Source organism: Panthera onca, chromosome A3, assembly GCF_046562875.1.
Source record: "Panthera onca isolate mPanOnc1 chromosome A3, mPanOnc1 haplotype 2, whole genome shotgun sequence".
NCBI classification, from domain to species: domain Eukaryota; kingdom Metazoa; phylum Chordata; class Mammalia; order Carnivora; family Felidae; genus Panthera; species Panthera onca.
Window position 1 is genome coordinate 8,687,954 of NC_138341.1, and position 284,465 is coordinate 8,972,418.

Below are 284,465 nucleotides of genomic sequence, written 5' to 3' on the forward strand. Positions count from 1 at the left end.
GATTTCTGTTGTTTTAAGCCACACACTTTGTGGTGCTTTGTTACGGCAGTCCCAGGAAACTCGTACAGGTGGGCAATGTGTACGTCATCTTTCAGGATTTGGTGGAAGCTTCCTAAAATTCTGGCCCTGATGGAGTCATGGCCGCAGGACTAAGGCTGATGAACCACTTTTGGGGTCTCCGATGTTAGGCAAGCCAACAGTGCAGCCAACTACACAAATAGAGCTTAAGTTGTTCAAATACAGAATTAGAAAGGTAATTTGCATTTGGGAACCAAAAGCTTCCTTCCTGTCGATGACAGCCACTACCAACTGAGACTCTTGGGTGGGAGATACTATGCTTTCAAACTTTTTTCCCCCCCTATTTTCGATGCCATTTAATTCTTAAAACCCAGGGGAGAGTTGTTACGATGTCTATTTCACAGATGTGACGTGCGGCCTGAGCAGGTGAAGGAACTTGCTTGAGTCCCACAGCTAATAAGTGACGGAAGTAGGCTCCACCCCCATCCTCCAGGCCCTGCAGCCAACGCCAGTGCCGCCCAGGGGACGACACTAGGGGACCTTAACTTCTATTTGAAATTTATTATTTAGATATCATGCAAACGATACGATGCCACCAAATGAGAAAACAACAAACCAGTTTCACCATCCTTTTTGCCGAACGTGTGTCTACTGCACGCCAGGCATCTTTATGCTCAGACGCTGGCGTGAAGGTAACAGAAACCGCCCCCGGGCTTGGGTCACGCGTGCCTCCTTGGCCAACCCGCCGTTTTCACGAAGTGCTTCATTCTAGACCCTTTCTATGCACCCGAGTGATTTCTACATAGCATCAGAGTGCAATTTTGCATTGCGTTCTCTCTTGAATAGTGTAACCACGGTATGTTTATGCTGCTAAATAAGATTTATACTTCCTGTTCAAGGGTGGCCTGACAAATAGGATTTGGGTGGACTGAGTGGATGATCACGATTCACTCAGTTCTTTAATGTTGAGCCTTTAGTTTCTTTCTGTTCCTCTTTGGCCATCAGACTTCTCCGGAAGCAGCATGGGACTCTGATGAGCGTCGGCTGCCCGGTCCCAAGCCTGGGGTTCCGTTCCCGGTTACCAGGTAGTGGCCGCGGTACCTTTCTTCTCTCTGTTTCTGTTTCCCCGTGTGTCGGATGACAGTGGGAATGAGAGTATTTCCAGTATTCCGGAAATTGCATTTCGTTTTTTGGGGTTTTTTTTTTTTTTAACTTCGTTTTTGAGAGAGAGTGTGTGTGCGTGCTAGCAGGGGAGGGGCAGAGAGGGGGAGGGAGAGGAAGACACGGGGTCGGAAGCAGGCTCCAGGCTTCGAGCTGTCAGCGCAGAGCCAGACGCGGGGCTCGGACTCATGAGCCGTGAGATCGTGACCTGAGCCGAAGTCGGACGCTTAGCCGACGGGGCCACCAGGATGCCCCCAGAAACGGCACTTCAGGACCCTGCCGCTTCCAGGCCGGTCGCACATCTGTCCTCCCACGGGCCGCCTGGAGGCAGCCACACAGGCCAGAGGCCAGGAGAGGGGAGCTGGTGCCCCCCTGCCTCCCGCAGCTCCCGGAGCCCTACTCCTGGTGCAAACAGCTGCTCCCTTGCCGGGCAAGACTGGACAGTGCGACTGCAGTCTCGTGACAGCGCAGTAACTCCCGGAGCACTGTCATTTGTGGAAATTCTTGGGGCAGCTGAGCCCACGGCCGAAGAGCGTAAGCCACAGGAGAGAGAGAAACAGCAATGGTAACGGCAACAACAACGATGCCAGCGAAAATTGGTTTTTCGCCACGCGGTAGGCACCGTGCTGAACGCTTCGGTCTCCGAACGCCTCCAAGAGCTGGGTCCTGTTCATCTCCATCGCGCATAGGGGAAGACCGAGGCTCAGGGCGTGAGCAACTCGCCCGCGGTTGCACAGCTGGGAAGTGGGGGGGTGGGGGCTGGGGGTCCAGGTGAGTCTGCACCTGACGGCAGAGCTTGAACTATCTGTGAGCGAATTGCTTGTCTGAGTGCCAGGCGACTGCGCAGTCAGTCACGGTCCGCTTTGCTCATTCTTCTCTTGCATCCAGCGCGGGGCGTCTGAGGGATCCCTAGAACCTGCAGCCGTGGGGCTCCGGGCTCCCTCGGGGGGCAGGGTTCCACGGGGGTGGCCTTCTCGACACAGGGAGCCCAGGGCTTCCAGGAAGAGTTTTCTGAAGGAGGACGACACAGCGTTGTTCAGGACAGGGGTCACCGCTGAACTGACGTAGAAGAGGGTGTCTGTCACCAGGTAGGCATAGAGTGTGCTGGCAGAGAACCCCAGAAGGTGTGTCAGAAGGCCTGCGCCTCCTCACGGCCTCTACCCCTTTCTCCTGGAGACCGCGCCTCTCCTCCAAAGGGCCAGGTGAGGAGGGCCCGGTTTCTGCTCTTGGGAAGCCCCGTGTGACCTCAGCAACTGTCCCATCCACGCCAGCTGCCCCTGGCGGATGCGCTCCACCCAGCCTCTGAGTCCCTGCTCCCCGTGCGCTGTTCCCAGGCCCCTGCTGGCGGACGGGGACCACTGTCTTGCCCACTGAGACACCGGGAGCCTCACGAAGCTGGGTGTGGTCCACGAGACGTGGCTTCACTGAGCAGTGAAGCCATGCACCTTGTCACGGAGAGTCTCTGAAGCGGGAAGGGCTTTGCACGTGCGTGTGTGTGAGAGGGGCGCAAGGAGATCTCGAGAAGAGGCACCTGTCGACACAGCTGTTTCCTTGGAGGCTGCACGGGCCTCTCTTCTCTTGGATGTTTGCCTTCCTCTTGCGATCAGGCACACGGTGGATTCGCCAAGGAAGACAGTGGGTTCTCTCCTCTTTTCCAGTTGTGTCACAAAGGGCGTACGTGGTCTGGTCTCTGTCCAGGGGGCCCTTGTTAGCGCCTCGACTCACGGCTCTGAGGCTTCTGCCCTTCTCCTTGCCATAGCACAGCCGTCCCCCTGCCCCAGCCTGTGGGCGGCTCTATCCTGTGGTCAGGATGCCCGTAGCCCTGATCACCACTAAGATCTCTCACTCGCGTGGCCTTGAAATTGGTAGATAACGCCTTGTTCCCTACCCCCAGCTCAGAGAATTTGAGGGCACAGACTAGACAGGACCAGCTTGAATGGAGGCCAGAGTTCCAGAGGGCCCAGCGACTGGGAATCCCTGCAGAGAGCATAGAAAGTCCCAGGTGCAGCCCAGTGGCCCCTTCCCTACGTGCTGGGGCCCCTCCGCTGCACCAACCCAGTCCACCCATCGTTGGAGACGTAGGGGTACATGAGCCTGCGGGTGTGGGACGGCATCCAGCAGGTGATATACACGGCCACAATGGCTCCTGCACAACAGCGGGGAGGGACAGAGCGACAGAGCAAACGTACTCAGTTCTGCCGTCTCTAGGGAGGAGGACGCCAAGCTTACAAGAGCATTTCCCTAGAACTCGTTCCTGGAGTCCAAGGGTCGGAAGGGAGCTGTGAGGCTATCTGACACCCTCCTCTCTCGATCTGTAGCCAAATCTGAGGTTACCCCGATGTCTGGGTGAATATCCACTTTAACTCCCACCTGCACACTGACAAGCTTCTAGAAACTTCTACAACCTCTATAACCCCCTCCTGGCCACTGGAATATGCTTTTAACTCTGGGATAGCTATTCCCACCTGATCGTCTAACTGCATAGATAACTCTGCCTCATCAAGCCTCTTCTGTTCCTTTTTCTGATTGACTGATGGCCCCACCAGCCATCTAGCACTCAAGCCGTAAGCCAGAGAGTCTGTTCATTTTTCCATTACCCCCTAGGGCCAATCTATTAAAAAGCTCTTCTTTAGGATGTCTTGATTCCTCTGTTCTCACCTCTACTACCCCACTCCAGGGGCTCCTAGCTCCCCTCCCCCGGACTATGATGGCAGTCTCCCACTTGGTCCCTCTGTCGCTAACCGTCTACCCCTTCCCTCCCCTCCTCCACACCTGCCGTGACTGGCAAATCCATTCTGTTGTCCGGTGTGGCCTCTGGACCAGGATAGCGACGTCAACCGGGAGCCTGGTAGAAATACAGAGTCTCGGGCCTACCCCGAGCAACCGAATCAGAATCTCCGGGTTGGGTCTGAGCAGCCTGTGTTTTATAGCTCCCCATACTGTTTTTTTTTGTTTGTTTGGTTTTGGTTTTTTTGCTCACTTTTAAAAACAACTTAAATCCAAGTTAACATCCAGTGTAATAAGGGTTTCAGTAGAATTTAGTGATTCGTGACTTAGACATAACACCCAGCGCTCATCCCAACAAGTGCCCTCCTTAATGCCCATCACTCACTTAGCCCATCCCCCACCCACCTCCCCTCGGGCTGGAGAGAGAGGTGGTAACTTGCTCAAGGTCACTTGGCCAGGGATCAGCGGAGGCAGCCTGGAGCCCCATCCCTTCCTCTCGTAGCAGTGTCACCAAGTACTTAACTGAGACCCTGGACGCTATGCTAGAGGCCGCTGAGCCGGCTGGAGTCCTTGTGTCTCACCAGGCTGGTGTGGCCCTCCAGGGGGAGCTTCCTCCTCTCCTTGCTCATTAGCTCCACGTGGTTGGGGATGGGGCTGCCGGGGGCAGAAAGGGACGGCACCTGGGAGCTGAGGGCCACCAAGTGGCTCACAGTGATCCCGATCAGGAAGGCAGTTAACGCCAAGGGGAGCACGAAAGACACCAGCACGTTCACCTGCAAAGGTAATTCCAAGGCTTATGACGGCCCCAAGGCTCTGTGATGCTGTGGTCCTCAGGCTGTGCCCAAGGCCCAGGAATCTGCAGCAGCAGGAGGGGGCGGGGGGGTGACAGCAGGGTTATAAAGTGAAGTTGAGAAAATTCTCAGAAAGATGAGACAGCAATAAAGGGAGAGACAACATTTGGGATTAGCTTAGGACACTTATCTAAGTAATGGTGGTGCTAGAAAGAAAACAGAAGGGAGGAAATCATTTTTTAAAATAAGCCACTTTGGGGGCGCCTGGGTGGCTCAGTCGGTTAAGCGGCCGACTTCGGCTCAGGTCATGATCTCACGGTCCGTGGGTTTGAGCCCCGCATCGCGCTCTGTGCTGACAGCTCAGAGCCTGGAGCCTGTTTCAGATTCTGTGTCTCCCTTTCTCTGACCCTCCCCTGTTCATGCTCTGTCTCTCTCTGTCTCAAAAATAAATAAATGTTAAAAAAAAATTTAAAAAAAATTAAAAAAAATAATAAAATAAGCCACTTTGAAGAAAGTTTTTTCCAAAAGTGAGGTATAGAAGCTTCCAGACTGAAAGGCTGCCTGGGGGCCCGGAAAAAATGGATAAAAATAAGCCCCCATCAAGGCACGTTCTTAGGACTTCTAACACTCTGTGGATAAAGACCTTGAAAGCCACCAAAGGGATAAAACAGGGCACATGAAAAGGATGGGCACCAGAATGGCATTAGATTTCTTTAAGGCAACAGTGGGAGCTAGAATATAGAGGAGCGATTCTTTACAATTGGAGAGGAAAAGCGGCTTCTGTCTAGAATTCCGTGCCCGGCCATCTTACGGCAAATGTGAGGATAATCCAGAACGTTTCCAGACGTGGAAATTCTCAATTTTTCACCTTCTTCTGTGGGCCTTCTCTCAGGTGACAGGAGGTTACGAGAGCGTATGTTCCGCCAAAATAAGGTTGTACGCCAATAAAGGGGGAGACCCGGGTCCAGAAAGAGGGTGTCTGCTGGGAGAGCAGAGTGACGTAAGATGTTGGCTGTGCATCCGGTGACGCTGGGGTGGAAGGGGGGGCGACTGAAAGATGAACTCGTGGTTGACTGGATGGCTCTGAATACACTGAAATAGTATTTATACTTCTGGTAGAGACGTTAAAAATGCATGAGAGACAGATGCACAGGAACCAAGCAAATTAAAAAACATTATTAAATGCTATTTAATTAATTAATTAATTAATTTATTTAGGAGAGAGAGAGAGAGAGTGAGCAGGGGAGGGGCAGAGGGAGAAGGAGAGGGAATTCCAAGCAGGCTCTACACTCAGCACAGGGCCCGATGCAGCCCTCGATCTCACAACCCCGCGACCGTACCCTGAGCCGGAATTGTGTCGGTTGCTCAACCGACCGAGTCACCCAGGCACCCCTGAAAACAGACCATTATTAACAGCAAGGGAGCAGAGGTAATATTGGAAAGGCAACGCAATACAAATGTGCGACATGGTTCATCTGTGAAGAATGTTTTAACATAGTCACAGGGTGTAAGTGCAGAGCACAAGACTGACTTTATACCCTGACGGAATTAACACCGGAGGAGGGGTAGGGGGTGCGTGCGGGTGCACGGCGTGGAGAGTAGGGATGGGAAAGTCAGAGGGTGGGACGCTCTCTTTCTCCCGCTAGAAGACACTGGATAAAATGTGCAAACTGTGAAATCAAGCAGGTGCGTTCTTTAGAAATGTGTAGGAAGGGGCAGCAAGAGGTGAGGGTGCCCGGCAGCTGCCCCTCGACAAAAGAATATAGACCGAAGTGTGCAGGGGTGGTAAGGGGACAGCTGTTTTACGCAACAAGCCTTGTTTTTTTATTTGGTAATTTTTGATTTATGAACAAGTTTATTGTATGATACCCTGCTTTTTAAATGTTTTAATGTTTTAAAGTCCAAAATATTTGTATTATAGCGCGCCTGGGTGGCTCAGTCGGTTACGCGTCCGACTTTGGCTCAGGTCATGATCTCACGGTTTGTTGAGTTGGAGCCCCACATCGCAGTCTGTGCTGTCAGCACAGAGCCTGATTCAGGTCCTCTGTCCCCCCCTCTCTCTGTCCCTTCCTTGATGGTTCTCTCTCTCTCTCAAAATAAACTTAAAAAAAAAATCTACAAAGTACATGTATTATAGAGTTTTTCCTCATTGGTTCTGTGTCAGCATTTTTAAAAACCTGAGCATTTTAATAGCGCTTTAAAATCAGTACAAAATATCTGGGTTGGGTGCTGTACCCCTTTGAGGAGTCCATCATTCATGCTTTTTTCTTGATGGATGCTCACAAATCAGCACCAAGAGGAAAATAAAACACTACGTGGGACATAGTTTTGAGTTTGTTGTAGAACCAAGCAGCATTTTATCAACAGCATCATACTTACTATCAAATTGTCACTTTAATCCTAGACAAGGCAGAAGTGGAAGGTAAAAATATATTCATGCATTAGTTATTAATCTTGGGGAGTTTTGAAATATTTGTGGAAAAACTGTACAGTTTTTTGTACTTTCAATAACGATGAGACATTTTCTTCGTCAAAAACAAAACAAAACAGAAAAACAACCCGCTCGCTGATGAACATGGACGATGAATGACAAGACACTAAAAAGGAAGGTGGACCAAAAAAATCCTAATTTGAGCTCGGTTATTTTGTTGTGTTAACATAGACTGTGTGTCTCAAGTTAAACATTTTTTAAATATACCATTTGTTGAATAATGCTGTTAGGCTGAAGGAATTCACCAGTAGAACGTCAAAAGCTTGCCTCTGGCGGATTTCAGTTTCTACTGCCTTGGTCGGTCTGCAGCACATAAAGTAAGCTATGCAAGCGACATATTCACAACACAGACCATGCTTGGCGCTTCCCCCTCCCCAAGCCCAGTTCCAAGATAGGTACAGCCTGGAAGCTACTGCCTTAGTCTGTGAAAACTGGCGGAACTTGGCTACCAGGCCTTTTGAGCATGTAGTTGCTTGTTCATTGCCACGGCCACAACAGGGTGCAGCAGGGAGCTAGAGAGTCAGGTCTAAGGGAGGGGCTGCAGTGCTCTGACTATTCAGCCAGATCATTCCGCTGGAGCTCAGAGCCTGTGTGGAGGTTGCTGAGAGGTAGACGGGTGCCCTACACATGCTGCTCCGTGGCTGTGATGTGCTTGCGCCAGCATGGCGGCAGGCGGTGTGTGGGCTGGACTGATGCGGTCTCGGGTCACCAGTGGCCCACCTGATGTGGCAGAAGGAGCAGCTCCCACTGTTGTCAGTGGGGTCCCTCCTCCTGACTGCTGTCTGGAGCCCCTGCGTGATCACTCCCATTAGTATCATTCCCGTTCTGCTTGCCGGTGTGTTTTTGGTTTTGTCTCCTTTAGCATCAGGTCCAGATTGGAAAGCCTGCAGAAATGTCTGATATAGAAAGCGGATTTTTAAAAACGAGGGATCCTACCCTGTCAGCTCTGAGTAATTCTCCGTGGTGACCACAGTAAGCGTCTTCTGAAGCGAGCGGAATGTTTTCTAATCAGGTTTAACTTTATATTTTTCCAAATTCTTGGTAAGGCTGCAAGTAATCTATGTATTTCTTCTGAAATCCTTCATTAATATTGAATATTCAGGCCTCTCTTTTATATCTCCACAAAATCCCATTAAGTTGGATATTCTGTAATGGGACTGAAAATGGCTAGTTTTGATGATAAAAAAAAAAGGCTGGGTTATGAAATCTATATTTTGAGACTCCTCCCCCTCCCTACCCTGTAATTCTCGTACCCGGTAATGCTTGGTCCCCACTTTTGTAACACTGGGAAGAGTGTAGACTTTCAGAATTAAGTTTTGAATTCTAATCTGGGCTTCTCTTAATGCTTCGTCTCTGCCAAGCCTCTCCCCAAGTCCTCTGTAAAATGGGAAATGCGACCCAAATTTCTGCGGAGATCGCGAGTATCAGAAGTGAAAACACAGGCCCCCGAGCCTGCCTCCCCCTTACCTGAATGCAGACCTGGAGCGTGGCGCGGCTCACCAGCACCGTGCACACGCGCGAAGCGGGCTCCGGCTCCCCGCCAGCCTTCTCCAGCTCGTGCTTCTGCCCCGTGATGACTGCCATGGGCAGGGCGAGGCGGCCCAGAGGAGCGACAGCAGGCGGCGGGTGCGGCGCGGCGACAGCAGCCGGCGGGCGCGCGGGGGCTGGCGCACGGCCAGGCAGCGCTCGGCGCTCGGGCCACCTACGCTGGGCACCGTGGCGTAGGCGCACGGCTCGCGCACGAAGTAGTAAGCGCGGCAGCCCGGGTCGCCGAACACCCAGGGGTAGTGGAACCACACGAAGTTGAAGAGCTCCGCGGGCACACCGACCGGCCACAGCGGCAGCGCCGAGAGCGCCAGGCTGAATACGTGGTAGCGCAGGCGCCCCGGGGGCCCGGGGCGCCCCTTCAGCACCACGCGCACGGACAGCGCACTGCCCGCCAGCGCCCAGCGCCAAGATGAGCGAGCAGAGAGCGGCGAACAGCACCTTGGCCCAGAGGCGCGTGTCCACACCCAGCCGGGCGTCCAGGCCCAGCGCAGGGCCAGGGCTGGGACTCGGGCTGCTGCTCTCCATTCCTCCCCCGTGGCCAGCGCTCCCTCCCTATCCCTGCGCCGAGATCCGGCCAGCTGCCCAGGGAGGAGAGCGAACGCCTCCTGTTCTCCCTGAACCTCCGGAATGGGAGGACCCGCCCCCGCCAAGGGCGTCCCTGGGCCAACACCGGACCGGACCGGACCGGACTGGACAGCGAGCGTGAGCCCGTTCGGTGCGTTTACATTTCTCCGCTCAGTTCAACCCAGGGAGCACTGTGCTGGGTGGAAGGTGATACGGAGGGGTTGGGCCCCACTTACCGGATGGGTGACTTGGGGCACTTTTTTTTTTTTTTTTTTAAACCCTTCTCAACCCATTTCTGCATTTAAAATATATTATCTACATTGCAGAATCTCTGTGAGGATTAGACGAGCCGGTCTGTGCGAGGGCTCCGAACCCATAGCAGTAAATAGGCATCCTGCGATACCATGCACCTAGGCCCGCTTGCTGTGCTGCTGTGTGTGCGGCTCGGGAGACGGCTGGCCAAGGACTTGCCAGAACTTTTACAGCTGTTACTCTTTTGGCTAAAGGGCCGTCTGAACGGCGCACTAATATCCTCCAGCAATCCCTTTGTCACTGTTAGATGCGTCCTTGGGGTATCAGGCTTTCCCAGCCCTTTAGGATGTCATTCCCGTAGAGTGGGGAGGAAGTGAAAAGAAGTGTGTTGCCGTGTTTGCAAACCTTTCATGAGTCTCTCTCCTTAACCCTTGTAAGTGCCAGAACTTGAAAAGGCCCTTACTTAGCTCGCACTTAGAACCCCTGATGCTTGCTGGAGCCAAACGCAGGTCTCCTGATGTTTCTGTCTTTGCTAAAATTGTTATGGCTCAGTGACAGTTTTATCTTTCCAGTTACATAATCATGTGGTCACATTGTGGGCTAAAGCTTCAACAAATGGATTGGGGGGGGGGGGATGCAATTCAGTCTACAGCAAGGATTCCATACATACGAGTTTTAGACAGCTTTTCTTTGAGCAAAAAATCTGTATTAATTTTTAATTCTTTCCTGGGTTTTGTGTAGTTCAATAAGGCCCATAGGATCTGGAAAAGGCCAGTTCCTGCTCCCCTTTGGAGGAATTCTCCCAAGTACTCAGGCTCCCAAGGTCTGGGCTGGAATAGTGGAGAGGACAAGGCGTTTGGGATCAGGAGTCATTGATACGAGTCTCAGCTCTGCCATTCACTAGCTGTATGTCTCAGGCAAGCCATCAGTCTCGTGCTCCTTTGTGTGAGAGCACCGAGCAGCTAGGAGTCTTCAGGACTGGAGTCCGCACGCTTTCACTTGTGAGCGTTAAACCTTTAACTCTTACGTGGTAGGAAAGCTCAAAGACAAAAGAGGCAGCTTCTGGTTTTTCGCTTGCGCGCTGGTGGGAGTGAGTCCGTTTCCCAGGAAGCGGTGTCAAAGATGTGAAGGAGGTATTGTTGCCTTTGTAGGACAGTCCTAGGTAAGCATCCTCTGTCATGTAGAAACAGGAGACTTCCCTCGGTGTCTTCTAGGGATGAGACTCTCCCGCCAGGTCAGAGGTGGACTGCAAAATGCATTTAATGTGGAAGTGAGGAAGAATCAGCCCCGGTGATCCACCCCGTGGGTTCCCCCTGTGGCCAGTACAGAGGGCTCACAATTTCTGTCTTCACTGGGGTCTCTGCTTGTAAATCTCATTCGTTGATTCCCCTAACCTGAAACTCTTTTCAGAGAGTATATCTATGTATGGATGCTCTGGGCCTAGAACTTGCTTCCTCCATACCCACATGATCCTGATTTTTGCCTCTGAATAAAAACAAAACGCCCCTTGCGTTAGGACTGGTTTCAGTCTGTTGGAAGACTGATCCCTGATTCGCTCCACCGTCTACGTTGGAATCAAAATCTTGGCTCTCGTGTTTAACCACAGACCAGGCTCAATCACTCCACCACGAATCATGCAGCAAATAACTCAGAACCACTCAGTGTTAGAGGGTGCCGCCAGGCGTGTGGAATGGAAGTTGTGGACGTTGCGGAAAAGCAGCAGTTCTGAGCCCAGGATGCCGAGATGGAGAGATACGGTTTGGGGCCGTCTGTTCAATCATGTAAAGTAGTAACAAGGCTTCCTGGCCCTTTGCTTGCTTTGGGCGCCCAGGTTCCTGAACTTCTTGCCTGTTACATACAAGACACCCTCAAAAGGGCTTCTGCTATGGACTGCTTTGTGCACGGCCCCCTTCGGCCAATTCATATGCTGCAGCCCTAAGCCCTCATGCGGCTATATTAGGAGTAAGGAAGTAATTAGGGTTGAATGAGGTCAGAAGGGTGGAGCCCTGATCCCACGGGACTAGCGTCCTTCTACGGGGAGGGACCAGAGAGCTCCTCTCTCTGCCATCTGAGGACATGGTGAGAAGGAAACTGTCTGCCAGCCAGGAAGAGAGTTCGCAGCAGGGGCGAGACCGGCTGGCACCTTGATCTTGGACTTCCAGCCTCCAGAACTGTGAGACACTGAATTTCTATTGCTTAAGCCCCGCCCCCCCCCCCCCCCCCCCGTTTTTGGTACTTTGTTGTGCTAACACAGCTTCCAATCTTTATGCAGCTTTTGATCCCAACGCCAACCAGTGACCTGGAGAGATGATTGGCTACTCGAACCTTGAAAAAAAAGAGTTAATGCCTTTGAGTCAGGATTGAGTCATGGTAGGATGTGTGTGTGTGTGACAGAGAGAGACAGGGACAGAGGGACAGGTAGGCAGGTGTGTGTGCACGCACGTATATGCACACACACACACACACCCCAGATCTTCCTCTCAGATCCGCCTTTCTATATCTGTTATTCATTATTCTCTGCTCTGAGCTCTCCAGCCTCCACTTGGGTCCAGCCAGTGGTGGACAATGAGAAAGTGGGAGGAGAGAGTTGAAGGTATTTGTTCCTCTCCCTTCCTCCCTGCTGGATTGCCACGCACTGGCTGACACCCTTGGCACCCTCAACCAAAGGTCCTGAAGGGGGACCTCTTCCAGCTACCTAGTGCACTCGTCTTCCACGTCTGTTGTAACAAATGGCAGGCAACGTAGCGGCTTCAGGCGATGCGGATTCATTACCTTCCGCTGCACGAGAGCCGAAGTCCGGTACAGGTGTGGCGGGGCTAACATCAAGGTGCTGGCAGGGTACGTGCCTTCTGGAAGCCCTAGTGGGGACCCCGTGTCCTTGCCTTCCAGGTTCTGCAGGCTGTCAGCGTCATTCAGTTGTGGTCTCCTTTTCAAAGTCAGCAAAGTCGTGCCACCTCTCTCCCATGTTGTCCTTTCTGCCTATCTTCTGCCCCCGCTGCTTCTTTTAAAGACCCTGTGATTATATCGGGCCCACCTGGATGCACACAGCAAGGACAGAGACTGCGGGGACAGGCAGGGGCGTCAGGCATGCTCCAAGCTCCGCAGTGGCAAAGCAGGACAAGAGGGGCCTGAGACAACTATTCAGGTGTTTGTTTGGAGATAATCCGGAACAGCCTCCCCATTTTAAGCCCAGCCAACCAGCAACCCTGACTCCACCGCAGCCCTCATTTCCCCTTGGCGTGTGATGTGGCAGAAGGTGTAATGTGACCTCCAGGATGTAATATAGTTACAAGTTCCGGGGATTAGGATGTGGACACCTGTGGGGGCTGATGCCCTGCCTCCTACAGCTGGGTTCAGGCCACTGTCCCCTCTCCTTTCCCCCAGCCCAGGCTGGCCTTGGCCCTCCTCTGGCTGGTGCTGGTCTCGTCACCACCCCCTGTGGGTCTTCTGCAACTCTGCCCGTATCCTGTTCACAGTCTCTTTAATAGGCCTCTTTAAGGTCCCAGCTCGAGTGTCCAGTCTGTTTTCTACTGGGACCTTGATGGATCTAGTGTATGTACGTGATAAAGGGCTGTTACCCAAAATACACAGAGAACTCTTTAAACTCAACTATAACAAAAGCGACAACTTGATTAAAAAATGGGCCGGCTGGGGCGCCTAGGTGGCTCAGTCGGTTAAGCGTCTGAGTGTGGCTCAGGTCATGATCTTGAGGTCCATGAGTTCGAGCCCCTTGTTGGGCTCTATGCTGACAGCTCAGGGCCTGGAGCCTGCTTCAGAATCTGTGTCTCCCTCTCTCTCTGCCCCACCCCTGCTGCACTCTGTGTGTGTGTGTGTGTGTGTGTGTGTGTGTGTGTGTGTGTGTCTCAAAACTAAATAAATATTAAAAAAAAGGGGGGGGGGCAGGGTGCCTGGGTGGCTCAGTCGGTTGAGCCTCAGACTCTCGGTTTCGTCTCAGGTCATGATCTCACCATTTGTGGGATTGAGCCCCGCGCCCGGCTCTGCGCTGCCTGCTTGAGGTTCTCTGTCTCCCTCTCTCTCTGCTCCTCCCCTACTCGCACACGCTGTTTCCCTCTGTCTCTCAAAAGAAATAGACATTAAAAAAAATGGGCCAACGACCTTCGCAGACGTGACAGATAAGCACATGGAAAGATGCTCCACGTCGTACGTCACCGGGGAGATGCCAATGGAAATAACCACGAGGGATCGCTCCACACCTATCGGAAGGACGCAAATCCAGAGCGCCGACAAGGCCCGACGCTGGCGGGGACACGGAGTAGCAGGAGCTCTGGCTCACGGCCGGTGGGCGTGCGGAATGCTGCCGCCACTTTGGAAGACAGTTCGGCGGATCCTTGCGAAACTGACCATACCCTTCCCGTGCCATCCAGAAATCGTGCTCCCTGGTCTTCCCCCAGAGGAGTTGGAAGCTTAGGCCCGCGCAGAAACCTTGTGTGCGTACAGACACAGCTTGTAGCGGCTTTGTTCACAATTGCCAAAACCCAGAAGCGCCGCGGATCTTCTTCGCCCAGTAGGTGAATGGATGAACCCGTGGCCCAGCCAGACTGTGGACGGTCAGCCAGCACTGAAAGGAAAGGAGCTATGGGGCCAGGAGGAGACAGGGAGGGCAGGAGGGATGAATCGGTGGGGCACAGAGGATTTTTAGGGCAGTGACACGCTCCGAGGGATGCCGAAAAGGTAGATCCAGAGCCGTCTCCATTTGTCGAAACCGTAGACCGCACCACACCGTAGGGCGCCTTGATGGAAAGCGCGGGCTCTGGGGGATAATGATGGGTCGGCGTGGGCTCATCCGTTGTCACAAATGCACTAATATGGTGCCAGGGCGACGGCAGTGGGGAAGGTGTGCCTGTGTGGGAACAGAGTATTTGAGAACGCTCCGTACTTTCAGATCAGTTTTGCAGGTGAACCCAAACCGCTCTAGAGAAAGTAAGTTTCTTAATGAAACACGCCCCCCCCCCCCCCACCGCCATGTGACTTTTTTTCCCCGTGCTGTGCCCTTCCCACTGGGTGAAGTACTTTTGGAGCTACAGGTGAGTCAGGCCTGTCCAGAGGGGTCCCCGCAGTCGTTGGGGTGATGGGACGGACTCACAGGTGAGGCACCTCGCTGGCACCCTCTACGTGTTGGATCAGGAGGACTCTCCCCACGTCTTCCTGGCCACGTGAGCCTCTCCGAGCCTGTTTCCTCTTCTGGGAAAAAGCAAACCTTGATCATGAGGGATGGTATGTGTAAGGAGACAGTAGGCACACGGAAGGGGCTCACAAATGTCCGTTTCAACCTCCTCCTTCCCCCCAAAGGCCAAAGGATGGGAGAATCATTATGGGGTGGACAGGTCAGGGAAGGTTCCATGGAGGAAGGAGGTCTGGGGTGGGCCTGGAAAGGGGGCACATTTGAAAAGGAACAGAGGAGAGGAAAGGCATTCCGGGAAGAGGTGACAGCATGAGCTAAGGGAAAATGGGAATGGGAGAATCCACGGTGTTCTTGGGGGGTTAACAGGTGCCTGGCAGCCTGGGGGAAAGGGGACAGCCTGTGGATTCTTCACAGCTGGGGAAATTCAGCTTGGTCCTGGCCACGGCCCCTGAGGGGGCCCTGATGGGGTCTCAGGAGCTGTAGAGTAGGAAATGTTGGACAGTCTGCAGCTGACAGAAGCCCCAAATAGGCACAGGCTCAGTTTCTCCATCTGTCAAATGGGCCTATTAATGCTGACCTCAAAGTTACTGTAAGGAGTAATTATTGCTACTTCTGTTTGAGAGTCTAACACACGCCAGGCCTTGTGTGGAGCCGCGCAAGGTCCCGGGTGTCCCCACAACAGCCCCATGAGGGAGAAACTCTGTTTGCATCCCTGTGTTTCCCAGATAAGGAAACAAAGTCTCCGAGTCTGAATCGCCTTGAGGCAGAAACGCTTCTAAGGGGAGGGTCAGACCCAGAGCCCAGGTGGGTGTGACTGGGGGGGGGGGGGGAGGTGTAAGCATCACGCCGGGCTTCCGCTTCCGCTTCCGGGAGCTCTGTCGGCGCTCACTTCGGCGCTTCTAGAACTACCCGCCAAACTGGTGCTGGCCCTCGGTGGGGAGACACGTGTCAGCCGGACCCCCCGCCGCCAACACGGGGCACTGCCCGCGGGGGCGTGAAATGGCCCCGGGCTCGGAGCTCCGAGGACCCCGGCCTGGCTCCTTCCTCCCGGAGGGTCCCCAGGGCTGCGCCCTCCCAATCGATGCAGCGACAGCGGTCTGCCGTGTTCACGGCACCTTCTGCCTGTGCCGTCCTGGACCTCTATCAGATTTCCGGCTAAGTGCTAAACACGACCAGGTATAATTACTCACAATCTTATCACTCGTTGGTCATGAGGTTCTTAAAATATCTTGACAGGATGAATTAAAAATAGTAAGAGTGGTGGTGACCCAGCTCATGGAAGTGTCTTAATGCGTTATTCCCCCCCCGCCCCCTTATAGTTAGTGGCATTCAGGGCATTCAGACGGCGGGAGGTGGGGGGTGGCACTAGGCTCTGGGGCTGCGCAGTGGTCCCTCCCTGGCCCTCTCCACGCCTCTCCAGGGCGAGCAGGGCCAGGGGCACGTGTGTGGCCAGAATGGTGGTGATCTGGACGCAGGGGAGGGCCCCGAGTCCCTCCCTGCCCCTCCCCAGGGGAAGCCACTGCCCCCGGAGCCCGTAAACAGAGGCGCAGTGATGCCCCTTGAGTTAGCTAGGACACACCTGTCCTGTGTTCTAAACCGGGCCACTCGCCACCTACCAGCCCAGGTGGGCTCTAGGTCGGGGTCCTGTCTGGAGGGAAGGAGAAGGCTGCGAAGGGCGAAACCAGAGAAGCCTTGGCCGGGGAGGAGTTGCAGAAATGGAGCTGAAAAAGGTCAGGGGGTGGTTGGCCTTAGCGTCACGGTCACCGGTCACCCGTTGCGGGGACACGAGGAGGACCAGGGCATGGAGGGCGGGGGGGAGTCCTCCGTGGTAAGAGTTGAGTTGGGGATCCTGACTTGTGGCTCTTCTAAAGCCCTTCCTTGGCCCTGCTGCGCCCCCAGGGGGCCACCCCTTCTCTCTAGGTGGGATCTCGAGGTCCCTGTCAGACCAGGTCAGAGCCCCCGCACCTGCTCCTGCAGGGCACGCCCTCTGCCCCCAGCCCTGCCCTCCCTCCCTCCCTGCTGCAGTTTCCTCTAAACCCGGGGCTCATGTGAGCCCAGCCCATGGCCAGGGACCCAGGGCTCCTGGTGGGATCAGAACTACAGTTCCAGCACCGGATTTGCAGTCAGCCTGGCCCTGCTTTTTGCCACTTCCTGCTTTGTGACCCAAGGTCGTTCCTGAAGCTCCTGTCTTGTGTCCGTGACCCTATAGGGTGGCTGTGCACAACGTACATCAGAGTGCGGCCGGAGTGCTTAGCTTCCTGGTGCGGGGGGAGTGTTCGAAACCAGCCAGCTGTCGTGATGCCTGCTGCTACTGCGCGTGATAGAGGGGACAGTGGTGGCCTCTGGGGGAGGGGCCCCGGAACCCAGCCTTCCCGACTCCCCCAAGTGTGCTGAGGCCTGGAGGAATAGGGAGAAAGATCCCTCCCCCCTCCCCCGCCGCGCCCTGCACGCTGGTTGTGAGGTGGTCTCTCCAACACCTGCTGGGGAACGGATACAGCGTGGCCGGCGGCCGCCAGCCGGGGTCATGGGTCCCACCAGGCTATTCCCCCGGAGCTCACACAAACTGGCGAGCCCTGGGACTCTGCATCCTTCAGGGAACAGGCCACATCTCCTCCAGCTGTTTGTTAGCCAGGCCCCAGGTGGGAGAGGGTTTGCAATTCAACACCCTGCTCTTTTCCTGAGCCTTGTGACTTGGCCGGGCTCCTGGCTGTAAAGGGAAGCCGCCTGCTCTGGGCTACATGTCCCCACCCCCCACTGCCTCCCAGCTCCCGAGAGGGTGAAATCAGCCGCGTTGGGACACTGCTCTCCGGTGCTGGGCGAGGAGGTGGCCGGCATCCCGCGGGCTGGGCCATGGAGGAGCAGGACCGTGGTGGGTCCACCTGGGGGCCCCCACAGGACAAGAGCCCCCCGGATTCGCCTTGGTCATGGGTAAGGGTACGGGCCAGGGCACGGCCATTTGTGCACCGTGCCCCCGACTGGGAGTGCTGGCGGGGCCGCGGGATGGTCTGTGCCCCGAGGGGCTCACTTAGGTTGAGGACACTTCTCCAAGTGAGTGATGGGGCCAGCTGCTCCCCAGGGGCTCCCGCAACACGGAGACTGAGTTTACAGAAGAGTTTTTAGAACTTGCCCAAGAATTAAAAGCTTTTTTCTTTGCCGTGGGTGGAAAATGAGCAGCGATTGCTGTGATCCTGGAGACACGGACGCAGGGCGTTTTGAGGGCTTCCTGCTCGCCGGGCAGGGTTGCTGGGAACTCGTGTTGTCTTTCAGGTTTGTGTGCGGGCGGCTGTTGACGTGGCCGGCCCAGTGCAGTCATTGAACCGCCGTGTCCCCGGGGCTGTGATGGATGTGCTGTGGGCCTCCACTGGCCTCCAAAGCCAGGGGCGGTACCTTCCTGCCCTTTTGGGGCTCCACCTAGATGCTAGGGCTTTGGTTCAAAGTAGTTATTTTCCGTGAAAGCCGCAAAGCCGGAGAAGAGGGGTCTCAGATAACCCCAAGTAGAAGTGGGCATTGAGCGTGTGGCCTGGGTTAGAATTCATGATTTGCTGTCTCTTCCGGAGGCCGGGGGTTTGGCTGCAGGGAGGGTAATGCGTTAACCAGCCTCCCCGAATGGCATCTGGGACACCCGGGACGCTCTGCTTCTTGTCCTCAGCTGCAGAAGGCTGGGGCTGGTCTGGAAGTTTCTGTAGGCCTTGGAAGCAGAGAGAGCCCGGGGCTGTCCGCTTCCTAGGAAATAGAGCGAGAGGTGTGGCACGCACGAGGCTGCTGGCTCCCCGAAGCACCTGTCACCTGTCACTCCAGTCACCTGCATCCTCAAGCCGTCCCCTTCCCTTCCGGGGCAGCAGGCCCTGCTGGGAGCTCAGGCTGGAACGCGGTGGGGGCGCTGGACCAAGAAAGGGGGCCTGGGTTCTGCCCCCACCCCTGGCCCCTTTTGTGGCTGCCCCCCCTGGGCGGACATTTTCCATCCAACCGTGGACAGGTGCTTGCGGAGGAGTTACCCGAGGCTGCCCCGTGACCCTCTCTCAACAGGCAGGCTGGGGACAGGAATGGGGCCTCCCCCAAGGAGTGTCGTGTAGGCCTCAGGCACCCACAGTCGGATGGAGTAGACTGGTTTTGTGGGTGGTTGGGGATTCCGATGGCTGCGTCTTGTTTCCGTTCCTGGACTGTCTCTCTCGCACAGAGCAGCCCTGTTCTGACTGAGACGTGCACCTCCCTCTTCTGTGCTTCCCATGATGCTCTCCCATATCCACTCTAGGGACCCACAGGCTCTACCACCCTGGGTCGCAGGTCTTTTTTTTTTTTTTTCTTATTTTTTTTAACGTTTATTTATTTTTGAGAGAGAGACAGAGCATGAGCAGGGGAGGGGCAGAGAGAGAGGGAGACCCAGAATCCGAAGCAGGCTCCAGACTCTGAGCCGTCAGCCCAGAGCCCGACGCGGGGCTCGAACCCACGAACCGTGAGATCATGACCTGAGCTGACGTCGGACGCTCAACCGACTGAGCCACCCAGGCGCCCCAGGTCATGGGACTTATAATTGTGGGCGTCTCTTTTGTACAGCCCGTGCGCACACTGTTATTTCCATTTGACAGTCAAGGAAACTGAGGCCGTGAAGTTGGGACCTGTCCACAGTAGCTCAGGGGCTGGCGGGAGGAGGGGACAGGAAGCTGGTGTCCTGGGGCCAGCACAGCCCCTGTTCTCGTATCCTGGGCACCCTGTAGACACTGTGATCTGAGGATGCTCTGACAATATCCGTTCTCTGCTTATATGTTTTGGTTGTTAGTTATTTTTCCTTTTTTATTTTGAGAGAGAAGGAGAGAGGGGGGGGGAGGGGCAGAGAGAGAAGGAGAGAGAGAACAATAGGTGGACGCTCAACCACCTGAGCCACAAAGGTGCCCCTAGTTATGTTCTCCTGATTACAAAAGCACGTTCATGATAGAAGATCCAGAATATACAGTGGGGCGTATATAAGATCGCGAGATGCTGGTCAGCCACCGCTCAAGGAGCCTGGGAACCTTGTAAACAGAGGTCACGCTACATTTTGCTGAAGGCTCATTCTTTTTTTTTTTTTAATTTTTTTTTTAGCGTTTATTTATTTTTGAGACAGAGACAGAGCATGAACAGGGGAGGGTCAGAGAGAGAGGGAGACACAGAATCCGAAACAGGCTCCAGGCTCTGAGCTGTCAGCACAGAGCCCCACGCGGGGCTCAAACTCACGGACTGTGAGATCGTGACCTGAGCTGAAGTCAGACGCTTAGCTGACTAAGCCACCCAGGCGCCCCCGCTGAAGGCTCATTCTAATTAAGTCACCGAAAGGATTCCGAAGCCACCTCTTGTCCCCTTTCATTCCATAACTTTCAGAGCCCCCTCCCTGCCCTGAGTGCTCCATTCCAAAGGCCGAAGCAGTGTGGCACCTGCTGTGCGACTTTCTGCCCTGGGGGGCGGGGGGGCAGGGAGGGAGGAGGTGGGGAGGCCTCCCCGCAAGAGAGTGAAAGGCCGGTGGGGGGTGGGGCATGTGGTGGACCCTGGAGCCTCTGCCCTGCCTCCGGCAGGGCGTCCCCCTCCCCAGGTCTCAAGGGGCCCAGACGTTTGGGCTTGGTGCAGGTTTGTGCCCGCGTCTGGAGGAACCTGACCTGTTGGGCTGAGGGTGGTTGTAGCAAGGGGATACCGGGATCCTGGCCGGCTCCAGTGGGAAGGCTGGCCTCCTGCTGCTGCTGGCGAGGCTGAGGCCCGGACCAGTCCACGAGGGCAGAGGAAGGCCAGGTCCAGAGTCAGGCTTCAGCAAAGCAGGGCTGGAGCACAAAGCAGGGAATTGAGGCAGACACTCAGGTGGACCGACTGCACGCAGGAAGGGGTGAGCAGGAGGCCGTAAGACGGGCCAGGCCAGAGCTGCTGCTGGAGTCCGGGCCAGGCTGGCGGCTTCTGGAAGGGTGCAAGCAGCTCAGCCACTGTGGGGCGCTTTCATTCCTGGGGCTGGGAGAGGGCAGCTGGCAGCGCTGTGAGCCCTTGGAGGCACCTGTTAACTTGGCCCCATCCACCTGTGGCATTGGCCGTCAGCATTGCCACAGATCATGGACTCGACCTCCAGGCCCTGAGTCTATGCAGAGCCCTGCGGGGCGCCGAGGGAAGGGTGAGACCTGGTCCCTGCCCACAGGAGGTCAAGGCAGAATGTGAGCCGGTGGGCCTGCTCCCTGCCAGCCGCCAGGTTCACGGGAGCACAGAGCAGGAGGAATTCGGGCCGGCAGGGCCAGGGAAGGCGTCTCAGAAGCTGGCACCCGAGCCAAGCCTGGGAGGAGGGTAGGATTTCAATAAACACTCAGCGGGGCGGAGCCTTCTAGACTGAGGGTTCAGCGTGAAAGCAGGCTGGGTTTTGACAGGACGGGGCGTTCTCCTCAAGCTAAGTCTGCAGAGTTTGTTCCTCCGGCCATCTGGGACTTGATTACTCCTTAGCGGGCCGTTCATGGCGCTTGCTGTTGACATTGGTCGGGCGCCCAGCCTGTGAAACGAAGCAAGCCGTGGCCAAATATGTGGGACCCAGCGTGAAACCAGCATAGGGGGCGTGTGCGGGAGCCACAGGGCCAGGGCTCAAGCCCCAGTTTTGCCACTTACCAGTTCTGATTTCCTGGAGCCTTCGTTTTCTCATCTGTATAATGGGGCCTATGATACCTAACAACATAATACGGGTTTTTGGTGAATGGAGCTGTTATGCGTAATGACACTAAACCTGAAGACAAGAGAGCCTGTAGTTACAGCTTGGGCCGCAGACATCACGGTGAAGGCACATCGCATCATCTGGACTTGGCTCATTGGTCTTAGTAAGCAATGTGAGGAGGAGACTCACAAATCCGGACCCTTGTGTCTCCTAATGTGGAGGAGAATTCGGAGTGTGGTCTCCATCCGGGTGTTTTAGCTTGGTATTCAAGGCTTCTCCAGAGCTGGCCCGCTGCTCCTGTGGGGGTCCTGGACCCGCCCCATCCCTCCCTCAGGTGGAGGGTAGGGGAGTTCGGAGTGCCCCCTGGAGGCGGTACTCTGCCATTACAAGCAGCAAAACCACCCACCTGCCCGTAAGACGACCACAGCCCCGGTGACTTTCACTAGTGACAAGAACGTGGTAACTCAGTGGGGCGCCAACAAAGTCAGCAATCCCTGGGCCCGATCTGGATTCATCACCGTCGCCTTTTCTTGTGATTTCACCCCTTGCAGCACCCTGCTGTCAGAAGACACTCTGCGTCTTGCAGAGGCAGGCGCGGTCCCCTCTAATAGTGATCACCTTACCCAGCACATACCAGTAAGGCCGCGCCTGTGCCTGGCTTCGGAGCCGTCTCCTAACCCACAGCTTGCTCCCAAAGGTTTTTTCTCACTGTCCCTTAGGGGTCTCGGTCGCCTGCACCACCCCTCTGGTCAGGGCTGGAGCTGGGTGGGGGCTCCGTGAGGTGGCGATGTGTTTCGTGCAGAGATTAGGATCTTGACCGCACGTTAGCGTTTACGGTTAAGGGAGCAGATGATTCGGACTCCCTCTTAGGGTTCAAAGCCTAACTCTCGAGCTTGCTGGCTGGCGATCGACCTTTCTTAGCCTCGTTTCTCATCCTCAAAATGGCTTTTGGGAGACCAAGTGGGTTAAAAGCCGTGAAGCGCTTGGTATGCATGTAATCGGTGTCAGTGCTTACCAAATCCAACACGGGCCTGTCTTCTGGAGCCTTGGAGCAGATTTCCGTTTCTTCTGTTAAGCCTTGCAGTGGGGCTTTGGCACAGCGTGATCTCTCTCCCTGAGCGTTGTGCTCACATCAGGAGAGCGAGATGTTTACTCCCGGACACCCACCCGGGAAGCGACACAGTCGGGGAAACAGCAGCTCTGGGCTTTCTAGTTGAGACCTTTCTGGGAATTACCCTCTGGAGTGAAAAAAGCAAGAACAATCGTCATGCACGCTTGAAATTATTATTATTTTTCTTGTTTCCCTCTTTTATTTTGCCAACAGTATATGTAACTAAATACACTTAAATTAAGAGTATGTATATTATGAGGACCTCACTCTACCAGCAAGAGCTGTGTTTTTGTTTCTTTGTTTGTTTGGTTCCTCCCCCCCCCGCCCCCCCCCCCCCCCCCGTAGATGCACTTTTGAGAAGCAATATACTGAGGTGCCCAAGAGCCATAGTCTCAGAGTTTAGAAACCCGGGGACGCAGACCTAGCATTCCAAATGACTAGGTGCGTGACCTTGGGCAAGGTCACTTTGCTGAGAGACTCAGTTTCCCTGCCTGGTTCCGTGAGGCTCAAATGAGTTATGTGAGTCGCAGCACTTTGCAAACGGGGGCGCTCCTACTAACGAAGCTTATGCCTCAGGGGTTTGCCGTGCACGCTCTGGGCCCCGTGGGGGCCAGACAGTCTCAAATGTAAAGGACAGGCAGGCAGCTGAGAACCACGCGATATAATGTACGTTGTGTAATGGGAATCAGGTCTAATTTTGTGTTCTGATATATTTTTTTAAATGTTTATTTATTTTGAGAGAGAGAGAGAGACAGAGACAGAGAGCGCAAGTGGGGGAGGGGCAGAGAGAGAAAGTCCCAAGCAGGCTCTGCGCTGTCAGCACAGAGCCTGACGCGGGGCTCGAACTCAGGAACCACGAGATCATGATCTGAGCCGAAATCAAGTGTTTGGACGCTTGACTGAGCCACTTAGGCACCCCTGTGTTCCGATGTTTTTAAACGTGAAATGATGGGACAGAAGGGGCCGGATACGCACGCTTCAAACAGGGAGGCCGGGACACAGAGGACTCGACTTGTCACCTCCAGTGCCGGGAGCCAGGAGCCACAACAACCTTGTGGTTGTGGCAGGTGGGCCCGGAGCTGAGCCTGGGTGTGTGTGTGTGGGGGGGGTGGGATTGGCGGCCGGGAAGACAGAAGGAGGGAAAACGAGGTCTGGGCTGGTTTCGATTTGGAGAACCACAGGTGCACCTGTCCGGCTCTGCAGGGGAAGGAAGACGGGCAGGGCCGCCCTCCAGGTGTGCCCACGGCCTGCCCCCGTCCCCCACCGCCCTTTCCACCTGACGGGGCTGCCCTCAGCCTCCTTGCTCAGCCCTGAGCCCCCACCCAGCGGGGAAGTGGGGTGAGGTTTGCACCGTCTCCGGATTTTGCACTCGGTGGCCGCGTGGAGGAGGTATGCACGCGCCGACAAGCTCGGTGGGGACTGTACAGTTTGCGAGCCACAGGCAGGTGTCACGCTGGCTCTCGCTGACCTGAGCGGTGGCCCTGGATCCCAGCCGGCTTCTTGAGCTGGAACACCCCCCCCCCCCCTCTTTCTCGGGAGCCAAGAATGCTTGTGACGTGAGCAGGCACGTCTGCTGGAGCAAGGGCCAGTCGGGGCACGGGCCATCTTGTCTTTTTGTTCGATAAGAGCCCCTGGGACGCAGAGCCGGGAGGCTGGGGAGATGCACGGGGAGAAAAGGGAGCGGGACAGTGTTGCGCCGTTGTGACTGTTTTCTGGGAACGATTATTATTTACCGTGAGAGAACGCAGCTCCCATCTTGGGGACGTTAAAGTATCTTTCCTTTATGAAACGATTATAATAGCAGAGGCCCTTTCCTTCCTTCTGAAGCTAAGAAGTTGGCGGCTCCTTCGTCAGTTACCCCCATGCTCCCCCCCCCCCCAACAAAAGTAGTAAGAGATGATTGTGTTTTTATTCCTTTGTGCATTCTGGTAACAAATACTCCTTAGGTTTCTGCTATGTGGCCGGTGGCCTTCTAGGTGCTGGTCATGGAGCAGTGAGTGAACCCCCAAACATCCCTACCCCCCTGGAGCTTACACTCCAGGTGGAGGAGAAAGGAATGAGCGAATGAAAAGGTAAAACCTATGCCAGATGGAGAGGGGGTTACGGGGAGGGGGGATACAAGCAGGGGGAGGGTGACGAGATGGGAGAACGATGTGGCTTTCGTGGGGAGGGCAGGGCGGGGCTCCCAGAGAAGGTGACATTTGAGCAAAGCCTGGAGGCCGGTGAGGAAGTGAGGGGGCGCGCAGTAGGTGTCCAGGCCCTGGCTGAAGCTTCTAGGCTGGTTTAAGCAACTGCGAGGAGGCCGGAGTGAGAGAACAGGAGGGGAGGGGGGGCTGATGTCGGAGGGCAAGGCGGGGGTGGGGGTGCTGAGCATCGTAAGGGCCAGCGACGGAAGTCGTGGGGGACTTGGGGTGTGCACTGCCCTGCACTGTGCCGACTGTGGGGACGAGTCTCCGGGCCCTCGGCTGACGGGACGGGAGCAGTGGGACCAGGGCAGAGGCTGTTGCCATGATCCCAGTGGGTTCAGGGGAGGGTGAGAGGCATGTGGAGTGGAAGCCGGGAGGGTCCAGGCTAGAAATGTAACCTTGGTCTCTGAAATACAGAGTGTAGGAACCCCAGACCTGCTGCAGCCCCTTGGTTTGCAGATGGGGAGACTGAGTCCCGCAGAGGGCCGTTGGCCTGTTTTCTGAGACTAAAATCCCAGTGTCCTGGCCTTCCCATGCGGGAAACGTACCGACGTTCAGATACCACTTTGAACTTTGCTTTGCCCTTGTATTCGGAAGACACTTGGCTTTCTCTTTCTAGAAGTTTCCCTCTGTTTCCTTCTCTTTCATCCCCACAGGGCGTTCTCCCTGTGCCTCTGCTTAGACAACCCCGTTTCTTCTTGCACCGTTTACACTCAGCTAATAGAGAACCTGGCGGGGGTGGGGGGACGTCACCACCGCCAGTGGCCTCCTGACCCTTCAAGGCCTTGTCCTCGTGCCGTTGTGCCTTGAAACCGCGGCTGAGAGTGACGCCTCCAGTCTCAACCATCGCCCCCCATTCGGAGCGTGGCACCCGCCAGCTGTCGCTGTAGTTATTCCAAGACTGGTCCCGGGCCCACGGCAAGTGCTTGGGGTTTGTCGAGGGAAGGCGAATGGACGGCCTGACAAGGTGAGACCCAAGTCCTTATCCTTCGGCGTTGAGCTTTGGCCTGGTCTGGGCTTCACTTCCGTGCGGAGACCCCCCCTCCTTATCCCGTTTTAGCACTCACCCTGTGATCGTCCGCAGCCACCGGGCTGCCCTCTGGGGACACGCTGCGCACTGCAGGTGGGGTGCACTTGGAGAGAGAGGAAGCAGAGCTCAGGAGCATTCTAGAGACGGCTCTGCAGTTGGGTCCGTGGGCGGGATGGGAGACAAAGACCAGAACGTTAGGACAGATGGACCCTGGGATAGGGGAAGGCTGGTATGAAAGGTTGGTGCCAGAGCGTCTGGCCCGGTTGAGTTAGTCCCGGATGCCCGAGGCTGGTGGATACTGGCCGCTGGACAGGGGTGATGTGGTGTGTTTTGTGGGTGAGCTGGTCTCCCTTAAAGGCACAGGACTGGCGTGGGTGGTTAGGGCCCAGGCGCCGGGAGCAGAGCATATGCCCCCCCCCCCCCCGAAAGATCAGACCATCCCGTTCAGGTGACCTGGAAGATGCCTGTGGCCGAGGCCCCACTGGGGTCAGATGCTGTCCTTCTGTTGCCGTCTGTTCTGTCCGAGGCCCCATAAACACGTTCCACGCAGGGTGTGTGGCTGGAAGGTGTATCTATGGGGCCGAACCGATAAGGGTCCTGTTCCAGAAGGCCCCGTTACGTGCCTTTCCCCTCTCGCCCTGGCGGCCAGGGGGGCCGAGTTTTGTTGGGTGCCCAACCACAGGATTGCCCCCAGTCTAGATTTCAGGAAGAATTCTCTCCGCTCTCTCCAGTCATTCTAAATCCTGCTCCGCCTCACCGCTTTTGATCTGGTTTTAAACAGTACTGCCATTTGATTTCTTTTCTTTCTAAGCTGCTTGGGATCCTTTTTGGGTTTGATAAAGAAGAAGAACAGACGAGCAGTCAGTAACCAAAAGTTCAGAATAAAAATGACCTAATGTCTTTTTTATTCAGGCAGGATTGACAAGAAGGCAGCGTGTTACTGCGCGTTTGTGGGACGTGGCTGCTGATGCTCCCGGTCGGGGGCTGTGGCCAGGGCCCAGGAGGGGCAGGGGGATGTGACGTCTCCTACAGCAGGGCCAGCAGGGTGGGAGAGGAAGGGCTTTCCCGTGAACCTCTGAAGAGTTTATTGTTACTAGGAAGGAGACAGAGGAGAATCGCGTTGAGTAGGAGGGGAACACGGAGAACTTGAACGTGAACGGTCCGGAGGTCTGGCTTCTGGGCTCACGGTGTGGCTCGGGGCAGACCTGCCATGACTTTGGAGCAATGACACTTTGCCCACCTCCCCCTCCCCCTCCCCCACGGGGCTGTCTGCAGATTACACGAGACTCTGGGTGTGCAACCCCAAGCGTGGGGCGCCCACCCTCAGGTCACCTAGCTGACGGTCACTCATGGGGGAGGTTGCATTTATCAGGTACTTTCGGGAATCGAGGGTGCCACGGGGTGGGGGGGGCTGCATAGAATTCTTCAGCCTGGGGTCTGTACGGAGCCCCAGCTGAGGGGCAGGTGGAGGCTGAAATCCAGTCTACACTCTGCTTAGCAAACCTGCTGGGCTGGGGACTGAGGCCAGGCCGGGGCCGTCGAGAGGAAGGGCACCTTCGTGACATCTGTTCATCCAGAGGGGGTCCCCCCGTGTGAGGCTGCAAAGATGTCGAGCTTAGGGCCCTCCCATCCCAAGGCCCCTGTCCTTCCCCCACACCAGCCGCCTCCCGCTCAGCCCCACCCTCTCTCTCCCTCCTCGGCCACACTGGCCACACCGGGGCTTTGTGCCTCGAGAGGGGCACAGTTCGAATACCCTTGGGGGGGGGGCAGCTTCCCGTCAGCTGGCTCACTTGACCACTCTGGGATCACAGGTCACAATTCTTTTTATTGGTTTTAATTTTTTTTTAGCGTTTCATTTATTTTTGAGAGAGTGCAAGCAGGGGAAGGGCAGAGAGAGGGGGTCAGAGGATCTGAAGCAGGCTCTGAGCTGACAGCACAGAGCCTGATGCGAGGCTCGAGCTCACGAACCGTGAGATCACGACCTGAGCTCAAGTTAGATGCTTAATGGACTGAACCTCCCAGGCGCCCCGGCCGGAATTCTTTTCTGGAGCAACACGGAGTAACGGTGTCCAGGCTTCAGAGTGGTGGACCGAGTCTTGCTGTATGGCCGTGGCTGAGAGGGACCCTGTTTCCTTCCAACCCTGCTGCTTCCCCGTTTATCCCGTAAACGTGCAGCCCTTTGTAAAGAGCATTGAATGGCTGTCATTTGGTGGCCCAGAAAGACCCCCTAGAGGGCGCTGCCACATCGGGGACGGGGGACAGGGCACTCTGGCAAGGATCATGTCCCCTCTGCCTCATGCGGGTGGGGGGGAGGGTGGCAAATGAAAAATGGGTTCATACATAAAACATTTTCTACCAACAGTATGAGAGTTCTGTTGACATACTTGAGTGAATTCTCTTTAAGGACAAGGCGATTTGAACTTCAGTCATTCAGAGTAAAGGCAAAGGGGCCTTGGCTAGTTGGTGTCTTCCCCTGATTTGACCTAAGCAGAAATTGAGTTTATTAATAGCCGTTTGATAGACACCTCACAATTAATGGTGAAACAAGATGGGATCAGGTTTCTGATTTTTCTCCAATTGGAAATGCCCAATGGGTGAGAGGTCACCAGATGGAAAGAGAAGGAACAGTGAGTCTTACATGCTGAACACAAGCAGCTGCCTGATATAATAGCATTTTGCAAGCATATGAGTTTATCTCAGTTTATGGATAATTTATTTATTTTTAAAGAACTACTGTTTCTTTTAAAAAATTTTTTATTTCTTTTTGAGAGAGAGAAAGAGAGTGCGAGCAGGAGAGGAACAGAGAGAGGGAGACACAGAATCCGAAGCAGGCTCCAGGCTCTGAGCTGTCCGCACAGAGCCCGACGCGGGGCTCGAACTCACGGACTGTGAGATCATGACCTGAGACAAAGTCAGACCCTTAAGCGACTGAGCCACTCAGGTGTCCCAGTTTATGGATAAATTGAGTGCTTTCACAGTGATAAGTGTCTAGGTGTATTATTATTGTTTCCTGAGTGCTTTTTATATGGGAGCCTGGGAGATGTTTTCCCTTTTGTCTTATCAGTCCTTATAACAACCATGTCAGCGGATTATTAGCCTCAGGTTACACACAGAGGAGCTTAGAGAGGTTATACCCAGCAGAGCAACGGAAATTCCAGCGCGGGCCTCCTGCTGAAAAGACCCTGCTCTCTCCACTGGAAAGCCCGCCTTCCTGGTTTTCTCAGGACAGCTTTCATAGGAGTGGACGCCGAGTGTCACAGGAACCAGTTCTCCCAGCCTGCATGCCTCAGCTTAGCCCTGATGCTGGGCTGGAGATTGGTTCTCCAGCAGGGACCATCTCATTGGAAGGCTGGTCATTTTCCAATGAACCCTAGCGCTCGACGCCTCTTAGGCGTGACAGTAGGTGGGGTAGGGAGCAGGCTGGAGAGACACTGTTCTCCGTGGGTCCCGCCCTTGGACCCTTTCTGGTGAAGGAAGGGCCTTGAATGTTGGACCGGAAGAGGCCTTGCTGGCTGGTCACCTGATCTAACCTCACCCGCAAAGCTGGCCTCACGGGGGTCTTGAAGTTGCTCTCGGTCCTAGACCTCAGAATCATAGAGTTTCCAAATAGTCAGAATCAGAAATCAGAACCCAGGGGTTGGGCCCGGGCATCTCTGTTTTTCTTAGAGGCTCTGTTGGTGATCGCGCTGAGGGCTGAGGCACAATTATTTTATCTTTTATTTTTTGGCTGAGGCACGGTTCTCATCACACCGGGCTTGCAAGGGTTCACCAAATGGCCCCATCACCCCTTTGCCCTTATTCGTGATTTCACGACGCTCCCTCCCCAGCTCTTTGTCCAGAGAGCGCCTACTTTTCTTTCAAGGCCCGATGCCCTCTTCTGCCCTTGGAGGCCAAGTGAATTCCACCCGCATCTGGTGCCCGTCGTGACTTGTGTGTATGAGTCTAGGTGCTCGCTTGGACTTTATTGATCGGTTCCGCAGCGTTTCTTTTTCCCTACTGGAGGACGAACTTCTTAAGAACAGAAAGCGGGCCACACAGATCTCTGGTTTCCTAGCCCCTAATGGGGTCTGGGTTCGAGAAGAGGCTCAGTAAAGGGAAGTGAGAGGTTGATCACTGTCAGCCCGTGATCCTAGCTGGATCCTCTGATACCTTCATTTTAATCTCAATGGCTGTACTTTTCATATCCAAGACTTCGAACTGGTCCTAGCTACTGACTTTTGTGTCATTTTCATATCCACCTGTTTCATAATTCCTCTTTTTAATGCAAGTTATTCCTCAATCTGTATCTTTAAGCCTCTTATTTATTTTTTTTTAATGTCTATTCATTTTTGAGAGAGAGAAAGAGTGTGAGTGGGGAAGGGGCAGAGAGAGAGGGAGACACACAATCCGAAGCAGGCTCCAGGCTCTGAGCTGTCAGCACAGGGCCTGACGTGTGGCTTGAACCCATGAACCTCGAGATTCTTATCTGAGCCGAAGTCGGACGCTTAACCGGCTGAGCCACCCAGACACCCCAAGCCTCTTACTTATTTAAGGTCATTGTCAGGCTGTTCAGTGAAATGACTTTGGTGTCAATCCATATTCCTAATGGTTTTTGGTTTGTTTTTGTATTTTTGGCTGTCTTTCCTAGCCTTGTATTTCTTCCTAAGTGTAAGAAGTTTTGCCTTCAGGCTCATTTTGAATGACTACGTTTTCACATTTGCTGTTGTTTTTTCCCCTCAAACCTGCCTGCCTCCCCAGTTTGTTCTCCAGCATCAGGGCTGGGTGGTTTGAGAGACACATCCTCAGTCTGGCACCCTGAACTCACCCTCGACTAGCTTTCTCCCGGGCCCCGGTGGCACAATCCAGAGCCAGGCCTCATCAGAGCCCCTTAGAGCTCCCTTCTTGTGGTGACACAGGGGAAATTTTACACAGATGCTGAGCCAGACAGCCTCTCGGTTAGGTCCTGTTTGACAAGTTGGGCATCACCCTCCCCCTGTCCTCTACAGCCCTGGCCCTAAGCAGTAGGGCTGCAGAAATTGTCAAGTCTCTTTTGCCAACAGTGGGAACCCCTTCCCGGGACAGGCCTCAGCGTGGAGCCTGGCTCCTGTGCCCCATCTCACGTGACCCTTTGCAGGTCCTGGCCACACCCTCTGCTTCAGGACCAGAGTCTTGTACACCTGCTTTACATTCGTAATCCGTCTGTGACTCATCAAACCCCTTTTTTGAGACTCTCTATGTCATTTTGCTTTTATTCTTTTATATACTTGGCTTTGGATCAGAGGGGGTCATCCAGGGCACAAATTCACTGCACTGTCTTTGACTGTAAGTCACAGACATGCTTTCTGACTGTTGTCAACCCAACACTGATAAAATGCTTAAGAAGGAAAGAGGAAGAATAGAGCCAGTGGCCTGCCATTCGAGGCCTCCATCCAAGCAGATTTTCACATTCCTTAGGAATGTTAGTGTTAGTAACTGTTCTCATTATAATATTACCAAGATATCCAACCTATTCCTTTAGAACGTCATGAAAGATTTTAACAAGTCCCTTGTTGAAACCTTTACATGTCCTTGTGTGTGTGTGTGTGTGTGTGTGGTCGGGGTGGGGGGGGGGGATGGCCTCATCTGTGAAATGGGCTGCTGGGAGGGCAATGCAGCACTTCCCAAATTTCCTACTCCCTGGGAGCTTTGAAGCCTTCCTGAGTTCTGCCTCTCGAGATTCTGACTCATCAACGTCCGGTGGGGCGTGGGAGCAAGCAGTGTTAATGAGCTCCCCAGTGGATTCTGAGCAGCAAGCAGGCTTAGATCCTGGGTCCTAATGTTTGTAAAGTGCTCAGCGGAGAGTGCTTGGAGCACAGCAGATGCTTCCCTCCTCCCACATTCCCACCTCTCCTTCCTCGGAGGCGCACGGCGTTCAGGTGTGGCCCACTTTGTGTCCCGGAGGAAAACCACAGGACAGCCATTTAAACTGCCCTCCTCCAGGGCTGCCTGGGTGGCTCCCTTGGTTAGGCACCCGACTCTCAATTTCAGCTCAGGTCTCGATCAAGTCCTGTGTCGAGCTCTGCACTGACGATGCAGAGCCTGCTTGGGATTCTTTCTCTCTCTGCCCTTCCCCCCGCCCCCCCCCCACCCCCCCGAACATGCTCTTTCTCTCTCAAAAATAAACTTTAAATTGCCCTCTCCTCCAGATATCTTCCTTTGATAAAAAGAGGGGAAAGGGCAATGCTTAACTCAAAGTCTCTGTTTCAATTCCACTGCCTCTGGTTTGGTCTATACTCTGTACCCTTTGTTAAGCCCCATGATACATAGATAAATAGGGTTCTGGCTCCGCTCTTGAGATCTTGGGATTATATTGCAGCCTGCGAAATTTAAGGCACTGGGTCTGCCTAAGGTGGGCGAGAAGTCTTATCTTGGGTCGGGGGCCAGTCTTCGTTAATACACTTCAGATCAACCCCCAGAGGCTTTCTCAGGACTTGTGTTCCGTTGGATAAAGGAGACGTTCAGGTGGTTGTGACAGTCCAGACGGACACAGTAGGTGGAGCTAGAGAGCCAGAGAAACAGAGAATGCAGAGAGCCTGTCCGGGGGTCTCAGGAAGATCAGGCGGGGGCAGTCATCTTCTAGAAGGGCTGTGCGCCAGAATCCCTGAGCAGTTTTGTTTGTTTTTAAGACTATAAAATTCCATATCCCGTCCCTATGGAGTGAAGTTGCTGGCATTGAACTTTGGGCGTGTTTGACGCATTGCCCATCTGACTCTGATGTGTATTCAGGTTTGGGAGGCACTGATCTAGAGATTCTAGAGTAATCTAAATGTGATCCAGGCTCTCTGCTGAATGATCTGGTCAGCAGGCTGGGCTGGTTTGAATCTACAGCCCCGTGCTTTTCAAAGTGTGATCTTCAGACCAGCATCCGCATCAGCATCACCGGGGAGCTGATCAGAAACTCAAATTTCCAGACCCACCCAAGACTATCAAATCAGCATCTGCAAATTCTGCACTGTTTTCTTTTTTAAGTTTATTTATTTGGGGAGCACGCACACAAGCAGGGGAGGGGCAGACGGGGAGAGAGAGACTCAAGCAGGCTCTGCCCCGTGAGTGCCGAGCCCGAAGCGGGGCTCGATCTCCCGAACCGTGAAATCGTGACGTGAGCCAAGGTCAAGAGTTGGACTGAGCCACCCAGGTGCCCATGGCTCTGCATTCTTAACAAGGAGCCCCCAGCTGACTCAGAGGCAATTCAGAGTGTGAGAGATTGTGAGAACAGTGCTTGTTGTTCGCACCGGCTCCAACCCTGGAATGGGAGCTCGCCGAGGCAGGGGTTGTGTTGGATCTTTGGCACTTCTCTGAGCCTCAGTCTCCTCATCTTTTCTGTGTCTGCTTCTCAAGGTTGTTGGAGGAACTCGTGCCCGACTCCCGTATTAGATTGTGAATTCTTTGGGGCAAGGGCCATGCATTTTTAAAATTTCTGCATGCCCGATGCCTAGCATTGAACGAATTTGCCATTTTGGCACCGAGGGTTATAGAATCCTTGAAACAGAAAAGACTTTGCAGGTTGTCTAGGACAAGCTACTCGGTGAGTGGGTGAAGAAATTAGGGTTAAGTGCCATGTCAAAGTCAGATGCTCTGTTATCCTCGCATGAGCCTGCATGTGATTCAGAGAGGGCACCCGCGACGGCTCCCACCATCCGCGAAGTCATTGTCCCCTCGGCTCTGCCGAGCTCAGCTCAGCTCCCTGTCTTGGCGAAGGTCCTCTCATTCCTCTGACCGCAACCCTCTCTGTGCCTCTGAACTTCTGTACTACTGGGCGTCTGTATCACTCGTCCGCCATGAATCCTGGACTGGCTTCCACGCAGGCGCCATCGTTGGTGCGCCTTGTCCCGGAGGTTACGGTGTTCTCGTGCTGTACGCATCAGGACGGAGCCCTGGCTCTTCGTTTTCTCCATTAGTTTCCCAGCCCAAGACCTAACAGGATGAGCACATAATGGGAATGGCTAACTTTTGGAAAATGCAATTTTTTTCAAATACAAAATCTTTTATGTAAACAAAAGTTATGGAGATTAGTATGATGAAGGCCCACATCCCTACTATTTCCTTAACCAATAAAAAAAAAGATTATTATCATTGTAATGTTCTGTGTACCGCTCTCCAGTCATTTCCTCAGCATCTGCGAATTTCCATGACAGCTCGTCATCTGTGACACCATGTGGTTTTAGGGTTTCGTGTTCCTGCCCATAAAATAAGGATCTTAAAACCAAGGTGCAAGGCAGCCGTGAGGCCACAATTCATTCAACTCAGTCACTCAATATTTACTGAGAGTCTATTACATGGCAACCACCGGCCAGAAACTTGGGACGCATCAGTGGACACGTCTGACCAAGACAAACATAAAAAATAAAGTGGTGTTCTCGTGGAGTTCACCTTCTGGACCGTCCATAAGCAGTAAGCATCATATATATACACAAGTGACATAATGTGTTAGAGGTTAAAAGTGCGATGGCAAAACATGGGACCAGGTACAAAGGCTCTGGGATTCTGAAGTGTGAGGGCTGACTGTGGTCGGGAATGGTCTTGTTAAGAAGGTAATATACGGGCAAAGATTTAAAGGGGTCGAGGAGCTGGTCATTTGGTTTTAAAGGACAGATGGGGCTTCACAGGCCATTGTGACGACCTGGGCTCATCCGTCGAGCCCTTGCAGCATTTGGGCCACGCAGTGATGTTTTCTGACCTCTTTGGCTGCAGTGTGGGGCGTAGTTTATAAGACGAGAAGCAGGAAGTCCAGGGGGGAGGCCATTGCAGTAAAACCAGAAGAGAGGGAAGAGGGTCAGACTTCGGTGAGGGCCGGGAGGTGGTGGTAAGTGCCCAGGTTTCGGACATGCCTTAGAGACAGAGCCATCAGAATTTCCTGAGGAATTAGGTGTCGGTGTGAGAGGAGGAGAAAGGTCGCTCCAAGGGTTTCAGCCCGAGCGCCTGGAAGGATGTAGTTACCATCAGCCAAGGTCAGGGAAGGCTGCAGGTAAAACAGCCTGGGGGTCAGCTGAGGTTCGGACTTACTAAGTTTGAGGCGTCTGCCAGAGGTCATAAATGGAGATGCCAGGGGCGCCTGGGTGGCTCAGTCGGTTGAGCGTCCGACTTCGGCTCAGGCCATGATCTCGCGGTCTGCGGGTTCGAGCCCCGCGTCGGGCTCTGTGCTGACCGCTCGGAGCCTGGAGCCTGTTTCGGATTCTGTGTCTCCCTCTTTCTCTGACCCTCCCCTGTTCATGCTCTCTCTCTCTCTGTCTCAAAAATAAATAAAATGTTAAAAAGATAAAAAAAAAATAAAATAAATGGAGATGCCAAGTAGGGTGTGGGGTATATGAGTCTGGAGAGAAATCATACACACAAGAATATACGTTTGGGAGTCATGATCCTGTGGGGGGTATTTAAAGCCATGAGGTTGGCTAGATCACCAAGGACTCACTGTAGGTCAAGAGGAACAGAAACCAGGAGAGTCTGGTGTCCTGGAGGCCACCAGGGGATGGCCAGGGGGATCAGATCACAGGGAGGTCTTGGAAATGCCACAAACAAACAAAACGAAGCAAGAGCCTTTTGTTGTTGATTGGATTGACCCAATAGAGATGGGAAAATCGGTGATGTATTGAGAGGCCAGCTGAACACAGCAAACAGAATGCTTTGCTCTGTGCCTTGTACTGGGAAGGCAGGCTGAATCCCTAAGTCATGGTACAACGACTTCAGGAAAGCCAGAAGCCCGGGGCACCTCGGTGGCTTGGTTGGTTGAGCGGCCGACTTTGTCTCAGGTCATGATCTCACGGTTTGTGAGTTCGAGCCCCGTGTCGGGCTCTGTGCTGACAGCTCAGAGCCTGGAGCCTCCTTCGGATTCTGTTGTCTCCTTGTGTCTCTGCCCCTCCCCTGCTTGTGCTCTGTCTCTCTCTCTCTCAAAAACAAGTAAACATTAAAAATTTTAAAAATAAGTACATAAATAAAAACAAAATAGAAATATATATCCTAAAAAAAAAAAAAAAAAAAAGGAAAGCCAGAGGCTTTCAGGTCAAAGGAGGGAGAAAGAGGACCGAAGCCTGACTTCTGGCTCTATGCACAGCACCGTTAGCCCAGAGCGGCCCCCAGGGGGCTGCTTCTTGGCCCCACGGCAGGTCACAGGCCTGTTGGAGCTGCTGCCCTGAGCTTTGACACCCTGGTGCCCGTCTCCCTGTGCCGTTCCCTGTTCCCTGATTGGCCTCCAGAATCCCGATTCACCTTCACAGCTGAGCTCAGCTGTGCTCCCGTGTGCCACCCTCCCTGTGCTCCCACCACGCTGTCCTCCCTCCCCCACCAGTTCCCCAGGTCAGCATCTCTAGCCTCTGGCCCGGAGAAGGCATTCGCCCCCCACCCCCCGAGAATGGAGCTGTGACTCATGGGAACGGCTGCAGAGGCTGAGTCCCCGGAAGGATGATGCCTGTCTCTGTGGAGCCCCCGGCTGGTCCCTCTTGATAAGCAGAGCTGTCATTCAGAGGGGCAGCCCTGAGACCAGAGGCCAGCCTCCTGCGTCTTCCAGAAGGCTCGCCCTGCTCTTGTGTTTGTGGCAGTCCTGAGCTCTGTCTGGCCGCCAGGCCGGAGCGACGGCAGCTCCTGGAGGCCTGTGGCTGATGACGGGGACAGGAAGCAACACCCCCTGACCCCTCCGGGCTAGTTCAGGCTTCGGCTCCCGCTTCTCCCAGCCTTGGCCGGCAAGCCCACCGCCTGCCTGCGTCTGTGTGTCACCAGTTAGGAATTCTCTCTGCCCTCCCGGTACTGGGAGGCTGTGTTTGCTGAGCCGTGGCGACCTGCGGTTTCCTTCCTGGCCTGCTGGGGGCTGGCCTGGGCAAAGGGAAAGGCCACTGTTCAGGGGTGGGGTGAGGAGGGAAGGGTTTGCTGGGCTGTCTTGGCTGAAAACCTGACTCACACCTAATTAGGTCGGCCTGGCTGGCTGTGGGCACCGGCAAAGCTGGGTACCAAGCCTCTTGGGTGACCGTCCTGTCACCAGGCCAGGAGCAAGCCCCACTTCGGGTCCGGAGGCAGCCCTCAGTGGAGGGAGAGGGCAGGCCCAGCTTCCCTGCTTCCCTAGCCTGGAAGCTCCTGGCTCTGCTCTGTCCCGGCCGGCCGAAGGCAGGCCAGTGGTGGCCAGGGGGTGGCGCCTGTGTTCGTCACTGACCACAGCGTCCTCTCCTTCCAAGCAACAGGCAACCTGTCCCTCTCGTGCCCCTCCCTGTGGCCCTGACTCTCTAGGGGTGTGGCTGGCTGTGTCCCGGTCAGCTCAGCTCTGGCGTGTCGGGGACGTGCTGTGTCCCGCCTTATCCTGATTCCCCTGATGTCAAGGCCTCTTGTTTGCTGCCTGCTTTCCAACATGTCTCAGGAGACCGGATGCTTTCTTGGAAGGGACTGGATGTACTCAAGGTCAGGGGCTTCCTCTGAGTTCTTTATTGAAAAGTCCCTCCCAGAATCCGGGCCACGGTGACAGGCTCCCAGATCACCCTCCTCTTCCGAGAAATCCAAGAACACGTGGGTGGGGTATCTCCAGAGGCAGCAGCTTCCTCGTGCTCTTGGTCGTTGTTTCTGCAGAGAAACCCACCCGCTTTGGGGCTGAGATTCGTTTTCAAAAGGCGACTCTGAACGTGCCCGATGCCCCGCATCCACACTTGGAAACACGGGCAGAATTCCTTTCTCCTGTGGTTCTGAAATTCTCGGTGCTCTTCGGGGGGTGGCCACTGGCTCTTTTGAAATGCAGTGAACTTTGTTTATTAGGCTCCTTCTCACCGGAAACCTGTGTGGTTCTGGATACGGTCAAGGCTTTGCACATCTCGTGAACAGAGTTTTGTCACGGAACTTAAAAGAGTGTAAATGCTGTGTATGAGCTGCCTTTGGCGCAGCAGCTACGTGCCTGAGGCCATTTCTCGGGCCCACAGCCCAGGACCATACTCTCCCCTGCACTTTGAGCCTCCTTTAAATCCCTCTCGTGAACAGGTGGCCTTCTAGCACTTTGGAACCATGATTCATCTGCGGCATATGGTGTGGTCCGTATTTCTTCTTATTTCTTTTTTTTTCATTATTATTTTTGTTTAACGTTTCTTTATTTTTGAGACAGAGAGAGACAGAGCATGAACAGGGGAGGGTCAGAGAGAGTGGGAGACACAGAATCCGAAGCAGGCTCCAGGCTCTGAGCCGTCAGCCCAGAGCCCGACGCTGGGCTCGAACCCACGGACCGCGAGATCGTGACCTGAGCCGAAGTCAGACGCTTAGCCGACTGAGCCACCCAGGCGCCCCTGTATCTCTTTAAAAATGCATCCATGGGGGCGCCTGGGTGGCTCAGTCAGTTGACTTCGGCTCAGTTCATGATCTCACAGCTCGTGGGTTTGAGCCCCATGTGGGGCTCTGTGCTGACAGCTCAGAGCCTGGAGCCCGCTTCGGATTGTGGGTCTCCTTCTCTCTGTGCCTTCCCCACTCGCACTCTGTCTCTTTCTCTCAAAAATAAACATTAAAAATACATAATAAAAAAAAATAAAAATGCATCCATAATTTGAGAAACTTAACAGAAGGCCATGGGGGAAGAAGGGAAGGGGAAAAATAGTTTCAGAGAAGGAGGCAAACCATACCAGACTCTTGAATACAGAGAACAAAGTGAGGGTGGATGGGGGGAGGGGAAAATGGGTGATGGGCATTGAGGAGGGCACTTGGGATGGGCACTGGGTGTTGTATGTAAGTGATGAATCATGGGAATCTACTCCCAAAGCCAAGAGCATACTATATACACTGTATGTTAGCTAACTTGCCAATAAATTATATTTTTAAAAAAATGCATCCAAATAGGGGCGCCTGGGTGGCTCAATCGGTTAAGCATCCGACTGTTGGTTTCGGCTCAGGTCATGATCTCACGGTTGGTGAGTTCCAGCCCCACGTCGGCTCTGCGCTGCCTGCTTGAGATCCTCTCTCCTCTCCCTCCCCTGCTCGTGCTCTCTCTCTCTTTCAAAATAAATAAGTAAACTTAAAAAAAAAATACATCCAGGGGCGCCTAGGTGGCTCAGTCGGTTGAGCATCCGACTTCAGCCCAGGTCATGATCTCACAGTCTGTGAGTTCGAGCCCCGCATCAGGCTCTGTGCTGACGGGCTCAGAGCCTGGAGCCTGCTGCAGATTCTGTGCCTCCCTCTCTCTCTGCCCCTCCCCTGCTCATGCTCTGTCTCTTTCTGTCTCAAAAATAAAAATAAAAACGTTAAAAAAATTTATTAAACAAAAGGCATCCGTATAAAGACCTTTTTAGGGAGTACTTTCTTGCTGAGATGGTCATTACATATCAATGAAAAGAATAGAATATGTTATATGCTCCCAAGCTCTGCTTGGTGTGAATTCATGAGATTTGACTTAGTGGCCAACATGGCTTCCAAGCCTTGGAGGATGTCTGTTTGGGTTGGACCACACCACAGGCCCAAGCACCTTCATAGACGCAAGGGGGTCAGGAGTCCCTGGAGGGTGTTCGAAAGAGAGACCACAGAACAGGGAGGAGATGGAAGCCCAACCTTCACACCCTGTCCTGAGGCTACCTCTTACCTTCTCCTCAAACTCTGTCCCCCGTAAAATGCCGCGTCCACAGGTAGTCCCTCAGATACACTGAGAAATTGTCAGTTTACAGTCTGTGAGCTATAAATACAGCCTGTCTGCTGGCTGACCACACCTGCGGTCGCGATGCTCATCCGTTCCGTCAATGGTCACCGAGAGGCCACGGTGTGCCAGGCTCTGAGGAACAGGAAGAGTAAAACCGGCTGGTCTGGTGGGGGACAGACCGGTCAGGCAGTGCGACAAGTGCGAGCACTGAGGTGTGAGCAAGGTGATGAGGACGTGATAGGTTGCAGGAGGTGGCTGGGCGTGACAAAGGAGCCGCAGGGTGAGTAGGAGCTGTCCAGCTGAGTGAAGGTTTAAGGGGGGAAAGAGCGTGTCAGCTGTGCGGCCTTGGGAAAGACGACTCAACCTTTCTGAAACTCGGCTTCTCCAGTAAAACCCAGGCCGGACGGGGAGCCTGGCTGGCTCAGTCGGTGAAGTGTCCTAGTCTTGATTTCTGGCTCGGGTCACGATCTCGCGGTTTGTGAGTTTGAGCCCCGCGTCGGGCGCTGTGCCGACAGAGCGGGGCCTGCTTGGGATTCTCTCTCTCCGTCTCTCAAATAAATAAATAAACATTAAAAAGAACCCAGGACGGTAATGCCCATAGAGACACACGTGTACGTGCCCCGTAGGCGCCCAGTGCATCTCTCAGCACGAGGTCGCCACTCCCTCGGTGGCGGCTGTCATCGGCGGCTGCCTGCCCGCTCCCAGAGCCACTGAGCACCCCTGGGCCCCCAGGCTGATCCCCTGTAGCTCGGCTGGTATCCCACTGTCACTTCTGGGACAAAACACCTCCACGACACCCCAGTTCTGTCCGTCTCAGTCCTCAGGTCCTCCTCCCGAATGGCAGAGTCCTTGCTCTTCCTCAGCTCTGCTCTCTGCGCTCTCTGTTTGTCTCCTCGCTGGCTGACGATGCTGTTATTTGTGTCTCGTTGTGCACATGCCTTTACTTCTGCTTGCCACACCCTTCCTTGTCGGCCTGGTGAACTCCTGCTCGATCGTCAGCACCCAGCTCTTCTGCGATGACGTTCCTGAGCCTCCCTCATCTCTCTCTAGGAGATCGTCGTCCCTCGGAACTACCCCAGCACTTGGCTCATGCTTCCACGATAGCATTCGCTAGGTAGGGTATTCAGATTCATTTCTGCACCGTTTTTCCTGCTAGACTATGAATGACTTGGGTGATCATGTCTTAGTCATTTTGGTGATTGCCCCAGTGATGAGCTAGATACTTAGCACAGGGCGTGGAATGCAGCAAATGCTTGATCGATGTATGATCGGACTTGACTAATCTAGTCCTCGCTGGTTTCTCGACGTTCAAGTGTGTCCACAACCCCTGGCCCAGGTGGCCCACACGATGGATTGTCAATAAGAATGAGTAACTACTGGGAATGCAAGCTGGGGCAGCCACTCTGGAAGACAGTTTGGAGGTTCCTCGAAAAACTAAAAATAGAACCGCCCTACGACCCAGCAATCGCACTACTGGGCGTTTATCCACGGGATACAGGTGTGCTGTTTCGAAGGGACACATGCACCCCCGTGTTTATAGCAGGACGATCAACAATAGCCAAAGGATGGAAAGAGCCCAAATGTCCATCGATGGATGAATGGATCAAGAAGGTGTGGTCTGTATATACAATGGAGTATGACTCGGCAATCAAGAAGAATGAAATCTTGCCATTTGTAACTACGTGGATGGACCTGGAGGGTATTATGCTAAGTGAAATTAGTCAGAGAAAGACAAAAATCAGATGACTTCACTCGTATGAGGACTTTAAGAGACAAAACAGAGGAACATAAGGGAAGGGAAACAAAAAGAATATAAAAACAGGGAGGGGGGCAAAATAGAAGAGACTCCTAAATATGGAGAACAGACAGAGGGTTACTGGAGGGGTTATGGAGGGGGGATGGGCTAAATGGGTCAGGGGCACTAAGGAATCTACTCCTGAAATCATTGTTGCACTAGATGCTAACTAATTTGGATGTAAATTCAAAAAAATAAAATTAAAAAAAAAACAAAAAAAAGAATGAGTAACTGCGCCAGATCTGCAGTAATGCCATTTATAAATATGGTAATAATAATAATAATAATATACAGCATTTATTTTTTATTTAAAAAGTTTTTAATGTTTATTTTTGAGAAAGAGAGAGAGACAGAGTGCGAGTCGGGGAGGGGTGCAGAGAGAGGGAGACAAAGGATCCGAAGCAGGCTCTGAGCTGTCAGCCCAGAGCCCAACACGGGGCTCAAATCTAGGAGCCACGAGATCATGACCTGAGCCGAAGTCAGATGCTTAACAGACTGAGCCACCCAGGCGCCCCTATATGACGTTTACTGAATGCATAATGTATAATGGTGTCTGTGCCAAGTGCTTTAACTTCATCCATATTTAGTTCTTCATATAATTACAGTATATTCTTATCCCCATTTTAGGGGTTGAAAAATCTGGAGCACAAGAAAAGTTACATGACCAGGTCAAGGCCACACATTGAGTTTGTGATGGGTCTAGGATTTGAGGTCAAGCCTGTCAGATTCTAGAGTCTCTGTTGTAGTTACCCCATAAAAATCTACTTGTATCACCCATTGGTGTATCCAGGGCTGATGTGTCCTTTCTGGTCGGTTGCGTATCTGTTTGGTTTCATCAGTGGCAGTGCTGAAGCTGTTCCTTGACTACTTTGTGTAATCCCCCCTGGGCATTCAATGCCCCGGTGTTACCAGGGCTGTTTCTGCGGAGTTTCACCTTCCGGTCTTGCAGCACTAGGAAGACAGATGTTCTGAGGCCACCTAAGAGTTGTTTTCCTCAGGTGTGGTAAGACACACAGACATGGAAATGACTGTCACGAAGGAAGAATTTTGTAATACTCACAGATCCCTAGAAACGGGAGGCATGACACCCCACATGGGGCCACAGGTAGAAGCAGAGGGAGCAAGGAGAGAAACGTGGGCAGGAGCCTTTACTGTGGTTTCCACGGGGAAGGAATGGCAGGTAGGGTACGTGGGCATTGGATTGGCTGGTGTGAATGATTCCGGCAGGTTCTGGGGCTTAGGGCTGTTCCTCGTGGTCTGGTACCTGGCCCCCGTGGTACCAGATGGACGGCAGGTGGATGGTTGCCAAGTGTGAGTGCCTTGTCAAGGAGGTGGTTGAATTATGAGCTCTGGATTTGTTGGTTGGTTTGCATAGGAAAGAAATTCTCACTTCTCATAAATGTCACTGAGCTCTGGGATCCAAAAAAGCCAATTGTGGAAAGCTGGATTTCAACTGGGTCACTAGTAAGAGTTTTTTATTCTTTTTTTGTTTTTAAGTTGATTTATTTTGAGAGAGACAGTGAGTGAGCATGAGTGGTGAGGGAGAGAGAGAGAGAGAGAGAGAGAGAGAGAGAGAGAGGATCCCAAGAAGGCTCTGTGCTGTCAGCGTAGAGCCTGACCTGGGGCTCAAACTCACGAACTGTGAGATCATGACCTGAGCCGAAATCGAGACTAGGACGCTTAGCCGACTGAGTCACCCAGGTGCCCTGAGTTTTTTATTCTTTTTTTTTTATTCTTTTTTTTTTTTTTTTTTTAAATGTTTACTTGTTTTTGAGAAAGAGAGAGAGCATGAACAGGGGAGGGGCAGAGAGAGAGGGAGACACAGAATCTGAAGCAGGCTCCAGGCTCTGAGCCATTAGCACAGAGCCCGATGCAGAGCTCGAACCCACAAACCACGAGATCATGACCTGAACCGAAGTTGGATGCTTTACCGACTGAGCCACTCAGGCGCCCCCCCCCACCCCCGAGTTTTTTATTCTTAAGGAAATAAACAAATATTGCTGATATTCCTTTTTAGTCACAAGAGTAAGTGCTCTGTGGTGTGGAGATGGTACTGGTTTCTCTCCTTGGCAGGTCTGGGGGAGGGGGCAGTCTCTTCATGGTCAGCAAGGTCCTAAATGTTAGAGCATCAAAATGCAGAAGATAAAACACGTGGTTAATACAGCACGTAAAGGGGTTGCTTGAGAAAGACAGACCTTGGCTTGCTTGGCCTGGCCTGGTGAAGAAGGGATTCCTGGTGCGTGCCCAGGGGTCTCTGCAGCAAGGACAGTGTGAGGAACAAGCTGGGCGGGCTGGGTCACCGTCCCTCACTCTGGCCTCAGTGCAGAAACATCTACTCCTGTTTCACTGTTTATTTTCCCTCCTCTCGCTCCTTCCATGAGTCTCCCCATTCAGACTTGCGTTCTTTTTTTAAAAGTATCTATCTATCTATCTATCTATCTATCATCTATCATATAGTTATCTATCTATTTATAGTGTGTGAACAGGGGAGGGGCAGAGAGAGAGGGAGAGAGAGAATCCCAAGCAGGCTCCGTGCTGTCAGTGAGGAGCTGGACGTGGGGCTTGAACCCACAAACCGTAAGATCATGACCTGAGCCGAGATCGAGAGTCAGATGCTCAACCGACTGGGCCACCCAGGCACCCCCAGACATGGTTTTCTTGAAGCTGCTACCTTATCCTCCACTGGGGGTGGGGGGGTTGGAGGAGGTGGGAAGGCTGCGTGAATGGCCCCCAGCGTTGGACACAGCTCCTGTTACCTCTGCGGCACAATTTCTCCAAACTAAGTTCCCTGACTTACAACCCCCACCATTTATTCAGTGAAAAGGGGGTTTCAAGATTACGCAGTTTGGGGAAATGCCACTTTCTATGTTTCCTCTTGGAGGCTGGTGATGTCCAGTGACGTACGGGCACCGAGAAGCTATGAAGGAAAAGAATCTTTATCTCTGTTTCCTCTAATGTTTCCAAATCTGTCTCTCCGCCACGGAGCTGGTGTTGTGCAACCTGCACCCCCGTCCCCGGAGAGGCCTTGGGACCCACTGCGCTGCTTGGGGGATGGCGTGGCTCCGGGCTGCCCACTGGTAGACTCGGAACAACCAGTCTTCCAGGCTTGGAGGCCAGGGTTTCGAGCGCCCAAGCAGCCTGAAGTCATTGCCCTGAGAACCCTGGGGTCTAACCCTCACCCTCCCTGGGGTCTTCCCCGGGCTCCTGGCCCTTCCCAGAGCACCGGACCAACTCTTCCGTTTTTCTGGATTCCTAACTCCTGGCATGGTGCCTGGCAAACACTGGGTGCTCAATGATTGCCTGTAGTAAGTTAATTTCAATTAAATTAAACCAAATTTCCCCATTAGAACCCTCTGATTAGAGGCCGTGTTCTTGTTTTCCAGCCTATTCTATCCTTGTATCGACACATGCACGCATGTGCATACGTTTACGGGCTGTGCGGCTTCTTTTCATAAATAGGCGCATTGTAGGGCAGGGCTGTTGGACTCGGCCTGTCGCTGGGAGCCACAGCAAAGAACCCGAGGCCATCTAATGCACACGAGTGTGCATGCACACCGCCTACACGCCCCACGTGAGGCTCGAGCTTCCTTTGCTGAGCACAGTCCTGGGGTCACGTCTGGGCCTGAAGCAGTGGCAGTGGTGAGGGCCGTGTGTCCTGGGCAGAGCCGGGCAGGGTGCTGACCCCCTCGTCCGTCTGTCCAGTGGCTGCAGTGGAAGACGGGGCTTAGGGAGGAGCCTGTGCCGGGCTCACTTCTCTGTGGGGAGGGGTTTCTATCCGGGAAGTGAAGTCCCTTCCCCAGGACACCGTGCAGGGCGGGCTCAGTGTGGACTCACCGAGCATACCACGGATACCCAGGAGAACACAGACTGCCTGAGCAGGAAGGGGACATATTCTGTCCACTCCAGCCCCCTCATGGTACACACGGGGATACTGAGGCCAGTGGAAGGGAGCAAACGCTCACGGTCACAAGCTGGGATCCCATAGCCCTGGGTCATCCGACACCCCGACTCCCATTGCGGGCCTGTATCCCATGCGGTTCCCACTGCCTGGAACCCCATGCGCTGAGCACCCCTCCAGGACAGGTGCACTTATGTGACAAATGGCTGGGTGACCGCAGGGCGCGGGGGCAGGGCGGTCACCGCCGGTCAATGGTGAGGCCTGGGCGAGCTCAGCTCTCACACACGTGACCAGGAGGACGTGCCAGGGCCAGGCGAAAACTTCCCCTTAGTGGTTACAGGCCACAGCATTGGTCGGACAAAGGCCTAAGACATGAAGCCACCAGAGAGCCACGGGGACCAACATCACCTTCCTCTTTCCCTTAGGAAAAGTGCACACAAATCAGGGCACGCATAGCCCCCTTCCACCCCAACAGGCTGAAATGCAGACGGAGTGATGCCATGACTTTGAAGTCAGTCAAACCTGGGTCACATCCCAGCTCACACCTCCCCCCCCCCACAACCGCTAGCTCTGTGACCTCGTCTAAGTCCCTCGACCTTCTGAGCTCCAGGGTCCTCATCTGTATATTGAAAAAATCATGCCTTTATTCTTCCATTCAGTACGTATTTATTGAATATCTACTATGTGCCAGGCACTGCTGGGGATACAACGATAAGAACCATAGGTCCTGTCCCTTATGGAGGAAACTGTCATTAGCTGAACAATTCGGCAAACAAACGTAGCCTTGCAAGCTGTGTTATGTGCTATTAAGGAGCGATAAGGGTATTGTGGGGGGGGTGCAGTTATGATGTGATCCAGTTGAGGAGGCCAGAGGCAGCCTCTCTGAGGAGGTGACGCTTGGCGGTGGTCTGGTCTGGCAATGAGTAGTAGCTAATCAGCCGACATGTGTCTCAGGCAGAGGAAACGGCACGTGCAAAGGCCCTGTGGCTGGAGGAAGTAGGTTGAATAGGAACGGTTAAAAGGCCAGGGTGACTGAGTCAGAGAGATCACAAGGAGCAAGAAGAGGGAGAGGAGACTGGACAGGTGGGTGGGAACTTTGTTCACCAAGTTAAGGAAGAGGTTAAAACATTGTAAACATTGCATATATTTCCTTGAATGATTTTCAAGTGACGTGACCAGCCTGTCAACAAAGATGACCACGGCTGCAGCACGGGGACTGAACGGCAGGATGGCACGTGGGGATGTGGGCGATCCCATCAGGAGGCTGTGCCAGGCACAACAGTGGTCCCTCAAAGGTATCCTAATCCTTGGAACTTGTGGGTATTATTAATTACACGGAGAAAAAGAAGTGAGGTTGCATATGGAATTTAGGTTACTCATCACGGACCTTAAAATAGGGAGATCAGCCTGGATTATCCAAGTGGGCCCAATGTAATCCCATGAGCTCAGACAGTGGGTCAGAGAGCTGGGACTTTGGAAGCGCTCGCTCATTTTGCCCTTGCGGGCTTCGAAGGCGGAAGAAGGATTATTTACCTCATTTCGTAATTGAAGGAAAGGAATTTCTCAGACGTGAAGTGATCTACTCAACACCGAGCATTATTAAATATTATAGCCAGGGCTTACATCTAATTCCCTGGACTACGGATGCTCTCTCCATTTCTGGGGGGGTCTGGGGAACTCTCAGGGGGGCCCAGGTTAGGGCCTGACTTTGACTGATTTCAGCCTCGTCCGCTTCACCCCGCTTGCCCCCCAGCCAGAACAAACTGTCCCTTACCCTCTTCCTTTACTTCAAGTCATAGCGACAGAAAAGAAAGGGGGTTTTGTCATTGGGCTCATGGTGTCGGAGGGCGTGGACATTTAGACTTGCCGAATGTTGGAGATAAAAAGTGCCGAGGAGTCACCCAAAAGACGCAACTCCCATCTCTTGGCTGATGGAAAAATTGAGACCCAAGGAAGGGAAGTATTTTGCCCAAGCCTCCTCCATTTCCCCCTGCACGTGAGAAACGGAGCTAGAGCCTGAATTGCTAGATCCCCAGAGCAACGGCCCTTCCATCGTGTCCTGCACCGTTCCTGCGTCTTCCGGGAAACTTCGGTTGGAGTTGGAATGAATTTTCCCCCAAAAGGAGGCTTTATAAATGGAACTCCGTGCTCTTACGACTCCAGCCGGAAGGACTGCTGTTTGTTCAGCTCTGATGTGGATTCCTCTGCCCTCCCCTTCCCCAGAGAAGTGAACTCATTGGGCTAGAACTGTTTCTGTGTGAAAATGTTACTCTCTGCTGAGAGGTAAGTTCACAAATGAACTTTAGGGGACCCCTTTTGTAAACGGGCACCGCCTGGACTATTGCTGTGGCCTCTCCGCCTGGCAGTCTGGAAGAGTTTCTGCCTGGAGATCCCGCCTTCCCCCTTCTGTGCTGGTGGGAACCTGCTGTCCAAATGTTTGTCCATCCACGAAACTGAGGCAAGACCTTTGGAGCCACACAGGACTGAATTTGAATTTGGACCCAGGGCTCATACATGTAAACTCAAGCAAATGGTGGGGAAGGGGTGTAACAGAGCCTGAACCCATGAGGAACCTAAGGGACTGTGGCCTGGAACTTGATCTTCATCAATATGCAACTGAGATTCAAATTCAACGTCCCCAAGTACACGGTACGTGCTGGTCACCTGCAAGTACGCCTCTCGCTTGACTCTCATAGCATGATTTTTTAATGTTTATTTATTTTTGGGGGGAGGTGAGGGGCAGAGAGAGAGAAGGAGACACAGAATGGGAGGCAGGCTCCAGGCTCCGAGCTGTCAGCACAGAGCCCGATGCGGGTCTCGAACCCACAAACCGTGAGATTGCGACCCGAGCCGAAGTCGGACGCTTCACCGACTGAGCCACCCAGGCGCCCCCCATATGACTCCACTTCTAACTGGCGGAGGCCCTGGCCAGGCTAGGACCAGTCTTTGTGGTTCTGTTTCAACCTGCACCAGTCCTTAGCCTGTACCGATCAGTGTGGTCAGGTGAGCAGGCAAAACACAGCAGAAAATGAAAAGACAGAAGGGAAGGGTCTGGCTATCTTCTGTCTGTTCATCTGTGCACATTGACTGGGTTTGTTCCCCAAGCATGTCTCCCATTTTTCTGTATCCATTGGCCTACCCATTTATCTGTCCATCACCTCTGTATCCTTCACTGTGTATGACCATGGACAGAAGATGGTTGGAAACATAACAGGATCTCTGTCAGCCAGCTCAAGCTGCTCTAACAAAAACACCATAGACTGGGGAGCTTAAACGACACACATTTCTCATAGCTCTGGAGGCTGGATGTCCGAGATCTGGGTGCCATCATGGTGGGGTTTTGTTGGGAGGCCCCTTCTTGGCTTGTAGAAAACCACCCTCCTGATGTGTCCTCGCACGGCAGGGAGACATCTCTCTCCTGTCTCTCCTTACAAGGCACTTACCCCCTTCGTGAGGTCTCTACCCTAATGACCTTAACAGCCCCCAATGGCCCCACCCCCAATACCATAGAACGGGGGATTAGGGCATCAACATCTGAGTTTGGCGTGGACACACCCATTCGGTCCATGGCAGTTGCCTACATATAAATTAAATGAGGACTGAAAGGACAAAAAAAAGATGTAGAGATGGAAAACAGAGCCACGAATGAGGCGAGTGCCACCGTGCATTTCACGGGGTCCTACTCAGCAGGGGTGGAACAGAAACGTGAATCTGCAACTCCTACCTACAGAAGGACCCGAGCAGTTATACGGCTCAGAGTATAAATAAGGGAAGAACAACCCAGCTGTTGGGAAGACGCTCATCTATTCCTGGCAATGAGTCTGAACTGTAGGGTCATCACCCATGAGCAGCAGCGGATACGCGTGTGGTGCGTTCTTGTTTTACACGGCATATTATCTCGCCATTCTTACGTCGCCTCTGAGGAAACCATTGCAGCGTTTCCCTCTCTTCACAGATGGGAATACTGAGGCTGGAATTCTGCGTTGAAGGCCACACAGCTCTAGTGGGACGGAGGTTCAAACCCAAGTTCGTGTCTGGGGTCCACCGTGACTGTTCCCCGTGTGGCGCACAGGCTCCGAAGGCTGGACTTCCAATTCTGCGTTAGAATTTTGGAAAGCAGCAGACAAACAGTTGGGGGGGGGGGGGGAGGAGATTATTCATTTTCTTCTTAATTTTGAGAGGAATTACTGGTTGAAAGACACGAGTTCGCCATTGTTTGTTCTTGTGCTTACGTTTAATCTCTGAAATCAAACCAGATGCGTGGAAGGTTCAGAGTTCCCCTGGCAGTAGAACGTATTTGGTATTCGATGTGAAACGTGGTCTTTAATCGGGATCAAATGCAAGCATTGTGGATTTAAACTGCTCTTGGCCTTCCAGGCCGGCCTCGTGAATCTGAAGTGAGTGGAGCCATTGTGCCCAGCGCGTGCTCGTGCTCCAGGAGGAATTTGAGTTGGATGGTCCAGAACTTCTGTATCCAAATTGCAGGATTCTTTAGAGGCATGCTGTGATATTCCACGGGAGCTGAGATGGGACCAGTAGCTGGATTCCCAGAAGTGATTCTGTTGAAATCGGGACTGACGGGGCGCCCGGGTGGCTCAGTCGGTGAAGCGTCCGACTTCGGCTCAGGCCACGATCTCGCGGTATGTGAGTTCGAGCCCCGCGTCGGGCTCTGTGCTGACAGCTCAGAGCCTGGAGCCTGTTTCAGATTCTGTGTGATTCTGTGAGAGATTCTCTCTCTCTGACCCTCCCCCATTCATGCTCTGTCTCTCTCTGTCTCAAAAATAAATAAACGTTAAAAAAAAAAAATTAAAAAAAAAAAAAAGAAATCGGGACTGAACTAAGGACCACATTAAGCAGTGTATAGATGAAGAACCCCATCTTCGTGCCCCACTTTCCCAACAAAGATCCAGACTTGGCGGGGGTGGGAAGAGGGGAGGGGGAATCCCTTAACCCGCGTCTGCCGCCTTTCCCAGGGCTTGTCATAGGAAACTCTATCCCTCTTACTCCAGATGTGGTTCCAGGATACTAGAAAAGTCCTCCCCAAATGTATCCTTCCGATTTTTCTCATTTAGTTATTAATGATACCATCATCTACCTAGGCACCCAGGCCAGGGACTTCAGTCGCCCTCGAAATCTCCCTCTTCGCCCACCCAGCCAATCCAAATCACTCACCACTCCCACCGCGAGGAGGGGCTCTCAGCCACCCCTCCCTCTTCAGCACCCCCCTGCCCTCTCCTTGGCTCACCTCCTGACCATCCTTTGCTGGAAGAGCCTTTACATTTTTTTTAAGTTTATTTATTTTGAGAGAGACAGAGACAGCACAAACCGGGGAGGTACAGAGAGAGAGAGAGAGAGAAGGGGAGAGAGAATCCCAAGCAGGCTCCACCCTGTCAGTGCAGAGCCCGACACAGAGCTCGAACCCACAAACCGTGAGATCATGACCTGACCCGAAACCAAGAGTTGGACGCTTGACCGACTGAGCCACCCAGGCACCCCTGGAATAGCCTTTAAATTCACTCCTCTGCCTCCGATATCAGACGTCAGAATGATCCTGTAAGACACAGGTCTGCTCCTCCCACTCCCTGGGGCTCCCACTGTGCCCACCGACTGTTCTCAGACTGTGTTCTCTGGAACCTCAGGGTTCTGCAGCCAAGACAAGGACTCTGGGCCCCTTCCCTGATACGACTGAAACAGTTCCCGTTCTGTCTGGTTACGTAAAGCCTCCCAAAGGATTTTGTTCGAGGAGGGCTTTTCTCTAAAGGAGAAAATGGCCCCACGGTCCCCACGTCTCCTGACCGTGGACCTATCGAGGGCCCCTCGTGTCTCCTTGCAGTGACTGTTCTCCCGTCACGGGGGCCTCCCCCAACTAAACATACGATGCCTTTGTTTCTTTGAACTTGCTCTCTTCCCTGCTTGGGAAGGCCTTTCTCCCTCCTCTCTTCTCCAAGAGCCCCCTTATCCTTCAGAAGCAGCTCAGACCTTCTGTGGATGGCACGGGATTCTTCGCATTCCCTGCAGGAAAGCTGTTGGCTCCCTCCTGTGCTCCCACGGGACCCTGGGCCTGTTCTGGTGGCCTCAGCCATGACAAATTTTCTACCTGTCTTCCGGGCCACCCCCTGCTAGATTACGAGTGACTCAAGGGCAAGGTTTGCATTTTTATTCACCTCTGCATTCCCACTGCCTCCCTCAGTACATGACCCCCCGAGAGAAACCCGATAAACAGTGATATCAAGTAACAAACACCACGAACTATCAGCCGATCAGCAACATGGACTGGAAAAGCTAAATGCGTCCAGTGGGTCGCAGGTAGGGTGACAGGGTGAGAGGGTGACAGGACAAGGGAAACAGGCCAAAGGGGCTTCAAAGGCTGTTGACTCCGGGCTGCCGTAGTTGAACTTGGAACGTGTATGTTTTTGAGTATCACTTGAGTGTGATTTGAGGCCTACGTAAACGTGACACGTCCCTTAGTGTGGGGGCCGGACCTCGGGGCTCCCTCTGGGGCTCCTGTAGGAAAAGGAGACAGGGCAGGCCCTGCTTCCTTAGGTGGGGGCCACACCGGCAGTCTCCCCAGCTCGTTCGTGTCCCCTTCCACCCGAATGAATGCACTCTGTTAATGCTTACAACACACCCGTTGGGTCTGGGGTTACTGTTACGCCCATTTTACAGATAGGAAAACAAACCTTGGGGCGCCTGGGGGGCTCCGTCGGTTAAGCGTCCGACTTCCGCCCAGGTCACGATCTCACAGTTCGTGAGTTCGAGCCCCGCGTCGGGCCCTGTGCTGACAGCTCGGAGCCCGGAGCCTGCTTCGGATTCCGTGTCTCCCTCTCTCTCTGCCCCTCCCCCTGCTCTCTCTTTCTCAAAAATAAATAAGCATTTAAAAAAAAGAAAAGAGGAAACAAGCCTTGTGCAGCGACAGCTAAGGAAGTGTGCAGGCAGCCCTTGATGGCGTGCCTTCTGACCCCGACTGCCATCATTTCTCCACATGGCCCCACGTGTGCTTGGGGAAGGGGGAGAGGTGAACACAGAGAGAGGGAGGAGCGAGACTTACGACCTCGTCATGCGCCCTAGGTAACCCAGACCTCACAGTCTCCGCAAACACGCTCAGAGAGAACTCAACACGTCCTCACCGCCGCTGTTTTCTCTCGAGATAGAAATACATACCGTAAAATTCGCCCCGTTGAAGCGTATGGGCCAGTGGGTTTTCGTGCATTCACGAGGCTGTGCCATTGGTCGCAGTGTCCCTTTCCAGGACGTTTCCAGTGATTGATCTCTCACGTGTTTCTTTTTCAGATTCCAATGATGAAAGACCCTGGATGGATCAGAAACGTGTGGTCTTCGAACATTAATGTGAGTGAAGTTGCTGTGAATGGACTAGTTTGCTTTTGCGTTTCAAAGATGAGAGAAGGTACTCTGACACACGGTGGCGCAGCGCACGGATGCGTGCCTCGTGACCAGCACTCCGCCCCTCCCCCGTGCTTGCTCTGCTGGCCCGCAGCTCCTTGGGAGCGACTGAGATGTCCGGGACAGAGCTAACAGCATTTTGGGTGGTTTCTAACTTCTTCTCCCTGAATCCCTCCTCCCTCAGGCACGGAAATGGTTTTGTCACCTCTGTGATTAAAAAGCATTCCACGGCTCCCTAGTGCCAATAGAAAAGGTCATATTGGTGCCCATGGCCGCCGGTTGGACGGTCCTCGTGGTGGGTGTGGTCACGTGTATCTAATAAAAGCCCTTGCAGCTGTCCCCAAGCCCCTTAAGCCCCTTCTGCAGATTCCGAATCTTCCTCCTGCATCCTCTGACTCCTCTGTCGTCCTGCCTCGGTCCCACGGCCCTGTGCCTGGTCCCCAGGCCTTAGGCCGGGCCCTTTGGATTGTCCCTGTGACTGTATTTAGTGTTTTTCTTCCCACTCTGTCCACGGATGCTTCCTTGTGGATCTCCCGAGGCTGCAGGCTCAGCTGACCGAAGGCCCAGCTTCTCGACTCCTCATGGGTCTGGCTCGCCGAGCCTTTGCTGCTGGGGAGGGAAATCTCGTGGTCCCCTCCGACGCCTCCCGTTCCTTCCTCATCGTGCCCTTGCCGTGCCCTGGAACTATATACCTTAAGCTGCAGCAACAGCGTACGACCTGCTTATATACCCCAGAGATCTTTTCCTGTGGAGGATAGACTCGAGGGGCTAAGTTTGGGGGTAGTCAGGCTCAAGAAAAGGCTGTTGGAATGATCCGGGGAAGAAGTGGTAAGGCCTGAACACGGCTTTGGCCCTCTGTGGGCTGTCCTAAGCCTTGACCATACAAAACAAGAACAACCAGTCTGGAGAGGGACTCGGGAACAGAATGTGGACCGGAAGGATTTGCAAGGGGGCTCAGGAGGCCGGATGCGGTGTTGGCCAGAGTGAGAGATTCTCCCGGGGGGTGAACCCGCAGGCCTCAGTTAAATGAATGAAGAAGGCCTTGCCGCACAGGCTCTGTGAGGAGCGGTTCTGTTTCCGAAGGGACTGGCAGGGGACGGGGCCCAATCAGAGGCCAGGAATCCTGGCCAGTGGGCAGTTACTGGCAGTTGAGCCCGCAGTGAGGGGAGCCATCCTCCATGGTGGAGAGAAGAGGCAGGAAGTCCTGGTAAGTGAGCCTCTCCTCCTGGCAGGCTGGCAGTCGTGAGGCAGTCCGAGGCCGCCTCCCAGGGCCGAGTCCCCATTCCAACAAGATAGGAGACAAGGGAGAGCAGATGAGAAGGAGGAAGTTTCTGTCTCGGGGGAGAAGTGACAGAGTCTTGACCATCTAAGGCAGGGGAGCTGGATTAGGAGTTCAAGTCCTGGCCTCGGACCTGAGGCTCGGCCACAGGGTCCGGGCGTCATCGGGCACGTTCGCTTCCTACTCCGAGCTCCGGCACCTAAGGTGCACACGGGGGCTTCGTTCGGTCACGGACACGACGTGCTTGCTGTTGCCCGCAAGGCGTCGTGCGGAAGAGAAGAGGGGTTTGTGACTCAGCGCGGGCGGGCGGAGAGCTTAGACGCGATTCAGAAATATGCTTCCGAGGCAAAGTGAGTCTTCTGCAGCGTCTTGAAGGAGCCATCGGTTAGCCAGGCGTGGAGGGAGGCGGCAGCATGGTGAGCCTGGGGACCCCGGAGCATGTGGTAGGACCAGGGGAGCGGTGGCAGATGAAAATGGAGGAGAGGAGGAAGCAGGGGTGCCAGTGGCGGGGGGCCGCGTCTGCTTTCCCGAGGACCGTGAACGTTACCCCCCAGGTAATGATAATGGGGGCGGGGGGCATGGAAGGTCCTTAAGCAGGTGATGCCCCGTCAGATCTGCAGCCCCTTTAGAGGCTAGTCATGGGGTGGGCTTGGAAGCAGTGGGGGCCCGTGAGGAGTTCATTATTGGCCTGCGGACCGTCTGAATGGAGGTGTCTAGAAGGTAGAAGTCTGGTCTGGAGCCGGGGGCAAGGTGTGGACTGGAGATACGGCACTCTGTGCGGCTGGCGCCTCCAAGGGAGGGCTCTGTGTGCCCGTCCTGTCCCTCTGGCTCTCTCTGTGCAAATGTGCTAGGTGCCAGGGATTCAGTGATGAATGTGTCATGATCAGTCTTTTTTGGTTCGAGGGCTCACCAACCAGTAGAAGAGGCAGCAGAATACGGAATGACACAGGGACAGCACCTGGTGACACGGGCCATAACGGAGTCACGCGTGGCTCATTAGGGCAGAGAAGCCTCTGCCTGCTTCTTCGTGGATCTGAGGGACGTCTGCGGGAAAGCTTCCCCACGAAGTCTAGTTCTCAGTTTGAATACCGTAGCTCTGGGCAACAGAAGCCCAAAGAAATACACCCTCACCAACGCACCTGCCGCCTCCACCGGCCCCCCTCCCCCCACCTTCCCGACAGAGGTTCATTCAAGACAAAAGGCCTTGAATTCTGGAGGGACCGTTGAGCAATGAAATGTTCACCCAAGCTGCTAAACCCATCTTGCTCCGGGAGGGGAGGGAATGTGGTGGAACAGTGTGTTACGTGAAGCCTGGCTCATCTTCCCTGTTGTGCTCACGACCAGCAGCATGTACTTGAAAATACCTCCCCCTTGGCCATCCTGTGCTTTGATTGCAACAGTTCTTAGAAGAGCAGCAATTCTCAGAAACCTGGGTTACCCTGGCCCAGTTACTTGAGACTTGCTGCTTTGGGTTTGAAAAGTTGTCTTTAAGTTGTCAAAGGACTGGATTTAAAATGCAGTCGTTTTGGAGGGAGCATATTTGGGGGGGGGGGGGGGGGCGGGGCGGGAAGTGATTCTGTCCAGATTTAAATTTAGTTTTGAAAACTTGTATCAAAGCACTGCAGGTACCCAGTTTCTAGAAAATCAACTAGCAAATACCAGCCACGGTAGAGGGTCACGGTCTCCTGGTCCTACCTCTGGTCTGTTTACCTGTCTCCACGTTATCCTGAGGCTTCTGCTCTGATGGAGGAGAATCTAGCTGATTCTCATGAGCAGGCGCAAAGGCATTCTTGTTTCTTACGCTCTGCCGCTTATGTGTAGTCTCATCCTGGTTTAGTTGGTTCTGTGCTCAGACTCTGCCTTTCTCATATATGGGGTTCTTTTCCCCGATGTGTTCTTCCTGGGGGAGGTGTGTTTTCCCTGGATGCTTTTGCCTCATTAGGAGGAGAAATGTGTACTTCCCACTCTCTGCTCCCCCCCTCCCCGTCCCCCGCCCCGACACACTGTCCTTAAGCTTTTACTTGATTCTATCACTTGGAAACCATCACTTTCATGATTTTTAAGCCCATACTTACTTAACAATATCTTTGATGTGCCCTTTAAAAGGTGCGTTTAATATGTACTTAAATATTACTCAGCCATCGAAAGGAATGAAATCTTGCCATTTGCAACGGCGGGGAGCTCGAATGTATTATGCTAAGCGACATAAGTCAATCAGAGAAAGACAAAAACAAGATTTCACTCATATGTGGAATTTAAGAAACAAAACAGATGAACATATGGCGGGGGGGGGGGGAAGAGAAGAGAGGGAAACAAACCGCAAGAGACTGTTAACGATAGACAATGAACTGAGGGGTGCTGGAGGGAGGTGGGTGGGGGAGGGTCTACATGGGTGATGGGCATTTAAGGAGGGCACTTGCTGGGATGAGCACTGGGTATTGCAGGCAAGTGATGAATCACTGAATTCTACTCCTGAAACCAGCATTGCACTGTCTGTTAACTAAAATTTAAGAATTAATGCATATTTAAATTTTACATTTATATAAATACACATACAAATAAATGTATTAAAAAAAAATTTTTTTTTTAACATTTATTTATTTTTGAGACAGAGAGAGACAGAGCATGAACAGGGGAGGGGCAGAGAGAGAGGGAGACACAGAATCGGAAACAGGCTCCAGGCTCTGAGCTGTCAGCACAGAGCCCGACGCGGGGCTCGAACTCACGGACCGTGAGATCATGACCTGAGCCGAAGTCGGACGCTTAACCGACCAAGCCACCCAGGCGCCCCAAATACACGTATTTTAAACATTTTAACACATTTCCAACATCTTAAGCTGTTTTCAACAGCCTTTAAAATATTAACTTGCTGTCATTGGGATCTGTTTTTTTCTATTTGGATGACCACGATTTTCATGTAGTTCGTTGGTTTTCTTCTTTATTTAACAGACCTTTATATGGTACTTTATGTGACGGGTTCTTTCCTAAAAGCATTTCCCACACTGACTCGTTTAGCTTCTCACAGCAGCTCCGTGAGCTGGTCCTGTTATCGTCTCTGTGTGAGAGATGTTGAGCCACTGGCCCAAGGTCACACAGCTAGTAAGTGGCGGGGTTAGGATCTGAAGCCACGCCTTCGGCTGCAGAGACTTGGTTCCTAAGCACTATCACCGCTGCGTCCGAAAGAAGTTTCTCTTGTTGAGCCGTTTCTAATTCTCGTCGTTTACTCCCTGCACTGAGTCCCCTTAGCATGGCCTCTGCCTTCCCAGACTCGCTCTCTGTGCAGGTGCCCTTTTCCCTAGAATCTCTTGCCTGGAGACAGCCCTTCTCCCGCTCGCTCTTAAATCCTGCATCAGAGCTGTTATGTTCGGAGGCCCTCACGAGGTCCGCTGTCACCCAGGTTCTTGTTTTCTTCTTTCTTAATTTATTCTTTGCAAATAACCAAAAGCTGGAGGTCGTTTTTTATGCGGCCTCCCAGAAAAGGGACACAGAAGACAAGTCTTCGAATCCTTGCATGTCTTGAACTCTTTTTAAATGTGGTTTCCCGGGTGCCTGGGTGGCTCTGTCGGTTGACTTGTCCTGACTCTTGATTTTGGCTTGGCTCGTGATCTCACGGTTTCTGAGTTCGAGCACCGCATCCGGCTCTGTGCTGGCAGGGTGGGGCCTGCTCAGGATTCTTTCTCTCCCTCGCGTTCTCTCTCTGCCCCTCTCCTCCTTGTGCGCGCTCTTTCTCTCTCTCAAAAATAAAAAAATAAACATTTTTAAAAATAACAAAAAAATAAATTCAGCTTCCCATTTGATGGTTTGGTGGGAATTAGAATTTGAGGCTGATAATAATGTTTCACAGAATGGTGAATGCATCGTTTCACTGACTTCCTTTTTTCTTTTTTAATTTTTAAAAAATATTCATTTATTTTTGAGAGAGAGAGAGACAGAAACAGAGCATGAGCGGGGCAGAGAGAGGGAGACACAGAATCCAAAGCAGGCTCTAGGCTCCGAGCTGTCAGCACAGAGCCCGACGTGGGGCTGGAACCCACGAACCGTGAGATCATGACCTGAGCCACAGTCAGATGCTTAACTCAGCCACTGTGGTGCCCTGACCCTCCATCATCTTTAAATTTCTTCAGGGGTGGAGTTCCCCCCTCCTGTTTACCATTTCATGTTGCTGCTTTTCCTCAAATGCCTGGTGATTTGTGGTTGTCTGTTTTTAGTTAGCATGGATGGAACAGGAAAGTTGCCTGGGAGCACCGATGGCTGGAGTTCCTTTGGAATAAAGAGCCAGGGAGCTGGCTGTGTCCCCGGGGGCCACGTGGCTCTGGCTCGGGCACCTGTTTGAGGTTCTCCTGGGCTGGTGGCCCCTTTTCTTCCTTGTCCAGCAGGTGCCCCATGACAGTCACTGCGTTCCCATCTAGAAATGCGCTCTGGTGTCTCTTGCAGCCAATTGGTTGTTTGTTTTTGTTTTTTAGCAAGAACCATTACAACCCCACTCTGCAATATTTGTCCCGCATGGATTAGTGACAGCTACTAGCACAACCAGATGAAGCGATAGTGCAATTAATTAGAAACTTCTAGAGAATGGTCATTTTCTGTTCGGTGAATTCTTCGATTGTATAGAGATATCCCAAGAACCCCTTTTTCATTTGCGAGTTGAAACCTCGTACGAATGTCTCATTTTAGCGTGTATTCACAATCCTCCCTTTTACCAATCCCTTTCCCCTCCCCAGTGGGCAACTTGTTCTGAATTTTGTGTACTTGTTTTCCCTTGCTGGAGACGCTATCTGTCTTCTGGATCTTGGTCTCTTTGAGAACAGAGGCATCTCTTCATGGTTTATCCCCACAGTGTATCACATGCTAAGCACTCAGAAATGGCTTGTTGCATAAATGAGTGCATTCTTGGGGACTCCCCTCCTGCTTCGTTCTTGATAAGGGTGTTGGCATTAACACTAATACACGCTTCATTTCTTTTTGTTAGGATGATTATATTTTTATTATAGCTGGGTTCTTATCCTTCTTACTATGATGAATATGTGTTTGCAACCAGGCATTATGACCCATGAAATGACATTTAAACATTTCTTTAAAAATACTACTGAAGAATCACTATATTGTACGCCTGAAACGAATATTATGTTGTATGTTAAGTAACTGGCATTTAAATAAAAAACTTAAAAAAATATTTATGGAGCGGATATTGTGTGCCAGGCACTGTGCTAGATACTTACACAGAAATGGTCTTTTCCTTCCTACAGAGTCTATCTGCTGAAGAGGGATTTTACAGTAATCGTACACACAAATGGAACATTCTAACTCTGATAAATCCTTCAAATAAAAGACTTAGAGAACAGTAAGAGTGTCTAGCAGGGGGAACTGATATAGTCAGGGAGGTTAGTGATGGTTGAATTAGGTTAAAGAATAAGTGCGTAACCAGGTGAAGAGGTGAGAAGATTCCATGTAGAGGGAAGAGCATGTCCAAAGGTCCTGCGGTAGAAGGGAACAGGGCAAGCATAAAGGAATGGAAATGATCCGGTGTGGCTTGAGCTTGGCCTGCACGTAGAAAAGGGGAGCCAGGGCAGCAGTGACACTTGACGTGCGGTCAGATGTGTGATGCTGGCTCTGGAGGAGTGTGTGTGCGCACTCACGTGTGTGTGTGTGTGTGTGTGTGTGTGTGTGTGTGTGTGTACGTGTGTGTGAGGGTGATGCGCCCTCATTCTGATGCTCTCTAGCTGATCCATCTGTCTCTGGGTCTCCCGAGGACCCTGTGGCCCAGCAGAGCATTGGCTGAGCAATACCACGCTTGTGTGGATTCAACGTGAACAGAGCAGGACGTGATAGAACTAAACAGCACTGGCACAGGGATACATCCTTGCCTGCCCACCCTCGCTCCTGGCCTCCATCCATCCCTCCCATTTGAAATTCAAAAAGCTCCCAATGGATTTTTTGGTCTTACGGGGCTTAGAACGTCCTCTAATTAGGTTCGTGACGCCCAGATCTTCACTTACGCATTCCCAGGCGAGGTGGGGGCGGGGGGAGAGGAGAAAGTATCTGGTAATGTGTCACCTATTTTTCAAACAATTACAAAATTTTTTTTTTACATTTATTTATTTTTGAGAGACAGAGTGAGGCCGAGCGTGAGCGGGGGAGGGGCAGAGAGAGAGGGAGACACAGAATCCGAAGCGGGCTCCAGGCTCCGAGCTGTCGGCCCAGAGCCTGACGTGGGGCTCGAACTCGTGAGGCAGAGATCATGACCCGAGCCAAAGTCGGACGCTTAACCTACTGAGCCACCCAGGCGCCCCAGTATGTTATCTGTTTTAAAATTAAAGTGAATTCACATGAGTTTCTTCTTTTGAAACTATCTCAGCATCCTTTGAAATAATTAGAGATGCCCAGGGGTGCCACGGACACCGGATTCACGCTTACGCCTGTGTGTTTGGGGGGATGGGCGGGCAGTGATGATGATGCACATCTGGGCCCACGGAGTCACCCCGCAGACGGGTCAGAGCTCACGATCCTTTATGCCCATTTCCTCGCTTTCCAATATGGAGGCCGAGGTCTTGAGGTGACACGTGCAGGGTCTCGTAAGTGACAGAGCACAGACTGGAATCCAGGTTCCCCAGAGCCACACCCTACCTAGGATACCCTAGATTCCTGAAAAACCTGTGGGATTCTTTTTTTTTTTTTAAACATCCTCACTGGGGCGCCTGGGCGGCTCAGTCGGTTGAGCGTCCGACTTCGGCTCAGGTCATGATCTCGCGGTCTGTGGGTTCGAGCCCCGCGTCGGGCTCTGGGCCGACGGCTCGGAGCCTGGAGCCCGTTTCGGATTCTGTGTCTCCCTCTCTCTCTGACCCTCCCCCGTTCATGCTCTGTCTCTTTCTCTCTCAAGAAAATAAATAAACATTAAAAAATTAAAAAAAGAAACACAAAAAACATGCTCACTGTTCTGGGAGGGAAATACAGCATTTGGTTGAGGCGCGGGTCAAATCCAGCGTGAAGAGTGGGGGTTAGCCACTTTCCCTGTAGGGACTTGGATTACCTTACAGATAGAACCTGGGTTCCGGATTCTACAGGTAGAATCTGGCTCAGGGACAGATCTGAAACTGTCTTTTGAAATCAGCTTATTCTTGGGATCAGTGTGTGTGTGTGTGTGTGTGTGTGTGTGTGTGTGTATTTAAAGTTTTTGTTTAAATTCTAGTTAGTTAACATACAGTGCAGTATTGGTTCCAGGAGTAGAATTTAGTGATTCATCACTTACATACGACACCCAGCGTTCATCACAAGTGCTTTCCTTAGTGCCCGTCAGTCATTTATGTAGCCCATTCCCCAACCCCCGCTCCCTCCAGCAACCCTCAGTTTGTTCTCTATCATTAAGAGTCTCTTATGGTTTGTTTCCCTCTCTTTTTTCCCCCCTTCCCATATGTTCATCTGTTTTGTGTTTTAAATTCCACATATGAATGAAATAATCTGATATTTGTCTTCCTCTGATTGACCTAGTTCACTTAGCATTCTACTTTCTGGCTCATTGCAAACAGCAAGATTTTTTTTTTTTTAATGGCTGAGTAATATTCCATTGTGTATATCGCTTGGGCTGCTTCTTTAATTTGACTTTTGTAGCTAATGCTGCAGTACACAGAGGGGAACACGTTTCCCTTTGAATCAGTGTTTCTGTGTCTTTTGCTGACCTAGAATTCTCACACTGCTTCTGCAGAAGACAGAGCAGTTCCGTCTGGAAGACAGGAAGAAGGAGAGAGCTAATTCATTGAGTCAGGGCTGGGAGTAGCAGTCGGGATTCCAGTTCAATTTGCTGCCTCATGTTTGGAAAACCTTCCATAAGCCCTTTCCGATCAGGGGTCCGGCTGGGAACCCCTGGGCTGCAGGCCCAGTACAGATTGCCCGGGTCTGAGCTCTCTCGCTAGGTCCTTATTGCCGCCATCACACATTGGAATCTACAGACAAACATAAGCTTGTTCTTGCCTATCAGCCCTTGGTACTAGACTTCCATTGCTCTGTGTCCTCACACAGGGCTTCCCGCAGGTTCCTCAGCTTCGGTTATTACACTCGGAGAGGGGTCCAGCCCTCCCTTTCACACTGGATCGTTCTCTCCCAACCAGGCAATGCTGCCATCCCTACGGTTCTCAGGTCTGATGACCAGCCCTGGATGTGGCTTTGCGGGTGCGGTCTGACCTGCAGAGAAGACTAGAAAAAAGGATTTCCTTTGTTTCAGGCCAACAGATGTATCTGTGCAGCCCAATGTCACGGGGTTGGGAAAACGCAGAGCTACGTGATCTTATTCTCCTGAGGCTGGCAGGTCGTTACGTGAGCTGGAATCGCATGGCCCGTTGAACATGCTGGCTTTGGTAACACCCCTTCCGGTCTCAGAAGAGTACTGCACCCTGGAGTACACTTTGGAAGATGAGAATCACAACTCAAGGAGCAAGTGAATATTTTTTAGCCCCCAAATTTTCATTAAGGAAGAGTTGACAAGATCTGGAGAAACTATAGAAAAGGTTAGTAAAATAAAATATAATGATTAAAAAAAAGAAAAACTAGTATTTAGTTGAAAGGATTTGTAAATATTTTATGTACCACTGCTTTCCACTGCTTTCTCTTACCCAGGACAGCTGAACTTGCCACGTTTGCGCAATTCACTAAAAGGTGCTGCATGGCATAAGGACAAGTCAGTAAAAGCGATGTGCAAATCCCAGGTGGTTACCAGAACCTACCACCCTTTTGACATTAGAACATTCTTTTTAGGACTCTGCGGTAACCACAAAGCTATCCAAGGCACCAAGAGCTGGAGACGGAAGAAAAAAATTCTCTTCCTTGTAAGAGCTCATCCTTCAAATGTGCCTTTTCCATTAAGATTCAAAAGCACCATCCAAAGAAGACGTGGGCAGGGAGAGGCAGGTTTCAGAGGCAGACGTCTGGGAGACTGAGAGGGCTGGCTCCCACTCTGGATTTTCCTGAAGAATGAGGTGGCCAGTGGTCCATGAATGGGTATTTTCAAATTTCACCTTCTACACTGATGTGTAACATTTGGTAGTAAGAACAGAGAACCCCACTTCTTTTTTTAAAAATTTTTAAAATTATGTTTATTTATTTTGAGAGACAGAGAGACAGAGTGCGAGTGGGGGAGGGCAGAATCCGAAGCGGGCTCCAGGCTCCGAGCTGTCAGCCCAGAGCCTGACGCGGGGCTCGAACCCACTGACCTCGAGATCATGACCAGAGCCGAGGCTGGACACTCAACCGACTGAGCCACCCAGGCGCCCAGAGAACCCCACTTCTAATCTTAAAACTTTGGGCTCTCAGGGCCCCATCTGAGCAAAGACTTTTGATGCTTGCGTGGAAGTCATGTCTTAATTTCGAAGGATTCCATTCTGACTGTGGAATAACCTTACATTTACCATCAGTTTAAAACTACCTTTAGTTGATTAGACAATAATTCAACACTTGTATCTTGCCACCATTCATAATTCCCCCCCATGAGTTAGGCTTCATATGACTTAAGAGTTCTTACATAGCCTTAAATTTCTTGGGAATTGATTTTTTCCCCCTGCAACAGTATCTAATACAAAAATCTCTTTTCATAGATGTACTAGATAACTCCAAATTTTTCCACGCTTGGTAAAAAAGGGGTGAGTTATTTTCCTCCTTCAGAATATCCTCAGTTTGTTGGAGGACTGCTTTTTTGCAAGTCCCCTCCCGTTAGCCCGTTGTGAACTCAGAAATCGGCAAGGCAAAATCCGATTCCGTGAAAAAAATTGGGTGATGCTATGCTCCCAGCTTCCTATCCGCCCCAGTGTGGACCAGGCTCTGCTCTGAATCCAGGGCTGGGCTCAAACCTGCCCCATGGAGCAGCCGTACTTCGTCCTCTTTCATCTCTCTTATCTCTCTCCTCATCTGGGCACCCCCAAGTACTGACATCATAGCCCCAGCGGTGTCATCATAGTGGGCCACCTAACAATGAGCTTTTCCTGGAGCCCTTACAAAGGAAAGGATGATGAAGAAGAAGAGAAAATAGGAGGGAGGAGGGCTTCGGGGCAAGATGAGGAGGAAGGAGAGAGAAGGGCAAGACCAGGGAGGAGCCAGCCATGCCTATTCTAACGAAGGCCAGTAAGGGGCAGCCATGCCAGCTGAGAACTAGACAACAAGGAGAATGAGGAAGGTTGACCAGCAGGCCAAAGCTCCCATGAGCAGGGACCTCCGTGCGAAGTTAACGAAGTTGAATGATGTCCTGCCAATATGTCCTTCAACTTGGAGAGAGAAGGCTTTTTTCTAGCAGCTAAGGTAAATGTCAGGGAGGGAGGGTGGAGCACAATGAGGTTTTAACGGTTTGCCTATATTATATGTCAAAATCTACCCCATGCTGGCTTCTCGGGCCCAGAGCTCACCGGAGGATGGAATCAGTTGACTGACATTCAGGGACCCTAAAGCCTATACCAAGGCTCTTGGCATTTCAACTCTACCTTCCGTTAGTTGGTTTGCTCCGGGGTTTTATACAAATCCCATCATGTATTAAGTGTAAATGCCTTCTCATGGAGTCCTTTTTTCTAAAAAACATTTTTTTTAAATGTTTATTTATCTTTGAGAGAGAGAGAGACAGAGTGCGAGCGGGGGAGGGCAGAGAGAGAGGGAGACACAGAATCCGAAGCAGGCTGAAGTCACATTCTACATGTTCTTGAACTCTGGCCCAGTTTATTATGGGGTAAGCCCAGTCATTTAAAATCAGAATGGAATTTGTAAAAAAATTCGGGCAAAGCCTAACTTAATTCTTTTTTTTAATGTTTATTTATTTTTCAGAGAGAGAGTCAGAGAGAGGGGGAGCGAGACAGAGCACAAGTGAGGGAGGGGTTGAAAGAGAGGGAGGCACAGAATCCAAAGTAGGCTCCAGGCTCTGAGCTGTCAGCACAGAGCCCAACATGGGGCTGGAACTCAGGGACTGCGAGATCATGACCTGAGCCGAAGTCGGACCCTTAACCGACTAAGCCACCCAAGCGCCCTCTCATGGAGTCCTAAGAAGGATAAACCATGGCCATATTATAAAATTCTAATTTATAAAAATGATCTTTCCAATATTTTATCTTATTAACATGGGAAATGCAAAGGAAATGCCATTTAGATCTATGTAGTGGCATCTGACATGGAGTGTATTTTCAGGAAGTTCTCCATGTCGGTGCCCAGCTCTTTCTCCCGGACTCCTTGGGGCTTTGGGTCTTTACTAACCATTTTATATTAAAAACGTGGCAATGTCGGACGAGCGATCCATTTTTTAAAAACAAAGCTGCAGAATGTATTCAGATTTCACCAGTTTTTCTACCAGCTGCTTTTCCTGTTCCAGGATTGAACCCCAGATCCTCAATGGCACTGAGTCGTCCCGTCCCCTTGGTCCCCCTCAAGTCTGTGACAAATCCTCAATCCCCGTTCTTTCCTGAGCTCGACTCTTTTGAAGAGTTGCCTCAGTTGCTTTGTTAGAAGGTCCCTCAATTTGGGCTTGTCTAATGTTTTTCCATGATCGTGTTGAAGTTGTCGTGTTATTGGGAAAAAGGTAACAGAGATTACGTACCACCCCAGTGCATCCTACTGGGGGACACGTGGCGTCACTGCTCATTGCCAAGATGTTAGCCTCAATAGCCTGGTCGACGCGGTGTAGGCCAGGACTTTGCACGCCGAGTTCCCTTTGTAATTACTAAGTATTCTGAAACCTTGTAAATATTCTCTTCCTGCTTTTACCTTTGCGCACTAGCTTTAGCTTCCATTGGTGGGTCCTGCCCATGGCAGTCATTACTGGGGTTTTATAATGGTGGTTTTCCTACTTCCCCCATTTTTCTAAACTTATTAATTGGAATTCTTCTTTAAGGAAGAGTTACATCATCATCATTCACCTTTTTATTCAGTTATTACTTATATCCGTATGGATTCGTAAACTTTTTCGAGTTATTTGGGTTGTAATCTAATAGTGTTATCTTGTTGAACAAGGTCCAGCTTTGGCCATCGGGAGGTCTTCTGGGTCGGTTCCTGTACTCTTCCGACATGCTTGCCCATCTTCTTTCTTTTTCTTTCTTTTTCTTTTTCTTTTTCGTTTTCTTTTTCGTTTTCGTTTTCCTTTTCCTTTTCCTTTTCCTTTTCCTTTTCCTTTTCCTTTTCCTTTTCCTTTTCCTTTTCCTTTTCCTTTTCCTTCCTTCCTTCCTTCCTTCCTTCCTTCCTTCCTTCCTTCTTTCTTTCTTGGCACTTCCTTACTTTGTGGTCTCACAAGACTCTCTAGGAGCTTTTGCTATTTCCCCTGCTTAGGCCCTGGAATCAGTTCTCCAACAAACCCTAGTTTCTTTGATTGGAAATGGTATTTACTTATTTTTTTAACTTTTTTTAGTGTTTATTTTTTGAGAGAGAGAGTGAGAGACAGAGTGAGAGCACGGGGAGGGGCAGAAAGAGAGAGAGAGGGAGACACAGAATCCGAAGCAGGTTCCAGGCTCCGAGCTGTCAGCAGAGAGCCCAACATGGGGCTCAAACTCACAAACCTTGAGGTCATGACCTGACCCGAAGTCGGACGCTTAACTGACTGAGCCACCCGGGCGCCCCTGGAAAATGGTATTGAAAAACCAAGACCTGGGGGTGTGTGTGTGTGTGTGTGTGTGTGTGTGTGTGTGTGTTCATTGCTACTGGAGGGTCACTGCTTCTAGTCCCTCTCAGTGGAAAGAGATAAAAATATTTGCATGTATAGTAACCCATGCTTAGACCACATGCACATTGATCGATTAGTCGATCGGTCATCTATCCATCCATCTATCCATGCATACATCCATACATCAAATAAACGAGTTCAGATCTGTAACTCTTACCTTGTTTCTCTGTGTAATTTGTCTTTTCTCTGGCTGTCTTTGCGATTTTCTCTTTGCTTTTATTTTCACGAGTTCAAGTACAGCATGCCTGTGTGCACATGTGTGTGATATTTATCTTGCTGGCTTGCTTGGTGTTCTTTGAGGATCTTGGATCTGTGGTTTGCCGCCTGTCACTAATCTGGAAAATCCTAGGTCATTATATCCTTACATATTTCTTCTGCCCTGCTCTCTCCCTGTCTTCTCCTGCGATTCCATTAGATGAAGGTTAGACCGTTTGATATTGACTCAAGCTCTCAGATGCCCTGTTCTCCATTTTTATTACGGTATGTTTTCATTTCTAGCATTTCCATTGGATTCCCACAGTTTCCATCTCTCCAATGAAATCACTCATCTGACCTTGCGTAACGTTTACCTTACACATTACAGACTTTCACCTGTTTGTTCGTTTTAGAAAAAAAAATCCACATCAGATAGTTCGAACATCTATGTCATACCTGAGTCTGGCTCTTACTATCGCTGTCTCTTGGGAGCGTATTGTTGTTGTCGTTGTTTTCCTTACCTTTTCATTTGCTTCATGATTTTGTCCTTGGAAGCTGGACATCTTGGTAGAACCGTAGAGACTTAGACGAGTTTTGTTTTTATCTCCAGAGAGGGACCTGCTCTCCCTCCTGGTGGGCCTTTGGTGTGGAGGCATGAGCTACTGTGGTGGTCACCCTCAGTTCCCCACCTGTCTGGTTCCTTTTGGCACACTTTGTGTTGCAGGCTAGGGGTGGGTTTATCGGAGATATATGCTTTAGACCTTCCCTTTGCGCTGAACTTCAGAGAGGGTTCCTTGGCATGTTATTTTTTTCTCTCCTTGGCTCTTCTCGTTGCCCTGCGGTTCCCGTTGGCCTGACGGTGTCAGGTGGTGGGGGTAGAGGGTCTCTGTTGTTTTGACTAAACCTCTGTGGAGGCCGGCCGCCTGTCTCCGGGTCTTGGACACCTGACTTCCTCGTGTCTCCTGTCCCCGAGCAGCAGATCCAATAGCAACCGTAATCTTCGAGTAGTAAGGAGCGTCCACAATATTTTGCGGTGTCTGCCCCCACTCTGATGTGGCACGAAGATGTCCGCGAGGTTTTTTTGCGGGTGTGGGTGTTGGTCACAGGCACGGTTAATACGACCGCGTTTGTTACAGACCCTCACAATGCAAGGAGATGCGAGTAAATTTGAGTTAGAAGTCAGTGAGACGAAGACTGAATTTGTTGCCACGATAAGTTCATGGCTTTGTGCTTTCTATCCGTGGACGCTTTGGACTCCTACCTAGTACCCTTTGAGGGAGAATTCACGGGATGAGGCATGGAAGACAGTAATCACAACTCGACCTTGACCTGTGACCACAATCAGGTGGGCACCTCATCTCTCTTGAATTAACATTAGCTACCCTGTACTGTCAGCCTCGACCAAAATCTCCCTCTCCCCCAGAAAACCTCTGCACGAAGCGAGAGAGAGAGAAAAAAAAAGAAGTGTGCTGAATAAGCATCAAACCGGAACAGGATGCGCATCACAGGCAACCGGCTGAGAGATTACGGTGACGGGAAGAAGTCTCATCCCTCTGTCTAGTCAGGCTGATACAACGCGCTGCACAGTGTTGTCACGTGAAATGACAACTGGTTGTCAAGCAGGAGCATTGACAGCACCGTTTGTCACCCGCACCTGGTCCCAGCTTACCTGGTAATGGGGCGGCCATCTTGTCGGCTCATGGCCTCTACCCAAAGGCAGAAGGAAACTTCTGGTATCCTGTGCGACAGGGGCTAGTTCTGCACCCCAGAGCGAGGCATGGCCAAAGTCAGGTGCTCACCCTCTTTTGAGCCCTGGGAGAGACCCAACGCGCTTCTGAGTTGCACAGGTGCTCAGAGGTTTATCTCCCTTTTAAGGAGATTTACTCACGTCCCAAAGGGGCAGAGAAGGAATTTATAATAAGTGTTGTATAGTTAGGGCTCTAAGGAAAGGGGGGAAAGGAAATGTTTCTTTCTCTCTGAGCGCACCAGGGAGGACTGCATTTTTTTTCTTGATTCGTATTGACCCTTATGCCGTTGGAGCTGCGATTGGACAGTGCCCTTCACCAGACTTGGGAGGGATGACGGCTGGAGAGAGAGGCTGGAAGGATACTGAGGAAGTGTTCCCCTGGATGCTGAGGCAAGGGAATAGTGCTCTGTCATCTTTGATATCCCTTATAGGGGCCTGCCGTCTTACTTCTGTGCGATATGAGTGCTCTGCCTTGGGTGAAAGGAAAATTTAGCTCGGCTCTCCTGAGTCCAAGGAACCTGTGCGTCAATCCAGGAAATCGACTTTCACTTTCTTGAGGGATTCCTTCCTGGGCTAACTGAACCCAGCCCATCATTTCGGCGTTTACTCAGCATGTCTTCTGAGGCCTCCCTCTGGGCCCAGCACTCACTGGACACTGGGGGAAAAGAGGAGAAGAATATGAGTGTCTTCTCACACTCAAACTGAGGAGGCGACCCCACATTTGCAGCACAGGACGTTCAGAGCTCCCATCCCCCCCACGCCTTTATTGTGCCTTCCCGCGGGACCCGTCGTCTGCCAAAAGTCTTCCCCATCCTGAGGCCCCAAACCTGATACTGTGTTTGTCAGCAGGCTCCTGAGGGTTCATCGCAAATAAATATAATAGTGATTATCATCGTTATTACCGCAAAGCTCACAGAGTGGACCATGTAGGGTGAATCAGACATCACACTAAGTGCTCTAGATCATTTATTCCTCCAAACAGCCCCGAGAAACAGGTGTTTTGAGCCCAGTTTAGTAGAAAAGGAGACTGAGGGTCAGAGAGGGCAAATGTGCCTTCCCTGAGATCAAATACCTAGCAAGAGGTGAAGCAGTCCCGGCTCAGCTTGGAACCACGCCCAGGGCGCCTCCTATCGGCCTCCTGGTGGACCCTGCCTTCTCTGCTTTTCGCTAGCACCTCTCTGTGGCTCCTTTGAACATGTCTTGCTGCACACACACACACACACACACACACACTCATGCATACATGTGCGCGCGTACACACACACACACACACACACACACACACACACTCACTCACTTTGCTTGAGCTGGCTTGTATGGGTTTCACTGTATGGACAATTGGAAGAAATGTACGTTATACGGTGGCCCTCGGCATGGGGGGCTGGGAGAGGGGAGGATGGGCTTTGCTAGAGACTGGCCGTGGCCAGGATACGGGATGAAGGGAAGTAGATTCTTAGAGCACGAGTTCTTAGAAGTGATTGGACCGGAGAATCTCATGGGGGAGTTTTGCAACATAACCGATGCTGGGTTCTACCCTCAGAAACTGTGGTTAATGCATGTGGACTGTAGTCTGGGCATTCAGAGAGTTTTTAAAAAAATTTTTTTTAGGTTTATTTATTTATTTTGAGAGAGAGAGAGAATGAGAGAGAGCGTGGCAAGAGAGAGGGAAAGAGAATCCCAAGCCCGATGTGGGGCTCAATCCCATGACCCGGGGAATCATGACCTGAGTTGAAATCAAGAGTGGGACACTTAACTGACAGAGCCACCCAGGCACCCCCCGCCGGGGGGCCCCGAGAATTTTAATAGTTTCCCGGGTGATGCCAATATGTGGCGAGTTTTGGTGGGAAACATTGCTTCAGCATATTAGGTGCGGGTTAGAATATGCAATTCTAGCAGGACGTTGTTTATTCTATGAACAAGAGACGAGATGAATGGCTTTTCAGGACTTGAAATCCTCAGAGTGTAGAGCTACTTTCCTCAAACAACCCCAGGTTCTAGGTCAACAATTAAAGAGGTTGTATTTAGGCTCGAGGCAACAAGCAGGTGCCAGTGTGGGTGACTGTAGGCCGAGCAGAGCAGCGTTTGAATTCTGTGTGTTGCCAGATGTTATCAATTATTGGCAAATCCAGTCAGTCCTGGTCTGCTTTCCTAACTGTTTGTTTAGAGCTGACAAAGGATTGTATTCACTTAGCATCACAGATTTTATCTTAACTGGTAGCAAAGTCCCATGCACGGAAAAGCCCAGTAGGCGAGCAATTAACCCTGAGGTTGGCCCTGACCTCACCCCACTGTAACTAATTGGCTTGCACAGTGTCTTCTTGGAGGGAACCTGATTTCTTCTGGAGCCATCTGAGGTCAGAGGCTGAATGGCTGTGCTTAGCTGTGTGGTCTGGGTTCCTGGAGGGGATCTACCTTCACCACTTCTCCTGAGCCTAACTACACCACCCGCCCCCCCCCCCCCCCCCCATCTCCAAATGCCATCCCGCTGGGAATTAGGGCTTCAACATAGAAATTTGTGGGAAGGGGAGGTGAACATTCAGTCCACAGCAAATGCATCTCTCAGTGGAACTCCAAATACGTTTCCTTCTTGGGTAGATGCACCTCGGACACACTCATATGGCCTTGCCAGTGGTTAAAATGTTGGAAGTTCCGAAACACTGATTATTGGTCATTGTCCCCAGTTCCCTAAGTGACCTTGTTTTATTCCTGCCACCTCAACTGCCCGCTCCCTTCCCCTCCTCACCTCCCTAATCCAGCTGGACTCTGCTCTGCCGCGCCTGGTGTCCATTGTGATTGGCACATGTTCAGGCCATTCCAAATAGTGTGACGATCATTCCCGGGGACTGGCAGAGACTGTTCACTGCAAGGCTGGAGAAGAGCCGGGAAGGGTGAAGTCCGTAAAAGTCCGCTCAGACATACTCACCTGGAGTTTCCGTCGCAGGCCACGACTTCCAAGGTGTGTGGGCTACTTTGTAGAGGTCAAAAAACCAAAATTCAACGGAGTACATTGGAAGATCTAATTGGCCTTATGAAGCCATTCCCGTCTAGCAGGTAGAGAGGGGCCACACAAAATACTGTGGTTTTAACGGGGAGGAGGGTTGGGGCAAGAAATTAGCAAAAGAAAAGAAAGGATCGGTTCAGGCTAGGCCACCTTCCCTTGGGGGAGGGACGGGAAGCTTTTAGTAGGTGGCTGATCTCCTCTTCCCTTAGGGGGTGGAGAGGGTCTGTCTGTCTGACAGATCACCTCTTTGGTGCTGACCAGAAAATTCCAAATTTATTGGCTTCAAATTTCCACTCCTGGAGAGGTTGAAAGTGCAGTTTCCTTTTGCTCTGCTGTTCTGGGGGCAAGGGATTCCATCTTGGTCTGGTGGCTTTCTTTTTAGCAATAGAGACCTGGGTCCTGGGTCCTGCAGGCCTCGAGGGGACCGGGAAGAGGGAAGAACAAGGTACTAGTCCCGGCAAAAGTATCTTTCTGGCCCTAGCCTGGCTCATTAGGAATCATCCCCATTTGGCTAGAGGAGAAAGGATGTCCCAGCCCCTGTTGATTGCAGGGGACACAGGCCAGGAGCTCTGCCAGGCCAGTCATGGGACTTGCTGTGGCCCCCCTCACCCAAGGGAGGCCAGTCAGGAACTTCCTTCACCCCTGCACACACCAGCCTGTCCTGCACACGCGGTTCCCACGCCCACAGTTCTGTGCCTCCACACCTGGCCTAGATTAGCCCACGCGAGCGCCTGCTCAGGTCACCAAGGTCAGTTGAACCCTCTTCCTCCGCGTTCGAGCAGGTCAAATCCCGTGGCAATGTACCACCCTTCAGTTCCTGGCAGCCCTGAACCCGGCGACAGTGTTTCATGGGTTTTTGTGCCATTGGCCGTGATCACTACCCCAGACCGTGCGCGCACCGGGGACGGCGGCTCCGTCTGGCCTTGCGCCCCCGTGGAAGCCCCAGCACTCCACACAGGGCCTGGCGCAGGGTGGACGCTCAAGAAATGAGCGTGCGTGTGCGTGGGTGGTGGCTGCTGTAGAGGGAGTGGGTGCGGGCCCCGCGGGCGGGCGGGCGCATCTCCCTCTGCCCCAAGCCCTGGGTTTTCCTTGCCTTGCTCTGTGTGCCTGGGTCCTGCGACCCCTTCAACCGCTGAGCGCCTGCCTGCCAGCCCAGGGCCGGTACTGGATGCTGCCCAATTCCTGTATCTGTTAGGGTGAACTGGGGGGCGTGGCCTCCAACGTCCAGGCGTGGCCAGCTGTCAGCCTCTCCCCTTTCTCTCCCTGAGACTTCTTTTGCTCTCTTGGGTGCCTCAGCCCTAATCTGTGACCCTCACTCCAGTTTGGGGGGGGGGTGGGCCTTTGTGATTTGGTTGTAGACATTTGCTCCCCTGGTTCACCATCCCCCTCCTCCTCCTCCTCCTCCTCCTTGTGGGACCCGGGGCCTCTCCCGCCTGCTTCTTCCCCCATGAAACTTGCTGTGGTCGGTCTGCCTACCTACACCCAGGGGACCCACTCGGTCTCCGGTGGATTTCCAGGCTTCTCAGTCTCCCGCCCTTCGAGGGGGTGATGTGCCACTGGGTGGTTCATGATTCCCTCCTGATTCTTGAGGCCCCCACAAGGGAAAGTCCATGAAGCCCCCTACCTCATCAGGGCCCCCCCAGCCAAGGACTGCCCTTGGATCCCGAGGGGGTCCCCTCCCTTCCTGAGAGCCCAAGTCGGCTCTCTGGGGGGAAAATGCATTGTTCTCTCTTTAGTATCCCTTTTGCCCTGGGCACTTACTGAGCTAACTGACCCATGCTATTCTCAGTGCTGTCAGGAGACCAGTCATCTGTATACCTACTGACACTGTTTCCTGGGGTCCCGTGAAGAGGGGCATTCACCCCTCCTGCCCCCCCCCCCCCCATCCCCTGTGCGGAGCCCTTTCCGTTGTGTGGGTAACAAATCTGGAAAAGTTCAGAATAATTCCCAGGATAATACGGTTATTATCACTGGCTAAACGCTGGGAGGTTTCCAGCTAGAACAGGGCCGATTTGATCCCTCTCCTCGCAGACTGCACAGCGAAACTGCACCATTTGAGGAACTGTCCTTCTTTGGTGCTCTCTGCCTGTCCCTTCTAGGAGGGAGCCCAGCAGCCTGCTGAGTCCTGGAGCTGAGTGAGCTGGGCATTTTCTCTGGATCACAGAGGGGCCGAGCGAACACATCCTTCGGGGCGTCGCCACTCCCTAATGTATGGGGTCTTCAGAATTTAAGAATCTTTCGGGTCAGCAACTGCCCTCTGAATTTTACACGATGGACTTTGCCATCCTCAAAGTGGATCTGCTTCCCATTTTCCAGATTTTGAAACTGAGTCTTTAGAATCAAGGATGTGTGTGTGTGTGTGTGTGTGTGTGTGTGTGTGCGCTGTTTGCCCTGGCTTCACTCAGCCCTTCCTTCTTCTTCCTCATCCCTGTGGTTCCTTCTTATCTTCCGAGTTGGGCTGAAGGCGGTAGGTGCTGGGATTGGCCAGGGGGATCACCTCAGCTCTCCTGGCTGAGTCACAGCTGGGTCACCAGCCCCAGGAGCTGACAACACAGCAAGGGCCCTCCCAGGGGGACTCCAGACAGGGCACGATTGCAAAGTGAACCGTGAAATGGGATCCAGTGCGTAATCCTCTCTTCTGGAGGGCTTGTCTGAGAAGACTCCCCCCTTAGGCATTTGGCTGTTTAGATGTTGTGGCAGTAATGGGAATAGCAGGGGAAGTTCCAGGGCTCACTTGGGGTGACTTGGGGTGAACCCCAACCCCACTCTGCCTCCAAGTCCCTCATTTGCAAAATGAGTGCTTTGGACTCGATTTTGTTAGGCTTTCAGACCTCTAAGCCTCTAAATTTTAATAATTCAAGATTTATTTTAAGCAAGCTCTTCACTGAAGTGGCTTGGAGTTGGACCTTCCTTCCAGAAAGCCTTTCCAAGTAGCCTTGCTTCTTGACCCCAAGGCCAGAAGTTCTGGGAGGGTGGGGAGTATACGAATGCTTCCTCCTGGGGGTCTGCCTGCCGCGGTGTGCATTCCTAACCGCCGTCTCCGAGACACATCCCTGTGGAGGAATCTCATCTGTAATCGATGATCCCCTTCGTAGCCCCCTCCTCCCAAATGCCCCTGGCAAGGGGTCACCTGCTTTCCTGGGGACAGGCTGCCTAGATGGGAGTCCCCCCGAAGGCCAGCAAGAATGTATCCACAGGTGGCCAGCTGGAAGAAGACACGTCACCTGGGCAAAGCTTCCAGGGCAGAGGACCCCATCTTCCATCTAGAGCCAGCCTGACTTCTGCAGTGATGCCTTCCCGACATCTCCCCTGGGATGGCTGAAAAGCGTCTCAAGCTTCTAGTGGCCAAAAGCACAGCCCTGAATTTCCTCCCAAGGCTGCTGCTGCTTCTTCCTTCTGCACCTCAGTAAAAAGCAGCATCATCCCATATCCTATAATTCACAGGTTTAAAGCCCTTCTTGGACTACCTAAACTTCTTGGTTGGGCAACAAAATCCTAAATGTTTGGTCTCTGCTATCCCTCCAGCCTCTCACAGAGGGCTGCCTCAGGACCTTTGCACTTGCTGCTTCTGATCTCTAGAAAGCTCTGCCTCCACATCTTTGTAGGACACCGGTGTTTCTTGTCGTTTACGATTTCTGTTTAAGTGAGCCAGCCTGTGATCATCTGATCTACCTCTTTTTGCCACCCGATTATTTATTTATTTTTTTCATTATTTGTTCCTTGCTTTGTCTCCTTGTTGGAGAATGGAAGTTCCAAAGGGGCAGCGTCCTGTCTCTTGTTCTGAGCAACATTTCACGGTGTTTGGAACAGAGCTTGACAAGTATGCTTAGTGAATGGACGCAGCAGGGGTGCTTGTTCATTGGGAGAAAGGATGAAGGTGAACTTAGGTTGAAGAGCTAAGTATAAATTGCAGTATGGTCAGTAAGGCTGACTGCCGCGATATGGTTGTAGAAACTAAGGATCTGGGTCAGAACAGTTAAGGGACTTGCTTAAAGAGTAGGTCCGAGATGGCAGCCGCCAGGCCCTGGAGGTTTTTGGAACGCTTTACCTGGCTACCGCGACAGCTGATGCACGCCCCCTGAATTCCGAGGCTTCGGGAACAGGTCAGTCTAGCCCGGTGAATTAAAATATGGGACTGTGGCTTTGGGGAGGATCATCAGAAACGTGGCCTAAAGTGCCGTGCCCACAGGAAAGCTAAGGTGGGCGGCGCAGGAGGGGCTGGCGGGTGCCAGCCTTCTTCCGAGGGAGGAGGCTCGGATCCCCGAGGCCAGAGGGGCCCTGAAAGCAGCAGAGCCGCTCGCGCGTCACGAGGGCCCTCGCGCGGCCCCGTTCGCCCCGCCCCGTCCCTCGCTCCGCCCCTCGTCCCGCCCCCGCCGCCGCGGGCAGTCCTCGGTGACAGCGAGCGCGCGGCGGACAGAGAGTGTTTGCATACAAAGAAGGCCACGCGCGCGGCGCCGCAAGGTGAGTAGACGCCTCCGCGCCGCCCGCCGCTCGCCCAGCCCCAGGCCGAGCCTCGGAGGAGCTCGGGCCGCTACCGGGAGGGGCCGCAGCCTCGGCCGGCCGGGCCGGGCGGGGCGGAGCCCGGCGGAGAGTGGGCGCGCGCGGCGACGCCGGAGCCGGCCGGGGGAAGGTGGTGGCCGGGGGAAGGTGGTGACCCGATGCCGGAGGACCGTGCTCGGTCCCCGCGGCCCTTTCTGGGGGACGTGGTTCGGGGCGAGAGGCGGAGAAACAGGCCCGGGGCCCGGCGGCCTCGCGAGCATCCCTCGGGCCTTCCCTTTGGGTCGCCCGCAGGGCTGACCTTGACCCGCCTGGCGGACCCCAGGGGCGGCCGGACCTCGCTCTGTCCAGCGACGACGGGTGGGTTCCATCCGTGTAGTGGGCAGCCCTGCCGTGCGCCCGGAACTTTTACGAAAATGTCCCCTGGGGCTTCGGATTCTTGCTCTGCAGTTGAGGAAACTGAGGCTCAGGGAAGTTGACCTACGTGCCCAAGGTCACACAGCTGCTAGGTGGCAGGTTGAACGGGGCTGGAATCTGGTTCTCAGATTACAGTTTGGTTCCTCCTCTGCCCGGCCTCTGTGCATCTTTCCTGCAGCCTATGGGTGCTAGGCCCAGTCGGCTCTATCACATGCCCCTGCGAATAATTTTATTTTGGGGAAGGCCAGGAACATGTAGGATGCAAAGTAGTGGCTTAGACATAACTCTAAGTGCCATAGGCTAGAGTGTAGACAGCTGGCACGTAATTTATGTGCAGAGTAGTCGCTGAAGAAACCAGATGTCAGCTCAGTGTTTGACCACCAAACAGGAAACTTGAATTAAAAACAACGGATTAAGTCGGACAGTTTTTAGAACCTAATAGTTTCCCCAGGATAGTAGGAAGTATCTTGGAAAAGATGAGCTTGTAAAAGTTTTTTTTTTTTTTTTTTTTTTTAAATCAGAGAAATGGCATGATGCATGCGAAATTTACAGTTTATCTTTTGTTCTATAATTTGGGTCTTAGGAATAAAAGTAAGTGAGGAATGGATAGTAATTGAGAAATTAAACACACAGTTTTTTTTTTTTTCTTTTTTACCCCACGTTGGAAGATCTGTTTGTTTTACAGTTCTGTATTTTGATAATTCTTCATATTTGTCAACATTTGTATCCTTATCAAGCATATTTGCTTATGGATGTGTGTTTTGGAGCTTTTATTCCTGTTTGGATGTAGGGCTGTGTGGTGTTGGGGAGGCGAGCCAGGCCCCTGGCAGAACTTTGTGGATCTGGAGGCACAGGGTGCCCGTGAGGAGGGCTGTTTGTAGGGTTGAGACACTTGTGCCCGATGCTGGCCTCTGGGCTGCAAATCATCACTCTGGGCCCCCCCCCCCCCCCTCGGCCACCCCTCTCCTATTGTGAGTTGGCATCTCCTGGCTTCTCCGTCTTCTGGGTTCAAGGTCGCAAAGGAACCCACAGGGGACAGACTGATTTGGGCCAGCATTCAGATGGGGGGACAGGGGAGGGTTGTAGGGAGCTTTTTCCGGGGGAGACCTGGTGGGGCGGGCGGGGGTTGCATCATTTGGGGCCACTTTTGGAACACTTTCGAGAAACACCGAGAAGGCCGCAATCCAACTGGGACACTGGGGCTAGTGCCTTGACCTGTTTGCACCTCTGCATGACCAGGGCAGAAGAGTTTGGAGCTGTTGAGGTACTGATGAGGAACACACGAGGTCCAGGTGGATCCGTGGTGCACTGTCAGCACTGGGGCGAGCCCCCTGGGAAGGGTGAAGTCCCACTCTACATGTTCTTGAACTCTGACCTGGTTTATTATGGCGTAAGCCCACTCACCTAAAATCAGAATGGAATTTGTGAAACAATTCGGGCAAAGCCTAACTTAATTCTTTTTATTTTTTAAAGGTTTATTTATTTATTTTTTAAAATTTTCTTTTTTAAGTTTATTTTTGAGACAGAGAGAGACAGAGCATGAACGGGGGAGGGGCAGAGAGAGAGGGAGACACAGAATTGGAAGCAGGCTCTAGGCTCTGAGCCATCAGCCCAGAGCCCGACGTGGGGCTCGAACTCACGAACCCCAACCGCGAGATCATGACTTGAGCTGAAGTTGGATGCTTAAGCGACTGAGCCACCCAGCCGCCCCAACCTAACTTAATTCTTAATTTATGGAAGCCTCCAAGGGCCCATTTGCTGGCCATTTCTGAAATGGGAGCTTTCTAAGCTGTGAGTGGAAGGTCTGGTGAGTGAGGGGCCCAGCGTCTACTTTTGCACCTGGCAGCGGGTCCACGGTCCAGTTCCCGGGACACCAGGGCCCAGGCCCCTTGACGAGGGGGGCACCAGGGCCCTGAAGGCAGCCCCAGCCTCCTGATGTGCCCTTGGCCGGGCCCCTCCTTCCTGCGTCCCCTACATTTCCCTGGGTGCCTCTTCCTCTTCCCTCCCCTCTCCCCCTCCCCACCTTTTATTCAGCAAATGAGAAGTGAGCCTGGGCTGGGGCTGGGCTGTGTGCAGCTGGGGTGTTGTGAAGAAGAGCTTCTGCCTCCCCAGAGCTCTGGGTCTGGGCATAGGCCAGTATTTGTCACAGCACCGTTGGTGACCCACTGGTCCTAAAAATCAGTTTCGGTGGCCCACAGACATTGAAAAAAAGTGAAGTAGGACAGAAAAGAAGATATATACTGTTTTGTGGAACTTGTTTTGGCTGTGGGGTGTGTGTGTGTGTGTGTGTGTGTGTGTGTGTGTGTGTGTGTGTTTGCGGTCCAGTGGAGAGAGGGAAGATGGGGGTGTGGGTGTGGTTGTGTGTGGCGGGGGGAGGGACCGCACCACCCAGCACTGGCTTCCTCCTGGCCCACAGAAGTCCCTGCTTGGGGGGCGGGGAGGATGTGCCCAGGGTGGCCGTGCTTGTGCACTGCCCCCGCTGAGACGTGGGGAGGAAGGAAGGGAGCAGGCCGGCCCAATCTGGAGAGGAGCAGGGAGCTTTTCATGCCGGTGATCATGGCCACATCTCTCAACCCACCGACCAAGTTTTGTGATTCTTCCGAGAACTTAGAACTTCTTGCTGGTACTGAATGCTGGGGTTTCCAGAGCAAAGCAACAGGCGGTTAGAACGGTCGTGGCTCTGTGTCAACTGCTCCCCGAGTGTGAGGTACTCTGCATTGCTCACAAAGCCGACCACAGACCCTATGATCGAGACACGCCTGTTTGCTGGCTGCTTCTGGGACACCGTGAGCGCATTTACACTGCGCGCCTTGTTCCCGCAGGTCCTGCCCTCTCCTTGGATACGTGTACTTTCTCTTTTTTGGTGAAATCTTTGTCCGCATTCCTGGGTCTCCCTAGGCATACCCTTTGGTTTACAAACGACAGGATACAGTCAGTCAAGATCATGGGATAACAGGGCACAACCACCCAACGAGACGTTCTCCTTGGCCACTGCTCTTGCCAAGGATTCTTGCCAGTGAATTCTACCTAATCACAGAACGCTGCTGCCCATCCCTGGGGTTGCCTTTGTGCTCAGAGTTGTGGACAGACAGAAATGTACTACCACCCTAGAGTAATACCCTTCTAATAGATCTGTGTGGATCTTAATCTACCACATTCTTTGGCCCAGTCTTTTTTGGGAAGGTGCGATGTAAATCGTTAAGGCATGAGCCTTAATTCAGAGTCGAGGAATCCTTTGTGGCTACAGGATTAGCGCCTGGCTTTCATTTGGTGTATGCGCTTTGCAGAGTACTTTAACGTGTACCGAGGACGACTAATCCCGTGAGGCAGACGACGTCAGTCCCTTTTTACAGATACGAAACTGAGGCTGGCAGAGAGGTTAGTAATTGGCCCGTGGGCACAGGTTCGTAGGACCCGGGATCTAACTGACACCAAGCACCTGCCTCCAGGACGCCTGCATTCTTATCCCCTGAGCTGTCGACGGCACATTTGAACGTCAGGTGATACTTAGCCCTTCCCGAACTGCTGGGGTGGAGTGGGTGGGTGTCCTACAGGGATAGAAGTCGCAAAGGCAGGACGTCCTTTTTGACCAACACACAGATGTAGACGGAGAGCATTTGGAGGTGCGTCAGGAGAGGAGGCGAGCCCCGTGCTTGGTCAGTGAGTCGAATGGTTAAGAGCCAGAGAGGATCAGGGTCTACGCCTGGAGCTGTCTTGCCCGGCACATGGGCCGCCCTGTAGTTTAGATGTCCCCGTCCCCTACTGTCTGGGCCTTTTGTGCTCCTTGGCAAGGACCTGCACGAACACTCATCACATGGGATTATAAGATCCGGGTGTTGCAAAATCCCAGCTGGGGAGGAGGAGCTGAGTGGTCGCCCTGTGACCTTTCTGACCAAAGCAGCTCCCCCCCCCCCCCCCCCCCCCCCCCGCCACTGTGCCCTCATGTCTCAGCAGGTTCACTGACTGGGAGACCCTGACATTGAGTGGGCCAGGCTTTTCCATCCCTCACCCAGTTCTCTGACGTCATTAAGAATTAACGTCAAAGTAATACCTATGCGTTTAAAGAACACCCCCCAGAGGTGAGCCTGTGAACCTTATTTGGTGTGTAAATCCATCCAGAGTTTCTTTGGTTGTGTGCATCTCAGAATATGTAGGAATGTAATTCTTAAAAAAGCGGATTCATGTTATAAATGTTTTTGTCCTCTTTCACTCAGTTTATACCTTTTCATGTTAGTATTTGGGGAACTGCTCCCTTTGTGTGTGCATGTGTGTGGTTTTTGTTTGTTTGTTTTTTTTTAAGCAGTCGTAATGATCTTCTGATACATGGTTTATTTAACCAGAGTCCTAGAGATATTTAAGTGGTTTCTGATTTTCTAGATTACAGTCAACACTGCCATGACCGTTTGGTACATGGACCTTACAGAAGTAGGGTTGCTGGGGAAGTATGTGCATAAAATGGCAGATGGGGCCCCAATGTTCACCCCGCTTATTACCCACCAGCAGTCGGTGATCACTTGGTTTCCCCTGCTCTCACCAACCCTGGGGTTTTTACGAAATGCTCCAATTTTGTACCATCTGAAAGACCTCCTTTGCATATCTTAAATTATGAATGGGGTTGAGGATCTTCTCATGTGTCATTGACCAGACGGATCTCTTTCTCTGTGAACCCTCTCTGTATTTTGTCCATTTGTTTTTCCATACAGTTAGCGTGAGGCCACCTTCAACGGACATTAAGATTCTAGAGATGGGTGGTTATGAACGGGTGTGGCCAGGGGTTTTGCATTTTGGCAGACGTTCCAAGAAAGCAGAGTGTCTTGGCAAAGTTGTGCGGTCTGGAGAAAGATTCTGTCGATTGTGGGTGAAACGTTGATTTTCCTGATGTAATAACTAGGCAAGAAGTTCCGAGACCTCCCTCCTGCTGACCACGCGTTAGCCAACGGCTGCTTTTCTGGAACCATGTGAGACGGGCTGACTGATGCTTATGGGCATCTGTTGCGTGCCAGGAATTGTACAGAGTAGCTCCAGTGGGGGGCGCACCTGCCCGTGGTGGGGGGCATCGGAGGAGGAGAAAACTTCCTGGGCCTTTGCTCTATTTCCTGCAGGGTATTAGCACCCTCAATCCAGACACGCTCCGCACACGCGCCCTCCTTCCCGCGGGATCGCCTGGGAGCCGGCTCTCCGCTCCCTCTGGTCCTGCAGCTGAGCTGTGATGATCGCGGGCTCCGTGTGATCTGCCTTAATTCAGAAAGGGTCCTGGTGGGGGGACGCTCGGGCCAGCTGGCTTTTCCGCCTCATCACTTTTGTCAGCAGGTACTCGTGGTCCGACCTGCAAGCTTTTTAGAAGCATCTCCAGCTTTTCTGGCGAGTTTTCTTTCTGTGGTGGGGAGTGTTTCCTGATGGATGCTGGCATGCCAGTAAAGGCCCCGATTCGCCTTTCATCGGTATGGACACACACAGGACTTGACGCTTGTTCAAGAAGCTTCTCGCAGTGCCATGCTCAGTCCAGAACTGGCAAGGGGGGAAGAGGTTGGCCGTGGAGAGTGCTGCCAGAGTGGTGGGGCAGGGGTGAAACATACGGGTCTCGACCTTGGGGCTGGTATTCTTTTCTCTGCCTTTTTTTTTTTTTTAAATTTTTTAAAATATTTATTTATTTTTGAGACAGAGAGACAGAGCATGAACGGGGGAGGGTCAGAGAGAGGGAGACACAGAATCCGAAGCAGGCTCCAGGCTCTGAGCCATTAGCACAGAGCCCGATGCAGGGCTCGAACCCAGGGACCGGACCGCGAGATCATGACCTGAGCCGAAGTCGGACGCTCAACCGACTGAGCCACCCAGGCGCCCCCTTTTTCTCTGCCTCTTGACCTTGGGGCTGGTATTCTTTTCTCTGCCTTTTTTTTTTTTTTAAATTTTTTAAAATATTTATTTATTTTTGAGACAGAGAGACAGAGCATGAACGGGGGAGGGTCAGAGAGAGGGAGACACAGAATCCGAAGCAGGCTCCAGGCTCTGAGCCATTAGCACAGAGCCCGATGCAGGGCTCGAACCCAGGGACCGGACCGCGAGATCATGACCTGAGCCGAAGTCGGACGCTCAACCGACTGAGCCACCCAGGCGCCCCCTTTTTCTCTGCCTCTTGACCTTGGGGCTGGTATTCTTTTCTCTGCGTCACACTACCACCCAGTCACCCCTTCCTTTTTGTCGTTTATGTGTAACTTATCACTCCTGCTGATTGATAAATATCAATTCACCAGGCTCTGAAAAAAGACTTCTGTGTGGTTAATATAAATCACAAGAGGCAGACACGCTATTTATAAGCCAGTGTCATTTTCTTGCAAGCCTTATTAGTCATGAGACCGTTTTTAGGATTTCTTAGAAATTGTCTTTTTTTTTTTCCCCCTTTTTTTAATGCTTTGGGTGAAAATGCACCCTCAGCTCCTAACCTCCCAGGTGAATGTGATATTGGGCAGCCCCAGCTGCAGCACAATGTTTGTGTTTTCACAACGAGCTGGTCAGGTTTGGATCCTGGACACGGAGACAGAATGTGCTCAGAGTACAGCCCGGGTGGTGAATGGAGGCCCCCCCCCGACTCCTCTGAGACCCGGCTGGGGTGCTGACAGCACCTTCCTCGCCTGTCAGGTGCAGGGGGCGCAGGGGGGTAGTCACGTAGCTGTCCTCACATGGCCTCAGGACAATGAAGAATGAGACATCCCCAGGCTTCAAGGACCTGTGGGGGAGAGAGCCCCAGGGAAGCACATTTGACTGTATCTTTGAGGAACCGCAGTCCTAACTAAAAGCCACATGACTTAAATACTACACAAGGGTGCTCACTCTCCAAGGCAAATTCTGCAGTTTTCAGAAAAGTCCTAAATGGGCATCCATATTCAGTTGTTAATTACTGAGCCAATTAAGATCTAAGACTTCCAGCTTTTCAGGGTTCCCCGGGTGGCTCAGTCGGTTAAGCGTCCGACTCTTGGTTTCGGCTCAGGTCATGATCTCGCGGTTTGTGGGTTCGAGCCCCGTGGTGCTGACAGTGTGGAGCCTGCTTGGGATTCTCTCTCTCTCTGCCCCTTTCCTGCTCACACACATGCTCACATGCAAATAAACTTCAAAAAAAAAAAAAAAAAGAAGAAGGACTTCCAGCTTCTCAAGGACAGGGCTTAATCTTACCTGGTGTCAAACCCAGAGCCAGGTACACGGCGAGCATCTGTGTCCTCTCTGCCTCGTGACAGGAGGAATGATCCGTGTGTGTGTGTGGGGGGGGGCGGTATTGGTTGGTCACTCACCTGTCCTCAGAGACACCTTTCTGACATTTAAGGTGGATCAGGATAAAAGGAGGAGGGGGCGATTTTATCCGTGAGTATTAAGACTTGACCAGTAAAATCTTGCCCCTTTTCTCCTTGAACTCAAACGGAAGGAACCCCTTTCTGGGCTCCCGCTTCACCTGTGTGCCCCCCACCCCCGCCACTGCCCCGGGACATGGCAGAGGGTGAGGCTGGCCTGCTGCTCCTGGACCGACTGGGAAGCACAGGTGTATCTGTGGAGCAAGCGGACCAGTCTCCCAACCGGGCACCAGCTTAGGAGAAGGCAGTGACCTACTAGGACGGACCGCCGTGGGGAGCTCTGGCCTCACCATTGGAGAAGCGGACATATTTGCATCTACTGCGCCTTATAGTTTCCTGCATATGTCCCTTGAAGTCTGCGTGTGCGTCTCTGTACAGAGATACGACTGTCCAGTGTTTTGGGAGGTTTGTAGGGTGGTCCCAAAGTCGGATACAGACTTCTCCTGGATTCGAATGCTCCTTCCGCCCCTTACCTGCATCGGGACCCAGAGCAACTTACATACATAAACTCCACAGTTCAGTTTCCTTCTCTGCAAGATGGGAAAACTCTTGTTTCGCACCATTGTGAGGAAGGGATACATAGTTTAAACTCTGTTATTATCGCCGTCTGGACAGCGTACCAGCCTTCATGGTAGGTGACAATGGACTGTGGTTTGTGCCACGGCGGTTCACTGCTGTACTGTCTTTGCCTGGTGTCGCCAGTACATTCTGGGTATTTAGGAGCCTCTCAGGTGGTTCTCCTTTGGCCAAAGTAGCTGGCAGGCTGGGGGCTGATTAAATTGTCAGTGTCCGTTGGCCCTTGAGAGCAGCAGTTCTGTGTCCGGGTAGAACCTGCTGCTGCTCAGAGGAACAGGAGCCCGAGGCTTCACCCCAGGCTGATGCTGGGTCGGTTCCCAGTCACGAAGCTCCCGGATGTACCGTGAAGCCAGATTCCACAGGTGTTCCTTGGGCACCTGCCACGACGATGCGTGTTTGCCCTGTGTGCGCGGGCAGTGGGTCAGGGGCAGGCTGGTGCCAGGAAATGATGAATCATTCTGTGGGGGAAAATGCTAGAGAAGTCTTCCGACAGAAAGAAAGGTGTTTTGACCTTCTAGTCCTTGAGGGCCGTGGGGGAAGGCTTAGAATTTACCTCCCAGGAGACCCTGAGATGAGGTAGCTGAAGAGGGTGTGAATGGCGAAAATACCCCATTGAGAGCCAACCGCAGAGTCCGACTGGTCTAGTGACTTGCTCAGGGAGGTAGTGACAATGAGTCACGTTTGCCACCTGTCCTCTAATGGCAGAGGGTTTTCCTAAGTTATCTTGTTTCACGCTCATGATGGTGAGGTTCCATCAGAGATGTGGTGTTAATACCTTACTCCCAAGCACAGAGCTCACAAATTTTGCAGGGGGACAATCAAGTCCGACCATCTGACCCTATATTTTGTGCAGTTCCTATTTCTCAGACTTTGTCCTTTTTTTTTTGATTTGAGAGAGAGAGAGAGAGAGACAGAGAGAGAGAGAGAGAGAGAATGTGAGCAAGACAGGGGCAGCGGGGGAGAGAGAGAATCCCAAGCAGGCCCCATGCTCCACGTGGAGCCCTACACGGGGCTCGACCCCAGGAACCGTGAGATCCTGACCTGAGCCGAAATCAGGAGTCGAACGCTCAACTGATTGAGCCACCCAAGTGCCCTTGTTTTTCAGACTCTTCTCCTTCCTGTGTCATGGCCTGTTTGTGGACAAGAAATGTCTTAAGAGCCTGTTATTTGAATGCATTTGCAGTGAATTTTGTTTGCAGCATTGTCTTCATGAACTTTATGTACCTGGGAGCCCACAATTCTCATTCTTTATTTCTTCTTGTTTGTAAATTTTAGCACTTTCCCCCTCATTCCCAGGGTTGTCAGGCTGCTGCAGAGGCGATCTGCCCGGGTGGAATATTTTTGTGATGGGACAAAACAAACAAACAAAAACAACCCAAACCCCTACCCCCCCCCACCCTTGGTTTCTTGCTTGGAGTGAAGACTTGATTTCATGGTGTTGCCGCGAGCAGGTCACAGAATCATCAGGTTAGAGCCCCATCAAATTCTTGAATTGTCTCCACAACGTTTTTGCCACCTGGTGGTTTAGACTCTTTGGTGAGACCACCACTGATGGTGAGCTCAGTCCCTCTAATGAGCCAGTTTCCTTAGAAGCCTGGTCTCACAGACTGTGCCCCCCGGCTCTGGAAAGTCCTGTCCGTAATTCTGACTTTAATTGCAATCTATGGTCGTCTATACAGCACTGGGTACCCTGTCCACCGGGGCTGAATATTACGTGACATTTAGATCTGTTTTTCTAAAGCCACGTGGCCGATTTTCTTTAACTGGGCCTCACCCATTTATACCGGTTTCATGCACCGAGATTGGGAAGCAGCACTACGTGGAGGAGAGCAGGGGAGTCTCGGGGTTCAGCTTGGGCTCCCGCCCTCACTCTGCTGCTGGCCGCGCTACTCTGAGCGTCTCACCCACCTGGTGCCCTGGGTTCTGCATTAGAAACGGGGTAACTGGTGCTACCCATTGTTGTTGTTGTTTTTTTTTTTTTGTCTTTTCGCTTTAATTTTTTTTAATGTTTATTTATTTTTGAGACAGAGACCCCAAATGTGAGCGGGGGAGGGGCAGAGAGAGATGGAGACACAGAATCCGAAGCAGGCTCCAGGCTCCAGGCTCCGAGCTGTCAGCACAGAGCCCGACCCATGAGCCGTGAGATATGACCTGAGCGGAAGTCGGACGCTCAACCGACTGAGCCACCCAGGCGCCCCTATGCTTTTGGATTTTGTGTTTTATCTGTTTGGCTCTAATATAAGTACCACAGTAGTTTCTAATTTAGGGAAAACTGTCTAGAAAGACGTTATTCCCATAAGATGTCATAGCCTCAGAATATCTTCTGGAAAGCTAGAAGATGCCCTGTTTAAAAAACAAACAAACAAACAAACAAAAAATATATATATATATACACACACACACATATATATATATACACACACACATATATATAAAATATATATAAAATATATATAAATATAAAATATACAAATAACATTTAATATGTATTTATCTGTATTTATACATTTATGTGTATGACATCTTATATGTTTCTTAACCTCCGAAAACCCACAGTAGAGTCTGGAGAACCCTCGTTTGGCCAGACGATGTTTATGTGGGGTTTGGCTTACGTCTCCTCAAAATACCACTGAAATAGGCTGTGGGATCGTATTTCACGTGATACACGAAGCCCTGTCGGGTGAAGCAGCCATTTGCCGAGTTTTGAGATGAAAACCACTAGACTTCACAGGGATTCGGTCTGGGGTGAGTAAGGAGCAGGTGTCTCCAGCGTGCCCCTCTGTCCCACTGGATGCGTAAGCATTTTGTTTTGTGTTTTTACAGGTGGTACTTGGGTTATGCTTGAGGTAGTTAAGATGCTTTGTTCTTCAAGACGTTCCCCTCGCTGCCCGACCCGGAGTGGTAGTGACCGTGGGGAAGGAGGACGGTAATGAGATTGACGAGCCGGTGAAGGGACGGAGTCCATCTCAGGCTGGCTGGTCTGGCTTCCTATCTTGAGGGAAATCAATTTACCTTCTTCCTTGAGCCCTTTCACTTTGAACAGATCCGAGGAAGTGAGATTGGCGTCCAGCTCGTCTGTTCTTGGGTTCGCCCAGTATTTGCCCAGCGCTTATTTAGAGGAAATCCTGGAAGAGGAGAGATAAAGAGCCATGGACCCCCCCCCCCCCGCCCCCCGACTTGCCTGCACCCCTCACTCAGCCAAGCAGAAGCTGGGGGTGAACCGGGCGCCCCCCTCCTCCCCTGAAAGGCTGTCCCGTGCCTCCTGGGTCCAGGCAAACATTATTCATCTTCCTGAAATGACTTCTGGTTGGTACAGTGTTCTCGCTCACCCCCTTTTAAAATTGTGGTGACGTACACGTCACAGAAAACGGGACTGTCTCAGCCATTTGCAGGTGTGCAGTTCAGAACCTTCGTATGAGGACTTTCACCCCGTTGGCGCGTCCATCCCTCCCTCCAGCTCCAGCTTTTGTTTCTTACTGACTCCCCTTCCCTCCTCCCTGAAGCCGAGGGTAATAATCACTCTTCTACTTCCTGTTTCTAGGGATTTCCGTGCTCTAGGGACTTTATGTGGGCGGAATCGTACATAAGGCATTTGACCTTATGTGATTGGCTTATTTCACTTAGCGTGACGTCCTCAAGGTGTATCCACGTTGTAGCGAATATCAGAATTGCCTTCCTTTCTAAGGCTAATACCCCATTGGGTGTATACACCACATCTTGTTTATCTGTTCATCATCCATCAAGGGACACTTGGGTGGTTTCCACCTCGTGGAACCATTGAGATAACGCGTCTGGGAACGTGGGCGTGCAAGAATCTCTCTGAGACCCTGCTTTTGGTTTTTGGGGATCTGTACGTAGAAGTGGAATGGCGGGGTCATACGGTAATTCTGTTTTTAATGTTCTGAGGAACTGTGTTCTGTACTGTTTCATACACCGCGCCGCACCGTTTCGCATTCTGACCAACAACACACATAGATTCCAGTTTCTTCCCAGCCTTGCCAACCCGTGTTTTTCCCGTGTTTCAGATAGTATTCGTCCAAGCAGTCCCCTTCCTAAAAGATTCTCCGTGGTTGGTTAACACAGTCCCTGTAGACACTGAGGAGCATATTGCCAGGTGGGGCCACGAACCTGTCATTTGGAACAGGCTCCCTGCTTCCAAATGGAGATATTTTCCGATCGGCAAATACGTTATTCAATAGAAGGGGCAGCTGAAGATAGCAAAGTAACTTCCAGTTGTTTGTGGTGGGAAAATTACACCACGCACGAAGGGAAGATCGCAGGACCAGGAATCAGGCTCTCGGGGTCCCGCTCCGTCTCTTGGAGACGGGGAGCGCTGCCTGTCACCTTCCGTGTCTGGGCTTCTTTCTGTCAAACGAGGTGTCAGAATAACAACCCAGGGTCCTGCCACCTTCGAAATCTTCAGATTCTGCACAACAGCCTTGAGTTTGCTCGCTGACACGGGGGAGGGAAGCTTTGTTCTTGAGGTCGGGAGAGCAGAGCACCATTTAGTCTGAATTATTGAAGATGCCCTTTCAGGCTTTATTTTCAGGCCATCGGACCTCGCAGGTCACCCAGGCAGATGTCCTCGTCTCACAGATGAGGAGCTGGGATGCCGACATGTGGGAGTACCATCCAGTTACGAGCATTCTCTTTGTTGGGAATACGGCATGCTGGCCGGTGGGTCCCCGGCCGCGTGAGCAGGGGCAGGGGCTGGGGCGCGGGTTGGGGGCCTCGATGCAGGGAGGCGGTGACCTGTCCCTCAGGGACCAGCAGGGCCCACGGCTGAGGGTGATGAAGCCGGAAGGGGCCAGGAAGAAGGGAGGGGGACTGACAGAACCAAATCAGAGGTCGCCTCCGAACCCAGGCCTGTGACCTTGGGCGTTTGCCTTGTTGCACCTTTGCTTGTCCTTAAGTTTCCTTGTCTGAAAGGCCTCGTGTCTACGGCGCTGTTGTGAGAATCACTCGAGCACCTGGTCATGTGAGAGAAATCGTACAAAAATGTTCATGCTGCTTACACTTGGCTATAGAGTTAGAGGTTTACCCCTCTCGGTGAGTCCTGTATATTAAAATCTACGTTGAACATCGAGGTGGTGCGTTGTTTTTTTTTTGTTTTGTTTTGTTTTGGTAAAATGATTCCCTAGAAGAAATATCAGGGTTCTTGGCCCTGGCTGGCTCCTGCGACTCTTGATCTCGGAGTCATGAGTTCGAGCCCCACCTTGGGCATAAGGCTTCCTTAAAAAAAACCCTTTAAGAGAACAAAACAGATGAACCTAAGGGAAGGGAAACAAAAATAATATAAAAACAGGGAGGGGGGCAAAACAGAAGAGACTCTTAAATATGGAGGACAAACTGAGGGTTGCTGGAGGGGTTGTGGGAGGGGGGATGGGCTAAATGGGTCAGGGGCACTAAGGAATCCACTCCTGCAATCATTGTTGTACTATGTGCTAACTAATTTGGATGTAAATTATAAAAAAAAAAATTTTTTTTTAAAAAGTGAAAAAAAATAAAAATAAATAAAATCTTTAAAAAACAAACAAAAAAACCCTAAAACAAAACCAAGATGTATCAAGGTTCCAAGGAATCCTTTTTTTCCGCATTGTTCATCTCCAGGAACGGTCCCCTCTCCCCTGTTACACGAAGTCAGTTAGCTTTCACGGCTACACAGATTTAGAAATCATGCCGTTTTCTATTTTCGCGTCCACGTGACTTGCGTTAGCCGTGGGTGCCGGGCCGCGTCACGCAGACCCCGTCTAAGGGAGGCTGGCCCGAGCGCGTCTCCGCATGTGTGCACGGAAGGGTCTGCTCGTCTCTTTCTGGGGGAGACGGGTGGTGGCCATCCAGAGGGTACCACTTAAAATTGTACAGTGAGCCAGTCGGGGCTTTCTTGCGCTCTTTTCTCTGGAGGTTTTGTTCATTGCTGTTGGGGTTCTGGCCTGTTCTAAGTTGGCCCTAAATCAACAGTTCGTGTTTGCCCCCTGCCTGCAGGGCGTTTGGCCAGCCAGCATTGAGCCTCGGTTTCCTCATTTGTAAAGCGGGGGGTTGGGGTGCTGCTCTCACTTCCACACGTCACAGGAGTTGAGGTGAGGCTTATGAAAGGTAGTTTTTGGTTTTTTCACTTGAAAAGAGAAGGCTTGGTCCTTAGCCTCCGGGACAATCTGGCTTTGCCAAGTGACAGGAAAACCACAGGGCTAAGTCAGGGACACATCAGGGCGAGAAAGTTCATAGAACCGAACTGCGCAAACAGGTCACGGACAGGCGTGCGTACTCAAGGTCGTGGTCGCCGGGATCATTGTCAGGGACCCGAAGATGGGTGGGCTCAGCGTGGTCCCTCACACCCCCATGGAGGGCGGGTGGTCACCTTGACGAATCGGGGCGTGATGGGTGGGAGGGAGGGTGAGGTCTTGGGGTCCAGCGATTGGAAGTCAGAACGTGCAAACCCTCCATGCTCAGGTGGTGAAGCCACGTGGCCTCAGGAGGCCCGGTCAAGTGCACAGAGAGGAGAGGGGAGCGCAGGTTTGACCGGGCCTTCGCTTGAGGTCAGCAAAGCCGGGGAAGAAGGGACCCGCAGGCTGGCAAGAAGGGAGCCCCAAGGGAGCTGCATCCTGAGGACAGGTACCCCGGGGGGGGGGGGGGCGCAGTCACCTCTGAGAGCACGAGGCCCGGGGAGGCAGAGCCAGGAGGAGTGGATGGCAGACGATGGCTGCAGGGTTGGCTCCCGAGGGCTGTGGGCCAGTCTGTGAGTCACATCGGGGCACGCGACGGGGCCAGACCGTGGAACCGGAGGGTGGGCTTTGCCGAGGTGGGCAGGTGGGCCGCTGAGGACCAGCACTGAGGCGGCCGTGGAGCCCGAATATGGCACCAGCTCACGGCCGGGCCCCTGGACCCGAGCACGTCCGGCTGCCTCTTCGTGGCCTCCTTTCGGGCCGGAGTCTTGTCTGCACCATCAGCAGCAGCCGCCACTTAGTCTTCCAGCCTCTGGCTTTTTCTGGCCAGTCTGCACGTCATTATCATGACACTCACTTGAAATCATGGATCGAATCATCGTTTTGTCGTTCCCAAATCTGCGGTGGCTTTGCGTTGCCACCTAGAAACGTCCGGACCTCCCAGCGGGGCTCAAACGCTCCATCTTTTCCCTGCATGTCCTCTGTCACGGGCACAGCACCCCCTGCAGGGCTCTGGTCCACCTTTTCCCACCTCCCTGCCCTGGCGTGGCCCCTCCGCCTCCCTGGGTCATGGCCCTTAGCGTCTGCCTAGAACAGACATAGCAGTGACATATTCTAGTTCCTTGTGTTTTACTTCTGTCGCCCTCATGAGCCTGTGGGTCCCTTCAGGGGACAGGGACTTGGTCTTTTTTATCTCTGTGTCCCCGCCACCAGGCCCCTTGTAGAGGAGACGCCCGGGTGTTTGCTGACCGGACTTCAGTTGATTAGCTGGGCAGACAAACCAAAGTGGTTCGGATGAATGTCTCCTGGAGTCATGGGCCAGAGTCAGATAGGCAGGCCAAGACCGGGATGGAGGTTGTTCTAAATAAAAGTCATTGTTTTTCCTTCTCAAGTGAAAACAGCCACTTTTTTCAACTCATATTATTGAATATCTGTTCTCTTTGGCATGGGGGGGGGGATAGATACGAAGAGGTAGCAAATACAGTCTCTTCTCGAGAGTCTTAAGATTTCGTGTGTAAAACCTACGTGTGACGACAGAGTGAGGCTGGCAGGGGCCGTAAGGGTGCCGTAAGCAAGAACCGTAGGCCCAGAGGGGAAGAGCCCAGTGCTACCAGTTGGGGTTCCTGGGGCCGCTGCCATGGAGGTTTGTGGGCTTGCTGACCGGGTCGGGGGTAGATGGATAGCGGGCTCATTCCGGTGGACCAAGATGATGTGAACAAGCTGTGAAAGTCACACGTGTAAACACATGTGTTTGACGTGACCATGAGCCCGTTTGGACTGACTCTAGAGAGATGGCCTTCTCTGAATTAATTGTTTATGCGTCTGTGTGTGTGTTTGTGTGTCTGTTTTCCAGACTCAAACCATGAATTACGTTGGGCAGTTGGCGGGCCAGGTGTTCGTCACCGTGAAGGAACTCTACAAGGGCTTGAATCCTGCCACCCTGTCTGGATGTATTGATATCATCGTCGTCCGCCAACCCAACGGGAGCCTTCAGTGTTCCCCTTTCCACGTGCGCTTTGGGAAGATGGGGGTCCTGCGCTCCCGAGAGAAAGTGGTAAGAGCGTAGGACCCGGTGACCTGGGGTACAGTTTCTTTCTTCAGAGAAAAATCATCGTATTTCTGTCTGTACACAGAGCTTTGGACCTCTGGGATCGTGGCTTCACACTGGAAGGGGCTGGTCACTGAATTGACAAGTATATTATCTCCAACTGTGGTGTTAAATTGCTCCAAAACGTAGTGGCAAAAACCAGCTACTTATTAAGCTCGTGGGTTCTGTGAGTCAGGAATTCAGACCGAGCGTGGCCAGGCTGGGGTTTCTCTGCCCTCTGCCATCTGGAGCCTCAGTTGGAGGACCCGCTCCAAAGATGCGGTCACTCACATGGCTGGTGGCCCCTCGGCTGGGCTCTCAGCTGAGAGCGTTGGCCAGAATGCCCACATGTGGCCTCTCCATGTGGCCTGGGTGGCCGCACGACACGGCGGCTGGATATAGGGCGAGCATCTCCAGAGGAAAGGAGCCAGGTGGACCCTGCCTTCTTCTGATCCGGCCTCGGGAGTTTCACAGAGCCACTTCTGTTGTGCTCTGCTTGCTGTGCACAATCGCAAGCCTTCCCGGGCTCAGGGTGGGGGGTGGGGGGCAAATAGACTCCACTTCCGATGGCGGAGAGCACGTCTGGATGGATTGATTGAGGTTTGGAATTGTGAGATCCTTCGGGGATGTATGTGATTCAAATATGTGTATGTAGGACACGGCATCCCCCATGAGGTTTCCTGTGGCGGTGGGGTGTGTTTTTTCCTTCAGGTTGACATAGAAATCAACGGGGAATCCGTGGATTTGCACATGAAGTTGGGAGACAATGGAGAAGCGTTTTTTGTTCAAGAGACTGAGAGTGATCAGGTAAGGAAGGCTGGGCGGTCAGCGTTACTTCTTAGTTTTGAATTTCGAGCAGTGCTTATCTAGAGGACGCAGCGGAAGTTTGTGTGGCGAAGTAATGCTCGTGCTGGGCGGTGTAGACCATCACGGCAGAGAAGGGCGGCTGTTTCCCTGTACCAGGGGTTTTTGCGCCAGACGGGTGGGTGTGTGCTATGTCCACACAAGGCTCACCGGTCCTGCTTCCGCGTGCCCACCGTGTCCAAGGAGATGGGAACCAAAGCACATCCAAGCTGTTGTCCAAAGCATACAGCTTTGACACTGGTGTGTCAAATCCCAGAGGGCTGACTGTTCTAATTTGTTTAGCGAGTGACCAAATCCCTTGCATTTTTTTTTTTTAATTTTTTTTTTAACGTTTATTTATTTTTGAGACAGAGAGAGACAGAGCATGAATGGGGGAGGGTCAGAGAGAGAGAGGGAGACACAGAATCTGAAACAGGCTCCAGGCTCTGAGCTGTCAGCACAGAGCCCGACGCGGGGCTTGAACTCACGAACCGCGAGATCGTGACCTGAGCCGAAGCTGGACGCTTAACCGACTGAGCCACCCAGGCGCCCCTCCCTTGCATTTTTTATTAAAGACTTTAACAGCTCTGTTAAGATACAGTTTGGGTACCAGATGATCTATCCATTTCTAGGATACGAGTCCGTGGCTTTTCAGTATTGTCTCTTGTAAGGTACGTGCAACTGTCACCAGTCAATTTCAGGACATTTTCATCACCCCACAAAGAAACCCTGTACCCGTTAGCCGTTACCTGCCTATTCTCAAGCCCCCATTCCTGCCTGAGCTCTAAGCAACCACCCTGCCTTCTGCTGGTATAGGTTTTCCTCTTCTGGACTTCACACGAATTCAGTCTTACAACATGTTGTCTTTTGTGCCTGTCTTCGTCCACTTGGCATGTGTTCCGAGTTCATCCATTCTGTAGCCCGTATTGGCAAGATAACAGCCCGTTGTATCCATGTCCCCCATTTTGTGTATCCCTTCGTGCGCTCAGGGACACGTGGGATGTTTCTACCTTTTGGCTGTGATGAGTAATGTTGCACCTTCGTGTGGACATACGTTATCATTTCTCTCGGGTGTGTACCCAGGAGTAAAATTGCTGCGTCACGTAGCAACTCCGTGGTTAGTGTTTGAGGAACTCCCAGACCGTTGTCCAAAGCTCTGCGCCGTTTTACATTCCCACCAGAAGTGCAGGAGAGTCTTGATTTGTCCACATCCTCAGCAACACTTGCCGGCTGACCGATTCCAGCCGCCCTGGGGGGTGTGGAGGGGTGCCTCGATGTGGTTTGCATCTCCCTGATGACTAATGATGTTGAGCATCTTTTCACATGCTTATTGGCCGTCTGTATATTTCCTTTAATGTCGATTTTCTAAGTTTATTTATTTATTTGGAGAGAGACGGAGACAGCGCAAGTCGGGGAGGGGCAGAGAGAGAGGAAGAGAGAGAATCTCAAGCAGGCTCCGCACTGTCCACGCAGAGCCCGATGCAGGGCTCGTACCCACAGACCGTGAGATCATGACCTGAGCCGAAATCAAGAGTCGGACGCTTAACCGACCGAGCCACCCAGGTGCCCCTGTATATCTTCTTTAGAGAAATGTCTACTCAGATCTTTCTTAAATTGGGTTTTGGTCTTTTTATTATTGAGTTGTTGAGAGTTCCTTATATGTGCCTATTCGCTTCCTTGATGGTGTCCTTTGGAGCACAAAACTGAAATGTTGATGACATCCAGTTTATCTCTTTCCGTTTCCTTTTGTTACTCCTGCTTTCGGCGTCCTAGCTAAGCATCCTTTGCCAAGTCCAAGGTCGTGACGATTTACCGCTACGTTTTCTTCTAAGACAGACCACTTTTCAATGCTTTCCTTCATCGAGAAAGCCACCTTGAGGGATCCTGTCGTGATTCCTCAGTGCAATGCACCTAGACGAGTTCCTTTACAGGGAGATAGCCGCTTTATGGGAAACGAGCAGATCTCGACAGCTCCAGGCTTTAACGCGAATGCCCGTAATTTCAGTTTCAGAGGAAAACCGTCCCAGGCTCTGTCCCCACCCAAAGGTGTGACATGAAAGGAGGACCGGCGTCCTCATCCCATACCCTTCATCCCTCAATAACCCCAGGCGGCGGGGGAGGGGGGGGGTTGGGAGGAGGGGCAGGAGGGGGGAGTCCCTGCCAATCTTTACCTTCTTATTCAAAGGGAAGGCTCTGAGAAGCATTAATTCGGAATTACCGATTCTTTCCATCTCAGATGGATACTTGCATTTTACATTTCTGTTGTCCCTTAGCTCTGGACAGATTTTACACTGTGAGAGTTGAAGACGCGTTTGGGGCGAGGCTGTCATGGAAGGTGCAGACCCGGGGGCCTGCTGTGCTGGCCTTGAGGGTGCCTGTGGGTGGGACGGGGCTTCGGAGGCCAGAGTGCGTTGTGCCCCTTATGCCTGCCTCTGGCGACCCCTAGAAGGCCGCCGGAAGTCCGGGAAGCCTGCGTCCCTCATCTCCAGATTGCCCCAGGATGCGGTCTCCCCCCTCAACCTGCGGCAATCTGCCTCTCCCCTATCCAGCCTGTGGACCCTTCTTTGCTCTTAACCCCATCTCAAGGCCGTCCACATTTCCACTTTGGCCCACTGCGTGGCTGGCTGAGATGACCTCTCCCCTCCCAGCCTGAGGCTTCGGCCCTGAGATGTTCATTGTATATGTGCAGCACATCGGATGTTCTCTAAACCTCTTAGAGAGAGAGAGAGAGACAGAATCTGAAGCGGGCTCCAGGCTGTCAGCTCAGAGCTGGAGGCGGGGCTCGAACTCACCAGCCGTGAGATCATGACCTGAGCTGAAGTCTGATGCTTAACCGACCGAGCCACCCAGGCGCCCGTGTATGTTCTTTACTTCTTGTTACCGAGTGTCGCATAATAAATAAGTCATTCGTTAATACAGTGATCTTTACAGTTTTTTAAAAACTGCCAAATCATTGTTAAACGACTGTTAAATTGACAGGCTCTGTGTTTTTCCCTTTTGCTTTTAAGAAGAGAGTCAGTATCGAATCATCAGCTATGTGCCAGGATGTGCTCTCTTTGTCGGCAGGTTTGGGGATGGCGGCTGTCAGGTGTTTTTTTCCTTTTTTTTTTTAATTACTGTCATCTTAATTCAGTGCGTATGAAAAAATACATACACATTCTTTCTCCCTTTTGCACACAAGCATGCACGCACACACTTACCCACACTGAAATGCAAAATTGAGTCCAGATCCCAGGGTAATATAAATGCCTCAAAGCCCCTTTTCTCCTCTTTGCTTTAGATATTTCAAACACAGCCGGCTTTTGGTGGCCTGAAGTCACTAAGTACCTTGCTTTGTTACAATTAGGAAAACGCAGGATTCGGTACAAATGGCATTTAATGTCTCGTTGACTTTGTGGTCGGCTATCAGGTCTGGCCGCCGCACCCCCCACACGTGGCGTCCAGCCGGCCTGCCCCGCGCGGCCCTGGCCAGGGGCGCTCAGACTCCTACAGGGACCCTGGCCGGCCTTTAGCAGCATCCTGCTCCTTATGCCCAAATTCATGAGACTCTGAAAACGATTTTTTCCCGTAGGAAGTGATCCCCATGTACCTGGCCACGTCCCCTATCCTGTCGGACGGAGCCGCCCACATGGAGTGCCAGCTGAAAAGGAGCTCGGTAGATCGGCTCCGAACCCTGGACCCCAGCACGTCAGCCCAGGCCTCACCTCCCAGTGAGGCCCCTTCGAGCAGCTCTTTAGTGAAGAAGAGAAGAAAAAGGAGGAGAAAGTCCCAGCTGGACACCCTGAAAAGAGACGACAACATGAACACATCTGAGGACGAAGACATGTTTCCCATAGAGATGAGCTCCGACGAGGAGGCCGACCCGCCAGACGGTAGTAGGTAAGTGCTCTCAAGAGGCAGGACCTGTGTTCGAGTTGGGCGCGTTGACTTTTTAAGATGATTCTTACAAACTCTTTTTTTCCCCAGAATTCCTTATTCTTATGGTAATGTATTTTAGATGGAGTTTAAAACACATTTTTTTTTCAGTGTTTTTTAATTCGTTTTTGAGAGAGAGACAGAACGTGAGCAGGGCAGGGGCAGAGAGCGAGGAGGAGACACAGAATCCGAGGCAGGCTCCAGGCCCTGAGCTGTCAGCACAGAGCCCGACACGGGGCTTGAACTCGTGAACCGTGAGATCGTGACCTGAGCCGAAGTCGGCCGTTTAACCAGCTGAGCCACCCAGGAGCCCCATTTTAGATGGAGTTTTAGAATTCTGTGGACCCAGCCTTAAAGTAGCATAGAGATTTGAGGCAGCTGGTAATATCAGACCTCCTCCCTCGTCTGGTAACTTCGACCTCTAGGACAGAGCCAAAGAACAGAGAACTGAGCAAACTAATACTTCCTGCACCAAACCATAGTTTCAGAACCTGACCTGTGTACTCTTTATTTTTTTTATTTTTTTAATTTATTTAGCGAGAGAGAGAGAGAGAGGCTGAGAGAAAGGGAGAGAGAGAGAATCCCAAGCAAGCTCTGCGCTGTCTACGCAGGGCTCGATCCGTGAGATCATGACCTGAGCTGAAATCAAGAGTCGGACACTTAACCAACTGAGCCACCCAGATACCCCAGAACCTGCCTCCTCTTATCTGGACGCCGGTTGTGTTCCTGGCAGTTGGACTGGCTTCTAGCTAGGGCCTGATCTGTGATAGACTTCAGGTTACAAGTACGTGTAGAACATGGCCAGTTTTCCCTCCAGACAAACTTCCCCGTTTTCAATTTTGATTAGGCCCAAGGTTTAACGGTCATCTTGTTTGGCTTTGCTTTTGACAGTGCAGTGACATTGTGCTTCTGTGTGTTACTATGTTGGTGACGACCGCCAGTTTTCAAAGAGAAAAACTCCTTTGTAAGGGAGCTTGATGGTTCAGACTTTTATGTCATTCGGTATCATTTTTGATGACTGTTTTTGTGTCTTGTTAGCATCAACAAGGGATAAGGGACATCAGGCGTATCCCTCTGCTTCATTATTCAAAATAGGACGTTATTTTTTTTCTTGGCTAAAAATACAGGCAAATTGGCAATGTCCCTTTTCCTAACTATAGCCTCTAATCTGCTGCAGGCTCAGAAACTGATGGTTGGGCTTATTATAGTTGCCATGCCTGTGTGGCTTTTCATTCCAGAACTTGGTTGGTGATAGATACCTCAGGGAACAGCAAACATACGGACAGATGGCCTCCGCGTGAGTGAAATAGCGCATCCTATTTTTTTAATGAAGGCATTCTACCTGAAACGAGACAGATCTGCAATCATTTTGCAGTTACAAGATTCCTTTGGTCTCTATCACGTATTTGTTCTGCTGGATGAAGCATCATCCGTGTGTGGTCATTCAGTTATTCGGCAGCCCCACCCGTGCACAGCGAGACCTTGACAGCCTCCTGGGTCTCGTTTTGGTGTCACAGTGTATACAGCAGGCTGTGTAACCATCACACACGTCCGTCAGTCCAGGTGCTTGAATACAGTCACTTTACATTTGCAATTCGGCCAACGCACGAAACACATTTATATGTGTCTCTGTCTCACTTTTTCCCTCTCTACTGCCCGCAGTATACCCGGGTGGTAGAAGGAGGTCATGTTACTCCATAAACAATTTAGAGATAATCGGTATGAAATGGAAACTTGCCTTTAGTGTGAATCTATCACTTATAGTTCCTTGACTTTCGTCTTTTCTTTTTTTCCTCCAGAACTCTCCCTAATGATCTATCTGCATTCCAAGAAGAGGTTTCTAAGGAAAACCCTTCCCCCATCGTGACTTACCCTCAGTCAGCATCGTACCCTAATTCTGATAGAGAGTGGTCCCCCAGCGCAAGGTAGGTTGCTGGGGGAAAGCGTGTGCATTCGCGCACCCTCTTCCAGAGGATTTGAAGTCAGTTATAGGAGGTGTGTTTAATAAAAGAGTGAAGTAGACGTAAACAGTGAAAAAATGCAGTTTAGAGTAGGAGGTACGGATCAGGACCGAAAAAGGCCATGGGCAGACCATCAACTTCTATCTGATATCCCAGTCAAACTGCCATCGTGGCTCTGGGGTCCCCATAGGTGACGTTGAAGGAAAGACCACGTAAGTTACTCAGTGCTATGTGTCAGTGGGAGAGAACAGGTGACAGCCTTTCCTGACACTTAGCTCTCAGATAAGGTTCAGGAGCACAGCTGTCGCTCCAGGAGCCCCCGAGGTGGTTCTGGGCTGTTAGAATGATGCCCTGTCCTCATGCTTAATGCCTTCTGCCGAATTCAAGGGTATTTATTTCCCTGAGAAGAAGTCTGAAGTCACCCTAGAATCCGGTATAAACTTGGAGGACCAGACCTGCTCCCTGTGCAGGTTGCCCTCCCGAAGACTCCAGAGACTTCTGTCAGTGCCAACTCAGAGAGCACGTGAGCCCCCTCTGAGCACTTTTCAGAAGAACTGGGGAGGGGACAGATGGAAACCGTGTGTCCTCAGCAGGGATGGTCTCACCCCCACTGAGACCAAAAAATTGGCTCCTGGGCAGCAAAGACTTCTTAGATGTTATAATGGCTCGTGGCCTCTGAAGGGCCACAGCACATAAGCAGTTGCACAGTCTGGCCATGGGGCTGAAATTTCACGGTGGAGGGAGGGCCACTGGGGGAAAAAAGTCTCAAATGTGCGAACTGATGGCTTCCTGGGATCGTTCTTGTTCCTAATGTGTTGGAGGTACTTCTCGTTTCTAGTGAAAGTGTAGGAGCCCCTGTCACAAAGGCTTCCTGCCTCCCTGCCTTCCAGAGTCTGCGAAACACACTCCTGGTTCAAGTTTGACTAGAGTGACCTTGCTGATGCCACAGCACGGTCAGCAGCATGCACTGGGGTCGAAGTCACAGAAAAATAGATGTGTCCCATACCTGGTTTCCAGCCAGGATCGTGACAGTGAGTGTTAGTCACCAGGATGGGGCTGGGGGGCCTGTGAGGCCTCCCTGTGGGGGTCTGTCTGCAGACCAGCCCCGTGCAATAGAAGCATAAGGCCAGCTCCGTATGTCATTTATAATAATCTAGGAGCCATCCTTAAAAGGTTAAGAGAAACTGATGAAGTTACTTTTTGTGTATTTCCTTTGACTCAGCATATCCAAAACATCATCAAATAACTAGTTTTCAGAAAGTTATTGACGACGTATTTCGCAATGTGTAAGATCATTGTGAATTTCACATGTGTGGACCATCTCAGTTGGGACGCATCCTATTTCAAGCGCTAGGTAGCCACGTGGGGCTTGTGGCTGTCGTGATGGACAGTGCAGATGTTAGACCTTTCTGGAACCTCCTCCATTGTCCCCCTAGATCTGTGGAGATGAATCCTAAGGGAAAAGCATGGTACTTTAGAAAGAAAACTATGTGGAATACTTTAGAAACCACTAAGGGGTTGAAAAATCTGTTGAAACGCTCTACATTCATTTTAAGAATTTAAAAGAAGCGTTTTATTTTATTTTTTGTTTATTTTTGAGAGAGTGAGTGAGCGGGGGAGGGATTGAGAGGGAGGGAGACAGAGGATCCAAAGCAGGCTCCAGGCTCTGTGTTCACAGCAGCGAGCATAATGCGAACCATGAAATCGTGACCTGAGCTGAAGTCGGTCGCTCAACCGACTGAGCCATCCAGGCGTCCCAAAACAAATGTTTTAAACTCAACCCTGGGTATGTTTCTCTGTCTCTCATGTTTTCCTGTCTGAATCCAGAACAGCGACCATGTCAGATCACGTGGGTCTGACTGCTGTCAAATGCAATTACAAATTAGGATAAATAGATACATTTCCATACTTGGAATTATGCATTTTCTTTTCTTTAAAGAGACAGCTGGCAGCAGAGATGATCAAGTCTTTGGTGTATGCAGCTTGATCAAGCACTAAATTCTGACCAGAGAAAAACAATCTTTTATGGGCAGAAGGATGAAAGAGAAAGTGAAATGAGTCTTTTGGCAGTTTCCTGTTCTTGTGGTGCAAAAAATTCGTGTTGATTTCCTAGTGATTTCAACAGCTAGTCCCCTAGTCCCCTGCGGTAGTCGGATGCCTAAGCATGTTCATTTTCTTACAAATGTTATTGTGGAGAGTTAGTCAAAGAATTTATATGAAATGTAATTTAATTGACCTATGATTTTTCTTTCTTTTAATGTCTATCACGTGGTATCCAGCAGCCTGATAGATTGCCAAGGGACTGCCCCCCGCCTGGCAGTTGTGGCCGAGGGAGGCCTTTCTAGCTCTTGTCCTTCACAGCCTTCCCACTTCTATGCTTCGGAAAGGTAGAGGGGCTTTTTTCCCCACTTGGATGTCTTCCCTAATAAAAATTGTGCTCTAACTCTTACGTAAAAGTCTGTTTACCATTGACCAAATTATTTATGCAGAAAACCCGTAGAGGTCACGCAAGTGAAAATTTTGATCTAACGCTTACAAATCTATCCGACTAACCGAATTACTTATGAAGCAAATACACAGAGATGATTATTTTCCTTCGATGTTTTTAAGCATTTGTAGATTATTAGATGTTTTCTTCGCTACTAAATTTGATTCTCTGCGCATTAGTAGTGATTAAGCAGAGAGTCCTTCCTAATTTTGTGGAGTGCTGTGCAAAACAGAATAATGAAATAAAAGTTGGGAATATGATCCTTCTTTTGTCTCGAGGGTTGTTCAGCAAATAAGTTTATAAGATCTTTAGTATAGGGGAAGTTATTATAACTCCTTTAAATAGCTTTTTAGACTTCCTGAATAATGGAGTCATGTTTCCACAACATTTCTAGAATGGAATTTCAGAGACTAGCACAGGGGGATCTTAAGGTTTCGGATTTTATAGGTTTGTATATTCCTCGGATGCCGTGGTCTGCGATTTCGGCCTCCTTCCCTCCGTGTCGCCCATACTCGAAGCTACATGGTGGACCTACATGGCTTACTTTATAACCTTGAACGGCGAAGCTATGATTAAGTTCTATGTGGGAAACTTTTTCTTCGTGATTAAAGAATCAGGTCTCAGGAGGTGCTTTATTTGGGGGTTACACGTGCGGAGGAGAGACCATTTTAAAAAGAGTACGCTAAGCGGTGAACGGTTAAAACTGACTTGCCTAACTGGGGCTGCCAGAATCCTGAAAACTATTAACGTGGCTAATAAATAAATGCATTACTTACGAAGATCAGTCACTGACCTTGTAAGCCTCCTGCTTTGAACAACCCTTGATCTTGAAAGCCCAGTATGTGGTGGTGGGAAACTTTGGAGCCACCGTTCTTCTCATCAGTCACCCTCGGCGTTGGGAGTCTTCTCCCCGGTTCACCTTCTGGGAGCCTGGATCCCAATGCTTTGGACAAAGGCCGGTGGTGCCCACGTGCCGCCATTTGTGTGGCGTATTGAGCGGGAGAGACGGGACTCCTAGCTTACGGCTTCCACGCCCGGTTTGGTTCTCTGTGAATGCGAATCTGCAGCCCTGATACTTCTCGGGAAACCTATGGCTTGTGGCGTCCATCAGAGGATCAGAATATCAGGGATTCGGGAGTTGGTGCCGCGAGAGAACGGTGGTCAGCATCTGCCTTCTTCCTAGCGCAGGCGTTGGCAGACTGCAGCTGGTGGGGCCACCCGCGGCCCTCCATCCGTCCTCGGGGTGTTGTGGGCACGCGGCCAGTTCGTTCCCGCGTCGTCCGGGGCCAGTTTGGCGCCACGGTGGCAGGATTGTGCAGTTGTGACAGAGACCGCGTAACCCACAAAGCTTGAGCCGTTTGCTCTCTGGCCTTTCCCAGACAAAATTTGCTGGCCCCCTTCCTCCTCTAGGGCAAGTTCAGTGGCAAGGGCTTCACTTCGTTGAGCGCAGCGGGTAAGACAGTTCCGTGTTCCACGGACTTTGTAACAAAATAGAGATCATATTTTATGTGATAGAATTGAACAGCAGGAGCTTGTTACGCAGACGATGTGAGATTTGGGTGCAGTGGTGTTGAGGACAGGGAGCCGATCGCAGCGCGCTGTTTCTGTGATGACGATTGTGTAGGTACGCTGGCGGCCACGACATCCCCTCCGCAGATCTCACGTACGCTGAATACGTAATTGTGGACACACCGGTGCCCGAAGACCATTGGCCCTTCGGAGAAAAACGTAATTGTAGGACCAGAGGGAAGCAAGAGAGGTAGGAGGGCGATGAGCACGTTACCCCTCAGATGTAGGGAGCGCTCCGGCTTCCTCTTGTGGGACCACTTCCCAGAGGGCAGAAGAGGGTGTGTTGGTGTGTTGGGAGACGTGTCCCGTTGTATACACTCGTCTAGTACACATGCCGCTGAAATAGAGCGTGAGGGCTGATGGTTTGCTGGGTAGTGGGCGCCATGGGCGACGAACCAGCCTATGAGCACCTCAGTGTGAAATGGAGGAGGGAGAGAGAGTGGTTAGTCTGGTCCAGATGGCTTGATGACAGAGCTGGGGACCGATTTGGCCATGAAGGGTCCCTGTTGGTTTGATACAAGTTGGGTTTCATCCACGACCGCTCCTCGTCCTGACGGGAAGGTGTATTCGGTTGGAGTTGAACTCGAGCTCAGGTCCGCGAGGCCAAGCATGGCTGTGAGTGGTGGCTCACAAGACTAGAAGGTCTGGGGAAGAGGGTCATCCCCTGCTTCGTGCAGTATCATCGTTTAACGCTGGGGGAAATGATGTGGGAGAATAAAGGCAGGGAATGATTAAGTGAGTTATGTTTTTCTCCTCCGGATGTTGTTCAGGATGCTGTGAGAAGTTTATAGATTAAGGTGATTACTCTTGGCCGGTCACTCTTGGCTGGACAGAGGGAAGGCTTCGTTCCTGTCCAAAGAGTAGAGATACAGAAAATAGAGGGATGAGAACACAAGTTCTAGCCACTTAAAAGCTGGCCTGAGAATTCAGCCTCAGGCTGTGTTGTTACAGAACGAGCCTTAGCCAACGGGTGGGTCTTTGACGGATTCCTGGAAGATCCCGTATTTTGTAAAAATCTCCACGTAGAGGCTCCTGCCACGCTACGCGAGTGTATTTTTGGCATCCGGCATTTGTGGCAAAGTTGGCACGCGAAACAGGTCCCTGTTTTCGAAGCCAGCGCGGATTCGTAAATGTGTTAAATGTAGAATCGGATGGGGGCGTGTCTGAGAGAGGCGGGACCCCTCCGCAGCCGAGAGCTACCAGACTTGGTTTGGAGAACAAACGCAGGGGAGGTGAGCTCAGGGCGAGGTGGGGAAAGACGGGTGGTTGCGAGGTGAGAACCAACTCTTTTTTCCCCCTTTCTATTGTCATCTGCCTTTTCCTCAGTTCTCCTTTCTAAATGCCCCTTCTCCTCTTGGAATTCGCCAGCAGGGTGGGCAGGTGGCCCACGTTGGGAGGCGCCTTCCACCTGCCGCGCGTTCTGTGGCCCCCTGGTGGCCACAGGTGGGAATGTCATGAAGCTTGTGTGCATTCTCTGGGCTGTTGGAACCGTAGAATTGTGGACCGAAAACATCTAAGAAAAGTGTCTCTTCCCAGTCTAATCGTGGATTTGTGTTTCCTTAAGTCCTTCAGGCTCCCGACCTTCAACACCTAAAAGTGATTCGGAATTGGTCAGTAAGGCCGTGGATAGGACGGTGCAGAAGAATAACCTAGAAATGCTCTGGCTCTGGGGAGAATTGCCCCAGGCTGCAAAGGTAAGTTTCTCCCCCTGCCTCCGTTCTGCCATACACCGAAGGTGGTTTCTAAGAACGTGAAATGGGCATCATAATCCTTTCTTTCGAGAAATTTTGTTTCATATTCTAGTCTACTAAAAGAATCTTGAGAATATTCTTACAAATTTTTAAAAAAGATCGTAAAGCCTTTAGAACGTGCTAGAGCGTCTTGTAACCCCAGTAAATATTTGTCATATGAACGAATGAAAGAACGAATGAATGAGTGAACATTGAAAGCACTCCTGTGAAGAATCCAGACCAACAACCCTTTGCAGGAAAGGTCTATTGGGGCAAAGTTGTGGATTCTTTCCTTTTCTGGGTTTATATTTAGCTCTCACAGAAAAATGCTGATTTCACTGCCCACAGGCTATAGTGCTGACCTAGCCAAGCATCTTTACAAACTCGTGTCATTTGTTGCTGGAGAAACGGCGTGAAAATGCTAACCCATCACTTCTTCTGGCAAAACGCTTCCAACCACAGACGTGCTGTAGTGTTGTTTTCATTTGTGCTAGAAGCTTGTGAGATCGGGTCCAGAAACGAATACCCTCCCTTCTCTCTCTAACCCATAAATTGCATTTTGGTTTTTGTTTGGATAAATCTTTTCCAGAACTAGAAACTCCTTGGAGAAGTAGAATCAAATGTTAGTTTCCCACTCAGGCGAACCGACCGCCAAATCTTTACTTATTCACTCACATTTTGGGGGTAAAACGTCATTAAAATATAACCTGCATCCAGAGAAACGCCCAGATCATAAGTGCGCAGAAAATAAACTTTCACACTACGAATGTATCCACGGGACTTGCACCCAGACGGAGAAGCGGGGCTTAACCAGCAACTTGGAAGCCCCACCCTTTGTAGTTACTATTCAGATTGACCCCCCAGAAGGATCAACAGCCCCCTGCTCTAACAGCAGAGGTTGGTTTGACAGCCCTCATCATGTTGTTGTGTGTAGTTGTAATTCATCTCTTGTCATTGCTGCGAAATACCCGCCGTATGAATATACTTCCTGTTCCACTGGTAGACGTTTATTTGAGCCTCTTGTATCTGTCGGCCTTTACTAATCCCACTTACTTCTCTTTGGCAGCTGATGTTATATATGAAAGTTCATTTGCTACGGATAGTCTGGTTTTTCTAGAATCTTTTGGCAGGTATGGAAATCGCCGGGTGGCTCCCGAGGCTTAAATGTCCGTCAAACGGGCAGACAGTTCTGCAGATCTTTAATTGGTTGATCGTTTCTCCCCAGCTGACTCTGTTTTCCTGTTTGCCCACGCTCTGACCATTGTGTCCGTCTGTCTGTCTCTCTCTGCCCTTCTGATCTAGTCTCCACACAAGGTGAAAGACTGCAGTCCATTGAACGGTAGGAAAGTCTGTGATAAGACGCACTTTCAGACCGTTCAGAGTGAATCTTCAGATGCGTTCAGTGACCAGTCGCCGACGCTGGCCAGGCCTCCCGTGCCGCCCGGTTTAGAGTCGAGCAAGCCTCCAACGGACATGCAGTGTGTGAACGAAGAAGATGTCGAGGCCTTAGGAGCCGCGGCCCCGCCTTTAGCCGCGATTGAAGACCCCAAGCCCCTGTCTGCCACCGTGGCCCCGATGGCGAGCAAGACAGATTCTCCTTCCAGGAAAAAAGGTGGGAAGGCCCGCGTGTGCTGGCTCCTTGTGCGTGAACTTGGTGCTCTGTCTGCACGCTTGGGTTCCTTCTCTCGGTTGTTCCGAATACGGCAAGGTGGGTGCTGGACCGGGACAGCCGTCGCGTTCAGTTTGTGCCCTTTTGCTGAAGGTGTTAAAGTATCAGAATTCAGTTATAGACAATCAGACGACAGGAGCCGTTGGGGGCGGTGCAGTGAGCCCCCTCACTTTGTAGATCGGGGTGCTGGGATCCACAGGGATGCAGTCTTTTTCACACACTTGGGGCTACGTAGGAAGTTGATTAGGGAGCTCATCCTGGTCCCCTCTCCCCCTGCCCCGGGTTTCGGTCTAGCACGTTGCCCTGGTTTCGTTGCCGCGAGCGCCGTGTTATCCCTGCATCCGATGAGCATTTGGGTGTTGGCCCGTTTTTGCCGGGAACGCCCCTCCTCGCGTATACGTGCTCCGTGAGACCAAGACTCTTCTGGTCTGGTTTCCTTTTGTGTCCCCTGCGCTCAGAATGGCGGCTGGCACACAGTCGGTGCTCCATAATTGCTCTCTTAAGACACACCCAGCTGCCTACCCGGAGGCGCTGACGTCACGCCTGATCTGGTAACCGCGCAGCCTTGTGCGGTTTTCCGGACGTGTGTGAGCCGGTGACGTGACGCCCTGGCAGAGGTGGGCAGGGGGTCTGCGGCCCTGGTGCGCCGCGACCGGCCCTGCACCGTTTCGGCTGCCGTCCCCGGGAGTCCTGGCCCAGAGAAGGGCCTGCTTCATGAGTGCCTTCATCATGTGATGCTAATGAGGATGATGACAGGAATCGCTTCAACACTCGGAGCACCTAGTACCCTTCGGGCGCTTCGCACGCGGGGGGACAGAGACGCCGCAGGGTGACAGAACTTGGTCAGGGTCGCACGCCTGGCGGTGATGGGGTCACGTGCGCACTGGGGTCGCTCGGCGTCTGGAGTCGGGCCGCTGACTTCTGACCCTTGTGCTCTTGGGCCAGGGGGCCGCTTGTGAGCACAGTTGCACACTGCGCCTTAAGTGCCGTCTCGTGCGCCTCAGAAGTCCGCGCTTCTGGAAGGTCGCTGTTCTGACTTGGCCCGTTTGCTCTTGCAGACAAACGAAGCCGACACCTTGGTGCCGACGGCGTCTACTTGGACGACCTCACCGATATGGACCCGGAAGTGGCTGCGCTGTATTTTCCCAAAAAGTAAGATTTATTTTTACTCCTCTTACCGTTGTCTAGGTGACTCTGTGTGAGTCTGGTTTCCTCCTTCATGGCTGACTAAGGAGCGAGGGAGAAAAAGGCAGCGGGAGGCTCAGATTTTACTGTGAGAAGCAACCGGTAACGACAGTGGGCTTCCCCTGGAGACGCGCGTGGGGGTCTCCGTGCGGCTGGCTTCCCACCTTCGGAACAGGAACGCAAGCTCGCGGCTGGCTCCCGCGGTGACACCCACGGTCGTGTCGCAGCGGGCAGTGTGGCCCACACCCTGAACCGGTGGCCAAGAGCGGGCAGCCGCCCCCTCGGAGAGGTTCCCTGCCCAGGAGAGGTTCTCCCGTGGCCCTCGGGGCCCCTGTTCGGTTCTGGGATTTGCAGGGAGGGCTGGCCCCTGGGCGGTCCCGTGGCCTCTTAGGACAGCGTGCCTTCTCCTCAGTTCATTTCCCATGGGTTTGGGAGGGGACCCCAGGAGGCTAAAATAATTGTTTCCCTCCGAAGGTGATTCGTTGAGCCTGCCTTTCTCTGTCGTGGTCCTGAGGTGACCTCCCGTGCTCCTTCGAGGGCTGTCGTGTGGCGGGAGTCGTTTGATGGCCTCGATGTCACAGCCTCTCCCCCTGTCCTTCCAGCGGAGAGCCTTCCGGGCTGGCCAGACACACCAGCGACAACGGCGCCCGGTCGGCCAACCAGTCCCCGCAGTCCGTGGGCAGCTCTGGCATCGACAGCGGCGTGGAGAGCACCTCGGACAGCCCGAGGGACCTGCCGTCCATCGCCATCTCCCTCTGCGGAGGCCTCAGCGACAACAGGGAGATAACCAAAGGTAGCGCGGCCCCAGAGCCTGGCCTCGGAGCCCGTCTTTGAGCCACGGGCGCCCCCTGGTGGCCACCGGCCGCAACGTCCGGAAGCTTGGGCTTCTCTAGTTCCGTCCAAGGTCGCCTTCCGCTTGGCTGCCTCAGGGGTAGGGCAAGTGACTCATTGTCGCTCAAGGCCCAAATGTTGCCGGCTTGCAGTTGGCCGACCGGAGGGCTCTGTCGTTCACGCCACTCCTCCTACCTCCACTGTTCTTCATCACGCCCCACCCCGCCCCCCTCCCCGGGGGTGGTGCTTTCCGGCAGGTGAGGGTGTGCACTTCAACCCTTGGCGCTCAGAAGCCATCATCTTCCCTTCCTGCCCCGAGAAGCCATCCTAGACTCCTGTCTCCGTCCTCACGTCCCTTCAGGGCTTCGTGAGTTTCTCCGCGAGGCTGGGGCCCTTTATTCTGGAACCTGAACCAGCAGATCCGGCAGCTGGTGGTGGACTGAAAGAAGTTGCTCAATGCGACCCAGCTGGTCGGGTCCATTACAGGAAGTCTTTCTCAGGCCCCCTCCCCCTCTAATAACCAGCCACACTGTGTTTCCGAATCTCGGGCACCGGCCACTCTGAAGCCCCGAAGCGGGGAGCACTCTGTGGGCGGGGAAGGAGTGGGAGGAGGCTGGTGTCGGTGGTACCCCCTCTCTGGTACACTCGCCCCCACCGTCATCTCACGGGGGTCCGTACAGATGAGGCCAGATTCCCATGGCCGGGAGTCCCCGAGGAGAGTAGCTGGTGGTATGAATCAGGATTCCAAAGATCCGTGTCGTGGGCACTCCGAGTTGGCATCATGACCAGGGTTTTTTTTTTTTTTTTTTTTTTCTGCTGGACAGGGGTGACTCTCAGTGTCCTGGGTCTCCTGGGTCCTGGTTTCGTTCAGGGGATACGGGACCCCCCCAAGGGAAAGGGTAGGAACAAATTAGGGTTACAGAGGTGGTCAGAGCCCTCATCTAGGCTCGAGACATGGCCTAGCTGAATGGGGGACCTCGAGTGGAAGCCAGGGCTTTGGGTCAGAGCTCGTTCTAGAAGCCGGAGTCAGGGCTGAGGTCCAGGGCCTCCTGACCCGGTGGCCTTCCCGCCTCTCGGAGCGCGGTGGGCCTGGGCGGGCTGGTCTCACGCCGTCTCCGGCACTTGCAACAGGTGACAGGGATCAGCACCGGGGCCCTGACTCTGAGTGAGCCCTTCGGGACGCCGTGCTTTCCGTGCACGACCTTGTCCCACCTCATAGCCCCCGAGGAAGCAGGCGTGGTTCCGATCCCCACGTTACAGACGAGGGAACCGAGGTTTGGGGGGGTGAAGTACGAGCTCACTACAAGCTCACGCCAATAAGCGTGACTGATAAGCTGAGTGGCCTGGTTTCCGAGCCCGCTTACCGTTCAGCTGCTTCCGCGGATGCGTGTATAAAGCGTCTTTTCCACACACCTGCTCCCAGCCGCGCTGCCCGCGGGTACGCTTCCCCGACCCCTCCGACTGCTCCCAGCCTCCCTTCGTTTCTGCACAGGCCCCGTCCCCAGAACTAACTGAAGCCCCTTTCCAAGCGCAGTGGAAGAATTGTCTGTACGGCTGGAAGATACTTGCGAGCGAGTGAGTGAAAAGCGAGCCTACTTGCCTTAACGAACGTTCCTTATATTTTCTCCTTATTCCCTACGATTGCCTTCACAGATGCATTTCTGGAACAAGCCGTGTCGTATCAGCAGTTTGTGGACAACCCAGCTCTCATTGATGACCCCAATCTTGTGGTGAAGATCGGGAATAAGTAGGTTCCTCTGGGAGGTCATTTTGACTGTCACGCCACGCCGATGGAAATGCACTTTTTCAGATGCAGAGATGGTGACGGCGTATAAACCTCAGCGGTGTAAAACGAGGTCTTCGTTCCAGTTTATTATTAGCTCTTCACTAGCGGCACAGTCCTGTGGTGTTACCTAGTTTTATTACGGAACGTGTCTAGTCTCAGCACTTGGCCCCTGGGCCTCAGGCCTGTGTAGTACGTAGGCGGGAACAGAATAGACCGCGTACCTCCCCCGGCTTGGGTGTCTGAGGTCACGGGACGTGCAGGTGTTTTTGTAGCCGGTTGGCAAGCTTTCCTCCCTGAGGGGAAGTCAAGGGTGTTTAGGTATTAAGTTGGGGTACCTGGTTGCCTTTTTTATGAAACGTGGCAAGAAATGCCACAGGCACATTGGTGGCACCGTGGCCACCGCGCCTGCCTGGCTGTGCTTGGCCCCTGGGACTGGCTGCTGTGGGGTCAGCAGGACGAGGGGCCCTGCCGGGGAGGGGTGTGTGGGGGAGGGCTAGGGTGTTGGCCTGTTGGGGACCCAGCTGGAGTTCCAGAACTTTCCATGACTGTTTTCTCATGACGCTCGTAAGACCTTGCAGCGTGAGCCTTGGTCTTTGACATCTGTTTCATTTTCTCCCATCAGGTATTATAACTGGACAACGGCGGCCCCTCTGCTCCTGGCGATGCAGGCCTTCCAGAAGCCTTTGCCAAAGGTGAGCTTTAACACGAGGAAGAAGAGGCGGCCCTGCAAGCGACGGGGAGACTCCTCTGGGTGGTTGGAACGTAACTGTTCTCGTAGCACCACAAAGTTCATCACATGACGTCCTTTTGGAGCTCGTGGAGTCCGCCTCTCTCGCACGCTGAATGGCCTTCCCCTCCTTTATCAGGGCGAGACCTCCCAGTCCTGCCGGTTCCAGATCAAATCCTGCCCCCAGGGTTCCTCTCCCGACACCTGCCGCGCTAGGGACACAGCGGAGGGTGGGCAGGTGGATGCCCGGATGTCAGAGCCCAGGGATGACGAGGGGATGAGAGAGAAGGGCTGGAGCAGGTGGCAGTTTGGGTGCAGGGAGACGGCGCATCAGACGCTGGGGGTGTCGGTGCTGCTCAGCCAGGAAGCAGGCCCCGGGGCCGAGCGGCCCAAGCAGGGAGCAGGCAGGGTCTGGCAGTTCCTAAGCCACCCGAGGCAGCGTGATGGCCGCAAGGAGGAGGCAGGGTTAGAAGGGCTGGTGGCCTGCCGTGGCCCAGCATGCTCTCACGCTCCCCTCGGGACCCGCTGCACACTGGGCTTGGAATTGTTCAGTTTTCCAGCGTTGCGTCTTCCTGCTGGATTATACATTTCTTCGTGCTGCCAAGACCGTGCCTCCCCTTGTCTCCCTCGTCCGCTTAGCAAGTGCTTTGTGCCATTTGGTGTTGTAGCAGATCAGCTAGTTCTGATATCTGAGGTTCTCGAAAAGTCTCCTCTGACTTTGTTGAGTCCGTGCCCACCCCTTCCTGCACACGCACGTGCCTGCGTGGGGAGGCGTTTTGGGATTTGGAGACTGCGACCTCGTCGGTGGTGGTACTTTGTCTGAGGTCACGTTTCCCTTGCTGGTTTTGTTTTGTCCCTGCCCGGTTCCTTGGTATCCGTGGCCCAGGATACATTAAAAAAAAAAATTTTTTTTTTTTTTTTTTTTACATTTATTTATTTTTGGGAGACAGGGGGAGACAGAGCGCGAGGAGGGGAGGGGCAGAGAGAGAGGGAGACACAGAATCCAAAACAGGCTTCAGGTTCCGAGCTGTCAGCACGGAGCCCGATGCCGGGTGCGAACCCACGAACCGTGAGATCATGACCTGAGCCAAAGTCGGACGGACACTCGACCGACTGAGCCACCCAGGAGCCCCGGCCCAGGATACGTTTTTATGTTACATTTCTCAGCTCTTGCACAGCAGTAAGAAAAAGGACCAATGCAATCGAAGTTTCCTTTACCTTAAAGGAGTTCGCTCACAGGAGGAGTGCGCGTGGCCCCTAAACTTAGTCTTTGTGATACACATCCTAAGTCTTTTTACGAGCTGTCAGTAAGTTTTCCGCCCTGCTTATTGTGTTTGTTAATATAGAATTCATTTTACACGTAGACTTTGTCTGTCTTTTATGGTCTCGTATCACCCTCGAATGGCCCTGCTTTCTCATTTGCAAAACTTGGGAAAATGGACCATCTTGTTTCCTAGTACTTTCTTAAAAATCTTTGACCGGGCTGGGTTTTATTCTGAGAGTGAGAGAGGTATCGGGAACCCAAATCAGTTTTTTTGCTTTTTGTTTTTTCCAGTGGGTTATCGCATCAGGATGCTTTGCTTGTAGAAAACAGAATGACTACAAGTAGCTTAAATAATAGGCGTTTCTTATCCGACTCAGTAAGAGTCTTAGAGGTTGGTGGTTTCAGGCTTGATGAGTTTGGGTTAGCTTCTCTGTGATTTTCTTGGCTTTCCCTTTATGTTCACAAGGCGACCGTCCCCCCACATCGTCTTCTCAAACAGCCACGTCCCAAATAGGAAGGATGGAGACAGATTTCTCACTTTCCACTGGCTACCACTTGGTCACGGGATCACCTCCAAAGCAGTTGCGGGCAAAACAGTGACGATGACTGACGTAGGCCAACCGAGGTCAGAACATACTGCACCTGATTCTCGAACAGGGTTTTAGATTTGTTGGCAAGAAAGAAAGGGGATGATGTGCCCAGAGCATCAAGTCACCGGGTCTGGCGTAGCTACCTAAGTATCTCAGTACCTTTTGTTAGAGGACTCTTTCCCCCACTGCTAGGCAGTTACGGCTACAAGCATGTATTCCGTTTGTTTATGGATTTAGGTTCATTTCCGGACTCTGTCTTCTGTTCTATCTATATGTGTACTCACGTACCAACGTAACACTCTTTTAATTACTGTAGCTTTTAAACATATTTTAATATCCAGTGCGGCTTGGACCTACTTAATACTCTTCTGTCTACGAATTTTCTGGGATCTTTTTGTTTTATAAACGAACTTTAGAATCGCTTTGTCTAGGTATGAAGATAATCCTGGTAGTTTGTTTTTTTGTTTTAATTGGGATTTTGTTACATTTATGGATGAATTTAGGAGGAATGGGGAAATCAACATCTGTACGAATTATCCTCTTTGTGACTAGGTTATAAAGGATTTGCTTTTTGGTATATTAGGAGTTTCTTTTGTATCAGGTAGGGATCTTTAAGTGACCGAAAGAAGCACGCTTCAGGCGAAACATGTGAATGATTTCTCTTTCTGCTTACCTGCAGTCTGTTTGGCTGAAAGACGTAAACTGTTTTTTCATTACTAGCGGGGGTGATGATTCCCTGATAGTTCTGTGAACCCTTTCCCTGGTGCTGGGATTTGCCTCAAGGTTGATATTTTCTTCTTTGCAAATACTTAGAAAATTATGAATTATTATTTGATCTTCCCCCATTAAATGCTCATTTCTTTCGGGCAAGAGTATGAGTTTTCTCGTTAATACGTGAGGTTTTGACCCCAGTGCATCTACTCAGGTTCAGTCGGTCAAAATTTGGCAACTTACATTCACTAAAGAGATCCTGTGCCTTTTATTTATTTATTTTTGTTTGTTTAAAAACGGTTTTTTACCCTATACGTCATGTCGGTCATTTCATTTTTTATTTTATACTCATCATGTTGAGAGTAACGGTATGTTAACCCGTAGATCACTTTAATTTGCAAACTTCTGGTCGTACTAATCACTAATGATTTTCAATGCTTTCTTTTTTTTTGTTGTTGTCGTCATGTTTTTTATTTTCATTTGTTGTTTGTTTATCCCTTCACCATCTTCTTAAGTCTTCGTGCTTAAGTTATCTTCATGTAATTTTGGACGCCATTAGGTTTTGCTTCTCGGAAATTTTTCAGCCACGAAGAGTATGTCGTGTTTTCTCTGATTTTCTTTCTTCTTCTTCTTCTTTTTTTTTTTTTTTTTTTTAATCTTCCTTTGGTTTGCATGCGTGCGTCTTTTGGTTTGACTGTGCTGAGTGGATCTTTTTTTTTTTGGTTCCATTATTTATGTTCCCATCCGTTTAAAACAGGCCACTGTGGAAGCTCTCGTGAGGGATAAGATGCCCAGAAAGGGCGGAAGGTGGTGGTTTTCATGGAGGGGAAGAAACACCACGATCAAAGAGGTAAGCACGGGCCACCAAAGGGTGCTTCTACTTAGCCCAGACGACTTTGGGTCTGTGGAGTGCGTTTTCGTGCTCCGGACGGGAGCGGAATGTGCCCAAGGCGCAGTACTGGGTTTCTGGGAGCCAGCCCTGCCGAGAAGCAGCGAGAGGCCTCCCAGGGTGTGGGGGGAAGGGGCCGAGGAAGGGGAGGTGTGGCCAGAGAGCCTCGGTTCACCTCCTGGCCCTGCGACCTGGCTGGCGGGGGGATACTGCGGGCAAGTCACTGCCCCTCTGGGATTTCTGCATCTGTGAAAAGAAGGGGTTCGGTCTGAGAGTTTACGTTTCTGTTTAAAGTTAAGCAGCCCTCTGCTGCTTGTGAGTCTAGCTGGAATGGGGCCACACTCCTCGTGGTAGACCGATTCCCGTTAGTCATGTCACTGAAAGGGCGCGTCTCAATATGCATGGCTTTCGTTTCCCTTTCTGTAGATGCCTATGCTTTTTTCCCAGCTCTCTGTCAACCTCTCAACCTATTTCTTGAAGGTTCCATGCCCCTGTGTCCACCCGACTGCCTTCCTCCTAAGGCTGTCCCCGCTCTGGCTCCACGACCGTGAGGGCGGCCGGCGGGGGGCGGCGGTCATCGAGGGTTGTCTTAGGGCCTCCTTTTCCCCGGGCAGCCCCACCCATGCTCGTGCGATGCCTCCTCTTATTTGCAAACCAGACGTTGTTTTGTGTTCCATGGTCGCTTACCAAGTAGCCGAGTACGTGGCTATTCCATGTGAATGTTCCGAGACACTTCAAAGCTGGTCATTTCGAAGACTGGCCTCACAGCTTGCTTGTGAATTCTTCCTTTGCCGGACCCCGGTCGGAAAAACGGTGCCGGTGCCCCTCCATAGGCTAGACCCTTCCTTTTTCCTCACGTCTCACATTTAATTCATCGTCAGGTCCCACCAATTTCCATCTTAAATATTTCTCACATGTACCCACCTCACTCCAGTCCCACCCCCACAAACGTAGGCTGGCGCCGTCCCTCCCAGGATTGCTTCTGGTGGTCGACTGGTCTCCTCTCGCCCTCTCTTCTTCATCGTCTGTACCGTAGGTGCATTGGTCGACTTAGGAGACGGGTCCAATTTATATTATTCCTTGCTTAAAACCTTCTGGGATCCCAGGTCTCTCCGTGGTTGAGACCAATATTCTTAACATGGCTTACAACACTTGTACCCTAGCCCCTGCGTCCCTCTTTAAACTTTTTTTGGTCATTCTCCCCCTGCTTTCTCTACTGTAGCTTCACTGGCTGAACATACACTCTACCCCAGGACTTTTGCATATGCCATTTACACTGCCTGGTGTTCCTGGGACCCCTCTCACCGCCCTTCACTTAATTGACTAGTGTCTCAAAAAGCCCTTTCTTGGCAGACTAGTCTGGGCTGCTGCTCTCTGCTCTCATAGTCCTGCCTGTGAAACTTTGCCTTCATAAATTTTGTCAAGAGTTTGTAGTCATATTAGTGTGACTATTAACATCTCTTTCTCCTCTAAATCCTGAACTCCATGAAGGCGGAGACCCTGTCTGGCTCTGATCCCTGGGTATCCTGGGTGCCCACATTGGACTCAGAGCAGGGGTTTGGCAAATATTTGAGGGAATGCTGATTACTTTTGGAATATAGTGTAGAGAAACCCCAAGGACAGTAGTCAAGTCGGTTGTTACAATACTGACAGAAACCCCAGTGATCTCAATTTGTTTATTCCATGAGTTCAAAGGGAAAAAGTCTGATGGAAGGTTTTGTCAAGAGGAAATTGTTCTTTGACATTTTCTTTCAGCATACCTGAGTGGTGGTGATTATTCCATTATCTCCAAGGGTATGAACAGATTAGAGCAAACATATACTTTACTTTAGGTGACTTAAAACATAAAGGGCCTTTCTAGTTCCCTTCCTAGAGAGTAGAATGTTCTAGAATTTAGGCAGAGGGCTGGTTGCTATTTCAAAGGCCTATTTATTGTAGAGTATCCCCATTGGCACCAGTTTGAATTAAGGGGAATGCCAGCATGAAGGAAATCATGAAGTTGTGAAATTAAGTATTTCTTAAAAAAACTGAAATACATTTTTTTCAGTTACGTATTTTTGAACTAGTCTAATAAAGGATTGTTGGCAGTGGTGGCTATGTTACCTCAATAAATAGATTAAAAGTTACTGGGCATGTTATCACATCAATTTTATAAAGAGCTAACGAATATTTGGATATAGTTTGTACTCATCCGAAGTTACGATGGTCACCCTCATGTTTACGTTGCTCATTTTCTTATTAACACTGAAGCCACTAACCTTCCTTCTGACCAGATGATCGCAAATAGTGGGATTCAATTGTACACCCTTTGCCCTGGGTCCTCCCATCTGATGACTTCCGTGACGTGTGTGGGGGCTGGTGGATGTCTTCTGGTCCCTTGCCTGCTGCAGGCCAGGCTCTGTGTGGGCACAGCATCTCTGTGGTCCTCACGGCAGCGTTAGGACGTAGATGTTATCACCCCCCCCCCCCCCTTTTACCGGTGAGGAGACAAGGCTCTGGAAGCTTCCATGACTTGCCCCAGCTTCCCAAGCAAGAGAAGCAGAACTGAGCCCAGATCTCTTCAGAGTCCCAGAGCTCTTTCTGGTACATCGGAGGAGCATTTTCTATGAGGAGTGTGTGGTGTTGAGAAGGAGAGAAGCATTTTCCCAAGCAAAATGTGGTGTGAAAATATTTTCAAGCATTTCTATCAGCAATTATAAGAAAATATTTTGAAAATATTCGGGTATCCAAGCAGCCCTTGATAAAGCATTTGCATAAGCTCCGGCGATTATGAAGTTTGGTTTGGTGCCACCAGCACTTCTGGAAAACAGACTCATTTCTGTCAAACAGTTTTTCTCAGCTTCACTCAAGGCATCCAAGCAAAGCACTAATCAGCACCTGCCATGCGTGGGGTGCGTATCACTGGGGACGGCATTCGGGGCTCTGCCCTGGGCTCCGGGGAGCCCGTCGTGGCACACCGGCCCTTCTCTCTGGTACTCCCCTGACTCCTTCTCGTCTCCTTCTCCAGGAAAGTAAGCCAGAGCAGTGCTTGGCTGGCAAGAGCCACAGCCCCGGGGAGCAGCCGTCACAGCTCGGCATGGCCACCAGGTACGGGGCGCGTTGGCGGGGGCCCTTGCGGCCCCTTTCTGTGTCCAAGGGCATGACGTGTGGCCGTTGGGGGCTGCTGGGGCTCACCGAGCATACAGGCCTGGGACCCAGGCGGACCGGGGTTGCAGCCGTGGGCGAACTGGAACAGTTAACTGCGTTTCCCATGAATCAAATGGTGGCAGTGGTGCCCTTAGATACCTACCTTGCGAAGTGAACGTGAGACTCCGGGCACGTCCTGTAACTAGAGCCCTTCTCGTGGTCTCGGTGTTTGATGGCCCTGGATGTGCAGAAAACAGCAGCGGTGGCGATGATGGTGGCCAGCACCAGCATTAACAGTAACGTGGAAATCAGTTTCCTTCGGAAGGAAATTGCTTTTCCCTATCATCTAAATACTTCCTGGGACTTTTGCTGATACTTTCCTAAGTACGGACAGGGGTTCGTATTGGCAACTCACACGTACTGTGAATGTTCGCCGTCAGGTTAATCTGTTCTTACGGGATTTGAAGGCAACTCTGATCTGAGGGCAATGCCATCGTGCACCAGTTAGGATGTCGATAACGTACGTAGATAGCGAATGAGCCAACCTAACGCCCTTTACGCGTCACCTTACCTTTAGAGTAATCCCGTGCTTAAGAAACTCAGGATTGCGTTCCTCATTTAGCAGGAAGAAAAAAGCGAACAAATTAATGGAAGGCAAGACGCAGATCTTCATCATTTTTGTATCCTGGGGGCTAAGCTGATGCCTGACACACAGCAGGCATTTCATAAATGTTGTGGAGCTATTGCTGACTTGATAAATTTTACCCAATATATTGTTGATTCATAGGAGGGGCAGGCTTAGATCTCAGGTTCTCAGCCTCCCGGCCATCGCTCTGCATCGTAAACTATCTTGTTTCTAGAATTCGCTGTTGGAAATAGAAAATATAGGCGGAAGTAGGAAAAACTCCCCGGAAGGGAGAAGGCAGGTGTGCTCAAGGTGCAGCGCAGGCCGAGAACGTGCTGGCCTCTGAAGGGATAGAAGCTGGTGGACTTTCAGCGGGTCGTTGCTTACGCCTGCGAGTGGCCAGCCGCGGGCTGCGAACGGCAGACCTGGAGTCGGGCGGGCCTGGTTTGGGGTCCTGGCTTCGGGCAAACTGGTCTCCATATCCGAGCAAAGGGGCAGGTGTCGTGTCCAGAGCAGCGGGGGAGGCAGCCCGGGAGGCAGCACGGTGACAGGGGACACAGACGGAGCGCTGGCTCTCCTGCCTTGAGCATTTAAACCAGTGATTTAGCTCCACCAGAAACTTCCTGCTCTCCCGTTCTTTCGAAGAACCTTCTCTGTCCTAGCCATGGTTTCCGAACACGAGAGGCAGCGTGAGCAGGACGGAGAGCCGAGGCTGTGTCGGCCTGCCGTGCGATCCTTGGTGAATCGTCAGCCCCGCGGTGTCTCCTTTCCGTCTGTGAAATGGGGAGAATGATGCCAACCCCACATACATCGGCTCGGGCGGTTCCCTCCATGAGGAGGGAGGTCCAGAACGCAACCCCCACAGGGCCGCACGGCTGGGGGCGGGGGGTGCAGCTGTAGCAGGACAGTGGGGGGTGGCTCTGGGATGGGCCCGGCCGGAGGGTCCAAGGCACAGAGCGTGGCGACCGCGGGCAGTGTGGCATGCAGCGGCTCTGATACTGTTCCTCTCCGCTTCCCAGGGGCCGCGTGGAGGACCGGGGAGGGAGCTGGGGGGCGCAGGGGGCCATGGGGGCCCGAGGGGGGCGCAGGGGGCCGGTGGGGGCTCAGGGGGCCGAGGGGGACCAAGGGCGATGAGCAGCGTGACCCTAGGGTGGCTCCTGCCCGCTAAGCCGGAGCCTCAGCTGGCACGGTTTCTCGGAATCGTTGCAGGTTTTCTCACCGCCTGACACAGTCCTCTTTGGACGTTGCCGAAAATGCTGTTCGCGGCCAAACAGAACCCATTTAAGAGCCCGCAGCGCTCTGAGTTCATCACGCTACGCTCGTTTATTAACCCTGAAAAACGAAGCTCTGACTCTTGCGAGAAGGGATCGGGAGTTTGAAAGTTCGTTCGAGAAGGGGAAACGTCTTAGGCCTTCAGCCTCCCCGCTCGATTCGTGCCGTTGACTCAGAGAAGGCGTTGGCGCCTTGCCGTAACTGACAGACTTGATTGACAGAACAGGCCCCGAAGCTGCCTCATTGAGCAAGCTGCTTGTCGCCATACGAGTCGTGAAACTTCCGCTTGCAGAATGTACGCGGCGACGGGCGCTAACCCGGGTGTTGTTCACAGCTGCTCCGCGAACACAGACTCTCCAGCGGGCTGAGCCCTTTTGTGGCGTCGCTTCTGGCCGGTGCTGGGAAGCGGCCCTGCTCCCGGGCCCTCGTGAGCCCCAGCGGACTGTGGCGGGACCCCCGTTGCGCGGGGTGGCGTCCTCGCCCCCCGGCCGCTCTACCGGCAGCCAACTGGATAGCTGCGTTCCGGAGTCTGTGTCTGTTTTCCCTCCAGCACGGCCAGCCGCACGGATTTAGTGGGTTTTTTGCTGTTCGGTTGCAAAGCGGCAGATGGAAATGAACGGTGATTCCGCCTCGTTCGTGTTTCCACACCCCACGGGCAGAGGCGCACATCAGTCTGGTGTCGTGCGAGCTTTGGTTCGCGTTTGGATCTCATTTCCCTCCAGGCTGCTGGGCTGGAGCGTAAACAGTCTCCGATTCAGCGAGGGGCCTGCAGCTCGTCTCTTTCTGGGTTGCCAGCTGGGTGCTCCGGGACTGTGCCTGACCCATCTGGAAATCTGCGGGCCGGTGGTTCAGAAGAACCAGCGTTGTTCACGGGACCCACGGGGGCCGGGACTGGAAAGGGCTGTTGTCAGAACATGTCACTTTACAGACGAGCCAGGGGCCCAGAGAGGGGATTCTCCAGTTGTGAGGCCTCATCGGGGCTTGTGTCTCCTGGGCTGGTTCTGTCTGTCTGTCGTCTGCCTGCATCTTGAGTGTTTTGGTGGGGGGTGGGGGGGGGGGATGCTGTTTGTTCCTCTACATGTGGTGATGAGGAGATCAGGACTGAAAGAAAACGAAGCGATTTGTGCAAACGGCCTGATTCCCGTGGACTTCCAACACGGACCTCTCCGGTTCTAACCCCAGTGCCGTCTGCACTTTACCTAGAAACCGGCCACAGATGTCACTGGTTAGATTCATCTGCATGTAGCCCAGCCCTGCTGTGGACTAGCCTGGAGTCTAGCCTCCATGCTCTGTCCTTCTAAAATTTTTTTAAAATGTTTATTTACTTTTGAGAGAGAGAGAGAGAGAGAGAGAGAGCAAGCGGGGGAGGAGCAGAGAGAGAGGGAGACACAGAATTCGAACCAGGCTCTGGGCTCTGAGCTGTCCGCGCAGAGCCTGACGCGGGGCTCGAACCCACGGACTGTGAGATCATGACCTGAGCCAAAGTCGGACGCCCAACCGACTGAGCCACCCAGGCGCCCCCACGCTCTGTCGTCCTTTGTGGACCCAGTGGCCCGTTCCCATGGCTTATTCCCCACGGTCCCGGTGTCCTGGAGATGGCCAAGTCTGCTTTCCGATCATAGCACTTAAAGCCATGCTGTGTTGTGACTGTTGAGACAGAAAGCCCCGGGAGTGCGGGGGCCAGGCTGTTTGCCGAAGCGACAGCCGTCGGTCGCAAGCACTGGATGGATGAGCTCCAGCCCCCCAGCCCCGAAGCCCTCAGGCTCCCTCTTGTGGGGTCAGGGCGTCAGGTGCTCACGGAAGCGCAGCTCATTCTAGCTGCGGAAGGAGGCTCCTCCCCACGAAGAGGTAGCGGAAGTAACAGAAGAAGTAACAGCACAGCTGGGTCCGGTGACCTCCCTCAGGTCTCTCCAGTTCGGGGCAGCCGTGGATTGTAGGCGTTGCTCTGGGATGCACACACGGGGTGGGAAAGCAACAGGCCACACAGGAGTGGGAGGGGAGGCGGGGAGAGTGGGGGGCCAGAGGACAAGGGGGCGTTAGCGAGGTCCGAGCCCTTGGAGATAAAGAGAGAAGACGGAGCTCCCAAGTGTATGAGTCTTGTTCCCAAGCGTATCAGGCTTGTTCCCGAGCGTATCAGTCTTGCATAAAGGGATGTCCCGAGCAGGAAGCTCTGGAGGCAGGCATGAGGATGGGACCTGCCTGCTTGGGGCCACTCAGCCTTTTCCACTTAGCCTTAGCCAACATTTGTTAACTTCGTACAGTGTTAGGACGTTTTTGGAGATAATGGTCCCCGGATGCAGGAAGCGGCGGGAAGCCGCTGGGTTGGGGATTATGCCATAGCGGGATTTTAATCCAGGGAACAAGTAATTACTGATAGGCTTTACATGAGCTGTTTAAAGAAAACGAGCCTGCTTCCCACCCGCACCTCCCAGCCCTTCACCAGACGGAGAAGTCTGGAAGACTCAGGAGCATTGGCCTGTGTGTTCTGCGCAGGCAGACGAGGTGTGTAGGACAGCCGGCTCGGGGGGTTCTGGAGAAGGACTGATGTCTTCCCTGTCTTCACCGGCACCTGCTGGGTTATTTGGGAATGTGTGTTTGGTGGGGCGCCTGGGTGGCTCATTCGGTTGAGCGTCTGACTTCGGCTCAGCTCATGATCTCACGGTCTGTGAGTTCGAGCCCCGCGTCGGGCTCTGTGCTGATCGCTCAGAGCCTGGATCCTGCTTCGGACTCTGTGGCTCCCTCTCTCTCTGCCCCTCCCCCGCTCATTCTCTCTCTCTCTCTCTCTCTCTCTCTCTCTCTCTCTCTCTCTCTCTCAAAAATAAATAAACACTGAAAAAAAAAAAAGAAACGTGTGTTTGGAGAGGTGTGAACACAGAACTGATCCGTCAGGGTGTGTGGAAATTCAGAGTTCTCGTGCTTGGCCAGCAGCCTCGGGGAACAGAAGAGAATGTTTCCCTCGGCAAGGACGGAGCTTAACCCTGTTTATCGGGAAGAGGAGAGTTGGTGGAAAGTGGTGTGATGATAGCGAGTGAGTAGGGACGTGAACGAGGAGAGGCAGCCCCGGATGAATAATGCAGGAGGCGTATGAATGGGAGTTAGCGGGCCTTCACGGGGAAATGTCATGGCATATGGTAAATGACCCCCCGAGAGACGGCACTGGGGAGAGACCCGATCGACTCAGCCATTGCTTCTGGCCTGATGCATTTTTCACGGCTGCCCAGATGCATGTCCTAAGTGGTGGTTACGTCACTGTGTGTTCCAGGATAAAGCATGAGTCATCCTCCAGTGATGACGAACACGCAGCTTCCAAGCCCCCAAGTGCGGGCCACCTCCCCCTGTTGTCCAGCTTCAGCTACAAGAAGACCCTCCGGCTCACTTCGGAGCAGCTGGTGAGTGTGTCCTTCCCTCGTGTTCGTGCGCCCTGGCCGAGGCGTGGCCGCCCAGACTCAGCGGCTGGCTTGGGCGTCTGGGTGCCCCTCCGGCTCCTGTTGCCAAGTGTCGGAGGAGGGAAGCCTGACAAAGCCAACTTATCCTCAGGTTTCAGTGACTGATAGACTCGACTCTCCCAGTCTCTTTCCACTTTGCAAGAGCTGTGCGTCTCCTAACCTGGGGGAGGTCAAGCAGTTGCGAGGGCCGGGGGGGGGGGGTTCTCGAGAGCTTCGGGTGGCAGGGGGCCGTCATGGTCACAGTGTCTTCTTCAGGTTTCACCAGACCCTTCCTGCCCTGCCCCTTGTTTCCCACGAACAGCCAGCGAGCCATGTCCCCACTCTTTTGCTTCTGTCCCGAGAGTTAGCGGGGGGCCGGGCGTGGTGCTTCATGGGAAAAGGTCAGGCCCAGACTCCCGCTCAATGCCACCAGCTCGCCTGGCAGTCTCTTGTGCAGTGGTGTGGCACTGGGCTCGGGCCAGCGATGCCGGGGGGACCCTGAGTCTCCACCAGCTGGTGTGCACCTGAGGGTCCCAGCACTGAGATCAAAACCTCCAAAGGGTAACCGTGCTTTCTGAGCCTGCTGTGAAGTCCTGGGATCTGTGGTTATTCCGGGAAACGTCTCCCCACTTGGCTTCGTGTCCCCTTTCATATTTAGTCGCGGAGTAGTGAGTGGGTCCTATTCTGAAGCTGGAACGATGAGGGCAAGGCTTCCTGCCCGTCACCTCCCGCCCCCTGCAGAGAGTGGGTGAGCTGCCTTTCAGGTGGGCCTGGGGTTCGGGATGGCCGGACCCCGGGAAGAACCGTCCTCACGGAGAGCGGGACAGCGAAAGGAGGAGTTGTACGGTGGCCTAGGGCAGAGAGCTCGAAAAGCGATCCCGACGTCGCCCCTCCTGGAAGAGGGGCCAAATAGCCCTCAGTCTGGGCTTTCCCCTCAAGCGGCCCCGCGGCTCATGTTTTTCAGAAAAGCTTGAAGTTGAAGAACGGCCCCAACGACGTGGTCTTTAGCGTGACCACACAGTACCAAGGCACGTGCCGCTGCGAGGGCACCATCTACCTGTGGGACTGGGACGACAAAGTCATCATTTCGGACATCGACGGGACCATCACCAGGTGGGCCCGGCTGTGTCGGGGCCCTGGGGCCTGCAGCCGGCATTTCTGCTCGCGGTCTGTGGCACCGTGTGGGGCCCGTACGGTTCGGTTCCCGGCGTGGTCCTGGGGTCTTCGCCCCTCGCCTTAAACAGCCGCAGTCCGGGCTCGGTGCTCGTCTCCATCGGGGCTCCCGCCTCCCTGGTTTTGTTGTTCTCGTGGGTGTTTCCGAAGCGCGACTTTCCGAACGGCCTTTTTGCTTTGACTTAGCGAGTCACGGCCTTGAGGCGTGATAGTTGGAAGGTGCCCTTTCGTGTGTTAACGTATCCCTCCGTGAGCGTCCTCATGTGATTTCTTTCGTTTTGGGCTTTTCCGGAAAGTAAGTCGCGGGTCCTGTTGGCGCCCCTCGTGAGGTATTTCTGGTACGGTGAGGTGGAATGGGCTTTTGCCCCCCCTTTCGGCATGCCCTTTTTATTTTCTTTTTCTTGTTTCTCTGTTTAGGTCAGATACTCTTGGCCACATTCTGCCCACTCTCGGGAAGGATTGGACCCACCAGGGCATTGCTAAGCTGTACCATAAAGTGAGCCAGTAAGTACCGGGCCCTCGCCCCCATCACATCATGGCACGGGCCATGACTGTGAGGGTGGCTGTGAAGAGGGGTGCGGGCGGCTCAGGCGGGCGGGGTCCGGGCGGGGGGGGCGGGTGGAGAATTCTGAGTACACAAGTGAGTCCCCATCCCGCCGGCTCCCAAGTGTGAGTTCGGTACCCAGAGACGAGAAAGGAAGTGATAGGAGGCTTGAAAATCGTTGGCGGAAGGAGGGTGCTAGCGTTGGGGGGTGGGGGGACGACCTGCCGTCCTGTGTCGGGCACGCGTCACTTCACTTACTAGCCTTTCAGAGTTACTGTAAGAATTGATAGGGGCGCCTGGGTGGCGCAGTCGGTTAAGCGTCCGACTTCAGCCAGGTCACGATCTCGCGGTCCGTGAGTTCGAGCCCCGCGTCAGGCTCTGGGCTGATGGCTCGGAGCCTGGAGCCTGTTTCCGATTCTGTGTCTCCCTCTCTCTCTGACCCTCCCCCGTTCATGCTCTGTCTCTCTCTGTCCCAAAAATAAATAAAAAAAATGTTGAAAAAAAAATTAAAAAAAAAAAAAAAAAAAAAAAAAAAAAAGAATTGATAGCATTAATTCACCGAGAGAGAAACTCGGAGGGTTGAAGTGGTTTATCCACAGGCCCCCGGCCGCTAACAGGAGGTACAGCCGCCCCGGTCTGCTCTGGTCTGTCTCCAGGGTCAGGGCCCGTCAGGGTCTCTCCCTCCCCACACGGCTCGTCGCTTTCTCCATCTTTCTGTGGACTAGAGTCTCCCTCATCAGTGAAACCTCTCCCTCCAAGGCTTTCTGTTCTCCAGCCTCTTAAAAAAGATTTTTCTTAATGTTTATTTATTTTTGAGAGAGAGAGAGAGAGAGAGAGACAGAGACAGAGCGCAAACAGGGAAGAGGCAGAGAGAGAGGGAGACGTAGAATCCCAAGCAGGCTCCAGGCTCCGAGCTGTCAACACAGAGCCCGACGCGGGGCTTGAACTCACAAACCGCGAGATCATGACCTGAGCCGAAGTCGGACGCTTAACCCGCTGAGCCACCCAGGCGCCCCTGTTCTCCAGCCTCTCAGAGCTGGAAGGTGCCTTAGGCCAACCCAGGACAGCCCCACCTTGCCATGGTGGTGGCAGGTGAGGAATCACAGAGTTAGGAGATGTCAGGCCCGGAGAACCAGGCCGTGATTCCCAGGCTGAGCCGCTCACCTGTGGCCCGTTGTAGGTGACGATGGGGTGGGGGGATGGGCACTCAAAGCCATGCCGGTGCTCTGAGCACAGATGAATGGAGTAGCCTTTCCTGCCCCTCATTCATTCGTTCGTCCAGCATTTACTGGGTGCCTGTTGTGTGCTTAGCCCAGGGACAGGCACGGGGGATGTCATGAGGCGGACACGATCTCTGGCCTCCTGAGCCTGACGCCGCGGTGAGGGCGGGGTGGCTGGGAGGCGGCCCTCAGCCCCTGGTGGGTTGGAGAACTCAGATTTCTCGGATGCCCGGCTCATCGGTTTGAGCTTCTCCAGATGTCACCCCCCGCAAAAAATCACAAAAGTAATACATGGGTCTTTAAACAATGCAGAGGAGTAAGAAAAGTTAGAGAAATCGGAGAGTACAGAGCTTGTGTCTTCTTCCTCTCTGCTCCGCACCGAGCTGATCCGCTCCCCAGAAACGGAGCCACCGTGACCGGTTTTGTTCTGTCCCGCTGTCCTTAAAATCCACGCGCGCTGTCCCCAGGCCCCTGAGACGCACGCGTGCGTGCGTCGTTTAGTAATACATCTTTCCGTTTCATCACCTGTGAGATCTGCCTCATTCTCCACTGCTGCACGAATCGTGTAACATGGGTCAACCGTTCTGTGTGTAACTAGCCCTCTGTTGACGAGCCGAGGAGGTAGTTACCAGTCTTTTCGCCGTTTCCCACGGTGACGCACAAAGCACTCAAACGCAGTGTTCGTTGTGTGTGATGAGCCTATAAATAAATAAGGACGGCACACACGGGGGGCGGGGCTGGCGTGAAGTGGAGTCCCAGAAGCGGAATTTCTGGTAGGAGGGCGAGCACATGAGCAGATCTGCTCAGTGGGGCCGGATCGCCCTCCGCAAAGGTAGGCCCAGCCCGCAGTCTGGCAGACAGCATGTGTGTTGGCCCCTTTCCCCACGGCCTCACCACGGCTGACCTCTCGCTCGGAAGGATTAATCCACCGGGGACCTGCCGCGACTCGCATGACGCCGAAAATTACATCTATTTTTAGTTGGAAGAAACTCTCCCGCGTCAGGATACCGGGAAGCTCACGGCCTGAATCGTTTTAGGCTTTGGAACATAAATCCACTCCTTTCCTCACTGGACATTACAACATAAAAGGGCACAGTTGCATTTTTGTTTGTCCCCCAGAAAAGAGATCTCCGTGGAAAGTCAAGTAGGGTAGCTTAGCAGAGAACGCCTGAGCATTTTTTACGTTGGTTGCCTAGCGTGAGGTGAGTGAGGGCTGTGGGTGGTGGTCCAAAATGAGTACAGAATGCTTCCTGTATTTTCTTTTTTTTTTTAAGTTTTTTTTTTTTAATGTTTGTTTATTTTTGAGACAGAGAGAGACAGAGCATGAATGGGAGAGGGTCAGAGAGAGAGGGAGGAGACACAGAATCGGAAGCAGGCTCCAGGCTCTGAGCTGTCAGCACAGAGCCCGACGCGGGGCTTGAACCCACAGACCGCGAGATCATGACCTGAGCCGAAGTCGGACGCTTAACCGACTGAGCCACCCAGGCGCCCCTGCTTCCTGTATTTTCATTTGGGCCAAGAGGAAGGGGCTTGACGTTTGTTCATTCGCTGAGTTTGATGTGTGTCCTCAGCGGCTCCCACACGGTTAGGTTTCCAGAACAGTCTGCACACACAGCTCGGCCATGGCCTCCAGGGTTCTGCACGGAGCACCTCCCGGGGGCTCCTTGGCGTGGCTTTCCCTGCCTTCTGCGAGGCCCTTCTTTTCCAAGTTTTTCCCCAGACCTTCCTGTTCTAATCCAGGCCGCATCCCACACTCCATGCTTCGTTTTCCCATTTTCCCGCCTACGCTCAAACGATGGCTTCTGCCCGGCATGCTCGTACCTCTGATTTTTGTCTCCACACTTTTCAGCTTGTTGTGCCCAGCTCAGACGCCGTAGTCCTCACGATGCCTTTCCAGGCCAGAGTCGGCGACCCCGGGTGGCTCTTACCTCCTTACTGAGCTCTTTACTGACACCCAGGGGCCCGGGTTGGCTTGTTGGCATCCTGGCGCAGGTCGGGCTCGGTGCGACATTCCCTTAGCTGACTGCTGGTTAGAGTGAACCCGCATGCTGGCCACGCCCCGCATGCTTCCTCCTCTGGGGTCCTGGGCAGCCGCAGCGGGACAAGTGTGGGGACTGAGGACTGGTGAGGGTGGCGGTGACCCCCTCTTCTCGTGAGTCCGTGCTATTCTTGTGATGTCCTCCTGTGATTACCCACGGGCCTAGTGAGAGAGCTCTTTGGCATGCTCTAGGGTTCCAGGAAGGTGATGCTGTTTACTTTAGGATTTGGGGACGGATCACTCTGTCCTCACTCTGCTTTTTTGGAATGTAGGCTGTGCTTAAAATTCCTGCACTGCAGTATCTATCTAACGGGAGAACCAGTCTCGCCGATAGCCGCTTGCCTGACAACCACAGAAAATGAGGGCAATTTTATTTTATTTCATTTTATTTTTGCCAAATGTAATTACTTTTTCGAATACAGTCAGCTGTGAGAAATTGTCTGTGGAGCTGAGTGTTACCTTGTTCAGCGAGGGGGTGTAAAGGAGCCGGCTTGGTTATTGATTAAGAAGAACGCCAGCCGATAGAAACGGAAGACGTGAGACTCTCCCCTCCCGTTCAAGTATCGGTCAGCTTGCACAAGGGAAGTAAAAGACTCTTCCCTAAAATATCCAGCTCACTGAGCCCGTGGGTCTTTTAGGGGCTAGACGTGGGCAATAACCGCTCTGATTTTCCGCCTTCCTTGATGGGTATTTTTATAGTGATGGAAGCAGAAAGCAACGTGTGTGTGATTTAGCGAGCATGAATGCTCCCGTGTTTTCGTGGGTGGATGGGTTCGTCTGCGGCGTGGAGACTGCTGTGCGAAGCCAGGATTCTGAAAGCGGAAAGCATCATTAGCGGACGCGTTAGGGTCTTTCTTTTCTCCTTTTCGCCGATGTTTTTTTTCTCCCACTCCGGGTCTTAGGGGACTGCACTCGTTAACGTCTGACAGTAAGGGTGGAGAGTCTGATGGGGAGTCGGGGGGACGGCCGGAATCTGAAGGGGACGGCCCTTCGCTCACCCTGGCCGCTTAGACCTCGTCCCCCACTCCCAGCGTTGGTTTCCTCATCTCTAAAAGGGGAAAATTCGGCCGGGCGGTCCCTGAGGTCACCGCCAGCCCAGAAATGCCGTGCCCGCACGTCGTGGGGTTGCTGTCACAAGTGTGTGTGTCGTGCAGCTGGGCGTTCTTTTCCACGCCCGGCCTCTGCGAGGACCCCCCGGGTTTAGCAGACTCTGATTGGGAATCTGCTGCACACCAGGGGCTGTGCCGGTGCCTCTCCGTAAGGGAGCTCGGGATCCTGTAGCAGCGGGTGATGGGGACCCTGTAAGGATGCAGGGAAGGGGACGCGCGGTGAGATGCAGGTTTCTCAGGCGGAAGTGAGGGAGAGATGAAATCTGATCGGAGGGGCGAGAAATCCAAGACGGTTTCAGCGAGAAGGAGGCCCGGAGCCGAGGCTTGTTGGGTGGGCAGGGCTTCAGGGTTTGAGAGAAGGGCACTCGTCACAGGGGGAGGCAGGGCGAGAGGAGGTGGGGCTGAGAGCCAGGCCGGAGTGAGCACGGTGGGCGCGGAAGGGAGGCTCTGGGCAGGGGTCCTCGGAGGCCGGGCTGAGGACAAGTCTGAGCTTGGCCTACAGCCTTCCATCCTTAAGGGAGCGAGCGGTTATCCTCTCTCTGGGCCTGCAGACGGGGCTACAGGGGCCCCTTTTTTCTGCAAGAGTGCTCTCCACCGAGGGCGATTTTGGCCCCCAGGGACCCATGACAATGCCCGGAGCCCCTTTCTGGTCGCCATGCCTGGGGTGTGTCGAGGACCCCTAGCAGGTGGAGGCCAGGGATGCTGCTAGACGTCCAACAGGGCGGCCTTGTCGGGGCTTCTGCCCGGCCCCCCCCTGCAATGATTTATCCAGGCCAAGATGTCAGTGGCGGAGAAACGTCCGCCTAGACGCTTCTCTTGGCAAATAGCCCCAGAGGTGATCTTTCCAAGCTATTTTAATATCTGCCTGGGCCAAGTGTTTTCAGAGAGATACAAGAGGCTGAGACATATGGAGAAACCGTCAGTGGGACGCCGGGACGTGGAATCCTCTTTCTTTTTGGCTCTGGTGTCTCCCGAGTCCTGTTGTAGTTGCCGAGATCTCAGAGGGGTAAGTGTGACCCACGTGTGTGTTGCACGTCTGTGCGCACGCTCGCCTCGGGCAGGCTTCGCCCTTCCCTCCCGGGGAACCCTCAAGTCCACCTTTTTTGCAGTCAAGGGTAGGTCTCCCCACCTGCCCATTCCCGAAGGGCAGGGCTGTGCCGGCCCCGTGTGCACCCGGAGCCCAGGCGAGGTGTTGGTGGGAGCAGCGCGTCCTGCCCTTCTGAGTGAGGAGTGAGCAGTCTTACCCCCCAGGGGCTCCCTTGAGAGTAAGCTTTGGTGACTCGGCGTCACAGGAGCATTTGATGGGAGCGCTTGGTATTTCAGGCGGCTTTCGTGGGGGCAAAGCCTCTGCCATCAACAAGCCATTCCCCCCCCCCCCCCCCCCCCAGCTCCTCCAGGAGTCTTGGCGCTGATCTTCCAGCCAAGTTTAGTAATGGCCTTTGAAGCAGAATACTTGCCTGGTGAGAAGGAGGCAGTGAGTGGCCTGATCAAACCCTGAAATGTATTAGGAAATCAGGTTTTGAATAAAATTAGCATCTCAAACCCCTGCAGGTGGCCGCTTTTAGGACTCCGATGTGAAGAGCTATATACAGAAAGAGTGGGTATTTTTTTTAAAGACTGCATTAGTCAGAGAGCTAAAATACAAAGATGTTTGAGTAAAAAGGTTGCTTGATTTTAAGATGCATCCCTGGATTCCAGACAAGCTGGTATTTCTGGATTCTCTCCCTCTTAAAAGTTTCCTGTTTCTTGGTTTTAAAGGACGTATTTATTTATTTAAATATGAAATGTCTTGTCAGATTGGTTTCCATACAATAGCCAGTGCACGTCCCAACAGGTGCCCTCCTCAATGCCCATCACCCACCCCCGCCTCCCTCCCACCCCCCATCAACCCTCAGTTTACTCTCAGTATTTAAGAGTCTCTTATGGTTTGCCTCCCTCCCTCTCTAACCTTCTTTGTTTTTTTTCCTTCCCCTCCCCCATGGTCTTCTGTTAAGTTTCTCAGGATCCACATAAGAGTGAAAACATGGGATCTGTCTTTCTCTGTAGGACTTATTTCACTTAGCATAACATTCTCCGGTTCCGTCCACGTTGCTACAAAAGGCCAGATTTATTCATAAGCAAGTCTAGAGATGAACCCCTTAACCAGCATCAAATCTTCATGCTGGAGGACTAAGTCAGGGAGAAGTGGGCAGTTTGTGTTCTCTCATTCAGCAAATATTTACTAAGTGTCTGTGGCTTGCCAGGCACTGTTTTTGGCCCTGGGGTTACAGCAAGGCATGAGACCAAGTCCCCGCCCTCAGGGGGCTTATGGATTAACAAGAGATCACCTTCAAACCAGGAACTATACTGTAACATTAGTGATGGGTGCCATTAGGAAGACTAAAGCAGTGCAAAGGTTTTGTTGCTGAAGTGGGGATAGGGGAGTGTGTGTTTTACTTTTTTTTTTTTTTATTTTAACGTTTATTTATTATTGAGAAACAGAGACAGACAGAGCATGAGCAGGGGAGGGGCAGAGAGAAGGGGAGACACAGAATCCAAAGCAGGCTCCAGGCTCTGAGCTGTCAGCACAGAGCCCGACACGGGGCTCGAACGCAACGAACCTTCAAACTGTAAAATCATGACCTGAGCTGAAGTCGGCCGCCCACCCAACTGAGCCACCCAGGCAGCCCCCTTTTTTTTTTTAAACAATTTTTAAAAAAAGTTTTGTCGATGCTTATTTATTTTTGAGAGAGAGGGAGAGAGACAAACAGAGCAAGAGCAGGGGAGGGGCAGAGAGAAGGGGAGACACAGAATCCAAAGCAGGCTCCAGGCTCCGAGCTGTCAGCACAGAGCCCGATGTGGGGCTTGAACTTATAAACCGCGAGATCATGAGCCGAGCCGAAGTCGGACGCTTAACCGACTGAGCCACCCAGGCGCCCCGGGAGTGTGTGTTTTATTAAATAGGGGGACAAGGGAAGGGCCCTCTGAGGAGGTGATGTCTGAGCAGAGACCTAGGTGAGGTGAGGGAGTAAGCCTGGGGTGTGGGGAACAGTGTTCCAGGCAGAAGGAACAGCATGTGCAGGTGCCCAGTGCAGGAATGAGCATGGTGCCTTGGAAGACTGGTAAGGGCATCTTTCTGGTGAGTGGGAGTGAGGGAGTATATGGGGTTGGAGAGAGCGATGGGGACCAGGTCTCACTGGCCTTGTGGAGTTTGGATTGTGTCTGAGAGAGATGTCGAGGCTCTTCAGGGTGTTGAGCATGCCGTGAGTGTGTTTTGAGGTTTCTTTCTGTGTCCAGACTTGGTGTGTGGGGGGGGGGGGGTTGGGAGCCGATTCAAGCTGCCGCGGGAATAGAGGTGAGAGGCCCCGTCCCGGTAGCAGGGGACTCGGGGGTGGTTTGGGGTCCTTGCTGGGGTGGAGTTGAGGCAGTGGGGGCGGGGGGGGGGGCAGCGGTCATGAGAAGTAGACTCCCAGGTGGCCCTGAGGTTTGACCTTTCACCTGGGCCAGCGAGAGCCACTTGCTCAGCGAGGACGCGCCCCGAGCGCCCGCACACAATTGACTGTGGGCGCACCGCGTCGGGGGTACGTCGTCTGTCTCATTAGTGACGGGGCGGTTTGTGGTTGCACGTATTGGCCTGGAGCTTAAGAGGGGCGTCTGGACTGGAAGTATAAATCTGGAAGGCAGCCAGGTATAGATGGTGTTTAAAAAATGTTTAGTGTATTTTATTTAGCCCAATACGTACATGGAAACCGTTACCGTTTAAAATCAATATAAAAATTACTAACGGGAGATAGCTTCTGTTTTTTTACAGTAAGCCTTTGAAACGTGGCATACCTTTGATCTTAACAGCTCATCTCGTTTTGGTCACTAAGCTTTCAAGGGTTAAAACGAGGGGAGTGCAGTCCTGCTCAGGCAGTAAGGTTGTATGTCATCGAAGAGTTGGCCTGCGATCTGTGTTTCATTCCCAACACTGCTGGCACCCAACGTGTGGGCTGTCGCACGACGCGGTTCTGAAATTCCCTACAGGCGCCACCTGGGTGTCCCAACAATTCAGTCCACTTCTGACACCAGCTGCGCAGGGGTAGGGTAGACCCCACAGGTTAGGGGCCCGGTCCAAAGACACCTCCCACCGCAGATGCCAGCCGCGAATAGGAGGTCCCCAGTTTATCCCCGCTTGTGCCCAACTTGGCTACAGATCAGGGGTCCCCACAACCGCCTCTCGGGTTTAATAATGTGCTATAAAGGCTCACAGAACTTAGGCAAACGCTCGGGTTTATTCTACAGGATACAAATGAACAGCCGGGTGCAGAGGCACATAGAACGATGTCTGGAAGGGTCTCGTCTCCACGGGGTGGGGGTGTGTCCCAGCACGTGGAGGCACTCAACCTGCCTCTCCCAACCCTGAACCCCATTGTTGAGGGGTTTTGTGTAGGCACGATTGATTAGATCATTGACTGTTGGTGATTGAATTCCATCTCCAGCCCCTCTGCCTTGCCCAGAATTTGTGTGCGTGGGGCGGGGGGGATGGGTGGGGGGGGGTTGGTGGGGATGAAAGTTCTAGCCCTCCGATTGCATGGCTGGTTCCTATGGCAACCGTGGCCTCCCTCATCAGCATAAACTCAGGGGTGTGTGGAGGAAGGGGCTTGTGTTGGATAATAGGTGCCTGGTCACTCAGAAAGTCCAAGGGTCTGGAAGCTCTGTGCTGGGACCCGGGGATGAGGACCACAGAGATCTGTATCGTATCACAACATCACAAATAGCGCACGCCGCTCCGGTTTGTTTGTGGCATTCAGGGCCGTCGGGGAGTGGGTGTGATCCCGCGGGAGTGAGGCAGTGAGGACCCCAGGGCTCGGGCACCTAGAGCCTGGGTGGAGACGGGGCCCAGGCCTATCTGGGAAGAGCCGGCTGCTGCTGGAAGACTGGGGACGGTGGGGACCAGAAGCCAGGGGACGGAGGCGCTCCAGAGGGAGGGACCGTCACACGTGCTGGGTGTGCCACGAAGCCTGTTCCTATGCGGCGTCGCAGGGACCTGGGGGGGCTAGCAAGGCAGGCGACCGAGTCCGCTTGGAGCGGGGTGACGCGGGTGGAGAAGTGTGGTCAGTGCAGACACAAGGCCGAGGGAATCGGTGCGGAGAAGGAAAACCCAAGGCGGTGGTTGTGTTTAGGACGAGATGAGAGGGGGCGGGTACGTATTTATGTGCTTTCGGGAATCATCCCGCCGACGGGAGGATTTGATGGCGTGTGTCGGGGGCGGGGGGACGGGCTCCGTGCTGCGGTGCACCTGCAGGGGCCCTGTGTGCTGGTGGCTGGGTGGCCTTTCCGGGGAGCAGGGACCGGGAGGATGAGCAGTGCAGGGGTAGGTAGCCTGGCCAGTTTGCATAGAGCCTCAGCGTCTCCAGCATAAAGCGGAGGGAAAAGCCCTACCGAACGGACTTGCCGTGAAGATTAAACCAAGTGAGGGACGTGGGCTCAGTGAGGGACAGCGAAAAGCATTCAGGCTTCCCTCTCAGTGCCAAATAGTGTTGTATAGGAGGTGGCCTTCTGCTGGTGAGGAAGCTTGCAGCAATGCCTTTCTTCGAGAAACACAGGTCAGGGTGTGTGAACGCAGAGCGGTTCGGTCGCGGGATGCCGTGACACCCGAATGCTTTGTCTCTTTTGCAGAAATGGATATAAGTTTCTCTACTGTTCTGCACGTGCCATCGGGATGGCGGACATGACGAGGGGCTATTTGCACTGGGTCAACGAGAGGGGCACGGTGCTGCCTCAGGGGCCCCTGCTGCTGAGCCCAAGCAGTCTCTTCTCGGCCTTGCACAGGTATGGCTCTTGCTTACACACCTCCCGCCCCACATCTGCCGGCCAGTTCCGCCCCCGCCCCTCTTCCCTGCAAGGTTTTGCAAGCATAGCCTCTTAACTGGTCTGCCCTGGCCCATCTCCTGAGCCACAGTGGGCACCAGCAGATTCGTCCTAAGATGCAGGTCTGGTTCTGTCACCTCCTCCACACCCTTCAGCTCATCGTGGCTCTCAGGATCAAGTCCACATTCATGAGCTCGGGTCACGTGACTCTTCCTGACTCGCCCCTGCCCTGCTTTGCAGTTTTTGAAACTCGTTCTCCAGAACAGAGTTCTCTACTTGAAGCCTCCAGTGTGCGCACATGCTGTTCCCTCGGTGTGGGCAGCTGTCCCTCCACCGTGGCTGGTCTGAGTCTTAAGGATTCTGAGAATCAACTTGCATTCTGTCTAATCGGGGGCCTGGACCGGGTTAAGTGGCCCCTCGACCAGCCGCCGCCTGGCCTTGGTCTCCCAGAACACTCACCCTTTCTGGGAGTTCTGGTTACGCCGTTTGTTTTGTTTTGTTTTTAATTTTTTAAATTTATTTTGACAGGGAGGGAGAGCGAGTGAGCAGGGGAGGGGCAGAGAGAGAGGGAGAGGCAGAACAGGCTCTGTGCTGGGAGTTGCGAAGCCTGACAGGCTCAGTCTCACAAACTGTGAGATCATGACCTGAGTCGAAACCAAGAGTCAGACGCTCAACTGACTCAACCATCCAGGCGCCCAACACTGTTTTAATGGCCCTCTAACGTCGCTAGCCAGCCTCTGATTACCCTTCTCCCTACACCACCCCCTTCCCCGCCACAGCCGCGTTCAGAGAAGCCGGGCCAAACTGAGTCTGGCCTCCTGGCGTTGGAGAGGAGAACACCGGGCTTCCCGGTAGCTTGAGGCCCAGGACAGCCTCCCTGACTGCTCTCAAAGCACAATCTACTGTGGTCGTAATAGGACGTTGGTCCTGTCAAAGGCTGGTTCTAAGTATCAGAGAATTCTGTCTTCAAGACCCAGTGACAGGCTTTGGTATGATTCTGCCTCAGTTTGACGACTCGATAAGCTGCTTGCTGCCGCTAACCATGCAAACGACAGAAACATCCAGATGGGCCCGAAGCGCCATATTGGCTCCTCCTGGGGTATTTGTTCTTCAGCTCTGTGGATCCCTTTTCTTTAAAAAAAAAAAAAAAATTTTTTTTTTGTATTTATTTATTTTTGAGAGAGAGACAGGGCACAAGTGGGGAGGGGCAGAGAGAGAAGGAGACAGAATCCGAAGCAGGGTTCAGGCTCTGAGCTGTCGGCACAGAGCCTGATGCGGGGCTCGAACTCACGGACCGTGAGACCGTGACCTGAGCCGAAGTCAGACGCTTAACCCACTGAGCCACCCAGGCACCCCATCTGTGGATCCCTTTTCTATCACAGCTTTGCTTTGTGTGATTTGTAATTTTTTTTTTTTTTTTTTTTTTTCCTGTAGTAAAAGATCTCGCATTGAAACTTGTAGTTTCTGGGCAAGAAATTTGGGCAAAACTTATGGATGCCATAGTGCATTTCAGATCCTGAGAGCTGTCCTGACAGTGTAGGTCTGGGTACAAATCCAGACTTGAGTGAAATGAGGTCCCTGACTTATGTCGACACTTTGTAGCAAGCTACTCATTATCAGGTATTAAGTACTGAGGATTTGCGAGGCAAGGCAGAATGTTGACATTATTACTCTGATATCCTACCACTAAATACATGTTTAAGGTAATCCTTTTCATTTTTTCCTCTTATTTAAATAGCACTGTCCAAGATCTATTGCCTTTTCCTTGTGAGGACTTACTAAACCAAACCAGGAAACCTCACAATGTGTGTGCCCTCTCAGAGGTCGGAGATGATGGTCACAGCCAACAGCCTGTTCCTTCTAATACTACTTTCCAGCCCGAGCTGTTCTGGGTATTAGCTGCCCTGCAGATTTTCTAGAATTGACGGGCAAGTCTGTGGGAGCCAGAATGACCTTCCCTAGCAAGATGCTTTCATTGGGTGTTCTTTTTTTTTTTAATTAAAAAAATTTTTTTTTGACATTTATTTATTTTTGACAGACCGAGAGAGACAGAGCATGAGCAGGGTAGGGGCAGAGAGAGAGGGAGACACAGAATGGGAAACAGGCTCCAGGCTCCGAGCTGTCAGCACAGAGCCCGACGCGGGGCTTGAACCCACAAACCGCGAGATCGTGACCTGAGCCTCAGTCGGACGCTTAACTGAACCACCCAGGTGCCCCGGGGGCAGTTTTGATTGTACCGCCTGGGTCTAAATTGGAATGAAGGAAAATAAACATTGTGGGCAGAGCACGGTCTGTAGGGACAGCAGAGAGGGTTCTGAAGTGAGGACGGAGACCCCCCCCCCAAAGCGGACCCCCATTCTCCGCGCCCCCCCCCCCCCCCCAAGCTCTGATGCTGCCTGGAGACTGACTGGTGGTGTGGCAAGCGGTGCTTCCCCTTCCTGGGTCTGTTTCCTCACCTGCCAGATGGGAGGGTTCTGTTCGATGATCTCAAGTGTCCCTTCCAGCCCTGAAATGCTATGATTCAAGGAAACGTGTCTGAAAAAAAGAAGCCGATGGAATCTGTTTCACACACCTGATCTTTTGGTTCAGGAGCTTCTTCTTTTAAAGTAGAAATTGGCTTTGAGTCATGTGATTCTTTTTAGTCAGCTGGCCTTTTTTTTTGTTGTGGCGTCAGGGCATTTTAGATCATTTTCATAAGCCCTCTGTGAACACAGGGCACATTCCTAGTAAGGCACGGCGCATCTCATGGCAGGGAGATCTCACTGATGACAGGCAGGTTGGACAGATTAGCCTTGGCCAAGTCCCAAGACGGGGTTCCTGGGCAGATGTGACCTTCCTGGAGTTTGGCAGAGACAGAGGCTGGCCTCTGTCTCTGGGAAACGAGAAGCTGTTTCAACAGCGACCACGTTTTCCCTTCGGGGTTTGCTGAGGTGCTCGGAGACTTGGATAAATGACACTTAATTGTTTCCTGGAGGAAGATTACCTCAAGGGTGAGTTGAGAGTGACCAGGGACTAATTGCAAATGCAGATCACTGAAGACAGGCTGTGCCAGGGAGCATTCTGGACAGGAGCCCTCACCGCTTCTTCCCGGGTCACCTTAGTGCCCACGAGGAGCCTTGCACTAGTGGCGTGGGGCCACGGCGTGTTTTCTTAGTGTGTATTTCTTACCCGGTATGTGCGCGTGGAGACACCTTCCTCCCCACCTGCCACTTACCCACACCCTCAAGCACACAGGCTGTGGGTATGTGCGTGCATGAGAGAGAGAGAGAGAGAGAGAGAGGGAGAGAGAGATTGAAGCAGGAAGCTGAATTTGGATGGTGTCCTCCAGGTGGATTGAAGTTTGAGACTCATAATCAGACCTCAGCCATGTTTCTACCCATAAGGGTCCTAAGATATAGAATATAAAACTCTTTAGTGTTAAGGTTAAGAAGGGCTCTGGAGTCCACAGAAGTCAGTACAGAGCCAGGACCAGCCTTTGGGGTTTTTGACACTCAGGTTAAAGCTATGTCACCACCACCACCATCAGCAGCAGCAGCAGCATCTAAATTGCATTTTTAAAAAATGCTTGTTTATTTTTGAGAGAGAGAGAGAGAGCACGCACGAGCAGGGGAGGGGTAGAGAGGGAGGGAGGGAGGGAGACAGAGGATCCGAAGCAGGCTCCGTGCTGACAGCACAGAGCCCGACGTGGAGCTCGAACTCACGAACCCCAAGATCATGACCTGAGCCGTAGTCACATGCTCAACCTACTGAGCCACCCAGGCATGCCTAAATTACATTTTGAGCAGATACAGAAGACTATTTCTAAGATATATGTGGGGTATAAACGATAATCAAAGAGTGAACACCAGCATAGCCACCATCCAGTGAAAGCAAAGGGACAGACCATTCCTTTTGAAATCCTAGTAGTGACGTTAGCCACTGTCCCTGAATCTTTGTGAAACATCCCTTGCTTTTCTAAGCTGTGTTATCACATACATTTGTGACCCTAACCGATACATTTAATTGTGCACGCGTGTGAACTTTATGTAAACCTACCGTGTGTTCTGTGGGGCTGGCTGTTTTCGCTCAACAATATGTTCCCGTGACTGTTGAGTAGACCTGTAACCCATTCATTTTACGTCTGTCTGCGCTCCTGTTGTAGGACCTACCACGGTTCATCCGTGCCACTACGGATGGAGACTTGGGTCACTTCCAGCTTTTTACCATTGAGAGCTGCACTTCTTGTGTGTGCCCGCTGGGGGCGCACTCACTAGCTGCTTTAGCGTGAACACTTAGGAGCGGGATTTCTGGCCACAGAGCATAGGCACACATTCAGCGTTACGAGTTTGTTCCAAACTGTTTTCCAAAGGGGTCGAACCCATTTATGCACCATCAGTGGTGTGGAAATGCCCCCCCCCCCCCCACCCCCGCTCTACTTTCTTGCCAGCACGTCAGCTGTTTACATTTTTGCTCGTCCGGTGGGTGTGAAATGTCTGTCTGCGTGTGTGTGTTGTCCGTTTGGGCCTCATCTTCTGTGAGGTGCCTGTTCACGTTTCTTTCTCAATTTCCTTTTTGGTTCGTAAGTGTGTGTTACAGATTGTATATATGTAGCCTTTGTTATGAGCGCTGTAGACAGCTGTCCCCCGGTCTATCGCTTGTGATGAACATAAATTCTCAGTTTCATGTACTTGAACATACCATCTCCCCTGTAGTTTGTGCTATTTGTGTGTTAAAAAAGGGCTTCCCTGGCCGAGGGCATGAAGGTAGCCTCCTGTATTTTATCTAAAGGTGTTGCCTTTCAGGTTTCGGCGTGTAAACCACCAGGAATTGATTTTTGCATGTGGAGTGCGGGAGAGTCCATTTCCCTTCTTTTTTTTTTGTCTTCCTTAAAGGGATGTTCAGTTGTCCCAGCACCATTTACTGAAATGATTGCCCATTTCCTCTTGCTCTGAACTGTCGTCGTGCTCGTGAATCAAGTGTCCATCAATGTGTGGTTTGGTTTCTGGCCTTTGCTCTTGTGTGTAACTGACTATCAAGTCTTACAAGAGCGTACAGACAAAATCCTGTCGAGAGTTTGACTGAAATGACAGTGAATCTGTAGCTCAATTTCGGGAGAATTAGTATCTCCTTATAATATTGAATCTCCCAGTTCACTTACATGGTGTATTTCATTTAGGTCTTCCCTATTATGTTTCAATAACATTTATAATTTTATCCATAAAAGTCTGGCACATCTTTCTAGTAGGTTTATTCCTAGACCTTTGAGATTTTAGAGTTCTGTGTACAGAATTACATGTTTACCTGTTTGTTTCTTCTGATGCGTGAAAATGCAATTGATTTTTGTACATTAATTTTTTTTCTATACCAATTTTATAGCCAGCATCGGATCGATCTCTTATCAATAATGGTAATTCGTCTGTGGATTAGTTTTTTAATCAATTATTATTATTATTTTTTTGTGTGTGAATAGCGAGAGCTTCTATTCTCTCCTTCCCTATCCTGATAACTTTTATGTTTTCCTTACATCACCGCGCCAATGAGGACCTGCAGCGCATTGTCGGGGCGAAATGGCCATAGGGGCCACCTGTTGTTCCACTCTTACCGGGGCACTTGCTGTGCGTGTGGACCATTCCCTGCTATTCCGGGTTTAAGATGTTTCATCTTGGGTAGATACCACATTGTATCAAATGCCCTGCCTGTGTCTATTGACCCGGTATATTTTCTGGTACTTGAATCTGTTACCCTGTTATACTGCGTTACTTGGTTTAGCGTATCGAATTACTCTTGCGTTCCTGGAATAAAACTCATGCACAAAAAGTTGTTGCAGTCAGTTTGCACGTCCATACTTAGTTAGGACGTTTGCGCTGACGTCTCACGAGTGAGGTTGGCCCCCGCTTCGCTCATATTTTTCTCCTCTGAGTCTCGTGTTTGAGGTGACACTAGCCTCATAAAATGAGCGTCGAGACGTTCTCCCTTCTTGTGTGTCTGGAATTCTTTGTAACTCGGGTGCCTGGTGGAGGTCTTTGGTAAAATCACTTGTCCTCAGCGTTTGCTCTGTGGGAAGACTGGAAAGTACAGATTCTCCGCCTTCTCTCTCGTGCTTTTCGGGGACCGCCGCCCTGACTTACGCATGGTTGCCTTTTGAAGATACGGGAATGTTCTTGGCGTCACGGCATCTTCGGCGTCTAAAAGTAGTTTGATGCTCCTGAAGCCCCTCCTCTCAGGCTGATCCATTGATTATTTATTTGTTTTCACAGAGAAGTGATTGAAAAGAAGCCTGAGAAGTTTAAAGTCCAGTGTCTGACAGACATCAAAAATCTGTTTTTTCCAAACACGGAACCCTTTTACGCTGCTTTTGGAAACCGACCGGCCGTAAGTAACAGACGGGCTGCGTGAGAGCTCTTGAAACTTACTGTCTTTTCTGACAGCGGTCATCGGAAGGGTGGGCCTGGGTGACAGTGTGGCGCCAGCATCCCCTCCCACCAGCAGTAGTTGTAAGGAGAGACTGCACATTATTTCGTGGCCTTTTGTTTCCTTGGAAGCTCGGCTAGTGGATTTCCATCTGAAGCTTGCAGTGTCAGACTAGAAACTTCAGATTCCAAATGACTTGCTGAATTAGTAAAACAAGAACATCGAATAGGCTTGGCCCCTTTCTACCAGGAGGGTACCACAAAGCCAAGCCTTAACGCCACGGTGAATTTGGCATCGCAGGTTTTAAGAGCACTGTTGCCTACGGTAAAAGATTTTAATGTGTACTACCCACATTTTTGCTGGAGAGTTTAGCAGTCTGGATAATACAGTTGGGTACTAACTTCCCAGGAAGAGACTTCCCCTTTTGAAACTTATGCCTGAGAAAACGGGTCAGAGAATAAAACAGCCTCAAGGGGTGTGAGAATTGCAGGGGACGAGGTGACGAGGTAGGCTGTTTACTCATTAGCTCAGTTCTTGCATGGATGAGCGAACCGAGGCCCGGGGGGAAATCTGATTTAATAATTTCACATCCAGAGATATTCTTCCTCTACACTCCTTGGAAGTATAGTTGTGGTTAATGAGAGTTTTATAAGACTGCATCAGATCCGGAATATTGCGTATTCGTATTTACAATGAACTCTTTTTTTTTTTTTTCTAATTTGTACTTCACCAAATACAGGATGTGTATTCGTATAAGCAAGTAGGAGTGTCTTTGAACAGAATATTTACTGTCAATCCCAAAGGAGAACTTGTACAGGAGCACGCAAAGACCAACACCTCCTCGTGAGTATCGCGCACGTTTTGTGGGATTCCTGGGTCATTACGTTGTCGTTGCGGTCTCCATCTTGGAATGATGTTTTAAGGTTCACAGTATGCCTTTTTATCCTTTGTTTCCTGTATTTTAATCTTCAGTTCCTGCCAAGAAAATGTATTTTAACTCCTTGTATTTTGTCCAAAACCTCACTTTTGGACCGTCTGCATGAACTCAGATCCCCTCTGGATCCCCACAGTCTAAACTTCGTGGACAGGTTCTGCCACCGAGTGGAACGGAACGAGTTTCAAAACTAGTGGTTTAGATTTGCCAAGCTAGGCTCGAAAAGCCTAGCACGCAAACGGGAAATGTAACCAGACTGAACTAGCCTGTGAAGCTGTATTTACAGGCGAGACACTCTAGGTGTTTTCACACACAGACCTGAGATGACGCTCACCAGAAATGTAAGAATTCTTCTCGTCCCCGTGGTCGGAGCCCCGTCCGCCTGAGGCAGGGGGCTGACTTGGGCTCCCGTTTGAAACGAGGCGTCCTGGCCGGCTGCAGGATCTCTCTGGACCCTGGGGTGCTTCACCCTGGCCTCCTAGCTCCTCAGAGTGGGAAGCCTTTCCTTGGCCCTCGTGGTGGTGAGCTTTGACCACCGGGCGACCCCGGGCACACGGTTGCCCTCCTGCTTGGCCTGTTCCAGAGGCTGCAGGGTGTGTTCAGACCTAGAAAAGCGCCCGGGGCCCGAGTGACCCCACGGGGGCCTGTGGGACCCTCCTCACGGGGAGGAGGGGAGCTGGGGGGTTGGTGTTCTGCAGATACCTCCAGTGGTTTTAGGTAGAGGAGAGATTTAGGTTCCCCCCAGAGCACATTTTTACTTCCAAGATGATCCTTTTACCTGCTCAGGCTTCGTGGAGCCCAAACGGGGGCCAGCTTCAGGCTGGAGGGAGCCCTGGGGCCTGCCCCCCTCAGCTGCCTCCCCCAGTCGTGCCTGCTTCTAGGCAGTTCTCAAGACACGTGGGGAGAAAGGACAATGGAGCCAGGGGCCTCCTCCGTCCTTGGAACGTGAGGCTGCCTCCCGACTGGCGACTGGCGGGACGAGAGTGGGGACGGACTGCCTCCTTCCCACCAGCCGTGCAGGGTCTCTCTGCCCGCCGCGGTCGGCCTGGCCCCGACAGCACCCACCTGGGTCTCCCGTCTCCCATGTTCCCCAGCACAGCGCCCTCCATGTGCAAGGGTTTCCTGGTCTGGAGAAGGTCTAAGAAGAAGTCTCTTTTTCAGGGTCACAAAGAACTTGAACTGATGGGACGCTGCACGTAGCAGGTCCGTCACAAGGGGGCGTGGGAGGAGGGTTCGCCCCGGAGGCCTGTGAGGTTGTCACATTCGCTGAGTCTCTGGGCCCAGGGTGGGCGGCTGCGTGGGCTGCGCGGGAGGGACTCTGTCCATTGTCATCCCCACGCTGGGTGGGGGCCGCAGCCCTCCCTGTGCGGGAGCACCTCTCCTTCCTGTCTCTGGCACTGAACTTGGGGCCGTCACCTCGGATCCCGGGACGCTGTCCCTGAGAAACCCCTGAGCCGCCTTCCGATGGAGCCTTGCCGGTCCGCGGGGCCCGGGGTAGAGTGCCAGTGGAGCGCAGACGGGCCCAGCCTGTACCCGGAGCACTCCACAGTTTGGATCTGAGGCCTGCCACCGAGGGGCTGTTCCCGCGGGGGGCCGGGGGGAGGGGGGGGGCGCCTCCCACAGCCACAGAGCTCAAATGGGTCTTAAAGCCGGGAGGCGTTTTAAAAATCTGTTTCACTCCCCAGGAAACGCATCATTCTTGCTCATTAGGGGAGATTCTGTGCAAGCACGAGGTTCCGCATAAGCCCTTCGGGGGTCCTTTATTAAATACACACTCTTGTCCTTATGGAATAAGTTATTTGACGCCTGAGAACATGCGAATTCCCGGAGTTTGTGTCGAAAGCCCATTTTGGTTTTTAGAAAATTGGAACCGGAGGGGGGACCCAGTGACTGTCGGGGAGGACTCTGGGGAGGTGCGGAGAGGTCTGGGCCTGTCGGAGTTTCTAGTTGGAGGCGCCCGGAGGTCTGAAAATGCATATTCAGTGTAGCAACTTCCTTTTTGTAGCATAGGCCACAGAGACTAACACGCGGCCTCTTGAGAATACACACAAAATGGCATGGGAGACTATTGCAGGGAATATTGAGAAACACTGATCTAGCCCCAACTCCATATTCTGTAAAGATGAAGGGCCTGAGGCCCAGAGAGGGCAAGACACTTGCCTAAGGTTGCACAGCAAATAAGGTGGGAGGCTTTTTCCCTAAGGCTGATGATTAGCGAGGGCTGATTATTTCCTAATGTTAATAATGTATGTTGAAGAAATTCCTCGAGCACTGAATCTGCATTATTTTATTGTCACATTTGGTATTTTATTTAATTCTCATGCGAACACTGGGGCAGTTTTCTTTTCCTTTCCCTTTCGGTTGAGGACGTTACGGCTTAGAAGGATGAAGCCCTTTGCCCAGGGTCACTCAGCAGAGCTGCAGGTCACGTCTGTGTCCCCTTGACCCAAGGCCCAGGCTCTTTTCCTTGCACAGTGGCAGCAGTCTCTGTTTGATGCTCCAGAGATGGGCTTTATCTGAGATTCTTCTCCCTGTGCTCGTCCGTGAGCTCCACGCCGATTCCCGCTTGTCCCCCTTCTTCTGTCCTTCCTGCCAAGTCAGGTTCCACCCGCCTTGCCCAGGGGGCCTTCTCCACGCCTCTTGCCATCCTCACTGACTGCCTGTGAATTGGTGAGGAATTGTTCTAGAACAACTGCCATAGCGTTAGCAGGTGGCTTGTGTCCCCGGGTTGGTGGATGTCTCCTAACTTCCAAGCCCCGCGCAGGGTACAGGCAGGTGTCCCCGCGGCTGGGTGTCCCTCGGGGGCAGTGACGCTGTCCGTTTTCCTTCCAGGTACGTGCGACTCTGCGAAGTGGTTGACCACGTTTTCCCGCTGCTGAAAAGAAGCCATTCTTCGGACTTCCCCTGCTCGGATACTTTCAGTAATTTCACCTTTTGGAGAGAGCCACCGCCACCTTTCGAAAACCAGGATGTTCATTCTTCCTCCGCATGAAACGTCCCAAGCAGCCTCCTGACGTCGTGTGAAGACCCGGCGCCCCCGATTAAAGGATAGGTTTTGGGAGCCGTGGAGCAGGAGCCCAGGAGCCTGACGTGCCGTCATTTGCTTAAGAGCAGAGAAATCGGAGGGGCGTCTCTCCCCCTTCCCGGTGCCCCGGGGTTGGCGTTTCCGAGTGAAGTGTGAAGGGGGTGCTTTGCAGGCTTGGGGGGCGGGGGGGATCAGGTGCGTTTAAAGCGTGGGAGGCATGCCTTGGTCATGGCTGAAAGCCAGTGGCAACGTTGTCCGGTCCCGTCCGGTCCCGCCCGCTCCCGCAGCAGCTCGTTATGGGCTGACGGGCCATGTGGCACAGGTGGCTGCCTGGGGGGGGCAGAGGGGGGTCCCTGCCGATGACAGTTGGACTGAGGAACGCCAGATGCGCAGGACTTCGGTAGAGGAGGGGCACGTGTCCATTGGTGGCCTGTGTGCCACACCTCCTGCTGGTGCAGGGAGGGCTGAGGGTCCCTGGCTCTGCGGGGTCTCCGCCCTCACCCTGCTGGCTTGGCCCGCGGGGTCCCCCTGCAGGATTTGCCGACGGGTCTGATTGTTAGCTGAGGAGTTCTGGGGTTCCTTTGGTGAAAGGTAATCTAGGTCATGGGCGTCTTTCCCTCGCCGCCCCCCCCTCCCCGCCTCCTCAGTTTCGTGGCCCGAGGCTGGAATATTTATGCCTTAATGCACCTGCGGCAGACGTTTTATTTAGAATGTGCTTTGTCCAGCTGTCTGTAACTTTGTAGCGCCTTAAGTTCGGATGACAGTAGACGTTACTAGGGCAGTGCTTGCCATCCGCTCGACTCCCTGCCAGCAGCCTCTATCCAGCCGGGCGGTGCCGTGGATGTGGACTTGAACTGAGCTCGTGCCACACGGGAACGATGGGGAGCTCTGTCGGGAGCTCTCAGAAGAAGCGAGGTGGTTTTATGAAAATGGTTCCAAGAAGTTATGTTCTTTGTAGGCACGGTTATTTATTACTTCACTCTGACTGGGTTATTGTTACGAGCATTTTAGCCATATCCCTCCTATTATAACTGTCGTTAATATATTAAAAAGATGTAGAGGTTAGACCATCCAAAGAGCCTTATTCTGTATGTCTCATGACACTGACCTTCTTTTGGAATTTCTGGGTAATACATTTTCCTTCACTTTTCCCCCTCGAATTAAGGGCAAGGGGATAAATAATAATTTGAGTGACATTCTTTAAGCCGGCGGAAGAGAATTCCATTCCCTGTTTGTGAAATTGGCTTGTGGAGAGAACAGTTCGAAAAGTGAAAGAATTATTTTGGTAAAAGATTTTGCTTTACTTTTTGAAGTATTATTTTTTTAAAGAGTGTTTTACTCCAATGAGTGAAGTGCTTTCCTATTTAAATCGCATATTGTTAGAGTCCTAGGGGGCAGAAAAGGCAACAGCTGAATGACATTTTACTCTTTCTGTGAAAGAAAATCCAGGCGTGTGGCCTTCATTGTGACCGGGGGGGGGGGGGGGGGGGGGGAGGGCTCTGTTAGCAAGGGGTGCCTTTCCTGAACGGTTCGCGTGGCCGCGCAGAGAAAGGCAAACACGTGGGTGTTGTGGATCCCAGATTTGCCTAGCGACGTGAACGTGCATGTGCAGATTCCCTTTTACAAATGATTAAAAATTGTTCTGCCTTAACTGCTCCAGGCTTGTTTATTAGTGACCTCTCGAAGCTACGTGACTTCCGTCATGAGGGTATCTTGGGGTGAGCTCGAAGTGTTGTGAACCACGTGTGAGGTCGCGGGCCTGCGGAGGCTGACGTGGTTTGTCCCTTGTGCTGGGAGGGATTGGGCTTTGAGGACACGTAGCGTGTCCCGCGTCGTGCCGTCCCGTGCGCCCTTCATCGGGATGACCAGCTGCAGTCGTTCTCTAGGTAGGAGGGCACGCAACTCTGTGTTCCTGATTCTGATGCACCTTACACCTCCACCCCCCCGCACTCCGGAACAGAGCATGGCTTCCAGAAGGTCGCACGCTCGGATGTGCGTCAAGTTCAGGGCGTGACCCCTCGCGGGTTCCGAAGATGGGATTTGTACACGGCCGCACACGTGTGTGTGTGTGTGTGTGTGTGTTTCACCTGGCAACCCTGGGGTCACGTGCTGGAATGCCGTATTTGCCGCACACATTTCAAGGTCGCCCGGTGGAAACGAATCCCTCCCTAGTGGCGTCATCAGGTGATCATCCCGTGTGACGAGGGAGAACATATATACCCGGTGTATAGAAAACTATATACCTGGTGCACGGAGGGATGGCTGCACCTTCAGAGGGAGCTCCCTCTTTAGTTTTAGGCTTAGATTCCCACTTTAAATGTGTTTTCTCCACAAACTTGGGCCTGTGTTTGTACATGCTGGTACCACGATAACACCCCTGAGATGCTCCGCTGTGTTGTGCTGAATGCGAAGCTAGAAAACGTTAATAAATGAGACGGATGAGAGACTCCTCTGAAAGTCAGGCGTGTGAATTTTAAAGAGTTTTCTGGTAAGTTATTGAGTTGCTGACTTTCTAGTGTGTGAGATCAAGCATATTTTATTCTCAAAAAAAAAAAAAAATCCTTGAGGTGATGAACTGCTCAATATTTGGAATAAAAGAGCCAGTCTTTTCTGATGCCTTTGGTGCAATACTGAGCCTCCGTGTGCACTTGGGAGGGAGTAGAGGGGAGGGGCCCATGTCCGGGGCTCGCCCTACCCCGGTGGAGGGGACTCGAGAGCCGGGTGGGCTCGGTTAAATGTTGCATATGCACATCTTCCCGGGCCCGGCCCGTAACTGACGCTCAACACAAGCAGATCCTGGGATATTTAAGGATTATTAAGGTTATGCCTTCTGGGTGCATAGACCAGATAGAGGAGGGCGGGCTGTGGGTGGGTTAGTTTGCACGTTACAGGCAGGCTCTGCCTGGGCCCCTTGCTACCTCTCGGAAGTGGCTAAGCCGGTGTCTCCCCACCAGGAGGGGTTTTAAGATGTCAAAACACTAATAATATACAGAAAACAAATATATAGACTATACAGGTTCCCTTGCCCGCATTCACCGTCCTCAATTTGGACGCTCGTCTGTGGTATACCTGATTCGTTTTTCATTTTGAGTGAGTCAGGCCGAGCCCTTGACTAGTTGACCCAGATCCCTCGAAAGCCGTCGTTTTTCCTGATTGGATTTTGCGCATCGTTGGCATGCCTGAGACATCCCGCCGATTTGCCTGGGTCAGCCCGAGTGTTTGGGGACAAATGTTTATGAGTATTGGTCCCCACATGGGTAAATGATGGATCCCCGGGGCCCCCCTGAGCTTCTCATGAAGCGAGAGCCAAGCGGGCCATCCGGGCGTCTTCGGGTTAATGCTTGTGTATCTTAAAAACACAACAAGCCCTCTCGTGCCCGGGAACATCACCGATTGATTTCCACCACTGATTTCAGACCGTGTAGGCTCTCTTATCTCGTAGAATCAAAATCAGCGTGAACTGGAGTCTTTGGGCCCGGTGGCCCCCCACCTGCTCCCGCCCTGGGCCACTCTTCCCTCAGTGATATACCCCTAGGCCATTCTGTCGGCATGCAGGCAGCTCTCACACATGTGCTGGAAAAACTCATCGGCCGCTTGAATTTTCCCAGGGTCTCAGCTGTAATCAACTGGAAGATTTAAAACACTTTGTATCTTGTCAGTGCGAAATCGACACACCCGCCCAGGCCCATCGCCCTTTTCAACCCGTGCGGGAGGGACATTGACATGGGGGGGGCCAGTGCCCACCCACGTGAGGCCTCAAAGTGCCCTTTCCTACAAAAGGTCATGCGTGAGGCCCATGGTGCATCGCTGGGACGGGAGAACAGTCGTGGAGGGAAGGTAGGCGGGCCTCGTCAAAATGAAAAACCACCGGAGTCTGAATCTCCTCGCAGCAGGAGCGTCCTTTGAACCGGCTGCTCCAGGAGCTGTGTTCTGTCACCCGGCACTCATTCCTCTTCCTCCCTTCGTACGTCTGTACTTTGTCTTCAGACCAGGGGGGGCGCTGAGTGGGAGCCGTACTGCCCTGCTTCTGTGGGCCTGGGCCTGGCGGGGCGGGTGGTGGAGAGGAGGGCATCCCCCGCCCCTGCCCTGAACAGAAGTGCTTAAAACACCATTAATGTCTCCCTCCTGCTTCGGATCCCTTTTCACGCTCTGGCGGCAATCAGAATTGGTGGTGAGGCCCCCATGCTCGGGCGGGAAAGCTTGGTGTCCACAGGAAGCCTGAACGTGACCTGATGGACGTGATCGCCGGAAGTCAGCAGGCCCCGTATGGCCACCTGGGGGCACAATCAGGTTTGCTTTGGAGGCACAGCCTTTCAAAACCTGATCCCGGTGACTTTGACAAAGGCGCCTCCGGCTGGTGCTTGTCTTGGAGACCAGCCAGGTGTGTTGACGGCCTGTGGGGGGGGGGGGGAGTGCCCCATGGGGAGTGTTCAGGCACCGAGGTGCCTCCGGTCGGCACAGCCCAAGGTCAGACATCACCAACCAGCTCCTAGGCGGGAGCGGTTTGTGGCTGACCGTTGTCTGGGTCCAAGGACCGCATAGATCGCGGTTCTTAAAGCCTGCAGCTCCAGCACCGGGAGGCTTGTCAGAAATGCAAGTTCTTGGGCCCTACCTTAGACCCACTGAACCACACTAGGGGCGTGGGTCCCACGTCCCGTGCTAGTGAGTCCGGCCCAGGGTTCTGATGCGTGCTCAAGTTCCGGAGGACGCAGCTGAGGAGCAGATCCTTTCCCGGTGGGGGTGGGGGCGGGGGGGGGCTGCTTGTGTAATGCACCAACCTGGCCTGGCCAGAGCGACAGAAGGGACCACCTGCAGGAGAGTGGCCCCTGGAAACCCAGTATGGGGGCTCGAGTGAGTCACAAGGTGTTGCGGTAACCCTTCGAGGCTCAGCCACCTCCCCCGGCATCTCTGTGGGCTGCTGGTGGCAGGCAGGGGACTCCGCCTGCCGAGCCGGCCCCGGGCCACCGGGTGCGTGTGAACAGCAGACCCGGGCCGTGCCCAGATTTGCTGATGGCTCCCTTCCTCCCCCAAATGGTGGGAGCCTGGAGGGGCTGTCCTGATGCCAGCTCTCTTTTCACGGGTGCAGGAAGTCCATTCAGCCCTGCATTGCCTTTAATGAGTTTTGCAAGCAAGTGGCCTCTTCCGGTGACTCACTCTGCCTTTTGTGCCCCGGAGGTTGTGGTTTTAAGTTTCACTTTGGAAAGTAACCACCACCTCTGCTGCTTTCTCCGCTGCTGGAATCTGAACAAGTTACATTCATTTTGCAACAAAGAAATGTAAATGCAGGAGGGCCAGTCATATTTCTGCTCTGATTGTAAAAACATCCTTTTCCGAGACGGATGACAGAGCCAAGCTAAGAAGAAATGGTTTCTATGGTTCGCGAGTCGCACGTTCACTTTGGGAACTTCGTATTTTTCCTTCCAGACAGGCTTGATAGTTTTGTTTTTGTTCTTTGTCTCCTGGATGCATATTTCAGGGATATCCTAAAAATAAACAGCGCTTGCTGACTCAGTGAGGTGGTTAACCTCTGATTTATTGAGAGAGACTTAGTTCTGGACAAAAGTTTGTGTTCTCGCGTTCACGCAGGGCACAAAGCATGATGACTGATGGAGGTCATGTCTTCTACGGTAATGTTCTCGTCTGATTTTGCACAGAACTCAGTTTGTGGTATCTGAATAGAAGCATTTCTTAGGATTAGAGGGGGTGCTAAGCGGACAGACCCCCAGACAGTACTTTTTTTTTCTCTCCAAATAACACGGTCATCTTCAACACGTTGCAACAAACTATATTATTTTTGTGTAATTTAACGCAGATAGGTACAAACGTAAAACCGTAGCTCGTAAGTAACAATAAAACCAAAATGCAGTTAAAATGGCGTGCAGCTAAACTACAGCCGTAACACAAATCAACGTGAGTGTTGTATCATGGAAATTTGAGCCTAGCGGAATGATGTTGGATTCGGGCTTTTAAGAGAGGCATTTGTGTTTCTTTTTGATATTTCATTTGTCATCTTGTCATCTTGTCATCTTGTCATCTTGTCATCTTTTCGACTCTTGAGCATGGTAGGTCACCATTCAAATCTTTGTTGACACTGACTTCCACCAAATACAGCAGTTGGAAAGTTCTTATCACATATTTCCGTCTACACTGGCCGCCAGTGAACTGTTAGACATTTTTACATCAAGCGGGGGGTGGGGGGCCTTCGGTAAATCCTGTCCCGGGACAAATGGAGCACCGGCTTGGATTGAACCGCCCAGACTCCATTGTCCTAATTTTCTCTGACGTGCCACAAGAGATCCGTGTAGACATTACTGCCATCATTTTGTGTGCTTCAAGCATCAGCACACTTGGGGATTGGGTGTGGGGCGCCCCTCACCCTTCTCCAAGATTCTGACTGATGGAGCATGAGCCGACTCAAATGAGCACGCGTGGGTCAGCTTTGCTGTCCAAAGCGATGGGAGTTCCTGAAGTTGCCTGAAGCTAAGTTGAAGCTTTTAAATATCTCTTCACCCTCAAAGCTGGAGAATGCCTCCCCTCTCGGGCTCCCTGGAGGTGGGGGGGCTTCCCAAGTAGTCTTTTCCCGGGTTCAAGAGCCGCCTCCAGTGCCTGAGCACCTTGGAAAGGGAGAGAGCCCGCTTCCTGCTTCTGGGCACGGCTGGCCTGCGCTCTGGTCCCGTGGGCAGAGGCTCAGGAATCCCGCCGCCCAGACCTGCCCGTTCGTGGGGAGGAAGAAGGGGCCGCTGAGCGGAGACCCTGGGACGGCCGCTTCTAAACCTGCTTGTGTGTGGTCACTCTAACAATGTGGAGCCTCCTGTGGTCTCAGCGTGCACCTACACCCTTCAGGGCGGCCGGTTCTGCTTCTAGAGGGCCAAAGCTATTTTGGAACTTGGAAATACGGTTTTGTTTGCTTTGGGAGCAAGTTGGGATGGTCAGGTGAGAGCCTTTGCACGGAGTTAGGGGGGACCCTGGGATGCGAGGTGGCTTTCTCTGGGGACTGGGGATGCTGGCCTGGCAGGAGCTGCAGCAGGGGACCTGGGGCGCTCCCCCAATACCCCAGTGTCTGTTCCGATCGACTCAGCAAAAAGGTTGAGAAAAGGTTGGGGGAGGGATCTTACCTTGACACTTTGAGATAGTGGGACCTTGGGTCTCCTCTGTCCCACCTGAGCCACCACACCACCCAACCCCTGCAACACCGGGCCGATGAGAAAGCTCCAGACCTGGGGCTTCCTGAAGTACCCTTCCTGAGGTGCCCTTGCCATCCCCATGGAGGAGGAGGAGAGGACAATGGCTTCGACTCGCGCTTCACAGGAGTCCTGGCTTCCACTCCCGCAGCAGCGACAGCACCTGGCGATTGGTAACATCTTGGCAGAGTTAAGTCCTCAGCCAATGTATAAAAATGGAAATCCGGACGTAAGGCGTGGTCTGGAGCTGTCCACGGACAACGGATGAAGACACGAGCTATGAAAAGGGCAAACGTCGAAACAGCGCGTCCCTACATGTCCGGGGGAGCGTCTCATCCAGGCACGTGAGTAAAGCATGGCTGTTCGGAGCCAGTTTACAAACAGTTGAGATGCTTGTTCATATGTTCAGTGAAGCGGGCCCTGAGCCCTCCACCGGCGTGCCCGTGGACTGTATTTACACGAACGCACCCGAAGTGTGTCATCACAGTTTGCGGAGGCCTGAACGTTCTCTGGCGACTGGCCGGCCGCCTCTCCTCGCCGCGCGTCTCGAGCACGTCTTGGGCCTGGCCTCCCCTTCCCCAGGCTCTCTTGCAAACTGGCCCCCACGAGGCCCTCTGGTTGGCTGCAGAGTGGCACCTCATTCGGTGCATCCACACTCGCCGAGCCAGGCCTGGCCGGGCCAGGGAATGGGGATTGTCCAGTTGTCCTGCGTCACCCCCGGTCAACCCTGAGCCCCGTGTAAGGTCACGCTCTTATATTTCGTGGCAAAGCATCTGGCGCAGCGCCTGGCACCTTGTACGTTCCCAGAAAGGTTGACTTGAGACGATCTGGACTGTCTCCTATTCCGTTTGCAGTCTCTCCTCGTGGCCTCCAGTGTCCTATCGCTTTTCTCACCCGTGAAGTGGGAGATCATTGTGTTTCCTGCTGGTCCTACGGGGTTGCCACGAAGCAAATAACGGCATAATACAGTGGGGCGTGTGCTTTAGCTACTGGGAGATCTGGCACACCTCTGAGCTTTATTAATCATTGCTATTTCAGACCACTTTTTGCCATCATGCACTCCTTTTTATTGAGGAGAAAACTGAAGTTCAGAGAGACGGTTGGAGGGCCTCTGACTCGGAAAAGGCAGAGCTGGAACTCAGGTCTCCAAGTCCAGTGCAATTTCAAGCATCATCAGCCTTCCCCTGCCCCCCCTGCCAGAATGGGGGGCGTAAGGGTGGCCACTGGGACGACCGAGGTGAAGTGTGCAAAGATCAGGGCGGTCGTCCCACCGTGTCCCATCACACGATCCAGCCCCCGGGACTGTCCATGCAGGAGAGGCTCCAACGTCCCTGCCGGCTGAGCTGACGGCAACAAGAGGACAAGAGCAGGGACCAGGCCGTGGAGAGACTTGAGGCAGCTGCCACATTGTCCCTCAGGGTCAAACCACTGTGTGTGCCACAGCGTACTCACTGCTTCTTAAAAAAGCTAACACGTTTCATAAGATGGGGGTAAGCACTTCCTGTTTGGGCCAGAAACAGATGCAAACCAGACCCTCTTCCTCTCGCCGACCGATCTGGGCCTTTCAGCTCAGAAATACCCTCAAGGACCCATCATGCTTGGGTGGGGAGGTTGAGGCATATATAATGAAGCTCTTGCCAGAGGCACCCTCTTCCTGGCTGAGCCGGAAGATTTGCCAGGGTACCTGAAACCTACCGATCGGACCCATCAGCTGAGCTGAGGGCATGGTGTTTGGGGCACGGGACTAAAGGAGTTGTATTCTGTTCTTTGTTTGCCTCCGATGTACGACAACAGCATAACAACGCAAAGGAAGAGAACACTCGTGTGCTTGCTGAGGGTTTGGTGTATAATATCCTGGCAGAAATGTTCATTGTTCTGGGGCTTCCGGTGAAAATGGGGCAGGGACAGGGAGTTTGGAGACCCCGAGACTCAGGAGTGTGGCCGAGGTGGCCAGCTGCCCTCATCAGAGTCCTGCTTTCCTGTGGAGTTGTGGTAGAAGAGCGACTCCCTCCCAGGGACTCAGCTGCCCAGCCCCAGCCCCACCTCTACGTGGGGTCACACCGCACTACATCTTGGCAATGGGGATGTGATCGCCTCTGGGCCAAAGCAGTTAAAAAAAAAAAATAGGTGTGCCTTTTTGACATTCTCCTCTCCATCCATCAACGGGAAGTCAGGGTCTCTAGGGCAGAGCCACCAGATCAAAGGAACCTGGGTCCCTGAATCACTATGTGGCTGCTAGGATTCCAGATACTGAAATGGATGCTGTGGGGTGAGAAATATGTTTCCATGGTGATAACCTCGGAGATTCAGAGGCTTATTTGTGACAGCAGCCAGCATACCCACCTGGAACGCGGGGCGAGGGGGCGGGTGAAGGAAGAGTCTCAAGGGAGAGGGACACGGTGGCCCAGCAGCCTCAGGGAGGGGGCTGGCGACGGGGAGGGTCAGTGTGCTTCAGCCTGAGTTTTACGGGGTGTTTTGGGTTTTTTTTTTCGTTTTTAAAAGGAGGGAAAAAAGGACATATAGGTTTGACAACATGCAAAATGCTTCTGGGAAGCTTTCTTGGGTACCGTGTTGCGGGGGGAGAGGGAGGTGTTAGCACTACTTTGAAAAGATGATGCACAATAAAAAAAAAAAAAATGGAGCGATCAGCCCCAGAAGAAGTCAAAAGTTATAGACATTAAAAATGTGTAATTAGGAGTTTGGGGGGATGGGAAAATCTATTGGAAGTCAGTGCGTAGTATCTAAATTGGACTAATCAAAATAGGACAGCATATTCATATCATTTAGAAATCTATACGCAAACAGCAGAATAAATAGCCAAACTCCGAGGAGAGGAGAGGGTTGGGGGGGGGGTGTGGGGTGGGGCTAAGGGGAGGGGGGAAGGCAGGGTTAGATTTTGTGCTGTGTCTTCCTGTTAATACTCGTTGACTTTTAGCACGATGTGACTATATTATTTTGGTTTGAAAAAAAGTCGAGTGAAAATTATAGAAGGATAAGGGTGCCGACAGAATAGATTGAAAAGGGAACCAAAGAACAATGGGAAAGAGGAGAAGGAAAGAAGGAAGAGGAGGAGAAAGGAACTAGCGGGAGGAACAGACCAGGACCTTGCCTCTCCTGTTCTCCATTCTTGAGTATTTTCTAAGGGACCAGCCTTCCTCACTAGTCAGTCTCTCCGAGGACAATCCCTTTTATTCCATCTAGTGGCCAGTTTTGAGAGTACCAATCCATTTATTCATAAGCTGCGTTATGTCTGGAGTGAGTGTGTCTGAAATGATCACCATTGTGGCTGAGTAGTGTCTTATACTGCAGGGCTAGGACTTTGGAGGAAAAAAAAAAGCATTTGAAGGGATAAAACACACTGAAGACCTACTATGTGACCAATGAAATGTCAGGAGCTCGTGGCCAGCGGAAGAAGGACATCTAAAGAAATCGTGCGCTGTTGTGGGGCAGGTACCGTGGCAGAAATGTGCCCTGGGAGGGGAGCAGGGAGGGAGGGTCAAGTTCATCCGGGGGTGGGGATACAGTGGGTGTTATTAGGGGAGAGGAAGACCTTCTCTGGGGTTGGCGGGGGTGCCTGTACGGAGTCTGGAGTGATGACTGGACCTTTTCCAGCTGGGGAGCGTCCTGTGGTGAGCTGGAAGCAGCCATGAGCAGACAATGGTCAGAGGAGGGGTGTGGGGTGCCATGGAGGCCTGCCTGGAGGTGGCTGCAGCCAGCGGGGTCAGGCCGGGGCAGGAGGGGCACCGGGTTGGGTGGTGATTTAGAAATCTCACTCCGGAGGTGAGTGTGGACCCAGGGTTGGGCCGTCAGGGAGACTTCATGGAGATTGTTGGGGCAGCTCGGATGGGCAAGGCCGAGGGCCCAAACCTGGGCAGTGACATGGGGCAAAGGAGCAGCCGCAGAGGGGAGCCCAGGGGGAATCCGGCACAACTCCCAAATAGCCATCATAGGACCTAGGTGCCCGGAACCAGCCAAGGGCACCGATGGGGCAGCTGTAGCATCAGCTGGAGACATGCCGTGTAGTTGACCCCTGAGGAACCCCCACCTGGTGGCAGGAAGCAGCAGGTAAGGTGTCCGGGTTGGACATAACTTTGTTGTCTCCAGCAAGGTGGTCAGGAGAGATTGAGACATGGGTCCTGCCAGAGAAGTTCCATTCTGGTGAGTTCCAAGATGGCTCCTCTCTCAAAGCTGCTTTCCGCCCTTTCCCTGTACCGCCGTGATGCCTGGCTGCCTTTTCACAGGAAGAGGAAGGGCGGATACGCTTAGTGAGGCCTCCCCTGAGCCAGGACAGGTCTCACTTCTGGGTTGAGCAAGTGTTGGACCCTCTTAGAGTCCCCCCTGGGGCACAGCCCTGAAGGCCTGTGTGAGGCCCTCAGGCCTCTGTTCTCCTCTCCCTCGACGTCTCAGCCCAAGCCTGATGGAGTGGCCCTGGCATCTTCACACCTGAGGAGAAATAGGTAGAGAGTCTCAGCTGGCCTCTGGTCCAGAGGTGCTCTCCATTCCTGCTCTCCTTTATTCTAGCTGCTTCTGTGATTTCCTTCCCAGCTTCTACGTCCTACATGCCTGTTAGTTCTCTGTGTGTATCCATATTATAATTGAGGGATTGAGTGGGGGTGGTAACTGATACATTTTTGGTGCATTTTGGCCAGGAATCTTCGAGAATAAACCTTACAAGTTTTACACAAAGCGGAGATTCTTGGTGGAGAGGCAGACTCTCTCTGTGGGCCTCGAGTCTCACTGGTCCTGAGGGGAGGCAGCAGCTGTGTCCTGCCATCAGAAAACAGCTGTAGCTGATGCTGGTGGGGGGTATTAGGAGTAGAGAACCTTCTAGATCTCACTAGCAGGGATTCTTAACCTTGGTTGTACATTAAAATTAATATGAAGGGGTTTTTAAAAAAATCACTGATGCCCAGGGGCGCCTGAGTGGCCCAGTCGGTTAAGCATCCGAATTCAGCTCAGGTCATGATATTGGGGTTCATGAGTTTGAGCCCCGCTTTGGGCTCTGTGTTGACAGCTCGGAGCCTGGAGCCTGCTTCGGATTCTGTGTCTCCCTCTCTCTCTGCCCCTCCCCTGCTAGCACTCTGTCTCTCTCTGTCTCTAAAATAAGTAAACATTAAAAAAAAAAAAAAAAAAAAATCCCTGATGCCTGAGTCCTACCCCAGACCCAACGAATTTGAGGCTCTGAATCTCCACCCTCCAGTGGGGTCAGCGTGGCAGGGTACTGCTTGCATCATAAGCTCTCGATTGTTGTAGATTCGAAAGACCCAGACTGTGGGTTCAACCACAGCAGCATGATGGTGGGTTTTATCTATAAAAAGATGAAGACCTTTGTGACCCAGGGGAAGCAGTTGTTTTCTGAGGGATTTTCCATCTTCTTGGGTAATGCAGAGAAAAAAAAAAAAAAAAAAAACCCGAAATGGAATTATCAGGAAACAAGAAGCTAAAAATAAATGTGGCATGCTCGGTTGGCAGGAGGGAGAGGAGACAGATCCGATACTTGGTTCAGCATCAGGGTGCCAGAAACATCTGGGGAAACAGAAACGAAGAGGTTTTAAGAGGCAGAAGAGAGCCTCTAATAAGATATGGATGCTGCAAATTTCTCGAGGTTTCAGGAAGACAGAGGTGTCTCTAATGTCACTTTCTAGGGAACAATTTGCTACTATCACTGCGAAACTCCTCAAAGGTGAAGGCGTCCTGCTGGATTTGTGTTAATAGAAAAAAACATGTCAAACAACTGGCCAGACACGCTGGTATTCCGGTGAGGCTGAAACCAAGGATATGTAGCCTTTTCATGTATTTTCCACTTATTTTGCTTCTCCCAGCAATTATAAAGTCTCTGTTATGGTGTTTGGCTGAGCTCTGACCTCTACGGGGGCTGGTTCTGCCATCATAATCCTCTAGGGCTTGGAATTTGCCAGGGTTTTCTAACTTTCATGGGTGTGGGATTGGTGCTAAGATAATCTTGTGGCTGTTAATGGATCTTTGGGAAAATGGGACATATGAGAGATGGGCATTGGATTTCTGTCCCTTTGCAGGAGCTAAAAATCATACCCCTTCCACTGGAAGGAGTTTGGTAAGTGGCAGCTTCAGAACAAACCCATCTCAAATCCATTCCATCAGGACCTTCTCCCTCAAACACTGAGCAGAATGAAAATTTTCATTTTTTTTTTTTAAATTTTAAATTAAAAAATGTTAATTCTAATATAGTTAATTATAGTGTTATATTAGTTTCAGGTGTACAATAAAAATGAGAAATTGGAAAGAATCATTTTAGACTTCAATTTCTTTGGCCTTTAATTTCCATGTTGAGATTAAAAAATGGGAAATAATTTACCGTGTCCATATTTGGGATACAAGAGAATATATATATGTACACATATATTGTATATATAAAATATATACAATATATGTGTACATATATAATATACAGAATATATATGTACATATATAATATATAGAATATATATGTACATATATATAATATATAGAATATATATACACACACATACACATGTGTGTATATAGACACATATACACATATATGTGTGTGTCTACACACACATATATACGTGTGTGTGTATACATACATATATACACACATATTTGTGTGTATACAATTACATATATACATATGTATATGTGTGTGTGTGTGTATATATACATCTGTATACACATATATATGTGGCCAGACAGAGGACTGGTTCCAAACTCAGGTTCAGCTGATCGAAAGTCAACACACAAGAGACAGACATTGGTGGGAAAGGAAAGGTTGCTTTATTCAGGAAGCCAGCAGTCTGGGAAGACAGCAGACTAACGTCTCAAAGCCCATCTCCCCATCCAGGTGAAGCAGGAGGATTTTAAAGGGAAAGACTCAGGGGCTTCTGGGTGGCTCAGGGGGTTAAGTGTCCAACTTTTGATTTCGGCTCAGGTCATGATCTCACGGTTTGTGAGATCAAGCCCTGCGTGGAGCTCTGTGCTAACATTGCAGAGCCTGCTTGGGATTCTGCTCCTCTCCCCCACCTCTCTTACACACGTGTGCATGTTTTTTTTTTCTCTCTCTCTCTCAAAATAAATGCATTTTAAAGGGAAAAGCTCGGGAGATGGTGAGGGGGTTACGTTCAGGAGACGCCGGTGCTCCGTAGGTAACCATTTGTCCTTGTGATAGCTTCCAGATTCCTCTGCTCTGCCAGTTGTCAACGCTCCCAGGTGTCTCTCAGTGAAGGGTACCCCTGCAGCCCAGCCAATAAGCCGCATCCCGGCAGCGCAGTCCAGACTCCTGATCCTGTACCAGGAGTCAAGGCTCCCAGGGATCTCTTGCCAAGGATCCCATGGTCCATGGTGGCTGTTTTCGCGTGCCATCAGGCCTTATCTTCTGGAAAGTCTGGTCCTTTGTTCCTCAAGGCCAGCGGTCTGCAGGATCTCAGGGCAAGTAGGTTAGTTCTGCTACAAGCCATGAAGTTTGGGTAAGCAAGCCAGGAATGCATTAGCTTCAAGCAAGTTAACAATTAAGACCGGTTGGAGAGCTGTTACGTGTGTGTGTGTGTGCGTGCGCCTCGATATATATTTGGGCTCACTGTATAATCTCTCCAGGACTGTATTAGACAATATGGACCGACTTCTTTACAACATGGAATCGAATGAGGGTGAATTTCAGAAGAAGGGAAATGTGACCTGGGGGTTAATTAATATCCTGTTCTTTCCCATTTCAAAACCTTTGGTGATACACATGATGCAGCAGTAGGCGTGGAGGGAGTGGCTTCGTGGCTCGGGGAGTGAGGGCCCCCTCGGGAGGACAGCTGCACACATAGACATGCTTGTACGGCTGACTCAGGTCCGGTGAATGCGTCCCATGTCCGGTGAACGCGTCCCATGTCCGGTGACCGCGGCCAGTCTGTTGGTTCTGGTCTGTGTTTGACCACGTAGAATCGCCCGGGGATCTGTGGGCACCATGAAACATTCAAATGCCTTCCAACAACATGCACACAAACTAACCTTCCTTGGGTTCGCGAAATGTTCCCCAAAGACATCGAGTTGTCATAAATCGTCTTTAATATTTTTAGTTGTGCAACATTTCGGTTGGGTTGTGGATTTGACACCCCCTTATCCCAGGCACATATCCACTCTGTGGGTGGACTGAGTTTCCTATTTATTCAGCCAAAGATGTAGACACTTACTGGAAGTGAGGTGGTCACACAGAGCCGAGGGCTACGATGCATTAGAGTTTCCTTGGCCCTTCATTTATCTGCAGGACACTAGCCAGGTAAGGCAGGCTCTTGCTGGGACTAGGAAAGTAAATTTCTTATTTCCCAACATCCCGGAAAACCCAGTTCTCTGCAGTCCACCCCCCGGATCATCATATAATAATTTTCTCTATCAGAGTTGGAGGAGAGATGAAGGGATCGGTTTCCACCACTGTGGGAACTACAAGTCCGAAATTTGCAGCCAGCGTGGCTGGCTGGAGACCCGGGGAGAGGTGATGTTGAAGCTGCTGTCCAAAGGCAGTCAGCAGGCAGAAGTCCTTCTTCCTCAGGGGACCTCGGGCTTTTTCTCTTCAGGTCATCAGTTGATCGGATGAAGCCCACTCACGCTCTGGAGGGGCATCTGCTGTACTCAAAGTCTACGGATTTAAATGTTAATCGCGTCTAAAAATACCTTCACGGTGACATCTGGACTGGTGTTTGACCAAGCATCCGGACACCATAGGCTAGCCAAATTGATGCATAAAATTAACCAGCACAGAGGATAACGTTTAATCTCGAAGTATTGACTAGCGTAGCTAGGATGTGAGAGCTGACTCCAGAATTTGTTCCATTGAATCACCCTATCTTGTTAGTCTGTGTGTGTGTGTGTGTGTGTGTGTGTGTGTGTTGCACTGGGACTATTAGCCCGAGTCTGCTGATTGTAGCAGCCATTTTTTTCCTGCCGTGAAAAACTGCCTGTCACCTTATAGAAGAAGAAACCTGGGATTTTCCCAGGTAAGATACGGACACGGCAAATTTCTCAAGTTTTCCGGAAGACAGAGGTGTCTCTAATGTCGCTTTCTAGGGAACAATTTGCAACTATCACCACGCAACTCCTCAAAGGTGAAGGCGTCCTGCTGGATTTGTGTTTATAGAAAAGACTCAGTAGAGTATCTCTGGAAGACTGCTCTCCGGGACCTGGCATTGCGGGGAGGCAAAAGTATTCATGGATAGATGCAGGAAGCTAAGCTCAGGTCAATTCAGTTCAATTGCAGTTCAATCCAACCTGCCTTAGTTAGCTCTGATTATGTGCCAGTTTGCTCTGGGCCACAGTGTAGTTTAGGAAGAAAACAAACGAACACGCACGGCTCATGCCCTTTGGGTCTGCTGGAGCTGGAGGCAGGCAAGCAGAGAAAATTTTGGAACTAAAAGGACTGGAATTTGTGTGCGAAAGTAGGAATCCAGGGCTGTCACTGATGGATGGCCTGCTGTAGTATTCAAGGCAGACATCACTGATTCAGTTCTTATGAGACAATATTGAAAAATACAGTTTTAAAAAGACCTATTTAAATTTGTATTGCTTTTATGTTTTGACAGAGCTTAGTTTGCCTTTGACAGAGAAGTTAATGATGAAGTACAGTGATGTGTGTGTGTGTGTGTGTGTGCACGCGCGTTTGTGTATAATTAATTGGAAAGAACCAACAGCCTCGGATTTGAATCCTAATTGGTGCTAAAATTGAAATAAGGTAAAATTATGACTCTCATGGAAATATATAATGAATACATGCCAAGGATTTTATTTCGCTCGTTAATTAATGAGGAAACCAGTAAAATGTAAAAACAGATTCAGTGAGGAATTGGGAGAACACAAACATATAGGCAGTCAGGCATCTGAAATGAATGTACAATTAGATGCAAGGCAGTTCAGTGTCCACAGGGCAATAATCAATTGTATCTCCAAGGGCCAAACTTCATTTGCATTTCCGTGGACAAGAATTATTTGCATTACTGTCAGTTTTCTACAAATTACAGAGTTTGGAAAATAGCACGAAGATGTGCAGCGGGTGCAGATTTTTGCCAAGATGCTCTAGAAAGAACACCCAAGAATCCATTTTTTCCCATTTGATAGACTTACAAAATTGGCTTCTGACCCTGGGGAATCCTAGGATAAGAGCTTTGTGCAAGTTATTTAACTTCTCTGAGTCCCAGCTTCCCCATCTATAAAATAAGGCCTGATACTTCTTCCTGAGCTGTCTTGTATATTAAAACATGATAAGATGCATAAAGTTTCTGATACAGAATATGTATTCAGTCAATATTAAATCTGTCTAATATTAGAATAAATATTAGAATAAGAATAAATCTTGCAATATGAGAAAGATTTAATATCGACTGAATATTGTACCTTTCCACTGTGTGTGTGTGTGTGTGTGTGTGTTTCAAACTGATGTGGGGGTTTGTTTTCAAGAAATCTCTTCAGGCACCTGCCCATTCAACATTTGCTAAAGGCCTGTCCCCCTGGGCGCAGGCCAAGCCAATGCATAGCTAATGACCACACAAAGAATGGATCATTGGCTTTGAGGAGGTTGTAGGCCGTTGGTAGGGGTGGTGGAAGAGACAGACCAACAAGTAAATCGGTGTGATTTCATGTGACATGTGCAGGGATAACTGGAACCCTGGGAGGGTGACCCCGTGCGTGTACGCAGTGATTGAAAACAATCACTCGGGAGCCAGGCTCCCCGGGCTCCTTTCTGTGTCCTTGGGCAAGTTACGTAACTTCCTTGTGCCTCAGCTCCTTCACCTTTAAAATGGGGATGGTACCCAGAGGTTGCCCGTGCAGGTTAAATGAGTTAATGTTCGGGAACATTTGGAGCACTACCCAGCACCTACTAAGTGAGTGGTTTCTGGGGACGCCTGGGTGGTTCTGTCGGTTAAGCATCTCACTCAGGTCATGATTTCATGGGTTTGTGGGTGTGATCCCTGAGTCAAGCTCAGCATGGTGTCTGCTTGGGATTCTCTCTCTCTCTCTCTCTCTCTCTCTCTTCTCTGTCCTGCTTGCATGCTCTCTCTCTTTCTCTCTCTCAAAATAAATAACTAAAAAAAAAAAAAAAGTACGTGCCTTCTGGCTCTCCTAGTCTACGAGACTCTGTGAAGAGGACAGATTGCAGCCCGAGAAGGGCCGATCTGTCTCCACGGGAGGCCTTCCTGGCTCCTGTCGACAGGTTTGTCGTTCACCAAGTTCAGGTCCGCTTTCTCGCGCGCAGGCGCCTGGGACTGAGGCGGGAAGCGGTCATCTCAGGGCCTCGCGCGTAGTAGGTGTGGTGACGTCAACCGATGGCAACTTGAGGTTCATTGGGTCGTTTTCAAAAATTGCTTTGAGCCTCAGTTGGAATCCCAGAATCGATTCTGGGCAGCTCCGTATCTGCCTGGAGCCGTAGGAAGGGGCATGTGACATCAGACTCCCTGTCTGATGGCAGAGCAGGGGAAGGAAATTACATTTTGCACCTGGCAGGCTCAGTGGTTTTACCCCGTGACCATGTATTATGCTCTCCGCAGGATCGCCAGGTAGGAGTTGTTTCTAATTTCCAGATGAAAAATCTAGGGTCCACAGAATAAATATCCTGGCCCGAGTCACACGAGACGTGTTAGAGTCAGGATACTAAATTTAGTTTCCCTTGCTGCGTACTTACTGTGAGGCCAATAATATACCCATTATATGATGGGTTCCTGTTTCTAATTATTCTGTATTTCGACTTCTTCTACCTACTTATTCCATCCATTCTGTGCATTTAACTCTACTTATTCTCCCAGTAACGCTTCACGTAGGTATTGTTGTCACTTTTCTATAGAGATGAGGAAACCGAGGCTCAGGGGGCTAGAAAGTAGCCAGGCTTGAATTGTCCCCCCCACCATGGGTATTTGGCTGGGTGTTCAACATCAGGTTCTCCAGACGTATTCCTCTGGGGGAATTCCTCCCTGCCAGGGATTGTGTCTGAATTGTCACCACCAGCCGTTTTTAGGATTTACTTCCCTCCGCCTCTGATCCCAAGTGATCGGTTTTCTGTGAGAGTGTAGCTGTCCCTGAACGGGTGAGGTGCTCAGAGAGGCGCTGATATTATTACAAGGCAGGGTGATGAGTCTACAGTTCATCATGTAGGCTTTCCTTTGGCTGGAGGCACCTCTAGGAACCCGAGGACCCCTGGCACTTGGGCAGGAGGTGAGCATCTCACCAGGGAGAATTCCCGAGAGTGTACTAGAAGCTGAGAGAGACAACCTTCGCTCCATTTGGCTCATGACGTGTTATGGTCTCCATCTTGCATGAAGAAATGGGCCCAGAGATGTTGGGGCCGAGATTTAGTATAATCAGAGTCATTCATTCTGTGAGTCATTGACCCACAACGGAGTTATCCTGAGCATGCCTCCTCTGTGGCAAGGACTGTGCCTCCACGGTGGAAGACAGAGAGGAGACTGCGAGAGACCCTCTGTCAGGTGGCAGAGACAGCCCAGCAGAGAGGGAGATTATCCTGGGGTATGCCATAACAGGAAAAGGACTGCAATTTGGGCCGAGTACCCTAATTTCCACGGGTACGCGAATAGTGGAGACAACGCCGTTCTTGACTTCTGGATGACGGCGGTGAGTGTGCGTGTGGTCTGCGGTGACAAAGCGCATTTGCACGTGAGCCGTGGGCATTCGGTCTAGGGCTGGTGAGTGGGTTGGGACTACCCTGCGAGGCCACATTCTGCTGGTGAGACTAGGCTAGGCTCACACAACCCCGGGCGTGGCAGAGCTGGGACCGGAGCCTGGCATCTGAGATTTGAAGTCTCGTGTGCCCTCCGGCCCCGGGGTAGGCGAGGGGCAGGGCTGGAGCAGGGAGATGCCTTATTTCTTCAGAATAACCGGCAGGTGAGGCACGAGGGCTAAGCCAGGCCGGGGCGGCACCGTCCCAGCACACGTCCGTCAGAAGCCCCAGAACTTCAGCACGGAGCCGGGAGCGGGAGGCGGGAGCAGAGCGGCCACACTGGTCTTCTCTTCTGGAACAAGTGTGCGACTTCTCGAGATGCCTTCGGGGGAAGGGCAAGGAGATGAGTTACTCTGGGCCCGCTCTCTGCAGAGTCCCTAGGGAGGCAGGGAGGGGAGGTGAAGAGGGGTGAACGATGCCTGGTCGGGTGCCACGTCTTTTCCCTACCTGGTCTTGCTTCACTGTCACGTGACACCGTGACACGGGCCCGTGACCTTGCTTAGAGGCGAAGGCAGGTCGGGGGTGAGCCTGCCTGGTTAAGCGTCAGAGGTGGCACTTGAACTCTGGTCTGCCCGACTCCAAATCCGTTCTCTCCCCGCCCCCCGCCCCACTACCACCTCCCGCTGCATTCTGTGTGTTCCTTGCCGTAGCATCCGTCTTAGCTGTCCTGTCCTGGCCGTGACCTTCCTATGCGGTGACACGTGGCCGATCGTACGCTATTAACACACGTTAGCGTTAGCGTTAGGGTCTTACAACCATCCAGTGGGGGTGAACTCGTATCTGTTGATCTAAGAGTCAATGTAAGCGGCCCAGGGGGGAAAGATACATTTAAAGGTGCAGCGCTGCCTCGGGAGCAGAAGAGCTTAATTCTAGAGAGGTGGGGAGAAGCGAAGCGAGCGATTCGGGTTGGGGGACGGGTGTAAGCAAAGCCCTAATGGGGGCTTGTGGGGTGTCCTGAGGCTTGCGGCTGTGAGCCGGGGGTAGGACATGAGGCCCGAATGGGCAACCGGGGCCGGATCCGAGGACCTGTCGGTGAGAGGGAGCAGCTGAAGGATTCAGGGAGAAAAGCGAAACTGAACAATGAGAATTTTTTGTCCTGTGTGTTCAGGGACACGGGTGGAGAGAGAAGTCTTTGTGTTGGTGGGTCTCCCCTAAATGCCGAGGGGGGAGGATGCTTTCCAGGGAGGTGGCTGGAGATGTGCTTCCGGAGCATCTAAGATAGCTACAGCCAGGACTGACGCCTTCCCGAGACACCTGCGCCGAGCGGCCCGAGCCGGGTGATGCTGGGGCTTCCGAGGGCTGCGAATGTGTATTTGTCCAGGACGGTGCCGTGTGAGCATTCGGGGCCCGTTGCTTCCATTCACGTCTCCTCACGATCCCTCTGCCTTCCTGTGGCTGCTTCAAGCCGTTCACGTGGCAGGAGCGATAGGAGCAAAGTCCCCGCCACCTTGGCATTGCCTCCGTGCTTGGAAGCATAGACAATCATACCACGCGCGAGAGGAAGCCGTGAAGGGAGCTATCTGGTGGGTGAGGCGGGATGATTTCAGGGGCTGGCGGTGGGCCACTTTAGCTAAGTCATCAGGTAAGGTCTGTGTTTGAGGGAAGCACTGAAGAAAGATTCATCCGTGAGATGAGCCGGAGACAGAGTGTTCCAGACGGAAGGAAGGGCAGGTGCAGGGACCTGGGGCTGGGAGGGCCAGCTGTGTTCAGAGAAGTGAAGGACGGGCAGGAGAGGGGAGTCACGTGACAGGAGGTGGGACAAGAAGGCCGGTGGCAGATTACTCGGGGCCTTCCTAAGCTGTAGTGAGGAGGTGGGGCGGGGCAGTCACTGAGGTACTTTTGGGGGGTGGAGATGGTATGGGAAGAATAAGTAGCAAGGAGGCGGCGGGGGACGAAGGGATCAGTGGGGGACAGTGGAGACAGGGGGGAATAGGAGGATTTAGGAAATATTTTAGAGGTAGATCCAGGGGGGACTGTTTGACTATTTAGATGTGAGTCTTAAAGGACAGGGAGAAATCAAGGGTATCTCCTGTGTTTGGGGTTCAACTAGATGATGTTGGGGGAGACTAAGGGCAGAGCCCACTGAACATGGTTTGGGACATGTTAAGGTTTAAGATACCCAGTGGGTGGTTGGATGTGTGGGCCCACCGGGCCTGGTACCATGGGAGTCTTTAGAATCCCAACAAAAGCATTTTCAGGGGAACAGAAGTGGGGCAGTGGAACTGTAATGGGAGTTATTATTATCCCATTATCCAATGGGAGACCCTTTGGGTGAGTTCAGCGGCCAAGAAGAGTGAATGGATGGGTGTGGTGTGGTCAAGGGGAGTTTTTGTTTGTTTGTTTTTTAAAAAAAGCAGTTCAAATCTTTCCTGGACTCCCGCACAAATATCCAAGGGGATCCAATCCGAAACGCTCAACCCATTTCTGGACATTGTTTCGTTCTTCGTTATTTCTGCTTTTTATTTTGGAAAATTCAAAGTTCCAGAGAAGTTGAAAGAATGATATGGTTCAGGACCATGTGTCCTGTACCCAAGTGGCCTCTCTCCCTGTTGGTGAAGACAGGAGGTAGGTGGGCTTGCGTGATCACTGGAGGCAGTGACCCCAGAGAAAGGGGGAGCATGATGGGGAGGAGAGAGGAGGTCATAGAAAAGCAAAGTCCTTGAGAAGTTGAAGGGCGCCAGTTTTCGGCATACAGATGAAAGATCCGCCTTGGGCCCTTTTCCTCTGAATGGGGGGAGAAGAGGGCCAATGAAAGGATTTCTTTCTGGTGGCTTCCTCTGCTGGAAGTTGGAGGGGAGGAGAGGAGGAGTTACACAGTGTCTCAGGGAGGGGAAGAGACAGCCGGGCAGCCGTGAGAACATGTTTGAGATTTGTGGTCATGAACTTGGAACCAACAGCAGGCGTTGGGTACATGGACTTTCTTCAGTAACGTTCCGGAACTTGGGTGGAGGCCCCGAGGAGGCGAATGGTTGTATTTAACGGGGTTTGGGGTCTATCCAGCGCAGAACCAGTGGAGGGCTGACGGGTGGGCGGGCCACGGACTGACTACAAGGAGGACCGCAGAAGCAAGGCTGGGTGACTGAGGGGCAGAAGGACAGGGAAGAAGAGATGGCCTGGGGGGATAAGGGTGGGGTCACAGGATTGGCGGCCTCATCGCTGCAAGAGCCGTGCTCCATCGGGGACGCTAGGGCAGCCGGTTTGGAAATGAGGGGACAGTTAGGGGAAGTGGAAGTTGAGAGTGCCCGGGGGGTGTGGTCCTTGTCAGGTACATGCCCAGAAGGCACTGGCGGCCGAATGGTTGAGGTTGACGGGGGCAAAGATGGTCCCCAGTGAGGACGGACACCAGCACAGAGGGTGGCGACTGGTCGTCCCGTTAGGGCAGCAGCAGAGGTGAACAGGGACAAGGCGAGTGGTCGGGAGGTCGGAAGGCGTGCCTGGGATGATGCAGGCTGGACGGAGGAGAGAGCCTGTGCCCCATCAGCCTAAAGCACGCGCCCAGAGAAGGGGGACAGGAATGGTGCTGGCCCGGGAGCCTGGGACTTCCAGGCACGTGAGATGTCAGAGAAGAAGCGGGGGAGTCAGGTCAGGTGATGGGGCTGCCTATCGGAATTCAGGTCCTCACGCCGGGGAGCTCCCACCGTGCTGCTGAGGCACGAGAGTGCCGGAGTCACCACCACTTGTCCCTTATGAGATGCGTCATCTCGGGCAAGTCATTTCCCCTCTCCTCGTCCGTAAAGCTGGGTTTCTGAGGGTTACTCTGAAGTTTAAACAAGAGAAGAGAATGCTCTTTGCACTCTACCTGGTGCATATAAGTGATCGCCAGATATTAGCTATTATTGTTAGAGTGGGAATCATATTTTCAGAACGTGAAGCGACCGTATTTTCAACCTCGGTACCCTCCAGAGCTAAGCCAGCCTCCATGGTCAACAGAGACCCAGGGTCCCACAGTAGACACCTGGGCCCTCCTTGGTACAGGAGGAAGCCTGGAGTTCTGGGCAACTAGAAGAGTGTGTTCTAGAAGGCATCCCTTCCAGAGCCGAAGAGGAAGCGGACAGTCTGCCCTTTCTTGTCCAGAGGCCTGTGGTGGGGGGAGGGGGTTGGTGGGTCTTTCCGAACGCCCCTTTGGGCCAAGTGCGGGCAGTCGGCAGGTGTATTAGTTGTCCTGGGGTGAGAGACGACAGCAGAGGTGTGTAGTTGTTCTCCCCGTTTGCACCCCCCGGGAGGACCCAGCCTGGGGACAGGAGCGCGGGAGTCACCGTGGGAGGAGCGTGGGACCAGTGTGCCCGTGCTGGACTGGAACACACCTCACTTCAGAGAGCGAGCCCGTGACCCGGGGAGGGGGGAAGGCGTTTCTTAATGAGCTAGGGTTATGGGCCGGATTGTGTTCCCCCCGAATTCACATGTTGACGATGCGACCCTCGGTGCTCAGAATGTGACTGTATTTGGAGACAGGGCCTTGAACGAAGGGATTTAGTTAAAATGAGGTCTTTGGGGGTGGACGCTAATCAGTATGACTGCTGTCTTCACAAGAAGAGGAGATTTGAATATTCAGAAACACCAAGGCCACACGTGCCCAGAGGAAAAGACCTTGTAGGCCGGAGGGAGAAAGTGGCCATCCACAAGTCAAACACACCAAACCTGCTGACATCTTCATGTTGAACATCCAGCCTCCAGAACCGTGAGAAAAGAAATTTCTGCTGGTTAAGTCCGCATCTGTGGAATCGTGTTACAGCAGCCCAAGCTGACGATGACATTGGGCTGGCCAACACCCCCAAGGACAGCTGCCTGGTCGGGTGCCCCTGGGCCTTTCTCGCCCGAGTGGCGGGGCCCAACACTGACTCTCCGGTCACCCCTTCTGGGAAGCCTGCCTTTTCCTGTCCTCTCTCGGTAGCTCCTCAGGGGACAGGAAGGACGTTACTCACCCTGGTCTTCTCCGAGCCTCACACAACACTTGCCTGCGCGTTCGTTCCCCTCGCCCACTTGGTTGTGTCTTTTCCGTGGTGCACATCGTCTCATGTCGCCTGTGACTCACTCCCCGGTTTCGTCTCTGTCTTCCTCTGCTGGTACGGAAGCTACATGTAGACAGGTGGTTTTGTCCACCTCGTCCCCACGGTATCTCTGGGGCCTGGGACGGTGCCCAGAACCTGGGAATCACACAGTGCGTTTTTGTTAATAAATGAATCAACCCTTTGTTCTCGCCGTGAGAGTCAGATCTCAGTGTTTTTCCTTGCCTCTGTGTTCCAAAAACGAGGCCGGTTTTGGCTTCTACGATGAGCGTTTCCGTCATGCTCTGTGACAATACAGAAAGGCTGAACAAGTGTTGCTAGCCTGAAACTTCCTTTCACATCCTGCAAAATTTGATCTCGCTTCTCTGCCTTTGCCAAGCTTAAGTAAAAAGTGGTGGCATGCCTGTTTGCAACCCAGAATTCGTGTTAGATTCCCGAAGCGTGAGGAACCGGCTTCCCAGACGAGGTATGGGCAGCTTGGTTGATCCACGGTGTGCCGTGGGTGGGCTGGCCTCGGCCCCTGGTCTGTCAGCCCAGCATCCATCGGCCGGTCCACACCTGGCCCATGACAGGCATGCGGTGCCCGTGCTCGCTGAGCAAATACCGGTGGCTCAGGGGCTGCCTTCCTGCCTGCAGTTTCCCCTCCCAGTAGATGGAGGTTTCTCTTAAACCCTTTGTAGAGTTGATATCATCCCTGAGTGGGATAAAGATTTGCAAAGGGGTCATTTAGAGGACAAGCCCCGAAAGAAATCACTTGTCTTTGTTACCTGGTCTCCAGCCCCCTGTATGCAGCAGGAGGCCAGCTCGTGCGGTGGGATGGGGCAGGGGGTGGAACGGAAATCAACCTCTTGGGATTGAGACCTGCTGTCCCACTGACATGCTGGGCACCCTTGGGGAAGTTTCTCTGTGTCTCTGAGCCTCTGTCCTCCAGAAGAGCATGGTGACATCTACCTTGAAGCCACTTTGCGTCGGTCAAGTAGCAAGGGCACAGTAGATGCTACTAAATGTTGACGTCCTTCTCCTTGCCTGGAAGGACCGTGGCAGTCTAGGACTCCGGGTCTTGGGATAGGGATGAAAATCTCAGATCAGTGCGTTCGCCGTTGGTTTTGGTCGTTTGTTTATCCTCTCATTTTTAAACCGTTCATTTAAGAAGTTAAGGTGTTGTTTTCCTAGCGTAGGCACCCTGGGAGTCACCTTTCCCAGGTACAAATCAAGAGAGCAGAGCCTGGGCACAAGAACCGAGTGCCCAGTGAGGCCAGACTTGTGCAGGGGCTGCGCGGGAGGCCTGGGAGGGCCTGTGCTGCCGACTGTAGGATCATTCTTCTCCTCGACTAGCTGTGCGTTGTTCCTGCAAAAGTTAGGGGCCTCCCACTCCCCCTTCCCCTCCAGTAAACCCAGCCGTACCTGTTGAGAGGCTCCAGACCAGACCACAATGTTGGGAGCGGCTTGTGCCCAAATCTGGGATAGTAGTGGCTGGCGGCATGCAGGTTCCCTTTCAAGCCAGCTTTGACTCCTCCCCTCTCTTCTTAGGGGGAGAAGCCTGCGCTCATTCATTCATTCATTCATTTATTCGTTCAGTGAACACTTTCTGAGTATCTACTTCTATCTAGGGCAGGCACAGATGAAGACGATGCTTTATGTGTTGTAGCAAAACATGAAAAAAAATCTCTGGGCATTCAGAGGAGGGGATGACTAAATAGTGAATGGGGAGGTTTCGCAAGGGGGTAATGTTGGAGATGGGTCTTGAAGGTTGGATAGGAGTTTGTCCGAGGAGGGCAGTCATCCCAGCCAGAGAGAATAAGAGAAATAAAAGTATTATAAAGATTCAAAGATGTGACGGATCCCAGTGTGTTTGGGGATGTTGAGGCTGACTGTGCTACAGTCCATGACTGGTGTGGTTTTTGCCTGTATATGGGAGTATGGGTGCATAGGTGCGTTTCTGTGTGTGTGTGTGTGTGTGTGTGTGTGTGCACGCTCGTAACGGTGGTTAGGAGAAGACGGATGGAAGGGTAGGTGGGGCCCAGCATGAACAGACTTGATGTACCCGAATATCGCTAGACATTTGGGAGGAAGGAGGGTCCCAGTGTGGACAGGACACAAGGGGGTGTCTGGAGCAAAACTGTCACAGTAGCGAATGGTTTTTCAGAACCCTCCATGTGGCCTGCTACCTGTCACCTTGACCTCTCCGAGTCTCTGAAATCTGGCACTTGCCTGTGTAGCTCAGCGTCCCCGATTCTTCCTTCTGTGGCCTCTCCAGGACAGCGCAGTGCTAGGAAGAGGTCAACAAGCAACACAACCCATCCCAGGCTTTCCAGTAGTTTGTGATCCCGGAGGGTGGTAAGGGGCACAGGCAATGCCCTGGGCGGTTCCCGAGTGCCCTCTGCAGAGACAGCCCCCATTCTCAGCTTCGTATTTACTTTCTCCTGTTCTGCAGACAAATGACAAAAAGACAGGCTGCTCAGGCCTTATGCAGTCATTCCCTCAGCGAGCATTTACACTCCAGGAACTGTTCAGCTCTCGTGCGCTCAGAACGAGGAACGATTCTCCCAGGAGAACAAATCGGTCAGTTCCAGCCCTCGGTGAAATCAGTCATCTCCCCGAACCTCAGTGGGCCATCTTCTAAAACTAGCATAGCAGTCCTCACCGAACAGGAATGTAACATCCGAAGGAGGTGAAAGGTATGTGGAAGCATCTGGCTCATCATAGGTGGAAATGTGTTTTTTGTTCCTCTCTGGTTCAGATACCTTCTCTCAGAAACGTGGTTTTGTTACGTTTAGGCAGGGAGGTGGGTGTGGTTCCCCACACCACCAGCAGATGGCGCCCGACCATGCTGTGCCAGGACGGAGGCCACCCGGCCCAACCTCCCTGAGCTCCAGCCCCCTTTCCTGTCTTCCTCCCCTTCTCTGCGGGCCCCAGTCATTGCAGGACCCAGGCAGAAAGTCACACAGAACACTTTGTGTCTGTCAGCAGATTCCTGGAAGGTCACGCTGAATGATGAATGCTCCTGGGTAGGACTGGAGGGTTCTTTTTTTCTTATTTTCTTTTTCTTTCTTTTTTTGTCTACCGTGAATTGCATCACTGGGCCGCCTCGTGGCCTTATTCATCAGACTCCTGTGGTTTTTAGACCTTTCCCAATTGTTCTGAGTCTGCTTCCTTTCCAGGCCCCTTTTGGCCACGGCAGGATATTCACGGTTGGCTGTGGCCAGGGAGATTTCCATAGTCACCCGTCCGCCCATCCTGCCTCCGCTCCCAGAGCCAGAACAGATGTGGCCTGGGGACAGAGACCTGACATTGCTGTGACCCCTTTCAGCCCTGATTCCCACATCAGGGAGCCTTGCCTGGCAGGGAAACGGATCTCATCTTCCAAGTCTGATTTTCTCCAGGGTCAGAGCCCTTGGAAACCCTTGCCTTTGGCCATCTCCTTCCTTCTTCCAGACCACACAGATGCTGCTCATTGTATTTTTAACTTTGCTAGCTCTTTACGGCACTGCCCCCAAAACTGGATAGTCATTTGTTTTCAGGTATCCTGGGTCGTCCCAACTTAACATTCTGACCCACGGTCCCTGTATTAGGTGTTAGGACCATCCTCTTGATACTTTGTGGGTGGAATATGAGTCAGCCCATCCAGAGGCATGATGTATATGGTATGAGAAAGCACTTTGCTCTTCTTCTCCCTGGGTAATGTGGGTTGTTGTATATACAGAGATCAAGAAAAACAGACCTGCCCTCAAGGAGCCGTTGGGCAAGCAGGCACGGGAAGACAGGTACAAGCATAGCTTCTGGAACGAGTCAAGCTGTAGAATACATAGGACCCATGGGTCCAGCAGCTAGGAGACGAGAGTTCTGCTCACCATCACCCCTCATGACCCGCTAAAGGAATTTGTGCTTCCTGTCCGCTCTGCAATTTCAGGCTCTGAGGGTCTAGAGGTCTTGGGTCCCACAGTGGAGACGTTACCACCGGGGAATATAGCAAAAGCCCGCTCGACTTGAAGCTACAGCCGTCGCTGCCATTTTGGTGTTTTGGTGCCAGTCATCATCAGGCGCCCGAAGGAGTTGCCATATTGGTAGCGGGAATTGGTTCTGACCCTGAGGTGGAAGTGGGGCTGCTGCTTCATAATGGGGACCGGGAGAAATGGGTTTGGCATTGAGGTGGTCCCCTGGGCATCTCTAAGGTACTCCCACACTCAGTTTTCACAGTAAATGGGCAAGCTGTGGCCTGATAAGGGCACAGTGATTAGGAGAATGGCAAAGATGAAGGTCTCCCTCTCCCTCGGGAAAATCCACAGAGATCAGCAGAGGTGCCAGCTAAGAGGGAGAGAAACTTAGTGTGGGTGGAGGAGGAGGGAAGTGATGAGTTTCAGACATGACCTTGGCACCAATGCAACAGCCTCTCTCTTGTAAGCTTCCCCAGGAATTATGGCCAGTCAGAATCCTGAAGAAGCTAAATGGGGTGAACTTGATGTGAGTGGCAGGGGCGTTTGAGTGGTGCAGGCAGTGGACCCAGGCAGCCATTGTGGGCACCCGTCTAGATCCCTTTAGCTGATAGTTCGTTCTTAGCTGCGGCTGCTCCCTCCTCTTGCGTATCGCCTTGGATGGCGGGTGCAGCCCTGGAAGTGCTTTGAAGGTTATGCCCTGTCCCTGAGGATGGTTTCTAGCCAATGGGATACCGAAGACCAGACCGACGTTGTTTCGAGGCGAGACGACTCTGTGGTTTCAGCTACGTCCCACGTAGACTTCAGCTGAGCCCGCATCTTCATTTAGCTTTTCCCACTGTCCTCTCCTGCTTCCCGCTCCTCTTCAAGGGTTCTCTTGAGAACTCCTTAATAAAGCACATGTACACCATTCCTGTCTTAGTTCCTACTTCCAGAGACCCTGGCCTAAGACGAACAGCTCTGTAGGAACACATGGGAAGCAGACAGTTTTGTCCGGGAGCTCAGAGGAGTCTTCCTGGGGGCAGGTCTTGAAGGACGGCTAGGCGTTCGTCATAGGAAAAGATCTTGGAAGCAGAAGAACAAGGTAGGCAAGGTACGAGCGTAGGCAAGGTACAAGAGTCACGTGCTGTGTCTTGAGAACATCAAGCTATTTTATTTGGCTAAGCATATGGGTTGGGGTGGGCTGTGAGTGGCAGGGGAAATAGGTTGATGTCAGTCTGTGAAAGTCTAAGCTTTACATCTGGAATAACCCTGCCCCCAGCTCTTCCCTTGCTCCACTGCAATTGGCTCAGACGTGAGGGACCGCCACTTTGGAATTAATTGCATTAATTGATATAAAAGGCGTCCGATGCCATCTTCCAAGTCAGTGCAAGAGTTAGGATATAAAACTCATGTTCCCAAATTCCAGCCCAAGGCTTTATCCGTTGTTCGTAGTAATGAGCTCCTTTGGCTTGTAAAATAATATTTTTAACCCACTCCTAAGCCGTGGTGATGGATGGATCCTGATTCATCTATCCTTTGGGTTCCTTAATGCTTCTTTCCTCCTAATAGTTCCTAACAACTAATGGCAATTCAGAGTCGTTGCGTAATTATTCAGCCTTACCGTATGTCAGCTGCTTTCATGTACACTAATTCTTTTGATGGTCACAGCCACCCAGGGAAGCCTGTGGTACTGGCATTATAGATTTGAGAAATGGAGTTACAGAGGGGTCAAATAATGCACCCAGTGGAGAAGCCCAGGGTTTTTCCATGTTACTACTAGAGTCTAATTTTCTCCCGTTTCATTGAGTTTCTGTTGCATGACGAATAACCCCAAATCTTAGTGGACTAAAATGACAATGCATTCGATAATTCTCTGGGTTGGCAGTCTGGGCTGGGCTCAGCTGGGTGGTTTTCTGCTGATGCTGGCGGGGCTCACTCATGCGCCTGTAGTCAGCTGCTTTGTTTCTGGAGTCTAGCTGGCTTATGAGCGGTGAGGGGTAGCCGGACCACGTGTCTCTCACCACACAACAGACTAATTCAGGATCTTTCATACTGTCGTTGTCACAAAATTCCAAGACCAGCAAGTTGAGACAAGCTCCAGGCTGTAAGCACCTTGCAATCTCTGTTTGCAACACGGTGGCCCGTGTCCTTCTGGCCAAGTTATGTGACTAAGCTCAGACTCAGTGGTAGGACACCCCCCAAGGGCATGGATGCAGGGAGGGAATCATTTGTGACAAAATTTTCCATCTGTTCTATTCTGTTTACAAAAAATTCTTTATTATAAAATGTGTATGTATGTGTGTATGTATATAACGTTAGCCTGGAAGATTGGGGAAACGCGGAAAAATGTAAAGCAAGAAAGAAATCACCTGTAACGTACCATTCAGAGATAATGATCAGCATTTTAGTACGTGTCTTCCTGTCTCATGAGCATACGAGTGAGTGTATGACTGTGTATGCGTTTGTTTATGGGATATTTTCTTTAAGGAGAATGGTGACAAGGTTTGCCTTTTAATTGATATTATATGATGAGCGTTTCCCCATGTCATCAAATAATTCTTTCCATACTCTTTTGCAGCCCCGCCATATTTTTATTTAACCTTCATCCACATTTTGATGATTTTCCCAAGACAGGTTCCCAGAAGTGAATTACTGGCTCAAAGACGGGAACATCCATAGGGCTTTTGAAACATATTGCTAAATTGCTTTCCTGGAATTCACTTTCACACAGCACTTTCCACAGGGAAAGGGAAAGGGTGGGTGGGACCACTCTTCCCCCATTACGGCACTCTCTAGAGTGCTAAATATTATCTTAAAAAGCAAAAAAAGATCAATTAGGCCAAAAAAAAAAATGATACCTTATTTTAATTTGTATTCCCTCAAGGACAACCGTCCTAGAAATATTAATTGACCATTTAGAGTTCTTCAGTGAGTGTCCTTTTCCTTAAAAAAAAAAAATGTCCATTTTAAGTCAATTTGTATGAATTCCCCTGTATTAATATAATTGACACATTATCATGTAAGTTACAAATATTTTCCCCTTACGGTTGTCATCTGCCTTTTGTTTGGGGGATTTTTTTTTTTTTTTGACACGTAGAGATCTATTTAAAACTTTTCATCGTTGCATCTATTTTTCTTTCTTTTCCTGCAACAGCCTTTGCTTTGATGTTTACAATGTCATTTCTGATCCACGGTGTAAAAACCGTGAGGTGTAGTGGCTTTGTCGCTCAGCAGCGCGGTGCTCAGGAGGGCTGTCTGTCTCTGGAAGCGGAACTGACAGGTGGAGCTGATCTGTGTGCCGATTTCCCCTCCAGCTGAGCCTGTGTGAACTGCCTCCGGGGTCCCCGTTTAACTGACACAGGGATGATCAGCCAAGGCCCTCTGTCGCCCGGTGGTGTGGCTGCATAGCTCATCATGAAAACCGCACCTCACTTAAACCCACTGCCGTGCCTCCTACCCTTGGCCCCAACCCCCCACCCTCCTGACCAGGAAGCTCCGTCAAGCTCCTCTCGGAGTCTTTTATAATCCCAGGGGGACTTGTCTCCAGGTACTTCAAGGGCCCGTGGAACACAGGAGTTTGTGTTTTCCCCACGTGTGAATTTTAATCCCAGTGGTTTGAAGGCTCACGTGTGAGCATGAGCTGCTTAGCGGGTTGACGAGTGAAGCCATTCCTGTCCAGCGACCCTAGTCCCTGGGGCTCCACGGTCCTACCTGCAACACTGGGCCAATACCTACAGCCGATACCGGGCTGTTTCTTGATGAAGTTCGTCCCCGCAAGAGAGCAAAGCCAAGATCCCATGCTAAGGATGGAAGGAAATGCATTTGGTGTTGCAGGTTTTGTTTTGTGTTGACGGGAATCCGAGCTGAGTGGTTGCAGTGGAATAAGCGGGGGGGGGATTCCGGGCCGTTCAGAGTGGGGTCCGCATTCCTGTTCGGCCACGTACTGTGTGGCTCACACACGCCATCGACCTTCCTGAGCCTCTTATCATTAGTGGGAACCTCAGTCACGCTGTGCCTGCCGCACAGAACAGTTCTGAGCCGTGGAGAATGACTCAATGGAGATGATGTATGGAATCAGTCAATGAGCGAACGGCTGGCCTAGAGGAGTAGGTTCTCGGCAAATGTCAGCTAGGGTTTTTATTCAGGGAAAGAAAAACGGCCTGGGGAAGAAGATGAAGGTTTAGAGATTTGGGCAATTTGTGAAAATTCCAAGATTCGTCGTCAGGGATCTGTCACTCGGCTTTTCCAGGGGCATGGGGTGACAGGTGCGGGTGACGCAGGGACACAGGGTGAGCCCCGCACGCCTTTGCTAAGCTCCGACTTCGATGTTAAAACGCACAGTGCTGTGTGACGGGCCGGGAGGCAAAAGCCACATGAGCTTCTAGGGCGAAATCACAGGCTTCAGGGAAGCTGCACAGCAGGGGGGGGGGGGCGACTGTGGTCTCAACCGCACAGAGGTGTGAGCTCCGCTTTCCCAGCCAGGAGGACTCCTTGGGCGGAAGCGCTTGGAAAGCTCCGAGTGAAGTCGACGAGCTTCCCAGAGGGGAGGAGAGCCTGCCGGGCGCCAGGCTGACCGTGCTCAGGGGGAGCAGCCCCCTTGGAAGAGAATCTCTGCTCCTCCCCCCCGAGAGAGGTGGGTGGGATTGCGCTTCTCCCGTCATGTGCGGTGTCTTTAAAGACTCCTTGTGGGGGTCACTTAAGCTGTCCACCTACTATCCCTTGTTCTTCTGGGTACCCGGGGGGATCACTCTTCCCTGGACCCTGGACATTAGGTGTGGCCACGTGACTTGCCATGGACAATACAACGCGGGCAGAGGTGACCTGTGCCGTGTCTGTGCAGAAGCCTCAAGAGCCGGCATTCACTTTGCCATTGTGCTCTGGCCGGTCTCAGCCATCCTGGGAACAGGGGTGCCGCTTCTAGGTCCCTGACAGAGGACGACGGACAGCGGACGCTCCCAGTCGGTCCTGGTGCCATGCACGTGAGAGTGGATACTGAAAAGTAGATGGCGTCCTTTTGGCCACCCAGCCCTCACAGTGCTGCGCCCACGGCTGACGCTCAGATCTGCTTTATTTCAGACACTTGCTCAGCAGGTCACGTGCCTGGCCACGAAGATTCAGGTGTGAGAGTGGCCGAGCTGTACCCCTCGCATTGACACCTGCCCCCCACTGGTACCATGGCCCCAGCACTGGCTAATGAGGAGAACGAAGGGCGAGGACAAACCTTGGTTCAGTATCTCCGGTGTGGCAAGGACTCGACTAGGTGCCTTGTCTACATTCTTTCTAATGATCATGGCAGCCCATGATGCCTTTGTCGTACCTTCCCTTTGGTAGATGAGAGGACAGTATCTCAAGGACGTAACTTATCCAAAGCCACCAAGCTCGTAGAGGTCCAAGCTGAGATGCAAAGTCGGGCTGAGAAGATGAACTGTGAAGACAGAATTGGTATCATTCCCACGTGTCACTTAGATTTCTCTGGAGTGCGAATGTCGGCGAATTAGAGCCAGGAAGCATTTTCTGACCGCTCCGTCTAAAAGGATCTTGTCTCTCCCCTGTGCATCATCAGTAGTTTGTGTTTTCCTTCATAGCTCTTGCTTAATACCCACCTCTCCCATTATGCTGAAATTCTAGCGCGGGAAGGACCACACTGTCTCATTAACTCCTGGGTGCCTAGGACCTGCTCAGGGCTGGTGCACACGAGTCATTTAGTAAACAGTTGCTATGTCGATACATAAACGTCTCTATGTTGCTGGAGGAACTGTCAAGGCAGAGCAATGTGGAGATTAAAAAGCACAGACTCTGAGGGCGCCTGGGTGACTCGGTTGAGCATCCGGCTCTTGGTTTCGGCTCGGGTCGCGATCTCACAGTTTGTGAGTTCGAGCCCCGCGTGGGGCTCTGCGCTGGCAGCGTGAAGCCTGCTTGGGATTCTCTCTCTCCCTCCCTCTGTGCCCCGCCCCAGGTTATGCTGTCTCTCTCTCTCTCTCTCTCTCTCTCTCTCTCTCTCAAAATAAATAAACATTAACAAAAGCACACTCTCTGGAGCCACACACCTGGATTTGAATTTCGACTTTCCTACTTCTAGCCGTGTGACCTCGAGAAAGTTACTTAACACCTTGGTGCCTCGTTTTCTCATCTGTCGAATGAGGGTAATATTAGTAACTTCCCTCCTTATCGTCATAAGGATCGAACGATGTGCAAACAGCCTGTAAAGGACTTAGAACAATGCCTGGGGGCGCCTGGGTGGCGCAGTCGGTTAAGCGTCCGACTTCAGCCAGGTCACGATCTCACGGTCCGTGAGTTCGAGCCCCGCGTCAGGCTCTGGGCTGATGGCTCGGAGCCTGGAGCCTGTTTCCGATTCTGTGTCTCCCTCTCTCTCTGCCCCTCCCCCGTTCATGCTCTGTCTCTCTCTGTCCCAAAAATAAATTAAAAAAAAAAAAAAAAAAAGTTGAAAAAAAAAAAAATTAAAAAAAAAAAAAAAAAAGAAAAAAAAAAGAACAATGCCTGGCACACAGTAAGTTCTCAATAAATACTACAATGCTACACATTGCAGTGTGTGAAATAGTTTGGTACAGTAGAAAAATCGTGGGATTTACATTCAGACGGACCTGGAATCTGACCTCAGCTCTATGACTTTCTAACCAGGTGTGATAGACTGAGTTTGTGTCCTTTCCCCCAAACCTTCAAATTTTTGTGTTGAAACCCAATTCCCAAGGTGATGGTATTAGGAGGTGGAGGGGGGTGGTCTTAGGAGGTGATTATGTTATGGAGGGTGGAGCCCTCATGAATAGGATTAGTGCCCTACTAAAGAAAAAAAAAAAGCCACAGAGAGTTCCCTCCTCCCTGCCACGTGAGGACACAGCAAAAAGGCTATTGTCTAAGAATCAGGAAGCAAAGTCTTGCCAGACTTTGAACCTGCCGGCATCTTGACCTTGGACTTTCAGCCTCCGGGAATGCAAGAAATATATTTTTGTTGATTACCAGCTACCCTGCCTCCGTTTTTGTTGTTGTTGTTGTTGTTGTTATATCAGCCCGAACAGGCAAAGACAGCAGGTGATTTGGGCAAGTACATTACCCCCTCTGAGTCTGTTTTCCCCAGCCTCATTAGCAAGCACACGGATCCGCATTGCCGGAAGGGAGCGAAGATGTGGAAAATAATGATAAACCCAGGAATGACATACAGGGATGCATCGGTATGTGGACGAGATGAGATCTGGTCTGTGAAAACCTCCTGCACAGTGTGGGCAGAGCGCCTGTGAGTATCTATAAATGATGTCTGAAGAAATGTGTGAATGAAGGCAGCTTTTGCTCGAGAAATGCAGAGACGAGGTAGGCATCGCCCGTTCAGTTGAGGCCCGAACAAGCTCATCCCGGGGTGTGGGTAGGAGAGATTATGGAGGTGACAGGGATTTCTTGGGGATTGGGTGAAGTTCTGGCCCTGAGAATTGCATTTTGATGATTTTGCCAGGCACACGGGGTTCATTTTTCCTCCCTTACGGGGCACGCCTGTGCGCGAACAGCTCTCCGCTCAACGTGCCGTAACATGGACCGATCACAAGATCAAGCCTTCCAGCTAACTACTGGCTTTGTAGGAACAAAGAAATCAAAACCGTCGTTCCTAAAGGATTCCCTAATAGCTGCAGCATTTTGGCTTACTGAACATAACTGAATTAATTCATGATTCTCCTAGAATAGGAATTGAACCTATCAAATGAGGGCTTTGCCATGCTTGTTTTGGAGTCATGCCAACTGGTTACATTCGTTCTGGGAGGAAATAGTTGTGAGCCAGCCTTTTGCGCCTCACCTGCGCAGTTAAACCTTGGGTGGTCTTTCTCTCCAGTTGAATAGATTAATCTGTCCTTTGCATACAAGGGATCATGAGCTGAAACATGACATCAAACTGCCAGTCTGCCCCCGACACCATGAAATATCAGCTTTATTAGTTCCATTCTTCAAGACATTGGGAAGTAATGAAAAGCATATTGTGTAACCAAGAAATGGCAGATTCCGATGCATACATTTCCAAACAAGCTTCTTGGTCTTCTAACTAAGTGTAAATTAGTAACAATGGAGTTAACGGAACGATTATTCTCTCAAGACGACATTAGTATTATTCACTTGAGAAAAAGTCCACAAGATGCCCTCTAGTATATACAATACATTACGGGTAATTACGCGATCGCTAAACTTCTCGGAAGCATTGGTTTGGAAATTTAGGAAATGGAAGCCTCAGCAAATCTAGACTTTAACTAACTTCGATAGTGATCACAGTGAAACTCTTTTGGTGATTAAGGAGGGAAACACTTATTATTATCTGGAAGACAAGAGAGAAACAAACCTAAAAAGTTAGTAGCGTTGTCCAACTATCTGTCAGCCACTCTCGCATCATAATCTGCTCCTTGCTTTAGAGAGATGGTGGGAAATTATGGACCCAATCTTGTGATACTCCTTGAGAAGGAGTGTGATACTTCTCCTTGAGAAGTGTGATACTCCTTGAGAAGACGAAGAAAGTGGTTTGAGGTTGTTTGGACTAGACAGTACGTTTTCTCTCCTGGCCAAGGTCATCCACGATAAACAAGGCAGAAGCTCCTTAGTAAAAACCTTACGTGATTTCAAAGTTTTGCCTAATCTGAACTTTAACTCTAGTGCCATTCATAATCAACAGGCATCTTCTCTTAGCTGCCAGGTAGGTAAATGCAAATACTTACTTTGGGAGGAGATGGAGGAGGAAAACTGGGGGAATAGTCCGAGATTAATTTTTAAAAATCCCTTCTGTATTTTTGCTTCTTTTTTTTTTTTTTTCATAAAATGTTGGAATATCAGAGTTAGAAGAAATGTTGTTAAGTCACTGAATTCAACCTAACATTGGATTTCCTCTAGTCCATTCTTACCTCTTCTAATCTTGACTTGAAGTTCAATGCTGGGGAGCTCGGTAGACTTCATGGAAACCTTCCTTCCTAGTTCAGCTCTCTTTGGCTATCAGCTTCTTCCTTTCTTGTGTTAAAATTTAGCCAAAATCCATTTCCTGGTATCATCCCCTGATCCTAATTCTTTTTCCCTGTCCCCGACCCAATCCCTAGTGGTCTCACACTATTTCTAACTCTTCCATGGAATAGCTGTGTCTGATGTCTTCCCTCCAGGCACTGCCTTCACCCTTCTTCACTCTGCTCTCTGCCCTGGGATGCTGACCTGGAACTTCATCTGTGGGGTCCTGCAGGCTCTTACTTCCGGGTGGATTTGGCCACAATGGTGTCTTAATAGCAAATTGACAGGAGAGAGAAGAATGAGTTTCAATGTCTATATTCCCTAGGCTCCTACTCCTGAGGTTGCCTTTGACTGGCTTGGCCCTTACTGTTCAACTGATGGTCACCATTTCCTTCAAGGACACCTTTCCTCTGCATGACTCTCTTCAGGCCTCAATGGCTACTTCGTGCCCACATCCTCTGTGTCTAGGAGAGATGTATCCTTTGGTATCAGCCTTATCCTTTTGACTCCCGTACATCAGTACTATTGCAAATAGTCCCAATGTATGCAGATCTTCTTCTGATTAACCTGATTTGATAAGGCCATCTGTTTCCAGTTGGGACCCTGGCTGATACAATAGCCCTTAAGATGATTCTGAAACAATGCTAGGTACTTACCGTGTCCTCCCTTCTCCATGAGAGCGACCCGAGATGCCTCAGTTGTACCCAATATGACTTGGCTATAAAGATTCTCACCATCCTCCGAAATGTTCCAGTTGGGCAATTTTCCTTACGAAGTGTGGGGCCCAGAAGTGAAAGCCGTGGTCCTGAGGCGGTCAGCGCTGTCCTTCATTGCCTCTGGAGACCGCATTAGCCGCGAACATCGCTGAATGCATGTGTGTGGGGCTCCTTGGGACACCACAGCATGTGGTGGCGGCATACTGAGCCTGTGATCATGGTTGTATGATGTGTGGCTTGCTGTTGGTTAGACCTCGTTTGGAATCTTGGTTCCACCACTTACTAGATGTGTGGTCAACTCCTGAGTCCATAAAGGTGGGCTGAAATGCCTATCCCTGCCCCCCAGCTTTGTGCTGAGAGCTAAATGAGCCGATGTATATGGAGCCGCTCCATAAACTACAAAGGACTATACAGATATTATTATTATTATTATTATTATTATTGTTATTATTCGGTTTCTCTTCAACCTCCTGTCCCTCCCCTCCCCTCCCTCCCCACCTCCCCTTCTACTCCTCTTTAGCAGCAGTAGGGGTGTCATCTGTTTCCTTTACAAGAATGTCTCTCAGATCCGCCCACATCCTGGGTGTTCTGCAGAGACCAGCACAGGATTGCAGCCTTTCCAGCACTTGCCCGGATCAACCCAGGGAGAACCACTCTCCTCATGTCTGCTAGAACATTTGTTTCTCTCCTGGAACATTTTGCTATTCTGGACTCTTAGGAAGCTAGCGGTAGGAGGAATCTCAGTTATGATCTGGTTCTACTTTTTTGTTTGTTTGTCTTCGTAGAGTCAGTTTAGAGAGGAAGCGACTTTGTCCAAATGCATGGAGTAAATTAGGGGCGCAGAAGAGCCCACGTCCAGGGCTCAGGTCTCCCAGCCCAGAGCTGCCCCAGGTCACCCCTGCACCCCTGAGGACTGTCTGCTCTGTCCTGTGGTGGGTCGTATGTCCTTTTCCTATTCACCTGTGAATGCTTCTTAGTTCTCACCTGCGGGGCATTCTTCTAGAGCCTGGCAAAGTCTATTCATGGCACAAACGACAGCTGAGAAGAGGAGACGAAAACCGAAAAACCGGGGTGGATTTGAAGCAAATGCTCACCGAAGACTTATTCGTCTTCTGCCTCCTTTCCCCCGCGATGATATACCCAGACACTTTTAAAAAATATCTAAGGCCATGATGAGATTGTAACTTCCCCCATTAATTTTAAGTGAACATTTTTGAGATCCCTGCGCCTAACTGGTGAGTTTTGCTGAATAGGGGTTTTGGAACACTGTCTTAAATTAAAGAGACTCGGGAGTACGTGAAAGGAGAAAATTTAGTTGCTAGTAAGCGACTTCCTTGGCTTTACTGCCGCGAGAGAAGTTAGCTGACAAGAATGAATCTTCAAAGAATTAATTTACAAAACTACATGTTTAACATTGCAGCCTCAGCTGAAAGAGCCAGAGAGTCGGAAAAATTGCTGAGCGTGAGGAAAGTTCCGGATGGCCTTCGCACCTTACGAGGAAGGCAGGCCAAGTCAGCATCCCCGGAGAGGGGAAGGTGGCATGGGGGGGCGGTGAGTCTCTCCAACGAGCTAGGCTCTGCAAGGTGGCCTCCTGCCTCCCGTGGCTAGGCGGGGAGGGCTTTCAGATGGCATTGCTACCATGGCCCGGAGCCGTCTTGGGGAGCCTAGAAGTCCATCAGATGCTTCCCAAGCTATCAAGTTCTTTAGATTTCTCAAGGAGCGCAGCAGCCACTGGAGGGATACTTGTGGTGGCGATGTGCCGGAGGGCACAGTTTTGAAAAAGCCACGGGGGCAGGGACTGCTCCCATGCCCGCTCCCCTACTTCCTGATGTGGTACGTTCTGTTGTCAGGTGCAAGGCAGGCGTGGAAGCCTGCAGGAGGAGGCAGGGAGAGAATGGGGCGTTCGGAAGATGGCACTTGCTGTCACACAGGACTGGCCTTGAGCGATAGGATCATGAGATTCCCTGGCTGGAAAGGATCATAAAGATAAAGATAAAAATCTTGATGCTTTTTTCCCCCATCCTGCCACGTGTGATGCCTAAATCCGTTTGAATTGGTATTCCACCCTCTGTTTGAGCATCCTCCTTATGGCACATTCAAGAACCCACTACCCCTGATGTTGACCCGATGGTTTCTTTCTGAGTCGCAGTTTTCCGACCTGGAAGAGGGGGGCGGAGGTTGATAATGCCCAGGAATTAAAATTGTCATAGGAGTTAGAAGTCACGCATGTCCAAGATCAAGTCAGGAGTTGGGGCGCCTGGGTGGCTCAGTCGGTTCAGCGTCCGACTCCGGCTCAGGTCAGGATCTCCTGGTTCGTGGGTTCGAGCTCCGTGCTGATGACTCAGAGCCTGGAGCCTGCTTCCGATTCTGTGTCTCCCTCTCCCTCTACCCCTCCCCCGCTCGCACTCTGTCTCTCTCTCTCTCTCTCTCTCTCTCAAAAATAAATAAACATTAAGACAGGAGCATAATAGCTGTTTGAGGAACAGCTCTCCCTTCTCTTTCCCTTTCCTGGAAGCTGCTTATTTCATCTTTGGATGGCTCTGCTCTGTAGCAAGCCCTGGCTCCCAGGGCTTTTATCATTAATCTCAATGTCCCTCTTTGTGATCGCATTCTTCTCTGAGTGTGTGCCTACCTCCTACTCAGTCTGCGCTGCCTAAAAGAGTCAGAGGTGAAAGACAATTTAGTGGGCGTCTTACCTTTAGTTTTTTACCCGGAGAAACTAAGGCTCGATGTGAGAAGGATTAATACAGCGAGTTCCTTCTTGGTCAAGGACATGCCCCCAGTAAGTGTATTCTAAGTTCCGTGGTTACAGCTATGATGCTCTTGTGCAAGGTACTTTTATCCTTTCACTGTAACGTTTCCCTACTCTTTCTAGAAGGCGATTCCGACATAGCAAGCAAGGTTTCTTGGTGGTAAGAGCATCTGCGTTCTTTGAGAACATTCTTCTCTGCTAACATTTTATATCCAACACCAGTTGGTGTTCCTTAGGGCAGCCACTTGAAATCTGGATGGGAATCCACTCTTTGAACTCCAGGAAGCTGTGATGTAGAAGCATGGAACTGGTTGCTTTTATTCCACATGACAGTGGTAAAGAAGAAGGCAGGGTTCCCCTGTGTGCCGGGGTTAAGTGCCTACTCTGGTAACATCTAGCAGTGCAACCACAAATACGTAAGCACGTCTCCCGTAGCCTTGGTTTCCTCTTCTTAAAATGAGGGTACGATCTTAGCGTTGCCTAATACCAAGCATAGCAAGAAGATTAGGTGAAAATAGCTCATCAAAGGGCTTTTTTGAGCTGTAAAGCATGACGGACAAGCACATTTTCTTGCCATCTAGCCTGAAATAATTTCCTACCGCCTGGTTATCTTCTGTGAATTCATAGCCATCTTGAGCACCTGAGGCAGGTTGCTAAGTTTGGAGGATACCCGCGCCCACCGTACTGGTTGTTTCTTTCTTTTCTCAAGTTCAAGTTCAAGTTCAAGGGTCCAGTTTTCCTAAAATGTCCGCTTTGACTATACCAGTCCATAGTGACTTTTCTGTCATGTGAGCCCAGGCCTACCTGGGATTTTTTTTTTTTTTTTTTAATTTTGAGAGCAGCAGGAGGGGCAGAGAGAGGGTGAGGGTGGAAAAGAGAGAATCCCATGCAGGCTCCCCACTGTCAGTGCAGAGCCCGATGTGGGGCTCAAACTCACAAACTGTGAGATCATGGCCTGAGCCGAAATCAAGAGTCGGATGCTCAACTGACTGAGCCACCCCGGCGCCCCTGTACCTGTTGTGTGTTTTATCGCGAGGCACGGTTATGTTATTCCATCTCATGTTTGTCTTCTCTCGAACCAATTTCCAGCAAGTTCTGCCACCTTGAGATCTTACCAAGCTCTCCCAATCAAATCTTTCTTTTCGTCTCACAAAAGCATAAAAACAGAGGCTCTGAAGCAAGAGACTGAAGCTGAGAATATGTGAAGAGTTTCCTTCAATTTATGTTTTCATTTTAGTAAGGTTAAATGTTTTTCTGGTGTTTGGTCATAGATATTTTCTCTCTCTCTCTCTCTCTCTCTCTATTTCTTTTTGGAGAATTTCCCATGGGTGTCTTCCTTACTGTTTTCAACGTTTATTTTTCTGATTGATTTTCATAGACTTAAATTTGTTATATTTTACATTATGGTTTTTATCTTTGGTGAAATACTTCCCAAGCCTTCTTATAGATGAAGATTCGATAAAGATTCATTAATTTTATCTAAGTATTTTGATGTGTTTTAAAAACTGAAAGTTTTAATTCACCTAGAACTTAAGTTATCAGATGTAGGTTAGGGTTTCCCCTCAATGTTTAACTAGGAATTTCATCACCATTGCCAGGTAGAGTTCTTTTTCCTCCTAGTTGAAATACCTTCTGAAGAATAAACAAAATTATACTGGTCCATTGATTTGCCTGCTTATTTTGGCAATGGGCAAGGACTATTTTTGTTATTCTAGTTTCAAAATTCATTTTAGTATCTTTTACTGTCTGGTTCCCTTCTTTTAAGGTCTCCTGTTCCCCACCTCCACCCTCGTAATGTCCCGCTTCGTTTTATAGATTTGTTCCTAAACATAAACATTAGGATGTTAAATCTCCCAAGATATTGCATTTTGATTGTAATTACATTATCATTATTAGGATAAAGCAGACTCCAGAAAATAATGCAAGGATGCAAATAATAGCAGAGTAGAAATCCTGAGTCATACAGAAATATGGTAAAGTACCAAATCATGAGTGAATCTTGGAGAAAAGTGGAGGAAAAGAAAATGACAAAGAGATACAAGATGACTTAAACAATATTCAGAATAGTATGGAATAAAAAGTTTCTGAAAGTCATCTGTGACCCTGTCATGTGAGTCTTATCAGGAAGAGTTAAAAAAGTCTGACAAACATATTAACGTAGCCTGTGAAAATATTGAATTCCATGGATAACAAAAGAATCCTAAAAAACTTCAGACAGAAAAAAGCAAAACAAACAAAAACACCAAACAAGTACAGTGGAAAAAAAAAATCAAAGAGCCATTAGACTTCTCTCTACTATGTTGGGTAAAGGCGGTCAATGGAACAACTTGTATAAAGTCTGTGATTCACAATTTCGATACCCAGCCAAACTGTCCTTGGTAATTTGAATAATTATCATGCATTTTCCTATTACCAAAGAAAAATAGGCTTATTGTAGAAAATAAAAAAAAAACACTATTGCAATTTAAAACGTCTTAAAAACTTAAAACCACATGGAATCCATATTTTTAAATTCTCATTTCTCCACTGCTTCCTTTTTCCTGTAGCTGCACACAGTGAGGTTTTGGGACTTTGTGGCTATGACTTATTTGTGCTCGTTCTGCTCCCCAGACCTCACAGCGATGACTGGAATTTGGCTCTGTCTTTGGGCAACCCACCAAGCAGAAACATTTGATTTTGGTTTTGGTTAAAGTGGGATTGAGAAACAATTAGGAGCAAACACATAGCATGGAAATGAATGGACTGATGTGCCTGCAGATTTAAGATTCAAGAATATCTCCAAGTTTCAAATGAAAAACAGGCAAAGCCGAAAGGTTTACAAATGGAATGAATTCTCAGTCATTCGGGGTTTAGTAAACCAGAATTGCCGAGGGGTTCATTTGGCATAAGTGCCGTTGCCTGGGCAGAATTTGGCAGATGCCGAGTTCATATAGGCATTTCTTTATGTAATCTGTGTGACTTTGGTTTTTTGGGGGCGCGAGAATTTTTTTCTTTTTTAGCACATCTAACACGATGATAACGATATCTGTCTTATACAGTTGTTGTGAGGGTTACGTAAGGTGATGAGTATGAGACTTCCAGCAAGGCACTCGATATCCACTCGTTAGTAAGTGGTGTTGTTTGTTAAACTAATGACTTCGTAAACACAATAATGTTAGCTTCGTCTCAAAGCCGTATAAACTCAGTGGTTGCTTGAAACCAAGAGCTCAAGAAATTAAGCATTCCTTCAACATCTGGCCCGAGTAATTAATTCTCATCTTCATAAGCTTTCGTGCTACATTATCGAGTAATGTAGGCCTCTTGTGAATTATAACTTTTTAATTAATTCACCTCATGGGTACCGATTAGTACTAATTTATAGCTTAGTTTGCTATATTTGAACGAGGTAGAATGGTATGTCGCCTGCTTGCATAGACATTATGTACTCAGATTTTGCTCTAAACCAGCCCGTGTCCTTCCTCTCGGTCTGTCCTGCTCCTCATGCACGCGACGATCCCGGCCAAACAGGCAGGTTGTGTAGTCATCTGTCCCATTTGTCGGCCCTTGGAGATAACTTTCCTCCCTCCCTTTTCCCTCCATCAGCTCTATCTTCTGCCACCGCTTGTCCCCGTGGGATCGGAGCCAAATGCCATCAGTGCTGCGGAAAGATGTTTCGGTCGGTGCCAGAAAACTTGGGTTTAAGTCCTGGCACTCTTAGCTCTTTGCCATTTATGTCACAGGGGGCCATTATTCATTCTCGCTGACTCTCAGTTTCCTCTTGGAGGAAGATGGGTGGCGGGATATCTACTTTACCAGGTGGTTATAAGAGTTGCAAAGATAACACGTGCTTTAAAGTGAATTGCTCTGTTTGTGACGCTTTCAAAGGGACGGGGGTTGCAATGTCAGAAACCATTTCTTTGAACCCCACGAGAAGAGATAAGCTCCTTTCCTTCCTGACTTCTTCCAATAAAGGGAGCGGAGCCACACTGAGAGGGGCAGAAAGGACGCCAGGCAGGAGGTGGGTGTTCTGGTTTTGTTATCCTTCCCAGCACGTGATGGACGCCGGCCAGACTGGCCAGGCAGTGGCCAATCCTGACCTCGTTTCACCCCGAGAAGCGGTGAGTGGGGTTGGTGACAAGCCTTGGGGGGGGCGTGTCAAGGGCATGAGTCTGAGCCCCCCCGTTGTATTTACTGTGTGAGCTTGGGAAATCCACATAACCTTTCTGAGCCTCATTTTCCTAGCGGTAGAACTGAGGGTGGTGAGAACAGTACCTGTCTAACAAAATAGCTGCAAAGATTAGATAAGAGAGTGATGTATCGAGTGGAAAGTGCTGTGCAGATGGTAGTTATTATTGTAGATGATCTCAGTTATCCCTTTCAGTCCTAAAGATTTGTGATTCTAAATGCAGCAGTGTAAGCCAGAGGCTTATTTTTTCTCAAGCAGCTATTGAAATGGTTTCTCCCAAGTTTCCGGTTCTTAATGCACAATCGAGGCACTGTCTCCTTGGGAGAAAGTGTCCTTTTGAGGCACTGTCTCTTTGGGAGAAAGCGTCCTTCCTTGGGGCTGTGCCTGCCACAGGGATGTTGGGGTGACTGGGGGACTGAGATAAGCCAAGTCCCCCCTTGATCTGGGGGAATGGAGAGTTGTAGAATATAATCAGAACTTTTCAGATTGAAATCCAGTTTGTCTTCGTCAGATTCAGATTTTTCAAATCCCTCCCCTTTTAGTTTATGATTTATTATTTTTTAAATGTCTATTTATGTATTTTGAGAGAGAGAGCACAAGTGGGAGGGGCAGAGAGAGAGAGAGAGGGAGAGAGAGAGAATCCCAAGCAGACCCCACACTCAGTGCAGAGCCCTACGTGGGGCTCGATCCCACAACTGCGAGATCACGACCTGAGCCGATGGCAAGAGTCAGATGCTCAACAGACTGAGCCACCCAGGTGCCTCCCACCCTTTTTAAATCCAAAGGTCCACTAGAGTCAAGATGGCCTCCTGGACATTAGATAGCCTCATGGGGAGGGCTGGGAGGCATTTTGATGAGCAGAGTGTAAATGAATTTGAACCGTGTGGATTTGATGTGCCCCATGCTATACGTGCTTACGTATTGAACAGACAATATGGTGTTTCCCACCTAAACTCTAGACGTTTATAAATAGATCAAGATGTACCCTTATGTGAGTGTTTGGCTTGGAGGGGCACAGCCAGATCGTAGCCAGGGTCAGGGGTCCTGATGAGCCCCTTCAAACTCTTAGGTTCCTACGCCTTTGGACAAGCCAGCCTTGTCTGCACGACTGGGTACCAAAGTTGTGGGCCCAGTACGAGGGGAAGACACAGGTGTCCGTGTTCAAAAATGATGACTTTTGAGATGGCGGTAGAGAGCCCCCAGGGTCCCTGTGTGACTGCAGAGTCTAACACATGATTCTTCCCCTCCCGCTGCGTCACTCCCAAGCTCAGCTCTGCTTTTCCTGCTCACTGAGCCTTTCTTGACTCTCCAGGAGGCGGAGGCACCTCCACCACGCTCCGGAAGCATCTCTCTCACCTCTGTGGTGCACCTGTTAACTGTAATGGACTGTTTCTGTATTCATTTATTCACTCGGCAAACACTGATGCGTGGGGCACTGTGCAGAGTGCTGGCACGCACATTCTGGGAGCCTGGAGGAGGGGGACTTAGCCTGGAGGGTCTCGGAAACTTTTCTGTAGGAGATAGTGCTTGAATTGAGTCTTGAAGGACCAGTGACTGTAAGAAGAAGATTGGAAAATACGAACCACCAAGAGCAAAGCCGTGGAGGCAAGGGACGGCCAGGTTCATGCATTGTTGCCGGTGTGTGAAGCTTGGGACAGGGTCTGAGGTTAAATGGGGCTGGAAGGGCTGGGTCAGCATTAGATTATTGGGAGCCTCGTAAGCCAAGCAGCTCACTCTGGCTCTGAAAGGTTGCAGGCAGGGGATACGGTCAGATTTTCCACTGCCGATTGATTGCTCGGTTTGCAGTGGGAATAACGGATCAATCCGCATGGAAGCGGGTAGACAGAAGAAGAGGTGATTCCAGGCAAGAAATAATGGCGACCTCAGATAAAATAGGAACTGTGGGGAATGGAGAAAAATGCATGATTTCAGGAAATAGGGTGCAAGACCGCAAGATCGGTGGGATACGGGTGACTGAAGGAGGTAATCGACGGTGAACCCTGGGTCTCTAACTTCAGCGACACGTTCCATGTTGTAAGGCAACCTGAGATAGAGCAGGGCAAGGCTTTTGCTGGGGGGGGCGTAGTGGCGTGGACAGGCATTGGCAATGAGTTGTTTCAAAGAGCTCGGGTTTGAGGCTGCTATTGGGTGCTCACGTGGAAACGTGCTTCGGGCCGTGGACATGTGGTTTGAAGCCACAGGGAGAGGTCCTGCCTGGAGCGGTAGATTTCAGAATGTGCGTATTCTATTACTACAAATTTAGGTGCTTAAATTACTACAAATACTACAAGTTTAGGTGCTTAAAACAATATAGACATATGCTCCTAAAGTGACAGCGATGAGAAGTCCTAAGGGCACCGGCAGGGCTGGGTTCCTTCTGGAAGCTCTCAGGGGAGGATCCGTTTCCCTGTCCTTCCAGCTTCTAGAGGCCGCCTGCACGTCTTAGCTCGTGGTTCCCTCTCTGCAACACTCTGATCTCTGCCTCTGTAGTCCCATCTCTGACTCTGACCCTCCTGCTTTCTTCTTGTTGGGACCCCCTGTGAATACATTGGGTCTACCTGGAATCCCGGCGGATCTTCCCACCTTGAGGTCCTTAGTTTAATGGGTGTGAAGTCCCTTTTGCCGTTTCTGGTAACATATTCATAGGCTCTGGGAATTAGGACGCAGATGTCTTGGGGTGGGGGCATTATTCTGTCAATCACAGGATGGGAAGGAATTGAGCATGCTTCAAGTTTGATGGAAAGAAGACAAGATGGGGGGGAGAAAGGGAGAGAGAGAAGAGGGAGGGAGCGAGGGCGAGAGGGCAGTAGAGAGGGAGGGAGAGACAGAGAAAGAGGGAGGGGAAGGGGGAAGGAAGGAGAGAGAGAGATTGGAGATAGAGGAGAGGAGGTGATGGTAATGGATGTCAAGAGTAGGTAGAGAAGAGACTGGGGACTTGGGAACAAGGAAGCCACGATGGGTAAGAGTGGGTGTGTTTGGATTCACGGTTAGGGAGGCATGAGGGTGCAGGGCCATAGGAGGGGCCTAAGTAGGGGGCTTGAGAAGGGCAGTAAATGTGTGGAATAATTGCTGATTAGGAGGTTAAGGTAAGTGAGTGGTTGAACGGAGGTACTGAGGATCCCGCTGGCAATGGAGACGCAGATCTGTAGCCATTTCATTTCTAGGTTATGCACTTTCCTTCAAGAGCGCTGAGCCACTTGGGTATAGAAATGCAGACGACGCAGGGGCACTTGGGTGGCTCAGTTGGTTGAGCGTTCGACTCTTGATTTTGGCTCAGCTCATGATTTCCCGGTTCGTGGGATCAAGCCCTGAGGGGGGGCCCCCCGTGCTAAGCGTGGAGCCTGCTTAAGATTCTCTCTCTCTCTCTCTCTCTCTCTCTCTGTCTCTCCCTCTGCCCCTCTTCCCGACTTGCACATGCACCCTCTCTGTCTCTAAAATAAAATAAAAAGAGAAGATGTTTGATCTTACAGGGCAGGAGTTACAGAAGCCCTCACGAGGGTCTAGATGATTGACCATGGAGACTGTGCTGGCTAATTTTGTGTATCAACTTGACTGGGCCAGCGGATGCCCAGAGATTTGGTCAAACACTCTCTGGGTGTGTCTGTGAGGGTGCCTCTGGATGAGATTAACATCTGAATTGGTAGACTGAGTAAAGCAGATCGCCCTCCCCAGTGTGGGTGGGCCTCGCCCAAGCAGTGGAAGACCTGAATAGAACCAAAAGGTGGAACAAGAGGGAACTTTGCCTACCTGAGGGCTGGAGCTGGGACGTGGGTCTTCGCCCGCCCTCGGGATGGAACTTAAACCATTGGCTCTCCTAACTCTCCTGTTTGCAGACTTCAGACCTTGGGACTGTATCTGTAATCCCATGAACCAACTCCTTATCATAAATTTCTCTCTGTCTCCTACTGGTTCTGTTTCTCAGAAGACCCCAGGCTAATATAGACTGTAGACTTTTCTAGAAAGGAAGAGCGACCAGGAGAGTATGGGAAAATGGAGGGGCCCAGGACCTGGAGGTCTCTTCAAGGTCAAAGACAGATGTAGGGATAATGAGGGCAGGAAAGGTATGGAAGGATTGGAGATGAAGTCAGAAGATAAGATAATGGCATTTAATGTGTGTGAAATGCCAGGGCACTGCCTCCAGAGATCCTCCTTAGGGAGGATGCCCCCAAGCATGTTTCACAGATGGTTGCACAGGACCCTTTTTTCGTTTCCCACCTTTTCCTTCTCCGTGTTGAATTCCACCGCTCTGTGGAGAAAGTAGGGGGGTTGTGAATGCCTTTTCGTAGCTAGACTCGCTTCCTTCCTGGCGTCTGAGCTGAAAACGGATTGCGCTGTCAGGTAGAAACACAGACACCGCGACGTCTTCTAGAACACGCTCTTAAAAAGAAGTCCCGGCAATGACAGTCGGGGGTCGGGACGGGTATTACTCTTGAACCGTGTCAAGCCAAATGGCACGTGCGTCGTACCCCACGCCCCACTGTACACCGTCTTGCAGAGCAAATGCATGGATGACCGGCCGTCCCTAAACAGCTCTGCTCCCCCAATCCGGGGGACGGCAAGAACACACGTGCCGAAGGACTACTGAGCTCACCTTACAGAAGCAGGAGAAAAGGATGAGCTGCTTCCTAGATGCCAGACACCGAGGCAGAGCCTGCGTGTGCGACACCTCCTTCCATTCTTTCAACCACCCTGTGATGTCATTGTCACCCGCCTCTCAGACACCACGCAACAGGAGCCGAAGAAATGACCTGGGCTCTTCAAATTCTGGACAACCCTCTCCTACCTCTTCTTGTGTAAGGACTATATTATCAGAGGTAATAGTCACGGCTGTGAGTTTTCATTGGAATGTATTGCTCCCTTTGTTAATTTGGACTTGATTTTTCCGTACATGGTGCTTTGGGTTGTCCTTTAATTGGCAGTGTAAGATTAGCACCCTCTTGCTGCTTTTTTCTCTCTTCTTTGTTAACTGTTGGTGCTTTGGCTAGGACACATTCTATATTCAAATAGTATTCCTAGCTAAGGTTCCCCCCTCCCTCCCTCCCTCCCTCCCTTCTTCCTTCCTTCCTTCCTTCCTTCCTTCCTTCCTTCCTTTCTTTTTGTTTTAAATCTTCATTTGAGAAAACTTGAGAAGAAAGAGGGAAAGTAGAGATATTTTTAGTCTGGAGTGACCAGAACCAGATCCCGAATCTCACGACATTCTTAACACTTTGGAACAGAGGCAGTTTTCTATTCCAGATGGGACACTGTTCTGTAACACCACATTCAGGCTTTAGAGCTTAGCTGCCCCTCCCATACCTCTCTTACTCACAGATATTAGTTGATTCTTTGCAAAATATTGTCAATATCCCAGACCATTGAGGAAAGGCCACTATTCTAGCCTAAATAAATCCTAAAGGGGAATTTCTCCCGAATTAGGAAGGGTTAAGCTTTATTTCCTGGAATCTATCTGAATAAACTGTGTGCTTCTGTGGCATCTGAATTTTGTATTCAGATCAGCATTCGTAAGAAAGCAAGATGGCCTGCTTTTTATCTTCCCCTGGAAGCAAGTTGTGATGAACCCACAAAATAATTGCGCCTTTCCCCCGTGCCCGGTGGATAGCTTGCATGGTGGTGTTATTTCCAACAAGGCAGTCATTTATAAGGAAACGTGGAAGGTTCAGGCAGGGAATGGAATCAGAGAAAGCTTTAGGAGGAAAAAAAAAAAAAATCAGTGAGCCTTGGAAGTAGTTCATTGGGGATGAGCCCAGAACCTCTAAGTCCATACCGCACCCCCCACCCCTTATCCGAGAGTAAAAAGAAAAGCAGAAGGAGAGCCCAGCACAAGGAACGGATCACCAGTCAAGAATGCCTCCATTCTTCTGAGACAGGGGCACTTGTTGATAATACATGTGCATTGGTTGCAAGAAGAGCCATTGAGCTGGACCTTTGGGAGGACATAGGGAGCTGCAGAAGCAGGGGAGGCTGGCTGGCAAGAGTTCGGGAGATGGTTAAGAGTGAAACAGTGCAGGAGGGAGGAGACGGGGCTGGAACCTGGCCTTTGGGAGGCAGAAGGGGACAGATTGAGAACCCAAGGTACCACTTGGTACCATGATGGGCAAGAGGATGGGCGTATTTGGAGATCATTGCTGGCTTCAAGTTGCTTGACTTCTATGAGCCTCGGTTTTCCAATATGTGAAATGGGCTCAAGCAGAGTCCCTCCCAGGGTTCTGAGAATTAACTAAGGTGAGGTATGGGGCATGAAGGGTTACTCCAGAGCCAGAGGCAGGGGACAGAGCAGGAGGGACATGTACACTGGTACTGTTCCCCCTGCCCCCCGCCCCTTCGCAGAGGAGGGGTTAGTTCTGAAGCAAAGGAAAGGAAGAAGGGGAGCTCACAGAGGAGAGGAGAGGAGAGAAATCAGGGAGCTTCTGTCCGTGGATCCCAAACTCAAGCCCATTTTGATCTTCCAAAAAAAAATTTTTTTTTGACGTGTATTTATTTTTGAGAGTAAGAGGGAGACAGAGCACAAGTTGGGGAGGGGCAGAGAGAGAAGGAGACCCAGGATCCGAAGCAGGCTCCAGGCTCCCAGCTGTCAGCACAGGGCCTGCTGCGGGGCTCGAACTCACAGACTGCGAGATCATGACGTGAGCCGAAGTCGGGTGCCCAACCGACTGAGTCCCCCGGGCGCCCCAAGCCCATTTTGATCTTTAACGCTAACATTTGCACTTATAAATCAGCTCAGCATTTAGAGAAATGTCAAGTTCATCTGACCGGCACGCTGCCTCCGTCCAAGTGAGGCAGCTAAGCTGCATTTCATAGTATCACAGAAGCCCAGAGAGGCTGGGGCTTCTCCGACGTCACCCAGCCGGTGAGAGGAGGCAGTGGGGTGAGAATAGCCTGGGTGGATTTGGAATTCTGCCCACCAGCTCCTCCTCCAGTTTGGACTAGCACCCCCGCTGGACCCCATCCAACCTGACGCAGGAGCCCCGTGAACCCACGGCGGGATTCAGAGCCTCCCTATCCAACCACCCCAAAGATCTCTATGGTGAAATTTCTCCTTAAATCCCAGTTAAGAGTCCAAACCATCTCAGGGAAGAGTGAGTCCCGGAGCCTCAGTCTGAGCGGAAGAACGACGGTGTTCAAGTCGTCAGGCCGGAGGTTGGAAGTCCCCGGGGCTGTCTCCTCCTCGTCTGGACCACGACAGAGTGTCCTCGGGAAGGCGAGAACACCCAACAGATGAAGCTCCCTTTGCTCCGGTGACAACGTCCCTGGGCCAGGCTGGGGCTGCACGGTCCCCTATTCCCATCTGGCAGAGGCCAAGTTTACACTGGAACACGGAATGCTTTGTGCCATACCAACCAAAGCCATGGGTAAGTGAGACTGATTGGTTGACTGATCGATTTAAAAAGCCTTGTTCTAAGGAGAAACGTGCTCTTACAGAGCGCAGTTCCCATCGGTTGTGTTGCAAGCAGAAGTCGGCGCACTTAAGGGGTATCTGGAGGCCTGGCCTCTAGTTCTGGCCGCGCTCTGACTCGCAGGCGAACCCAGCGGCTTCTGCCCACCCTGGCCCTGGGTTTTCCTGCTTGTAAGACCAGAGATTTGTCTACATCTCCGAGGCCCTTTGCAGCGCCAGGTCTCGCCATGGTCCGTGGGAGACCACCGGCTCCCACTCCTGTCGAGGAGCCGGGTACTTAGGGAAGCAAGCGATAGTTAACAGGGAAAGTCTTCCTTCTTGCCCCCCCCCTCCCCCCCCATGCCCTCCTTCTCTATCCGGAACCCTCTGGTTCCTTCTTTGGGACCTGGCTCAGGCACACTGCTTGCACAAGCCGTCCTCAGCCCTGGGGGAGAGGCCGGGCCCTGTGGTGCCTTGTAGAGAGCTGCCGTCATAGAGGCCACACACTGCAGGGCGGCGGGGTCCCTTCTGCTCCATTCCGGATACTTCCGCTGGGTCATTGGCGTTCTTCCGCACGCCTTGGCTTGTAGGAGCAGCGCCCCAGTCTGCCTTCACGTGCACACGAGTTCTACCTGCGTGGTGCGTGTCTCCACATCTCCCCTCTCTGGGAGGACACCAGTCACATTGCTTGAGGAGGCCACCCTCCTCCAGGGTGACCTCATGTGAAATAATTAACGACTCTGCTTCAAATAAGGTCACGTTTGGAGGGTGAGGGGATTAGGACTTCAACTCTCTGGCGGGTGGGGAGGGGGGCACACTTCAACCCACAATGGATATCCTTGTACATGCTGCTGGGTTCCCTTCCCTACTGGTCCCATCACGCCGTGGACCCATGTCCCCTAGGGTGACCTAGCAGCAGATATGCAGCCAGAAGCACGTCTGGACTATGGGTCCAAGAAACACTGGCCAAAGGGAACAAATACTGGCAAAGCTCACACCTGCGGCCTGTGAATAAGGACACAGGAGAACCTGGGGCAGTTTGGGGGTGGGGCATCAGCGCGGAAGCTGGGTGGGGCTACAGAGGAAGGGGCGTGGCCAGGGAAGAGAGGACCAATCAGGAGACACGCAAGGCTGCCGGGGTGAGTGCTACCTAATACAGATGTTAATTCCTTCTGTCCCGGAGTCCCCTGCAGTTTTTTTTTTTTTTCAATATATGAAATCTGTTGTCAAATTGGTTTCCATACAACACCCCTGCAGTTTAAGCGCAGCCTCGGTTTAACAGTTTCTTTTGGCATTAGAACCCAGGACGGGCACCCGGCTGACGCCTTTCCACATTTCTGCGAATGGACCCTCAGCTGCTGGGCAGGGGTCCCGGACTCACCTGCTGCGCTTCCTGTGTCTCCCCCACCCCTCTTTGAGTATCTAACTTCCCCAGCAACCCTCCCCCCCCCCCCCCCCCCCCCCCCCGGCACCTGAGCACCAGCCTTGCTCTCCTCCCCTCTGTATTGTGACCTGTTTGCCTCCTTCGATTTCCTTTTCCTTCCAGAAACTTCCCATTGCAAATCCTAATGGCTCGAAAACCCGCGAGGGGGTGGTAGCTCCAGTGGTTGCCACAAGTGTAAAATTTATTTGAAGTCTTGTGTTTTATTCTAAACATTTCCTGCAGATTGTTGAATCCTATTCCATTTGCTAACGTGAAAATATTGTTTGAAACTACTTCGCTTTGATCTTGCAAGGAGATGGGACCCGTTTACGGCTCCCCCCCCCCCCCCCGCCCCCGCCCCCGCGGGGCTTGCTATACCCACATCTACCCACAACGTGCCAAAGGGTTGAGAAGCAGAGAGTCTGTGTGTGCTGGTTCCTGGGTTCTTCAGCTCATGACTTCGGGTCTCTTCCCACTTCTGATCTGGCTGAGTACTCTCACAGGTAATGCCTTTCCTAACCTTTGGACCCAGGCTCCTGGTCCTGCTTTGCCTTGGTGGCCCCTGAGACCAGCCCCCTGCCTTCCCTGTTCTGGCACACGGGGTTCTACCTGCGTGGCAGACACGCCAGGGCAGGGCCAGACACGCCCTCTAGGGAGCACCCAGTCAGATGCCCCATCTTTAGTCCTGGACAGAGTATTTCCCCAGTTCCCATCCTTCCCCACAGAGGCCCCTGTGCTGGGTCCCTGGGATGTTCCCCTTTCTGTCTTGGGGGAGCCGTGAGCCACCCTTAAGCTGCCGCCCTCTGTCTCCACCTCTCCTGGCCTCAAGACCTTTCCAAGGGCCCAAGTGAATGTCTCCAACCCCAGCCTCTTTCTCTAACAGCTAAGGGGAGAAGACAGAGCAGAGGAAGCCACTTAGCGTGGCCCTTTCTGGCGTTTCTGCCCCACTCAGGGTCTTGTTCCAGTTCTGTGATGCAGAGTGTGGGCTTTGGTGGCTGAAGGACTTGGGTTCAAATCTTTCCTCCACTTATTAGGTATAGGATTTGGGGCAATTCTCTCAACCAGTATAAAACTTTTTTTTTTTAAACGTTTATTTATTTTTTGAGAGACAGAGAAAGACAGAGCAGGAGCAGGGGAGGGGCAGAGAGAGAGGGAGACACAGAATCCAAAACAGGCTCTGGGCTCTGAGCCATCAGCACAGAGCCCAATGCGGGGCTCGAACTCACGAACCGTGAGATCATGACCTGAGCCGAAGTCGGACGCTCAACGACTGAGCCACCCGGGCGCCCCTCTCAACCGCTATAAAAGCCAGTTTTCTTATTTGTAAAATGGGTATATTAACTTCAGGTGAGAGAATTAAGTGAGATGATGTGCGACGCAGTGCCGGGCGCATAGCAGGCACTCAGTGCATTTCTTCATCTCCCTTCTCCCCCATTTTGTCTGTGTCTCCCCTGTCAGGCCAGCTGGCCTCCCTGGAGGTGATCCTTGGTCCCTACAATGTCTGCATGACCTCTCTCCCAGCTCCTTCCAGTGGAGGTGGGGTGGGGGTGGGGGTGGGCAAGGGCCATTGGCGGCCTGTTTTGTAGATGAGAACCCGGGTCCAGAGAGGTGACTCTTCCACGGCCAGCCTGGAGCCCAGGCTTTCCCCAGCTTTTCCTTCTGACTTCTTGGCCTGGCTGAGCTTTGGCCACATCTGGGAAGTGTGCGGTGATGGGGTGATGACCACTACCTCTTAAATTAGACGCCACCGTCTTTGACAGACTGACATCTGAGCTGTGAGTCTTGCCGGCCTCGCTCATATCTCATGGGACACCTGCTTTCCCTCCCACTGTTTTCTTTAGCCGCGTGCACATACCTGACTCTTACCCGAATCTTCCAGCCATTTGTAACTTGTTGCCTAAAATACGGATTTGCTTATTCGTATCCTACAGGAGTCCCTCTTTGCTTCCTCGTTATGCCTGAAAACTTGCTTACAAGCTCCTTGGAGGCAGGGAACACATCTTCTGCTTTTCTTGCCTTTTTGTTGTTGTTGTTGTTGTTTTTTCTTCGTGTCTAGCACTCTGCTGAGCTCATGATGGGTCCTGGAAATACTGTGTGTCTGCTTTTCCGTCTACAAAAGCGATCGCAGCTAACATCTGTAAATAAGTTAGATGGTTTACCTAACCAGCTCTGTCATTTCATCGGATCTTCTCACCTGCCACGGGAATTACTTAGCATAGGAATAGGAAAACCAGAGTTCAGAGACACTCAGTGACTTGCCCAGGGTTGCACAGCTAGTAATTTTGAAGCGGGCTAGTTGGGACCCGAGGACTTGGTTTGAGAGACGTTTAAGTGGCACAGCACAGCCACGCATGTACTTGGGCTCTGCAGAACTTAACCTCGCCGCTCAAAACACCCTGTTCTCGTCAAGGGACCTAACCGAAGTGATAAATCTGATCTGTATCCTTAAAATGCCTGGGTCCATCTTTCGTCAGACTGAAAGGCTCTTTAGGAAATCATTTCCTTATGTTAGCTTTTTTTTTTTTTTTTGTAAATGAAGTTTTTGGACTAAATACATGTTTTCCATTTTTTTTTTTTTATTGCATGAGCCCAGTATTTATCTCATCAAGAATTATGATAAACCCCCTGCACGCTTCACGTTTTTCATGATTCATATGGAACAAATTAAAACTAACTTTCCATAGCACAGATTGCACCAGAGAATGGCTCAAATACCCTTCCCCCTTTTCCCCCCCCTCCCCCCGCCTTCACGTCTGCCTTGAATTTCACCACCCATGAGGGAGACCTGGGTGAGGAGGGTCCCCACGAGACACCTGCTCTCATGCCAAGCACAGTGCACATCTGGAGCCTTTGTTTGACAAGCCACAGTGTCCTAGTGAGGGAGAAGGTGTCATTTAAAATCACTTTTTATTTGTGGCCAGACACAACCGGGCGATTTTTATTAACTTTGTTGCGTTTTCAATGGACTCCGTCGGTCAATTCTGTAAGTGTTTTAAAAACAAAATATAAGCCACTGACAGATGAGTTTTCAGAGATGCACTCTGCCGAACACGTCTGCGAGTGCTTTAGACGCCACTGAGTCTGCTGGTTTCTAGGATTTGAATGGTCCCTGTCACACTCAGCTCTGCGTCAGCGTGCCCGGTTACGGGGCTAAGATGTGGTTGGGATGTGGATTTGAATCCACATCCGCCGGACCAGGAGGAACTGTCCTCTTTCCATTCTGCCATCACTTCTCACTGAAGTTAGTAATAAAACCAAGATCCACGAATTATTGCGAAGAGTATGTATGTGTGCGAAGCGCCAGTCGTTCAGTAAAGTGTGGTGAGAAGCCTTGATGCTGGGGCAGTGACCCTGCCACCCTGGCTCAGGGAAATCTGGGGCGGGGGGGGGGGTGGGATCGAAGGCGGCACTGTGGCTGCCTCCCCGTGTCCCTTGTGTACCCCAACACCGAAACACACACAGAAGGGTGAGGAGTGGGTCTGGACCTCTCCAAGGGGTCAGTGGGTGGCATTAGCTCTGCGGACTCTTTCCCAACACTGAGCAGGGAGTTCAGAAGGAAGGCGGTCCCTTGGCGAACCACGGAGAGCTGAGACCACCGGCCTCTGCGTCTTTGGAGAAGACACTTAGTTGAAGTCTCATGGCCGGCTCTCCAGATGTGGAGAGGGAACGGGGTCTCCTCTCTGGGAACTTTCCTGGCCCCAGTGGGCAACAGAGAGTAAAGGTGGTGAAGAAGCAATGGCAAGAAGTATCAGGCAGGTCTTAGTGTCCGTCCGTCCATCCATCCATCCATCCATCTATCATTCCATCCATCCATCCATCCATCCATCCATCATCCATCCACCCACCCACCCAAGCTCGTTGTAATATTTGTTGAAGCCTATTCTGTATTAAGCTTTAGGCTTAGAGCTGAGGATATGGGCATGAATCTCAAAGGTCACTATCCTCTAAGACCACTCTTAGTAATTCTGGCCTGTTTTTCATTGACTTTTTCATTATCTGAAATTATATGATTTTTTTTTTTTTTTTTTTTTTTTGCATTTCTTCTCCACTGGATCATTAGGTCCAAACAAGACCTTGTTTGTCTGGTTCACAGGTGCATCCTCATGCCCACTGTGGGGTCTGGCATATATGGAGATAAAACACGCTGGCTTCAGAGAGAATAATGGTGCTGCACAAGTACACGTTCAGGAACCACACCGCAAAACGGACCGAGGGACTTTTACCAGGAGAGGAGGGTGGGGTGTTCTGTTGATTACACCCATGGCAGCTACTTGGGATTGTGAGAGATCGTTTCACCCTTCCCTACCCACATCCTTTTCCTGTAACTGTAGAGAACCCTCCCACCTGGTTCTGGCTTGACCTTGCGGCTTGCTTTGGCCCACGGGAAGTGATCAAAAGGGAGGCAAACTGAGGCTTCCAAAGCCCCTCTCCGTTGGGTCTGACGCCCTTGCCCTCCGCCGTCACGGCGAGAACGCGCCGGGGCGAGTCAGCTGAAGGATGAAAAGGGAAGGCAGCGCGGGGTGGGGTGGCCTGGGACGTTCCGACGGAGGCCGTCCCTGAGCAGCCGAAGGCCGGCCAGCCCTGGACGCGTGAGCTCGGCGAGTCAGCGACCTCAGCCCACATCCCCGAATCTGCCAGGCTGCGCCCCGCACACGTGTTGCCGCATGACGTGAAGTGTCGTGGGCTTTGCTGACACAGCAGCGCTGTGGCAAGAGGCAACTGACGCAGGGACTTTACAAGGGAGCACATGTTCACCTTCCACCGGCCTCAATTAGAATGGCAATGGTAGTGGCCTTAATGCTAATCATTAATTACAAAGCGGGCCAGGCACCGTTCTAGGAACTTTCCGTCTTGTATTGTTTTGTTTCTTGTCCCCACAGCCGGCTTGCGATGTTTGGCGTAAAAACGAGGCCACCGCTACGTCTGCTACTTAGTGAGCTGTGCGGACCAGTGGCTGTGGCCACAGGGTGGCCTGGCTTCAGTTTCCAGCTTGACTCACCTTCTCGTTGGGTGAGCTCGGGCCACCAAGAGGTTAGGCTTAACCGCTCTGTGCTTTAGTTCCCGAACATATAAAATGAGGACAGTAGTCATATCGAGCTCCTGGGGTTGTTGCAAGGATTGAATGGCAGGACACATACGGGCTCAAAGCATGCCCGGTGCGCAGTGCTCGTAAATGTCACCCTGAGTGCTACTATCAGGAGATAAACCCTGGACTGAGCATTTTTTTTTGTAATTTTTTTTTAACATTTATTTATTATTGAGAGACAGAGCATGAGCATGGGAGGGGCAGAGAGAGAGGAGGAGACACAGAATCCAAAGCAGGCTCCAGGCTCCGAGCTGCCAGCACAGAGCCCGATGCGGGGCTTGAACCCACCAACTGTGAGATCATGACTTGAGCCGAAGTTGGACGCTTAACTGACTGAGCCACCCAGGCGCCCCTGGACTGAGCATTTTTAACATGTGCTCTTACTTCATTCTTGTAAAACCCTGAAGTCTTATTAACTCCATTTTATTGGAAAGGAAACTGGGGGTAGAGGGGTTATACTCAAGACCACCCAGCTAAGAGGGGGGTGAGTAAAGCAGAGAACAACCCAGACGCCAAGTTCACTGCCCAGGCAGCTGCCTCTCATTGGCCCCGGCTGGTTTTCACTCCCTCTGTCTGGGAAGGACAGCGGAGCTGGCCCGCGCCCCAATGGACTAGGTGGCCAGGCACGGAGGCTGCTAGCTCTCAGGTGGTCAGTCCCCCACTCTCTGTCCCTGGAGGAAAGGGCTTTGCACAACACTGCTGCACCAGTCACTCATCATGGGACCTGAGCTCCCACACTCCTTGTCTGTGACTTGTCTGTGAGCGTTTTCCACTGTGCTAGGATAAGCCTGCGTCTTCTGTCACTGAGGTCCTTCTAGGGCGGCCCGGGACTCTCGACACGGCGTGAGTCGGGGCTTGCGGGGCCCCACGCCCCTGTCGCATCTTTTGGCTCCTGCGGGGCCCTGAACTCCCCCCTGCAGATGAGTCCTGTCCATGCAGGACACCGTCCAGACCTGGGGGAACACGGAGGGAGCCCCACAGGTGGCTCCAGCATCACAGCCCTTTGTCCGCCCCCGCCCGCCTGCTGGGGACAGGACTGGTCTCTCCGTGCGGCATGCAGCCTCCCTCTGCGGCATCCTCAGGGCTCTCACCTGCCCCCTCCTGCCGACACTAGTTGCCTGCAAATACTCCTGGGCACACAATTCCAGATATGCAGTTGTGTGGCACGCAAAAAGTGTGTTTCTAGTAGTTTCCGTCTTGTTCTTTTGGTTTGGTCACCACCTTTTTCTTTTTTCAGTGCGTACAGGCTGAGACTTTAACACGGAGGGATGGGAGAAGTTGGCGGGGGTGGGGGGAGCTTTGGAATTCTTATATACGTTTGTCTTCCAGTTTGTGGTCTCCCCTATGGCATGAGAAGCTCCGGAAGCCAAGGACCCCATCCAGTGGCTGTCTGGCTCCTCAGATGACCTTGGCATAGAGAATTGCTCAGGAAACGTTTGCTGAATGGATGTGCCTCATGAAAGGGCTTTTCCTTTATTCTCTGTGACCTGATCAGGTCCTCTTATGCTTCATGTCCAGAAACTGAGTCTCTGAATTTCTCCCATGGGCTTGGATCTCTGTCCGAGGACGCTGTCTGACACACCAGCATCTCAACCTGGACCCTATGTGCTGCCACCAGACCCTCCAGACCTGCCTGCCCGACACCCCCTCCACTTGGCCTTACTGCATGTTACCTGTGGGGTCCTCGTTGGCAGGGCACAGGCAGGGCTGATACGCCCCTCCCTGGAAGAAGATCACAGGGGCAGAGCTCAAGGGTGTGCCCATGGCCTTTCATAGCAGAGGGGCGTCGGGACACTGATGCCTGCCCGCAGCTGTAGAAGCTGTGAGGTCCTGAAATCTCACTGTGTCCTTGTTGGCATCGGCTACGTGACACTCAAACCGATGCCCTGCAGGCCGATCTTTGGAGGCCACAAGGGAGCAGAGAGACTGGGAAGAAGGTCACCCCTGCATGGCTCCGGGGGTGGTCTTCAGGGACACTGCACACGGTGCCAGTGTCAGGGAGGAGAGAGAATCAGACCGAGGCCTCGCGAGACCTGCGCTAAGAAGAAACCGGGTGTGAGAAGCAGCGCCGGCCCAAGAAAAGGACCCTGGTCTGGGCAGGGCAGGGCAGGGCTTTGATTCTCCCGCACGAGCTGCTTCCCGTTCTCTGAGGCTTTCCCTAGCAAGATGGGCCTCGTGTTGCTGGGTGTTTCGCCAGAGAAGGAGGCCCTGGGCAGCTTGCCAGCCTCTGGGAACCTCTGTTCCCTCATCCATCCGTATATAGGCTTGATCTGGGCTGTGAGGACTGATATGTGTGGGGCCCAAACCATGGGGCTTAGGTCTTTGTTTCCAAGCAGGCCTTCATCGCTATGGAGCGATGGGTGACTATGGAGCGGAGGAGAGAAAATGAAGTCACAATGTCACAGTGGGATATTGTCAGGGGACACCGCATCTCCTGCTTCAAACCTGCAGGAGATGATGGGAGGTTGGGTCATGACTGATGGTAGCACATTACCACTCTGACATGCGGAAGGTCCCTGCATGGTGATGGTCGCTGGGGTGGCCCCGATACCCTTGAGCACAAGAGATGGAGACATGGTCTTCTCAAGTGAGGCAGAGTTCAGAGAGGAGGGTACCTGGCAGCACTCCACCACAGAAGGAAATGGAAGATGATGTCTGTCTGATGCTTTATGGATTCCTAATGCACCTGGATGTGCCCAGAAAAGCCATAATCTCCTGATGAATTAACGCACCTCTTAGACCCGGAGCATGATAGTTTTCCTCTATCAGTGTTGGTTTGGAGCAGAGACTTTGTCTAAAAGAGTTTGCTAAATTGCACCAATGAGCCTTTGTTTTCATGACCCCTTTAAAACTACTCTGCATAGCCTGGTTTTATCTAGCCTAGGGTTTTAAAGCTTTTTGAAATCACAGATTCTTTGTAATTTACAAGAGGAAGGAAGGAAAGAGCCTCAGATGATTTTATGGTAATAAACAAAATTTGCACTAATTGGTAGTCAGGTTGGAGGAAATGTTTGAAATTGACATCTGGTGGTTCTGCACTCTGGAACTGGGGAAATAACCACAGGGTGGGTTTGGGAAGATGTACATGTGCGAAAACTCCACTGATCGCCTGGCCTCCATTATCCCACTCTGACTGGAGGACCACGGTGACCTTTGGGGGGTCTCTTGGAATTTGTGTCAATTCAATCAGTGTCCAGTAATCCCTAAAAAGTCTGATTATTTTCTTTCCTCCATTGCACAGTGACCCTGGTAAAGGCCATGGGTCTCTCTGGGAAGACTGGGAGGAAGAGGAACAGTATACATTCTTGACAGTGTAGCAGGAGCCTTCCTCAAGGCAACTGGCCCCCTCTCCAGTCAAGGGGTCTACAAACTGGTTCAAGTCTGAGAATTGATGGAGGGACCGGGATTCACTGTTTTTGATGATTCAAGTCAGTCTTCTGTTCATTCAACCCAGAACTCTCCATGTATACAGATCAAGGAAGAATTTAGTAGTCAATCTATTCCTCTTCTTAGGACATCATGACCAATTAGTTCACACCGTAGGTCTCTGCAAGTCAGACTATTCCCATTACTGCTTTGACTGTGATGTTCCTGAAGACAATCACGCCCCCTTGCCTTTGGCGATTAAGTGCTGCCACTTGGCCCCTGCCACCCTGGGGTCCATTTATCCCCATTGCATCTGAAGGTTCTAGTTCAGTGGCTGCATTTCCCACTGTAGCATCAGACCTATAGAGAAGAGTGACCACAGGGGTCTTCACGTTTTCTGGGGCCCCTCACAAATGTGTCTGTCACAGTCCTGGTGAAGGTGTGTCCTCTGGACCTTTCCTGGATGGATGAGTAGGTCTCACGTGACAAGCGCTTTCACATTTCAATCTTCCTAAGCCTTTGCATGTCTTCTTCTGCAGGGTACAGATAGTTCTGTGGGGGAGGGGGCACTTCTTTTGAGGGGGGGCACCTCTGGTCCATGTTTCAAACAAAGTGTTAGAGCCATTTTGAGCACCAACCCCCTGCACCCACTCCCCCCCCCCCCCCCCCCCGCCGCCAAGCTACAACATTAAACCCAGAATCTCTACTTGGAGGTTCCCTGTCCTGATTTGACCTGATCCGACTTTACGCTCTTTCCACCATCATCCAACTGTCTTTCTGTGCGTTCCCACACACAACCCTCAGGTTCTATCTGGACGAAGTGGATAAAAGTTATAATTATTCGTGTCATAGATTGAGGATGATTAGATGTAAGGGTTCCAAAGCTTTTTTCCCTCGTCAATTTTCTTTATTTTGGTCACAGGAAACACATTTAGTAACTAAACCATAGCTAGAGTTGCCACAGAATTTGTGGCCTAGCAAATTTCTCTTCTCACAATGCTGGAGGCAAGGGTTGGTTTCCTCTGAGGCCTCCCCTTGGCCTGCAGATGGCCGCCATCTTGCTGCTTCTCCACAGGGTTGTCCCTCCCTGCATGCCCGCCCCGGTATCCCTCTGTGTGTCGTGATCTCTTCTTCTTATAAAGACATCAGTCAGATTGGATAGGGCCCACCCTAAAGGCCTCATTTTGACTTAATCACGCCCTTAAAGATGCTGCCTCCAAATACTTTCACATTCTGATTACTAGAGGGTAGGGCCTCAACATATGAATTTTGGGGGAAATACAGTTTCCTTAAGAGTCTACCACACAAGACTATTGTAAGGATTAGCTGTATGAAAGGGAACCATATAGAAATTTCTTAAAGGAAAAGTGACCAGCATTTTATTCTTCTTAATAAAAATCCCATATGACCCTACAAAGTTATGTAAGATGTGGAGATAGTTTGGAAAAGTTCAGTTTAGTTGGTTTAGACTATAAATGTGAGACGTTTCCAACATGCCCTTTAGTTTAGTTGTGCTCTTCAAGGTTTTCCAGAATCAATAGACTCCCCTCGGTTCCTCTAACTACATATGTATTGACTGAACTTGGCGTTGTGACAGCTATATCCTGGCACAGCTGTTCCAAAGAGACCTGTTAGGAAAGGGTATTCCACCATGGGGAGGGGACAGATGGCATCCAAAGAGTGTCAGTTTTTGGAGGAAGAAGTGGGTCTTCATACAGGAAACTAGAAATGCAAATGTGGGCCCAAGGACTTGCTTTGTACTTTCGGGAACGAAGAAATCTAAGAATTCACTCTTGGCAACGAGCTGCGAGAGATGCTGTTCTCCATATGGAGGCTATCTGGTTAGGAATAAGACAGGGACCCTGGTAGGGGCTACCTCCTGAAGACGAGGAAGCTATAGTTTAAACCGGTGGATCTAAAAAATTCAGGCACTTTTCCGTTTACTCACTTACATGGCCTCTCAGCTTTGGCCAAGCATAGTCTCCATGTTCTAGTCTGTTTTCTCTGCATTATGAGATGGATGAATGCCAGCCCCAGTTTCCTTCCCTGTCCCTCTGCCCTGCCTTGGGGAGGGAAGCAGACCAGGACACCAGTTCTATTCTTCCACCCGGGATATCTGGGGCCACCCATTCTAGCTCGGTCACACACCCAGCTCCTTGCCTGGGACCTCCTGGGTTCAGGCCCTCCATGGGGACAGCATCCTCCCCAGGGGCACCTGCAGCTCAGGACGACTCAGGTCCTATTTACCTTCCTTGCCCAGGCTCTCTAGTCCTCACAACAGCCCCTCCCAAGCCTGCAGGGCACTTAGATTTTCCCAAGAACCTGAACAAGCGAAGACAAATGCGGCAGAGGAGTAGAAAAGACTTCAGGGTGTTTACTGGCTATGCGTTCTTCCCACTGGAGCTTTGGGGATTGGCCACCTCGCGAGAGTGTGTTTTGGGAAAGGCAAGGGAATGGACATATTTAAGGTGCTTAATACGGCCCAGTCATACTCACGAAGACTTACAAGGGGTGCACGATCTTGCCACCACTCGACAGGCGAGGAAATTCGGGTTCAGAGTGTTTGCGCGAAGCCCAGCTCTGGTTAGTCGCTGAGCGGGGCCCCAGGGCGCGGTCTGTGTGGCTCCGAGTCCTGGACCCTTGCCAGGGCTTAGCGCACAGTCTCTAAGGGCCCTGCCCCTCCCTCTTCCTGTCCCGCTGCCTTTGCTTCACGTCTCGTGTCCCCTGCCGTGGCCGGTACCTGCTCTTGTCCCGAAGAACCCCTGAAGCAGTGGCTAGGCCGGGGCCTGACCTCAGCAGAGTCAGGTCGTCTGCGCTCTGGGTACTCCGGAGCGGTTTCGCGAGCTTTCATGAGAGCCCGTCAGAAAAATCGCAGCGACACCTTCTCCTGTAACATATGCTATCAGGATGTCAGAATGATCACACGTCTCGCACTTGCTATATTTTCAAAAAGGAGTCTTTTTAAAATAAATAGTCATCCATTTTGAATAAACAACCCTCATATCCCTCGCTTCCTTTCCAGCCTCAACCTCCTCTGCCCTGGCTCAGTCTAGTCTTCTCTCTTCTGCTTTATGCCCATGGCCTCCTCCTTGGTCTCCACGTGTCTAACCCACTTGCATCCTGTCCGTTTTCCTGTCCACGGCCAGAATGACCTTTTCCGATCACACACCTGGCCGTGGTGCCTTTCCATTTGAAGCAGGATTCGATTCCCTCTTGTCCCCAGGGAGCGTTCTCAGCTCCCTCGCATGGTCTCCAACACCTTCCTGCTTCCCCACTGAGCTGCCATTGGCCCCTACTCCACAGAACTTGCACATTTTTTTTAATTAATTTTTTTTTTTTTTGAGAGAGACAGAGACAGCACAAGTTGGGGAGGGGCAGAGAGAGAGAGGGGGACAGAGAGAATCCCAAGCAGGCTCCGTGCCACCAGGGCGGAGCCTGATGTAGGGCTTGAACTCATGAAACCGTGAGATCGTGACCTGAGCCGAAACCAAGGGTCGGACGCTTAACTGACTGAGCCACCCAGACGCCCCCACTGTCTAGCCTCACCCGCTAAGGGCTGTCCCCCCAACATCGTGACCTTCAGCCTGCTGTTCTGTGCCTGCATGCATGGCTGGGTCCTCAGCTTGATGATTCTCTGCTCTCGCCCCAAGCCTTGTTCGAATTTTTCTTTTCTCTATGAATTGGTGCGGATATGAAGTCTCCTGCTGAAGTGTATTTTCATCTACAGGGCAGTTCATCGCTCTTTTACGTAATTTTTGTGCGTACCTGCACGAGGGACCACCTTCTATTTTACTATTTACACATCTGTCTCCTTGAAGGCAGGGGCCTCTGTACGTGCTCCCGTGTCAGAGTTTAGATTTGGAGGAACTGGTCATTTTTTTTTTTTTTTAAAGTTTTCATTTTATTCGAGTTCCAGTGAGTTAACGCGCAACGTTATATTAGTTTCAGGTGTACAATGTAGTGATGCAACACTTCCATACCTCACCTGTGCTCATCAGTGGGCTCCTTAATCCCCATCATCTACTTAACCCCTTCCGGCAACCATCAGTTCTCCACGGTTAAGAGTCTGCTTCTCGGTTTGCCTCTCTCTTTTTTGTCCCCCTTTGCCCATTTCTTCTATTTCTTAAATTCCACATGAGTGAAGTCATATGGTATTTGTCTTCCTCTGACTGACTTATTTCACTTAGTATTATATTCTCCAGCCCCATCCATGTTGCTGCAAGTGGCAAGATTTCACTTTTTTATGGCTGAATAATATCTCATTGTGTTTGTGTGTGTGTGTGTGTGTGTGTTTGTGTGTATGTGTGTGTGTGTGTGTGTATGCGTCTGCTTTATCCCTTCATCAGTTGATGGACACTTAGACTGCCTCCATGTCTTGATATGTTTGTTAATCTGTGTTGGTTAACCCGATTCATATTTATTGTATTGTGGCCATCTACGGCCTAGTGCAAGCAATGCCACCCAGTAGAACTTTCTGAGGTGATGGAAATAGTCTGTGTAGACGCTGTCCAATATGGTAGTGGCTAGCTCCTATCTGCATTTATATTTTTAATGAATTGGAACTCAGTACAATGAAACATTCCAGTCCTTGGTTGTACAAGTGACCATTGGCCACGTGTTGCTAATGGCTGCCATAATGCGTCACGTAAGTAGGGCACACTAGGTGTTGAGCAAGAAGATGGGAGAGTCCATAAAGGTTTCACGTTCTTCCTGTAATAGCATCGCCCCTATTCGTTTGATTAACCAATATTTTATTTATACATACTGCCACGGTGGGCGGAGTATCTTAATTTCTCTCTCTTTTTGTAATCAAGTACGTAACTCCGTGAATGAATTACTGTGGTTTTAGAATGCTTGGGATTGAAGCAGGAGTCCTTAAAATGATTAAGTAAACGTGCCTAGAGTCAGAAGCATGCATTCCGTCATGAGTAGGAGTCTTACATAAGTCTGCACTCAATGAAATCATCCAGTTTCTAGAGTTCAGCTTTCAAGGCATGTTTGCAGCTCTCCAGTTCCATGAAGCATCTTTCGGTGGCGGGGGGGGGGGGAGTATTTACGTGGAGGCATCCTTCCAACAAACATAACCAATTAGCAAGCTTTACATGCAGCTTGGGTATAATTTTTAGCCTGGTCCTCTTGATGCCTGCCTTTATGTGTGTACTATTTAGTACATCTTGAAGATACTCATTGGATGGCACATCATTTTGCCCCCAAACGTGAATCTTAGGTTTGATCATCTTTTATTGTAGTTTCTATTGAACACAATTTACTTACTTCATGACGCTTCGGTTTTCACCGTGATTAATAGTTCCTTCATTTCCCACTTGACATACATTTATTGAACATCTACCGAGACCCTTTATCCTGTGATGAACGCTAGGAAGAAAGGTGAATCAGATGCTGACGGGGTCCTTCGGAGTCCACAGTCTGGAGGGACAGACAGATAAACGTAGGCCACCCGGTGTGGCTTCAACATGACTTTCTATGGAAGCATTGAGGAGGGAGCAATCCCTTCTCTTTAGGAAGCTGGAGGAGCGTCATAAAGAAAATACCACCAGAGAAGTCCTTGGGAAGTTCACCAGCGGGGATAGTGCGTGGATAAGTGAAGGGGCCGGCATGGAAGCCATTGGAGGCTGGGAAAAGTATGGTGCGTGAGAGAAAGGTGAGCCTGACTAGTGGGTGCAAGAGCCTTGGGAATGGTGGGTGGGAAACAAGGGGGAAAGAGTTGGTGACTCAAATCTGAGGATTACTATTACGTCTTGAAAATATTTGGACTTTTGGGGAAGAAAGCCCTGACATTAATTTAAAAAAAATTTCTTTTAATGTTTATTCAGTTTTTGAGAGACAGAGAGAGAGCATGAGTGACGGAGGGGCAGAGAGAGAGGGAGACACAGGACCCAAAACAGGCTCCAGGCTCCGAGCTGTCAGCACAGAGCCTGACACGGGGCTCGAACTCAGGAACTGTGAGACATGACCTGAGCCGAGGTCGGAGGCTTAACCGACTGAGCCCCCCAGGCGCCCCTAATTTTAAAGGTAAGTTATTTAAATGGTGTAACGAGGGGTGCCTGGGTGGCTCGGTCAGTTGAGCGTCCAACTGTGGCTCAGGTCATGATCTCATGGTTCGTGACTTTGAGCCCCATGTGGGGCTTTGCGCTGACAGCTGTGGAGCTGGCTTCAGATTCTCTCTCCTTCTATCTCTACCCCTCCCCCCCTCACACACGCTCACGCACTCACTCTCTGTCAAAAATAAATAAGTGTTAAAGAAATTGTTTTCAAAAAATTTTTAAAAATGTTCTTATTTATTTTTGAGACAGAGAGAGAGCATGAGCAGGGGAGGGGAAGAGAGAGAGGGAGACACAGAATCCGAAGCAGGCTCCGGGCGTCAGCACAGAGCCTGACGCGGGGCCTGAACTCACGAACCGCGAGATCATGACCTGAGCGGAAGTCGGAGGCTCCACCGACTGAGCCACCCAGGTGCCCCTTAAAAAATCTTAAGTGGTGTAACCGCAGGACTTCAGACTTTAGAGTCAGGCCTGGGGTTGAATCCATACTGAGCTGTTAGATCGTACCGAATTAAGCTAGCGGCCTCACCTCTGCAGTCGCCACTTTTTCTTAAGTGAACCGTGGCTGTTCCTTCCACCGAGCGTGCTCTTTTTGCACCCTCAGGGCCTATATCTCTTTAAACGTTACTGCTCTCATCTGAATGTTTTTGTCTCCACCCTCACCCCCTAGCCCCCCCCATCAGGCTCATATGTTAAAATCACCTCCAAAGGTGGGGGTGGAGCCCTCATGAATGAAATGAATAAAAGAAACTCCAGAAGAGATCTAGTCTTTTCCATCCTAGGGGGTTCCGAGGTGCTGGCCATGAACTGGGATGCACATTCATGAGAAGGTGTTGGTACCTCGATCTTGGACTTGCAGCTTCCAGCACTGTGAAAGGTGAAATTCTATTGGTTAAGCAACCCCCCCCTCCACCCCGCTCTATAGAATTTTGTGATAGCAGCCAGCAGACTAAGACAAGGGAGGGGTTATCCCGTCCATTCCATTTGTCCCTCTGTTCTGTGCCACGTCACTGAATGGTTAGAGTTTTATAGCCAGTCTTGAACTCATAAAGGTAATCTGCACTGCCCCTGCCTTCATCTTCTTCAGGACGGGCTCAGCTCTACCCAGTGCTTTGCTCTTTGTGTTGGAGATCTCCAAGGCCTCAGGCAGACAAAGACAGTCTTATCAGGCAGAATATTCCAAGGACACATAGGGTGTTTTCTGGAGCAGCTAACCTGTGGACAAGCCTTCCTCTGGAATGTGAAGGATTTGAGCAACCCCGGCCTGCCAAGTTAACCCCTTTCCTGCCCACTCCCTTTTGGAGTTTAGGATCGGTTTGTCGAATTCTACAAAAATGCCTTGTGGGGATTCATGCGGTCATTGCATAGATCAATTTGGGGGGGAAATGGCTTTTTTTATGATGATGATCTTCATAATAGGCACGGCATATTTCTCTGCTTATAAAAGTCTTCTTACGTATCATTCAAAAATATCCTATGGCTTTTTTTTTTTAATTTTTTTTTTAATGTTTTTATTTATTTTTGAGACAGAGAGAGACAGAGCATGAACAGGGGAGGGGCAGAGAGAGAGGGAGACACAGAATCGGAAGCAGGCTCCAGGCTCTGAGCCATCAGCCCAGAGCCCGACGCGGGGCTCGAACTCACGGACCGCGAGATCGTGACCTGAGCTGAAGTCGGACGCTTAACCGACTGAGCCACCCAGGCGCCCCTCCTATGGCTTTTTAAGTAAACGTCGTGTACATCTTTTGTTGGATTTTTCTCTGCTCTTTTATAGATTTGTGTTTTCTGTACCTGCCTCCCTCTTATAAGGAGCTTTGTGAATACCCTGGGTCCATCTAGCTAATTCAGAATAATGTTCCCACTTCAAAATCCTTTAATTAAGGACACTGACAAAATCCCTTTGGCCATAAAAGTTTGTATGCATAGGTTCTGGAGATTAGGACATGGGCATCTTGGGGGCAAGGCGTTCTTCAGCCAACCCCAATCACATTGTGCGTAAATAGGTTATTCCCCCCCCTCCCCGCCTTTTATGTTCAATCCTTATGCCTTTGCTTTTTCTTGCACACTGGATCATCCAAGGCTTCTAAAACCTTGCTGAGTACAAGCAGTGGTAGCAGACCTGGGCTCCTACTTTAATGGCGCTGCCTCTCCGATCTCACCATCATTTTTATGTTTGCTGTGAGCATTTGAAAGATACTCTATCAGGTTGGGAAGGTCCTTTATTGCCGGCTCATGATGAGTTTTGATTCAGGCATAACTGTTGGATTTTATAAAGTGTTATTTCTCTGAAGTGTTGCAGGCCCTTTTAGTGAGAAGCGTAACGTTAACAGTTATCTGTTGCTGCCCAACGATATTCAAACCCAGTAGCTCTGAATGACGATAATTTATTTTCTCCGCTGTGCAGTTTGGCCTTGGCTAGCTCCTTTGGTCTGGGGCCACTCATGTCATTTGGCTGCTGTACCCGCAAGAGATGATTCAAGGTGACCTCACTCCCATTTCTGGCCGTGGGCTAGGCCTGTCAGCCAACGGGTCCCAGTTGTTCTCCGTGCGGCCTCTCCAGGAGGGTGGCCCAGCGTTTTTGCATCCCGGTGGCAGCATCCCATGACGGCTGCCCCTGAGGAGCGTCTCTGCTGGGCACGCTTGCTGTCACTCTGTTGGCCAAAGCAGGTCACATGACTAGCGCCGGAGCCAATGTGGGAGGGGCTAGGCCGGCAGGTGCCTCCAGGGGGTGGGCTTCACCGCGGGCGTTGAGACAAAGGTGTCGCACACGCCGTGTTCAGCTTTGGGCTGTGACAGAGGCCGGCGTGTCCATACACGTTTGGGTCTAGGAGCTGCTTCATCAGACCCATGTCCCCACGCGCTCTGTCATGACCGCCTGTCCCGTGCCTCATGGCTCTGGAGACACCCAGTAACTTGGCTGCCGGGGGAAGGAAGAATGTTGTAGACCTTCTTAAGTCAGGAGTTTGGCTTCACTACAGGAGGAAACCCCGAGACGCTAATTTCCTCTGGACCCAACGCCACCTCCTCTTGCAAGCTTTCCCACTGCCTGTGGTGACTCCTTGCCACCAAGGGCAGAGTTATGGGGACTCCCTTGACCCGGCTCCCTCTCCCCTCCTCCCTGATGCCTATGAAGCCGGTGGGGGGGGGGGCGGTGGAGGGGGCTGCAATCTCTTTAGAGTTTTCTTTAGAAAAGCTAAGGTGCATAAAATCATCCCCTAATCGCCCAAAGCTTGGTTCTAACCCCCAGCTCTGGCCTTCTGTAATTTTTAGCATGCTCGTTATAGATCAAGGTTATACAGCAGAATGCCTCAGTCCCGAGTGTGGTTGGGTTTATGTGCTGTTTGGGAAGCGCTGGGTACTCCAGTCATGAACAGAACGGAGGACCCTTATGAGCAACTGCGGGGTAGTTAACATGACGGATGGAGAAGCATGGGGTGGTGTTTCCGCCTCCGGTCAGGTCACTGAGGAGAAAGGAAGGAGTGATTAAGATGGCTGGGTAATGCTTCTGGAACAGTTAGCCTCGGCAGGGCAGGCCGGAGGCAAGTCCGCAGGGGCGGGGGAGGAGGGGCTGGAGAGTCAGGAAAGGGAGTGAGCTGCTTGGGAGGCGGCTCATTAACATGGAAATGAAGGAAGAGTGAGGCACTGACCTTGAACAGGAGGAGGGAGCTGGACAAGGGCCACCACGGAGAAGGTTATGGCACTGAGGGAGTCACTTGCAGTCCCTGTGCTCAAACATCAAGGTGGAACATGAATCTGAGCGTCGCCCTTCTCTAGCCCCTCACGTTGACTGATGACATTTTCTTGATCACCATTCTGCTAATGGAGGAGGGAAAATGAATGTCAGCTCAGTGAGATTCTACCTCAGATTAACCTTTGACTCACGGCCCTGGCTGGAATTGGATTTTTCCCTCCACAAAGCTTCGAGCTGAGTCGACGCCTCCCAGAGGAGCTACAGGGACGCGGTCTTCTGTCCCTGTCCCAGAAGACGGCTTCTTCCACCGGGATGGGACAGAAAGAGCTGGAAGGTGGGATGGCCAGAGATCGGATGGCCCATGACCATCCTCCGCCTGGGCTCCGCTCTGCTCCCGCTGCCTGGACCAAAGTGCAGGTGAGATGGGGCGAGGGGCATTCCCTTCTCCGGGGTGTATCAACTAGCCACTGCCACTGGCCTGGCCAACCAAGTGGCCGCCCTTGGTGAGCCATGCAGCGTCTGTATTAGAATCTCCTGGGGGTATGTTGGAAGTCCTTTTCCGGGCCCCATCCTGTACTTTCTGAGCAGAACATTCCTTCAGAGCTTTGGAACCTGCTTTTCTTTTTTCTAAGCTGTGGAAGTGACGCTTTTGCGTACGACCGCCGCTCTGGTGCACGCCTTGTCACTGACCCTTCCCTCTCACTCTGTCCCCTTCGCCTCGCTCAGTCTGGCGCAGGGTCTCGGAGCAGCTGTGCAACACCGGGGGCATGGCCCGCAAAGTCGGCTCTTCTCCCTGAACAGTGGAACCCGGGGCGGGTGCCTTGTGCCTCCTATCCATCCCCACTGTGAGAATAAGGCTTCTAGCCAACACTTCCTGGCTGCTGGGGAGGTGGGGGTGAGGAGTCTGGCGTTGGGGGGGTGCAGTTTAGCCCCATAGACCAGGCCTCAGACCTGCTGGGTGCCTTTACATGAGCTGATCACACGAGGTAATCATGGGAGAGCTCCCAGCAGGGGCCATATCTGTGGTCCCAGCGGCTCCCACCTGCACTGGGACCCTCCCTAGGTCTCCTGGCAAATCGTCTGCCCCACGGGACTGCTCGTTTTTGACAATAGAGGGGTGTTTGCTGATGTATTCATTAGGCTTTTCCAGGGAAACACAACCAATAGAACAACAGAATCTATATATCTAAAGTTATACATAGAGACAGGTTCTATCTATCTATCTATTTATCTATCCATCCATCTATCACCTATCCATCCGTCCATCTATCATCTATCTGTCAAGATTTTAAGGAATTCATTCACGTATCGATGGTGGGGGCTGACAAGTCCCAAATCTGTTATAGGGCAAGTGGTATTTTGGAGATCCAGGTTAAAGGGGATGTTGCAGTCTTGAGTCTGAAGGCTGGAAAACAGACTGAATTTCTGTGTTGCATTTTGGAAGCCGAATTCCTTCTCTTGAGATACAGGGCTTTGCTCTAAATGTCTTCAACTGATGAGACAAGGCCCACCCGCCCTATGGAGGGTGAGCTGCTTTACTCAAAGTTTACTGCCATCAATGTTAATCTCAACCCAAACTGCAACATCTAGACTACTGTCTGATCAAACAACTGGACAGAATAATCTAGCCAAGTTGATGCACAAAATCAATCATCAAAGCTTGTTTGCTTTTGATCTTTGTTCTTTTTTTTTAATCTCCAGTTCCTTCCGATCCCTGGATAGAAAAAAAATTGGCTAATCTGGAGGAACGCGTTTAAAATGAAATCCCAGGGGCGCCTGGGTGGCGCAGTCGGTTAAGCGTCCGACTTCAGCCAGGTCACGATCTCGCGGTCCGTGAGTTCGAGCCCCGCGTCAGGCTCTGGGCTGATGGCTCGGAGCCTGGAGCCTGTTTCCGATTCTGTGTCTCCCTCTCTCTCTGCCCCTCCCCCGTTCATGCTCTGTCTCTCTCTGTCCCAAAAATAAATAAAAAACGTTGAAAAAAAAAAATTAAAAAAAAATAAAATGAAATCCCAGACTGAAGTCAGTCTGCTGCCCCAATTCTGGTCAGAGTGGAAGAAAAGAGCCACTGAAGGCTGGTTGTCGTGGCTCCAGAGGGAGCACATGATTGCTGCCGTCTGGCCTTTGCAGAGAGCTGGAGAGTCTCTGTGCCTCGTTCTGCTCCAGAGCAAGCAGTTTTCTCTCCTTTGGTGCCAGAAGTGCTGATGAGCACATCTCTCCTCGGTGAGGAAGGGAAAGCTTGGACTGCGGGTTCTTTCGAGGATCTGAAGCTCTTGGTCCTGGTTATCTATTTCCACTTGGTGCTCTGAGAGATTAGCACTTTTCCTGAAAGCGGAGTGCAATTTCTGTGAATTCAGTCAAGGTACGTATTTTTTTGCGTGCGAGCGGCACAGAATCGCACTTAGCAATTTGTCACCTCTTCCAATGAAACCCGGTCTCTTGGCGGGAAGGGGATGGGTGGAAACTGCCATTAGGATGGGGGGACGGAAGCTGTGTGTTGCTGCTTCTCTGAAATCGGGCCCTGCGGCCTGAGCTGCAGGTCTGGATATGAAAGAAATCTGACTTTCTAAAAAAAACTTCATTTTTTTTTTCCTCGCTATGTGATAGCTGTGTATTTAGGGCAAAATTGTCTGGGGTTTTTGCAAAAACGTAAGCGTGTGGTTGCCCGCGGTGGCAGATAGGAAACGTGTGTGTGCCCCTGCCGTCCTGAAGCCTCTGGGGCCATCTGTGAGACCACCAGCTTCCCACTGATCATGAATCCCTTTTCCGGTCCTGATGTCCCCATTTTGTAGATGAGAAAACCGAGGATAGATGACCAGCCTCAGGGTCCACCTATTTGACATCATGCTTCTTGGTGGTTAACACTGCATTCCAGTTTCATTAAAAACCCGCAGGGCTCCAGAAAAAGGTTTCGTGTCCGTGGCGTGGCTGACTGTGGGCCAGGGTCCCAGCTGGCTGTAGCATAGTTTTGTGATGACTTCCTTCTCCCGGCTTAGGTCTCAGGGCACTGCCTGCCTCTGTCTCTCCGAGGTTGCTGGGTGAATTGTGTCAGGACAAAGAAAGGGCTGGGTTCCCTGGCGCACTCCGGCTCCTGACATTGTTCAGTGAGCAAAATGGGAGACCAAATAAATCACAGGAATCATTTAGTACCGTGTGCCAGGCAGGTCCCTCAAATAGGACCCGCGGCGAATGGCCACGCTTGCTAGGCGGCTATTCCCCCGGAGAAAAGAGCTTTCCAAATATGCTGTTCTTTTCCTTCACTGCAGTACAGAATATTTGGAAAGTATAGATAAAAACTAACCTTGCCCAGAATCACGTCCTCTAAACGATGTCAGCATCTTGAGGTTATTGCCGGAGGTGCTGATGCTGGCTGGTGCCCGCTCGCAGGAGCTAAATGAAGGCGTTTATTCCCCATTTCAGTGGGGAATATATGTCACCGCATAGTGACGTCCCATTGGCAGCTTGAAATCAGTCACGGTGGGAGTATTCACATCACAGTAACTGGCACATAAACTAGGTTTTTTGCTTGCTTTACACGTATCAGTACTCATTTGGATATGGTCTTCCAGGTTTCTTTTCTATGTTCTAAGCAGAGCGTAACTACTTTTTTTTTTTTTTTAACGTTTATTTATTTTTGAGACAGAGAGAGACAGAGCATGAACGGGGGAGGGCCAGAGAGAGAGGGAGACCCAGAATCCGAAACAGGCTCCAGGCTCCGAGCCGTCAGCACAGAGCCCGACGCGGGGGTCGAACTCAGGAACCTTGAGATCATGACCTGAGCCAAAGCCCGCCGCCCAACCGACGGAGCCACCCAGGTGCCCCACTACTTTTTAATTTAACGTAACAACGCAAGCATTTCCTCCTGGTATATAAAAAAAAAAACTTATAGCACCATTTTTTTTTTTTTTTAAATAGAAGCAGAAGTCTTTATTGAATGGATGCATTATAAATTACTTAATGGTTCAAATTACTGGGCATATATATTGCTTTCGATTATTAGAAGTTGTGCCTCAACGAGCATATTTACGTATTAAGCGTCAATTTCCAGAAATAGACTTAGTGGGTAAACTGACACCACATTCTTTGGCTCCTGGTGAGTAGTGTCTCGTGTTTCCCTGAAGCGGAAAGCTTACTGCTCTGAGTTTCAGTGTCGTCTCTCCCGCTGTCTTGCCCACCAGCTCTTGAGTTCCTTGAAATCAGTGACCTGCGTTTTGCTCCTTATCCTTGGTACCTGGTGCAGTGCTGGGCTTATGGAAAATGCTCACTACATAGTTACGAATCAAAATGATGCCTCATTTATGCCTAACCAAGGTGTTCCAATGTTCCGTGCTGCCTGCATTTTCACCAAATCCTACAGGACGTCGAGAGGATCAATAAAGTCGGCCAAAAGAGGCAACTTCCGCTAGGAGGTAAAAAATGTTCTCTTGTTACTGTGCTTGTTTGCAAAAAGGACGTGCTGTAAGTGGAACGTACGAGAAGATGAAACGGCCCTGGGTGCCCTGGTGAATGCTTGGAGGAACGTGGAGGTCTTAAAACATTGAAGAGAGCGAGCCCGGAGCCACCCGAGGCCCCTCCAGGATTTCTTCCCTGATTTCTTGGGTATTCACTGAATGCTTCTTTGATACTTTAATATCTCCCCAACAGCTACCTTAGCTCTCAAACAGTCTGTCCCATCCAGGTGGCCAGGAGAGTCACAACCCCAGACACCTGAGCGCTACCGGGTAGAGGCCTCCCTCTTAGCCTCTTTCTCCCCTTGCTTACGGTCCATTAGATTTTTTTCTCAAACTTGGCCCTTGACTTTGCTTCCTAGTTTCCTCTCCTCTTGGTCTCCGAGATTTCCCGTACGTGAGCCTCACGGTTCTCTATCACAACAGGGAGGGCCTGACAGATCTGAGTTTGAATCCTGGTCTTGCCATTTACTAGTTGTTTGACCTCTGTCAAGGGATTTAACTCTTGGGGTCTCCGTTTTATGATCCGTAAAATAGTTTCGTGGTGATGAGAAAACCCAACGAGCTCTCAGCGTGTATTAGGCATTCAGTGAAAGGAAGCATTACTGTTTTTCTTGGCCAAGGAATTGGGGTTGTACTCACCTTCTGATATTTTTCCACTTTGGCTACCTTGAGTAGAAACTCCCATCATAGCCCCCTACCCTGGCTTCAAATCCAGACTTCCCTTCCTCCCTCCTGGCTCCCCATCCGGTCTGCTTTTGTATCAGGCAGATCGTACCTTTGGCTTCTAGTGGTTTCATCCATGTGAGTTTGGCTTTGAAGCCAACAACGACTGGGTTAAGAGATCTTCTTAAAGGAAGGCATAATACTCATCTTCTTAAAGGAAGGCATAATACTCATCTTCTTAAAGGAAGGCATAATACTCTCTTCTTCAAAAAATTTATTAAAAGAATTTTTTTTTTAACATTTATTCATTTTTGAGAGACAGAGAGACAAAGGGGCAGAGAGAGAGGCAGACACAAAATTCGAAGCAGGCCACAGGCTCCGAGCTGTCGGCACAGAGCCCGATGCGGGGCTCGAACCCACAAACTGTGAGATCACGACCCGAGCCAAAGTCGGATGCTTAACCGACTGAGCCCCCCAGGCGCCCCTCTTCCAATAATTTCTATTAACGATCTGATTTCAGTTTCCTGACCTCTTTGAACTCAGAATGAAGTTCTGGACCCAGCTTCCTGCAAGGATTGAGCACAGTCGGCTGGAACCAGGGGACCCTTTTACCTTCACCAACGCCACATTGCTGCCTTGTCCTGTTTCTTGGTGGAGATTTACATGTTTTTCATGCTGTCTCACTCAGTTTCCTCCGTCACCTGGTGGATTGTTCTTCTTTTACAGATGAAGAGCCTGACGTCCAAGGCAACTAAATGAGTTGTCCAAGGTCGCTCAGGAAGGAGGAGGGCTGGAGTCGAACCCTGTCTTTATGCCTCCACAACTTGTACTCTGTCTACCGTGGGCCTTCTCTGCATCCCAGTTTCATTATTTACCCCACAAAAACAGAAACACTCTGTCGCATCAGATAGCTGTGAAGAGCCAAGCAGGAGGCATCTGTGTGGCTCTGGACAAAGTTGGTCAGAGCCGTTCAGAGCATTTCTGACTATCTTGGGTAATCAGTGTCTAGACCGATCTTGTCACCAGGCAGGGCCGGGGGGATGGAGACCAGGTGGGGAGTGACTGCGTGGGGCCGTAGAACTAGGGGTGACACACAGGTCAAGTGAGGAAAGCCAGTCGAAGACGGGCCACGGTCTCAGATGCCCCGATGTGCACTACTCAGGGGTGACTGGAGGTAATAAACGACGCCTTCTCTGTATTGACTGCCAACTGGGTTGTCTATAGTGACGCTAAAATGAACTATTTAGTAAATCTAACCCAAATGGACTCCTGCTCACCAATTACCGGCCCCATTAACTTAGCACAAGTTTTCAACCTGTTTTGTACAGCTGATAAAAAAAGGGCCTCTGGTGATGGTAGGTGAGGTCTCCAGCAAAGTCTCAGAGTGGTGCTTCATGGAGATTCTTCCTGCAGTAACATCCCGAGTCAATCATGGACTTTTCGAGCTACTGAAGGAGCCCATCAGAAGCCATCTGAATGCGGGTGCACCCCCTGGTGCGAGGTCCAGGCTTCCAGGGTGGGGGGCAGTCTAGCCGCGCTCCTTCTAGAATGGAGGCTAGACCAAGCTTATCTGTCTTGGCGGCACAGGCCAGGGTGAGGTGCCCACCGCAGAAACACTCTGAAAGTGGCAACCCAGCGTCCCCGCCAAGCTCCGCTGTACCCCAGCCGCCCTCGCCTGCCCTTGAACTAACTAATGCGTCCGCCTGGAGAACTGCGTGTCCCCGGTGAAAAATCTGTTAGCCTTTGGGCTCCTCTCCTAAATCCCTTTGTGGTCTGGCTGACTCCTGGGTTCTTGCAAAGGGGTCGAAACATGTGCAGCCCAAGCCCCTGCTTTCTCGAGACGCGCGTGGCGAAGCGTGGGGGTGGTCTGTGCCATGGCGAGCGTGTCCCCGCGCCACTGGCTGGGCGGCCGCGCTCCTTCTGTCGAGGGCGGTGGCAACGGCGTTCTGGGTGGGAGTCCGGCGCAAAGAACCCACACCCTCCCTGGAGCCTCCTTCCTTCCTCCGCCACTCCGCGGGGTCGCCCCCCAGCCTCCGAGTCTTGTTTCGCGTATTGGGACCACGTGCACGTGACGCGTTGCGAGCGGAGAGTCCCCCGCGGACAACACAGTTCTGCTTTCTTCCGCTCAGCTTACGAAATACACGGGCAGTTTCCCGGGCCTGCGGTGAAACCGAGAAGGGGAGGGGCGCCTGGGCAGTTCCGTCGGTTACGTGGCTCAGGTCGTGAGCTCACCGTAGTGCGCGGGTTCGAGCCCCGCTTGGGCTCTGTGCTGACAGCTCGGAGACTGGAGCCCACTTCCGATTCTGTGTCTCCCTCTCTTTCTCGCTCTCTGCCCTTCCCCAGCTCGCACTTTGTCTCTCAAAAATAAATAAATGTTAAAAAAAAACCAAAAAACAAAACAGAGAAGGGGAAATGCAGAGGCTTCTGGGCCTGGGAGGCCCGGAGGAGTCAATGAATGTCTGCAGCCCTGCGTGGGTGCGCAGCCTGGAGCGCGCAGAGCGAGCATCTGGGGCGTCCACACCGCCCAGGAATCGGCGTCCACACCGCCCAGGAATCGGCAGGGCAGCCTGTGCCCTCTGCCTGGTGCCGGCGTAACCCGGCCTCTCCCCGAACTCACCGTGGCCGTGCAGGGGAACACGCTCCTTGCTGGAACGTGAGCTGGGCTATGGTGCCCTGATGTTTCCCCTCCTGTTTCTGGCTTCAAGGGAAGGGCCGGGGGGATCGCAGAATGCTGAAGGGACAGGCAAGGACCCCCTCCCACCTGTGTGTCCTTCCCTGCCCGCAGATGGTGGCAAGATCCTGCATGCCGCGACTCCTCCAGGGTGGACGCCAGGCTTCTTCATCTGAGCGTCCTAGTGCCGAGCCCGGGGCAGGCCCTTCTGAAGGCCACGTCTACCCACCCGGGCCCTGGCAGCAGGTCCCCCTGGGCTCCCAGTGGAATGAGCCAGAACCTGCTCACTGGGGTCAGCAGGCCCGGGCTCAGTCACTGGGAGCTACCTCTAGGGTTAAGACCTGTGCTGCCCGCTGGTCCTCTCAAACTAGGTCTCTTCCTGTGCACCGATGAGAAAAATCAGGGCTGCAGCCTTCCGGGATGTACTAAAGAGGAAACGAGATGGTGTCTGTCACTGCCCTGTAGGGCGCCTGGGACAGAAACAGGCACCCAGCAAAGGTAAGTGGGCTCCCTCCCTTCTGTCTCCCTCCTTTTGTTTCTAGGTTTTCCATACTCGCGAACTGTTCTGTCTCCGGGAGGAGTGAACACAGCACTGGGCTTCGAGAATGAGCGCCGGGATTTTCCTGCAGGATTTGCCTCCTTCCAGCCTCCTCACTTGGAGCGAAGCCCTCCCGAGAGGCAGCCCAGAGGACTCCTCCAGGACGTGGGGCCTGGCCTCACACTGCGGAGTTGAAGTCTCGCTCTCCAGTGCTTTGCTGGGCGGTCGCACTGCCCCTCTCTCTGTTTCTTCGTCTGTGATACGAGAAGGACCACGGTTCCCGTTTCCTTGGGTTGTCGTGGGGATCAGAGGAGACCGAAGTACCTGTGAAACGCTTGGTGAGACTCCGTAAGGTTGAGCTACTTCTTCCTCATCTGCAAACTAACGTGGGGATCATACTCCCGACCGTGGCCGTGCTGAGAAGACCAGCAGACAGAGTGAAGAGTGTGAACACGCCTTTGGAGTCTGCAGAATATGCTATACATACAGGAGTCATTGTTATGCCGCCCTCGGAGCCTTTCCGGTGGCCTCTCGTGGAGCACGTGCTCTTCCAGCGGAAACGACACCTCCAACTTTGTGTCCCCACGAACTTCTCTTTTAGCGTCCGTAACTCCGATTGGCCTTTCTGTTCGCACGCCTGACCCCTCACTCGATTATACTCTCCTTGTGCTAAAGGAACGCATCCGGTTCGTTCCCGTACCCCCAGCGCCCAGCCAAGGGTGCGCAATAAATGTCCACAGAACGAGGGGCGCCTGGGTGGCTCAGTCGGTGAGGTGTCCGACTTCGGCTCAGGTCATGATCTCGCGGTTGGTGAGTTCGAGCCCCGCATCAGGCTCTCCGCTGTCAGCACAGAGCCTGCTTCGGATCCTCTGTCTCCCTCTCTCTCTGCCCCTCCCCTCCCCAAAAGTAAAGAAAGATTAACAAAAATATATCCACAGAACGAATCTAGGACTTCAAAGGGACAGAGGTTGACCAGAAAGCCCTTGCCCCTAGCTCTGCTCCTTTATAATTTACTGATATTTCCCTCTCTTTGGGGAAGAAGGGAAATCTCATTAGATCGTGAGCATGTTAGTCTGGATATGGGTACAAACAGCTGTACAAGACCCAGCATTGGCCCGGCTGGGCCGTGAGCAGAGACCCTGATATGACGTGGTGAGTTTTCCTCTCCTGTTTCCTGCTTCGAGGTGGGGGGCTGGGGGGGGGTTCTGATTTGTTTGGTTTGCACTGGAAATAATAGAGGTGGTAGGGGGCTGTGGGTTCTGGGTTGGTTGGTTTGCATTTGAAAGTCAGGCTCACTGGAGAGCTGTGGGACTGTCTCTAGAATCTGCCAACCCTAGGAGGGGAGGGGAAGTTCCTCCAGGATCGGCAAGGCCCCAAGAGGTCAAAGCATCAGAATACAGAAGTTGCTAGAAGCCTGGGGTAGAAGAAATCTTATTTGGAAATGCTTGATGAGTGACATATAGAAACCAAGCGTCTGCAGTCACATGCCATTTCCTGTCTGGCTTTTGGGGCCTGGTGTGGCCAGATCAGGGCAGGCACCATGGAAAAACGGCAGGGACATTTGAGCATCAGACGTGGTACCTTGGGAACGCTCGCTAGCATCTGGGGGTGTTGGGGATGGGTGCGCTGAACTGCGTGTCTAGTCTCTAGGTCTTGGTTGTGGGTTATCGGAGAAGAAGAGAAGGAATCTTTCCCTGTGCGCAGAACTCTCAGGGCAAGCCCCTCCCCTGTGGGACAAAAGCGCAAATCCCTCCTCAAGAGGGAGAGGAAGAGAGAGACGTGAGGATGTGCCATGGCAATGGCTTCATCCGAGTCGTGGAGGACAGTGGTGCCTTCCTTCCTTCCTTCCCTCCTTCCTTTCCTCCCTCACCCTCCCTTCCTCCTTCCCTCCCTTCCTCTGTCCCTCCCTTCCTCCCTTCCCTCCCTCCTTTCCTTCCCTCCCTCCCTTCCTTCCCTCCCTTCCTCCCTCCCTCCCTTCCCTCCCTCCCTTCCTTCCCTCCCTCCCTTCCTTCCCTCCCTCCCTTCCTTCCCTCCCTTCCTTCCTCCCCTCCCTCCCTCCTTTCCTCCCTCCCTCCCTTCCTTCCCTCCCTCCTTTCCTCCCTCCCTCCCTCCCTTCCTTCCCTCCCTTCCTTCCTCCCCTCCCTCCCTCCTTTCCTCCCTTCCTTCCTTCCTTCCCTCCCTCCCTCCTTTCCTCCCTTCCTTCCCTCCCTCCCTCCTTTCCTCCCTTCTTTCCTTCTCTCCCTCCCTCCTTTCCTCTCTTCCTTCCTTCCCTCCCTCCCTCCTTCCCTCCCTCCCTCCCTCCCTTCCTTCCTTCCTTCCTTCCCTCCCTCCCTCCTTCCCTCCCTTCCTTCCTTCCCTCCCTTCCTCACCCCTTCCTCCCTTCCTCCCTTCCTTCCTTCCTTCCTTCCTTCCTTCCTTCCTCTCTCACCCCTCCCTCCCTTCCTTCTCTTCCTTCCCTCCCTTCCTTCCCTTCCCTCCCTCCCTCCCTCCCTTCCTTTCCTTCCCTCCTTCCTTCCCTCCCTCCCCTTCCTTCCTTCCTTCCTTCCTTCCTTCCTTCCTTCCTTCCAATATGTGATTGCTTGCTGAGTCAGTGGGTGCTGGGATGCAGGTGTGAACAAGAAGTGCCCCTTGCCTCAAAGGGCTCCCCAGCTAATCCACAACAGAAGCAAATAAATGCACCCGGCAGTCGGTTGGGCGGGGGGCAGGGGAGAATGGGTGAATTAGAGGTGGTGGGGCCGTCTCTGAGGCTCTGAGACCCTTCTTCTCCGTTGTTCGGTTGGTCTCCTGGCCTCACTGTGTGTGGCTCTTTGACTCCATCATCCACAGATGTCTGTGGACGCCAAGCTCAGTGTTGAATGGCACGAGAACTGGCTAGTTTGCCGTCAGAGACGAGGTCCGCTCACCAGGGCCCCTTTGTAATCAGCGCTGAAATCTGACCTGCACGGGAGACCCTGTCCTGAGCACGCTTCTCTTCCACGCCCGTGTGTCAAGGTCCATGGCCTCCACTGAGCTTAAACACACACGTGTGTCTCAGCTCCCTGCCCCGTCAGCTGGAGGCCAAGGGAGCCCCTCTAGAGACTGGACACTGCTGAGAGCCACAGGCATGGTGGGACCGTCTCCTGGGGGGGGGGCCTCGGTCCGTTCGCCGGGGTCAGTACCACCCTCTTCAAACCCAATTGCTTACTGACCTGCCTTCCAGCTCCTTTGGGCCACCTCGAAGCCACTGAGGCCAAAATGACAAGCATAAAGATCGTAGCTACAAAGGGCTAGGTTAATAACAACTCTACTGACTTAATACTACTTGAATAACCCTTTACTATCTATAGGCCATATTTATCGCCGGTATATCCCCTACACCTCACCACAAAAACCCACGAAGTGCGTATTTACTGTTATTTCCCCCTCTGCGAAGTGGACTTTATCAGGATGTTTTGTGGCTTGTCCGCGATCGCAGAGCCAGCGACGGAAGGTGACGTTTTCCTGCCGTCAAGCTCAGTGGTCTGGACACTGCTCTGCTAAGTTACTGCAAATGAATGGCCTACAGGACTTTCCAGAGCAGCTCCGTTTGAGGGTTGTTTATTGGTGGAAAAACAAAACGGCGTTTCAGGACCAGATCTTTTGGGGAAACACTCTTCGCACATAATGAAATGATTTTCTTTACAGTGGGTTCTTTAGAGCCTTTCCCTTGTCCGTCCTCAAGCCGTCCATGCGACCCTGTGGGACCTAAGCTGGCAGGAGGGCCTCCGAGGTGGCGTGGAAGCTGAGAAGAATTGCACAGAAGAGGCCGCGGCACAGAATCGAGCCCCGAAGGGAAACATACCAGCGTCGTTAACACATGAAGGTCAAATCCAGGCTGCTCGGTGTGCATCCAGAGCTCCTGAGTCGCCGGGCCAAGGCGGACCTCCCCCCTGCTTGGCCCCGGCTGCCGACGGTGCCCAAGATGCCGGGAGCCGGCTGTTCTCTTACTAAATTAGGCATCTATTGGGGCGCCTGGGTGGCTCAGTCGGTTAAGCGTCCGACTTCGGCTCAGGTCATGATCTCGCGGTCCGTGAGTTCGAGCCCCGCGTCGGGCTCTGTGCTGACAGCTCAGAGCCTGGAGCCCGTTTCAGATTCTGTGTCTTCCTCTCTCTCTGCCCCTCCCCTGTTCATACTCTGTCTCTCTCTGTCTCAAAAATAAATAAACGTTAAAAAAAAAAAATTTAAATTGGGCATCCATTTCGTTTGGCCGTCCGCGTTTTGAGAAGCTGTGGGGACAATCCCTGTGGTCCTCTGCTAGACGAGGGAGGCCCGGGGAAGTTGGTGGTGGCCAAGGGTAACAAAAAGAAAAAGGGAGTGACTTTGTGGGAGAATGGCTCTCAAAGCACTTCTGTTTTTGTCTCGGGGAAGGTCGCGAGGGAAATGAGACAAGATTAAAAGGGAAAGACGGCCTATCTTCTCTGATGGATTCTTGAATAATTTCCAGCAAACTTCGTTCTCCTCACCGTTGGTGTTTGGGGGGAAGTGGTGCGGGGCCCATGACGGAGACCCGACCTCTTGGTGAACGTCCGAAATGAGAGTGGGTCCAGTTCGCTGGTCACCACAGTGGAGGCAGGTTGTCCCGTGGCAGCTACAGGACTCCTCCTCAGCTGGGCAGGGCCTTCCTCTGAGTGGCCAGCTTCTACCTCGTCCGCTCATTCGTCAGCCTCCTGGGGTTCAACCTGCCCATCCCTTTTAGTAGCTAATCACCTTTCGCTCTATCAGCATTTTTTTTTTTAATTAAAAAAATGCTTTTAATGTTTATTTATTTTTGAGAGAGAGCGTGAGCAGGGGAGGGGCAGAGAGAGAGGGAGACACAGAATCCGAAGAGGATCCGGGCTCCCAGCCGTCAGCACAGAGCCCGACGCGGGGCTCGAACTCGCGAACCGCAAGATCATGACCTGAGCCGAAGTCGGAGGCTCAACCGACCAAGCCCCCCAGGCGCCCCGTCAGCAATTCTTTATATTAACATTGCCTGGCTCCGTTTTCTGCTGTCGTGCCTCACCTCTGCATGAATCCTGACTGACACGGGTCATCGCAGTCTTTGAGCTTGTTATCTTTTCCTGGTGGACCCACTCTTGGCATCATAGTGAAATTGCTCTCCTTTCTGAGAGTGCTTGTTTGCTTTAAAGCCGAAAAGTTACTTGGTTTTACGGTCGTGTGGTGGGTCCATCTTTTTTTGGGTTAGTATTTGCTTGAATTTGTTTTCTTTTGGCTTACCCTCCACTTTCTGCATCTTTGTTTTTAAGGTGTGTTTGTTGGTAACTAACATACAGTTGCAATTTGTTCATTCTGGTCCTTGGGATGTTGGCCTTTCTGGGGTTCTGTCGGGAAGCTGGGTGTTCCGAGGGCCTTTGTCTTTGAGAGCCTTGAAATCTCTGAGCTTTCGGGTCAATCACCAAAAGGTGCCAAATGCGAGAACCATCTCTCTTGGCTTCCTTTCTCTTCAGGCTTTTAGCTCCTGAAATCCTTGCTTCCTTAGTGGGCTTCCAATATGTTTAGATAGAAAAATTTTTGTCTCGCTTTTGTAATTGTCTTGGAAGGAGGGTTGTTATGAAACAAGTTAATCTGCCATAGCTGCGAGGGGGAATCTGGAGATATTCAGGCAGGAAAGTAGATTGGTTTCTTTAAGAAACTGGCTGGGCCTAGGGGCACCTGGGTGGCTCAGTGGGTTGAGCATCTGACTTTGGCTCCGGTCATGATCTTGTAGTTTATGAGTTCTACCTGTGCATCGGGCTCTGTGCTGACAGCTCAGAGCCTGGAGTCTGCTTCAGATTCTGTGTCTTCCTCTCTCTCTGTCCTTATCCCGCTCTCTCTCTCTCTCTCTCAAAAATAAATAAACATTTAAAAAAATTGAAAAAAAAAAGAAACCGGCAGAACCTAAAGAAGCACCCCAAACAAGACAAAGGGAGGTGAAGCATATGTCACCCAGAGCACTCCCAACCCATGCTGGGAGCACCTCACTCAGGAGGTGAAGAAATGTCATGCCTATTTTTTTTTTTAAGTTTATTTATTTTTTTTGAGAGAGAGCCAGAGCACAAGCTGGGGAGGAGCAAAGAGAGAGAGAGAGAGAGAGAGGGAAAATCCCAAGCAGGCTCCACACCGTCAGCGAAGAGCCAGACGTGGGGCTCAGTCCCATGAACCGTGAGATCACGACCTGAGCTGAAACCAAGAGTCAGATGCCCAACAAACTGAGCCACCCAGGCGCCCCTGTAACGCCTGTTAAGAACTGATAAAAGATGGGAGCCTTAGGTCCACGGGTGGTGAATGCTTGATTGAAATGAGGGAAACAGGGGAAGGTGGGGGTGGTCCATGGAAGCACCCCAGCCACTGCTATGTCAAGAGAAGCTGATGGAAGGCAGCCATGGCCAGAAGCCTCTGATGCTGGAATAAATATCTGGAATCTCTGCGAAGGGACACCCAGATTGAATTGACTCGATGATTAAAAAAACGTTTACACAGATATTGGAGCTTGGTATTTCTGTAGTTGTAGTTGTATTTCTTTGTGTGCTGCTCTGTATCCTATTTTTGTTTAAGTTTTGGATAATTGTCAGTTATTCTGCTACAGGGCCTGGCACGTAGAAAACCTTAGGTGCGCTAGCGGGGGGAGCCCTGAGCATGATTGCATTTGCCCCAAATTCAGTGGTTTAAGCAGGAGCAAACTGGAATCCGGTGGGGCTCTTACCTTTGGTGAACATTGTCTTTCCCGTGGGAAGTGCCGGTTATTTAAGCAATTTCCACACCCAACATGGGGCTCGAACTCACGACCCCAAGATCAAGAGTTGCAGGTTTTACGATCTGTGCCAGCCAGACGCCCCTGTGTTTTGTTAACAAATGTGAGTTTCCCATCTTTGCCCCTTTCTCACGGAGAACGTAAATCCCGCAAAGCCAGGTGGAGTTCAAGAGTGCGCTGTTTGCCCCTGATGAACACAGGACTGATTTACGTCTAAAAGGCCCCTTAAAGGAGTCAGGTCCAGAGTCAAGTACCGGACAGTCACCCAGCCCAATAATAAGTGAAGGACAGAGGATGATACCAAAGGCCATTCTGTTTCCGCGGTCTGATTGGGAACAGGGCTGGCCCTGGGAGCAAAGGGGAGGGGACCCATTTCGGGGTTCTCCCTAAACCATCTGAAAACAGCTTCTGAGCTATGGCCCAGAGTGCGAGCAGTGATGTGGGAGAAACGTACAGCCTCTCCTGACTTTTCATTTCATTTGGTTCTATAATCATCCTAATAACTACCACATCCCGAGTTCTCTCTCTGTGTCAGGCGATGTTTTATGTATATTAGCTAACTTTCCCTCCGTCACACAGCTTTCTAGTGTCAGAATTAAGATTCATAGCCCGGCAGTCTGGCTCCAGCCCCTGCCCTCGTGCTCTGTTGCCTTTTTCTAGGCAAATTTGCTTCGTCTTCGATGGTGGTTCACCTCCAACTCGGTGAACTTGCCCCAAACCGAAGCCCCCCTTCCCCTGCCTCCCGGACCTGCTGCCGTGACGATTTCAGGTTCTGCTACTTCTTCCCACGTGGAAAGCGGGAGTTGTCCTTGGCCTCTGCTGGTCACTGCACGACTCACGTGAGACACACCCCGGTTTGTATCGATCGGATCCCTCAGGTCTGCCTAAAATTTTGTGTCCTCATCCAATGCTAACTGCCTGCTCCTTCCTCCGTCCCTTCCTGCCTGGACTGTTGCAGGAATTAGCAGCCCGCCCGTGGGCCCTCTGGCTCCAGTTCCCCTGGCCTCCACCTGCTCGCCTTGCCTGGTCCCTTCATGCCAATCTCCTGTTTAAAAAGCCTCTGATGGCCCTCTCCAACCCTGCTAGAACCTGAGGAGCAGTGGCTCTAGAGTTAGCCAGGTTGTGAGTCCCAGCTTCACCACTTTTTAAAAATGTTTTATGTATTATTTTTGAGAGAGAGACAGAGCACAAGCGGGGGGAAGGGCAGAGAGAGAGGGAGACGCAGAATCCGAAGCAGGTTCCAGGCTCTGAGCTGTCAGCACAGAGCCCGACGTGGGGCTCGAACCCGTGAACCCTGAGATCGTGACCTGAGCCAACGCTTAACCGACCGAGACACCCAGGCGCCCCGAACTGTATGATATTTTCAGCCCAATTTCTTGCATATCCCCCATAAAATTTCCCTGTTTTAGCCACCCTAAACCTCATCACTCCACGATTCATCAGCATTTAGACTCAGGGTCCACTTTTTTTTTTTTTTAAAGATAGTCCTTTCCCCATATTCCATTCAATATGGTTAAACCATATTGAAAGAAGCAAGAGTGAGAAAAAAGGATCCAGGAGTCGTGAATTCTAGGGTGACTAAAAGTCCTCCGGCTGCGCTAGCATAAGATTGGGGTCCGAGGAGGCACACAGTTCCTTTTCAGTCCTGTGTCTCTCCTCCTCGCACACGCCTGGAGCTGAGTGGGGAACGTTGCGGGTGTGGACTGAGAAATGGATTCAGCTGGAAGCAGATAACATTTAATAGGGGCAGAGAAGCTCTCCAACAGCCAGTGTTTATTGCTTATTATGTATGTATGTGGCAGGGCTGTGCTGACACTTGAGACACATTATCTCTCTCTTTCAACCTTCAAGACACATCTGTGAGATGCTGCTGTCACTCTCTCCATTTTACAGATCGGGAGACTGAGATTTAGGGAGCGAAGGGACTTGTCAGGATTTGAACCCAAGCTGTCTGATGCAGGAATCTATTATTTATTATCTTTGAAATATTCTCCAAAACCCTGCTGGACAAAGGGGGCCGATTAGATGAGTGGATTTCAAGTTTTTACCTTGATACACAGTAAAAAAATACATTTTATGTTGTGACCATGGTACACACACACACACACACCCTCCCCACACAGACTCACACACATACACACACACACCCTCCTTACACAAACACACATATGCACACACACGCTCTCCTCACACATGTCACACATATGCACGCACACACACAGGTATGCTGACATATATTTACATATCCACATCTAAAAATGTACAACACAAAAGTTTCACAAAATAATAATTGCTCTTTCTCTGTGTTTTCTATTAGATTTCTATCTTATTGTAAAAAAAGCTAATTTGTAACCCGCCAGATTTGTAGGTGGTGACCTTCACGTTGAAAACCAGCAAATTAGAAGATTTTTAGCTCCTTTTCAGGTCATTGGATCCTTGTGTATCTTTATGTCTTGGAAACCCCATAAGGTTTATCTCGTCCATTAATCATTCTGGGAAATACCTTCTCATCCTGTGAGACGTAAACATTTAGCATCACATGGTTATAATATCTTAGGGTATTGTGTTGTAGAAATTATTAAAAATGTATTTTGTAGAGGTTTTTTTTTTTGGTGTTTTGTAACAGGAGAATTTGCTTTTATTTCTCTTACCAGAAGAAATTGTATTATACTGATCATTTCCATATGTACTTTTCAAGTTGCTTGGCTGGGTTAACTTTTTTTTTCTTTAAGTTACAAGGGCATTGTATTCAAATAAAAGGAACAACCATAATAGTATTAATTAGGAGAGCAATAAGGCTTTGGTCGCCATGCAAATGAGCATAATTGAAACAGAATTGCAGTTTGCAAATGGATTTTGAAACTTTCGTGGAAGAACTTGGATAAATATTCTCAGAGCTAAAGCAACTGCAGTCTGTATATGTAAATGAGATCAATTAATTTTAGCAGGGCAAATGAGACAATCAACGATTTTCAAAATCTAGTAATTCGGTAACCATTAGTTTCATTAGTCTTTCTGTTTTAAACTTAATTATTCAAATATAGAACCAGATGGAAGTGTAATTTATGGCGAACTCACCCTTAAGTTAATCACAGGCGAGCCTTTCCTCCTACAGATGGAAGAACTGAGGATGGAATTGTAAACGATCAGTGCGGGACGTGGAATCTTCTGGTCATGGCTTGTTGGGGTCCACTTGGGCGAGAGCGTAGGATAAGAGAAAACGGTCATGGACTGAGACCAGAGTTTGGAACTCAGCGTTGAGTCTATCTTAGCATGGGCTGTGAGGAGGCAGCTTTCTTAGATCTAAAGGACCTCAGTTTCCTCATCTCTTAAATTAGGAAGTTATACCTGTATTGCACTCAGAGCCGCCGTGAGGACAAAATGAGGAAATATGTGTTGTCATTACGTAAGCGAGAGGCATGGGGGATCAGAGATGTTGAGCCACCCGCCTCGCGTCCCAGAGCGAGAAAGACACGGAGGTTCCCATCCAAGGCTGTTGGGTTCCAAGTGCTGAGCTTTATTTTTCTGAATCAAGGCCTTTATACCGTGTGGACGCAGCCAGTGGTCCAAGGTGGGCTTTTTTTTTTTTTTGCTGACAAGTGTACATTTCACCGCAGATTCTATTTCACTCCGGGGAAGTAGCAAATATGAATTGGTTTACGGTGGTTGGAACTTCTTTCTCAGAGTCTAGGAGGCGGGTCAGCAGGAGGATTGTAGAGCGGCAGAGAATCATCTGACCCCCAATAAGGAAAAAAACATCGGGGTGCAAGGGATCAGGAAAGGTACATGACTTTCCTGTCTTCCTACAGGACATCCCCCCCGGGATGTCCACCCTGACCTTAGCTTCTCTGTGTCCCTGGCATAGAACGCCTCAGGGTCCCTTCCCTGCCTTCCCCTCCCCGCTGCAATCACTCCTCCTCTTGGGGCCCCCACCCCCTTCCCTTCTGCCTCCCATCCTCCAGGCTGAACCTCCCTGAGAGTCCTGTTTGCCTTTTCTACCGCTGTGGGCAACCGTCCCTGCCTCACAGCACTCCCCTCCCACGCCCGCTGCCATGGGCACATCAGCACCCTCAGGTTCTCCGTCCTGGTGTCACTGTCCCCGATCAGGCCCTTGATAGCTGTTCTGTGAGCTCTTCCTCTAGGGTCCATGGACTCCTGCCTCCTGTCTCTGGTCTCTACCTGCTGCCAGCCGCTCAGCATATTTGGCCAGATTAGGCGACCCGGGGAAAGGCTCCGATCCTGGCCCTCCGGTTGCAAACTCTCAGTCTCCTCTTGCGTGTTGGTCAAACGCTGTGGCAATCTGGTGCCGAGCTCCTTTCCTAAGCTGTTTTCTGTGGCTCATCTTCAGAAACCATCTGCCTTTTCTCCCTTCTGAGGATACACATGCATGGGGGTGACGGCCTCCTCCGAGGGCTGGGAGCTCGAGGACGCTCAGTCCGTCGTGTTCGTCTCTGGGTCTCTCCTGCACAGCCCAGCGCCTGGTGAGGGGCTGCTGTTCAGAAAGCTCTGGTTAAGTGGCTCCCCGGTAGGCCTGACCTCGCCCTCGCTACGCCTCAGAATCTTCATGCAGTTTCAAACCTTTTTCAATTTCTTCTTCTTCTTTTTAACGGAGGGGAATTTAATTTTTTGGGAAATGTATCGTATCTGGTAAAGAGTATAAAAAGCATATGATGAGTAGTTAATGATGACAAGTTGGAGACCGTGTACCAATCGCCCAGGTTGAGACAGGCCATGACCGGCACCTTAGAAATCCTCTCTCTGCTCTTTTTGGATACGCTGTTTCTGTTTCTTTTGTTCAGTTTCATCTCTGCCACCCCTCAAGGAAGCCACAGTCCTGAATCTTGTGTTAATCACTGTCCCATGTTTCTTTAAGTGGCTCACCAGTTATGAATAACCCTGGATAAGAAACAGTTGTGTTGCTTTGTCTGTTTTTCAACTTTTATTTTATTTTATTTTATTATTTTATTTTATTTTATTTTATTTTAATTTTAAAGAGAGAAAGAGACAGAGAAGCACAGGGAGAGGGAGGGAGAGAATCTTAAGCGGGCTCCACGCTCTGTGCAGAGCCTGATGCAAGGCTCAGTCTCGCTACTGACCTTGAGATCATGACCTGAGCCGAAATCAAGAGTTGGATGTTTGACTGACTGGGCCATCCAGGCTGCCCTGGTTTTGAATTTTAAATGATTTGAATAATTCTGACTGCATTAGGACCATGGCCTACTTTTTGCATGCAACATTATTATTTAGATCAATAGCACGAATATATAGCTTAATTCATGTGGGCGAATGGAGCGATGGTTCATTCATTCCCCCTGTTCTACAATAACCCATTTCATTCTATTTATGAGTCTGTTCTAATGTTCCAGTATTGATGGATATTATTCTAGAATAGTATTTGAATTATTTCCAGGTGTGTGGGGCGCCCGGGTGGCTCAGTCGGTTGAGCGTCCGACTTCGGCTCAGGTCATGATCTCACGGCTCGTGAGTCCGAGTCCCGCGTCGGGCTCTGTGCGGACAACTTGGAGCCTGGAGCCTGCTTCAGATTCTGTGTCTTCCTCTCTCTCTGCCCCTCCCCCACTCTGACTTCTCATCTGACTTTTACTTGTTTGCCAAAGGTGTGAAGTGACATCTGACTGTGACTTAAATGTATATTGCCCTAATGACTAGAGACTGAGAATCTTTTAATATACTTATTGGTCATTAGCGTCCCCTCGTCTGTGACAAAGTGTCTTTTGCCGTTAAAATTTTGCTTTCAAATGTCTTTCGATCATTTTTCTCTATTAGCTTATATATCTTTTGAAAATTAATTTCTAAGTGTTCTTTATGTATTCCAAATACTAATTGTTTGTTGGTTACGTGCATCGAAAATACCATCTCCAAATTTGTGGGCTGTCTTTTTTCTCCCCTTGTGGAATCTTTTCATGTAAACAGTTAAATATTAATTATAAAAGTTTTCAAATGTACACAAAATATAGACAGGCTAGTGCAGCAAACCCCTTTAATTCCTCGACCGTCTTCCCAAACTATCAATTTTCTGTCATTTTGGTCTTACATTTCTTGACTACCACATTTTAATGTTAGAATATTGAAACAATCTCAAATGTATCACTTTATGTATGGGATGTTTTGGTAAATAAAATCTTAATGGGGCAAAAATTTCAATTTTTTCCTCTATGGATTATACTTTTGGTGTCCAGTTAAAAAAATCCTTTGCAACTCTGAGGTACGAATGATCTTATATACGAAGGATCAGTTCTTTTTCTCCCAGCCTGCTATAGGCTACTATTTTTATGATATATAATAAAAACTAATTACCAGAAAGATGAAATTTTTAAAAACATATGAATAATAGAAGACCCAATTTTTATTATTAGATTCAACAAAACCAAAGTTATTTTGTCCCATTGGTAGAAAGGTTTCTAGTGTATACCCTCCATTTTTGTAGCAAATAAATCGCAGATCAGTTTAAGAAAAGTCTGTGGTCTGTGAGTTACTTTGAGTAGCCTTGTTCTATTATATTGTTCTCTAATAGTTTTATTATTTGCTCTTTTACATTTCAGTCTTTAGTTGACCTGGAGTTGATTTAATATAGTTATGTGTGAGGTAGAAACCCAATTTCATATTTCCCACATAAATACTCAATTGTCCTAGCGCCATTTATTAAAAAGACCGTCCATTCATCATTGATCTGCAGTCACTTTTGTCATAAATCGAGTGTCTGTGTAGGGGTGGATTTGCCTCTGGGCTTACTGTTCTTTTCATTTGCTTATTTGAAAATTAAATAATGTACTTCTAAATAAACCACAGGGGTCAAAGAGAAGAAGTCATAGTAGAAATGAGAAAATATTTGGAGTCAAATGATAATGAAAGTAGCGTATCAACATCTGTGGGACGCAGGTAGAGCGGTGTTTCGAGGAGAATTTATAGCTTTGCCTATATCAGAAAAGTGTAAAGTTAATGGTATAAGTTTGTATCTTAAGAAGCTAGGTAAGGGTACAAATGAAAAGTTGCAGGAAAGAAGTAATAAAGATCAAAGGAGAAGTCAATCAAGTAATATCAGGGAAACGGTAGAGAAAATTAACAAAGCCAAAATTTTGTTATTTGAAAAGATGAATAAAATTATAAACCTTCAGTAAGACTAGTCAAAAAATAAAAATGTAAGAAGAAAACACACACTATCAACATCAAGAATGAAAGAGAAGAAATTACAACAGAATCTAAGGATATTAAAAAGAAGAGTAAGGGAATATTATGAGCAACTTTATGCCGATAAATTTAATAGCTTTGAAGAAATTAAAAAAGATTCCATGGGAAACACAACTTACAAAAAGAAACTTAAGAAGAAATAAAATATCTGAATAGTCATCTCTGTCTGCATATCTCATAGTGAAAAACCTTCCCATAAAATACCGAAATGAGACAAAGACATCACAAGAAAGCTACGCACCAATATCTCTCATGAATATAGATACAGAAATCATCAACAAGATATCAGCAAATTGAACCCGACAACATATAAAAAGAATCATACACCACAACCAAGCCCCACATAATTATAGTCTGGATCTTTGCAGAGGAGCAAAGACAACACAATAAAGCAGAGACGGCCTTTAGCAAACGGTGCTGGAACTAACTTTCATCCACATGCAAAAAAGTGAACCCAGACCCAGACCTTACACCTGACACAAAGATTACCTCAAAATGTATCGCAGACTTAAATGTACAATGCAAAGCTCCTAGAAGACAACATAGGAGAAAATTTATAGGGCGCAGGGTGCGGTGGTCACTTCTCGTACAGAACACAGAGGCATGGGCCATGAAAGGAAAGAAATGAGAAGGCCAACTTCAAACATGTCTGCTCTGTGGAAGACGCTGTCAACAGAATACAAATACAAGCCACAGGCTGAGAGAAAATACTGGAAAGAGCCACATCTGACAAAGGAGGGTTATCCAAAATATGCACAGAACCCTTCAAACCCAACAATAAAGAAAACAACTTGACTGAAGCGGGCCAAAGACCTCAATAGATACCTCAGCGAAGGAGATACACAGATGAGAAATAAACCTACGAAAAGATGCTCCACGTCGTACATCATCGGGGAGATGCCAACGAAAACAACCACGAGGTGTTGCTGCACACCCGTTAGAATGACACAAATCCAGAACACGGACAATGCCCGATGCCAACAGCGTTGTGGAGCAGGAGGAACTCTCACTGAGTGCTGGTGGGAATGCAGAGTGGTGCAGCCACTTGGAAGGACAGTTTGATGGTGTCTTACAAAACTGGACGTATTTCGGCAATTTCACGCCTCGATATTTACACAGAGGAGTTGAAGACTTCTGTCAACGTGAAATCCAGCCCGTGGATATTTGTAACAGCGTTATTCAGGATTGCCCAAGCTTGGATGGAACCACGATGTCCTTCATCGTGAATGGATGAATAAGCCAGGGTACGCTCAGATACTGGAGTATCATTAGTGCCCAAAAGAAAGGAACTATCAAACCACGGAAAGGAGATGAAGGAGACTTAAGTGCATACCGCTAAGTACAAGAAGACCATCGGAAAAGTGTCCATTCTCTATGCTTTCAATTATGGGACATTCTGGAAAAGGCAAAGCTACAGAGACAGTAAAAAGGTCAGTGGTTATTGGGGGAGAGGGAGGGATGAGTAGCTGGAGCACAGAGGATTTTTAGTGAAAACACTTTTATGATACTACGATGGTCCGTACGTGTAGTAATTACACATTTGTTCAAACCCATAGGACGTAAAACGCGAAGAGTGAACCCTACCATGAAGTACGCACTTTGAATGATTGCTTACCTGTGAAATGTTTGTCAAAACTCTTCAAGGTGGATATGTAAAATAGGTGAAGTTTATTATCCGTAAGTTACACTTTAATTGGGGCATCTGGATGGCTCAGTCAGTCGAGCGTCGGACTCTTGATTTCAGCTCAGGTCATGATCCCAGGGTCGTGAGATTGAACTCCATGCTTAGCTTAAGATTCTCTCTCTCTCTCCCTCTGTCCCTCCCCTCTGCTCACGTGCTCCCTCTATGAGACAAAAAAATACATATACTTTAATAAAAACATTAAACATGATAGTGGTTTATCAAAGAACCATACGGAGAGTGTAAAGACAAACTATAAATCTACATTTTCAACAGCTACGATGTTTTTGATAGCTAAAGACCTACAAAGAAGACGAATCTAATAGAAAAAAATTGGACTAGAACTAGGCCAAGCATTTCAGAGAAAAGGAAATGTGAAATGGCCCATAAGCATATGCAAAGATGCTCTATGTCCTCAGAAATCAGGGAAATGCAGAATCAATGCCAAGTAAACACCATTTCCGCCCCCCCCCCCCCACCCACCAGACAGACGGGCAAAATGTTTGTATTGAGAATAGGAAACAGAACTTTGCAGCACGCTGGAGGGGGTGTGAAATGTGTATGAACATGTCAGGAAAATTGACATTATCTTTTCAGGTAGATCCGTGTGGTACGTCGGACTCAGTGATACCTCGTCCCTCATAGGCTCACACAACAAATATCCCCTTCTTTGTGTGACGCAGGACTGCAGACCTATGTGACATTGCATGTAATAGCAAAAAGTTGGAAACAACCCCAATGTTCATCAAGAGGAGAACGCATAGATAAATTGTGGTTGTTTCCCTGATGGACTACCGTACTTTGGCAAAGTGAACGAACCTTAGCTTCGTGCATCGACAACAGTGAACCTTAAAAGAAAAGTACAGTGAGTTGAATGATAAAAGCAAGTTTCTAAAGAATATGTTATTTGTATAGAGTCCTCAAAAATACAAGACTTCACAATTGTTTAGAGATAGATATTATCTGGTTATGTGAAAACGAGGCACCATAAGCTCAAAATTCAGGATCATGTTTTCCGGTGGGATGAGGGAAAGGGGGAGAGGAACGCGCAATGAATCGTTAAGAATCTTCCTCACTCGGATCACAATGGTGTCCGTGTTGTAATTCTGCATACTTTATTCATCTCCTATATTGTTTTGTATGGATGATATTTTCATGATAGACCGTTTTGAAGGCTTTTTAAAGAGTCTTAAAAAATATCTCTAGCCCTTGACCTAGCATCCTCAGTGAGGCATTACAAATGCATCGCAAGTTACGTGAAGAACTTACCTGTATCGAAAGAAGAGAAATGAGACGGATCCTTCAGCAAGAGACGGGGAGCCCTTCATTTGTGGGGTCTGGAACACCAGGAGGTGCCTGGGGGTGTGGGCAGTGAGCAGCTTTAGCTCAAGGCCCTGGTGTGGAAGCCACACCGGCACCAGGGCGGGAGCTGACAGGGGACTGTCAGGGGCCGGGAAGGGCCCGCTAGGCCTTCCGGAGAGCAACGGCACTGCTGAGCGATCCAGACCAAGACTCAGGGCCTTGTTTTCCTGGTTCGGACACAACCCACCACAGGGAGAGGGACCACATAAAATCACTTCAGGTGGTTTTCTCGCTGGCCTTGACGAATGAGGAGCCTAAATGAGGCTTCAGATGATGTTGAAAAAAAAATAATGTGGTGTTTCTTGCAGTTGGAGAACAATGGACTCTTAATCCCTACCCAACACCAAAGAAGTGAATCAGCAGCCGTATGATGATTTTGTAACAGGACATTCATGATAGCGTTATTTATTACATCAAAAGTGGGGATAGTCATATGTAAATCTGTAAGTCTAAGTATCTATAATGTGTGCACACATGTGATAACATATATACTCGTGTGATATATCTTCTAAATCATATACCCTTGCACATTGTATAAATAAACATCATGCATGTAACAAATACATACCAAAAATACAGTATACAAATATAAATATATACTTACACAACATAAATTAATATACAATAAAAGTAGTTATATAAATATATGACTATTATAGTAAATGTATAAACATATGTTTGTAAGTACTTAAATGTTTGTCAACTTGTTGATATTATAGGTACTATTTTTATGAATGCCCTGGTATAGCTGGTAAAATGGTCACCGATGTCATTTGTGAGTGGTGAGATTAGAGATTATTCTTAATCTTGTACGTTCTTACTTTTCCACAGGGTCCACAAAAACATGTATTACTTATTAAAAATTAAGCACCTGATTGATTTCAGGACAAGGGCATAACCGGATAGACCCGGGGCACCTCCCTCTTCCTGCATCCCAGGCCATCTGGTGTCACTCAGTGACACACAGGTGCTGTGGCCCCATGCGCTTTCCTTCGAGGGAGGCTCCCCACACGCTGTGCGGCTTCTGGTCCCGGGGTGGCTGCTCGGTGTGCAGGGTCCTTTTCACGAGCCTCAGTGACTAACCTTATAAATGGCTGTGGCATAAGTCTTGCAGTTTTGGCCGAAACAACATTGATCAAAAATGAGAGGGAAGGACAATTTCAGACCAAATTTCATAGCATCTTCGTGGGAAGGTTGGATGAGGTGAGCTCACACGTTGTGCGGAGCAGTGATGGCAATGAATTGAAGGCACGTGTCTCTGGTGGCGGTGGCGGTGGCGGGGGGGGGGGTGCTGCCCATCCCTGGGGTGGCCAGAGCCTCTGATGTGAGGCTGTCGGGCCTTCTCTTCTTTTGATCTGGTGGCTGGGGTCACTTTCAAGTGCTGAAGGTGACGAAGTTGTTTCTTCAGGATGTCTTCTTTGTTGCCTGGTGAGAGACACAGGGCATGATTGTGGCCAAAGGACGGAGGCTGGAGGGTGCGGTCCACAGGCAGTGGGGGCAGAGGCAGCGGGTGGGAGCAGAGTATAGCAGGAAAGCATCTGCAGGCAGGAAGTCTGGAGACGAGGTCTGGTGACTAAAGAAATCACCAAAGGCCTATTTATTGAGCACTTACCTTATGCTAGGCCCTTACTGGGCTGCTTCCTCGGGAGGGCTTTGTTTAGTCCTTACCCCCTGACTTGTTCGAGGTAGGTGCTAGCAGTCTCCTTAGCAGACAGGTTGACCAAACTTCTCCAGGTAACACGGCTTCCCCAGGGGGGTGGACGGAGGGGGTACAGCTTGGGTGAGCCTGGACTCAGGCCACCTGACTCTCAAGCCTGGTCCCTTAGTCACCCTAATGTTGTTCCCTTCTCCTCTGCTTGGCACCAAGGTCTAGCATCATTCTTGCCTTTTGCTAAAACTGAAGGTTTTAGTCTACTGTCAGCACCTGGATAAAAACGAAGTATGGTTTACTTAGCGCTCCTCGTTTCTAATGGGCGGGACGATTTTGTCATCGGTGTCTCAATGACCGAAAGAGCAGGCATTTCCACGAACAGCATGGAGAGCAGAAACAGAACTGCACGATGCCACTGTCAGAGCTGGGACACCTGCTGCCATCGTGGCTCATGCTGGCCCACTGTGTACGTATGGCCGGAACCGTGCCATTGATGGAATTTTCTTTTTCTTTTTTTTTCTAAGTTCATTTTGAGAGAGGCAGAGACAGGGCGAGCTGGGGGGAGAGACAGAGAGAGAGAGGGAGAGAGATGACCCCAAGCAGGCTCCGTGCTGCCAGCGCAGAGCCCGATGTGGGGCTTGAACTCACAAACCGTGAGATCATGACCCAAGCCGAACCCAAGAGTTGGAGGCTTCATCGACTGAGTCACCCAGGAACCCCCCATTGGTGGAATTTTCTAATTAACTTGCCAAAATGGCCTAGTCCAAGCCACAAGGTGAAAAAGATATGAAAACTGTCTTGTCAGGACAGCAAATCAATAGCAAAGTTAATATTGATGGAAAACCTTAAGTTTAGAGGGGCCAAGAATGACACGGAATTCCTAATCACAAGCTAAAAATCAGGCCAATAAAGAACCCGATCTTCTAGCATGCAATTGAAATCCAACTTGCCTTAATAAAGTTGGGAGTGTAACTCTTGACCCCATGCTGTTTATCTCCTTGCCCGGAAAGGAGAAGCCAGGGCTTGCTCCACTGCCCACGAGCTGAGGGGCCCTGGTCCGGAATTTAATGCCTCCGAGCCTCAGTATCTTCATCTGTGAAATGGGGATTTTCATCTTTGTCTCACAGGATATCTCACAGGAGTGTCATGATTGCTAAGGAGGAATCAGGCAAAACACCGGCACGTGGGCTAGACGGCGTGGAGGGCTCTTGGTCAATGGTGGGGAGGGAGCTCTACTTAGGGCTGGATCAGAAAGCCATTCTCCCCAACCAGGAGGACTCTCCTGACGACCTGAGTTCTCTAATCCTGTTGGTCAACGTCTCCTGAGTGGGCTAGCCTTCTTAGGATGGTTGTTGTGGTTGTTTTGTTTAACTTCTAAGAAAACTTGGGGCGGTGTTTTGAGCAAATGCCTGCCAAGCTCTCTTGCAAAGATAGAGGCCAGCCATTGGAAGAATATTGAAGACAATATGAAGACCATCTCATGAGTTAGATGGCCCTGGTTTCAAATTCTTATGACCTTGAGTTAGTTACTTGACCTTCCTGAGTTTCAGTTTTGCCATCTGTCACATGTTCATTCAGCCAGTATTTATGGAGCACCTACCATGTGTCAGCCCTGGAGACAGAGTCGTGAGGGAGAGGACGGGGGGGACAATGAGACGGTCTGATGATTAGGGCAGTGGAAGGAGCATGAGGCTGGGCCATGGGTCCTGGTCTGGGGTCAGCGGGCCTCCTGCACGGAGTGGTGTTTCTGGTGGGACCTGAGGAGATGCCACAGGACCCTGTCTTCAGAGGGGCTGCAGTAAGACCATTTCTGTGTAAACACCTGGGGACTGTCCCACGTGTATTTTTATGCTCTGGAGAACAGCTGGATGAGCTGTGGAATGAGAATGGCCCCTTATGGGTGACCCCGTCCTTTCTGGTTTTCTGATCTGGTGACTGGTACAGAGTTGTCAGCCTTGGGAGCTGGGGAGCTTGTTAAAAACACACGTGCCTGGGGAGCCTGGGTGGCTCAGTCGGTTGAGCTTCTGACTTCGGCTCAGGTCCTGATCTCACGGTCCGTGGGTTCGAGCCCTGCATCGGGCTCTGTGCTGATGGCTCAGAGCCTGGAGCCTGCTTCCGATTCTGTGTCTCCCTCTCTCTCTGCTCCTCCCCTGCTCATCCTCTGTCTCTCTCTGTCTCAAAAATAAATAAAAACATTAAAAAAATAAAAAAAAACCCCAAAACCACATGCCTGAGACTCCACCCCCGAGGATACCAATTCAGTAGAGGAAATGAATCGGGAGTTTTAAACAACGTTCCAGGTGATTCTGATCTAGGCTCGTTGCTTCTCCTAACCCCGTACTAAAGAAGGAGATTTGAGATCCAGGACGGGCGGGGGAGTTCCCCGAGGCCACGCAGCAAGTAGAGGGTGATGTCAAGGGGTTCGGAGAATGAGGTGAGGTGAGAGGGCTGAGCAAAGGAGTCCTGGGAGCTTAGCTCTTCGGGTGTGTTCAGGATAAGCACTTCATAGTCCCCCGCATGTTTGTATTTTTCTAAGCATCTTGGGTGTCGGCAGCCAGGGAGCTGATGTGAACCCATCCTGGTGTTGTCAGTTGCTGAGACAGGAGCCTGGGCTGGGCTGGGCTGGGCTGGGCTGGGGGGGGGGGGGGGCGGTGTGGTTCCTGGGCTGCCAGAATGATCCTGGCAGGTGTCTCCTGCGGCTGACAGAGGGATTGGGAAGCTGGGCTGGGAAGTGACCCTGCCATCTCTTCCCCTAATTCAGTTCCGCCCTGATACCCAGGATGTCCAATCGCTGTGGAGATGAGATGGCAACGTGACCATTGTGTCGGTGTCACAGTCTGTTATTTTCCAATGCGCGTGGAGATCCGTAATTGCCATGACACCCATGAGGTCTCCCTCCCCCGGCAGCGCCGTGAGCCGCTGGAACACGTTGTAATTAAGTCTCCTCATTGCGCCCTCCTGCCTCCTGTCCCACGGATGTGTGGCACCAGGCGCTGATCAGACCTCAGTCGCAATGGCCACGTTCGTGCCGTCTCTGAGCAACTGCGTGCGCACTCCTTTCGCTGTCTCTGCTCACATTTGGCCCAGGTAGTGTGGGGCGAGATTGTGCTGATGAATTTAAAATGACAAAATCTCTTGGACAGGTGCCAGGATTGGCTGACAAGGCTCCTGGCACAGTGCGTCCGTGATTTGGACTGTCCTTAAAGCACCCCATTCCGCCCCTGACTGATACTTACGCAGCCGATTCTGTCTTGCTTGCTGAATTAATCGAGGTGGCATAGGGCACATTTGGGAAGAGGTCCGACTGCTTCCTGTCCAACAAGATAGACAACAGAGGACTTAAGGATAAAAGTCCATCTTGACTTTTATTAAGTTTCCTCTGCAACACAATTATGTCCTTCATTTTGACTCTGAGCAATACCAAATACCAATCCAATCCCAGCCCGTTCGCTTCTGGTCGGCCGTCTACACATTTTCCTTGCAAAAGTAAATTTGGAACTTCTATAATTACTTGGGAAAGATAGGCTAGGGTGGGATTTTCTTTGACTCAGTCGGCTAAGCGTCCGACTTCGGCTCAGGTCGCGATCTCACGGTCCGTGGGTTCGAGCCCCGCGTCGGGCTCTGTGCTGACAGCCCGGAGCCTGGAGCCTGCTTCGGATTCTGTGTCTCCCTCTCTCTCTGCCCCTTCCCCATTCACACTCTGTCTCTGTCTCTCTCTCTCTCAAAAATTAATAAACGTCAAAAAAATTTTTTAACTGGTATTTAAAAAATGTATTTTTATGTTGTAAACAGCCAGAGTTCTGCTGATACGTCATTAAACTATATCTATTTTTTTCTACAGTTGGCACAAATAACAGCAGCTGAGGAAAAGAGTGATGCGATATGTAGGCAATGCTTTTAGGCGGGAGGGGGAACATGACAGTGGTGATATTAATCCCCAATATGATAAGTTGTATTTACGTGATCTTCCCTGTGCGAGCGCGCTGGGTGTGTAACTCATCGTGTATAATTTTATCCTTTTAAGAACACTTCAGGTAGATCTTATACCCAGTTCACAAAGAAAGAAGATCAAGGTTGGGAAGTTCCATAACTTTCCCAAGGCCAAAGATCCCTAAACTATCAGAATTGTACCAAACTCAGACCCGTCTATCTTCAAATTCACGTTCTTCCCCCTCCCCCCCCCCCACCGCCCCCAAATCATAACAAAGGCGTTAAGGGGACACTTCCATTTTCAAAACTTCCCCCCTATTTCTCAAGAGTAGGAGCAAAGTTTTTCCTAATGTTTTTCCTTCATACCGCATTTCCTTGATTGAAAAGTCACTGTCAATTTAATCATGACTTTTTTGTCAGGGAAGAATAAAAATAAACGTTTCTACTCCACTGTCTGTACTTGTTAAATAGAAGACAGCCCAACATCAAAACTGTTAAATTGCTGCGGTTAATATTATGCTTGTCATTTTGTTATTTATGATGTATTTTTCCCATTAAAGAAATATGGTCAGTGTTATCGGCGTAACGCTGTGGGGGTGAAGGACCCAAGTTCTTGTCTGCAGAGCTAGCCGAGTGAGAAGAAAGAGTAGAGGGTTTCCGGTGTGGGGGTGAGAGTGCCATGCTCTCCTTTGTGATTTCTTCGAGGATTACTCGGGCAGCACAGGGGAAGGCCCGGGGTTGGGAGCTGGAGACAGGGAGGCTAGGTGAGGGCCACAGCCCAGGACAGAGGAGAGCCCCGACCTGGGCTGCTGAGACGGGGAGGAGGGAGTGGGTTGGCCATGGGGAGGTGGGAGGGGAGGGGAGCGGGCTGGATGAGGTGATGGATGGAATATTCTGGCACGGGAAAGGGAGGGGCTTTAGGATTCCTGCTCTATCTGGATACAAGACTGTGGCTGGGGTGTCTGGGGAGGACTTCCGAGGGGGAGAACAAGACAGGGCTGGGACTTTTCCAAACGTAATTACCATTTCATAAATACAGCACTATGCTTTGATGCAGCCTTTTGTGTTCTGAGTTGTCATTAACAGCCTGAGCGATTTCTCATTTATATGCAAGGAGGCACAGTGCTCACAGAAAACTGCAAACAGTGGTTTAATATCTCTCCATAGGTGAGTTGATCAAGCTATAGCCGAACATTGCATGTGTGCCTGGGGACATTATTTTGCTAAAAACACCTCTCTGTATTTGTGACCGACAATCATCTGCATTCATTCAATGTGTTTTTGTTAAGGAATGTAGTCTACTATTTTCTTAGAGTTATCATTTACTGCTAATGTTGCTTTCTTTTTCTTTTCTTTTCTTTCTTTCTTTCTTTCTTTCTTTCTTTCTTTCACCATTTATTTTTTCTATGTGATGGGGCTAGGGAAAGAAAAAGAAACTATCATACCCATGGTGATGGCTCCCCAAATTTTGAAAGGAAGATTCCCCACGATCCCATATGAGAGGTCAAATGCCCCCTTAGGAGCCGACTGGAAACTGTAGAGCAAAGCACGTCTTCAACGTGAGGTTCCCTGAAGAGAACAGAGACTTGGTGAGTCTCAGTGGCAGCACGGGCTTCTGGGAAACACACAAACTTTAGAGTCGGAATGAATGGGTTTGTGTCCCAGTTCCGACTCTTACGAGCTGGGCGACCTTGACCCGGGCCAGCTTTTTTCTTTTCTAGTGCCTTCTCTGGAAACCGAGGGAGAGTTATGCCTTCCTTACTTAGTAGTGAGTGTAAGTGAGCTGTTTCACGCAAAAGAATTTTGTAAAATACGAAGGGCTCTACAGTGTTGAGTCCTTTTACACTTATTACGTTGGTACCAAATGATTTTTTTTTTCTGACCATCACTTCCTACTTTAGGCTGTGCTCATTTCTCCCCCTCTAGACTCCCACACCACCCCAAACTGTACGTCGATCATTCATTCATTCCTTCGACACCCCAAACTGTACCTCGATCATTCATTCATTCCTTCGACAAATGTACGCACGGGGCATCTGCTAGGGAGCACCGCCCCCTGTGTTAAAACTACCCGCACAGTTTCTGAAGAGGCTATTTGATTTTTGAAGGCAGGGATTTGCTTTTCCTCTTCTTGAAGGAAAGGAGCATCTATGTGTTTGTTGAAGTCGGGGAAATTGCTATCGTCTTTCTTAGCAGAGAGCCTGATGAACGGTACATGTTTATTGAGCTGAACTGAGGCCTGCATGTGTCACGAGCCCACATGTGGTCTAGTTATGTTCCACATCAAGGGAACGTATTATGTCCTAGTCAAGGGAGAGGAAGAGGAGTTAAGAAGCTAACTGATCATTCTCTTCGAAGACATGGTTACGCGATTAACGATGCGACGATATTAGAACGCTTTAATTTTTAATAAACTAATTCTTCCAACTTAGCTGAATTAACATCCTGACCTATTTGGACCTCTTGGCTTGCTAATCTTTGCCCGACCTGCAGTTTTGTGTTTGCCCAGCTTCACACACACACACACACACACACACACACACACACGTGCACACACACAAGTTATTTTATCTTTTTTTAAAAAAATTGTTTATTTAAGTTGAAGTTAGTTAACATATCATGGAGTATCGGTTTCAGGAGTAGAATTTAGTGATTCGTCACATACCTACAACACCCAGTGTTCATCCCAACAAGTGCCCTCCTTAATGCCCATCACCTATTTAGCCCATCCCCCCACCCAGCAACTCTCAGTTTGTTCTCTGTATTTAAGAGTCTCTTCTGTAACTCTTAAATACCGAGTTATTCTATCTCGAAGCCTGTCTATCTACTCTGGAGCAGCACCTCCATGGACCTATCACTTGGAACAAGCCTATTTGATGGGACAGCAGGGCCTCCCAGCCTATGCCATACCCTTGCAGGCCACCTTTCCTCGTATGGCCTGCACCCATGGATCATTCAGGATACACTGCTCCCATAGAGAAAGAACATATCCACCTACTCCCGAAATGGAAGCTCCCCCAGATAGAGGCATAAAATCCCCCCACCCCAACACAACTTTATACACTTCAAATTTGCTCTGTACCTGTAGATACGATTAAAGTACCTAGAGTCTGTCTACAGATATATTTTGAGTCTTGGTGTGTGTGTGTCAGTTCCTGTCTGTGGGACGTGGGGGATAAAAAGAAGTATGTGAGATCTGAAACTTGCCTTCAGGGCTTTTGATCTTATTGGAGAGATGCAACGTGAATTCGAGAAGGTGTGTTAAGATTACTCCACAAAGAGATGGTGTGACATGATAGGAAGAACACGACCAACAGAGAAACCAGAGCTCTTGACTGGGTCTATGGTCAGCTTTCCCTCTTGTTTAGGGCGTCCCTGTCCTCTCGGATCTCAGAGATCTGCTCTTATGGTGAGTTGCTTGATGATTTCACTTGAACAAAGGTTTCTGCCGCTGGTGAAAAATAAGGTTAAAGGCACTCAGTTTCTAAGGTCCTTCTGGTTTGTGCGGTTTACTCTTCCAAGAGAAGTCACAAGAGAGCAAGGTTCGTTCAGTCTTATCTTGACTGCAACCATCGTAAGTAGAATCCTTAAGACACAGACAAACATTTACTAAGTGTTAAATGATCAGTAGCTTGTTCCTTTCCTCTCTTTTTCTTCCTGACACCTTTTACTTTTTCTCCCCTAATATGGCGAAGCTCGACTAGATCTCGCGGCCTCAACTTAAAATCCAGTAAGTTCCACACTTGAGCTGCAGTTACTGGCTCTGGGCAAAGACAAGTGCGATTAACCACAACACCCTAAGTTTGGCCAAATAGAATTCGTTGGCTGTACCAGTATCCAGGAGACTTCTGTCTCTACTTGCTGCTGAAGGTCCTGGTGAATCCACGAGCAAAGCCCATCTTGGGATAAACTCTATTTCTTGGGCATGTTGGTTTTGGAGGCGGGCGGTCCTGAGCTGGCTTCACTAGGACTGGCATCTTTATCCTGCTACTTTCGTGCTCTTCTCTGGACTATTTGGATGGGGAGCGGTTGCTCTGATTTCTCCCCAGAAATGTGGCTTGCTGTTATGAGCTGTTTATTCAGTCAGCCCTTTGAATATTGCGTGAATGTTTTCCATCAGTTATTATAGCGGGTTGCTGGCCATTGGGAAGGTAATAAAATCTCTGACCCAAGGAAAGAATGTTTCACACATACCTAGCAACCAGAGAGAACTCGTAAAAAGTTCATTGCAAGGCAACGCCATGGGTCCTGGTGTATCTCCCCATGAGCATTGCCGCAGAACTACTCTAGAGCAGATGTCTCTCCTCTATAGCTTCCAGAACTTTGTGGACGTTCCAAAACTTCCCTTCATAAAGCAGGGTACTTCCAGAACTTCCCTCCTTTGCGAAACTTCCAGAATTGTTCAATTAAAATGCATGTAGGTCAAAGATTCTCTGCTTTTCCTAATCATCGTATGTCCTTCCATTTTTCCACCTCTCACTTGCTCTAGAGGACTACTAGATCTTTCCTCTTCCCCCTTTTTCTCTTCTTTGTTCTAATCAGGTTGGAAGGAAGAACATCTCAAAGGAGGCAAGTTTCATCCAGGTGAGCCCAAAACAGAGGCAGCTGTGCTGGTGAGTGGCTCCAGATCATGTGACGGTTGAGAAGCTGTGAAATGTATAAATTGAATATTTAAGGAGTATATTGAAGCTTTGAAGTTTAATGTGCTTGACATAGTAAAAATAAGCTGAGCTCAGAAATGAAGGAGGAATCACCTCTGATGTGCACATCACTTTGTAAAGTCTGTCTTGCCATCTTGATGATGATACACTAATCCATACATCTTTTCCCCACTTTCCTGTAAAACTTAAAGGAGTCTGCTTCCTCTGAGTAGGAAAGATATCAAGGATAATCATTACATGTAATACACCTCCTGAATGAGAGGCAGCCCATTGACCAAGGTTTTGAAAAGTCTCTTCAAAGGAAATGCCCTGATGGAGAAATGCGGCAGTGGTGTTTTCAATGGACGTGTGACACAAGGAGTTTCAAAGAAGATTTCCAGGAGGAAATAATACTGTAAAATTTCATTGTAAAAATGTAATTGCTAGTTTATTGTTTTCCTAGGTAAATGTTTCTCCTCTACGTGGCTGTCTGATTTTTTGCCTTTTTTGTGAGATATGATCTTGTGGTTTTTCTTCATAAGACTGTTAATGTGGCTTACATTGATTTACTTTTGAATATGGAACAAGCTTTGCATTCACGAGATAAACTCCACTTGATAATGGTATGTTCTTCTTTTTACATATTCCAAGATTTGATTTGCTATTATTTTGTCGAAGATTTTTAGGTTTCTTTTCAAGAGGATTCTTGGTCACTAATTTTCTTTTTTGGTGCTGTCTTTGTCTGGTTTTGGTATCAGGGTAATGCTTGTCTTGAAAAATGATCCCTCTTCTATTTTCTGGAAGAGATTGTGTAGCACGGATGCTGTTTCTTCTTTAAATGTTTCTGAAATTTGTAAGAGACATCTTCTGGGCCTGGACTTGTCTTTCATGGAAAGTTTTAAACTACATATTTGATTAATTTCATAGTTATAGGACTCTTTAGTTTCTCTATTTCCTCTTGTAAATTTGGGTAATTTGTGATTTTCAAGTAATTGTTCCATTTCACAGAAATTGTTGAATTTATGTTCATATTACTGTTCGTAGTGTTGTCCTATTATCTTTCTAAGATGGGAAGGGTCTGTATTAAAATTCCCTGGTTTATTCCAGATATCAGTAATTTGTGTCTTTTTTGTGTGTATGTGAGAGTTGCCACACATTTGCAATTTCTATCAATCTTTAAAAAAACAGGTATATTGATTTTCTCTATTTTCTGCTTTCTGTTTCACTGATTTCTGTTATTATTTCCTGCCTTCTGCTTGATTTAAGTTTATTTTGTTCTTTTGTCTGTGGTTTCTTAAGGCAACAGCTTCAGTTATTAATGTGAGAACTTTCTTCTTTTTAAATTCATGTTATAACTTTCCTGCTAAGCATTGTTTTAACTGCATCCGACACATTATCAGATGTTGTAGTTTACTTTTGTGCAGTTAAAAATATTTTATAATTTCTCTGAGACCTCTTCTCTAACCCATATTTCTAAGTGCAGTTTTAGTTTTCAAGTATCTGGGATTTTTCTGCTACCTGTTTGTTATTGGTTTCTGGCTTCATTTCACTACGGTCAAAGAACGTGTGTGATTTCCATGCTTTTAAATGTGTTGAGGTTCGTTTGATGACACTTGATGGGGTTCCATGCATATTTGAAAATAACACGTATACTGCTACTGTTTGGTAGAGTGCTCTATAAATGTCCGTTGGATCCAGTTTGCTGAAGAAGTTATTCAGCTCTCCTATATCCTTGCTATTTTTCTGCCAACTTGTTCCATCTATTACTGAATAAAGAGGGTTGAAATTGCCAATGATAGTTATGGATTTGTGTATTTCTATATTCAGCTCTGGCAGCTTTTGCCAGTTGGGTTATTTCTTTTCAATAGATTCAGAAAATACCTGCCTTTTAATTGGTATGTTTAGATCCTTTACATTTAATGTGTCATCGGCATATTATTACGTATGCATTTCCTTTTACTGTTTGTTTTATTTGTTCTATTTTTTTTGTTCCTCGTTTCCCCCTTTCTTGTCTTCTTTTGGGTTATTTGTACAATTTTTAGTATTTAATTTTATCTATAGTGACCTTTGGTATAACTCTCTGTATAATTTTTTTAAGTGTTTGGCCACATTTTTCTGTAAAGGAGCAGACTGTAACTATTTTAGGCTTTGCATGCCATGTGGCCTGTTTTGCAAACTACTCAATTGTACCATTAGAGTGTAAAAGCAGCCTCAGACAGTATGTGAGTGATCATAGTTATATTCCAATAAAACATCACTTAGAAAAAATGGATGGCAAGCTGGATTTGGCGTGTCGGCCATAGTTTTCCAACCCTTGCTCTAGGTATTATAATATTCACATTCAATTTTTCATAGTATACTCTTAATGTTTTATCACTTTAAGTAGAATGTAGTAATTTTGCCACTATGTATAACCCTTTCCCCTTTATGTTATAGTAGTCTTAAATACTATATCAACATACTTTACAAAGCCATCGATCTTATGATTTTTCCTTTCAACTGCCAAACATATTTTAAAGAATTCTATCAGAAAAGAATGATTTCTCGCACTGACTCGGATATTATTCTCGGCTGTCCTTCCTTCCTTCCTGATGTTACAAGTTTCCTTTTGCTCTCATTTCTCTTCTGTCTGAAGAACTTTAACAATTCTTTTAGAGTAGGTCTGCTGTCAATGAATGCTCTTAGCTTTCTTTTCTTTTCTTTTTAATGTTTATTTATTTATTTTGAGGGAGAGAGAGAGAGCGTGAGCGGGGTGGGACAGAAAGAGAGGGACAGAGAGAATCCCAAGCAGGCTCTGTGTTGTCGGTGCAGAGCCTGATGTGGGGATTGGTCTCATAAACTGTGAGATCTTGACCTGAGCTGAAATCAAGAGTTGGATGCTTAACTAACTGAGCCACCCAGGCACCTCTCTTAGTTTCGTACCATCTGAAACTGTTTGGATTTTATCTTCATTTCTGAAAGATATTTTTCTGGGCATAGGATTTTAGCTGGCAATTCTTTTCATTCGGTACTTTAAAATAATGTTGTTTCACTTGCTCCTGGCCTCCATGTTTTCTGGTGAAAAATTCACAATTGTTTGAATCACTGTTTTCTGTAGGTAACACATGGTTTTCTTCCAGCTGCTTTTAAGATCTTTCTTTGTGTTTCAAGAATTTGATTCTGATGTGTCTGGATGTGCATTTCTTTGAGTTTATCCTATTTAGGATTCAATTAGCTTCTCAAACATGTAGGTGCATGTTAGATTGAGGATTTTTTCCAGCTATATTGCTTCAAATACTTTTCAGTAATGCACTCTCCTTCTGGGACTCTAATGACACAAATGTAGACCTTTCTTATTATCTCCTAGATTCCTGAGGCTCTGGTCATTTTTTAAATAATTTCTCTCTCTCTCTCTCTCTCTTGTTCAGATTGGATGAATTTTATAACTCTTTCCTATGTCATCTCTATTTTACTATTCAGCTGATTCATGGAGGGTTTCTATTTTCTTATTTTATTTTTCTATAGTTTTTGGTTCTTCTTTTGCATCTTTGCTGAGCCTTTCTATTATTCCACTGGTTTAAAGAGCATTATGATTGCTTTCCAGTATATTTTTGTAATAGCCGCTTTAAAGTCTTTACAGATAATTCCAACAACTGTATTAGCTTGACATTGGCCTTTGGTGATTGTCTTTTCTCATGTAAGTTGAAATTTTCCTGGATCTTCGTTTGCTGAGTAATTTTGAGCCGCATCCTAGACATTTTGAGTACCGTGTTATTTTCAGATCTTTTGCAGTAGAGTTTAGATCTGTTCTGTGCATGCGCCCCACCCAGTGGTCTTTCTGCAGTTTGGGTGGTAGTGTCTCTTCTTTTATTCAGCTCTTGAATTTTTTGGTATGCTGTTTAGGATAAGATCTGCTATACATGTGCAGCTCAGGGGCGAGGCACAGGGTTTAGGAACAACATAAGGGGGTTGCTTTCCTGAGTCCCTCTCTCTCCTATCTCTCTGGTATTGTCTGTTTCTTTGGGTCTCCTTGGTTTTGGTCCTCTGGGTAGAAAGCTTGTGTTTTAGTTATTCTATTCTGCCATACCCTTCTGTATCTGTGCCCGCATTCAGGATCAAGTGGTGAGAGAACCAGAGAGAGAGAAAAAAAAGCAATTGGGTTTCCTTTACCTGTTTGGAATCATATCTTTACTGGGGAGAAAGCTTTTCTTCCCTTGGAGTCTGTTATTGCCACGGTCCCTGCAGACATGGGACTGCTTGGAGGCTGTGGCAGGAAACCCAGGGATTTCAATACTCTCTTCAAGTGTTAGGAGCTCCCTCTTCTATTCCTCAGAGCAGAACTAGAGGACTTCCTTTGGACCTTTCTCTGTTTGTGCCCTGTTCTGCACTTCTGGGATGCTGACACGTATCCAAGCCAGGGAATGCTAGAGAAAAAAGATGGTAAACATATTGTCAGGTCAATGGTACTCTTACTTCTAATCTTCTTCCCCATTCTGCCTGCTATTCTTTACTTTTCAGTCTCACACAGATGTTCCATGAGTTCTGTCTATTCTTTGTGCCCGTCTTCAGCTGGGGACATGGTACTGTGTGCTTGCCGCATCTGACTCAGAACTGGAACAGAGAAACTTACCAGGAACTGAGCTCCAAAACTGCCTGCAACTCAGAGTGGCCGGGGCCAAGTGTGACTACGTAGAAGGGGGTACAGAGGCTACTGTAGGAGGTAAACATGTGGATGATGTGTGTCAGATTAAGACATTTCAGCTTTCTACTGAAAGCTATTGGATGATACTCAAATTTTGTGAGCAGGTGATACAAAATTCTTTGTACTGAGTATGGCTTTGGCTTACAAAGTGTGACAGGTAGTCTCCAAAGAGGAACTGCTTCTGTTTGGAGGGATCTTTCAGAACTTCTGCTGTCTCAAAATAGTCACTCTCATCTGAATACTCTGGCTGGCCACCTGGACCCAGGCTGTGCCATCAGACATTTTTGCTTATCACCATCAGGTCCAACCTTTAGCAGCTTCCGGTGTCCTGGCAAGGGACGATTCAGGTATTTCCTCTTTCCTGATCTTCTTTCCTCGTTACATCTCTGGAAGACATCCTGTTCTTTAATCTCAGCATGGGTATGTGTGTACCAAGCAACAGAACAAATATTGAGAAAGAAACATACGTGGAGGTTGGTGGAGTAACCCAGTGGAGGCTGGCTGGTGTCGCCCTTGGGTGGGCATTTGCTCAGCACTCTTGTTGGCTGGACCCCAGGACAACACCCTTCTGCATGGCCTGGTGATCCCCAGTAGCAAGTCTTTCTCCTGAAACATTTCATGAAGTGGCTCAGTCAACTGAAAACAACCCCAACAAGTGTTCTGTAGGTATGATTTACTGGCTAAGGCCTCAAAGAGGCCTTGGTTTGTCCAGTTGCTCAGTTAGTTGATTTGTCACGTCATGTGCCCTTTCTAAGCCTGTTTGCTCATCTTCAAGTGGGGCGAGTGATGGTACCTATAACTTTGGGTCCTGGCGCAGGTTAAGTGAGAAGAGGTCTGTAAGGCTCTCGTCAGGAACCTGTTCATGATAATAGTGCAACAGATATGAAACACCCTTAGCGATGCTGGTGCGTTTGTCGCTTCCCCGCATCGTTGTCAGCTTGTCTGCCTCTTGAGACTCAGATTTGTGCTCCTCCGAGAACTTTTTGCAGGAACTAAAGGTGAGGCAGGAAGGCAATGGGAGTCATTCTTTACCCTTCATTACCAAGAATAAGGACCTGCCCATTTTTTACCTTAAGATGAGATAAAAACCCATCTTAGCGTAGCTTCTGTCCATCAGCTCTAATTCTCCTTCTTTGGGTTCTATACAACACATCAGATCCTTTGTCCACACGATGGGTCCTGTGGACATTTTAAGAAAGTAATTTCAGTCCTTATTACATCCTTCTTTACTAAACAAGCACTTTGCCTTTCCCAGTGTAGTAAGATTATACCAGGATTCGTCTCTAGGCTCCTAGGTTTTATCCGCTTTTTAGGCTGAGGTCTCCATGTTTGCAGCCTCCAAATTCTCTACAGAAAGGGCAAAACATAGCGACAAATCAACCTGCATAAATGCACAGAGTGTCACTCTGCATGAGGCATGTGTACGTGGAGAAGAGAAGTGGCCCCACACTTTATAACATCCAGCCTAATCCTTTGGGGTTGACAGTGGAGGGTGAATCTATCTGCATATTTGAGGGGTGGAGGGGGCTCAGGGTTGGAGGCTGAGGTGGGCCTCTAGAGTTTACAGCACCGGAGGGATGACACTCCTTCCTCTTAGAACCCCTCATCAATCATGGCTGCTAAGGCCACCAGTCAAGGCTGCATCAGGGCTACTGACTATTCTTTTCTCTTTGTTTCAGACTGAATGTTTGGTCCGTCCAACGTGGACCCAAGGGCAAGTCTCAAGGACAGGGAAAAGCGCCATCTCCCCACACTCTGTTTCTTCCTCAATGATCTACCTTTTCTCAAGATGATGGGATTTTTCTCTTCTTTCAGGGGATACTCTGTCCTACCCACAGGGCTGGGGGCCTCTCCTTATATTCTGAGCAGGTCCAAAGCATTAGAGCACAAGAGCCCAGCATCCCCGCAAGGACCTTTTGATTATAGTTTGGCTTTCTGTGTGTTTTCCAGTGGGGGGAAAGCGGTGGTCATACCGATGTGACCTTGAGGTTCTGATCACAACTAAAGTCCTCCTTATCATTTTAAAAGTTGACATTCTGTCCATTCCAGGGATCTTGGTAAGTGTGATTCCGTCCTGAGAGATAAGTGCACTTTTGGTGTTGGCTGTAAAATCATGTTGTTGTCACAAAACTGATGGCCAGGCCTTGGATCATAGTAAATTTCCAGTGTCAATATTGCTCATGGCTGCCATTCTCTCTTTTGGACACATTTGTCCTACTGTATGCTTTGGCTAAGACCAACCTTCTTCATTCCTATTTTAAACCTCTCCAGATATCATTAACCTCATTTTTCAAATGGGGAAATAGAAGCTTAGGGACATTGAGCAATTTCTTAAAAATCACATGGCTATGGTGAAGCAGGTTTAGAATCCAGGCCCGTCTGACTTCAACACTCAGGCTGTTTCTCCCTCATAGCTGACATTCATCTTCCTCTTTGGGCCCGGCATCTCTCTTACAACAACCTAGCATTACATGACATGTTCAGTGGTGAGAATGTTGCCTTCAGATGTTCTGGCGATGGACCTGAATTCCCACTCTTTGCAAATAAATACTTCCGTAGAGGAAGGATCAACCTCCATCTTTGTGACCAGGTACAACACTGTGTCACCAAACATGAGAGTGCAATGGCCAGGGTCTCATCACTAAAGGCATTTTCAGATAAGTATGTGAAGTGCGGTGGTTGGAACACAGAAGGCGCTCCGTCACTGGCGGTTCTTTTCCCGATGGAGGCAGAGGTACAAGAAGATAAAAGAATGTAAGTCAAGGGCTCTCACAGGGGTAAAAACCAACAGGGTCGGTTGCTGCATAAAAGATGCTCAGAAAATCCTTCCCAGTCATCCACCTCCAATAGACTGTTTGCTCCCTTGAGCGGAGAAGGCCAGACCAGACAGATAGGGAAGCGGCAATCTGTGAAAACCATCTGTAAGCGCTGACGGGACTTTGGCAGGGAGGCAGACCGGGATCTGTTCCTACTGATCTGTAAATCCAGCTTTCAAAACTGCTCCCCATGGGAGGCCTGGGATGGCTTAGAGTATTTCGTGGGTCAAGTTCAGGAACAACTGAGAGAGTGTTGCAGCAGGGCGGGAGGAAATGCCCCTGGACCCACTGCGGAGGACATTCCTCAGGTCTCGTCTCAGATGTCACCTCTGCAGAAAGGTCCTACTTGCCAGGTTCCCTGCTATGAATTGTATTTCTCCATATACTTCAGAGATCAATCACCTGATTCTTACTTATTTACTTAGCTTCTCCCAGCTATGATGTAAGCTTCATGAGGGCAGAGACTTCATTTGTCTTTTCTTCTCTTTATAGCAGTAGAGAGTCTGGCATATGGGGGACGCTGTAGAAATATTTGTTGATTGATTGGTTGCATGAATGAAGGAGCGGGCAGACAAGATGGTGAGGGATGGTGGGGAACCAGTGAGTGGAAGGAACTCAGCATTTGGAAGGATACTCTTTTGCTCCCAATCTCGATCCTAAAGTAACTGACGCATGACCTCAACCTAGAAAGGTTTGTTTTCTTGTCTATAAAAATCTGTTTCATGGAATTATTATCAATACTGAATGACAGAACAGCGAAGTGACTGGCACAATGGCTGACATACAGGAGTACGGCTAGACATTAGTGTCACTGTCTTCCCTCCAAGTACATAAGCACAACCACACATCTACCTTATGATAAGTAAGGTTCAAGTCAACATCTACTTCCGGTCCCCCCCACCCTAAGCCCTTGGGATCTGGAGATAAGTACGTTTCAACCTCTGGCCTCAACACGCTCATCGTACCATTTAGTTAGAAACATAAAAATCAAGTTTGGAGCCGTGGATACGGAGTGGCATTTTCCTCATTAGTTAATAATATAAGTGCCTACTTGATATTTCACACAGTTACTGAATTTGATTTTATCTCCAAACCAAGCCTAAGAGGTAGGTAGTATTATCTTAATTTTGCATATGAAGAAATCGAGGCTCAGAGAAGTGAAGTAACTTGCCCAAGGTCACTTGTCCTTGGACCTTGTCCTTGGCGTCCTAAGGGCCCCATACGAGTTCCATCAATGTCAATGTTCTTTCGACTGTGTTTTACACCTGCCCATTCCTTACAACTCCATCGGTGACTTTAGAGAAATTTCGGTTCTTTTCTCACCTATTTGCATGGGCAACGTGTATTCCCCTGATTCTAATTAGACCTTTCTTCTTGGAGTCCATGGAGGTTTTGATATATGCCTGCTTTTATTTAAGCTGCTGGCTGCGACAGCTTGGTTTATTTCATTTATTATAAAAGATGTGCACATATCATGTATTATGCTCTAGGGAAACTTAGTGAATCATCCTGTGATTCAAAATATCAAACGAGTGGTTTTTTTTTTTTGAACTGCAGCCATCATTTGGTGCAATCCTGGTTGAGCCGTTAGGAAGTTTTCCCTGATGGCCATTATTGTTTTACAGTGACAACCCACAGGCTAAATTGAAAAATAATAATAAAATGCATGAAGGATAAACTACGCCCACATCTAATAGCATCACACAAATTAAATGCCGAGTAAAACAAACCAGGTACGGAAGATTCCATTCCCGTATAGTTCTACTTACATAGAGTTCCAACGCAGGCAGAGTTAATCTATGGGGAAAGAAGTCAAGAAGGGGGGGCGGGGGGTGGGTAGCATCCTGAGGAGGCAGGAGGAAAGTTTCTGGGTGCTGGTCATATGCCATTTTTTTTTATTTGGGTGCTAGTTACACAGACACGTTCATTTTGGTATATTCACTGAGCTGTCCACTTAAAAACTTGTGCGCTTTTCATATGCATGGTATAACTCCATAAAAGTTAAGTTTTTGAACACCACTGTGTGCTAAACCCTACAGCAGGGTCTGCACAACCTAATGAGTTCACAACTATAATCTTGACAGACTTTCCAAGTTGATCTAGTTTATAACTATTTGACGGATGTAGAAACCGAGGCTCAGAGTATAAATTCACCTGAGATCCCATAATGAATAAATGATAGAGCTGAGCTTTCAAATCTAGAAGAACTGACTGCACAGCAGGCTGCCTTTCTATTTATGGCATGTTGAAATTGTTTAGCAGTCGTTTTGAGAAGCTTACCATTGAAATTAGCAATACGTGCAGAAATCCGGGTGGACTAATTTTTTTTAAATGTTTATTTATTTTTGAGAGGGAGAGAGAGATAGAGATAGAGAAAGCAGGGGAGGGGCAGAGAGAGACAGAGAGAGGGAGAGCGAAAATCCCAAGCAGATTCCGGACTGTCAGCACGGAGCCCAATGCAGGGCTTGAACTCACCAACCATGAGTTTATGACCTGAGCCAAAAGCAAGAGCTGGACGCTTAATGGACTGAGCCACCGAGATGCCCTTGAATGGCCGATGTTCTTTTCCCTATGCCACGCTGCCTCTTTGCAAGTAAGAGCTTACTGTGTGGACGGCAGCCTTTTCCAGTTTTGAGCCGTGCACGCTGGCTGCTCATTAAACGGAAAGACTTCTCCTTGTAACTTCCAGCCTCTGGCCCTTCCTTGTGTCCTTCGGTGTGACCTGGAGAAGCACGATTAATAGCTATTATTTACACAGGACCAGCCATGTGCCAGGGACTTTACATATTTTCCCTTTGAATTCTCATTAGCATCCCTCGAATGAGGGACTGTATTTTTCCCATTTATGGATAAAAAAGATTGAGGGTCAGAAAGGCTCAAGTTGGGTACCATTTTCTCCCTTCCAGTCTTCAAGAAAATTGAGCATCAGGGACGTTAATAACTCACCCGAGGTCACACAGCAAATAGGTGGCAGGTTTGCAACTCAGGTCCAAGTTCAAAGCTCATGGTTTTTGAATCTCTCCAGTGCGCCCCCTCTCTTCCCTTGGTCAGTCTGTTAAATGCCGGACCGGCTGCCAGCGTGTCCTGACCCCCCCACTACCGTCCAAAGTCTTTACTTCCCAGTACATGCTCCCGTGGACACCTGCTAGTTCCCTTCCTGCTACCTGGCTCCCACGGGAGCTGCCATATTTGTACGTGACCCTGTCCCTGGTCACAGCTGATTGGTTCATGGGGGTTCCTGCTCCAAGCGGCTCCCGGCTCCACTGGGGGCGAGGTCAGAGGTCTGCACGGAGGAAGGACTTCTGAGAATTCAAATCAAACATCGAAATACATGAATGGAAACTAGATTAGCTTCAGAGTGTGTGGTAGTGACCGGAAACGCCCGGGTGAGAGGTTTCAGCTCAAAGGAAGCATTTTTTCACAGCAAGAGAGACCCAGTGCCCGGGAGAGGAGGGAGCTTCGGCGTTCTGATGTTGGCTCAAAGGCGGGCGTCCCCTTGGACGCCTGCTAGACGGGACAGTCCAGCCAGCCAGGCGATGGGCTGAGCTGCTTTGCAGCTTCCAGGCTTCCCTGAACGTGGGGCACGTGAGTCCTTTATCACAGCTGTCCTAGCCTGCTCAGGCTGCCACAGTGAAATGTCACCGCTGCGGGGCTTGAACAGCGGAAATGTACGAGCTCACGGTTGCAGAGGCTGGGAAGTCCAGGGTCAAGGTGCCAGCAGGCCTGGTTTCTGGCGCAAGCTCTCTTCTTGGCGTGCAGACAGCTGCCTGCCCGCTGTGTCCTCACACGGTGGGGACAGAGTCTGGTCTCTCTGGTCTCTTCTCATAGACACCACTTCTAGCAGATCAAGGCGCCACCCTTATGACATCATTTAACCTGAACTGTCTCCTAAAGGGTCACATCACCAAAGAAAGCCCACCCTGGGGGTTAGGCTTCCGCGTCTGAATTCTGGGTGGGGGGCTGGGGGGACGCATTTCAGTCTGGAGCAACGATCCTGGGGTCTCTCTGTTTACCAGACAACTGAAGCAAATGTCTCACAAACACACTTCTGTTTTGTTATGCCTTATTTTATAGTATTTTAAAAAAATTTTTTAATGTTTTTATTTATTTTTGAGAGCGCAAGAGAGCAAGCAGGGGAGGGACAGAGAGAGAGGGAGACACAGAATCTGAAACAGGCTCCAGGCTCTGAGCTGTCAGCACAGAGCCCGACGCGGGGCTCGAACCCACGAACCGTGAGATCATGACCTGAGCCAAAGTCGGTCGCTTAACCGACGGAACCGCCCAGGCGCCCCTCTCCCCTTTATTGTGTATTTAGTTTTCTTGCTGTCCCACTTCTGTTGATAAATGCTTAACACTTTTTATGGTGTGGCACCAACCGTGGTTAAAAAAAAAAGAAAGATAAATAACCAGACATTCCCTAATGTAATTATCACAGCAGGATATGATGAACGTGTTATTACTCTCATTTTATGTATAAGATGATGAATTTCAGAGAGGTTGGGTGCCTCTCTCTAGTGGTCCAGCTTGTATGGGGGAAATCTTGGTCTCAAAAACGACTGATATTTGCCTGGAACTATCCAGGGCTCCCCACGTCCTCCTTGGCGGTATCTTCTAGCTTTGAGAGGGTACTATTCTTGGTCTACCTTTAGAGGGTGGGTGGCAGGTCCGGGTCCGTATTTGCAGTCATCACTGAGCCTCCCCCTCCCCCCAAGCAGCCCCTTCACACCCCACCTGTTCCCTCTCCTTGCACGCAGGGACCCTGGGGCTTGTGTGTTTCCTCCAGCAGCAACCATGGGACTTTGGAGGCTAGAAGAGTGTGGGAGCAACCTGCCCGCAGGTTAGGGTAGGGGCTCACGTCTCTGCCGTTGTTACCTCGTCTGGAGCTACTTGGATCAAAGCAGAATCTTCTCTACTTCGCCTGATCCCTGAGCAGACGGTGGGCAGCTCCCGGGCGGGAGAGTATCTCCACCTCTGGGGTCTAGCACAGACTGGGGGCAGGTCGGTCTTCAGGGAGAGCATCAGTAAGCAAACAAGGACACCTCTCGTCGTACTAATGCCAATAATGTTGACAACTAGCCTCATCGCATAATTGCCGAACGCCAGCTCTGAGAGCTTCCTGGATTGCTTTCGTCTAATTTTCACGTTAACGTGATGATGCAGGTCTTATTTTGATCTCCATTACCAAGTTTTTTTTTTTTTATGTGTTTTATTTTTTATCTTTGAGAGAGAGAGACAGACAGACTGTGAGCAGGTGAGGGGCAGAGAGAGAGAGGGAGACGCAGAATCCGAAGCAGGCCCCAGGCTCCGAGCTGTCAGCCCAGAGCCCGACTCGGGGCTTGAACACACGGACTGTGAGATCATAACCTGAGCCGAAGCCGGCCGCCCAACCGACTGAGCCACCCAGGCGCCCCTTGATCTCCATTTTAGACACGGGAGTACTCGGTCACAGAGGGGTTACATAACCCACAAGCTCCCTTCCACACGGCTAACGAGCGGCACCCAGAAGGTAAATGCTGGCACCCTCGCTGTAGAACCCGAGATCCTCACTGCTGTGGACACAGCCTCCTCTTCCCCCCCCCGGGCTCCTATCCTGGGTCTCAGGACTGGGCTCAGGGACCTGGGCTGCGAGTCTAGTAGAGTTTACGTCGACCCCTCCGATACTCCGGCATTTCTTCCTGGGTATTGTATAGATTGGATGCAGTTCTGAGAGCCTCTCAGCGCTCTGATTACATTGTTGGTTTATGCTGCTTTGGTTTCAGGTCATGAGGCAAGAAGGAAACCGTCTCGAACTCCCGCCAAGCCGTTCTGCCCAGCGAGCCTCTTCCCACAAGCGTGGGGCTCCGGGCGTGCCTGAGGCCCCCGCCAGCCGAGGCGCTTTCCTGCCTTCAAAGGCCCACCTTGAGTGCCTGCCAGAATCCGGCAACAGATTCTGGTCCAACTCATGCAAACCGCAGAACTCCAGGGCGGTTGAGGCCACGGAACACTGAGTTGAGATCAAGTGGCTTAATACCAAAAGAAAACATCTTCAAAGTTTTGTTGGAGGGAAAGCCAAACAGAGATAATGTTGAAGTCTCCAGGTTGCTAGTTCCTTTCTATTTGGTCAGTGCTTGATAGGATATGACGTCTGAGTGCCCCTGCCCACAACTTTATCGTCGAAGAGGTGAGCGCGTTTACGTGGACCAAGGGACCCCAGAAGGGGGGCTTGGACCGCTGGGGATCGCCAGAGGCGTTTTTCCATTCCAGGTCCGCGGGGTGCTGATTTTGCATTGTTTCTCTTTGTTCCTCCTCAACACTGCTCTGTAGATTCCAGTCTTTGGGGCCACATTTTATAGAGTTGGGAAGTGGAGTTCGCGGGAGAAGGAAGGAAAATAGCATTTCACTGATGGTGGTAGAAAGTGGCAGGGCTGGAGCCCAGTTGGCACGTCCTGGTTCCAAGTCCGGAGCTTTGGAACCACGTCTCAGGGTCCAACACATTCCCCCCCTTTGCCGTCGGGGAGCCTCGCACCCCCACGGGGCTCCACGTGGGGTGGGAGCGTGGGGTCAGGAGGAGCGTGCCCATCGTGGACAGCACGAGCAGACTGCTGTCTTGGCTGCTGGTGCCGGGCCACCCTCTCTGGGCTTCTTTGTCACCAGCCTCTGTTCGTGCCCACGCAGCATGAGCAGACGTGACGTGAGCGTATGCATTTCGGGGGCCTGGGGGGCAGAGTCTGGCCTAGAGATCAGTGTGGGGGAAGTTTATCCACGAGCCCTCTTTAGATTAAGAGCAATTGGAAAAAAAAAAAGAATGAAAAAAGAAAAGAGCAATCGAAAGGAAGGACAGGAGCAGGGCGGGCAGATGGGGAAGTTCGACCGTGTTAAGCCGCAGAGGTTTGGGATTTGTGACCCAGAGCAGTTAGCTCTTACCTTAGTGAGGGCAGGAAGACGAAGAGGTTGAGGGACACTGGGCAGAAGTGGGGCGTGCAGGGTTGCGGTGTAATTGCACAGATGGGGGGGCCCGGGGACGACCCCCAAGGGCTCTGTGCAGTGGAGAAGATAATGAGGAAGCCGAGGTGGAAACCGAGCCCCTTCTCTTGCTAACCGGGTGGTCTGGGGCTGGTGTCGGGATGACCGATGGCTCTAGTTGAGGGGAGATGGCTCCCTGAGCAGCGCAGGGGGCCGGGCTCTACCCGGACCGACACCAGCTTTCCGGGGCAGGACCGAAGCCACAGAGTCTCAGTCGTCGGGGAGGGGGTCGCGAAACACCCCCGGTGGGTCACAGGGAGCCCTCCTAGAAGCCATGCTACGCTAAGGGGGCGGCTGAAGGTTTAGCTAAAGCTTTTCCCTCCTTCGTGTTCGGAGTCCCAGCTTCCAAAGAGGAGCCGGAGGAAGGAATCCAAATGGGTCACTTGGCAGAAACAGCTCGTCATCCCGGGTGCCCGCAGCATGGGGGTGCGCAGTGTGGACTGGCGGGAGACGAGGCGGGCGCATGCACCTCGGGGGGGGGCTCTGAATGCCATGCCAGTGCGTCTGGACTTGGGCGTCCAGCCGGCCTGCGCTGCCTCAGAGCCAGAAAGGTGGCGCGGGGGTGGCCTGTGACCTGAGACGGGCACATTTATAGAGGGCAGTGCCTCCGAGGTGGAGGCAACGAGGACGTAAAGCAAAGAGCAGCAGGGTGGCTTCGGTGCTGTTGGACGCGGGACACATCGCAGGTGAGGGATGGTCAGGGCTTAGCAGCTGATTTCGGGGGCGCGAGGAGGTGCGGGGACGACACGGCCAGCGACTGAGGGTGAGTCCAGGGTAATTAGGGTGGGAAATTCCGCAGCGTCCTGTCCTCCGGGCCCTCCCTCAGGACAGAGGCCGTGCCTCTCCTGCCTCCGAGTTGGCAACGCCTTGCCGAGCACGAGCTGGCGGAATGCAGCGAACTTCAGGAACGCCATCGGCCCCCGTCTCTTGCTTCCCACGGCCTCGACTGGACCAGGTGGCTCCTTCCCTCTGCCCGAGCCTCGCGACCTGACTGTGCCTGCCCGAGGTTCCCGGACTCCTGGACTCCAGATGCCGAGGACTCCTTGGCTTCTGTCCGAGCGCAGCTCCCAGCGGCCTGGGCAGGTGGCCCGGGGACATGACGAACAGCGAGCGTCCGGTGTTATTGCTTGGGGACGCGGGCCAGGTTGTGGGGGGCCGGAGTTAGCGAAGCAAAATACAGGGCCCCCGGTTCCGTTTGAACTTCGGACACAAAGGGAGTGCGTATCAGGCAGTGCACGGGACACACTCTCTTGCCAACATCTGAGTTTCGGAGCTCGCTGGGTGTCCTGGGTTTTCCTGGCAAGCCCGCCTGTGTCCCCCCCCGTCCCCCACCCCGACCTGGTTTGCATGCACGGAGGGGACTTTGCACCTCCCGGTCCCCAGGGGTAGCTCTACCGACGGCACAAAAGGAGGCAGCAGACCCCCGCCCTGGCCAGCCCCCGTCCTCGCTGCCAGCGGCCGTGTGCCTTCATTGGCAGCTGGGCGGGCGGCTGGACCGTCATCCATCACGCCGCCACCAAGGCGTGTTAACAGACCGCTGCGGTTCCAGTACATTGATGACGGTTACCATCCTAATGAAGATTTGTGGCCCTGCCCGAGGAGTCTGTTTGTTGTCTCCAGCAGATGGGACGACGCCCTTGGGAGCGGCGGACGGGAGGGGAGGTTCCGGGCACGGGGGTGGGGGGGGGAAGGACACAGTGGCGAGACGAGCGCCTCCGCTCAGGATCTTAGTCGTGTCTTCCGCTGTATCAGGATGCCAGGCAGGGAAGGTTCCTCCAAGGAGTCAGCTGGAACCCCCTGTCCACGCTTTCTCTGTCTTCCCTGCTGGGTTAACGCTTCGATGTTAAGACAGGGTAATTCACACACTCCTTCCGTAGAGGGAGGGAGACCGTGCCAGGCTGAGCGCGCCAGCCCTGCCTTTGACCCACTAGGTGGCCTCGTGGAGGTCGTGCCTCCTCCTTGGGCCTGTCTCGCCCGCTCCAAATGCGGGCGTTGGACCACACAGCCACCAAGGGCCCCTCGAAGCCAGAGACTAGATGGTGAAGTTCAATCCCATCGCACACTGGGGCAACTAAGGGCCCTGGACATTGAGCCCCAGGGCTTTCGGCGTAATCGAAGCATAGAGCCCCACTGTTGGCTGTGGTCCAGGGTGAAATTTTGGTCCGAGCCCACGGCTTGCTCTGAGCAGCTCTTTACCATTCAGAACGGAGGTCATGATCCAACCCACGGCGACATTACGGCTAAGGACATTTTGCTGAAGCCGCGTCCTGACCTCATAGCACAGCAGAAACCCAGATCCACAGGGAAGCAGCTGGAGCACGATGAAATTAGACACGTTCTGCTCTGTGTGACCTTGGGCATGCCATTGAACTTAATGAGATCTCAGTACCTGCATTTGGAGACTGGAGTTGTCAATTTGTGAGCATTGAGGGTCCACAAATGCAAAATGCCCAGGAGAATGTTTGCTTTGTGGGAGGGGCTGGCTCAGCAGGTGGCAACAGGCCCCCGCCCCCAAAGGTGTCTCCCATTACTCTACCCCCATTCTCTGGGTTCGGGCCCTCTGGCCTCACTTCTGGGCTCACTGCTGTTCCGGGACCGTGCTCGCCCTGAGTGCTGTCCTATCTCAGGACCTTGCACTTGGGTCGCTTCAGGCTGAAGCAGCCCTCTCCCAGATACGTGCACGGCTCATTCCTCACTTCCTGCAGGTGCTCACGGCCACGCCACATCGTCCAACCTCTCTAACGTGTCATTCCCTTGTCACAGTGCAACTTCCCGTACGTTTCACATACTTATCTATTTGCCTGGTTGCTTCCCCTTGGGTAAAGTGTAAGCTTCAGGAAGTCGGGGTTCTGGATGATTAGAAAAATTTTTTTTTAATGTTTATTTATTTCTGAGAGAGAGAGAGTGAGACAGGGCGTGAGCGGGGGAGGGCCAGAGAGAGGGAGACACGGAATCCGAAGCAGGCTCCGGGCTGTCAGCACAGAGCCCGACGCGGGGCTCGAACCACCAACCGTGAGAACATGACCTGAGCCGAAGTCAGTCCCTTCGGCTGAGCCACGGTGAGCTCACGGACTGAGCCACCCAGGTGCCCCTGTAGATTATTTTTTTTTAAATGTTTATTTATTTTTGAGAGAGAGAGAGAGAGAGAGAGAGTGCACATGTGCGAGGAGGGGAGGGGCAGAGAGAGAGGGAGACAGAGCACCTGAATCTCACGAACCCTGAGATCATAACCTGAGCCAAAGTCAGACGCTTAACCAACTGAGCCACCAGGCGCCCCCTCGCTTATTTTTATCACTAATGAATCTCCACTTAAAACAGTGCCCGGCACACAGAAAGCACTGGAAAATATTTGTTGAACGAGTGAATGAATGAAGGAATGCACGAGTGACGGGAGGGAAACGCTCTCGAAGCAGCCGCATGGAGGCCAGCATTGGGAGGTGATGACTAGGAGGCAGGAGGCCACCAGAGTCATGCTCTGCAGGACCCTCAGAGCAGGGAGGGGGCGGTGGGGTGACGGGGGGGTGGGATGGGTGGGTGGCTTTCTGGACATGGAGGTGATAGGATAAGCTGAAGTGTCACTTGGAGGGGTGACAGACAGGGACGTGTCACAGAGGACTCCAGTTGTGGGTAAATGCAGGTTCTGAGCTGGAGATCGCCTTGGGGGGCAGGTTTGCAATGCCCCCATCCGGGGGCCTTTCTGACAGGGGACACTGGAAGGAAAGTGAACTGTACCTCCCTCGTAGGAGCCGGGTTCTGCTTCAACCTTTAAGGTGAGGCCACCATTCGACCTGAAGCCATGCGGTTCATCTTCCGGGGCTGCGGATGGTTCCATCACGAAGGGACAGGGAAGGTGTGATAGAGCCCATCTGAGGTCCATGGGTCCGTGTGGCACCCCGGGCAAAGCTAAGCTTTAAAGTTAGACCAATTTGGGGGCGCCTGGGTGGCTCAGTCGGTTAAGCGTCTGACTTCGGCTCAGGTCGTGATCTCACGGTTTGTGAGTTCGAGTCCCACGTCGGGCTCTGTGCTGACAGCTCGGAGCCTGGAGCCTGCTTCGGATTCTGTGTCTCCTTCTCTCTTCACCCTTCCCCAACTTGTGCTCTGTCTCCCTATGTCTCTCAAAAAATAAATAAAATGTAAAGTTAGACCAATTTGGTTTCAAAGCTAACCCTTGTCGCTTACTAGTTAAATTTCACTGGACTCAGTTTCCTCATTCTCTAAAATGAGACGGTAATTCTGACCTCATAAAAATGCGAAGTTCACGTGATGCCATGTCTCAAACCCTGTGCCAGGCACACAGTACAGAGCGAATAATTCACTCATTTCCTTCCTCCTCTTCCTGGCTTTCCATAGGACACCCAGATCCTGATTTCTCTGCCCCCACTAGCCACTCACCCCTATGCTGATGGAGTTGCATGGTACAAAGCTTATAATGCTCTTAACCCGTTCACACCTAAGAAACTTAGTATTTCCACGCCAACGTGCCCCACGGATTATGGCGAAAGGCCGCTGAATATGTAAGAGGAAAAGCTATTGCTTTGCTCGGTGTTGCTTGACGGGATTACACAGAAAGGGTAAGAATTCTACCCTTCTTTCTCTGCCATCACCTTTCTGTTAGATTTTTCTCACACCAGGTGTCCAAGTCCCAGAGAGAACACTTCTTCTTCCCCGTCTGACATTTTCAAATGTGTTGATACTTACCCAACGAAGTGATTCTCCTGGAGACGCTGCCACTCAAAGCTCCAACCTGAATGAAGAAGCCCCCAGAATTCTATTTATGTCGTAAGGAACATATTCCACCTCAGAGCGTCAAAGACTTCGCAAGCACACCTGCTGCGAAGAGCGCAGTACGGCTCCGGAGTGATTCGAATTTTCCTTCCACCAAAAAAATAATTTTGGCAGCTTGGGATCAATATCTTCCCTCCCATATGTTTCATAGTCTCTGTAAAGTATAATTGAAGACACCCTTCTCAACAGTACTTTTCGGTGTGAATGCACTCCGAAATCCTAAAAAGGTAATTTGAAAAGGAAGGAGACTAACGTTTGGCTTGTACCTAGCGCGCGGCGAGATAGTGTTATTATGCACCTTGCATTTGCGATCTCATTTAAGCTGCACAGCTGTGAGAGAAACATAGTATCAGGCTTCTTGCGCAGAAAGGGAGGCTGAGGCTCTGTCAGCTTAGGTCACTGGCCTGAGGTCCCACCGTCAGCGGTGGCGGCATCAGGATCTGAAGCCCGCGTTGTCTGACTCCAAAGCTCGCCCTCTCTGAACGTGGCCTTGGACTCTCCACACCGCGTTCCGAATTCTCCACCCTTCCTGCCTTCAGGCCTTTTGTTTTCACCGAGAACAGAAACTGAATCAGTGGAGGGACCCGAAACCCGGAGACCAGATTTTGGAAGAACGTTCTTGGCCCACACTTCCAGGCGGACCGCGTCCAGTTCGTCTTCGCTTAGACGGCATTGGTGTCCTTATTTCCTGGCATGGAAACGGAAGCCAAGTTGGACAGGGGAGCCCACGACCTTGGACTGAAAGAGATTTGACTCTATTCTAGGAAATGCCTGCCTTTCTCCGGGAGGTGAGAGGGAAGCGGTCCCGGCCAGGGGAGACGGATTCTTTCCGCTGTGGCTCTGACAAGCCATCCTGGCAAATGTCCCAGCCAAACTTTCTGGGCTGCTTTCGTGCTCCGCTGCATGATTCCTTGGTAGGGTAGGATTTGGCTCCGTGGCTCCCTCCGCCCATCAATCTTCATTTTCGTTTGTTGCTGTAAAGATACATCTTGAAACATTCAAGAGGCGAAGGAGGAGTTCATCCCTGTCACAGACAGCATGCTTCAAGGATTGCTGTTTTGTCAACCTGGCCAACTTGAATGTCAAAGAACGTGCTCTGGGAGGAAGTGGCCTTGGAAACCTTCCTTGCTTTGCATTCTGTCCCCGTCCCCACCTCCAAATTTATCCAGAGCAGCAATGACCCATTTTATTGTTGTGGCCGTGACCACGAGGGCAGGAATGCCTTCTGTGGCCCTGGGAGCTGGGTGGTCCTTTGACCCCGTGGTATTCCCAGTTGGCACGGCCCCAGAGCGTGGCCACCGTGTGACGTCCGCTTCCTGGAGGTCAGTGGACTTCTGTCGGCGGCTGGGGGATTTCTGCGCGACTCAGCAAACACACTGGCAGTTCCCTCAGCGTCCACACAGTGATGATGTCAATTTCCTTAGTGCCAGGACCTGTGTGACTTCTAACTCTCACGCATTTGTGAAACTGATGAGTTGTTGACTGTCCCCTAATATGTCCTGCGTTTCTGGTTGTGAGGAACTCCAGATAGAGGAAATGTTCTGACAACTGGAAACTTAGTTGAATGCGTAAGCACTTCTTAGGAAGTGGAGAACTTCTCAGGAGAATGGGAGCCCCTGTGTGCTGTGCTCTTGAAGTTCGGCTTCCAGGGAAATGTCTTCATGGGGGCCCCGAAGCACAGGGGATTAACATTAACTGAGTTCCTGCAGTCGAGCTCCTGTGTTTGTGACCTCTGCTACCTACTTTATTTACACGATCTTACTTACTTTCTGGCAAGCAAATTCCTATTCTACAGAAAAGGAAACTCGTGCTCAAGGAAGGCAAGGGGGTGATAGTGTTGAACTTCCAAATGGGACCGTACGCGGAAAGACTGAGCAAAACCCCTTGTCAGTCTGCTAAGATGTTTCCCAGCGGGGTGAATCCTGAGGCTAATTCTCCATCGTTTAAGGGAGGACCTTTAATCGTGTTTTAGTTCACCAAGATTGTGCTCTATCCCTCGGGACAGACTCGCATTAACCAAACTCATAAGGCTGATATAAAACACACACCCATTGCCAATATATTAAATTAGTACGGGAGGCATAACTACCACAGTGGCCAAGATGCTTGCAGTGGCCCAAATGGCACCTTCTCTTTTTGTGGGCAAGTTGCACGGGAAAGCAAATTACAATTGGAAAGATCCTTCGTAGAAATGCATTCAGGGTATGCATTATATGCTATGCAATTTAAGTGTCCTGTGGCCTTAGGCTCCAGAAGCTTCTTCCATCAGTTTTCAAACTAGAGCCAAACTTGCCCCAGAGCCTGGACAGGCTGAATCCCTAGACCTGGATCCCTCTCCCTTGGCTACTGCTGGCGTGGGCACAGCTTGGTGACTGTCCCTTTCTCTACTTCTAGGAATGACCAAGCTCTTTCAGCTTAACTTTGTCAATGGCTCCAGCCACAATAGCTTGGCTTACAAGCCATTCTGGTTTTTTATTTTTTCAGCTAAATTTGAATATCCCAGCTTTGATCTGGTGTCTGTGGCGCTATTATTAACTCTCTGTTATTAACTCGATTTTTTCTAATTTCCAAGTTGTTGGCCACCCCCATAGCTGTTTCCCTGCAGAGATAATATCAAAGCTGTAGGATTTGGGGAAGGATGAATTAGACAGCGTAGGGGAACGAGTCCAGCATGAGGCAGCTGGTTCATTAATTCCATGACTTTTTTTTTTTTTTTTTTTTTGCAAGAGGGTTAAAACTGACCAAAATCAGCTACCCAGATCTCTCTCTCTCTCATTGACCTCAGAAGACAATGTTAAATCATCATTTCTTTTTGCCATTCATCCCAAACTGGGGAGCAGGGGCAAGTTTTTCTTTAAAAAAAATTTTTTTTTAATGTTTATTTACTTTTGAAGGAGAGAGAGAGACAGACAGAGCATGCGCAGGGAGGAGCAGAGGGCTATGGAGACACAGAATCCGAAGCAGGTTCCAGGCTCTAAGCTGTCAGCACAGAGCCCCATGTGGGGCTTGAACCCACAAACCATGAGATCGTGACCTGAACCAAAGTCGGACACTTAACCGACTGAGCCACCCAAGGTGTCCTGCAAGTTTTTCTTTTAAAAAAGACTTTTAGCAGCGTCTGGGTGGCCCAGTCAGTTAAGCATCCAACTCTCAATTTTGGCTCAGGTCATGATCTCATGTTTCATGGGATTGAGCCCCGTATCGGGCTCTGTGCTGACAGTGTGGAGCCTGCTTGAGATTCTCTGTCTCCCTCTCTCTCTGCCCCTCCCCTACTTGCTCTGTCTCTGTCTCTCTCAAAATAAATAAATAAACTTAAACAAAAAGACGTTTTGCTCATAATAATGGTCTATCTTTTCCACAAATGTGACTTTGATTCCATACCATAGAATCTTTGAGCTGGAAGCCATCTTTCTCAAACTCCTGTCGTCAAAGTTGGCTACAATGTCATCAGAAGAATAGAAACCACATCCCTGGGGAAGGAGAACTTGGTACTTCCTTCTGCACACACAGTCGTTTTGAGAAAGCCTTTACGGCTGTCGGACTTCAGTCTCCATGGTGATAACTTAAGTTTGGCTTCATTGGGGGCAAGAGCAAGAATGATGTCATCCAATCGTCCATACAAGGCATCTTGGTATTGGCCAAGATGGACAGCCAAGTTTTCTGTGCATCCTAGACTGTACTTGTCTCCTTAAAGGGTGAGAAAATGGTTTCGTGATTAAGAACTAACATTTCAAAGTGTTTTGTTTTTGATCATCACATTTGACCCCTGATGAGGGGGTTATTGATTTGATTCCCATTTTGTAAGTTAAAAAACCGACAGCAGATAAATCATTTGGCCAATCATTTGGTATACAGTGCATGTCTCTATTGACTTGAAATACAGGACTGTTAGCAGGATTCCATGCTTCTTCCTAGTTTCTATGCTTGAGTTCACCTCTGGCCCTTAGAATGAGTTACACATCACAATTAGGAAAGAAATAACCATATGCCACTGTGAAGGTCAAGTTAAAAAATTTTTTTTAATGTTTATTTGTTTTTTGAGAGAGACAGAGACAGAATGCGAGTGGGTTAGGGACAGAGAGAGAGGGAGACACAGAATCCGAAGCAGGCCCCAGGCTCTGAGCTGTCAGCACAGAGCCCGACGCGGGGCTCGAACTCACGAGCTGTGAGATCACGACCTGAGCCGAGGTCGGACGCTCAACTGACTGAGCCACCCAGGCGCCCCTGTGAAGGTCAACTTTATGTGTCAACTTGGCTAAACCACAGTACTTAGATTTGGTGGAATATTATTCTAGAGGCTCCTGTGAAGATATTTTCTATATGAGACTAACGCTTAAATCAATAGACTTTGGGTAAAGCAGATTGCTCTTCATAATATGGTGGGCCTCGTCCAATCAGTTGAAGGACTTAATAGAAGAATACTGACCTTCTCCTGAGAGGAAGGAGCCCTGACAGAGACCACATTTTAGACTCAAGCCGCAACTCTTTTTTTGGGTCACCAGGCTGCCAGCCTACCCTGTAGATTTTGGACCTGACAAGCCTCCACACGAGCCAATTCCTTAAACGAAATCTGTTTATGCGCGCCCTCTCGGTTCTATTTCTCTGGAGAACCCTGGCTAATATCGATTTTGGTGCCGTGGAGTGGGGTGTTGTTAACAGATACCTCAGATTACTCAAGTGGCTCTAGAACTGGGTCGTGGGGAGAGCTGGAAGAGTTTTGGAGGTGCCTGACAGGAAAAGCCAAGATTACCTTGAAGAGACTCTTGACAGAAACAAGAATGTCAGTGGTGCTGCTGGTGAGGTCTCAGGTGGGAATGAGGAACGTGTTATTGGAAACTGGAGGAAAGGTGGTCCTCGTTACGAGGGGGCAAAACGCTTGGCGGAACTGGGTGTGGTGTTTTGTGGAAGGTAGAACCTGTAGGTGATTCACCGGGATATTTAGCAGAGGAGATTCCTTTTTTTTTTTTTTTAAGTTTATTTATTTATTTTGAGAGACAGAAAGCACCAGCAGGGGAAGGGCAGAGAGAGAGAGAGAGGGGGAGAGAATCCCAGACAGGCTCCGTGCGGTCAGCGCAGAGCCCGAGGCAGGGCTCAAGCCCACAAACAATGGGATCGTGACCTGAACTGAAGTCGAGAGTTGGACGCTTGACCAACTGAGCCCCCAGGCATCCCTAGCTGAGGAGATTCCTACGTAGAGCATTGTGGCTGCTGCCTGGCTTCCCCTTGCTGCCTGATAACAAAATGTGACAGGGGAGACATAAATTGAAGAAAGAATTGTTAGGCCAAAGGGAACGAGTACTTGAAGATCTGGAATGTTTCAGCCTATCTGTATGGCCCCAGATGAGAACGCTCGGTCTGGAGAGAACACCGAGCATGTGGCTGGACAACCATTTGTCTATCAAGTGACTACAGGTATGACTCATGGATCCAATTAGCTGTCTCAGCAGAAGGGCTTGGACCGAAGGGCTTCGCCAGCTTGGACCGAAGGGGACGGAGACAGGACACGATGAAGGAACGCTGCTGGGCTTCTGAGATTTTGCAGGACGAGCCAATAGGGCTCTCTGGCTGTGAACGTGTGTTGTCCTTCCAAAAAACATGGAACTCCTGCCCAGGGCCTCAGGGCAGGGCTGCCTCCCTGGGGGACCAGAAAAGGGAGCCAAAGAGGCTTATGACCTCAAGCCTTTCATCTTCTTGACTTTTCCCCTTTGAATAGTAATGTCTGCCCTATGCCTGCCCCGCCGTTGTGTTTTGGGAGCAGATCCCTTGTCTGGCTTCACAGAAGAATTTTGCCTCGGGACGCGTCATACCTTGAGTCTCACCCATATGTGACCCAGTTGGTATTTCGATGAGATCGTGACCTTGGAGTTGGTGCTGGAGTGGGTTAAGGTTGGGGGGCTGTTGGGATGGGGAGAGTGTGTTTTACATTTTAGGGGGCCCAAGGGTGGCATGTTATGGATGTTATGGGCTGCACTGTGTCCTCCCAAATCTACATGCTGAGGTCCTAGCGCCCCCCCCCCCCCCCCCCAGTTACGTCACAATGTGGCCACAGTTGGAGATCAGGCCTTCCCAAAGGTGATGAGGTAAAATGATGGTAAAGTGAGGCACAATGAGGTTGTATGGTGGGCCTAATCCAATAGGACCAGCGTCCTTGCAGGAAGAGATTAGAACCCAGACACATAGACTGAGAGGCGACCATGTGACGACACAGGGAGGAGGCAGCCATCTGCGAGCCAAGGAGGGAGGCCTCAGAAGAAACCGAACTTCCCAACATCTTGATCTTGAACGTCCAGCCTCCAGAACTGTGAGAAAATAGACCCCTGTTGTTGAAGGCCCCCAGTCTGTGGTATTTTGTTATGGCGGCCCTAGTAGACTAAAATGGTCACCAGTATCAATTAGATAATTTAGTGGCGGGGTGAGTGGGGGGGGCACAAGCCACACCATGTTGGTGGCATTAAGAAGATAGATCTTGGTTATTTCACTGATCTTGTTATTTTAAAACTGATATTGTGTAGACTCGACTTTGATTACATGTTCCTTCATCTCTGATTTTTTTTTTTTCCATGTAAAATTACTTTCTCTTTAGTCTATTGCCCTAATAGCCCGGGGGGAAATATTTGCTCCTGAGGGTCATGGTTCAAATCTGCTTCATTTTGGTCAGAATATCTTTCTTTCCTCGTAAACAAAATTACACTGTGATTTTAAGTACAGAAACTCTTAGAAGGAAAAGTCTGCTTTGGATTCCAAGAAAGTTTCCTCTTATTATATTATTATATTTCATCTTTATTGTAGACTTCAGGACTCCTATTTTGCTTCCAGACACTCCCTGGAACCAAGCTCTCCCAAACCAGTGTCTTCCCCCAGAAAGAATCGTAGGACCAAGGACAGTCCTTGGTCCCCCCTCCGGCTTCTCCCCAGGAGCACTCTAAAGAATCCCACTTTTATTTGCCCAGATTCCAACATTTAAGCACACATACATATGAAAAAAAATAACTGAAAATTCCCAATTGGCATCTCATCTTCTGGCTGTAGTTACCAACCCTGAAAGAAGAGAAGTAGCCGTGAAAAGGTGAAAGAGAATCCCGCCAATATTTGTCGATAGACTCAACATCGTTTCTGTCCAGTAATGACACGAGTTCATGATCATCTCTTCTTGTTAATTTACTTGCCTGGTTAACCAGAAGATCTCTCTTGTTTCACCTCAAAAAAAACTGTCAATCTTGAAAAGTTCCCATACTAAGAAAACTCCGCGTTCAATAAAATTGATTTTTTTAAATGATTGTGTCTCTTGACTTTATATTCCTGTTAGAACGATAAAACGTTGTCCAGAAGAGTGTAGGAGATTGAAATGCTCAGGCAGGAAATGGGGGGTATTTCCATATGCCTGGGATGTTATTTTTTCTATCTTTAAAGTAGAATGTTCCCCCAAACTCCTCTTTGCCCCTGCAAAGAAAAAAACGTAAACAAAACTAGACCGTTATAGATCCTGGTTAATTGGGTTTCAGGAGATTTTGAACTTCCGGGATTTTTGTGCGTCGTTATAGCTCTGGTTGATGGTACATTTGAAGGACAGGTTGCAGGTGAATGAGGGAGACTGACTCTGTCACATACTTGCTGTGCATCAAGGCCAAGTCATTCCGACTCCGGGCCCTGATGGGGGAACCATAATATCTGCCTCACAAATTTTCATGTGCATCAAATGAGATAATGGATGTGAATTTACTCTTGAAACCATAACGGGGCTGTGCAAATGTTAGTCATTATTTTCAAACAGCATCTGTGACCTAGTTTTGATTGTGGTTTACTTTTGGAAGGAAGAGCATTGTAACTGCAGCTTGGCTCTTCTGGAACAAAACTAATTCAGGGACCTTAACTACCAGTGATCACATTACAGGCAGATACCCTGCTGTCGAGGTAGACTGACCCCAAGGATGATTGTTCCTTGCTAATTAATGATCAGAAGCATTTCCGTCAGCGTACTAAATTCTGAAAATCCGTTTAAATAAAAATCATACTCGTCCGCAGAGCATCGCCTCCAGATTCGGTCGCCGTGCTCCGTTTAGAGAAGGAAAATACTCGTTGGAGGTTTTCCATGTTCAAATATTTCCATCGTTTGTAAGAACTTGCTTTTGTCACTCGTGCATCCTTTCTCAAGCAAATTTTTTGATCGTTCTTTCATCAGGTACATTTTCCTATTAGATGGTTTTATAGAAGGGACTGTTTTTTATTGCCTAATTGCCATATGGAAGAGATTAATCATTAAAACAAAAATAAAAGGGGCGTCTGGGTGGCTCAGGCAATGTCTCTATTGCTTTCCTGGCCCAGGGAGGATTTGGCCTTTCTGGCTTGCCCATCGAGTTGACCTTTGCTTTCTGGGCATAGTTTAATCCCGACACCTTTTATCTGTCATCAGGAAAGTTAGTTTCGAGTCTTTTACGGTCACATCGTTTTTGCTGCCCTCCCCAGATCTTATCCTACAAATCAGCACTGCCTTTTCTTCTCTTGGCCACCTGGTGTGGGTGAACCTTCATGAAGCAATCCTTCCCGTGGGGTTTGTCTGCTTGAAGAGGACCTTGTGTGGTGAAGAGAAAGGGAGGGGGCTGGGCTCCAGGGGACCCGGGTTTCTGCCTTGGATTAACTCCAGAGTGTTGCCAATGTGGCTGGCACGCTCTGGGCCTCTGTTGATTCCTCTGAAAAATAAGCCATTTGGAGGAGCTGTCCTCCAAGATTTTCCCCCAAATTTAGCTTTCCCATAGTTCTCGGGCATGTAGGACGCGGAAAGAATACGTGCTTCAGAGCCCGGCAGACCTGAGCTCCCAACGACTTTGAGAGAAGTTACGAAAGTTCGTTGAGCCTCAGTGTTCTTGTCTGTAAAATAGTGTTGATTATAAGCATTAAATGTACAGAAAATACTTCTGTATGGAAAATGCCACAATACGGAAAAGAGACAATTACCATTTCCCTTCTCCTCTTCCTGTCGCCTCCTAAAAAATTAAAGGAAAGCGACACGTGGAAATGAAATCGGAAGCTATCGGCATATTTCGCTGCGGAGAAGGAACGTGCCTGAGGACTGGCCCCTGCCCCTCCAACGCTCTTGGAGAACGCGGGGCTGGGATGAGGCTCGCAGAAGCTTCTGGTCCACTGACCCTCTAAGAGACGCTGGGTGGAGCATCATTTGAAGCTTCTCTAGTAACCGTTGCAGAAGGAACGGGGGACACATGATCCGACAGAGGACACGGGGAACGTGGGTAGCGTGAAGACAGAGAGACGTGGGAAACGTAGCGACAACTGTGACTCCTAAGGACGTTTTCGGTGACTCTTGCAAGACAGCGGAGCAGGGAGAGGATCAGAAAACTGAGACGGCTCCAGGAAGGGGCACCTGCAGCCGTCGTGCCTCGGTGGCTTTCTCCCCTCCAGCAGAAATCACGATTAGGTTCCAGGGTAACACGAGAAGGTCAGAACTGACAGCGGCCTTTGGAAATCTGGTCTCACCTAAAGTCCACGTTTTATTTCCTCCCCCATCTCCCGATGGCGTAGTGCAGAACCGCTCTGTCTGCCTTCCTCTCGAGGGGAAGCCGGGACACAGGAGTTCAGGGGAGGCGCCTGGAGCCTAAGCCTGGGGATGAAATGAACGTAGCGGTGGGAAACGCAAGCATCTAAATTTAAGTAAAATGGAAAATTAAGCCCCTTGTGCTAGTGCAGTTTGGCAGACGTGGGGCTTAGCAGGGTAGCTGTGAAATAAACGTCTCAGTGCTCTGAGGTGCCCGTGCACTCTCTATAAACCAACCATGCGACACGGTTACCGGAAAAGTAAACTCAAGAGTAAAATGTATTATCAGAGGATTTACGATTTTTGGGGCAGAGAGAAGGAGAGACAGAATTCCAAGCAGGCTCCATGCCAGCAGCGCAGAAACCCCATGCGGGGCTCGAACTTACCAAGCGCGAGACTGTGACCTGAGCCGAGATCGAGAGCTGGACGCTTAACCGACTGCACCACCCCGGTGTCCCTACGGTGTTGTTCTCACCGTCAAGGTTACAGATGAAAAGGAAATGGGGGTCATACTGACCCAGGAGGATCACTGGGGGTTTGCCCACGCCGGTCACTTTGGAATGCCTCTCCCAGGCTGGTGCTCAGGGGGGCGTTGTTCCTCCTTCAAGACCCTCGCGGACATCTAGACCTTCTGTGCGCCAGCCCATGCTGTACGGTAATCCACAGCGGTCATTCACACACAGCCTCTGTTCAAGCCAGGGGCTCCCGGGGGGCACAGACCATTTGTCGTTAGCCTTGCATCCCTGTGGCCATTCGGGAATACCATTAGAGCTCTCTACCTGTTTGTCGAATACCCTGATTAATGAGAAGATTTTCACAAGCATTTAATGATTCATCTACCTGTTTAACAGTACTGACGGAACTGCTACGAAGGTCATGAGGTGACTGCACCAGATGAGATCGTGCACAGACCCTGTCTCAAGGCGTCTTGGTCCAGCCGAGATCTGTCATACGAAGAGCGGCTAGAGGAATTGGGGATACTTAACGAGGGTACAAAGGTCTTAGGAAGAGCTCGGCAGGGCTTGCGATATTTAAAGGGCTGGAAGGGAGAGCGTGTGCAGCCTGGGGGATTCCAGAGAGGAAAGTCGGTGGGAGTTTGAGGGAGGGAGATTCCAGATAGTAGAGAAGTCCCAGGGGTCGATGGAATGGTTTGCCCTGCAAACGGCAAACCGCGCCAGAGTGGGAGTGTTTGTGGCCGACGCCTGTGACGGCCGCCTGACCGGAGGGGATGTCTGCTAGGAAAGAAGATGCACAGCCAAGCCCTGGGGGGGGGGGGGTCTCCTCTGGTCCCAGAGAGTCTTGTGTTTTCCCTGGAAGAGTGGTTTCACAGAGCGGATGTTTGGTCCCAAGCTCTTACCTTTGTCTGCTAAAAATAAAGCCCAAAGGCAAAAGGCAACGAAAGGTCTACATGTTGAGGAACATTTCTAGGGGCTGCTCCAGTAAGACCCAAGAGAGAGTTCAGTGGCCTGCCTGACACAGACTCACGGGGTCACCTCATTTGTCTCTGCTTCTCCGGTAGCCGTCAATCTAATGGGTGTGATGCTTGACGTATGGACAGAGCATCCTTCATAGGCACCATGTTGCTGTGCAAACTTCAGCGGGTTTGTCACCTCTCTGGGCTTTAACGAAACAGCCCTCGAGGGCCCTGCCAGCTCTCACATGCCAGCCTTTGTGTTTTATTCCAAAATGTCTTCTCTACCGACAGGGAGGCCGCGGACTGAGTCAAATAACGCCCTCGTCTGTGTATTCACGAAGATAAATGCAATCCCTTGCTCACCCATGTAAATCGGGCTCCGGAAATAAATGAGTAAGACGGTTTTGATGGCTATTAAACTGGTACCTGCAGAAGTATGGAGAGTTTTACATTTGCTGGAAGGGAGAGAGGTCATCATTTATTCTCTCTCGCCCGCCAGATCTACGAATTTTTTTCCTCTTCTCCCTGGATTGTTTTTCTGGCATTTCCCATCTCCAGGAAACACATGAAATATGTTATTTGAGAAATTTCGCAGGCGCGTTTCAAAATTGGGTGGAAACAATGTAGAAAAAGATATCTTTGTTGATTCGGAAAAATAAGTGGGACTTGGAAAAGCAGAAGTTATTTCGGATTTAAGGGTTTGAATGACATTCCTGCGCAACAACCCGGCCAGCTCCTTTCTGTTTTTTAAATTTTTTTTGGCAAAGGTTAAGATTTTGAGCACGTAGACTTTGAATGCAAAAGTCGTCTCTTATTTTTGTCCCAGTTCAGATTATTGACTCTGATAGGCCCAGAAGAGATGGAATTGATAAAAATAGCAAATTGCTGTTGTTTTTACATCTCGGAAAGGACGACATCTATGACTTCTGACAACTGTTTCCTAGAAGGAGCTGGAATGCCCTAGAGCAGCCTTGCGAAGAGCTACGCCAACACCGTCAGGTTAACCGATGACAGTTCGTGGACTTTGGAACCTAAGTCTGCTTGATGTCTGTGGCACCACGTAGACA

At 50.8% G+C, this 284,465-nt stretch overlaps 2 protein-coding genes and 2 long non-coding RNA genes across 10 annotated transcripts in view; 3 read left to right on the forward strand and 1 right to left on the reverse strand.

Moving 5' to 3' along the window:
• Window positions 1-2,030: 2,030 nt before the first annotated feature.
• On the reverse strand, window positions 2,031-9,374 carry NTSR2 (neurotensin receptor 2). The gene is given in 6 exon segments (XM_060647230.3): window positions 2,031-2,283; window positions 3,235-3,325; window positions 4,430-4,679; window positions 8,656-8,786; window positions 8,789-9,128; window positions 9,130-9,374. Coding segments are annotated over 6 exon segments (1,197 nt in total). The 5' UTR covers window positions 9,262-9,374.
• Window positions 9,375-17,495: 8,121 nt separating this feature from the next.
• Window positions 17,496-146,853, forward strand: LPIN1 (lipin 1). 7 transcript variants are annotated; one of them, XM_060648714.3, is made up of 22 exons: window positions 17,496-17,623; window positions 52,249-52,305; window positions 92,098-92,298; window positions 93,043-93,138; window positions 96,746-97,053; window positions 98,889-99,014; window positions 101,330-101,437; window positions 104,672-104,801; window positions 106,140-106,449; window positions 107,565-107,658; window positions 108,294-108,484; window positions 110,176-110,269; window positions 110,931-111,000; window positions 114,358-114,450; window positions 117,497-117,576; window positions 122,775-122,901; window positions 123,902-124,050; window positions 124,528-124,614; window positions 134,662-134,814; window positions 141,090-141,204; window positions 141,983-142,086; window positions 145,010-146,853. In XM_060648714.3, exons 1-22 carry the CDS (start codon window positions 17,546-17,548, stop codon window positions 145,167-145,169), a joined length of 2,931 nt encoding a protein of 976 aa, XP_060504697.1. In that variant the 5' UTR covers window positions 17,496-17,545; the 3' UTR covers window positions 145,170-146,853. The 7 variants fall into 7 exon arrangements, with proteins under 7 accessions (XP_060504697.1, XP_060504717.1, XP_078301098.1 ...); XM_060648734.3 differs by lacking the exon at window positions 101,330-101,437 and having other exon boundaries at window positions 17,497-17,623; XM_078444972.2 differs by lacking the exons at window positions 17,496-17,623; window positions 52,249-52,305 and adding an exon at window positions 63,629-63,916.
• Window positions 146,854-219,618: 72,765 nt separating this feature from the next.
• On the forward strand, window positions 219,619-230,089 carry LOC132689197 (uncharacterized). The gene is made up of 3 exons (XR_009614902.3): window positions 219,619-219,974; window positions 225,512-227,087; window positions 229,599-230,089. It is a non-coding gene; the product is annotated as an uncharacterized LOC132689197 (long non-coding RNA).
• A 48,450-nt stretch (window positions 230,090-278,539) lies between these two features.
• The window catches only part of LOC132689200 (uncharacterized), a 15,103-nt gene continuing 9,177 nt past the window's right edge, over window positions 278,540-284,465 (forward strand). Inside the window, exon 1 of the long non-coding RNA XR_013554446.2 lies at window positions 278,540-278,738. This is a non-coding gene — a long non-coding RNA (uncharacterized LOC132689200). The remainder of the gene's footprint in view (window positions 278,739-284,465) is intronic.

Bases quoted from the DNA above. Each gene is read 5' to 3' on its own strand.
- LPIN1 (XM_060648714.3), top strand. From the start codon at position 17,546: ATGGAGGAGCAGGACCGTGGTGGGTCCACCTGGGGGCCCCCACAGGAC. The intron at 93,139-96,745 runs GTAAGGAAGGCT...TTTTTCCCGTAG, and splicing joins AAGAGACTGAGAGTGATCAG to GAAGTGATCCCCATGTACCT. The intron at 101,438-104,671 runs GTAGAGGGGCTT...TGTTTCCTTAAG, and splicing joins CACTTCTATGCTTCGGAAAG to TCCTTCAGGCTCCCGACCTT.